At 40.9% G+C, this 288358-nt stretch overlaps 2 protein-coding genes across 8 annotated transcripts; both read left to right on the top strand.

The window, feature by feature from the left end:
- The first annotated feature begins 60139 nt into the window (after positions 1 to 60139).
- CHD6 (chromodomain helicase DNA binding protein 6) lies at positions 60140 to 219492 on the top strand. 5 transcript variants are annotated; one of them, XM_078393263.1, is made up of 40 exons: positions 60187 to 60258; positions 67227 to 67432; positions 115656 to 115788; positions 123456 to 123511; positions 136874 to 137391; positions 147426 to 147573; positions 150059 to 150208; positions 152035 to 152100; positions 154573 to 154631; positions 155006 to 155123; positions 160633 to 160719; positions 167524 to 167658; positions 168972 to 169093; positions 170023 to 170266; positions 171035 to 171211; positions 172255 to 172398; positions 173412 to 173667; positions 173957 to 174167; positions 177251 to 177446; positions 178416 to 178580; positions 178751 to 178930; positions 180150 to 180260; positions 183909 to 184111; positions 184511 to 184710; positions 187057 to 187216; positions 187995 to 188084; positions 191786 to 191889; positions 192978 to 193107; positions 194388 to 194448; positions 195182 to 195236; positions 197234 to 197453; positions 200207 to 200415; positions 201941 to 203551; positions 204739 to 204887; positions 206541 to 206747; positions 207587 to 208033; positions 210764 to 210946; positions 211030 to 211149; positions 213000 to 213104; positions 215746 to 219492. In XM_078393263.1, exons 4-40 carry the CDS (start codon positions 123479 to 123481, stop codon positions 216646 to 216648), a joined length of 8277 nt encoding a protein of 2758 aa, XP_078249389.1. In that variant the 5' UTR covers positions 60187 to 60258; positions 67227 to 67432; positions 115656 to 115788; positions 123456 to 123478; the 3' UTR covers positions 216649 to 219492. The 5 variants fall into 5 exon arrangements, with proteins under 5 accessions (XP_072853140.2, XP_072853138.2, XP_072853143.2 ...); XM_072997039.2 differs by lacking the exon at positions 67227 to 67432 and having other exon boundaries at positions 60140 to 60258; positions 178757 to 178930; XM_072997037.2 differs by lacking the exon at positions 67227 to 67432 and having other exon boundaries at positions 60140 to 60258.
- A 16448-nt stretch (positions 219493 to 235940) lies between these two features.
- On the top strand, positions 235941 to 280786 carry RBL1 (RB transcriptional corepressor like 1). 3 transcript variants are annotated; one of them, XR_012086215.2, is made up of 22 exons: positions 235941 to 236207; positions 237981 to 238114; positions 241162 to 241362; positions 241692 to 241756; positions 241836 to 241964; positions 242055 to 242215; positions 244074 to 244123; positions 244545 to 244731; positions 246309 to 246475; positions 256032 to 256144; positions 256647 to 256750; positions 259177 to 259314; positions 260327 to 260491; positions 260679 to 260814; positions 262104 to 262361; positions 269984 to 270195; positions 272978 to 273155; positions 274662 to 274732; positions 274880 to 274958; positions 276378 to 276544; positions 277592 to 277695; positions 278910 to 279045. XR_012086215.2 is itself a non-coding variant. In XM_072997043.2 (22 exons), exons 1-22 carry the CDS (start codon positions 236046 to 236048, stop codon positions 279815 to 279817), a joined length of 3213 nt encoding a protein of 1070 aa, XP_072853144.2. In that variant the 5' UTR covers positions 235949 to 236045; the 3' UTR covers positions 279818 to 280786. The 3 variants fall into 3 exon arrangements, 2 of the variants coding, with proteins under 2 accessions (XP_072853144.2, XP_072853145.2); XM_072997043.2 differs by lacking the exon at positions 277592 to 277695 and adding an exon at positions 279647 to 280786 and having other exon boundaries at positions 235949 to 236207; positions 278910 to 279074; XM_072997044.2 differs by lacking the exon at positions 277592 to 277695 and adding an exon at positions 279647 to 280786 and having other exon boundaries at positions 235950 to 236207; positions 276381 to 276544; positions 278910 to 279074.
- The last annotated feature ends 7572 nt before the right edge of the window (positions 280787 to 288358 follow it).

The following is a 288358-nucleotide window of genomic DNA, read 5'->3' as shown; positions in this document are numbered from 1 at the left end:
TCAGATACCACTTCCCCATCGATCCTCAAGCTTTCTGCTGTTATTTCTGAGCAGTAATCAGAGATAAGAGATGGAACTGAACTGAGCCCAGAAGAAAAGCTTAATGAAAGTATCACATTGAGCTGTGTTGTGGAATCTTGATAGCAAGATGTCCAAAGTACAAAGATTGGATCCACCCACTTTGCTTTGATCCTATCTGCTTTGCCCTTAGCTTCACCCAATATTAGAATGCGATGGCTGAAGACATTTTTCCAGACATTTGGGCCCTGGGCCAAAAATATTAAGGTTAAATACACCTTGCGATTTTGCAAGACCTAGATCTGATTTTGTACCGCTATTGCACTAGGAAAAGTGCCACCTGGTATGAGAGATGTCTGAAAAGGCAATATTGAAGCTAGAAACAGTAAGTATACAAATACTAGAAAGGATAAAACAAATACCATACTAAAAACGGTAAACAAAAGCAAAAGCAAAACACATTCAAGGCAGTAAAGTATAACCATCAGTTAAAAAACCCCACTTGGGCAGCCAGCCACTCATGGAAAGCTTGCTTGAAGAGAAAGGTCTTTTGCCTGCATGCAAAAGGGCAGCAAAGATGGGGCCAGCCTGGTCTCATGTGGGAAGGAATACCAAAATCTGGGAGCAGCAACAGAGAAGACCCCACCAAATGCACTTCTGTAGGTGGTGGAAACAAGAGAAAGGCCTCTCCTGATGGTTCTGGTTAGGACTTTGAGGTTTACAATGGATGCCAACGGAAAAATAGTTCTGCCTCTGAGCATAAGTTTAGACCAGGAATTTGTAGTCTGGTATAATTTGTACACCAGAATCAAGGTCACACGTGCCTCTACATGAAGGTCCATTTCTTGTTTCTCCACAAACCAATTTAATATAAGGAATGGATGAATGAATTTGCTTTTTATTTCTTGCTGCTCTTAGGCAATGTATATGCACAGGACCTTGCTGATCTATAGCAATTAACCCAACATCCACCAGTAGCTCCAAATCTGCTTTTTGCCCACCTCAGTGTTGTGCCTGGCCATGTAAGATCTTTATTTATGGAAATTGGGCTATCCACTGTTAGGTGAACAAAGCTTTTCCTTTCACTGCATTCCTAACTAGTTTGCCATATTTTATTCTCCCCCATTGGTCTGTATCTTCTGCCTAGTGGAAAGCTATAATCAGGTAATAGTATGTCTATTTTCTCCCTGACCTGCTTGCTTCTCCTGCTCCTACTATGCCAGCTGCCAATGTATATCTGTCACTGTGCATACACACTAACACTGAACAATTGGTGATTAGAGGTCAGGTTGATAACCAGTGTGGATAGAGTGATAGACTAGGACTCAGGAGGCTGGATTCAAATCCCTGCTCAGCTATGGAGATTCACTGAGGGTGTGGAACTGATAGAACCACTCCTGAAATATTTAATTTAGCTTGAAAACCCTATTAGGGTCACTATAACTTGATTCCAACTTGAAGGGACATAACAACAACCAAGTCCAATTTAAATGCAGGATGAGCCACAGCAAACTGAAAGAATATTGCTCAGGTAGGCCTGATAAGAGAAATAAGAAGGAAAATTGCTTTGGTACATTAATTTATAGGTTTTACAAAGTTAGTTCATCTGTATACAGTACTTCTTTGCCAACAGTTGTCTTTATTTATTTATTTATTTATTTACAATATTTTTTAGCCGCACCATTGCCAGTGGCCTCTGGGCGGCGTACAACATTAAAACCTAAAAACATTAAAAACATTTTAAGAAACAGTATAAAATACCATATATTAAAATATTTCTTAAAACAATTAAAACATTAAAATTAATTAATTAAAATGCTGGGTGAACAGAAAGGTCTTTGCCTGGCGCCGAAAGGCCAAGAGTGTCGGAGCCAGGCGGATCTCTCTAGGGAGGGTGTTCCAAAGTTGGGGGGCAACAACCGAGAAGGCCCTATTCCGACATGCCATCCCCTTCACCTCTTTCAGGGATGGCACCTTCAGAAGGGCCTCCTGGCCTGATCTTAGAGGATGGGCAGGCACATATGGAAGAAGGCGGTCCTTTAGGTAACCAGGTCCTAAGCCGTTTAGGGCTTTATATGTCAAAGTAAGCACTTTGAATTGGGCCCGAGCAGCAACCGGCAGCCAGTGTAAATTTTTCAGAACCGGCGTGATATGAGTCCGTGCGGCGGCACCACTTACCAGCCGCGCAGCCCGGTTCTGTGCCAGTTGCAGTCGTCGGACCGTCTTCAAAGGCTGCCCCACGTATAGCGCATTGCAGTAATCCAGTCTGGTTGTTACCAGTGCATGAGTGACTGCTGCCAGGCTCTGCTCATCCAGGTAAGGGCGAAGTTGATATATTCTCCGCAGCTGTAAGAAGGCACCCCTGGACACCGAGTCCACCTGGGCTTCCAAGGTCAGACTGGGGTCAAGGAGCACCCCCAAGCTGCGGACCCTATCCTTTAGGGGGAGTGTGATCCCATCTAAGGTAGGGAGATGGCCCTTTAACCTATCTGGCGGGGCACCTACCAGCAGCACTTCAGACTTGTCTGGATTGAGCCTCAGTTTATTGACCCTCATCCAGACCATTATCGAGTCCAGGCACGAGTTCAGAACGGTGACTGCCACACCTGGATTGGTAGAAAAAGAGAGGTAGAGCTGGGTGTCGTCAGCATATTGCTGACTCCTCAGCCCAAACCTCCTAACGACCTCCCCCAGCGGTTTCATGTAGATATTGAACAGCATGGGGGACAGTATAGAGCCCTGAGGAACCCCATGACGCAACCGCCATGGGTCAGAGCTACTGTCCCCCAGCACCACCTTCTGGACTCGATCAGCCAGGTAGGAATGGAACCACTGTAAAACAGTGCCTCCAATTCCCATCCCAGCCAGTCTGTCCAGAAGGACACCATGGTCGATGGTGTCGAAAGCCGCTGAGAGGTCCAGGAGAATCAACAGGGATGCATTACCCCTGTCTTTCTCCCGGCAAAGGTCGTCATACAGGGCGACCAAGGCAGTTTCCGTCCCATAACCCAGCCTGAAACCCGATTGAAATGGATCTAGATAATCCGTTTCATCCAGGAGAGCCTGGAGCTGCTCAGCCACCACACGTTCCAACACCTTGCCCAGAAAAGGGAGGTTTGCTATTGGACGATAGTTGTTCACTAGACCTGGATCCAGATTAGGTTTTTTTAGGAGTGGGCGAATCACTGCCTCCTTTAATGGGGCAGGAACCACTCCCTCTCTTAACGAGGAGTTGATGACCTCCAGGATCCAGGTGCAAACTCCCCTGGCAGATTTCTTTATTAGCCATGATGGGCAAGGGTCGAGATGTGTAGTGGTGACACGAACCGATCCAAGCACCCTGTCCACATCCTCAGGTCGCAACAACTGAAACTCATCCAATAAATTATGACATAAGTCCGGAGCACTGGACACAACCATGGGCTCTGCATCAACAGTGGAGTCCAAATCTTTGCGAATCTGAGCAATTTTTCCCTCAAAGTGTGTAACAAATTCGTTACAGTGAGCCACTGAGGAGTCCAGGACCTCCACCGAACCATTAGGCTGAAGAAGGTCCCGGACCACTCGAAATAGCTCTGCTGGACGACACACCGAGTAAGCGATACGGCTGGAGAAATACTGGTGTTTCGCCAGCCGTATTGCCACAGAGTAGGCCCGATAATGGGCTCTAAGCTGTGTTTGGTCATAGTCACAGCGATAGTTCCTCCATCTGCGCTCAAGCCGTCTCCCCAACCGTTTCATAGCCAAAAGCTCCTCTGTATACCATGGAGCCATATAGACTCTGCGGGCAGAGAAAGGGCGCCTAGGCGCAATCGTGTCAACCGCCCAGGCCATCTCCTTGTACCACAAGGCAACCTGGGCTTCGACAGGAGCACCCACCATATCAGCTGGAAACTCCCCTAGAGCATTCAGGAATCCTTCAGGATCCATAAGTCTCTGGGGGCAGATCATTTTAATTGATCCCCCACCCCTCCAGAGGGTAGTAGTGGCTGAGAGTCTAAATTTTACCAGGAAATGGTCCGACCATGACAACGGAGTCAAAGATAAATCCACCACATCCGGACCACCATCCCCCTGTCCCGTAGAGAATACTAGGTCAAGTGTAAGGCCTTTCTCATGAGTCGGGCCGATGACATGTTGAGACAGCCCCATGGTTGTCATGGCGGCCATGAAGTCCTGAGCTGCCCCTGATAAAGTGGCCTCGGCATGGAGATTGAGGTCCCCCAGTACCAAAAGTCTGGGGGTCCTCAACACCAGATCCGAGATCACCTCCGTCAGCTCAGGTAGGGAGACTGTTGGTAAGCAGCAGGGTGGGCGGTACACCAGCAGAATCCCTAGTCTGTCTCGCAAGCCCAACACACAATACAGGCCCTCTAGACCATTTCCCAAGGGGACAGGGAGCCTGGAGAAATGGAAGGAATCCTTGTAGACTATTGCCACACCTCCTCCCCGCCCCTCCGGGCGACCCTGGTGTTGGACCAAGTACCCAGGGGGACATAACTGAGATAGAGGAACTCCTCCTTCTTCTCCCACCCAGGTCTCAGTAATGCATGCCAGGTCGGCCCCCTCATCCAAAATTAAGTCATGGATGAGGGCAGTCTTGTTTTTTGCCGACCTGGCATTTACCAACAATACCATGTGGCCCAGGGGGTGGCTGATATGTTCACCTGGTACCATGTGGCTAGGAGTAGAGCTAGAAAGGGGGATAGGTGTAAGGTATCTAACCTCCTTTCTCCTACTCGGGCATGCTCTACTCCCACCGCCATATCTTCCCCTGCCGTATATTGTCTCTATTGGTTGCCCCAGAGACCCCTCAGCCCCCCCTGTTTCCCAGCTTGTTCCCCAGCCGGTTCCTTCAGGGAATCTGGCAGCCGGCGAGAGCCCAGCCATAGTCCCACCGTCTCTCACTCGGTGAGCTGCAGAAGGCAGATGAAATTCGGCTCCCCCGAGTGCAGGAGTGCAGATCTGAAAGGGCCCTAGAAGCAGTTCCAACTTAAAAGCCTTCTTTTCCCCTTGAGCCAGGTGGCTGATGTAGGGAGGGGAGGAGGCAGCCAAGAAGCGACAGGGCCCAATCCTGCAGAGCAAGGAGTCTTTCCATAATTCAGGTGCTTTAAAGTTGACTGTTAAATATTGACACTGAGCTACATTACAATACTTACAGATTGTGGGTGTTTCTGTCCGATCCTACTTTCACATAGCAGATATTTTCACCTTTGCTGCATGCATTCAGTTTGTATACACTCAAAGTAATGTATAACAGAGCAAAGACCTGTAGATGGTTAGATTTTGATCTCAGATCTGTAATGTAACAATAGGAATCAAATATTCCAGATGCTAGATTTGGCCAGTGCCAGCTTCTGTTTTGTGCTGCAAATGTTCTATGCAGTTCCACAGGGCTTCTTCTCTCCATGGTTTATCTAACTAATATTTATCTAATATTTTGTGCCTACTTTTACAGCCGGGTTTTAGCTAGCCTATAAAGAGGCAGATCCAATTAAATTCTATTAGGTACTGGAAATAACAATGAGATACATCACATGAAAAGATAACTGGGGATAGGCATAGTGTGGAGCTATATTTAGAAGTGCACCTACAAAGGCATTAGGACAAACTACCTCTTTGTAGTACACCAATTAGCCTGTAGTTCGTCTTAGCAAATCAAGTCACAAAATGTGCTTCCATGCAGCCTGCTCTCGCTGTTGTTCCTTTGGCACAGTTTCAGTGCCAAAATGCTCAAATGCCAAAACCAGGTGTTGACATCTACCCGTTTCCAGTTTCATTTTTGGCTGCCTGGCTCACCCTAAAGAAAATAGGCCCCCAGAAGTGCTCAGATTAAGCAGATGCATGCTCAGTGCATAAAAAGTAACAGTGAGTCCTGGATCACCTACGAGATTAAGAAGTTTATTAAGCCACCATCAAATGAAAGTCTTGTTTATTGTGACACTCCCAATTATGGAGTGCTCCCCCCTCAAAAGCTTGGCCAGCACCAATGCTGGCTCCACTTCAATGCTATGACAATGCAGCCCACATGGCAGGAAAATATAAAAGTGCACAAGCAGAATACTGTACTTGAGCAATGTGAAACAGCTTTATTTTCACCATGTGCATGCCACACACTTAATTTGTGTGGAAATGATGCTGCAGAATGCATTCCTGAAGCCATAACATACTTTGGAACTGTACAAATTGTTTACAACTTGTTTAGTTCGAGACCACAGCAATGGAAAATCTTGCAGAAGTGTATTGGCTGTTCTCTTCATGACAGGTCTAACACACAATGGTCAGACCTTGTTGATAGTATAAACTCCTCTGTAGCCCACCTGCCAGGCATCAAATTAACATTAAAAAACCTCTTAGAGTTGAACCTATGTGCCAAAACAAGAACAGAGATTAATGCAGCTTTGTCTTACGTCACAACCTTCATTTGTGTGATAATGTACGTTGTATGGTACAGAGTTTTAGTTCCAGTTGATACCTGTAACAAAGTTATTGAGTACAGAAATGCAACGCTGGATGTCGAAGTGTCCAACTTAAAAAGCTTGATTTCAGAACTGACAAATCTTCGGAACAGCTAGAAAAGTATGTGTTGCGAAGCTAAGCATGCTGCTTCTAATTTGTGCATAAAAGTGAAACTTTCTGGAACTCAGAGCCGGGGTGAAGCAAAATGCAAAATGGATGAATCCCCCTGAAGAAGCGTATTTCAGAAAGTCTGTCTTCTATGTAATACAGTATTGGATAATGTTATTGGTGGACTGACTGTTTGCATGCTGCAGTGAACATTTCTGAGAAGTTCCACTTCCTCTGGAGGTACCTATCAATTCCTCAAAATGAACTGAAAGAAAAATCAAAATTACTGGCAGATCAATATCCCGCTGATATCAGTGAAGATCTTGTAATGGAGAGAAGTAATTTGCCATCTGTTCATCAAGCAAATTTTGGAGATGGCCAACTGAGTCAATTGGAGCTACTGAATTGCTTGAAAAGATACAAGCTGGAAGGACTCTTTCCAAATATATGTGTCTGCCTCCGTATTCTGTTAACAATTCCTGACACTATTGCCTCTGCAGAGTGCTCATTCAGCAAACTACAGCTGATAAAAAATTACCTAAGATCGAGTATGTCATAGAGGCGGCTGGTAGATTTGGCAAGACTCAGTATTGAGTCTGATCTTGCAAGAACAATTGATTTTGATTATGTGATTCGCAGTTTTGCCATGAAAAAGGCTAGGAAAGGACCTTTGTTTAGCAGAATATAAATACCATTACTTCTCAACTATAATAACTGTTATGAGCTTGTAATCTAGTATTAAATTCATTGTTTATGTATATTGTTTTTGTATATTTTGTTTATGTATATTGTTATTGTGTATTATTGTTTTAATTATCTTTTACAGAAGTACCTGTCCTCTTTTTAATATATTTGCAAGTATGTTTGAATGTAATTAGTAAATGTACAATTATGACATTATTGATTTATGTGTCCATGTGTAGATGAGGGGGCCCATATATTAGTCTTGTTCCAGCACTTAATAATCATCTTGACGGCCTTGAGTATTGGTGTGTTGGATTGTTTTATTTTCAATGTATTATGTTGTTCATTTTATGCTCTACTTGTTCTCTTTCACTGAAAACTGCTATGAGTTTCATTTATGGGAGAAAAGAAAAAGGAAGGACAGAAGGTAGGAAGCAGATAAGATCTGAAAGGGATTTGTCAAGGCAAAGAAGCGTATTTATTTTTCTGTAAATTTGTATTTGTTACCATAGTCAATAATCTCTTGGTTACTTTCAATTTCTTGCTCACACCCATTTACTTTTGGTTTGAGACTACAGTACTATCATAATTCTTAAGTTCACATATGTCAAGATGCTAAACTTCTGCAATGTATTGTTTTGCTTGCACAAAAAGTGTTCCCTATAATTTTTCATAGTGTGACACTGGACGGCAGGAAACATTACTTTGATCAGGGGGCTCTGATGGCCAGTGAATAATCTAAACTTCAGGAATACAGTGGTGCCTCGACTTACGAACGTACCAACTTATGACCATTTCGAGTTATGACCAGCTTCAGCCACAAAATTTTGCTTTGACGTGCGGACGGATCTTACAGTTACGAACAGAAAAGGGCAGGGGAAAAAGTTTGGAAATTCAAATTGCTAAGTGTTGGTAGGTGAAGAAGCTGGTTCTTTGTAGCTCTTTTGCCTCAGCAGTTAGAGTGAGTGCGATTGGTGGAGCCTTCAGAGTGCCTGATAAGGTAAGGTGCTGCTTTCTGCTTTTTAAAAACTGTTCTGGGTGAGTTTTGCAGTGTGGTTTTGGGCTGGCGGGGTTATGTTTCTGTATTGTGATGGGTCTTGGGGGTTGTTTGTTTTTTGGGTCCCCCCCCATTTCTGATGGGTCTTGCGAGGTTTGCTTGCTTTTTGCTTTGCTTTTTTTTGCATTTCCAATGGGTCTTGCATGCTTCACTTCCTTTCTACTTTGCTTTTTTGCATTTTGATGAGTCTTGCACGCTTCGCTTGCTTTCTGCTTTGCTTTTTTGCATTTCCTTTTTAATTTTAATTTAATTTTATTTTTTTATTAACAATTTGGGATAAGGTAGGGGATACAGAAGGTAAAGGGGGGATATGAGGGACAAAAAAGTAGGGGGAGGAGAACACAAAATGTACTGCCATCCAATCTATTCATGTTGCCATATCAACTCAACTTTCCACTTCTCTATTATATGAATGTCCTCTAGGTTATAACTTATATTTACATCCTAGTTTTAATCTATGTTATTCAAGTACTATTTGGTGACTCAAGCCATTTATATACTAAATCCCATCATTCAGTTACCTTTTGTATTGGACATTCTTTCAGCACTTCTGATAAGATATCCATTTCTGCCGCTTCCCGTATCTTCTGAATAAGTTCCTCTTGTTCCCGTATTACCAATTTCTTGCAATTCTTGGCATAATGAATTCTGGCTGCGGTGACTATGTATATAACTAAATAGTTCTTTGTCTTATCTATATTGTCTGGTATAATACTCAGTAGAAACAGTTCTGAGGTTAGCGGAACCTTACAAAGCAGTATTTTTTTGTAACAGAGTATGTACACCTATCCAAAATTTCTTTGCTACTCTATAAGTCCACCACATATGATAAAAACTTCCCTCATGTGCTTCAAACTTCCAACAAACATTTGATACATCTGTATAAATCTTTGATAGCTTTTGCGGAGTCATACGCCACCTATATATATTCTCCTTGAAATTAACCGATTTTGTGAGCTTTATATTATTTTGCCATATTTGCAACCATTGATCAATACCAATATTATGTCCTATATTTTGTGCCCACCTAATCATACATTCTTTGCCTATCTCATCTTGCATTTTAATTTCTAACAAATAATCATACATTTTCTTAATTACTTTATCTTTTGAGCCCAGCAGAAGTTTGTCAAATACCGTATATTTTGGGTAAAAACCTTCTATTTTATCTTTTCTATACCTAGATTCCACTTATGCTCTCAACCACCAGTCTATATATATATATAGTGTCTCTAATTCTTCTTTAGACCTTAACTCACAACCCTTTTAAAATAAATCTTGGTATCTTAGAAGTTTTGCTTTTGTCATAAGATTAGGTTATGTAAAGGCCTCTGATACCCAGACTGGTGTTTTTTGGTAAATCTGTTGGATGATCTTTTTCCAAGTCCCTAGTAGAGCTGTTCTTATCATATGCAGGTTGAACTGTTTCTGCTCTTTATCTTTTTTGTACCATAGAAAAGCATGCCAGCCGAACTGCAAATTATGTCCTTCCAAACTGAGTAATCTATCATTTTCTAAGGTTATTCATTCTTTATCAAGTCTAATACACAGGATCTATAGTACAAAACCCAACCCAGGAGACCAAAACCCGACCTTTGCTTGGCATCTTGCATTGCTTTAATTTTAATTCTTGGTTTTTTACCTTGCCAGACAAATCTCATAATTATCTTTTTAAGTTCTTGGAAAAAAGACTGTTTAATATTATGGGAATTGTCTGAAATAAAAATAGAATTTTAGGCAGAGCATTCATTTTAGTGGTTGCTATTCTTCCCATCAGCGCTAGCTGTAATTTGTCCCATCTCTCCAAGCTACTCTGTATCTCTTTCATCAACTTCATATAATTATCCTTAAATAATGTACTTGTTTTCTTTGTAACTTGGATCCCTAAGTATCTAACTCTCTTTTCTTCTTGAAAATTTGTCTTTTCTATTAGCTTCTGTCATTCTTTTTCTCTCATATTTTTAACCAGTAATTTTGTTTTCTTTTGGTTTATTTTTATTCCTGCCATATCACCAAAATTTTTCAACACTTCCTTCAGATCTTCAATTGAATCCATTGGATCTTCCAATATAATAACTAGATCATCTGCAAAAGCTTGGAGCTTATATGTATGACCTCTTACTTTCAATCCTTTGATTTCCTTTTTACCTCTAATATATGCAACCATGTTGGCAACTAGACTGAAAATAATTTTAATACAGACAATGCATCAAGATGACTAGGGCTTTCTTCCAAAAAGGCAGATGAAAAATAATATAAGGGTAATTCTAAATACTCTGGAATACTATGAAGTACACCCAGAAAAGCAAATGGCTATGATATTCTTGGATGCGGAGAAAGCTTTCCACAATCTAAACTGGAATTATATGCTATATCAGTTGGAAGTGCTGCAAGTTGGAGAAAGATTTTTGAAATTAATCAGAGCAATCTATATTCAGCAAAAGGTAAAAGTAAGAATCAATGGATAGTTGACAAAAGAAATACAAATACAGAAAGGTACTAGATAGGGGTGACCTCTTTCTCCCCTACTATTCATTCTTACTCTGGAAATATTAACTGAGCTTTTTTTGCATTTACGATAGGTCTTGCACACTTCACTTGCTTTCTGCTTTGCTTTTTTTGCATTTCTGATGGGCCTTGCATGCTTCGTTGCTTTCTGCTTTGTTTTTTTTGCATTTCTGATGGGTCTAGCATGCTATGCTCCCTTTTCTTTCCCATTGATTTTTGTGTGTGTGTGATTTTTTTCTTCGGCTGGAAAGGATTAATTCCATTTCAATACATTTCAATGGGAAATGGTGCTTTGACTTACAACCATTTTGAGTTACTACCAGAGTTCCAGAACCAATTAAGTTCGTAAGTCGAGGCACCACTGTATACGTTGCCCATTTTCTGTGGGAGGCAAGGCAGAGCCCTTGGAGAACTGCTTCTGGTCAACAACACATGGTTGCAAATAACTGAGCTAGAATGAACAGGAAATGTGCTTCCAGTATACTCACTGGTGGGATTATTACAGCATGGAACCTCAAATTGCTGAGCTGATTGTCAGCTAATACTGAATTTCAGTTCAAATATCTGATTTTAACTTCTGAAGAAACGACTTGTAGAATGTAAGTTGAGATCTAGACCTCTTGCTCATTCACAGTAAATTGATGAGCACTTCAGACCTGCAGTTCAGCTCTGTTTTGCTTTGTTTTCAGCATGTGTGCTTGCTGGAAATGAATCAAAAGTGAGCCTTCCTCTAATTTGCCAATACTATGTAGTGGCTTAAGAATACAACCACTTCACAATATTGGCAAATTAATCACTTCCTAAGCTTCATGGAGGGGCTAACGAAGTGTGAGGGGGGCGGAATAAGTGTATATTAGGGCAGCAAACATTTCTGTATTACTTAAAAAAACCAAATGCAACCTTTTGTTTGGTTTTCTTTTCAAGACCTGGTTGAGACTCTGCCCAGTTTGGCTGAAAGGTCTGTTTGAGAGCTGAATGGGGCAGACTCTTGACCGGATTTTTAAAAGAAAGGTTCCGGGAGGAACCTTTCCATTTGTCTTTTATCTTTCTGAAATAGTGCAGCAAATATTCAATGCCTGAATACACACTAAAGATTTTTTCCCACTTCCTTGAACCAAATAGGATCACTTGAGGTCCATATGCCATTTGGATGCACCAAATGGCATACTGGACCTTCTAGATATCTTAACCTGATCCAGCCCACTCTTTTCATACTTTGTAGGCAAGTCTGAAGAAAAGCCAAACCTTAATAACACTGGTGCAGTACTTCCCGATGTAGATTATGAAAATAGTAGGTGCAAAGTGAAATACAGTAGGCGTTTTTCTCTTGCACTAGTTTACAATACAGAATCCCACTTTACCAAACCCATAGTTTTCTGATTCTGTTGGTGGGACTCTGGTTTTTAATGAAAAATTATGTATGTAGAGTTTCCATATGCCATAATATTCCATATTCCATATAGCATAATATAACATATTATGCAACCTAAATATTTCAGTTTGCATATGATACAAATTTGAATAATATGCCAAATAATGCAGATTGTTTCTATTATGCAGATTGTTTTAATTTGCAGAATATGCAACTATTAATTGCTGCATTATTTGCCTACCTATTGCATAGCTACACTGACATAGAGGAAAGGAAAGTAGTACCAGGAACAGATTGCTGCTAATCATAGAGTCCTAGCTTTGATTTTGGGGTGTCTACAACTTGCATGCAATGAGACAAAGTCACAGGCAACCCAAAACAGGAAGCAGAATTCTTTAATTAGCAGAAATCTGCTGCTATGCCAGCATAGCTACACAACAGGACATAGGCCAATATATTTTAGCCATAAAATCATTTATACAGTAACCACTGATCTGAAGTATAGAGTGTATTGTATTGGTTTAAGTGATGGATATGGAACAAGGAGAAACAAGATTAAATACCTGCTTAGTTCCCAAGTTCAATTGGTATCTTCGATCATCACTTCTTTGTCAACCCTACATTATAGGGCTATTTTCAGAAAAAATGGGGAGCCAGAAACCATGTGAAGCTCACATGTACATTACTGTTACAGATAAATAAATAATGATATTTTGCCAGATACATTGGGCTTCTGGAAGTATTCTTATGAGCTAGCCATTATTTATTGCTATCAGTTTTTACTGACTTCTAACACAAAAAGCCCTCCTAAGGTAAAGGTTCCCCTTGACATTTTCAGTTCAGTCGTGTCCGACTTTAGGGGGTGGTGCTCATCCCGCTTTTCAAGCCATAGAGCCAGCGCCTGTCCGAAGACAGTTTTCCGTTGTCACGTGGCCAGCCCTCCTACAGATCTATAAAAATACCAAAGGACCCCCCCATAGTGATTTGCAGGGGGGGAAAGTGTGGGGCAAAATTAAGGCAAGCTCCAGGAATAATGAGAAAAAAACAAGCTATAATTTCTTGCAGCAATGCAGTTTTATAATTTTTTTTAATAACTAGAAAAGAACCTACAAAAACTTTGTTATATTTGACTTTTCACATCTACACAAGCAAGTGCCAGTCAAGTGTTCTGCCTGCCTCCTATGAGGTAACAACCTTTGTGAATGCTGAGGTGCAATCCTGCAAAGTCGACATCTATGAATTAATGACAGTGGAGAAAAAATATGCATGATGGGCCCAAAACCACACATGCCCTTAACTCACTATTGTATGTAGGTATGACTGCAATCACACTCAACCTAAAGAGAAAGTCTAACCATGTTGTACCACTTCATGTAGGGGGTAGCTTTTGCAGATCAATTTTTAGATACTGCAGGTAAAGGTAAAGGTTCCCCTTGACAATTTTTGTCCAGTCGTGTTCGACTCTAGGGGGCGGTGCTCATCCCCGTTTCCAAGCCATAGAGCCAGCGTTTTGTCTGAAGACAATCTTCCATGGTCACATGGCCAGTGCGACTTAGACACGGAATGCTGTTACCTTCCCACCGAGGTGGTCCCTATTTATCTACTTGCATTTGCATGCTTTCGAACCGCTAGGTTGGCGGGAGATACTGCATCAGGTTAAAAAGAAAACAATAACCACCTAGACCTACAAAAAAAAATGTTTGTGATAAAATTCTGGTTCAGACTCATCCTTGCAATATTTGTTATATTTGCAGTGAGTATAAAATAACCTTACCCATTCTGTCCCTGATATAAAAACATGGGATCAATATGTGAATATGTGCTACTATCCAGGGATTAAATTCTTACCAGCTAGGTGCCCTCTGGGTGCCCAGGGCTAAAATTCCCATCGTGCATAGCTCAAACATTTTTAGAAATGTAATTTCTCTTTGGCTTTCTTGTTATAATGGAATCGTATTTTATAATTCAGTGGTCTGTTTATGTAACAGTAGTCCTGGGTGGTATGTGGCAATGCACCTGCATGCAGGTAAACAACTGCTTGTATAAATATGGGAACTCCTGGCTTGGTAGTTTTGTTTATGAAATCAACCAGTGACCCCGAAAACCAAATATGGAGGCATATGGGAAGCGCATGGCTCCTCTCCAGCATAATTCTGTGCCACGCATTCCAGCTAAAGCATACACATCTGCTAATGGATGCTTGTCTAGTATATATTCTCTTCTCAGCAAGACTAAATGGAAAGAGGGGTGGGGAGGAAGTGCCTGGGGCTACCACATCAAGAATGTTCTCTGTAGTAAAGCCATGGGCCTGAATAATTTTTTTCATCATATATAATCCTCTTCAAGGGACAACCATAATTAACCAGTGGCTGATACAGTCATTTTATACATGGGCAAGTCTGTACCAACATTTTGCAGCTAGCTTGTTTCTGAGAAAATGGCTCTTCTTCCTCCCCTCTCCTGGTTTTTTTCTGCCATTCTCGGCATGCTGCATCACTGCCTTCTTTTCTCCAAGAGCCATCGGCAAAGTGGAATACACATGCTGAGCACATGGATATCAAGGGAGTCGTTTCCGTAGCAACAGGAATCATGTGACAGGAACACATGGAGACCAAGAACGTTGTTGCTTAGCAACCATAATCAGATAAAAGATTTTTGAACTTCTCTGCTCCCTGGTTTATTTTTGTTTTTGTTTCTGTTGTTGATTTTTTTTTTAAAAAACTGAAATTCATTTTGTTCAGGATGGTTTGCTTTTTACTTTTAAGAAGAAAGAATATGCTCAACAATCTGATCCCAGTGTATTGTTTTCTGAAGAACTGAAACATGTAAATAGCAAGGTTGTCCAGAAATTATCCCAAGGATTACACCATGAAATGAAAGAATGTGATGTTTGCTGGTATTATTACAGTCATTACAGCAGCGCGCTTAAGCAAGGCTTAAATATTAGACAGTTCTTTTAAAGTCTCAATTCATATTCTGCAGAAATATATTCCAATGTTTAAATTGGATTGAGTTCTTAGGCAAATCTGAGACAGGTATCTTACGGGGCAGGTATATGGGAAGAAAAAAAGCATCCAATTGACATTAAGATTAAGGACAGCATTGTTTTCTTTAATCCTGAAGAAAATGTGAAAGTTACTTTGCTAACGTTGACCCTTTTAAAGAAAACTATACAATTAATAAGATTTATTATTAATAATGCCTTAGTAACACATTGGTTTAAAATGTTAAAAATGAATATTTAAAAAAAAAATGGTCAAAAAGAGTGCCCATGAAATCACAAGTGAAAATAACATGACTTCTTGTTACTAAAAATGATGATCCATAGGATCCCTTCCAGCTATGCAGTTCTAAGTTTATTATTATTACTATTATTTAAATGGCTAAATAATAACATTTTAAATCATTGTTCCCAAATACAACAAATTAGAATTGGTTGGTTGGTTGGTTGGTTGGTTGGTTGGTTGGTTGGTTGGTTGGTTGGTTGGTTGGTTGGTTGGTAGGTAGGTAGGTAGGTAGGTAGGTAGGTAGGTAGGTAGGTAGGTAGGTAGGTAGGTAGGTAGGTAGGTAGGTAGGTAGGTAGGTAGGTAGGTAACCAGGCCACTCTGGGCAGTAGGAAATTACTTTTATTAAGTGATATGTAAGATCTTAGGACAGTCAAACACATATTCCAAATAATTATAACATCAGTCTGAAATAAACATAAGATCAGTAACTGGGGAAGAAATTTTAGCTGTATCTATTTTTGCATTTACAGTGGTGCCTTGCATGATGAAATTAATTAGTTCCGCGAAAATCGCTGTGAAATGAAAACGTCGTCATGCGGTTTTAAAAAGCCCATAGAAATGCATTAAAACCTGATTAATGCGTTCCTAGGGGCTTCAAACTCACAGTCCAGCAAAGATCCTCCATAGCGCGGCCATTTTCGCTGTCTGTGTAGCGAGGAATCCGTGCCAGAAAACAGCAGGCGGCCATTTTTTTTACCCAGTGGCCATTTTGAAACCGCTGATCAGCTGTGTGAAAATCATCGCTTTGCGATGACTGGTTACCGAAACGGCACCGATCATCACAAAGCAAAATTCCCCCATAGAGAACATCGTTTTGCGATCGCTTTTGCGTTTGCAAAAACATCGACGTAAAGCGATTTCATCGTCAAACGGAGCGCTCGTAATGCGAGGCACCACTGTAGATGCATCATTAAGGGTCATGGATGATCAGTGCCATTAACATTACTGAAACCCAATTTGTGAGTCCATGGCTGACATCCAGCAATAAGTTATAACTAGAGTAGGTCTAGCCATAACTAAAGTGGGCCTCATACCTGCTCTGTGTGTACTTTGTACACATCTGCTCTCTATGCATTTCATTGAAAACTGAGTCTATTTTCCTACCACACACATAATTTCTGTGTAGGCAAGTCTTATACACTCCTGGAGAGCCATCACATGTATGCTGAATCCTTGCCCTTCCTGCCTCATAAAAGTGGCTGTGGGGAAGCTGGTTGAGTACAAAAGGGAAGTGGCAAAATCCTCACTAGCCTGCATAAAAGAGTCAGTGGAAAGACCTTTACTGAAATAACCTGCTCCGAATCTCACCATATAAGAGTATTACTGGCCAGTCTCCAACATGTTATTCTTGGACAAGATCCTGGAATGCATAGTGCCTTCTCAGCTGCAGGGATTCCTAGATGAGATGTAATATCAAGAGATGTAATATAAAGATCAGTTTCAGTCTACCTTTAGGCCTTGTTATAGATGAAGATTTTGGTTACCTTGGTGGATGATTTATTGGAACTGGACAGGGGCAGCATGTCCTTGTGAATTCTGCTGGACCTCTTGCCTGCTTTTAATACTATTGACCATGGTATCTTTCTGGATTCACATCTTTAGAATGGAGCATGGGTGTATTGTTTTGCAGTGGTTCTAATCCTTCCTAGAGGGGTAAGCTCACAAGATGATCGTGGAGGATTCCTTTTTTTCTTTTTAATTTTTTAAAATATTATAACAAACACACAAACACAAAAAAGACAATTAAAATTCAAACTTAAACTACAAGACACTCCTTAAATTCACTATTTTCACACAATATCATTCTTTATATTTTCCCTCCACCTAGTGCCACCCTCCCCCTTCAGGACTAGGTTCCAATACTTTAACTTTACAGTTCATGCCACCTTGGATCTCCTCAGAAATACATTGATTCTTCTTTTGGTGTGTACCCCTTCCCTTTAATCACGACATGTTCCAGAAAAGGATTCCACATTACCTCTTCTAATTTTCATATCACAGGTCAATTTATCAATAATTGTCATATTCCACATTTCTCTATACTATTCTTCCATATTAATCTGATTATCACATTTCCATTTTTATTTTTTTTTTCAATTAGTAGCCTTGCCACAGTTACTGTAGCATTCCCCTTTATTAGGTCAATGGTTCATGTTTTGTTATGTAATTGTTCATGCATATTCATGTTGCTGAGAGGCGGAGCCAAGAGAGATGCTATAAAAGGGGAGGTCAGGGAGTCAGTAAGAGTCAGGGAGTAAGAATGTGGAGTCTGGGGAATTCTGAGGTGTGATTAAAGTTAGGAGTGTATTATCAAATAGAAGATTGTTGTTAATAAAAACGTTACCTACAGAAGATATTCATGAATCAATTTCAATTTCTGCAATCTATAAAATAAAGTTATATTTAAAAGACTTTGAAGTGTGGACCTGAATCTTCATCTTCCTGAAGTAATGGTGGTTTGGTTATCACCTGGTGGCAGCAGTGTAAAGGGATTGTTTGCCTTCGTGTGCTCTGAGTTTTGACGGTCAAGATAGGAGCACGAGGGTGAACGCCACAGTTACCATTATGGTAATTAACTTTTTTCTCTTTCTTTACTTGTTTGTTTATCATTAACAGTTTTCAGTAGAGCAACCATAGGAGATGATTGTATGTCCATTCCCATTATGTCTCTTATTTCATTGAAAATCAAGCTCCATTCTTTCCCCATTTTTTCACAAGGCCACCACATATGCACATTTGTTCTTTTCTCTCTTACACCTCAAACACAGAGATGATTGGTTTTTATTTATTATGTCTAATTTAACAGGTGTTAAATACCATTTCCATATTACCTTGTCCCTGTTCTCTTTAATTCTTACTAACTTGTTTTATTTTATTGTGTATCTTGCTCCATTCTTCCCCTTTGATTTCTTTACCCAAATCTTTTTTCAGGGATTTTTCATATTCTGGTTTGTACCAATAATTTATATATTTCAATTACAATACCTTTCCTGTTCTTTGTCATCTCCCCTTTCTGTCTTTTTAAAAATGTATTCCTCAATCTTATTCCCTTCCCTTCCTTCCTTTTCCATTCCTTTGTCCATTTTTCTAGCTGGCGTATTTTTAACCATGTGAACCCCTCTTCTCCTAACAATTCTCTTATTTGTTCTTTATCTTGTATATTTTCCATCCATTCCTGAATTCTTATAACTGTGGCCAGTTACTGCTAATGTACAAGTCCTGTGTTAATAAGAGCTCCACTAGCTGGCAGTGTTTCCACTAGCTGCCAGCTCAGTGTTGGTGGTGATCTAAAAAGCCCTAAACAACTTGGACCCAAACTCTCTGAAGGACTATACATGTTGTATGTACATGTTGTACAGTATGTACATTTCCCCCAGTTTTTAAGATCTTCAATGAAGGTTGGTGCAGCCACTCCCCTAGGCACATATGAAGAGTATACAACGAAGTGCCTTTTCTGATAGCTCCTTCCAGATGGTGGAATGCCTTCCCACAGAAGATTAGTTTGGCTTCCTTCTCTCCTGTTCTTTCACTGGCAGGTAAAGACCTTTGTCTTTGGGCAGTCTTTCAGTAGCCAAACCATTTCAAAATGGGTTTCAGTGAAGAGTGCTTCATGTTTACTGTTTGTAGATGTGTTTTTAAAGTATTTTAAAGTACTGTACTTTAAAATTAGTAGTCTTTTAATATTCTTCCAGGTTTACCTGGCGTTGGATTTTACAACTTCTCGTGTTTTCAGTTGTATCTGTTGTTTAATCGTCTGTAAGTTTCCTGAGGTCCTTGCATTGGGAGAAAGCTAGGATAGAAATAGAGTAGTCAATTGACTAGATGGGCGGGGCATAAATGCAATAAATGCAATAAATAAATAAATAAATAAAATAGAAATGAAATAAACAGCAACAGTGGGAGCAATAACAGTGTTTATGCTGCATATATATTTTTAAGTGAAGCTTTCTATGCTCTCTCCCTTGTGATGGCTGGCACATCGTGAAAGCCCATTTGTACTCTCAAAATACTCTCAAAAGCAGAGTATTTTAACTTCCACCAACTTTTTTGCATCTTACCCAAGGTTACACAGCCTGGCTTTTCTTATATGAGACACAGTAGGGAATTGAACTCCCAGCCTCTACCTAAACCACTGAGCTATCCAGCCAGCCCCACTGATTGTTTTATCAATATTCAGGGTCTTAAACATTGATAGAAGCACTGTCTATTGATTCCAGAGACACTGTGCAATGTGTGTAAGAGTGATGACATACATTCAGACTTCCCAGTTCCCATCAGCATTTCACTGGCCACATACTGTTAGTTTAAATGTTTAAGCTGTCTTCAGAGAAAAGGTATATGAAATTAGTCTGGTCTGGCTATAATATTTGGACAGCCAAAGCCAGGTCCATCTGCTTCACAGAGGGCCACAGCTGGTGTAGTAACATCAGTTAAGTAGAAGACACTATAGGAAGCCATTGCTGCTACCTGTGCTTCATGGTAATGTATCTTTGAATACCTCCAAGCCTCATATCTAGTTCTTCAGGAAGCATGCAGAAACAGATCAACACTCTAATCCACATATACTAAGATATAAACGCCTCTTCCCCCATGAATTTAGACACTTGATATTTTCATGTGCAAAGCTGTCCATCATGTTATGTTAGCTGCCTGAGTATTTATTGTACCGCAAGTACCCAATATCAAATATGGCTTCCCAAATCAAAATGCATTTTGTTGGAGTAAATAGTAGCACCAACTTCACAAAAGAAGCACTGGTTCAGAGGTAATCTTCATAAAAATAAAATGGGGGGAGTGGACCTAAAGAAAAATAAAATAATCTGCCAAAGAAATGCCTTTGCTGGGATTTCAAAACAAAGGATTAGGTGCCTTGTTCCAGTTGGATACACACTGCAAAATGATTTTAATTTCATATGCACTACACACCGATTTTCTAAGGATCAAAGCACACATTCAGAGATAGCCATTTCTAGAAGGAGTGCTCCCGCAAGTAGCAAAAAAAGTATAAGGAAACAGGTTAAAAGGAAAAGTATGTGTGTGCTGTGCCTTATTTCCTGGTATGCAAAGAAGAGCTTCTTTTGCATGACTAACGCCACAGTCACATATAGCAAAGCAGATAATGTAGTTGGGGGAGGGTAAATGTTGTAGGAGTGGGAAATATTTTTTTTCTCTGAATATATATTTTGCTCCCTTAGTTTTACTGTATTCTCATACAACACCTACAAGAACACAATGTGTTTATTTGTACGAATTCATATTACAGACCAAGATAACCATTTCCACATGTATTCTTCTTCAGATAGAAATGTGTGTCACTTGGGTTTGGGCCAAGGGCGAGGGACTTCACAAGTTTCTCTGTGCCAACCCTTCCTTCCTTTTGCTTGCTCAGATCCTTTAAGGTTTAAGGAGTAATTTAATTATTGCAGAATGAGGAAAGGGGGAAACACATCCTCCTTTCTTAGATTAGAAGGAAAATCTTAGTTGGGGCAAATACAAAAAAATCTTTCTTTTCTTTAGCCTACATAAACAGTAACTGAGACAGTCAGATATCTGGTCACTTGGGTACAGATGTACAAGTAAGCATGTGTCTGCCACATGGTCCTTTCTACATGAAAATTGCCATTATTCTTCTGCTGCTAATGAGGATTCCCTCTAGACTTGCCTTATTAACAGTAGGTCACATTTTTTTTGGTCATGGTATATACATGTTGCTATGGAGTTTGCTTACCTTGATAGCAAGGTTGGGTTTTTTTTGGTGTTTTTTTTCTTGTGTTTTTTTTCTTTTGTTTTTGTTTTTTGCTTTATAAATTCATGGAAGATCAGTCATTGAACAGCTATTAGCCACAGTAGACCAACAGAGCCTGTTGGTTTCAAGGCTCCATACCTGCAAGTACCTACAGCTTGGGGGGGGGAAATTCTTGCAAGCAGGGAGCTTCAGGGGGTCTAACCACCAATCCCTGCCACTTGGGACCCGCCACAGGTTGCACCTCCCCTTCCTCCTGACAAAGCAGGAAGCATCTGGAAGTCTATTTCCAATTTTGAAAAATCCATTTTTTACTCGGGAGGGAAAAGAGGTGCAAAGAGTGCACAATGGACTTTTAAGATGCTCTCAGGAAGCTTCAGTTTTTCAATTTTATGTGATCTTTTTCCAGCAGGAGCTCCAGGCCAGTGAAAACTGCATGTGGCCTGTGGATCATGTGTCCCCCATCTTGGTTTTTTTTCCTTACTTTCATGTACAGACACTTTAATATTTCTGTTTTTACGGTGCCAGAACATTAAATAAGAAAAGTTGTTCTACCTTGCTCAGCGGAAGAGTACAGAATGAAACAGGGTGAAGTTGCAGCCATGGAATCATGAGGGCAATCACCAGAGTACTATTCCATTAATGGTCATGCTCCATATCAGGCAAAAGTAAAATGAAAAACAAAAATTAAAGAAGATAAAAATGTTGTAGCACATTCAAGACTAACTGCTGTATTTTAATGTGAGTTTTTGTGGACAAGTCCACTTTCTTAGATATAAGAGTCCAACAGTTACCTGGACATGGTGTCAGATGTTGAAGAACCAGTGGCAGCCACAGAGGAGATCTGAATAGCAGGGTGGAAATCTTCAGCTTGAGATGTTGGGGATCTCCAAAACAAATATGGCAGAAACATCAGAGTCCAAGATCCTGGAAGCTGCACTAACATTGGTAATCTCTGATCTTAGATCTAGCCTTGGCACAACACCCCAGGTACCAGATTTTCACAATTTATTAGCCAACCTGCCAAGACCAACATGAGCTCATGGATAGAGAGAGAAGTGTGAAAGTCCAGCTTAATGGCCTGTCCCTTTATGGATTCTCACTTTGTAGGAAGTGGTGGGAGGGGTCTGAGAAGGAATTTCAGAACTGGGACATAAACGTTTTCAGCTTGGTCTCAGATCTTGCTGGAGCCTGCCACTCACTCAGAGCTCTCCCAGGCACTGCCCCATACCAGTGCTTCAATCCTGAACTTGATGCAAGTTCATACGGTAGTTAGATTGTTATACGATGGCTGAAGTGTGTGATCTACAAGCATGAATTTGGTGTATGATCAGTTTCAAAAGTACACTGTTAGAATCAATAACTTGGTCATTAATTATTGTCAGTGCCACAAAGAAAATCTGTTTTGGCAACAGGGTTCAGATGCCACTGGTCTTAGGTATCTGGCACTGACCTGCAAATGCCACACCAATGAGGAATTCCAAAAGCATATTTTTAAAGCAAGTGTCGAGCAATGCCAGGCTTCATCTATTGCCAGGACCACTGTAGGGAAGAAACTGTTCACTTCTGTGGCTGAGATTTATTTACTAACATTGTTAAATTATGGAGTTAATTTTCTTTCTTTTTGGAGTGCTCACTACATATGTGGGCCTGATTCATTATTATTTTCTAATAAAAGATTATATGACTTGCTTTCATGTATTTCCCCGCAAATTACACATTGAAATTGCTACCACTATGACCTTGCAGCTGCTGGATTTCCTAAAATTAGCCATAATGATGCATTTCACTACAATAATTAATTATCTAAGCTGAGGAAATTGAGAAGTAGAACTGGTGCACATGCTGCTAATTATCCTTTATTATGTCATTTTCCTATGCAAATAAAGAAATATTATGATAGCTTTAAATATGGTTTTCATTAACTAATGTTCTGTTTAACATAGCAAAGATTCTTTCCTCACTTTAAAAATAAAACATCATATGCGGAAGACTTATTTATGTAATAATAAATGCTTATTAATCCAAATTAATTTTTTAGAACTGAAAATATATAACATGTTAGGTACTTTCCTAATATGAAAGATAGAGGTAATTCATATAGTGGTCATAATGAAGACTAATTATATTTTCCCTTTATATTATTCTGTTTTCTCTCCATTTGCCTGATATTATTTATTACAGCTTTGTAGGCAACCCTAGAAAATTAGATGAGTTTTTAGTAAGGATTTAAAGGACAGAGGTAAAGTTCTTACTCAGCATCGGTAGAGTAGAAAGCTCTTGCAGCATAATAACACAAGGCCTCCCTACTTGTGTATGCATAAGCAGAAATGGCCATTGTGACTTCCACTTGTGCAGTGAGACCCTGTATGCTACCTTGCATGGGAATATCTCAAATTGCTTGTGCTGTGTTCTGTTCCATGAGCAATTTGGTCCAATAGGATTCCAGCTAGTAGAACTAATTCCAATTGTATGAATCACAGTTCATAAAACCTCAAAGACCTTCTAGATATCTAAACAAATGACTCTCTAGTTTCTGCTTAAAAGTCTCTATCAAAGGAGAGCCCATCATCCTTTTAACTCATTGGTTCCTTTCTCAAGTGGCCTTTACCATTCAGAAGTTTTTTCTAGTATTATCATTAGTATTATTGTATCTTCTCTCAGTCTCCTTTTCTCCATGTTGTTGTTATTTGCCGTCAAGTTGCCTCTGACAACCCTATAAATAAGTGATCTTCAAAATGTCCTGTCCTCAACAGTCCTACTCAGCTCTTGTAAACTCAAGCCCGTGAATTCCTTTAGACAGTCAATCCATATTGCATTTGGTCTTGTTCTTTGTAGCGAACACCCTGTCTTCCTATATATATAATGATATTGGTCTGCACCAATGGGAATTGTTGGGAGGTGGAGCCAGAGAAACTACAAGGGAGGGGTGAGTCAGAGTCTGGGAAGTTCAGTCAGAAAAAAGAGTTTGGGGGTTTGAGGCAGAGAGGGATTAGGGAGTGATTAGTCAGAGTGTGACCTGTATTAATTAAAATAGAAGAGTTTAAAGTAAAATACTGAAGCTTTGTGTAACTTTAAGAATGTGCTTAAGAACTATTCCTAAAACAACGTATAATCAATAAACGTGTTTCTGTTTAAAAGTTTAGTACTGAATGGATCTCAGTCTTTCATAGGAAATATAGGTTGATAAAGAGATCAACTGGTGGCAGCGAGGAAAAGGGCGCATTGAGATACCTTCAGGAGCTCTGTGTTTGGTGAAACAAGCAGGGGCCATGGGGCAAATGCCACAGTCTTTTCCTGCTGTGGCGTTTACACAACATTTCCATCATTGTCAGTTAAATGTGCCTAATTTGTTCAATCTCTCCTCACAATTACATTATTTATTTATTTATTTATTTATTTATTTATTTATTTATTTATTTATTTATTTATTTATTTATTTATTTATTTATTTATTTATTTATTTATTTATATCCCGCCTATTAAACTTATCTCCCACCTTCATTGCTCTTCTTTAAACTCGTTCCAATTTATTTACATACACCTTAATGTTACTGTACTTTCCTGGTCATTTTGAATTATTAAAAGAACTTGAGAAGGAGCACGAGATGGCTTCAGTGCTTTGGTGGCAACATCTCAGTCTTCCAGTATCTGCCCAAATACCTGTATATTATTCTGGGATGTCTCTAACGACATAAGAAAACAGATTATGGCCTACCTGGGAGTGGAACTGGAAGGGCATGAAGATAGGAAAATTGAGATTCGGAAAGAAAAAGAAGACAACTGCTATAAGATTATGTGACTGAAGAGAGAAAAAACTGTTTTGATCCAAGCCTTGATTATTGTGTTCTTCTTACTAGTCATAAAATTCAAATCTATGCTGACATTGTTTAAGCTGTTAATTCTGAGTTATTTCTTCAACCCTCTCATGGAGACAAATTCACCATCTTTGACCAACCAAACATGCTTGAGTCATAGGGCAAAGAAACAGACAACTGATTACTGATTTATTTTGCTTCTTACATTCACAGACATCTCTCACTTCAATAGGATGAAGACCAGACAAACATGATGAGATGCTCAGCAAGAGACAGGAGATTATAGTTTTGAGAAAACTGAACCAGAAATAAAGTCCCCTTTTCATGGTCAGTAACATTACAAATCTTGCTTGATCAGGCAAATGGTCCATCTAATGCAACATTTATTTATTCAGAATGGCAACTTACATGTATGCGCATAAAGACAACAGCTCATGTCTGTTTATCACCAGCATCTTAGATACAAAGTAGGTAGTACAATACCTACTTTGAGTGCAAAATATTGTTTGGAGAACAGATCTTAAAACTAATTTTATTGACAGCCAGTGGGAATAAACAGGTGCATCCCCAAAGCAATGTGTAATATGAGGAAGCCACAGTTATGAAACTCCACAGATGGCACCTTATTCTATCTAAACTTCAACGCTATAACAAAACATTCCCTCATTCCACTGGGGGTGTCTGTGAACGTACATATGCCTCTTATTTATTTTGTTTATTTATTGAGGTGAGGAGGCATGAAATAGAAAACAAGAAGAGAGAGTTCCCCAGGGAACACTTTGCAGCACTCACTGCTGCTTCTCAGAGTTTTCTTAATTGTGATAATATAAACCAGTTTACGTGTGTAATCTAATGGCTTTAAAGGTGCACACTGGATCACACCAGAAAGTATTGCTTTAATAGGAGTGATCCCTCTTAAAGAGCCCTTTCCATCTGCCAGGGAATTGTTCCAGCTCTGCCTCTAAAAGCCCTACAGCTGGACCAAAAGGTCCATCTTGGGCATGGATTGGTGTTGGACTAAAGGGCATTTCCCCATGTATTGTGTGATTGCAGGGAGAAAGATAGCACCAGACCACTCCACAAGCAGTCCAAATTGCAATCTATTTCTCCATGTGATCATACCCTACGTTCCAACTCATCATGGAGTCAGTTTTAGTTCTGACTTGTTTCTAAAAGTTAATGGCTGAAATCCTGTAATTAAGTCACAGCTACGATAGGCCAGCTGAATCAGTGGGGATTTGGTGAGTCAACTCCTCCGTGAGTCTGAGCCATAAAATTAAAATTAGGAACACAGCACATTAATCAAATTATTCCTAGCAGTTGCTACATTAGAAGTGGCTCTGTATGGAAAGCCTGGTGGGAATTTCAGAGTGTAAATAGAGAACGTGTGGAAGCTTGCATTATTGGATAAATTGACCTATAGCTTGAGAGAACCTTGTGGACTAGGAAGCCAAGAAACCACTGTAAGACTTTATATCTTTATAATGTATGTAAGCGAGACTTCTTTATATGATTCATCAATGCTGCAGTGGAAATTCTGAGAAAATTTGAGTTTTTTAAAATTATGTGCTGATTTTCTGCCACAATTATTGTGATACAGTGATGCCTCGCAAGACGAAAATAATTCATTCCGTGAGTCATCGTATCGTAATAATTTAGTCTTGTGAAGCGCAGTTTCCCATAGGAATGCACTGTAATTTAATTTTTTTAAGTGTGCAAAAAAATTCATCTTGCGACGCACGGCCATGGAAAAATTTGTCCTGCAAGTCACCAAAAAAACCTGCAAAACGCTTTCGTCTTGCGAGTTTTCCGTTGCGCAAGGCATTCATCTTGCAAGGCATTGCTGTATTCTGAACCTGATATTTTTCAACACCTTCGTTGATTTATCCTATATTTATTGTTCTTGATGTTTTGTTTTCTCCATCTTCCTGAATGTATACAGATCAGTATCTGTATAAATTCCTGAAACCTCAAATAAGAGAGGGTGAGAAGAATGCAAAGCTTTTGATGCCTATCTATTTCTAAGGCAAGGCTGTATCACCCACATATGTATTCTTGTATGAATCTCAAGGCCTTTTCTGTGGCTCCAAACATGGTGGGCTTACAGTATGTGGCTATGATAGCCATCTTCCAAGCAGTGGAAAATCACTTCTTCAATTTCTCACAGGGCCCTCCATAGTGATCCTTGATTAGAAACAATGGACTTGATTCAGCCATCTAGCTCTGCCTATAACAGTTTATTCCCGTTTGGTTCTCTCCAAAGGATTTAGACTATAGTGCCCATCATAATTATTGGCTATGCTTGCTAGGGTTGACAGGAGTTCTACTTTAAAATATATAGTAGATGTCAGGATGGAAAAAGCCAGCTTGCACAGGCAGGCTGGACAGGAGACAAATCTGGGGGCTCCAGGGAAGATATTAATTCCAGACTTTGCCAACATTTTAGGAACCTAAGAATACTAGTTCCTGACCCTGGCCTTTTTCTTGTTCCACTTTATAATCTGCGCACTATTTGTTGCACACAGAGGTCTTGCATATAGGAATTTTACACAGCCTGGGAAAGTTACTTTTTAAAAACTGTTTTCTGGGCATTGTAGCATAAAAAAATTAACATTTGCACCGTTTGGAATGCTGCCACTTTTAAAAGTACTCATTCCCTAACCACCACCCCCAACTGGTTCAGATGAGCTACCACCTGGAATTGTTCCAAGACAGCTAGGTTCTCATTGCTGCATTGCCACTGTATGTGTGGTCTGGCTTTCCCTCTGGGAGATGTTGCTAGGCTGACTTAATGCTTTGCAGAGCTCACCAAGCTGTATGTTTTGAAAGAGACGTGATTATTGGTTGCTTTTTTCAAAGGAGCGTATCTTGCAGAGAAGCAAAAGGGTGTTAATGAGAAGCTAAAACCACAAGTCTTCCTTCTTTTGTAACAATGAATCTTCCACTGCAGTGAAAAGTTAAAAAAAAGTACACCAAGGGAACATTAAATTAAATCGATTGAAAATGGTAACTTACGTCATGCAACATCACAGCTATGGTGTGTGTTTTTTTAGCCATAGCTTTGTATATTCTGAAGAAAACCACTGGCTTTGCATATTATCCCTTCCCGACTTTTTGGTATATATTTTGTTTTACCATCCAATTTGGGCTGAGTTGTTGTTGTTGCTGCTGCTGTTATTTGCTTTAACATTTCAAATCTTTATGACCTTTATCGTGTTTGCAGTGCTCATTTAGCAAACAGCTAAATATAACCAAGAGAATGGTACATCAGCAAACAAAATTGGCCAAGGCAAAGATAATCTGAAGTAATTTTCAGTCTCCTCCAGGCACTGGATTCAGCACAGCTGATATCTGGCTTAGTGGTCTCTATCTTCACCATTTAGGATTTAATTCATATTGTGGTATAAATGTTTGTAGACTAGAGCTCAGTTTGTCAGATATATAACTGTAATGAAGCATGCTATACATAATGGGCAACTGACTGTTTCTATGTTTATGTTGCAAAATATGTACAGCCAATTTAATGGTAGTAGTTTTTAAAGTCTTTAAAAAAACAGCCAACCCTCTGGTTTATTAATGTGCTTCTGTAGTCACAATTCAAAGAGCCAGGAAAGGGCCCAATATTGTCGCACAATATTGTACTTGTGTTGCCAGCAGGAAAAAGGATGCCAAGCTTTACAAAGCAAAGGACAGCCTGAATGTTGACAACACCAATGGCAGCAGTCAAGATGGTCTACAGCAGTGGTTCTTAACCTTTGTTACTCGGATGTTTTTGAACTGCAACTCCCAGAAACCCCAGCCAGCACACTTGGTGGTGAAGGCTTCTGGGAGTTGCAGTCCAAAACTCCTGAGAAATCCAAGGTTAAGAACCAGTGGTCTACAGCAGTGGTCCCCAACCCTGGGACTCCAGATGTTCTTGGACTACAGCTCCCAGAAGCCTTCACCACCACCTCTGCTGTCCAGGATTTCCGGGAGCTGAAGTCCAAGAACATCTGGAGGCCCAAGGTTGATGACCAGTGGTCTACAGGATACCTTCTTGTGCTCCTTAACTTTTGCAAAGTGACAGCATACAATGGAAAAATCCCAGAATCTTGCTCCTTTTTTCATCAGTTAACCACTTCTTACCCAAACATAAAGCAATTGTCAGGGCTGTTTTTCAACAAATGTGAATGGTACTGAGCAAAAATAAAAAAATAAAAAAAATGAATCTTAATATGAGAAGATATATGAGTGGAATGTAGGGAATATATTCAGAAATAACAGACTTAGCAGTAGCAGCAGTAGCTGAAATCTAACATTATGCTAGTGCCTGCTTGTACAAAGGGAATGTATTTCTCTCATCTTTCTCTACAGCCCTTTATGCCACCCAGAATCTGTTTCCCAGTTTGTGGAAGATGGAGGAGGAATAAGGGAGGAGCAATAATCCCTATTTTGCTGACAGAAGCAGTACCAGCAGCAGAACAACTTCACTGAATCCTGGTCATTATATATAAAGAAGATATGGTACTATACAGAAACAAACTTGAGTCTGAGAGATCAGTTGAGAACATCTATATACAAAAAGAGAGAAGGAAATAATTTTGTGAGTCTGCTTCAGACAACTGAAGGAGGAAGAAGACTGGAGTGATGTCTTCATAGATAAATTCACTAAATTTAAGAGACAGTATAACAATTGAAATGTTCAAAGAGATTTCTATCTATTGGAAATAAAAGCCTCCCAAGAAAAGAAAAGTGTGCTGCTTGTATACCTCCCCATAGCACTTAAAGCACTCTCTGCGCAGTTTACAGATTAATTACACAGGCTACACATTGCTCACTCATCAAGCTGGGTACTCAATTTACGGACATCGGAAGGATGGAAGACTGATTCAACTTTCGGCCGGCTATCTGAATCCATTGGGATCAAACACAGGTTTGAACAGAACTTTGACTGCAGTGTTCCAGTTAGCCACTGTGCCAAGAGACAGTGTTAATACTTTTTAAATATTCCTTGGAGATATTTTTTCATTCAAAATATAAGGTGATTAACAATCCTAGATCTTCACCATGAGGGGGGGAAATTGATGAGAAGAAAATAGTGAGAACTTGGCATAGTTGGTGTTGTTAAGTGCCAGGAAACTGTTTATAGATGTGTAGCCCCATCTGGCCAAGACCAATGCCCTGGACCTCTCTAGGTCTTTGGAGCTGGCCTGGGAATAGTTCCATTCACCTTCCCTGGGCTGGGCCCAGTCTGTGCTGGGGCACCTCTCTCACACCAAGTGCAGACAGTTTTCTTTGGAGTGCCCTGTGGTGTCCAGCCTTAGTCCATTTGATGGCAGAATCACTAGGCCTGCCACTTGGGAAGGTAACATCTCTTCTGGGCTTGGATAGGATGATTCTCCACCTGCCCCAGGTCCATGGGAGTTTATTCTGGCAAGGGCCAGTACTAGAGAGGTTGATGAACACATAGTTTGGTCCCCATGGAACCTCTGTATTTTCAGTCTTTCCTAGTCTCTCCTAGTTACTTTCTTAATTGTCCCTCCTCCTCCCATCCTAGATATCCTCTCCTTTTATAGCCTGTGACTCCTCTTTCCTGGCCCCTCCCTCTCAACCACCATTCCCACATGCTGAATGTGTCAACCTCATCCCTTTCACATGCCCTTCACATGTAGTGGGCAGCTCCTTTCTTTGAGACCCAGGCAACTTGGCACCTTCCAGCTTTTGGACCCAACCATGTCTTTGCAGGGGACAGATAGCCCAGTTGGGCCCTTCCTCTCCCACTAGCCGCACCATGTGACAATAACAAGGCACAGGAGTCTTGGGAGCAGGGATGTGAGGCCCAACTCAAACAGCCCTGCCATGCACTGCAAGGAAGCATTAAGTGTCCTCCAATTTCCCCCTGGCAGCCTTCGGGTATTTGAAGTCCACTATCATATCTATGGTATTCCAGAGCTATAGTTTACACCCCTCTTCTCTGTCATGCAATTTGACTTGCATGAAGCAACTAAATGCATAACTAGAACTATTACTTAAAAAAAACAACGGAACAATCAACTTACTTCACATGACACTGACTATTTGTTCTAAGTAAAGAAGGAAGACAATAATTACTATGTTATGCCTTAGTATATACAGTAAAATAGACTTTGCAATATGTGGCTGCTTTAATCTGAGGTGGTGTTTAAATGTATTTATTTATATATTAGCCACCTAACCAGAGGCTACTCTGGGTGGTTTACAACATAAGACAATAAACAATAAGCAAAACGTCAGCCCATACAATAATCCAAAACATCAGCATCAATATAAAAACAAATACTAACATAATAAAACATAATAATATACTGTATCTAAAACATTTAAACATTTTAAATGGTGGCAATGTAACCTTAATGGCTAGTAGTTTTACTGTTTAGCCTAGTTCAGTCACATGTTGTAGTCTGTCTCTAATCCTCCAACTTTTTCTTAGCGGTGGTTCCATCTTTTTCATTAATACAGAGACTCTGACATTTAAAGACAGGAATGGGAAAAGTGCAGACCCCACAAGTGTAGGTCCATAATGCTACTTTCGCACTTTCTAAAGGATGGTTTTGGACAAAGTGCATCAAGACATGATGAATCACCATCACCCATTTACGATAACCTTTGCACCGTAGGCATCCTTTCATAACCCTGTTACTTCTAGAACTGAAAGTTTAACTAGCAGTAAAATGTTCTCTTGGCTATACTGTTGCTTTAAAAAAAATAGTTTAAAGTCCATATAATACTATAATAGCATAATAATATTTTGTAATTTTTATTTCAGCACCCTCTTAATAAAATTTTCTTATAATCAAATGCTTCCAAGCTACACTACCAATTCAAAATAACTTCAGCAGAAAGTGTTCAAATGAATTTTCCCAATAATTTATAGCCTTGGGGGAAAAAAACAAAAAATCTTGTGGCATCTTAACAAGTATTATTTGGCATAAATATAGGCCTACTGCAGCCGAATTCTTTGGTATGCCTTGGTGCATCTGCTTAGAAACAGCTGTTGCTGATTCTGATCCATTGCACGAACATGGAGTTTGGAAATCAAAGCTGACAGCATTGCTCATAGATATGTCCAGGAACTAGGACTGTTATACCTCAGACATCAAACATAATTTCTTTGAACTAACACTAAGGTGCTACATTTGGAAAGGCGTTGGAAAGAGAAATTTGGATAATAGAGCATTACAGATGCAAGCTGCTTGCATAAGATATTCAAAGAGCAAGAGATATCCTTGGCTATGTCAGACAGGCCTTGTGTAGAAACAGAGTACTGTACAAGAATGCATACAGCACATGCTGCGAAGCAGATATGCTGAGATATAGTTGGGCCTCAAGTGAATCAACTTGTCTACAATAATGACGCAGGTGGCTATAAATAGGATGAAGAAATGGGGCATCAGACTGCTGCATGCTTCACACACACCCCATCGTTCTCTCGCATATGGATATCAGAACATAATATAAGCTTCCCACAAGTCTGGCATTATTTTAAAGGGACTATTGGTAACAGCCCATTACTAGCAATAATATTGACAAGTCCTCTCTCACATTATTAATCAGCAATTCTGTCCCTGCATTATTTTTGGAAGTAGCAATGGAATATAGGCCAGTTTTTAAGAGGTATGTTTGGTCTTCCCCAAAGGTATTTGCTTCTCTGTTTTGTTTTGTTTTAAATAACAAGCAACTTATTTCTACATCTTTAATACCTATATTGAAGTGTAAACCAGAAATTTGTATTGCTTCATAAGAGAATCCCATGCCTTTTAAAAGGATTCCATCTTTCAATGTTAGTTGTTGCAGTACTATGCAGAAGATGTAAAATAACACATTTTCAGGAAGCAGTGTTACTGGATATGTCTTTTTGTATGTTTCAGAGAAGCAGAAATGTAATTGATAGCACCAGGACATTTTGTATGATGAAATGCAGACAAAGAGCTTCCTCAGATGTATCTGGAAGCTTTTTCTTAAAGCATGTGTTCAGATTGCCACTCTGAAAGTTGCCAGTTACTATTAATATTATCCAGCCAATTAATATTTTTCCACACTTATAAGAAGATGTAATTGGGAAGGTTTGTATATAGGAACTGTATAATCTTCCTGATGCTTGAAGACATTCAACTGGTGGTGACCACATGACAACAGTGGTGCCTCGCTTAGCAAGATTAATTTGTTCCAAAAAATCACTGCTAAGCGATTTCATCGCTAAGCGAAACGCGGTTTCCCATTGAAATGCACTGAAAACTGGATAATCCGTTCCGATAGAAACGAATTGCCGTCCTTAAGCGAAAATCGCCATAGGAAAAAAATACAACAACAAATTAAAAAAGAGTCAGAACAAAGTCAAATTTGGTTAACAAAGGGTTTATTAAGTGCACTTTATGATTTCAAACATTTTAAACAGTAAACTTTAACTTTATAAGTAACAGAAAAACATTTAAAAAACAGCAAACATGAGGCTGTTTAAACCATCATTAAGCGAAACAGGGGACCCAAAATTTAATCGCTATGCGAAGCATGGTCCCAACCATTGCTAAGTGAAAACCGCCCATAGGGACCATCACTAAATGAAGCGCAAAAACACTCCAAAAAAGTTGTCACTAAGCGATTTCGTCGCTAAACGGAGCACCCGTTAAGCGAGGCACCACTGAATTTGCAAAGTCTCAGTGTATTATGCAGTATTGTACATTGCCAGTAGATAGCACCATAGTTTTTGTGAAGCCACTTTTGAGGAAAGAAATGTTTTAGAATTCTTCTCTAGTAAAGGACATGTCTGGCAGCAGAACATAACACTTAACAAATGACCTTGGATCAAACAAAAGAGAGCAAAATTACAGCTGAGGAGAGTCCATGTTCTTCAAGATAGGTAAACTTGTTTTGAGAGGCTTTGCTTCCCAAGAAGCATGCAAATATTTTTCTATCCAACAGTCACTTCCAGTCAGACCTGTTTTTGAAAAAAGATAAATAAGGCCAAACAAAGGTCTGCCTTCAGTATGATCAGATCAACATCCAAGATGGGGAGGCCAAACCGTCTGAAGTTTAGTGGATGAATAATGAGAGAAAGTACATTTTTGTTATGGCACACCTCATTACAGAGGTTCTCCTAAGAACACAGGCCACCCCTGAAGATCTTAGACCCCAGGGAAGCTGATATGGGGAGATGCAGTCTGTCAGAAAGCCTGGCCATAAGTAGTTTAAATATTTACATGCAAAAAACAGCATGGGCCGGTAGCAAGTGAAGCTGTTATAGCTTGAAATGTTTGTTTCCCCCTGTAACTACCTCCATGCAGGAGTGTACATGCAGCATCCTGAGCCTGCTGAAGTTTCCAAAGACTTTCCAAAGAAAGCCCGTGTAGAGATTATTACAGTAATCCAAATTAGATGCCCAAGGAACAGATATAGATAGTACACTGGTTTTAACTATGTACCTCTTGTTGCTGCTGCGACTTAGACCTCAGGGATGAATCCAAGAGCAGGCCCAACTTGTCAACCTGCGTTTTTAGGGGCAACATAACTCCATCCAGAACAGTTGCCTGACCTACTACCTTTCAAATGACCAGGAGCACCTCTGGTGTCTGGATTGAGCTTTAGTTTATTCACCTTCATCCAGTCTATTACTGATACTAGACATTGACTAAAACTGAAACAGTTTCCTTGGGGTTTCTTGGAATTAGGAAACTATGTATATTAATTTATGGATATATTCATATATATTAATTAATTCATATTAATTCTCCCAGAGCTTTATGTATTAATGAATATATCCATATATATGGTTTCCCAATTCCAGGGAAACTATTAGGACCCCACAGGGCAATGGCCAAGGAGTTGGAGTCCCCCTGACCCCATGAACTCATTCCTCCAGGAAGGATTGCAGTCACTGCAAAACAACACCTCCAAATTCCATCCTGGAGAGATGATACAGAAGAGTACCATTGTCAATAGTATTACAAAGCAGAACCAATAGGGACATGTGACCCCTGTGTTTTCCCAGCACAGATTGGCTGCCAGCGTAATCTAAGCAGTCTCTGTCTTTTAGCCAGGCTTGATGTCAGATTGAAATAGTCTTAGATAATCCATCTCATCTAGAAACCCCAGAGCTGAAATGCTACAGTACACTCCACACTTTGTGCAAGAATGGAATATTTTAGATTAGCCCATTATATGTGATTGGAACATTATAGGTGATTGGAATGCTGAAGTAGGGAGTCAAGAGATAAAAGGAACAACAGGTAAATTTGGCCTTGGAGTTCAAAACGAAGCAGGGCAAAGGCTAACAGAGTTTTGTCAAGAGAACAAGCTGGTCACCACAGACACTCTGTTCCAACAACACAATAGGTGACTCTACACATGGACATCACCAGATGGGCAATATCGAAATGAGATTGATTATGTACTCTGCAGCCAACGATGGAGAAGCTCTATACAGTCAGCAAAAACAAGACCTGGAGCTGATTGTGGCTTTGATAATCAGCTTCTTGTAGCAAAATTCAAGCTTAAAAGAAAGTAGGAAAAACCACTGGCCTAGTCAAGTATAATCTAAACCAAATCCCCTATGAATTCACAGTGGAAGAACAGATTTAAAGAACTAGATTTGGTGGACAGAGTGCCTGAAGAAGCCTGACCTTGAGCCAGACATCCTGGAGAGTGAAGTCAAGTGGGCCTTAGAAAGCATGGCTAACAAGAAGGCCAGTGGAGGTGATGGCATTCCAGTTGAACTATTTAAAATCTTAAAAGATGACACTGTTAAGGTGCTACACTCAATATGCCAGCAAGTTTGGAAAACTCAAGTAGTGGCCAGAGGACTGGAAAAGATCAGTCTACATCCCAATCCCAAAGAAGGGCAGTGCCAAAGAATGCTCCAACTACCGTACAATTCCATTCATTTCACACGCTAGCAAGGTTATGCTCAAAATCCTACAAGGTAGGCTTCAGCAGTATGTGGACCGAGAACTCCCAGAAGTACAATCTGGATTTCGAAGGGGCAGAGAAACTAGAGACCAAATTGCTAACATGTGCTGGATTATGGAGAAAGCCAGAGAGTTCCAGAAGAACATCTACTTCTGCTTCATTAACTGTGCAAAATCCTTTGACTGTGGGGACCACAGCAAACTATGGCAAGTCTTTAAAGAAATGGGAGTGCCCGACCACCTTATCTATCTCCTGAGAGATCTATATGTGGGACAGGAAGCAACAGTTAGAACTGGATCTGGAAAAACTGATTGGTTCAAAATTGGGAAAGGAAGTACGACAAGGCTGTATATTGTCCCCCTGCTTATTTAACTTATATGCAGAATACATCACGTGAAAGGCTGGACTGGAGGAATCCCAAGCCGGAATTAAAGAACCTCTTAATGAGGGTGAAAGAGGAGAGTGCAGCTCAACATTAAAAAAAGCAAACAAAAACAAAAATTAAGATCATGGCCACTGGTCCCATCACCTCCTGGCAAATAGAAGGGGAAGATATGGAGGCAGTGACAGATTTCACTTTCTTGGGCTCCATGATTACTGCAGATGGTGACAGCAGCCACAAAATTAAAAGACACCTACTTCTTGGGAGGAAAGTGATGACAAACCTAGACAGCATCTTAAAAAGCAGAGACATCACCTTGCCAACAAAGGTCTGCATAGTCAAAGCTATGGTTTTTCCAGTAGCAATGTATGGAAGTGAGAGCTGGACCATAAAGAAGGCTGACCACTGAAGAATTGATGCTTTTGAATTATGGTGCTGGAGGAGACTCTTGAGAGTCCCCTGGATTGCACAGAGAACAAACCTAACCATTTTGAAGGAAATCAACCCTGAGTGCTCACTGGAAGCACAGATCCTGAAGCTGAGTCTCCAATACTTTGGCCACCTCATGAGAAAACTCCCTGGAAATGACCCAGATGTTGGGAAAGTGTGAAGGCAAGTGGAGAAGGGGACGTCAGAGGACGAGATGGTTGGACAGTGTCATCGAAGCTACCAACATGAATTTGACCCAACTCCGGGAGGCAGTGGAAGACAGGAAGGCCTGGTGTGCTCTGGTCCATGGGGTTATGAAAAGTCAGACACGACTTAACAACTAAACAAAAACATAATGGCTGTCGCGCCATTGTTTCCCTCAAAGCCAGGTCCACCTTTGGACGTGACTTGCTTATTTCTCCTTTGACCAACTGCCACCAGTGGATCTTTATACACACTTTACCAATAATGTTGCACAGACACGTGTTACGCGGGGTGTAATACTGCCTTGCTCTAAATTAGTTGTTGAATCACACAAGTAGGTTCATAGATGTTTTATTATGTTGCACTCATTAAACTTAGATATTAAACACATTTCTTTTCTTTGTATTACTTCACATCAATCACTGGAATAAGATCTGATGACTATCTATTTTATTATACTGTACTTCTATCCTTTAACTATTCTTTAACACATCAACCAACTGCACCAACTTTCCAGTCTCTCTCATAAACCTTCAAAAGCTCCTCCCTCCTTCTCTCTCAGTCTCCTAACTGCCTGTCTCCTTGACTCCGCTCTCCTGTCCTCTCATAGGCTCCAGCTCTAGAGCTCCACATGATGGACAGGTGGGATAAGGGCATTCCACCACAATGGCCTAGTACAGTGGAATTCAGGGACAGATATTTCAGCAAAGGTTGTATAACTGCATCTTTTAGGCGGGGTGTAATACTGCCTTGCTCTAAAAAGGCATTCACCTCTCCCCTTACCCACTCAGCCAGTTACACACACATATATTTTATAAGCTTGAAATGGCAATGATCCAGTGTGCATTAGTGATTCCCACCTCTGCAAGGATCCTGTCCACATCCTTGCATTGCACATACTGGAACAGTGCAAGGTCAATGTTACCAGAGGTCAAACAGAGGTCAATGTTACATCTGGAGAACCTGTGTCAAGTACATCATGTAACTCAGAACCGATCCTAATGATTTTATCTGTGCAGTGTGAAACAAATTCTTTACAGTGGTCTGATGTGAAAGTATTAATTTATTGTACAGTATGCTATATTTCAAAATCTCAAAGCAGCTTACAAATAGAAGGGACAATTAAAAATATTTCAAAAATACAGTAACACTTAATTTTGAGATCATGCACATGGTCAAATGATAACAGCAATCATTCTAGATTAAAACATTTTTCTATATATTCAACTATCTATCTAACGAAAGCCATTCCTGAGGGTTGAGTAGGGGCTGTCTGAAACAGAATACACTGTACAGTTAATTGGACAGCAGTAGACAATGGGATTCAGCAATAATTGTATCTTGCCTTCTCTGAATAGAACTGCTTTCCAGTACGGGAAAGCCATAATTGGATGCAACCCAATATTTTGATCTTCCAGTCATCAACAGAAAGGGCGTATAATTATTATGGGTAGAATCTCTGCTGTACCTGAAACCACACCAAATCTGCACTACAAAGACTTACTTTGGGGAAACATTACTAACCTTTTAAAAAGAGTATAGTCTCCAAATATTCTATAAAAACCCAACAAGGCAGAATTATTTTGTTAGGCTGTAGGTGGCTGCAATTCAACAGTATTATAAATATCTGAGTAAATTTATGCTTTTTGATATTTTAATTCTATAGAAGTCTGGATCTAAACCATATTAGATTACATATTTATTTAAACATATATTAATCACCCTGACAGAGAGAATGCCAGATGAGGTCCATTGTAAATGTTACAATATGCATAACCTATAATATATATAAATATACATTTTAAATAATAATTTCTAAGTATCCATAAATATCCAGTAGTATATCCTTACATTTCCCTCTGTCTCTGTCTTCACAACCAACAACAAAAACACATAAACATCTTTAACTCATATATGGAAATTAAGTAATTCCCCACAGGCCCTCTGAAAGCTTGTAAGCATCTAAATAGTTTTTTCTTTAAACCCAAAATTTCAGGAACACTATATTCAGCAACCAATTTATAATCCAGATGGCCAGGAAGAAAGCTTTTGCTTCAGCACCTGCTGCTTCAAGCCAGGATTGTAGTTTATCCAATCAGGCCCGTCACCAGGTTGATACAGTATCCCAGCAGCCAATTAGATGCAAATGACCAAACAGCAGGGCTTCTTGCTCCAGCACCTGCTTCTCTTGTTCAGATTCAGGCATCTTCAATCAATAGAGTTGCCAGGTGCATATTCTAGAAGCTGTGAGGTCATGTCTATATCAGAAGCAACACCTTATGACTAGTAGCAGTGTCCCACATCTTCATAGGTGATCAGCTTGGAAACTGAACCAGGGTGTGAGTGCTGCCTAAGATGCAATCTTTCCTTAGTTGCGTACATATCTGGGACATATGCTCCCTTAAATTCAGCTACTCATATCCCCTACACAAGATTCTACTTAGGCACTCTTTCTCTCTCAAAGTGGCAGGTGCAGCAAACTCCAAAGCAATAATGCCCGGTGGCTCAAATTTTGGGGGTGCTCTGAATCCACTCTAAATTTTGCTGTGTACTTTGCAGGAGTTAGATGCCTGCCACAGAGACTGGTGAAACGTTAGGAATAACAAAGAGCCCAAAAAACCCACAACAACCATTAGATCCCGGCCGTGAAAGCCTTCGCGAATACATATTTCGGCTTTGTGTGGCTGTTACAATTGGTTGCTAAACATATACGTAGCTCAACAGGAGAGTCAACACATATCCTTTTACAGTCTTGTTTGAAGGGCTGCCAGTGGACAATCCTCATTTTGAAAATGTCCACCATTTGAATGATTGTGTGGTCTCAGTTTCATTTAAAGTTACAGAACCATAGGGAGGGAGATCTGGACCTTAAAACTGCCTACCCATAATTAGCGCAGAGTCAGCAATCACACAGGTCCTCTGGTCACAGTGTTGCCCACACAATTGAAACGTACTATACATCTCTTAGAAGTATAACATTCATTTTTAATTTTGCACGTATACATACAATTTAGCACATGTCATTTTATACAAATCAGAGCTCTCTTTTGTCCTCTGTTTTGTGATGTTGGTCTCCTTTTCAGTAATGCATGAAAGGCCACCCAAGAGGGCAATTGGGCTTAAGAAAAATCATAGATGCATGCTCAGAAATCAGTTAAATTTACTGTGAGGAGGGTTGGGAAGGGTCCACTGTTTAGTAGAAGCGCAAATGCTATTCATGTGGAAGACTCTAGGTTCAATGACCAGATCCCTACTACTGTATTATTGAAAAACATTATCTAATGATGAAAAACAATGTCTAATGATGGAGCAGGACAAATCTTCACCCCGATCTGTGGAGAAGTGTTGTCAGATCATGTAATACTGGACTTCAAGGATCAATCATCCACTTGGTAGTTGACAGCATGATGGCGATATTAGAGGTACAAATACAGGAAGGCTTAGGTCTGGGGATAGCAGTTAAGACAAGTGTCACTATTCCGACAAATAAGGTGTGTGCCTGAAGCTCCCGAACTGCTAGTGGTTGTAAAATGGATCTTCCAACCTCATTTCCTGTCATGGAATTCATTCCTATGGCAGTTACAGGAGAAGCATCCAGTACAATCTAATTTCCTCTTGCATCAGGAAGTGGGGAAGGGAGCTGTCAGCAGCTGCTTGTCATGATTGCAGGTTGAAGGTGAAGAATGGACATGACTGAGAAAATAATATCCAGAAGCAAACAGCCTTCGGTTCTCAGGAAAAGAACTAGTCTATGGGGTATTTTTGTCTTCAGAATTGACGATAAAACTTTGCAAGGATTTGACATAGAATTTAAATTAGTGTCATATTAGTGCTAGAGTTTTTAAGAAATGCAGCCTTTTTTCTACAACCAACTCACACATTCTTGTCATCACACTTCCTCACTTTCACCTGCCGCCACCCCTCACAATTTTTTATTTCTTTATGGCTGAGCCTTGAATCTGTCTGCACCCCTGTATGATCTTCAACTGCAGCTCCCTCTCATCCCACAGGTAAGAAACCTAATTATACCACTGTCTCTCACACATACAAAAGTTCCTTTTCTGCATACACAAACCAGCCCAGGTAAAAGAGAAGAAGTTTGCTCCCATTGTGTTAGCTCTGAGTTCACCAACAAGCAGGTGCTAATTGATACCCTTGTGACTTTGGTTTTGTCCTGTTTTAAAGCAGTAATTACTGAATGAATTCTTAGTGTATGGAGGTCCCTGCCTGTTTCTAACAAAGGAACATCTGGACTGGAAGATCAGCAGAGAATAGAAAGGGGAGTTTAAATGCTCTTGCCCCTCCCCCACTTTCCACCAAATTCCTGTCTCTGGCAGGAAAGCTAAGGAGGTAGCAGCTGCTGCTCAAATAAATGTCAAAGCATAGACAACTATAAGAACTAGAATCTCCTTTCTGAAGAGAGCAAACTGCAGAAACCATTTTGGCTGCAGTGAACGCTAAGAGAACTAAATGAAACATTTTTGTGCAGGGTTAGAACTCATAGAGCATAGACCATTTGTTATCTGTTTTAGTGTCAGTACTTTAATCAGCAGCAAGAGTGAACCACTTGTTCGAAAACAGATCAGCACATTATAATACAGTCTATGTCTGTTTGTTAAGAATTAAATCAGAAGAACATGCCTTCAAGAAAATGAGCATAGGATCTAAAGACTTATGAGTGAAAACTACATTATGATGTGGATATACTGTATATACAAAGCAAAAGACTATTTATTTATTTATTTATTTATTTATTTATTTATTTTGGAGAGTTCCTGTGGTTTTTGAATACATAGTATGCAGTACAAAGGACATAAATAAGACCATATAACCGAGCAGAGATTCATAATTGTGAGGAAAGCTTTAGACATCTGTACTGACTTCAGAAATGTGTAGACTGAATATTAATTTGATACCTCAAATCCCCAGAGCTCTTCCCCAAACGATCATTGCATTTGTTATTTCCCAGTAGTTCACTGCTAAATTATGAATGCTGTATTAGCTGATAGGCCCGGGGTAGAGGGGAGAATTTTGTTAATACCCCAAATGGGAAATGCAACCTGTTTTTCATATCCTTCTGCCCATATATAGGGTAGTGTCATTCTAAATTCAAAATCATATTGTGGCTGAGTTCTGTGTTTTGATATGTTTGTGTATTTCCTTGTTTGTAAGATGCTATCCTGTTACCCAGAATATGTATTCTAACTGAATGTCACCTTGAAAGGTTGACTAATCATTAGAGGCAGTGATTTTATGAGCCTTATTTTTTGTGCCATGAGGTGTGTGGTCAGCCTGTCGTGTGGTTGCCACAAGTAGCATAGGCAACTGAAGCCAACAGCATTCATTCTTCTATAGCAGCGGCCTCCAACCTTGGGCCTCCAAATGTTATTGGACTACAACTTCCAAAAGCCTTCACTACCACTTCTGCTAGCTAGGATTTCTGGGAGTTGAAGACCCAGAACATCTGGAGGCCCAAGGTTGGGGACCACTGCTCTATAGAACTGAGCAAAGACCCCTAGCACTCTGTCTTGCCATTTGTTTCCTGGCTTAGATGATTAGAGACAAAAATCCATTGAGAAGCTGAACTCGGTTTGGGGTTTAGATGTTCTGTCACAGGCCTTACAATGAAATGTCTTCATGTTTGCTTGAACCAAGCACATAAATCTTTTAAAACAACAGCCTACTAGTGCCCCATAGAGCACTTTTCTTTTTTCTCTTTGCTTAACATTTTAGTTCATAGGATTTATTTAGACTTCATAAATTTTGTCATTGTCTGACCTACTAGTCAATGTCTAGAGCATAGAGTCTTGTGTGTTTGAAACTGCATAACCAACAAGCAATTTAAAGGATGTTAAAGTGCAAGTTTATTCATGAGAACAGGAAAATCAATATGACTATGTTAATATTTTCACCCTTTATAATCGTCAATGGAACCTTATCCATCACGGTGTTTGGCATAATCATTATCATCACCATTTTGCTTTCTTGTAAGAGTGCTTAAAATGAATTGAAGGTCAGATAAAAGCAAGCTTCCTGCCCACAGGCTCCCTCTCTACATAATCTAGGAATAGATTTCCTTATCAATATTTTTCTGCCAAGTTTAACATTGTGCTGAAGAACAGTGGAGCTGTCTTGTACATGTTTTCTAGATCTGTAAACAAAAGTACATTTTATTTTTTAAAAAGTACTTATTGAAAGAACATGGGAACAACAACTAAATAACAGAACAAGTCTTTCATTTGAAATGTACAATCTGAAGTAGTAACTTCATACCATTGTAATCTGCATCAGATAGAACAACACTCTGAAGATTAACATGAGAAGCTGGTGAAAAATAAGTGTTATTATTATTAACATAAAAAATAAAAGGAAACAATGTGTTGGAAAAGTCATATTGAAATGTGGTTGTTCAAGTAATTAGAACTGGTGTATTAAATTTTCGATTAGGGCAATATGCCATATTTGATTTATCCATGCATGTAACGATAAATTACAAATTTCCTTCTAGTTTGTGGCAATTTCTAAATGTTCTGCCATACAGAAAAATATAACCAACTGTTTCTGAATTAACAACTTGTCATTGCTTGAAAATAAGGGCAGAAGAGTTAGATCTGGTGACCTTATGCTTCCCCACCCCTGTGATTAATTCTCTTTCTGTACAAACTCTGGACCGGAACAAGTGGATTGGAGGACATGTCCACCACATATGAAAGTACGTATCAATATTCTGACATTTCCTCTAAAAGGATGACCTGATTTCTGTACTGATATAACTTAAACAGAGTATAAAATACCATTTGTGCAGAAGCATAATAGAATGCTCCTAAAATTTGGAAGATATTGATCTGAGAACATCCGACATTAGGAGCCCCTGTTGAATCTGAGCCCACAATGAGGTGTGTTCCAATTGGTTTGTACAGCATCAGCTGATGTCAGTTCCATAAGGCACATGATTGGAGGAACCTAAGTCTCCTGACTGTAGGAAGCTTACCTTGTGACTGAAGGAAGCCTGTTTACAGAGGCAAGGTACAGGCCCTTTTGTTCTCAGCTATCTCAGCTTACTTTTGTGTAAAAGACACTCCTCAAATTTTAAGTGTAATGATTTTAGGAAAAAGTAGCATCCTATACATGGAAAAATATGGTATTTCCTAGTGATCACCTGATGTACAGGGAATACTGCTCCAATCTGACCCTGATCCATATTCAAGCTGTGTGTTTTTTGGTTCAGCAGTAGGGATACTGTACTACTTTTTGGGCACCAAGCTGGTGTGATTCCCCAAGGAACAGAAGGATTGCTTTTATCGAGATTGCACCAGAAAAGATAACTTTACCAGGAACCTTTCTTCTTGTCTGATTGCACCTCCCACGGTCTCAGTAACATTATGGCTATTGTGCTGATGAAATTAGAAGGAGAAACCGGTCAAGTACACTTCCTTGAGCTCATTGAAGAAAGGATACAAATGTAACAAACAATCAAACAAATGAATAATAATAAAATATATACATAATACTCAATTTCTTAGGATCAGCTGACAGCTATAGAAGAGCGTGCTAACAAACGCTGATGAAATGGTTATCATATTTGGTTTCAATTGTAAAGACTTAAGCTTGTATTAGAAAGGAAGAAAGAAGAGAACAATATGTTTCTATCCATCATAAAACCACCATATCAAGATTCTTCAGTGCTTTTTTTTCCAGATCAGGAAGGAATACCTAATCTAAGGCTGTGCCTAGAAGTTTGTCTCAAGTTGATTGTGAACTCTGTACTGCACCCTGGCATGTAAATCACTGTTGCTGTTCACACAGAAATGTTTAATTCTCACAGGAAGGTGGTCCACACATCAAACAGCTCCCCCTTAGCCTTTATCCTTCTGTAACATTATTATCATTCTCTTATTATTATCACTCTCATCTTTTGTTGGCATTCAGATTTCATCTTTTTAAAAAAATGTTTAGCAAGTGAAATAACACTGAACTGACAAGGCTGTTTTTTAATGAGAGATCTGAGAGTTTGAGGAGGAGAGAGGTGATAGCATGAAAAATTGTACTCCATAAATGTAAAGCCTAGGAATAAATAACATCCTCTGGACATTGATACTTTAATAAAATCTTATTAAATTACATAATTTAGGCTGAGTGATGTGCAACTCAGTACCTGAGTTACTTATGTAAAGGGTGTTATAAAGGCCTGAGTTAAGGGCAAATGCACAGGCATGGGGTAACTAAAGGTTGGTGGTGTCACATTCCCAGGGGTTACAACAGCCAAAGTCTGATAAATCAGTCCAAGGTCAGGAATACCAAGAATGCAAAGCCAGTGTCCATAAACCAACTCACAGAATGCAGCCCAAGGTCAGAGTCCAGAGTCCAATACACAGTGTTGTCCAGGGTCAGGAACACAGTTCAAGAAGCATGGATGCAAGCCAAGGGTTTTAACTCGTTGCTTCCACAGAAATTCTGGCTGGCTAGGAGCTGTTTTATAGTAAAACAGCTCCTTGAGCTGCTGGAAACCTTTCCATCCTGTTAATACTCAGGGCTAGTTGAACGGATATTTCTGTGGACAGCCTTTGAGCGATCCTCTGACCTTTTTGTCCTAAGTCTTTCCGGAAGCCTGACCCGAAGCTTGTCTGCTGGGGAAGGAGAATCTGGAGGCGGTTCAGGTGTTTCTGATCTCTCAGCATTCTCTTCAGCCTCTGTTAACCCTTCTGCTTCCAGGTCTTCCGCTGCAGTCATGACAGGTGGCAGCAAAAGAGAAAGAGATAAATAAGTGAAGATTATTAAAGAAAACATTATCAATGTATTTGCAAAGGCTTTCATGGGCGGGATCTAATGGTTGTTGTGGGTTTTGCAGGCCATGTTCTGAAGGTTGTTCTTCCTAACATTTTGCCAGTCTCTGTGGCCAGCATCGTCAGAGAACAGCACTCTTCAGAGGACAACACCAGAGCACAGAGTGCTGTCCTCTGAAGATGCCGGCCACAGAGACTGGCGAAATGTTAGGAAGAACTTCAAAACATGGCCAAAGATCCCGAAAAACCCACAACAACCAAAACATTATCAGTCCAGTGGTTATTTAAAGAGACCATTACCTAAATAATCAAATGACAAGACAAAGACCATTTTGACCTCAGTATATGAGAGAGGGATATGACATTACCAAAGTCGGCATTAACTTGAAAGCATGTAAAAATAACACTTACAATTAACAGCAAACCGTTTCAGAGGAACAAAATAGGAACGTTATGGAAATCAGATCAAACTCTGCATATTTCCAAATAGTTTAAATGTATATGGGAAATAGTTCTTTCAATTAAACTACTATATTTTTCAGAGGTCAAAATAGAACACCAACATTTATTTTAAAAGTATTAGTGCTTATAAATTATTAGAATAATAAATTGCATGTCTGTTCATACGAATGTTTCACTATGATCACATTATAAGATATCTGGAATATTGAACCTTAAACATAGTTTTGTAAAAAATTTTTGGAAAGGAATAGTTCCAATAAGAGCAGACACAGAATGAATGCAACTTGTTAAAGCAACACATATGCTAAGTCCTACTGATTCAAGGGTCTGCTCTATCTGAAACTTATATATATGAGTCTTGTGAAGCAGTTGTACTATATATACATGTACATATACATACATTCATATACACACATACAACTATAGTACAACTGCTTCATAAGACTCAAAAACACATATTTTAATTCTAGTTTATGTTTTTTGTAAATGTTATTGACCTATTTTTAATGTAATATAGTATTATCTGTATCTTCTTCACAGACTCTGTTATTTTTAAGTCATCCCGTGAGTATTCCATTGCCTTTATTTTTGAAGCTATAGATAATACTATGTTAAAAATAGGTGAATAATATTTACAAAAAATATTAGAATTAAAATATGTGTTTTTGAGTCTTGTGAAGCAGTTGTACTACACACACACAAACACACATGTACATATACATATATACATACATTCATATACACACACAAATATAGTGCAACTGCTTCATTATTATCTATAGCTTCCGAATACTCACTGGATGACTACGGATTCTAGACACCCTGAGATGTGTAGTCTCCATCTTCAATCTGTAATTTAACTCAAGATCCTATAGCTTCAACATCTAACAAGGATGATTTTTGAACTCTTCTATTTTCCCTCCTAATTCAGACTCTATAATGAAAAGTCCTTGAGGACTCAGAAGCTTGTATTTTTAATCATGTCGTAATGGTTTATCAGACAATATTGCATCTGTCTGTCTCTCCGTCTCTCTATCTTCTACTGTTAGAATATTTGGCACAATATTTAATCCATTTATGAAATGTCTAAAGCCAAAATATATTTATTTGTACTTGTATTTATGGAAAGATTTAGGTGAAGCTAAGCACTAGCACTTGTGTTACATCCAACTAACGCATTCTGACACTGGATAATTCCACATGAGAGAGGTTGCTGTTGGGAGTTTGTGTGTACAGTAGTTTATGTACAGTATTTTTAAACTTCCATTTTAAAAAGCCAAGAAATACAATTCTTCAAAAACCAAACAAAATAAACCTTCCAGTTTATGAATGTGGAATATTGTGCTTCTGAATCCTTAATTTAAAATGCCAGGAAACGGTCCAAAATTACTGCACAATATTGTGCTTGTGTTGCCAGCAGGAAAAAGGATGGCAAACTTTACATAACAAAGGGCAACCTGAATATTGATCCAAAATTCTGTATTCACGGGGACTAACTCTTATCCTGGAGGCTGAGTGGAAAATTTCAAGCAAATGTTATCAGGAGTGAGGCATTTAAAAAAAAACACTCATCCCCAAACTAGTTGACACTAACTCTCAGCTTGCCTTAAGTAACAAGCAGTGTGCCTGATGGATTTCTTCTGCCATCACCATTTAGAGACATTCATTCATAATTTTTCTATCCTGTGCCTGATGAAGTGAATTTTATTTATTTATTTATTTATTTATTTATTTAACTTATATGCCACCCACTCTACTCAAAGGTCTCTGGGCGGCTTTTATTCATGGAAGCTTGAACAGAATGTTTGATTTTTAGTGGTCTAAATAAGGGTACCTATTCTACTTCTGGATTGTGTAGGACCTCTGCTGTTTTTTTCTGAATGTTGATGACACCCTTGTAAGGAATCAAGGTGGTCTGCTAGATACTCTCTTGTGCTCACTACTATTCACAGAAAGACACCAAACAGGATAAAATCACCAGAGCTGACACCTTTTTTCATTAGTTAACCACTTCTCACGCAAACACTAAGCAATTGTTAGGGCTGTCTTTAAATATATTTCCTTAGTATTAAAGTGGCTAATAGAAACTGTGGTGAGAACAAAAGGGTTTCCTGTAAACCAGCCATTCTCAATTTTTTTTTGTTACAGCCACAAACAAAATATGAAAGAAATATAGACCAAATCAGGATTGTATAAGTGACATAATAAACCTTATAAGGTAATGTGTGAAGCATTGTTTTCACTCTGTTGTTTAGTCATTAAGTTGTGTCCGAACCCGTGGACCAGAACAAACCAGGCCCTCCTGTCTTCCACTGCCTCCCGGAGTTGGGTCAAATTCATGTTGGTCGCTTCGAGGACACTGTCCAACCATCTTGTCCTCTGTCATCCCCTTCTCCTCTTGCCTTCACTCTTTCCCAACATCAGAGGCTTTTCCAGGGAGATTTCTCTTCTCATGAGATGGCCAAAGTACTGAAGCCTCAGCTTCAGGATCTGTCCTTCCAGTGAGCACTCAGCGTTGATTTCTCTCAGAATGGATAGGTCTGATCTCTTTGCAGTCCAGGGGACTCTCAAGAGTCTCCTCCAGCACCACAATTCAAAAGCATCAATTCTTTGGCGGTCAGCCTTATTTGTGGTCCTGCTCTCACTTCCATACAGATTAGGCATCCTTCAGTCTCGAGAGACTATGGTAACGTCCAGCTCCCTGATGTTGCTTCGATGCTGTATGCGAAGCTGGAGTGTCCTGTCCAGAGCACGAAGCCTGGGTAAAATAATATGGAGCATAAGCTGTTACCCAAGCAGCAAATCCCCCCTCTCCACATCGCTGAAATAGTCCAATGGAAAGGCAAGAGCCAATACAACTGGTTCCAGCAATATCAGAGGAGTTGCCAGAATGACACGAACTGCCTCTGGGACTCCGACTCCAGATTTTGCCTCAAGGTTAACTCTTGAAGCCTCTTCCATCAGTGGATATAGCCACAAGGCAGTGGAGGTTTGAAATCGGAGTTTTCCTTCTCCTAGATGGGCTGCCTTCCAAGGCTGATGAGCCCCCACCTACCCGGCAAAATACAGTCTAGAACACAGTGCACCCCCATACCCATGAGACCTTTTGGAGCAATACTTTTATTACAAACCTCCTTTCCAAAATTGTATTGATTGTTGCTTAGAGGCTTTCCCCTTTCCTTTCACTAATACAAATTCAATAAATCTACCCCAAATAGCATAAAAAATATTTAAACTTATTTCCCCTCTTTTCATCTTAAGTTCAGTAGTCAATTTATCATTTAATGCAATGTCCCATACTTCATTATTCCAATCTTCTAATTTAATATAATTTTTATCTTTCCAGAATCTAGCTATTAATATTCGAGCACTTGTCATAAAATTAGAAATCAATTCCTTTGAGCAATAGTCAAGTTCTATCTTATAAAAAATTGACAGCAAAGCAGTTTTAGAATGAAGTTCGATATCTTTTCCAAATATATCACATATTTCCTTAAAATTCAATTTCCAAAATTTCTGAATCAATTTACACTCCCATCATATATGATAATACATGCCAATTTCTTCATAACATTTCCAACATGCCTTAGAATAGTCTGAATTTATTATGTTCAATTTCACTGGAGTCATGTACCACCTTACACTAATTTAAAAAATCCTTTATTCTTACTGACATTAATCTTAAAATTCTCATCGTCCAAATTTGTGTCCAATCCTCTGTTTTAATTCCTGTCTTTAAATCATGTTCCCAAATTGATTTCAAACCTTCTATTTCAGTCTCTTTTTCCTCTTGTTCCAAAATTAGGCTATAAATTCTACTTACTACTCCCTTCCTCAAAGCATTTTTCTGCATGTCTTCATGTGATGATAGAAATTGTTCATACTTCGTACATTCTCTACATTTGCCATTAGTCTTCAACCATTCATTTGTCCAACTATCTAACTGGATATCATTATACCATGATAATTTATTAATTTATAGTTTAACTATAATCTGATCCTTTGATCTCATTTTAATCATCCAAACCTTCAATCTGGCAACTTTTTAATCCTTAAACAAGGGTTTTATCTCTAAACCCTACAAGTTTGCTGGGAAATTTTCTATTTTGGTGACCAATTTAGTGGTGAAGTAAAGGGACATAACTTCTTTTTATATCTGTTCCAGACATTTAATATGTTTCTTTAAAAAGGGTTGTTCACCTGATTTATTGTATTTCGCTTTACTACATTTAACAAATATTTTTTAATATTCCCATTGATTTCTGAAGATTCCATATCCCACCAAATTAACCTTCCTTTGCTATACATATACTATCGCCAATAAATCTTAGTTGATTCGCTATATAATAATTTTTAATATTAGGAATACCTAAACCTCAATTTTTTGAGCCTTATTACCAATATCGTTTATTTATTCTTGATTTTTTACCTTGATTACAAAATCCATTAATTAATCCCTGCCAATACTTAAAATCTTCTTCTAACTGTATTGGGAGCATCCTGGAAAAAAAGTAATTTTTAGTAATACTTTCATTTTGATCATAGTGATTCTCCCAAACCACGACAGTTTCAATTTAGAATACTCCTGCAATTTATCTTTAATACTGTATCACTTTTTAATTTGATAAAAATTAGCTCCTTTGATTTTTGAGTCACTTTAACTATATTTATACCTAAATATTTAATATAATTACACATTTTAAAACCATATTTATTTACAAATTTTCTTGTACATATTTATTGTAATTAATCATTATTTGTGTCTTGGCCAGTTAATAGTTAATCCTGTTATTTCCCCAAATTTTTCTAAATGATTTTTAATTTTATCCATACTTTCTAATGGGTTATTAATAGTTAATAATGAATAATAAGCAAATAAATTAATTGTATCATTTTTACCTAATCCTTTAATTAATTTATCATTTCTTATTGCATTAGCTAACAGTTCTATAATTATACAAAACAATATTGGTGAAAGTGGACAGCTTTGTCTTGTACCTCGGCCTAGAAAAATCCACTCTGTTAAATCATCATTAACTATTACTTCTGAAGTATTATCTGAAAATAATTGATCTATTACCACAATAAATCTTCTACCAAATCCCCAACCCTTTACAGTGGACTCTTGACTTACAGACGGCTTGACTTACAGACTTTTTGAGTTACAGACTTCTCTGGCCGCAAAATTTAGGTTTGACTTGCAGACTGAGATTTGACTTACAGACCAGAAAAAAACCAAAATGGAACAAAAACGGCCTGTTACGGGATTAATCGGTTTTCAATGCACTGTAGGTCAATGGAGACTTGACTTACAGACTTTTTGACTTGAGAACCGCCTTCCAATACGGATTAAGTTCTCAAGTCAAGACCCCACTGTATAAGCAGCTTTAATGCTGGCCATTCCACATAATCAAAGGCCTTAAATATATCTAGTGATAAAATGTTTTTTCCTTTTCTACCTCATATATAACATTCAAAACTTGCCTAGTTAAATTATCAATTTGTCTTCCCTTTATAAAGCCACATTGATCCTCTTTAATATAATTTGCTATAAATCTATTTAATCTATTTGCTAATATAGCAGTAAAAATCTTAGCATTTTGATTTATTAGAAATATAGGTCTATAAGATCCCGGATCTGTTAGATTCTTGTTGGGTTTTGGAATAAGAATTGTTAATGAGTGTTTCCAAGAAGGTGGCTTTGTCTCTCCTTACAATATTTTATTATAAAATGTTTTGAGCTTAAATATCAAAATGGAACTAAGATGGTAATAATATTCTCGACCCAATCCATCAGGGCCTGGTGTTTTACCATTTCTCAGTTTATTAATGACTTCAGCAATTTCTTCTTCTTTAATCTCTTATTCTAATATTCTTTTATCACATTCTAATAATTTAGTTTTTAAATTTTCGTTTATATAATTTTCTATATCCTCTTTCAGTACATTGTTCCCTTTATATGATTTCTGATAAAATTCTTGAAAAATCTTCAATTTATCTTTCATTATATTACACCTCTTGCCTGTTCTATCTTTAATTACCCCAATTGTGTTTTTAATCTTCTATTTTTGCATATTATAGTTAACAATTTTGAGTTTTTATTCCTTCCCTTTCCCTCTCTCTCCCCGCAAGGTGCTCGCGCACACGAACACGCAGCCAGTCCAGCCCACCTGCCTGGCTCTTTTGCAGATCCATCCCTCTGAACTTTCTCTGTCTCTAAGTTTTCTAGTTCTTTTCTCTTTATGTGAATTTCTGCCAATATCCTTCTATCTCTTCTTTTTTAAAAAAACTTGCTTTCCAAATGTCTCAATTCTTCTTCCAGTTTTTTCACGTTTATCTCCTTAATTTTTTCAATTTACAGGATTCCCTTATTGTTATTCCTCTTGAAATTAGTTTCATCGTGTCCCATAACAGGCCTAATTTCATACCTCCTGCTTCATTTATTGTCCATAATTCTAACCATTCTTTCTTTATCTTTTCTATTACCTCTGAGTACTGGAAAAAGCTAATATCCATTCTCCATCTTTTAGAGTCTTGATAATATTTTTAAATCTCAATCTCCATTGAAATCAAAGCATGATCTGTTGTTTTTATAGAATTAATCTCAGTATTGACTGTCTTAGGAATTAAATCTTGAGATGTAAATATGAAATCTATTCTGGAATAATTATTGTATACTGCTGAAAAATAAGTACAGTGGGGTCTTGACTTGAGAACTTAATCCATATTGGAAGGCAGTTCTCAAGTCAAAAAGTTCTCAGGTCAAATCTGCATTTCCCATAGGAATGCATTGAAAACCATTTGATCCGTATCTGCTCTTTTCCGTCCATAGAAACTAATGGGAAGCTGCTATTCCGCCTTCGACCACTAGAGGGGGATATTTTGTTTCTCTTTTTCTTAGGTCAAGAAAGGTTCAGGGAAGGCAGGGAAAATACAGTCCAGGCAGTACAGTACCAGGCAGTCCGAAGACTGTCTCCCAATCCACTCTCTAAACGCTGGGAGGAGTGAGGAAGCAAACAGGCACCCTTTTCACTGGCCAACAGTTAACTGAAAGTTCACATTTTGCACTTTCCCTGCCTCCCACGTGGGTTTTTTTCAGTTTGTAACTCAAATCTAAGTACTTAAGTCAAGTCAATATTTTCCTATGAGAGCGGTTCTTAAGTCAAAATGTTCTTAACTCGGGCCGTTCTTAAGTCAAGACCCCACTGTATATCTTCTTTCATCACCTTTCATTACTTTCCAAATATCTTTCAAGTGGTTATTTTTTACCTTCTTGCTCAATACAGTGGTGGCTCGCTTAGCGATTGCTTCGTTTAACGATGTAATCGCTTAACGATTCGTTTTCCGGAGCGGTCTTGCACTTCGTTTGACAATGTTTCCTATGGGCGATTTTCGCATAGCGATGTTTGGGACCTTGCTTCGCATAGCGATGACAGTTTGGGTCCCCCTGTTTCGCTTAGCGATGGTTTTGACAGCCTCGTGTTGGCTGTCTTTTAAATGTTTAAAAATGTTTTAAAAAGGTTTAGAATGCTTGAAATCATAAGTGCACTTAATAAACCCTTTGTTAAACTAATTTGACTTTGTTCTGACTCTTTTTGAATTTGTTGTAATTTCCCCCCCCATTGAAATGCATTGAATAGGTTTCAGTGCATTTCAATGGGGGAACCGCGTTTTGCTTAGCGATGTTTCCTATGGCGATTTTCGCTTAAGGATGGCAACCCGGTTTTCAATGCATCTCTATGGGAAAACGTGTTTTGCTTAGCGATGTTTTCCCATAGCGAAGGTTTTTTTGGCAGTTTTTAAAAATCTTTTTTCCCACCCCACCATATTCTCCCGCTATAACTACTAGTGAGGGCACAAGGTGTGTGTGGGGGACACCACCATTCTCTGGCGGAACCGCAACCAGAACCTTGCCTCTGCTCTTTTTATCAAATTTTCGCATTTCTTCTTAATATTTAATAACACTGAAGCCCCCTTCTCCACCCTCTCTCTCCCCTGTAATTGTAAGTAAACAATTAAAATCCAGAATTATTGATAATTTTAGTTTTATTATTATTGTTGACTGATATTATTAATATAATTAGTATAGTTAATACTAAAAACTCGAAAGAAAGAAAGTGAAAAAATCGATATAAATGAATGAAGGAAAGAGAGAAGAAAAGTAAAAGTTTTTTAAAAAATAAAATATTTAGAAGGGAGAATACAACAAGTGGTCTGTTCCTCTAACCCTTCAGGAATCTGGTACTTTCTGCTTCAACCCTCTGTTTTTTTGCTTGAAGTCGGAGTTAACTCCTGACCTCCATCTTCCTCCTGCCAGATTTTCCATGCCTTCAAAAGGTCTTTACCTTCTTCACATGAGTAGATTTTAAACAGAATCTGATCTTTCAAAATTTTCAAAAAAATGACCCCACTGGTATTTGAGGTTTTTTTGATCAATACTGCTGTAAGGCTGTAATATCTCCAATTTTCTTGAACAGATCTCTGGTTTTTCCCTTTCTATTATTTTCCTCTATATCTTTGCACTGTTCATTTAAGAATGCCTTCTTGTCTCTCCTTGCTATTCTTTGGAAATCAGCATTCAATTTTCTGTAACTTTTCCTATCTCTCTTGTATTTTATTCCCCTTCTCTTCTCTGCTATTTGTAAGACCTCGTTGGACAGCCACTTTGCTTACTTGCATTTCTTTTTTCTTTTTGATGGTTTTTGTTGCTGCCTCCTTTACAATGTTATGAACCTCCATTCATAATTCTTCAGGCACTCTGTCCACCAAATCTAGTTCCTTAAATCTGTTCTTCACTTCCACTGTGTATTCATAAGGGATTTGGTTTAGATTATACCTGACTAGCCCAGTGGTTTTTCCTACTTTCTTCAGTTTAAGCTTGAATTTTGCTATAAGAAGCTGATGATCAGAGCCACAATCAGCTCCAGGTCTTGTTTTTGCTGACTGTATAGAGCTTCTCCATCTTTGGCTGCAGAAAACATAATCAATCTGATTTCGGTATTGCCCATCTGGTGATGTCCATGTGTAGCGTTGCCTCTTGTGTTGTTGGAAAAGAGTGTCTGTGATGACCAGCTTGTTCTCTTGAAAAACTCTATTAGCCTTTGCCCTACTTCGTTCTGAACTCCAAGGCCAAATTTACTTGTTGTTCCTTTTATCTCTTGATTCCCTACTTTAGCATTCCAGTCCCCTATAATGAGAAGAACATCTTTCTTTGGTGTCAGTTCTAGAAAGTGTTGCAAGTTTTCATAGAATTGGTCAATTTCAGCCTCTTCAACTTTGATTACTGTGATGTTGAAAGGTCTGCCTTGAATTCATATTGAAATCATTTTATCATTTTTGAGATTGTATCCCAGTACAGCTTTTCCCACTCTTTTGTTGACTATGAGGGCTACTCCATTTATTCTACAGGATTCTTGCCCACGGTAGTAGGTATGATAATTGTCTGAATTGAATTCCTCCATTCCCATCCATTTTAGTTCACTGACGCCCAGGATGTCAATGTTTATTCTTGCCAACTCCTGTTTGACCACATCCAGTTTACCAAGGTTCATAGATTTTACATTCCAGGTTCCTATGCAGTATTTTTCTTTGCAGCATCGGACTTTCCTTTCACTTCCAGGTGCATCTGCAGCTGAGTGTCCTTTCAGCTTTGACCCAACCACTTCCTTAACTCTGGAGCTACTTGTCCTTGTCCTCCACTCTTCCTCAGTAGCATGTTGGATGCCTTCCGACCTGAGGGGCCCATCTTCCAACGTCATATCTTTTAGCCTTTTCTGTCCATTGAGTTTACTTGGGAAAGATACTGGAGTGTCTTGCCAGTTCCTACTCCAGGTGGATTGTGTTTAGTCAGAACTCTCCACTATGACCTGTCCATCTTGGGTGTCCCTGCCCATCATAGCCCATAGCTTCTCATAATTACTCAAGCCCCTTCGCCACAACAAGGCAACAATCACTCTGTAGCCCCCTTCAAATGTGTAAAAAGGGAGCCACAGGGGGGCATATGACACCCATTGAGAATAACTGCTGTAGACCATCTTTAATTGCTGACATGTTTTGTGTTGTTATTGATATATCGTGACAACCTATATTGTTTTTTCACTCAATATATCATGGAATAAAAAGCTTCCTAGTTATTCTGTGTAACTGAGAAAGAGCAGTAGTGTGTTTGAGTGCACTGAACACAGCCACTGGGTGGATTAGGAAGCAGTTAAGGATGATGAAATCTAGACCTGTTGTGTGTAAAGCACATAACCTGTTTTAGGCAGATTCTGAGAGCAAGCAAATGTGTGAGTGCATGTGAGAGACACCCATAGAAAGGACCTTTTGGGACTGTCTCTCTGGAGATTTGATAAAGAGCTATGGATTTCCTGACTATAGTAATGTTATGCCATGAACTGTATGTTTGTAAATAAATCCACATGTTATAGACATGGACTATAGATGTCTCCAGTGACATCTGCTTTATTTCTCTGAAGGAAACTGAACATGGGTGAGCACCGGGACATCTTGCACTAGGCGAAGTGGTGAGAAGTTAATGGTATATTGCAATGAACATGGTTTTGTGATTGACGTGTAGGCTTCCTCTGCAGACAGTGTGAAGAGAATATCCTAAAGGTTGAATTTTGAAAAGCCACAACTCCAGAAAGTCACTTTGAAAGACTATACTTTGAAGTTAATAGTGGTAAATCATTTTTCCCCAGTAAAACAAGGACACAAGGAGTGTCCTGGAGAGAATCTTCAAGCCTTCCATGAGCATAATTAGTTAGTTTTTCCATACACTTGACCATAAAGTCAAAGATAAGAAGACAGATAATTGAAGGTGGTATGTGTGGGAATTCATAAGAGCAAGAAAAAAGGGGGGAAGGGGGGGGAGAAGAAATCATAGTATGTAATATCGAAATGGATTTAGAACTACAGCAAGCAAATAGAAACCTAAAAGAGGATGTGATAAAAATGAGTAGTATAGTATGCACATTTGATAAAATGTAAAATTAATTTCTAAAAATAAGAAATACATTGTGTTGTTTTAAGTCTAACTCCAGGAAGCAGATAAGAAGAAGTAATGCTAAGGATGTAAATAAGAAAAATGTCCAACTCCAATCTACAGCTGGTTTGTTGTATTTTTCTAGACTGCAGTATTTTCATTTTTGAGAATTCACTATGACAACTTTTATCAGTGTTGTAGATTAAAATAAAGGCTCATATAAACCTAAAGACCCTAACATATTTTGAACAATGAATTTGGAGAAGATACAAATTTGCACAGGACTTCTATTGATCTGGAATTTTTACAACCAAATGAGCATGGTATTAATTAAAGTTGAATAGATTTCTGCAGAAGTCCCAGTTCACTCACAAGTGTGGACAACTGTCCAATAGGTGTGCTTAACATTTCAACCCTCAGCCTAACCCTAATATTGGTCAATGTGAGAAAGCTAATTTTTTTCTGGGTGCCATTGTTAAATTATTTATTATTAATTAATGTATTGCTACTACTAGGATTCCCAACGTGGTACTGTATAGTGGACAGAGTGACAGACTAGAACTCTGGAGAACAGGGATTGTTCTCTGACTGGGGGAGTGGAACTAGTAAAACCACTCCTTAAATATCTCACTTACCTTGAAAACCTCATTAGGGTCACTATAAGTTGGCTCTGACTTGACAGCACAGAACACACACACACACATATTGCCAGGAAGAGTTGCCCTTTGGGATCTCCAACTTCTCATGCCAAACATAAGTGTGATTGATCACACTACCCTGTTTCCCTGAAAATAAGACCTAACCTGAAAATAAGCCCTAGTATGATTTTTCAGGTTGCTTGTAATGTAAGCCCTACCCCCCAAAATAAGCTCTAGTTAAGTGAAACCTCACCCTCCACCATTGTGCAGCATTGTGCAGCAACCAGATGACATGGCTGTAAATTGAAACATCCCCTGAAAATAAGCCCTAATGCATTTTTGGAGCAAAAATTAATATAAGACCCTGTCTTATTTTCAGTGAAACACGGTATATCCCTGAAATAGTGAGTTCACTCATGTTTGTCATATGGCAGTGATGGTTTGTTGAGCAGTCCCTGTGGTAAATATGGGTTGACCTAGGCACTAAGCATGTGGTGAAGTAATGGCTTTGTGTGTAGGCAATTTGGCATACATGGAGTGTACTCATGCTCTAACTCTTTGGTCATCTTTTCCAGAGAACAACACTCTGGTGTTGCCCTTTAAATATCTTTTGTTCCCGCAGACCACTAAGACTTAAATTAAGATTTAAAAACCTAAAATGCACCAAATATTTACTGTATCTAAATGTTCTCAGGACCTCATTGACAGATATTCCTTGCTATAATGGTGACACTTTTTACGATGACTGGAAGAAGCTTCATTTTGCTTTGAACAGGATGCATGCTCATCAACAGCATCAGTTTTTTCACATTTCAAATTCATTCATTCCGAGTCTCAACCAAAATGTATTATTATAAAATGCATTGTGATAACTTCGAAAAGTCACTTTACTCGACAAGGATTAAATGGTTTTATTAGCAGAAATTGAAGAAACAAAATTATGAAGCCTGTCCAAACACTCACTCACACTGACACTGACTGACTCTGACTCTCTTCCCACAGCTTCTGTCTACACAGTAGTAAGAAATGTCATGTGTTGTGTGTCAGCCACTTAGCATCATTCACTTGCATCTTCTCACTGTGTGCAGAAATATCACTTATCTGTTATCAAACACTTATTTTCATAACCATTTTCAACTTTTCTTTGTTTTTAATGGAAGGCGGTAGGCTAGAAAAGCCAGGTTTTACACAAACAAGCAGGGAAATTATAATTTTATTGTACATTTCCTTTTCTTTCTTAGTTGCTTTCATTCATTCAATTTTAATTGCAAAAGATCATAACATTTCTTCAAGCCTTCGCAGACCCCCTGCAAGGACATCATGCGCCCCCCCCCCCCGGGTCCATGGACCACAGGTTAAGAACCTATGGTTTAAGATCTTAGTTCAAGGTATCTTTCAGAGGAGTTACTGTATTTCATAAAAACTATTCAACGGCTGACAGTGCAGTTTTAATTGTATACCATAGCCTGTCACCAATTAAATAAAGTCAATTAGCAAAGGAGTGGGCTTCAAAATGTTTTTTTTTCCACAATTAACTCACATTGCAGCCCTTGGTCAACATAATTTGGGTATGTGTGCAAGAAGGCAACCTCTGTGCTAAGGAATAGCCTATATAGACCGTCGTCTCCGTGAGCTTTAAAAAAGATCAAAGAAACCTGGCATCTTCCAGAATATTATGTCCATTTCTCCGTCTTCCCAGGCAAGGAAGCGGGAACGACAAGGACCGGCAGCCTCCTACGCAGAGGTTCTACTTTCCACCTCCAGACACAGAGCTTTAAATGCAGGAAATTTCACATCCGGGAAATGAAAAGCGAGCAAAGACGTGGAATGCAAAGGGGGGGGGGAAGGTTCCCTCTCTTCTTCTCCCCTCCCTTCTTCTTCGCCTTTAATGCTGGCTGAAGTACAGTAAGTAAAAAAACCCTTGATTGGAGGATATGAGGGGAATATGCTCTCTCTCGCCCATGCCAGCCCTGGGAAAGTGGCATCCACAGTTGCCTTGGGTAACAGAGCTGGCAGACTGGGAAAGGGGCGAGAAGCAAAGGAGAGGGGAAGCGGGGCTGAGGAGGCTCGAGGAATTATTTGGGGGGGGGAGTGCGGGAGCGAGACGGGGGTGAGGAAACGGCACGGTCCCCGCCTCAGCCAATCCCAGCCGCGATCACATCAATGCAAATAGGAGCACAATGGAGCTAGCAATAAGCGCGCTGCAGCCAAGCTTGGAGCGGGCTGCGCTTGGCTGACGGGCTGCCTCTCCAATGGCAGGCGCTGAGGGGGCTGCCGGCGACCAGTCATAGGGGCGCGGGGGCGTGCCCGGGACCAGGCTAGGCTGTCCTTGCAGGGTGTCTGGGCTAAACTTCACCAAATAATAGCTGTTTGTATTTTGGCTGCTGCAGGAGCCATTTTAGGTAAGTTGTGCTCTGAACTTTTTATTGGAGCGCCGTGCGCAAGGCAAGGGGCTCTTTGGGGGGGCGGTGCCCCCGCCCGCCCAGGGGGTAGCTGATGAATGAACTCCGAGGCGGCCGGGCGAGGCAGAGCAGACACACCGGGGGCCAAAGAGCCGGTGGCCGATCGGGCAGGCAAGCGGCCCGAGCTCGGCGGGGAGGAGGGGGAGGTCTGTACAGCGCTTAGTTTTCCTCTCAGGCACTGTCATGGCGTTGGGGAGGCTCTGTCCTTGGGAGGAGACCTCCTGGGCACGGGGAGGGGATGCTGCATAGGATGCCCTTGCGCAGAGTCGCACGGGAAGGAGGGAGGAGAGGCGGCGCAGGATGCCCATGTGGAGCCAAGCAGGGATGCCCCTGCCGCTTGCTCCTTGCATTGCAAAGCTTCCCCTCTGAAAGCAGAAGGGCTGCTGCTGCTGGGGGTTGGTTTGCTCCCCCCCCCCAAAGTTCTCTGCGCCTGCCCCACTGCTTTGCATGGGTGGCGGTAAGAAGGATGCGCCGTCCAAGCCGCCCAGCTGCGACTCCCCTGGGTCTGGTCCCACGCACTGCAGTTGGCTTTCCCTTCTCTCTCCCCGCCCCCCTTCCCTTCCCTTTCCCTCTCTCCCTCTCCCCGCAAGGCGCTCGCGCACACGAACACGCAGCCAGTCCAGCCCACCTGCCTGCCTCTTTTGCAGATCCATCCACAATACGGCCATGAGTCATACTGTATGTGCATTCCTGCAACCATGACCAAGTTTGGTGCAATTCGGGGGCTGGAGAGAGATTAGCATCGATGGAGAGTTTGGAAACCCAATCCACCTCACCACTCCTCCCGTCCTTGTTTTTGCACGCTTGGGCAGCAGTGTTTCCATCTTCTAAATTATGACGCTTGAAGTTGGGGCGATCTCAAAAATGGGCTTGTAAATATCTGCAGGATTTTGAGAGGAAAAATTATTCTGGGGTTTTCAGGGCAAAAGAGCAGGCTAATGTTGACAGTTTTTAGATGTGATGCTGCTATTCCAGACTTTATGAAAATGACAGGGTGCACTGGTGAGCCTGTGGATAGCGTTGTGTGGGAAAACCACAGACCTGGAAGACTGCATGTTGAGCCTATGGACTAGTAACTTAGAAAGTGTGAGTGTAGCACAGTATGTTGAAACAGAATCCTTATTCACTGATTTGTTTTCTTAACAACTCTTTGGGATTCTACATCTAGTATCAAGTTTGTGTATGAAACAGTCAAGCTAGACTTGGGGGTGTTGTCATTACACAGTAACAGCTGCCAGGTCTGAAGGTAGAGTCCCTCCCACCGGAAATCAAATCCTGTTGTGGTACAGTACCTTTCTGACATTAATTTACTGTGTCAAATGAGAATTTGTACTTCCCCTAGTATTGGAATATCACTCCATACTACTGTCCTGAATTGTGTAGCACTGCAGCCGCCAAAACAACAATTTGAGATAGAAAATATCATCTTCTTCAGCTTCTTGACTGAGGGCAAACAAGGGCATCTTTTAACTCTGAACTGACTAGAAACCACTAATGAAAGCTGCTAATGAAAGCAATTAATAAGCAAGACATTTGGTGCGGTAAAAGCAGCTGGGGACAGAACTATCATCCCTGTCAGCCAATCCATTCCTCCTCTCTTGTTGTGTGCAGAGCAGACACAGATCTTTTGTGACTTTGCAGTGGTAGTCACAAAAGAAAAGGCATGGCAAGTCACATTAGAGTCACATCTCATTCAGTCTGTTGCCTCTGTCTCTCTGTGTGCTTGCAGTTGTACTGCACAGCCTTAATCCTCACCATTTTGATGACTTCTTTGGGTAATTCTTTTTGTCTTGTACCAATGGCTTTTACTGGTAATCGGAATACAGTAGCTTTCTTAGTATTGATCAATAAGCTTCTTGCTTTATGAAGTCAGAGGGAAACTCACAGGCTTGCATACAGAACGAAAACAAGCAAAAATGCATGGTTGCTGTATAGTGAAACCTTTTTATCCAATACCAGACATTTAGTTCTGTATTGATTTACCATTTTGACAATTGTGCTAAACTTTAAATAAAGTTAGAAATATCTAAGAGTGACAAGCCATTTAAGATCTTTCTCTGGACGGAGTGTTTGACACACTTGTGGTGTGACGGACAGAGTCTTGGACTTGAACGGCTTATTGTGCTTCATAGCGTGTAAAAACAGAATGGCGTGATGGTGTGGGGGGAGTATGAAGAGATATAATGCACTGAGTTCCTTGAAGGACATGTGACATAAATATATAATGATATGAATAACATTTGCTAGCCTCTATAGTAGGAGTGGGGAGTGGGTGGCCCCTCTAGATTTTACTTGATTCCAGTTGTTTTTTCTTTGCCTTATAGTTTGATGCCAAACTTAATTAAGGTTTAGTTCTTAATGTAATCTTGATGTCTGGAATAAGTTAAAAATCCTCTTCATGGCACCTGCTTTGTACATGATGGCAAGTTTTTTTAGATGTATATTTTGTATGGAGAATTACAGTCATGTGATTCTACCTGCCAACTGCTGATACAAATCACATACAGAATTATCACCTCAGTGAGAATTGGACTTCAGTAGGGCCTAAAACATGTGCTTAGGATGGGAAAAGCTGACTTGTTTCAGTGTAACTTTGCCAACAGAGACCTTTGTGAATGGTGGCATTGCAGGGATTTTATGCAGATGTTGCAGGCAAAAACGTTGAATTTTGTGTTAAGGATTCTCATGTCATGTCTGTTGTAGGCTTTCTTTTGAATTAGCTGCAGCAGTTATTCTAAAATAGAGGCCTTTTCTTTTAAGCAATATGAATGTGACATGCCTTATGCTTCTGTGTTGTTATTCATTTGGAGCGATGTCTTTTGTGTGCCATGCAATGCACTCCTGTGCGTGTTTACTTGGAAGTAAGTCCATGTTCACTTGGAGTAAGGTTGATTGTATATGATTAGGTATATATACATAAAACATTGAGCCATGGAGCTGTGATCTGGGTTTTCTGTCAGTGTTTGAGTTAGAAAATTTTCAGAAAGAAATACTGGAAAATTTAAAAGTAAAGATTATGTGGAAATTATTTTCATTAGAATATTTCCTTAAATTTTTACAGCTTTACAGTTATATTTTTGGTTCAGATTGGATATGAAATATGAAGAGGTACTTAAAATTGTTGATGTACCAACTTTAGCATACCTAACAAATTATTCAAGACAGTGTCTTCTCATGTATTTCTATTATGGTTTAACAGTCTTCCACTGAGGTCACTGGGATACTTCCTGTTGCATTGCTACTGCCTGTAGAATCACATGACTATAGAACCATTTACCTAATATTGTATTTGCATCTATTCATTATTATTGCTGGATTTTATAATACAGTCATGTTAAAAAATTTAAAATGTTCAACACAAAAATTAAGCACCTGGAGGTTTTCTGGAAATACCTGCATGTTGGAAAATTTATTATGGGAGGGTTTCCATCTCACTTCAATGACTGTGAGGTGTTGCTTGCATTCTAAAAATTATTATTGTCCTGTTTAATTTGACTAGATTCAGGCCCTGTAGAACTATAGCACTGGTGTTAATGTTGTACTGAATAGTCCTAATCAGTAAATTCACTAATGTTCACAGTGTAGCTTACTATTTCAGGAAGCTGATGTAATATCACTCTTGAGACTAAATAGGAATTGAACACTGTGACCCCTGAATTCTCTGGTGAGATCCAGAGACCCTTGGTGAGAGTTTAGGTAAATCAGAAAATCTCTTTAATGTAGGATATTGGGTCTGATGTATTTAAAATGCTCGCTTGATGATGGAGGAATGCACATTACTAATGAGGAATTTTTTTAAAAAACACCATTGATTTATATGTGTCTGTCTTCCCACCAGCTGATTGTTTTTCTTGGAAAGCAGAATGATTTTTGTACCTATTTTTCATTAACAAAAAAGTTCTAGTCTTAGATTTGATGTTGAAAATTTTAGTATGCTCCTGTTTAATTAATCATTAACCAGTATTATTACAAATATGAGTCTGTTGAAGAGATTTATTCTTTAGCATTTGCAAAGCATGGCTGTGGAATTGAGGGAAACCAAGAGAAAACAGCTATCAGTGGAGGCAGCTGACTTCTGTACTAGGAGACAGGTCTCTGAATATACCTATTAAAGCTCAACAGCAGGTTTAATGGCAAAAGGCAGAAACCTCCTGCCATTACAGGCTGCTTAAGACCCATTTGCACAGTTAGCAAAATCAAGTGGCAATCTCCCCCCCCCCCCCGTGAGTTATTGATTCAGGCTGCAACTAGGGAAAGTGTATGTCTGAATTCTCCTCATAAAAATGATTCTTGCCACATGTTAAAAGCCAAGCAGAAGATAGCTTAGATGCGCTGGTTTTCTTTGTGTAGGTAAGTTTCCTTCTAGATTGAAGAATTGACTGAATCTCTAGCTACTCCTGGTACGGCTAGGAAGGAGTCCTTTCTCAGAACCAGAAGAGTTTCTGCCACTAGTATGGAACTAGACAGAGCAGTGATTTGCTTCTGTATGTCAGCTTCTTGGAAGACAATTTGAATGTAGATTTTCCTTATGAGTTCCCATGAACAACAGCATGAACTGATACAACTTAGGAAGTGTTTTAACCACATGGTTCTTTTCATTGTATAAGGTGGGTTTTAAATATGTTTAATATAAAAAGGGGTCATGGAGCATTCTGCAATAATGAAGTAACCCGGGGGTTCCCAAACTGTATGCTGGAGCTCCGTGGTGTGGCGGAGATCCGAGCCAGGAGCACAGTGGAAAACGGGATGGAACATAGAGCTATGAAAGTTGTAGAGGAGCTGTTCATACTCTATGTCAAGCTGGAACTGGAAGTGAAGGCTGTGTGCCTGCCTCTCCTTGCCCCATCTCTGTGGTCCCCGGTGGAGGTGCTTGCTGGGTGGCCTTGTGAGTTTCCTGTGTCAGGACCTTGAAGGAAGTGGGCCCTTGGGGATATTCGGGGTAGGGGGGAAGGAGATGGGATGGTTGGGGACCAGTGTCAAGATCCTGTCCCTGCTGCTAGTGAGACTCCTTATGGCCCCTCTGAGCAAGGGAAGCCTCAGCTGGTGGTTGGTAAATCAAGGGGAAGATGCGAGCCCAAAATGTTTGGGAACCACTGAAGTAACCTTAACTTTAGCTTTGCAACTGAAATTTCATCTTGAAAGGCTGAAAGATGTGGAAATAGATTCATTTAGTCACATATTTGCCTTTCTCTCTCACTGCTGGTAACATCTGGTCAGGAGGGGACGGGCACTAGGTGTAGGAGATAATGAGCTCCTCATTAATGTGTTAATATGAACATGCCTGAAGAAACTGTCATTGAGCATGGAAGATTTTTATAATTCTTCAATGAGAGGAGAACCCCCTCCCTTTGGTTTAAAGTAAAATGTGCTAGTTGGAGTTGTGACTCCTAAAAGTATGGATATGGAGATACACAAGATTCTGTTTTATCTGTTATGTTATTTAGTATATATGTGAAACTTGCTGCTTTTAGTTCACTGTAGATGTGATTGGCTTTCTTTTTTAATGCATTTTTTTGAAAAAATGCTTTCTTATTTATATGATTCACAATGTTAACATCTTGTATGTACTTCTGATCTGTAGGAGTGCCCCCCCCCCGAAATATAGTGAAAGATGCTACAGCTTACTTTGTCTTTGAGTTGATGCAGATCTGTGAATGCTTAGACTTGGGAGGTTTTCAACAAATTCTAATTGGTCAGTCAAAGCAGAACTCAGCATCTTGAAGCGTTTTTATAGCATTATGTAGCATTAGATTTTAGTGTTGATTGTTCTGAACAAGATGCAAATTTCCTTACCACTATTTGTCTTTGTTGAATATTCCTTTGGGAATTGGTGCAATTTTTGTTGTTTTTCTGGGTTCTGTTCACTTTGGATTCCTTTCTTTCGTTCTCTAACTTCTTCTTGTTGTCCCATGTATGCATACTGGATTTATTTTAAAAATGGGTTTGTTTTAGAGATCATTTTCAGCCATCTACTGCAGGCTAGCACGAACCTCTGAATTTACTACTTAGAACATTGATGCTTGCTTTTCGCTGTATCAATATAGAGGATTTTTTTCTGCCTAAATGGTGAAGTAGATACTGTCATTTTGAGGTTCTTCTTGTTTTCCTCTGGATTAGATTCATCATCTACGTGTATTTCGATTACAAGTAGTAAAGAATTTTGAAACATTTGTTTATTCTTTTTGAAGTGCATACAGTATATCCAGTGGACTTAAAGAACTTCACTGATATTTGCTTTCTGTGAGCTACTTTAAAATGTGACACTCTGCCTTTCCAAATAACAATAATAGTAATATAATATTTAGTATTTATAGCAGAGGTGAGGAACTGAAGGCCCTGCAGACATTTATCAATTAAATGTATATACTATCGTGCCCTTTCTCCCTTGAGCTCCAGGTGGCACATGTAGCTTTCCTTTTGCTCACTGTATCTTCACAACAATTTTGTGAGGTAGATCTGGTTGAGAAGGTGGTTGGCCTGAGGTTGGTTACCCAGTAGGTTTTCATAGCTCTCTGTGGACTGAGACTCTGATTTCCCAGCTCTCAGTGCATCACTCTTAATTGTTCCTCTTGTCATCTTTTACGATTGGCTGGAGTGGCAGGGACTGAGGGGAAATTGAAATCCAACAGTATCTGGGAGACCAGGTTGTATGGTACTAGAGAATATTCAAGATTCTTCCTTAATCATACTTCTGTTGCATGAGTGTTACCAGTGTAAGAAAAAAGCTTGTAGACCATATGCAGATTCAAACTGAGGTCTTTATGCGTATCTTTGTCTCCAAAGGTACAAAAGGTAAAAGCTGTTGGTCGGTTGCAAGTTGCTTGCATGTATATCAGTAGCAAAAGAAAAACAAAAAAAAAGTATGCACTAACCTGCTTGTTCTTCCTCTGTTTGTTTATTTCCATTAGTTATATCCCACCATCTGCCAAAATACTGTAGGTGGCATACACATAAATATTATGCAGCTGTAAACATTGAGCTAAAAATAGATGAATTCAATATTACAAAAGTGGATGTCGGATTAATTCACCTCATAGAAAGAAAGTCATATCTAAAGTGGTCATCTGAACTGTAGAGAAAAGTGTATCAGACCTTTTGTTTCTTTGTTTATGAGGTAAGTATTAACATAAATGGCCCCATAAAATTTGGAAATGTCAACATTTTTTTCTGTTGTCCTATAATGCATTGTATAACTAAGGTATGTATGATTTGGAAGGATGTCGCCATACATTATTTCAAAATGTTGCTGACAAGTGTGTTAGCTGGAGAACACTGTGACCAGATCATTCAATATTTGATCTAAGAGCATTCCTGTTCTCTTCGGTTCTACTGTATGTTGCAAACACTACAATTTTCTATTAGTGTATCTTTCTCTCTTTACTTGTGTTAGATGTTCTTGCTGTGTACAGCTGATTACTCTTTATTGACTACTGATCACCAGTGAGCTTTTAAGATTTTTAAACATTATTTTTTGTTAGTGGTCTTTTAATATTGAATTGCATTTTAATATAATTTGTTGTGTTTTTAGTTGTATTTGCTTTTTAAAGATTTTGTAAACTGTCTTGAATCTCTGTATTCCTAGAAAGGCATGTGGTGTTCACAAGTATCTACTACTTTTCAATAGTGTCTCCACTGGAGTCAAGTGCAAAACAGTGACTTGGGAGTGGGAGCTTCTGCTGCATATTCTTAAAAATAAGGAACAAGAAGGAATTCCTAGACCAGGAGTTCATTTTTCAGTCTCAGAGCTGAACTGAGTTCATAGTCCACTTCTAGCTTTGCCTCCAAGCTTTCTTCTGTTTCAGTGGACTAACTGTGTGTGTGAGAGTGTGTGTTGTTCTTACTCTTGTTAAATATCTGAGAGTCAGAAGTTCTTGGTATTCTACTGCAGGTCATTTGTAGATCTATCTGTAGATCCTGATCTGCATTTTGTCAATGGTAATATAGTGGAAAGAATGTTGGATTTGGATCTAGGTTTATATTCCTTCATCCTGGAGATTATTCTGTGGCTTTGGGTCAGTCTAAACCTACCTTATAGAATTACTGGATACAGTGAGATAGTTCCAGGTACCCTGAGCTCCTTGGAGAAAGACTGGGGTACAGATGTGATAAATCAAAGTTCTCTCCTGTGTCTTTTTCAAATGTACATGTGTAGATGGTGGGACTGAGAGGAAGGCCTCTTCTGATGATCTTAATGCTTGAGCAGGCTCATAGAGGGAGAAGCGGTCCTTGAGATAATTTGAGCCTAAGCCGTTTAGGGCTTTATAGGTTAGAATCATCACTTTGAATTCATCATGAAAATGGATCAGCAGTCAGTAGAGCTGCTGTAACAGGGGGCTTATGTGATACCTGTGGCTGGCCTATGATCAAGGTTAAAGTTTATTTATTTATTTATTTATTTATTTATTTATTTATTTATTTATTTATTTATTTATTTATTTATTTATTTATTTATTTATTTATTTATTTATTTTATTATTATATTATTATATTATTTATTATTATTAAAGTCCTTTACTCCTTTTGATACATTTGTCTGTAGGAGGTGACGGTACTCCAAAAGCTTCCAACAAAACAGGGTTATTATCTAACAAGTTATCAGTCTCTAACATGTTCACATTATTTGGTTCCGCTTTTAACAAGTCGTACTTCTTAACTTCCATCAAACCAGGTAACTCTCCTTGCAACAAAAGAGGAGATGAACTCTTAACTCCAGTTGTCCATTTCTGCCCAGTGCCCGAGGTGTCTTGCATATTGTCTGTCAGGGCTGTGGTTGTGGATGGTATACCCAGCCCACCTGCGGCTCCCAGACTTTCTTCCCCCTGTTCTGTCTCAGCAGGGGTCTGAAAGGACTGAGCACACGGGAACTCCCAGTTGGCGCCATACATCTCTGTTCTTTGACGTCTTCTACTGGGCATTCCCTCTTGAAGTGTCCCTCTTGCCCACAGCCATAGCAAATTTTCTTTCCTTCCTTTCTTGTGATCGACAAGGGTCCTGGGTGTTGCAATTCTGAATCTAGCCCAACAGTGATGTAGGGTCTGACAAATCTTGAGCTTGTTGATCTGGGAATTCCCCCAGTCGTCGGGCTCCTTGTCTTTGGCCTCACCATGGCTGGTGCTGGGAATGGCATCTTTTCTTGATATTTCACTTTGTCTTTCCTCTGGTTTATGAAATGATTGCCTCTCTCCTCTGAACGGGTCTAGGCTTCTAACAACATGGCCGCCTCTTCCAACGTAGTTGGTTGATTGTGCAGTATCCAGCTCTTGATCTCTGTTGGGAGTGTGGTTATTAGTTGCTCAGTCACCACAAACTCCACCACCTGGTCCGTGTTGCATACTGCCGGCCGCAGCCATTGTACTACACTGGTTTTCATTTGTTAAAACAATTTATGAGGTGGTGTGCCCCATTTGTATCATAGCCCTCAAAATCTCTGGTGATAGGTTTCCTCCAAGATATCTAGAGTGCCCAGAATTGCTGTCTTTACTTTGGAATATTGTTGTATCTCTTCTGGTTCTAGAGTGTCCACTATTTCTTGTACTAATCCAGTTAGGTACGGCATTAAGATGAGTGTCCATTGATCTTGAGGCCATTTTGATGCCGTAGCTATCCTTTCAAACGTGTGTAAGAATTCTTCTGGGTCGTCATTTGGTCCCATTTTTTGTAGCATTACTTGTGCAAAGTTGGGCAGCCCTACTAATTGACCTGCTTGTGTCGGGTGCTCTGTAGCTTTCTTATCCACCCAGTTCGGTATTGTCATCATCTTCTCCATCATCTCCCTCTGTTGTGTTATCAATTGCAGCAAAATGATGTCTTGTTGCTCCGATGTCCAACGCATCCATCGCTCCATTGCATCAGGTGTTAAAGACATGCCCCCCGTCGGAATGCGATGGGGCTGGGGAAAAACACATACCAGAAAACAAAAACTACCATCACAGCACAGAAACATAACCCCCCAAACCCACCCTGCAAAACCCTGTAAATGTACTCACCCAGAAGCAGAAAGCAGCACCAGGCAGTCTGAAGCCTCTCAGCAAATGCGCGCACACTAACTGTTGGGACAAAAGAGCTACAGAGAAGCTCTTCGCCAACCAACGGTCAGTCCTGTAATTTGAATTCCCTGCCTTTTTCCCTGCATCTTTTGTTTGCAAGTTGAAGCTCTGGCTGCAAGTCAAAGCAAAATTTTGCGGCTGGAGCTGGTCACAACTCGAAATGGTCGTATGTTGGGATGTTCATAAGTTGAGGCACCACTGTAAATAATTACTTTGGGGGGTGTATTTAGTATTTTTAGGCAGTGTGTTTTGAGGGGAAGAGAAATAAAAAGTTTGAAATGTCATTGATTTCAGCTAATGAATTCCACTCTGATTTCCACATTTTGAACTGGAGCTACAGCTGAAGGTTATTTAGATATTTTGCTTCTGTATGTTTGCACCATTGGGACTTTTAAGGCATGCTATGGGACATTACTGTGGAACATTTATGTTGTATTTGTTCAGTTTTCTGTTGGACTGACAAGTCACTGCTGACAGGCAAAATTTCTGTCTTGTATTTTGGCTTTAGGGAAGCCTGCCGTTTTGCAGCATTTGAGAATCATTGATGTAAACTATGAGAATATAAAGCTGACTTCCTTCTTCTGAGTCACATTTAATCTGTCCCAACATTGTTTATTTTAACTGGCACTGGTCCTCAGGCAGAATCTTTTTTGAGCCCTGTTTGAGATGTCAGAAATTGAACCTGAGACCATCTGCTTGGAAAAGCATGTGTTTTACTACTGGGACAGATGCAAGGGTTTTCATGCTATAGATCAGCAATGACTGATGGAACTTAAAAGAAAAAGTTCAGAGGGTTATCATGTAAAACTGTACATTTTGACATGTATTTTCCACATATATATGTATATGTGTGTGTGTTTACACACCCACACCCACACCCACACCCACACCATTTTCCCTGATATGTTACATTTATATATATATATGGAAAATACATGTCAAAATGTAGCATATCAGGAAAAATGGTTAGGCTTTGTTTCCTGCTTATAAGGAAGTCTTCTGTATGCAGAACACTTACTTTCTATATGAGGGAATAGTTTGACTTGTGACACCCTCTAACCTCACAAGTTGGCACCCTGAAATGATTCAGTACTATTCAGTTTAGCTGAAACCATTCTGCATGGTAAAAGATAAAGTGGAAATGCTTTAGAATTTATGGCCTGTGTGGGAAGGCAAAGGCACTTTTCTAAATAAAAATATAGATCACAGTCCCTAATCTGGACTGCTCATGAATTGAAATTGCTGTTTGAATCTGAAGAAGGAGCATATGTGTTGAGTTTGGGCAACCGTCCCAGTGGCGGCACCTTCCAGATGTTTTATACTGCAACTCTTATAACCCCTGTCTATTTACTATTCAGACTGAGACTGATGGGAATTGTGATCTGAAAGATCTGAAGGGCACTTAGTTGGGGAGAACTGAGCTAGGGAATATGATGTAGAATTGACAGTTATTAATTGGCTCATGTTATTTAAATTATTGGATATAAAAGTGGACTGTGTGAGGCTCCCAAGGTGGAAGCCTTGGTAGGAGTGCCGCAGCTCCCGAAGAGTAACGGCCAGACTCAGACAACTCCCCCACCATCCCCACCGCGACGGGAAGAGAGAGGTGTGGAAACCCCTGATTGGGAGACAGAATGCGGCGGAACCCTCACCCTGAACAAGGGGGTAGATACCCGAGACCTAGAGGAGGCTGTGAAAGGGTTAAAATTCACCCGCGAGCCGGGGCAGGTTCAGGCGGGAAAAAGAGGGGAGGAGATAGAGGCAGGGATGGGAGATATAAGAGGGAGGGCCAGGGATATTCCAGGCGGCTGGGAGTGGGTTTGGATGGAGGATCCCTGGACCCACAAATGGGAGCAAGTCTGGATCCCTCATGAGGAGGCCGAGAAGCGTCGGCAGCTGGGGTTGAAGCCTCGCCCTTCCTATTGGGGAGAAACGGAGGCTAAAGAGTGGCGAAGGAAGCTGAGGGAGGAACGAGAGGCGGTAGCCCGGGAATTAGAGCGCAAACGGCAATGGCATATCGCCGAGTTGAAGAAGCTGGGGGGTTACCCGGCCCATGGGGCGTTGAAGGAGGAGAAGGATCCTCCTGGGACGGATGGAGCGGCGATGAGGAGACCCTACCGTTGATCTCGCTAGAGGAAGAATTGAACCCTGGACTAGGACCTGTGCCGCCTTCAACAGGTCCTTGGAATCCAGAGAACACCAACCCCTTTGTACATAGTTTGTGGACTCCTTCCAAGCCTAACCTTGGTCTTCAGACCTCCCTTAACCCTTTCTTGGGGGTAGTTCCTGATGATGTTAATGTTGAAATAAATACTGTTCCGTTTGATGTTACTTCTGCGCCTCGCCTGTTTATTGAAGAGAAGACAGCACACACCAGCGAACCCTCACATATTGGCGCCCAACGCGGGGGGCTGTCATCTCCTCCTAAAGAGACGGATGGCTGGATACGACAAATAACAGAAGGCCAAGAGGCGCTGATGCGGCAACTGGCAGACCAGCAGAAACTAATCATAGATCAACTGAGCAGAACGCAAATAGGACTATCCACCAAAGTAATGCCTACGGAAGGAAGAGGGGCTATCGCGCATCGCCCGCCAATTAAACTCCAAAAGATGGGCCCGCAAGACGATCCGGCGGCATTTCTGAATATATTCGAACGAGTGGCGACTTCAGCACAGTGGCCGAAGGACCAGTGGGCCCTTATCGTGACCCCCTACTTAACAGGCTTACCCCAGGAAATAGTGGATACGTTAGACCCGGAAGACGCAGGCGACTACGAAAAGGTCAAGACAGCAATCCTCAACACGTTGAACCTAAATGAGGAAGCTTACCGCAGGAGATTTAGGGAGCTAAGGTTGAAGCCGGGCATACACCCACGAACGGTAGCGCAAAAGATGAGAGTGAACGCCACACGGTGGGTGCAACCTAAAGGAAAAACGGCAGAGCAGGTGCTAGAGCTAATGATACTCGAGCAATTGGTGTCAACGCTTAGCCCAGGACCCAGGAACTGGGTGGTGAAACATAAGCCAACGTCCGTAGAGGGCGCTGTTACCTTACTAGAGGACTATCTAGGAGCGGAAGATCCATGGTTGAACCGCCCTGCGGCAGGGGGAGAGAAACCCCGGAGTAAAGACAAGATGGCGGAGACAACGAACGCGGGAGCGCCACGAGGGAGCCAGATGTCGACCCCCAAAAAGCAAGGCCCCGACCGCATCGAGTACGTAAACACGACGGGATCCCGGATTCCCCGCCCGACGATCACCACCGACCCGGCGAAAAGCAAGCTGGCGCCCACTTGGAACCAAGGGAAAGAAAAGATGACCGCGTGCTTCGGCTGCGGCCAATTCGGCCATATCCGGAAGTTCTGCCCGGCCGAAGAATATGCCTGGGCCAACATTTATGCAAACGTCGCTAAGGTGGGTGAGAAGTTTCATCCCGGGTGGGTAGTGACAGCAGAGGTCAACGGCCAGAGAAAACGGGCCTTGATAGATACGGGATGCACCCGGTCGCTCGTGAGAGAGCTAGAGGGACCGAGACTGGGAGAGACAGTAGTGGTAAGGTGCATCCATGGGGACGCCAAAGAATATGATACCGCCCGGGCAAACGTGACTATCGGGACTCAGGAGGCCACACTGGAGGTGGGAGTAGTGCCCGGCCTAACCCGAGAGATGCTGTTGGGCAGAGACTGGCCAGGCCTAGAGGATTTGGCACGGCGTGCAGAAGATGGATTGATTGGCGAAAAAGGAGAGGGAGAAGGGGAAGGAGAAGTTATGCAGTTGTCCAGAGATCAATTAAGGGGCCTGCAGCAAGACGATCCATCCCTGAGACCTTGTTTCCAGAAGGCAATCCCAGAAGGGGAGACCCCGATGAATGGGGAAGGATTTGAGGTGCGCCAGGGGCTGCTATATCAAATACGCCGAGGGGAGCAGGGTGAGGAGTCGGCCCTGGTGGTACCGGACCACTTAAGGGGATGGGTGATGCATTGGGCACACGATTTGCCAGTAGCCGGGCATTTGGCAACAGAAAACATTGGCACGTATCCGGCAAAGGTTTTTTTGGCCAGAGATGGTGAAACACATTGAAGACTACTGTAAATCGTGCCCTGAGTGCCAATTGACTCAACCCAAGACAGGTCCTGGGGCAGGATTAATACCTATGCCGCTGGTGGATAGGCCGTTCGACCGCATTGCCCTGGACATTGTAGGGCCCTTAACTAAGTCAGAGGGGGGGCATCAATACGTGTTGGTGATCATTGACTATGCTACACGATACCCAGAGGCCCTCCCCTTGAGATCAACCACGGCGAAAGTACTGGCTAAGGAACTCTTGGGGGTATTCTCGCGAGTGGGGTTTCCGAGGGAGGTGCTGACGGACCAAGGGACCAACTTCATGAGTTTAACGTTCAAACAAATGTGGGATCTCTTGGGGGTCAAACCCCTCCGAACTTCTATTTATCATCCACAAGCCAACGGCTTGGTGGAAAGGTTCAACCGAACCCTGAAGGGAATGTTGAGGAAGGTGGCGATGGAACACCCCAAAAAGTGGCATTTGTTTGTTAACCCTTTAATGTTTGCAGTGCGGGAAGCCCCTCAGTCATCGACGGGTTTCTCACCATTCGAACTGTTGTATGGAAGAAAACCAAGGGGAATACTGGACCTAATACGGGAAAGGTGGGAGGAAGGAGAAGATGCATCACGGAATGCCCTACAGCAAATAGTAGAAATGAGGAACAATTTGAAATTAGCCTGGGAGGTGGCGCAGGAGAATCTTGTTCAAACACAGGGGAAACAGAAGGAACGTTACGATAGGAAAGTGAAACCCAGGGAATTTGAGCCAGGGCAGAGGGTACTGGTGTTGTTGCCAACTGAAACTTCAAAATTCTTGGCTAAATGGCACGGACCTTATGAGGTATTAAGGAGGGTTACTGAGGTGGACTATGAAGTCGAAACCCCTGATAGAAAAAGGAAAAAACAGGTTTTTCACGTAAATCTACTAAAAGCGTGGGTAGACCGTGAATGCTTCTTCGATGGTGAGGCTGACGATGAATTGGGGCCAGAAGTTGGGGAGATGCGGGAGGAAGAAGACATAACCGTGGGTGAATGTCTGAACCCCACCCAAAAGGGACAAGCCCTTTCCTTGAAGTCGGAGTTCCCCCAGGTGTTCTCCAAGATCCCGGGCCAAACGAATCTAGTCGAACACGCCATTGAGACGGACCCAGGGGTGGTGGTGAGGGAGAATGGAAGGACGTGGCCTCATCATGTGAAAGCCCTAATGGAGAAGGAGGTAGAGGACATGTTGAGCATTGGGGTGATTGAACCCGCCAAAGGCCCATGGCGCAGTTTCCCAGTCATTGTACCCAAGCCGGATGGGTCCTTAAGGTTCTGCGTGGACTTTCGGAAGGTTAACGCTGTCTCAAAGTTTGATGCTTATCCCATGCCAAAAGTAGGGGATTTGCTGGATAAATTGGGGAACGCGCGCTACCTGAGCTCAATCGATCTAACCAAGGGATATTGGCAGATTCCCGTGAGAGCTCAGGATCGGGAAAAAACAGCATTCTGCACCCCCAAAGGGCTCTTCCAATTTGTCAAAATGCCATTTGGACTACATGGGACAGCTGCCACCTTTCAGAGGCTCATGGATAAGTTGCTAGAGTCACAGGGAGAATGGGCTGCGGCCTACATTGATGACATTATTGTTTTCAGCTCTAGTTGGGAAGAGCATCTCTCGCACCTAAGGAGGGTGCTTCGAGAGTTAAAGAAGGCTGGATTAACCGTCAACCCCAAAAAGTGCCGGATAGGGTTAGATAAAGTAGAGTATTTAGGCTTTAAAGTCGGTCAAGGAGAAATTCAACCCCAAGAAGAGAAAGTAACTAAAATTTCCAAATGGTATAGACCGAGGACCAAAAAGGAGGTGCAGCAGTTCTTAGGCTTAATTGGTTATTATAGGCAATTCATACCGCGGTTCGCCTCCATAGCGGCACCACTCACGGACCTAACCAGGAAGAGAGCCTCGGTTAGGGTCAAATGGGGACCAGCCCAGGAACAGGCCTTTGAAACACTGAAAGGGATAATTTGTGAGTTGCCCATCCGATTCTCCCCAGATTTCTCTTGTCCTTTTGTGTTGTTCACGGATGCCTCTGATAGGGGTCTCGGGGCGGTGCTGTCCCAAGTGAGGAATGGGGGTGAATATCCCATTTTGTACTTAAGCCGGAAACTGAAACCCCGGGAGGAAAAGTATGCAGTTATAGAGAAGGAGGCTTTGGCTATAAGGTGGGCCACTCATGCCTTGAAATACTATCTGCAAGGGGCCCCATTCACCTTGGTAACAGATCACGCCCCTCTCCAATGGTTGAACCGCATGAAAGAAACGAACCCCCGATTGACCCGGTGGTACTTGGCGTTACAGCCATACTCGTTCACTGTCCAATACCGCAAGGGTAGAGAACACTCTAACGTAGATTATTTCTCCCGGCAGGGTCCGTGGGCGCGGAGCGAGGAGGAGCGTGCGGCACTCTCGGATGGGGGGGTATGTGAGGCTCCCAAGGTGGAAGCCTTGGTAGGAGTGCCGCAGCTCCCGAAGAGTAACGGCCAGACTCAGACAACTCCCCCACCATCCCCACCGCGACGGGAAGAGAGAGGTGTGGAAACCCCTGATTGGGAGACAGAATGCGGCGGAACCCTCACCCTGAACAAGGGGGTAGATACCCGAGACCTAGAGGAGGCTGTGAAAGGGTTAAAATTCACCCGCGAGCCGGGGCAGGTTCAGGCGGGAAAAAGAGGGGAGGAGATAGAGGCAGGGATGGGAGATATAAGAGGGAGGGCCAGGGATATTCCAGGCGGCTGGGAGTGGGTTTGGATGGAGGATCCCTGGACCCACAAATGGGAGCAAGTCTGGATCCCTCATGAGGAGGCCGAGAAGCGTCGGCAGCTGGGGTTGAAGCCTCGCCCTTCCTATTGGGGAGAAACGGAGGCTAAAGAGTGGCGAAGGAAGCTGAGGGAGGAACGAGAGGCGGTAGCCCGGGAATTAGAGCGCAAACGGCAATGGCATATCGCCGAGTTGAAGAAGCTGGGGGGTTACCCGGCCCATGGGGCGTTGAAGGAGGAGAAGGATCCTCCTGGGACGGATGGAGCGGCGATGAGGAGACCCTACCGTTGATCTCGCTAGAGGAAGAATTGAACCCTGGACTAGGACCTGTGCCGCCTTCAACAGGTCCTTGGAATCCAGAGAACACCAACCCCTTTGTACATAGTTTGTGGACTCCTTCCAAGCCTAACCTTGGTCTTCAGACCTCCCTTAACCCTTTCTTGGGGGTAGTTCCTGATGATGTTAATGTTGAAATAAATACTGTTCCGTTTGATGTTACTTCTGCGCCTCGCCTGTTTATTGAAGAGAAGACAGCACACACCAGCGAACCCTCACATATTGGCGCCCAACGCGGGGGGCTGTCATCTCCTCCTAAAGAGACGGATGGCTGGATACGACAAATAACAGAAGGCCAAGAGGCGCTGATGCGGCAACTGGCAGACCAGCAGAAACTAATCATAGATCAACTGAGCAGAACGCAAATAGGACTATCCACCAAAGTAATGCCTACGGAAGGAAGAGGGGCTATCGCGCATCGCCCGCCAATTAAACTCCAAAAGATGGGCCCGCAAGACGATCCGGCGGCATTTCTGAATATATTCGAACGAGTGGCGACTTCAGCACAGTGGCCGAAGGACCAGTGGGCCCTTATCGTGACCCCCTACTTAACAGGCTTACCCCAGGAAATAGTGGATACGTTAGACCCGGAAGACGCAGGCGACTACGAAAAGGTCAAGACAGCAATCCTCAACACGTTGAACCTAAATGAGGAAGCTTACCGCAGGAGATTTAGGGAGCTAAGGTTGAAGCCGGGCATACACCCACGAACGGTAGCGCAAAAGATGAGAGTGAACGCCACACGGTGGGTGCAACCTAAAGGAAAAACGGCAGAGCAGGTGCTAGAGCTAATGATACTCGAGCAATTGGTGTCAACGCTTAGCCCAGGACCCAGGAACTGGGTGGTGAAACATAAGCCAACGTCCGTAGAGGGCGCTGTTACCTTACTAGAGGACTATCTAGGAGCGGAAGATCCATGGTTGAACCGCCCTGCGGCAGGGGGAGAGAAACCCCGGAGTAAAGACAAGATGGCGGAGACAACGAACGCGGGAGCGCCACGAGGGAGCCAGATGTCGACCCCCAAAAAGCAAGGCCCCGACCGCATCGAGTACGTAAACACGACGGGATCCCGGATTCCCCGCCCGACGATCACCACCGACCCGGCGAAAAGCAAGCTGGCGCCCACTTGGAACCAAGGGAAAGAAAAGATGACCGCGTGCTTCGGCTGCGGCCAATTCGGCCATATCCGGAAGTTCTGCCCGGCCGAAGAATATGCCTGGGCCAACATTTATGCAAACGTCGCTAAGGTGGGTGAGAAGTTTCATCCCGGGTGGGTAGTGACAGCAGAGGTCAACGGCCAGAGAAAACGGGCCTTGATAGATACGGGATGCACCCGGTCGCTCGTGAGAGAGCTAGAGGGACCGAGACTGGGAGAGACAGTAGTGGTAAGGTGCATCCATGGGGACGCCAAAGAATATGATACCGCCCGGGCAAACGTGACTATCGGGACTCAGGAGGCCACACTGGAGGTGGGAGTAGTGCCCGGCCTAACCCGAGAGATGCTGTTGGGCAGAGACTGGCCAGGCCTAGAGGATTTGGCACGGCGTGCAGAAGATGGATTGATTGGCGAAAAAGGAGAGGGAGAAGGGGAAGGAGAAGTTATGCAGTTGTCCAGAGATCAATTAAGGGGCCTGCAGCAAGACGATCCATCCCTGAGACCTTGTTTCCAGAAGGCAATCCCAGAAGGGGAGACCCCGATGAATGGGGAAGGATTTGAGGTGCGCCAGGGGCTGCTATATCAAACACGCCGAGGGGAGCAGGGTGAGGAGTCGGCCCTGGTGGTACCGGACCACTTAAGGGGATGGGTGATGCATTGGGCACACGATTTGCCAGTAGCCGGGCATTTGGCAACAGAAAACATTGGCACGTATCCGGCAAAGGTTTTTTTGGCCAGAGATGGTGAAACACATTGAAGACTACTGTAAATCGTGCCCTGAGTGCCAATTGACTCAACCCAAGACAGGTCCTGGGGCAGGATTAATACCTATGCCGCTGGTGGATAGGCCGTTCGACCGCATTGCCCTGGACATTGTAGGGCCCTTAACTAAGTCAGAGGGGGGGCATCAATACGTGTTGGTGATCATTGACTATGCTACACGATACCCAGAGGCCCTCCCCTTGAGATCAACCACGGCGAAAGTACTGGCTAAGGAACTCTTGGGGGTATTCTCGCGAGTGGGGTTTCCGAGGGAGGTGCTGACGGACCAAGGGACCAACTTCATGAGTTTAACGTTCAAACAAATGTGGGATCTCTTGGGGGTCAAACCCCTCCGAACTTCTATTTATCATCCACAAGCCAACGGCTTGGTGGAAAGGTTCAACCGAACCCTGAAGGGAATGTTGAGGAAGGTGGCGATGGAACACCCCAAAAAGTGGCATTTGTTTGTTAACCCTTTAATGTTTGCAGTGCGGGAAGCCCCTCAGTCATCGACGGGTTTCTCACCATTCGAACTGTTGTATGGAAGAAAACCAAGGGGAATACTGGACCTAATACGGGAAAGGTGGGAGGAAGGAGAAGATGCATCACGGAATGCCCTACAGCAAATAGTAGAAATGAGGAACAATTTGAAATTAGCCTGGGAGGTGGCGCAGGAGAATCTTGTTCAAACACAGGGGAAACAGAAGGAACGTTACGATAGGAAAGTGAAACCCAGGGAATTTGAGCCAGGGCAGAGGGTACTGGTGTTGTTGCCAACTGAAACTTCAAAATTCTTGGCTAAATGGCACGGACCTTATGAGGTATTAAGGAGGGTTACTGAGGTGGACTATGAAGTCGAAACCCCTGATAGAAAAAGGAAAAAACAGGTTTTTCACGTAAATCTACTAAAAGCGTGGGTAGACCGTGAATGCTTCTTCGATGGTGAGGCTGACGATGAATTGGGGCCAGAAGTTGGGGAGATGCGGGAGGAAGAAGACATAACCGTGGGTGAATGTCTGAACCCCACCCAAAAGGGACAAGCCCTTTCCTTGAAGTCGGAGTTCCCCCAGGTGTTCTCCAAGATCCCGGGCCAAACGAATCTAGTCGAACACGCCATTGAGACGGACCCAGGGGTGGTGGTGAGGGAGAATGGAAGGACGTGGCCTCATCATGTGAAAGCCCTAATGGAGAAGGAGGTAGAGGACATGTTGAGCATTGGGGTGATTGAACCCGCCAAAGGCCCATGGCGCAGTTTCCCAGTCATTGTACCCAAGCCGGATGGGTCCTTAAGGTTCTGCGTGGACTTTCGGAAGGTTAACGCTGTCTCAAAGTTTGATGCTTATCCCATGCCAAAAGTAGGGGATTTGCTGGATAAATTGGGGAACGCGCGCTACCTGAGCTCAATCGATCTAACCAAGGGATATTGGCAGATTCCCGTGAGAGCTCAGGATCGGGAAAAAACAGCATTCTGCACCCCCAAAGGGCTCTTCCAATTTGTCAAAATGCCATTTGGACTACATGGGACAGCTGCCACCTTTCAGAGGCTCATGGATAAGTTGCTAGAGTCACAGGGAGAATGGGCTGCGGCCTACATTGATGACATTATTGTTTTCAGCTCTAGTTGGGAAGAGCATCTCTCGCACCTAAGGAGGGTGCTTCGAGAGTTAAAGAAGGCTGGATTAACCGTCAACCCCAAAAAGTGCCGGATAGGGTTAGATAAAGTAGAGTATTTAGGCTTTAAAGTCGGTCAAGGAGAAATTCAACCCCAAGAAGAGAAAGTAACTAAAATTTCCAAATGGTATAGACCGAGGACCAAAAAGGAGGTGCAGCAGTTCTTAGGCTTAATTGGTTATTATAGGCAATTCATACCGCGGTTCGCCTCCATAGCGGCACCACTCACGGACCTAACCAGGAAGAGAGCCTCGGTTAGGGTCAAATGGGGACCAGCCCAGGAACAGGCCTTTGAAACACTGAAAGGGATAATTTGTGAGTTGCCCATCCGATTCTCCCCAGATTTCTCTTGTCCTTTTGTGTTGTTCACGGATGCCTCTGATAGGGGTCTCGGGGCGGTGCTGTCCCAAGTGAGGAATGGGGGTGAATATCCCATTTTGTACTTAAGCCGGAAACTGAAACCCCGGGAGGAAAAGTATGCAGTTATAGAGAAGGAGGCTTTGGCTATAAGGTGGGCCACTCATGCCTTGAAATACTATCTGCAAGGGGCCCCATTCACCTTGGTAACAGATCACGCCCCTCTCCAATGGTTGAACCGCATGAAAGAAACGAACCCCCGATTGACCCGGTGGTACTTGGCGTTACAGCCATACTCGTTCACTGTCCAATACCGCAAGGGTAGAGAACACTCTAACGTAGATTATTTCTCCCGGCAGGGTCCGTGGGCGCGGAGCGAGGAGGAGCGTGCGGCACTCTCGGATGGGGGGGTATGTGAGGCTCCCAAGGTGGAAGCCTTGGTAGGAGTGCCGCAGCTCCCGAAGAGTAACGGCCAGACTCAGACAACTCCCCCACCATCCCCACCGCGACGGGAAGAGAGAGGTGTGGAAACCCCTGATTGGGAGACAGAATGCGGCGGAACCCTCACCCTGAACAAGGGGGTAGATACCCGAGACCTAGAGGAGGCTGTGAAAGGGTTAAAATTCACCCGCGAGCCGGGGCAGGTTCAGGCGGGAAAAAGAGGGGAGGAGATAGAGGCAGGGATGGGAGATATAAGAGGGAGGGCCAGGGATATTCCAGGCGGCTGGGAGTGGGTTTGGATGGAGGATCCCTGGACCCACAAATGGGAGCAAGTCTGGATCCCTCATGAGGAGGCCGAGAAGCGTCGGCAGCTGGGGTTGAAGCCTCGCCCTTCCTATTGGGGAGAAACGGAGGCTAAAGAGTGGCGAAGGAAGCTGAGGGAGGAACGAGAGGCGGTAGCCCGGGAATTAGAGCGCAAACGGCAATGGCATATCGCCGAGTTGAAGAAGCTGGGGGGTTACCCGGCCCATGGGGCGTTGAAGGAGGAGAAGGATCCTCCTGGGACGGATGGAGCGGCGATGAGGAGACCCTACCGTTGATCTCGCTAGAGGAAGAATTGAACCCTGGACTAGGACCTGTGCCGCCTTCAACAGGTCCTTGGAATCCAGAGAACACCAACCCCTTTGTACATAGTTTGTGGACTCCTTCCAAGCCTAACCTTGGTCTTCAGACCTCCCTTAACCCTTTCTTGGGGGTAGTTCCTGATGATGTTAATGTCGAAATAAATACTGTTCCGTTTGATGTTACTTCTGCGCCTCGCCTGTTTATTGAAGAGAAGACAGCACACACCAGCGAACCCTCACAGACTGTGTTATCCTTGGGCAAACTTGGACAAACTTATGGCTACGTCAGGACCACATATCAATGTAATTGCTGCAGTCAGTTTCCAAATGAAAAGGTTTGTCTTGAATCTATAGAATTACCATTAGTCTTAAAACAAACTGGTACTCAATTATATAATCCTATGCCTTTCTGCTCCCAAGAAGTAAGGTAAAAGTAAAGGTTCCCCTTGACATTTAGTCAGTCGTGTCCGACTCATCCCCGTTTCAAAGCCGTAGAGCCAGCGTTTGTCGGAAGACAGTTTCCGTTGTCATGTGACCAGCGCGGCTATACATGGAACGCTGTTTACCTTCCCACTGAGGTGGTACCTGTTTATCTACTCGCATTTGCATGCTTTCGAACTGCTAGGTTGGCAAGGAGCTGGGACAAAGTGACGGGAGCTCACTCCGTCGCGTGAATTCGATTTTATGACTGCTGGTCTTCTGACCCTGCAGCACAAAAAGGCTTCTGCGGTTTAGCCCGCAGCGCCACCATGTCCAGGATATATAGAAGAATATATCTGGATACATAGAAGGCCATCATGACAGTCCCCATAACAAGCTCGCACCCAAATCAGATATCTAGCTGGATCAATCTACAGTGGTGCCTCGCTTGACAATGTTAATTCATTCCAGTGAAATTGCTGTAGAGTGAAAACATCGTTAAACGAAAAAATCCCATTGAAAATGCATTGAAAACCCGTTCAATGTGTTCCAATGGGCTGAAAAACTCACTTTCCAGCGAAGATCCTCCATACAGTGGCCATTTTCGGTGCCTGTAAAGCGAGGAATCCGTCCTAGAAAACAGCAGGGGGCCATTTTGAAAGCCGGTGGCCATTTTGAAATCCGACATCAGCAAACAGCTGATCGTTGTAAAGTGAAAAATTGGTTCCCGAAGCAGGGAACCGATCATCACTAAGTGAAATTCCCCCATTTAAACCATTGTTTTGCAATCGCTTTTGCGATCACAAAAACGTCAATGTAATGTGGATTCATCGTAGAGCGGGGTAACCGTCCAGCGGAGCACGACTATATATCAATAAATGAGGAATAGGTCTTTTGTAAAGTTAGTAGCTCTCAATTGTTCATTCAAGATCAAACTATCCTATAGGATTTTGCATTACAACAGGCATAGCTTGCAATTAGAGATGGGGGTATTCGTATATGAATTATGTACACACAGGTGGACATAATGAGTGTCCAGCCCCTCTTCGACCTGGCAGTGAGGCTTCTCCTCCTGCCAGCAGTGGCTCGCAGACCATGAGCTCTGGAGTGATAGGAAGGGGAGCGCAGAGCCTGCAGCAACAGTGGAAGGTGAGTGGACAGTCTGACCCCAGGGGGCTGGACCCTCGTTATGTTCACCTGTGCAGGGGTATTCGTATATGAATACCCCATCTCTACTTGCAATACAGAACATGTCATACAGAAAGTTAGACTAGATTCGGATGAGGGAGGAGTGAAAATGAAGGAAGAGGCATAAGTAATTTAAGATATGGAGATGACGCTGTCTTACTGGCAGAAAGTAGTAATGACTTGTAATGACTTTTAGTAAAAGTGAAAGAAGAAATTTCCAAAGCAGGACTGCAGTTGAGCATCAAGAAGACTAAAATCATGACTACTGTACAGAGGAAACATGCAACTTTGATTGTTGACAATGAAGAAATTGAAGCAGTTAGAGCTTTTGTATGTCTTGGTTCAGTCACCAATCTTAATGGAGACTACAGCCAAGAAATTAGAAGAAGACTAAGACTAGGAAGGACAGCAATGAAGGAAGTAGAAAATATAATCAAGTGCAAGGATGCGTGACTGAAGACCAAAATAATACACACTATTTCCAATCACCATGTATGGGTTTGAAAGCTGGACAGTAAAAACAGCTGACAGAAAAAATTGATTTGTTTGAAACGTGGTGCTGGAGAGCTTTGTGGATACTCTGGATGGTCAGAAAGGTGAACAAGTCAAGCCTGAGCTATCTCTGAAGGCAAAAATGTTGAAGTTGAAGCTGCCTTATTTTAGGTTCATCATGATTCTCTGGAAAAGACGATAATGCTGGGAAAGGTTGAAGGCAGCAGGAAAGGAGGAAGACCAAATATGAGATGGAATGACTTCCAAAAGGAAACCACAGACTTGAGTTTACAAGAGCTGAGCAGGGCTGTTCAGGAGAGAACATTTTGGAGATTGTTCATTCTTAGGATTATCATAAGTCAAGAGCCGACAACATTATGCTATTATTAGGAAAATCTGTTTTTCTCTTAGATACCATAAAGATAAGCTCAGAAGAAACAGGGAAGCCTGGAGGTCACAGAAGATGATGTCATGGTTGTACTTGCTGCTCAGAAAGTCCTGGGTGTTGACCTTGTGAATCGTGGCTCCACCCTCCCATTGCTCCCAGGCAAGTAACTCGAGGGTTGCAGCATAAATTCTAAAATGGGCTCAGCAGTCTAATAGGTTATAAATTTAAAAGACATTAATCACTTAAAGCTGCTGTTTCAGATAACTGTTTAAGTGAAAGGTTAGTTAGCCTTAACAGTGATTTAACATTGATGTCAATTAGTTGTTTTAGCATGGTTGAAAGAGAGGTGGGGTAACAAGGAAGCTGTGTCCAAGCTGGCTTTCTGGTAGTGACAGTTAATAAACTGGGAGACAGCAGCTTGTCCACACTGGACCTATAGTAAACATTCAAAATATCTTACAATATTTTCCATTGTATTTTCTTCGACTCAGAGTGAGGAAGGTTGTACTGGAGCAGGTAACCTGTGCCTGGGCTATATCACTTGAGCTACATAGTAGAATACTTCTGTGTATAAAATATTACCTGCATATAGGAGCTGAATGGTTCAGTCAGAACAATGTCAGTGTAGACTAATTTCTTAACATCAGTAAATAGTTAGCAAAACCTCTGCTAGTTGTCCTTATGTATTGATTAAATTTGATAATATTGATTTCATCGTATTTCCTAATGTTCTTGCTTGAAAATATATTCTTATTTGTATTCTTATTCTTATTTTCCTTTCTCATTTTGCTATGAATCTTGGCACGGGTTCTCACAATTTGGAAAATAAATTTATATACACACACACAGTGTTGAGAAAACAGCCAGCAGTTAAGTGCTTTTTGTGGAAGTGATCCTCACATGACCTTAGTATGCTTCTCAGATTGAAGTTTTTGAAGGGGAATCCATTCAGCTCTGCTTTCCAGGTAAAACCAAGCATTCCTTTCCAAGTCAAGGCATATTCATCCCTTGTTTCCTAACTAGGCAATATGTACCTTGTGTAAAGCTGAGCACGGTGATCATGTTTGCATGTGTTCTCAGGCAATGCTATGATTTGTTCACACTTGACTTACCTTATGCAGACCTGCCTGTACAAATAGGCCATGCTTTTTAATCAACCACAAACCATAATTTGAACCCATAGTTTGTTACTGGTTTACATCTTCTAACTTGTTTGAGCCATGGCTTGTTGTGATGGCTGAACCTGCAATCATAACTTGCTCTTGGCTTAATCTAGGAGTTGGCCAAAAGAATGGGAAAGAAGTAAACTGAAAATGGGAAAAGTGACCCACTGTTTTTCTGTGGGTAATATAAAGGTAATATAAATTAAATAAATATGTAGTGCAGGTTATGGGTTGAGGAAAAAAAAAAGGAACATTATCTTAAAACGATGGTAATGTGTGAGTTTAACCATAGTGTGTCTCATGATAAGGGTTTATATGTCAGTGCTACAAATAATGTCTCATACTGACAAAATTGTTTTTTTTATGTATTAATTTTTTGGTAATATGGAGACAGAATGTTACAGTACTTTTGCAGGATAACAGTTGGCATTGTAAGTGTGTGTATAATCAGCAATGTTTACTTGTTACTTCTCTCATAACTTTTTAGGGAATTCTTTTTCTTGGACATTGTGTGCCAACCGGTGAGTGGTCTGGCTGGTTCGGGGGGGGGGGGGGAGAGAACAGACCTCCATGGCACTTGTGCTGCCACAACTCATATTCATATCTTCAGGTACTGTATAAGGATATGAGCAGCCCATCTCTAAAGGTTATCATGCAGCACATAGAGTTTTGGTCCTCTGATGTGAAACATTCAAAACTTTTTTTAAAAAAATCTTTGGCTAAATATAGACTATTTTCACTTTGGGGCCCCCAAAAAGCACAAAATATTTCCCTTTAAACAAACACACAACCCAAATGTTGCCATCGCTGAGGCCTGGTGCAGCCTGTCATGGTGACTGGAGGCAAAAAGCTCCCCCCACCAGCTCCTGAAAGAATCCACTGTATTTTAGGAGAAGAGAAGACTCCCTGGAAAAGCCCCTGATGTTGGGAAAGTGTGAAGGTAAGCAGAGAAGGGGACGACAGAGGACAAGATGATTGGACAGTTGTCATCAAAGCTACCAACATGAATTTGACCCAACTCCGGGAGGCCGTGGACGACAGGATGCTCTGGTCCGTGGGGTCATGAAGAGTCGGACACGACTAAACAACTAAACAACAACAACATTTTAGGACATTTGCTTAATTTTTAAAATAGATTCCTACCTAGCCTCCATGTAAAAAACTTAATGAATAATACTATGAATGTCATAACATGTAACAGAGAAGAATCATTCAAGAGGTGGCGACAGTAGATCAGATGGAATAGGTACTAATAGGATCAATTCCTTGAAAAATAATCTTTCCAAGTACTGATTCATGTCTAGATATGGTCAGGGTCTGTAGCACACAGATACCTAAGTTTTTTCTGCACCATAAAGGTTTCAGTAAAGAAATATGATCTACCTACTGCGTACCTGTGAAGCAGATAGGAGCTGCAGTGGAGCTTACATGTGAAATCATGGCAGATTGGGTCCCAAGATTTTATAGTACACCAAAATGTAAATAAAATAAAGAGTGATTTGCTTTAAACACATGTATTCATTTTTTAAACTGAGAAACACTATCGTGCTTAAACAATCTATTGAAATTAATGGTATATCAACCAGTATTAAACATTATACTTATTGTAATTTATTACGTCACTTGCATAAAGTGTAAAAATATGTTGATCCAATTAATCCTCATCAAACTTTAATAATTTTTAGATGTGGCTGGTTTCTCCCCCCCCCCCCCCCAATGCAGTACTCCATATATCACATTGCCATATATTGAAGGATTTTTGCTTTAGAGTAAAATATTGATGTGCTTGGTTTGTTTTACACTCCTGTGGGTTGTAGCAAACTCAGTTAAACATTCCATGCTATGTCAGTCAGGCATTCAGTTCTGTGTGCTTGTATGTTGGATTGTCTCCTGCAAGTTCAGCCATAATTTGGAGGATCTTTTGGGGGGGGGGGGAAAGCTACAAATAAATTATTAAACTTCCCATGTTTGATACAGAAGTGCATTTATAGAATAGTCTAACAGATAACTCTTTGATTGCTTTTTCTTTTTCTTGGTGGGGTGGAGTGGTTTGTGCAGCTTTTGAGTAGGATTAAGTCAAGGAACTCCTTTTTTAAGGAGATGTGTATTCATATTTTTAAAACTGCAGTTTCTTGAGAAGCTGTGTTTTACAGTGCAAGCATTTATGCTTGGGAGATCCCAGCATTGATTCCGGTTTCCAATAAGGAGTGGAGGAGCAGCTTCTGATTTCCAGTCATAACCTATTGACTACCTAACTCTGCAGCAAGGATATACAAAGGGCTTTGCTGAACCACATCTAACCTGGTGTCCTGTTTTCTACCATGGCTGAAATACCTGGCATAAGAACGCTAAGATCTGAGGACTTTTTGCAGCATTATTCTTCCTGTTGTTTTCTTATGCTTTTGCTTTCCTTATTAATGTACAAACTGAGGAACAAGTTTTTAACAGGTTAAATACATGATTGCCATTAATAAGTATAATTTTAATGTTTTAGGTAATATTTAAATAATAGCTAAAGAGGAAGGTAGAGGGCAACTAAGGTTTGTCTCATCTTGACGTTGGGTGCTGAGTAACACTGGAAAATTCATCTTCATAGAATTGATGGGGAGAATGTTATTAGCAAGTGTTTTGGCTCCTTTTTCCTGCTTCTGAAATTATAAGATGAATTATGTTGGACAAAATATACAAATTGCACTTCTGCTTCTAGGCAGAGACAACTGGTGCTTGTTAAGGCATGATTCTAGTTGCATAGTGATCCATACTGTTTGATCACAAACTTGCATGCTGAGTGAAAGAATGCTGTATGATGAGTGTTCAGCCATCTTACATTTGGTACCTATTTGGGAATGGCAACATCCTCAGAGACTTAGAAAAAGATAAATTAAGGTAAACAAACATTATAAAATAACATCAAATTAACTGATTAGATGGGAGGTGAATGAAAAGAATGTTGAAAAAATCTACCCAGTAAAGAGAGGCTAATACAAAGTCTTATGGTTCTGAAGACTTTCAACGCCCTTTACAATGATCTAGCCTATATATGTTTGGTCATTCTCAGTTCTGGTAGAGGCAGTGCTATTCCAATCACATTTCTTTTAGTACTACCATTATTCTCCAGGGAGCAGAATACACAACTAGTAGCATTCTGGCTTTTTTTGGCTTCGCCTTTGATAAGCCCCAGTGGAATTCTCCTCTCTATGTACAACAAGTCAAGCTGCTGGGCTCTCATTGATTCTTTTTCAGAGCAGTTGATTACTAATATATCAATCTCCAACAAATTCAAAAGCTGTTTTATAGAACTGAGTTGGCTGCTTTGTCTTCTTCCCATGGGATAGCCTCCCCCCATCTTTTATGTAGCTTATATATTTAGCTTGCGTTGAGAGAATGATTTTTCAAAAAATTAGAGAGGCAGGCAGTGCATCACGGCCTCTCCCAATTTGAAGAGACCCTTGTCCAGCAGGCCGAGGCAAAGAGGAAGTCACAAAAGCAGGAAAACCAGGGAGCTGGACAGGGGACAGATTGGATTTGTCTTCAGTGTGGGAGAGATTGTCACTCTCGAATTGGCCTCTTCAGCCACACTAGACGCTGTTCCAAGTCCTCCATACAGAGCACGACACCATAGTCTTTCGAGACTGAAGGATGCCTAACTTAACTTAGAGGACTAAAAAATTACCTCCCAGGGAAGATTTTGGATGCTTAGTTTTAAAATGATGCACTCATACTGTTTATTAGTATTGTTAAAAATAAGAAATATAATCAGTGTATACAGTGGTGTTCAGTGTGCTTTCAAAATAAATGATATGTTAATAGTTGAAGTTACTTTGATACATGGCACAGTAGTTAAACTGCAGTACTGCAGCAAAAACTCTGCTCACAAACCGAGTTCAATCCCAGGTAGCTGGCTTGAGGTTTGTTCAGCCTTCCATCCTTCTGAGGTCAGTAAAGCAAATATCCAGTTTCCTGAAGGGGGCAATGTGTAGCCTACATACTGTATATGAGCAGCACACTTTGCTTTATGCACATAAAAGGCAGATAGTGTAACTTTTATTGATTCACCATTGGGATTCACTCAATGGCTTAGCTCATGCCTGAGAATCCCAGTGTTGGATCTTTAATTGCCACCGAGACCAAACATTATGCTATTTGTCTTCTGTCTACGTAACAAAGCAACAAGATTTCAGCCAATGGACTTTGATTTGACTTACAATGTCAAATATATGTAATTTAGTTTTTCAGGTCTGACTGTTCCTGTTAGCAGAATTCACTTTTAATTTTTTTCTAAGATTTCAATAAAGTATGTAGCTTCTGAGCTACATAATTTAAGGCAGATTACTTGTCTTTTGGAAAAAAGTGGGAGAATGAGAGTTTTCATGCAAAAATATTGATTTGAACTAACAGGAAAACAGTGGCTTTGCATATAGACATAAAGTTGACTGTCCTGCAAATGTTGAAAAAATCAAGGGTTGTGACTTGAAAGATTTCTGAGATGCTCAGAAACTGGATGTATGATATGTGTATGATTTAAAATAAAATACAAAGTTGATAGAAAGTATCAACAGGAATTTGGGTTTTATTATTGGATTAAATATATACGACCTTCACAGCAGTAAATCAACTCTTGGCGACATATATTTGTGAGTATGGTCAATACACTGAAAATGGTTTTTTTTTTTTGTGCCCAGTATTTTGGTCCCATAAATTAATAGAGCCACATGAACAAACAAACCAGTACAAAATGCATTGAAATAATAGACAAATGGATGGAAGGTCATAAATGTTCCTGAAAGTAACAACCAATATATTACGTTAAAAATAATAGGAATAGTATTTTAAGCAATGGTTCTCAACCTTGGCTCTGGAGATGTTCTTAGACTATAACTCCCAGAAATCTGGGCCAGCACGCCTAGTGTGAAGGCTTATGGGATTATTTGTCCAAGAACATGTGGGGACCCAAGGTTGGGAACCAATGATTTAGATCATAATTAAAGTATCAAATGCACTGTGATTATTATAAAAACAATACTATATGAAATATGAGAAATAACACAGTTATACTGTGATTACTAAAAAAACCATGGCAATATAGGAAATGAGAGAATATAAAATTGGTTACAGCATAAAATGTGTATTAAGCAAACAGAGCAACTACATGAAATGAATGCAGTAATAATCAGAGAAATAACATATTTTCCACTGTCTAATTAACTTAACAGAAAACCGTATCAAATATTAAATCCCCAAATGATGTAGTGTCCTTTCCACTCCAACTAATTAAAACATTCATTCTAAATTCCCAGTAAAAAAAGAAAGATGTATTTACCACTCCAGTGGAAAATTCAGGATTCCAAAATGTCTCGAAAAATGTTCAAAAAGATCCTTTCAAACAAAAGTTTAAAGAAAGTATTCAAAAAGCAGTTCTCCAAACTTGAGACAACTCATAAAAGCTTATCAGAAATTCTGGCAGCAAAACTGAATTCAAAAGAAAAGCAGCTTGTCTTTTTTCAAAGCCTCAAGAAAGAAAGTTACTGTTAAAAGGGAAAAACATAACGAAAAATTCAGACAGCAGTTTCTTTACTTCTCCATCTTGAAAACCAGCTGTAGGCCCAAGCTTTGAAATGGAGCCAAAATAGAAAACCATTGCCCACCAACTAGGTATATCTGAAGTACATAAAGAGAAAAGGATGGTCCTCTTCTGAGTTCTTTCTTAATGTTTATAGCCTCTACAGCATTTAGACTTCTCCTACACTCTCATTGGTTTGTTTTTTTTGCGCCCATTATGAATTTAGCCTAAGGCAAACCTGGTGCTAGCTTGTCTACTCATTGGATCAAAAGTTTCAATTACTTTCTTTGTTCTTCTGCCTTGAATTGGGAACCATATTCTGTTTTAGTACCTGAAGGTTCATTCTATGTGTTTCATTGTCATAAGGTTCGTAAGGAGTTTTAGGAGGTCCCGAATTATACACGGAAACAGAAGGAGTTTGATTATCAGGAACATAACGATTTTTATTTAATTCTAACATTGGTGTATCTATTATTACTTCAGTTGGCATGAACAAGTCCCAGTCATTTAACTTTCTTTCTACTCTACTGAACTGGTCAACAACATAGTCTCTTTTCAATACTGGGGTGCTGGTCCAAACTTCTCTTTGTCTGTTGGCTTCCTCAGTGGCGCGCTCCTCACTGCGCATATGGTACCGCAGCAGGGACCATGGTTGCATTCTTTGTCATGGTGCCAAAAATTAAGTCCATCACCTATTTTCATGGAGGGCAAAGGATTTAAAATGGCACTTGAATAACATCTATGTATATGTTCATGCACATGGACAGTATGCAGAGATAACAAACCAGATGCATTAATTGTAATCAATTTGTGAATCAGTATGGTACACGTTGTGTCTGTTGCCACTACAGTACATACTACATACAGTGTGGATTTGCAGTCCACCTTTCGAATCTTTACTGCAGTTTTCAGGTGTGTTCAGGTATCCAGAACAAATAAAATACACATATAAAAATAAGCTGCTTGTTTCCATATCATACACGTGATTAGAGATGGGCACAAACCGCAATTCAGCATGGTTTGGCTGCACAGCTGTTCTGTGGGTGCCCACTCAGAGATATCGCCCGCTGCACTGCTGCCTTTGAGGCAGCAGTGCAGAGGAGATGGGGCACGGGAAGCTGGGGCTTCTGCACCAACTCTCGAAATGCAGTTTGTGCCCATATCATCATACGATCCTTGAGGAAGTGGCGTGGCTTTGTTAATACTGTCTCTACACATGATGACCATGATCTAGTCCTTTTTTTTTTGACAGAAGTTTTATGAATGAAAATATAAAATTACAGTTCGGTTTCAGAGGGACAGTTGATGTCAGAATAATTTTGATCTGTTGGATGGTCAGGTAGCTATCAAAATCCCAGGGTATGAAAGGGATTGTCCCTGGAATAATTAGATTTTCTATTAATATAGCTTAGAAGAGAAGGGATATTAGGCAAGTTGTATACTTCAAGGTGCATTGTGCACACCTCTACTTCAAATGCACATGTGATTTTACAAGAAGTATTAGCCCAGTATCTCCCTAAAAGGATTGCTTTCATGTTTTCAAATAATGTCTTTCTTTCACCTTATTGAAGTGATGGACTGTTGTTTTATGGCAGATAACATGAAGAGTAATTATGTTTCTTTGATTCTTAAAATTCAAGTACTGTAGTTTGTAAAAACACCTCTCATTTAAGTGTGTGGTTTTATTGTTGTTTTTATGGGTTTTAGATTAGCACTTTGCAATTTTATTACATTCCTATTCTGCTGTTTGTATATACTTATAAATCATTGTACTGTGATTGGATTGCTTGTATGCTCATACTTTTGTATATCACTTAGGACTATGGTTTTTAGCAGTAAGTTACCTTAGAGGTTATCCTTTTCCCAGCTGGAAAATACTAGTGTAATTTAAAAAAAAATAATCTGAGACCTGGCATAGCAGAGATTTCCTGAAGAGATGGCTGTGAGAAAGGTACTAAATAGTCAAGGTCTATACAGTATGTTCTTCTGAATTAGCATTAATAGTGAGGCAGGGACGCAGAGAAAGAGAATGAAAGGTGGAATTTGCCTTTCCCCTGTTAATTCAGACACACTTGCGTTATGTATCTACAGTATCTTACAGACTTCCTGGATTTCTCCTAGTTTTCTCTGTGTGATACTAAGATGGAAATTGTTGTGCTGTGTATAAGTTCTGCTGTATATTGTTTTATCATCTGATCTGGCTCTGCAGTTCTTCATGCTAGCTGCATGTCAGTCTAGATGCAGATGAACTGTTTTGAAGCTGAACCCAGGGACAGCAAAAATAAGGATGACTAGGAGAACTTGTGACCTGGGTGCAACTGCAAAGATAATGTTTAGCTTTCAAGGACAGGATTTCTGTTCATCTCTCTGATCTTGAGTGATAGGGTGGGTCTGGATTGAGCACTATGCCTTTGCTTTTGTGGAAGGTGTATTCTTTTCTAGCAACCTCTAATTGTATTTGTGTATGGCTTAGTTGACAAGGAGATGTGTGCAAATATATTAGAAGAATGAGTCAGCTTGGTTACTCTCTTATACTAGTAATGCCATTTGTAAGTCCCACTGACTCTGGGGAACCTATTCCATGATGCAAAGTGGAAGCACAGAAAATGGAAAGGTCCCCCCCCCCCCCAATAGAGCTACTGAATATGTTCTTTTCCCTTCAGTCTTTTGTTTGTTTGTACTGGGAGGAGCAGGATCACTTTATGTATTCCGCAACCTATTACAGTGCTTTTCTTTTCCAGCCCAGGCTTATCTGTATGTCCTGTGTGTAGCTTGCTATGCTTTTGCCATGTAAGCTGGAAGAAGAGAGATGCCCTACTTGAGGCAGAGCTCAAAATGAATTAGGGAGAACTGATGGAGAGGTGTGAGGTATATTCTTTATCATTCCAAGGTTGTGGACAGAACTTCTTTCATGTCAGTAAAGCCAGCACTGTATATAAGAATCAGAGATAAGTGTTCTTGTAAAGGTAAACTTTGGCTAGAATCCGGTTGCTTTCATATTCTAGCATGCATTTAATGGTGTAAAAAATCACTGCAGCAAATTACTCTTTTTAAAGAAGCTACCGCTTGTATTCCTATTGTATGCCAGTCATAGGACTTGGTACTTGACAAGGCATAAAAGTGGGAATTCTTTCACTAGTGAGACTTTGCCACTTTGATGTATGGTGTTGCATGTAAGCCAGTATATGTAAGTAGTATGATTCTGCCAGCTAATATGGGGGTACTGTACACGAACAGGAATATACCCAAGCAAAGCACTAGTCTGGGATACCCCCATGCTCTCTGCTTTTCTGGGAGGAAAACTTTCATTGTGGCATGTTTCTGGTTTAATATAACATGCAGACAGGCAGTTACTAATAAAATCAGTAGTTAAACACTAAACCCTGGAAGTTTGTTAAGTTCATTTAGCAAAGTGGAATTTATTTTAAACTACAGTTCTTGGTTTGCACATAAGGACAAACCAGGAATCTACTGAACCAAAACTGAGAGTACTCCTCTTGCTAATTGCCCGGAGGAAGGAGAGAAGAGTTCTGGGAATATTTAGGGTTACCTCTGCTTGTCTGCATAAATCTTACTCTTAAATTCAGAGGCGGCTAGAGACATTGCCAAAACAGAGAATTGTTCTGCAACATAATGTCTGTGCTGCATACTGAAGGCATTAGGCTTCTAAAATCTAAAATCTAGTTAAAGCAGGGATGATGAACTGGTTGTGAAGTTTTTGGACTTCAATTCTCATAATCACTCACTGTTCTCTTTGTTGTCTAAAGCAGTTGGGAGTTATAGGCAAAAAAAAAAAAAATCTGGAGAGGGACCACCGATCACCCTTTCTTTAACTACAGAGTCTGTGGGTTGAACCTAGTCTGGATTCGTTGAAACTGATGGCCTACAGTAGCTCCATCTCCTCCAGCCTGCAAAATCCAGATGCATTAAGAAAATATCTACAGAATATGTACATCTGCTTTATTTTCCTGTATTTAATACTTGTATGTACACAATAGTTTTCACGATGTATACAAGTTGCAAGCTACGCTTTGGTTTACCGTATTCATTTTATTTGGCAGTATGCACGCAGGCATGCCGTGTCTAATCACTTTCACATTTGTGTGCACATGAAGGCTGTGGGAGTCTAGTGCTTGGATCATCTTCCTGCTCTCAACATCAAAAGATCTGTTTTTTGTTTTTTTTTTGGAGTTGGCACAAATCACCGCATCTCTCTGTGTACCACAAGGAAGGGAAGGAAGGAAGATGGAGTGTGGAAGAAAAGGCTGTACAGAAGGCTTATTGGCTCGTGAGGAGGCCTGGGCAGCATCCTGTGCCTATTTGAGAGGCCTTGTGACACTCTAATTCATGAGGCAGCGAAGTGAGAACACAGTAGAGCTGCTTTATCTGCTGCCATGCTGGAGTTTCAGCTTGAATTCCCACAGCAAACGTGCTCGCTCTCCTCTCACACAAGAGCCCAGCAGCTGCAGCATAGACGTAAACAGAATTTGCTGCAGAATGCTGTGGAGGGAAGCCTTGCTTCCTTCTTAGTTGATGGCAGTGAATTCTTTCTTTCAGTACTGCAAAATGCACCTGTCCCTCTCTCCTTTCAAGCATCTTAGCACATTCCAGGGACGGGGAGGAGACATTCCTCTGTGGAATTGCCTGGCATGGCTGGCTGCATCTTTCACAGAGAATCCCGTCCTCCCACTCCTCTTCAGACCACAGGAATGTTGTTGTTTGAGTTCCCACTGGATTGCACCACAGATACCTTGCTTTCAAGTTGCAGAGGCTTTTTTAATTATTATTGGTGAAGATGTATACAACTGAGCAGTCCTGGCTGTGAACAAAAACTGATACGACTGGCTTTCCTTGCAGACTGGTGATGCTTTAGCTGTGCATCTTTGCTTATTTTAGGGAATTGGAGAAGGGCGTTTGATAAAAACTACAGGACAGGTGGCAGTGCTTCTAGTTATGTAGATTAATTAACAGACGTGTTGCCTGCCAAAATCTCCTCTGTCACAGTTACATTAGCAAGCTTTTTTTTATAAAAGTATCAACCTGGCCAGGTTTCTGTTGTGCATGTAGACCATAGTTGAGCAGATGTTTTAATATTGTGGGATGCATTGGAAATATATCACAAGTCCCAAATACCATGAATTAGGTACATTATTTTGTTACTTTATTTTAAAACATATCCCAAGTTTCTTGAGAACAAACCAAATGTTAATTTTAATTTATTTTACAGCATTGTGTCCTATCTTTCCTAAAATGGGTGGGGTGGCTAATAAAGTCAAAGCATAGCAACGCAAAATTAAAATGGCAAAACTAAAACATATCTATTAGAGCGCAATAAAATATGGTCTCATTATAACATCAACATAATGCTATAAAAGGCATACAAATATCTCTACTATTAATCAAACCGATGGCAGAGTATCGTTATAAAGAAATTACCAGCACAATTAAACCCAGAATTAAAGAAAAGATCATAACCAGCATTTTAAATTAGACTTGGAAGCAAATCGGTAGCCATTACAGCTGTACTCTGAAAGGGAATCACATGCTTCAACAAGCAGCCCTAGTTTACAATACAGCTACCACAGTCTGGACCAACAGATGTTTCTGGATTCTTTTCCAAAGGCAAAACCATTTAGAGTTCATTGCAGTAATCCAGATGTGTTGTAAGTAAAGGATGTGTCACTATGGGCAGATCTGTAATCTAGTAATGGAGAGAGTTTATGTGTTTGTTTGATTGATTTTTATGCTGCCCCTTTAGTGAACACACCACTCTGGGTAGTTTACAAATAAAACTTAGTATGGGGGTTCACTCATACATATCTAAAATCAGTTTTTTTAAAGCAAGCACAAGAAAGAAAACATTAAAGAATATTAACAGTGTCCAGGGATAATTTATTAAAGGCAGCTTTATATAATTCTGACTTCACTAATTACCTGAATATCAGTTGGTATATTGCCCTAACCTGAGGCAAGAAGGGCACACTTGGCCACATAATTGAGCATCTAGTAGGCATAGGATTGTTGATTTTTTTCTCTCTCCCAGAATCTGCCAGGAGTTTTTCCCAACCAGAATTCTGGTAAATATGTCCAAAAAATCCCAAGTCAGGAATGTTAGCACACATGCTTCTCTCCGAACAAGTCCCTCTCTTTAGGGGCAGCCATTAGTTGGTGGGATTGGTTAAGATCTATGAGAGCTGTGAGACATTGGAGGTCTGGTAATCTCTCTGCCCATTAAGCTCTGTATAGGGTCATCTCAAAACAGCTGTCCTTTCCCTAATCCCTTGGAGCGTCACTGGAGTTTAGCCAGTCTCACCCACTTTCTTCCTCTTCAGGTTAGTGGCCATCGCGACAGAAAGAGGCTTGTTGGGACACAATTGTGTGCTCTGTAACTCCTCTGAGGACCTGGATTTTTTGGCAGCAGCTACCAGAATTATGGCTGGGGGAACTTCTGGCAAATTTTGGGGGCTGTAGTGAAAAAAAAATCCAAAAACTGCATACCAGATATCCAGAGATTAGTCTGAATTTAAAAGCACACCCAGATTATAAATGTGGATTCTTAAAAGGCCCATCCAGCACAGGTCAGCTCCTTATTTCAAGACCAGCAACTCAGCTGAAGAGGAACACTATTGTTTTATCTGGATTAAGTTTACAGTTTTCCCTTCTGCAGTCCATTGTTGTCCCCAACAGTTCTTTCCCAAGCAGCCAATTAAAGTACTGTAAATATAAATAAAGTCAAACAAACAACCAATCATCACCAGACAGCATATACTTGGGGTGGCTTACAAAATCATAAAATATCATGAAATGACAATAAAACATCACAGTCGAAATAAACAACATTCATAATCATAAAAACATTTAAACAATAATATAGTATGATCAAGATGGTGAATGAAAGAACAGAAAGATAGAATTCAAGGATTGACAGGAGGGAAGGCCTGCCTGAAGAGCCAAGTTTTTAAATGGCTCTTAAAAACACCCAGCGAGGGAGCCAGGCGGATCTCTGATGGAAGGCTATTCCATAGTCGAGGGGCCACTGCCGAGAAGGCCCGGTTTGTTGTTCTTTCTCTCTGGGCCTCTCTCGGCATTTAAGGATGGTTTCTTAAATTTTTATCTTCTAGTTTAAGATATCTGTACAGCATTTTCAGTTTTTTTAAAGATCACTGTTAGGCAGAACTTGGCAGAAAAAACACACCAGGCATTCGGTGCCTGGCTCCTTAAGAAAAACTTTAACACTGCAGATCTCACAGTATGGTTGTGTTAATTAGAAACATTGAAGATGTGCAATGAGATGCAGCGTGTGAAAAAGTTTTTGTTTATAAAAATACATTGGTATCTGGGGCACATTGAGCCAGATATATAGTGAAACATGAGTTGTGAAACTGTAAGAACAATAAATAAAAAGAGGTATATGGCAAAAAAAAGAAGACAGCAAAAGCAGTTGAATTGTATGAAAGCCAAAGATCAACAAATAATTAAAGAATTTTTTTTACAAATCTCTCAGAAATGTGTTCAGAGCAGTGGCACACTCTGTGTTCTTCCATGCAAGAAGAAGGGTATTTATACCTTTACTAGTTTGCAAAATCTCAGAAAACAGGTGAAGTGTTTTTTGGAGGTGGTGGCAGCTGGGGATGTTGAGAAACAGAATTCTAGAACTCTTCTTGGCCAAATGGTAATGCATAGGTTTCTTGGTTTAATGTAAAGGAGAGGCTTTAAACATGTGGAATCAACTTTAGGTATCTGGTTTCACCTCAGGAAATGTAATTTTGTTTGTCTTTCTTTGTCTCTATAGACAAAGAGCTGTCAGTTCCCACATCTTTCCAATTGCTTTACATCAAAACATAACGTCTGTTTGGTTGAGACTCGAGGCATCCAGAAATACAATGATCCCAATATCAAAAAAGTTGGACAGAAATTTATTAAGAACATGAACATCCAACATTAATAAGGTCTCTTACTGTGCAATAAGTGACTTAGTCCTTTCCTTCTTGTTTCTGTTGTTTCTCATACAGTACTTCTTCTTTGAGTATCTTTGTAGTTGAGTTTCCTCCCTTGTTAAAACAGCCTTTGACACTACCAGTTATCAGATATAAGTCTTTGCTCGATTGGCGTAGAGTGTGATGCCAGAGGCTACTTCTGATGGTGGGAGAGGACATTGCACCTCACTAGGTAGTTACTGCCCACCTTAAGGTGCTGCCTCGCCACAGTCTCTTAACCTCACAGGGTGCGTGGGATTTAGGGTGAAAGCCGACAAGCAAATCAATAACCCTGCACCATGCAATAATCATAAGAAAACTTCTGCCCTAAAGTTGGGCACCTGGAATGTTCGGAGAATGACCCCTGGCTTTTCTGATGACCTGCAGGAAACAGGCGACGCACGCAAGACAGCTGTCATCGACATGGAACTGAATAGGCTGCAGATGGACATTGTTGCTCTGCAAGAGATGAGATTGTCAGACTCTGGCTCTGTCAGAGAAAAAAAATTCTTATTTTTCTGTCAGGGAAAACCATTGAATGAGACTAGGGAATATGGTGTTGGCTTTGTGGTTAGAAATACTCTGCTGAGATCCATTGTTCCACCTACTGCGGGGAGTGAAAGAATCCTATCTTTGCAGCTCCACTCATCAGTGGGACCGGTCACCCTCATTAGTGCATAGGCACCAACACTATTATCTACGGCAGAAGTCAAAGACAAATTCTATGATGGTCTGGCAGCTACTATCAAAAAAATCCCTGAGAGAGAGCCACTGTTCATTCTCGGAGACTTTAACACTAGAGTTGGTGCTGATCAAAAATTTTGGCCCACTTGTCTAGGCTGTTTTGGCATCGGGAGGATGAACGAAAATGGCCAATGGTTACTAGAGTTTTGCTGTTATTACTGTCATTGTGTCAGCAACACGTTCTTTAATACGAAGCTTCAACGCAGAGTCTCTTGGAGACATCCAAGATTGAAACATTGGCATCAACTCGATTTGATCCTTACTAGACATTCTAGCCTTCTTAGTATTACGATCAGACGCGGTTATCAGGGTGCTGATTGCGATACTGTGTGTAGTAGAGTAAAACTGCGAACAAAGAGATTGTATCACATGAAAAAGGAAGGAAGACCGCGTATTGACATCAGCAAGACTCGGGCATGTTGTGAGAATGGCTGATGGACAGATTCCAAAATATCTCCTGTATGGAGATTTAGTGGAGGGAAAACACCCCAGAGGGAGTCTGCAGCTACGATACAAGGATATATTCAAGTGGGATCTGAAGGCCTTAGGAATGGACTTCAACAGATGGGAGACTTTGACATCTGAGCGTTCAGCCCGGAGGCAGGCGGTGCAGCATAGGAAAAGGTAAAGGTTCCCCTTGACATTCAGTTGTGTCCGACTGTAGGGCGTGGTGCTCATCCCCGTCTCCAAGCCATAGAGCCAGCATTTGTCTGTAGACAGTTTCCGTGGTCACATGGCCAATGTGACTAGACACAGAACGCTGTTACCTTCCCACCGTGGTGGTACCTGTTTATCTACAGTGGTGCCTCGTATAACGAGTGCACCGTTGAACGATGAATCCGCATTGCGATGCGGATTTCCCCATCGCTAATGCGAGGGCACACTCGCATTACGATGGGGGAACAGCTGTTCTGCGGCTCCAAAATGGCCACCGGAACACAAAAAATGGGTGCCAGTACACCCAAGATGGCCGCCGGAATAAAAAATGGCCGCTGGAACACCCAAGATGGCCGCCGGAACAAAAAAATGGCCACTGGTACACCCAAGATGGCCGCCAGAACACAAAAAATGGGCACCGGTACACCCAAAATGGCCGCCGGGACGCTCAAAATGGCCGCCGGTGTTACATACAGCACTGATGTTACCTGTCTGTCATGGGTTTGGAGGGAAAGTTCCATCCTATGGGGAGTGGAAGGCGGGACATCAGGAGGAGGGGCTGTACTGTATATATATGTGGAGCGTGTGTGGAGAAGTTAGGGAGAAGCTGGAGAAGAGCTGAGAGAAGAAGCTTGAGTGGGAGTCTGTGTGTCAGACAGGGTACTACTGTGTGTCAGTCAGTACCAACCTGATAGGTTCAGGTGTCTGTATGGTTAGCCAGAACTGATAGGTTCAGGGTCTGTGCTTCAAGTTAAGTGTTCTGTGTGAACCAAACTGTGTATGTATGATTGAGACTAAGCCACGTTACTGTATCTTATTCACTTGATCCTTTTATTTTTCCCTGGGTGTTATTTAATAAACCTTGTTCTTTTATTTGTTAAAAATCCATCCCTGGTCTGTGTGACTTCTTATAGGGAATGGTTGGTGGCAGCTTAGTGAAACTGTGGCATATCCCAGTAGGTCTGGGTTTGTCACATTGATTGGTGTCCAGCGTGTGGGATACGACTGGTCCAGTTGTCCAGTGGTCCAGCAAAGCCTTGGCAAGTGTGCCCAGAGCAAGGGGGGTCTAGTCAGGGACAATCTGAGGGCGCGTAGGTAATCTTCTAGGTGTACCTCACGGGGAGGTGCGCTAGTGGAAGAACGTGCCAACTGGGGACTAGATTAGGGAGCTCTGAGGCAACTTGTTTTGGCGGGAAAAAAGCTGAGGCAAAACTGTGTAGTAGAAGTGATTTAGCCTGCCTGCTGAGAGGCCTAGCAGAGGGGGGTAGACTCTGGCTCGCAACTGTTGCAAGTTAGTGCTGAAGAACAGCAGTAATCTGTAGAAAGCTGGTTCTGAGGCAAAAGAAAAAAAAAAGTGGTCGCTTTATTTTGAGGCTTGACTTTTGAAAGCAGCCTGTTCTGGGGGGGGGATTATGCCCTTGACTCGAAGCCAAATGGCAGAAATGGGTGAAGTGAAAGACCCCCAGGTTGACCAAGGTTCTGAGGATGAATTTGGCTCAGTGCAGGATGACAGCACGGGAGAACAGAACCCAGAACTCAGAAAAATACTCCTAGCCCAACAGCATGAACTGAGGGTGAGGGAAATGGAGGAAAGATTAGTGAGAGAACCACAGGGAGATCTAAGAAAATTTAAGTTATCACTAGAACATGAATTCAGAATGAAAGAACTAGAGAAGGAGGAACAAATTGAACAGCTTAAAATAAGAGGAAAAGAAAGAGCTGAAATCAGTCAGGCAGAGGCAGATGCCAAGAAAAGGGGAATGGCCATGAGGATGAAAGAGATGGAACTGGAACACAGAATTAGAATGGCACAATTAAAATTAACATTCCTAAATAAGAAAAATAACAATTTATCAGTTGAAGAAATTTCGGAAAGAGAAAAGTATGAGGCTCAGGTCAGACAAAGTGAGCAAGATCTTGAAAAATATAATCAGCAAAAAGACATTAAATTAAAAGAAATCAGAGATGAGACTGAAGAAAAAGTAAAAGAGATAAAAGCTAGGGCTGAGGAAGAAATTTTACAGATCAGGGCTGAGTTTGAGGCTAAGCAAAAGGAGCTAGAAAAGAAAACAAAAGAAGGCACACAGGTTAAGGCACAACGTCAACACCTGAATTATTCTGAAGAAAACATGAGGGAAACATGGGACCCTAAGTACTCCAAAGGGTTAGTTCAGGGCCCGCCAAAAATGGGACGCCATTTTGTTGATAAAACTTCTGGGCAGAGCCAGTCCAGGAACCAGATTTTGGAGGGACAACCAAAACCAGAGGAGAAAGACTCCAAGTACAGCAGAAAATGTTATTTCTGTCAGGGAAAGGGCCATCTAATCTCAGGGTGTGAGAAATGGAAGCAGATAAAGGGAAATGTGCCTCATGATTTGAGTGGAACCAAGCCAAAAGCTGTGTTCTGTGTCCAGAAAGAGCAAAGCTCCTTGCCACTGAGGGAGCCTGTTGCCATGGCTACTCAATCTGGAACAGTTACATCTGCTGATCAGGCTGAGGAAAATGGTCCTCTTGTGGAGGTCAGGCGCTGCTTACTTGTGAGAACAGATTCACAGTTGTTTGAAACAGCAGGGGTGGACGTAGGAATATTTGACCATCAGTATCGGGGGTTAAGGGATACTTGTTCCCAGGTGACCCTGTGCCATCCAGATATTATTCCTAGGGAGTATATAATCCCGAATGAGAGCATAAAGGTGGCAGGGATTGAGGGACAGGTGATCTCACTGCCAGTAGCTGAGGTACCTATGAACTTTCAAGGCTGGAGGGGGGTTTGGCGGCTAGCGATTTCATCGACTCTGCCAGCAGCCGTGCTCGTGGGAAATGACCTGGCTGAACATGTGAAACGGGTGCTAGTGATTACACGCTCACAAGCCACCACGGGGACAGTTCAGGGGGGTACTGATGAGCCCGAGACGGAAGCAGAGGGGAGTGCCAAAGCTGTGGTGGAAACCTTAACCACAGACAGCAGATTTGGCCAAGAGCAAAAGGCAGACGCCACTCTCCAAAAGTGTTTTGAACAGGTGACAGACGCCCAGCTAACACCTGAAACCCCAGTGAGATTTCGAGAGAAAAAGGGAATTTTATATAGAGAGACCCTGAGGAATATCTCAAAAGGGGGAGATGGGATCAGAAGTCAGCTAGTGGTACCTGAAAAGTATCGCCCCATGATCGTACAAAGGGGGCACTCTGACATGTTTGCTGCGCACTTAGGGGTGAACAAGACACAGCAGAGAATCACACAGAATTTTTACTGGCCTGACATAGGGAAGCAGATCAGGGAGTTCTGTAAAAAATGTGATGTGTGTCAGCGGCAGGGGAATAATCGTGACAGGACCAAAGCAAAGTTGTGCCCTTTGCCTGTGATTGACACTCCGTTCAAATGCATAGGGGTGGATATTGTGGGACCTTTGCCCAAGGCCACAAAGAGGGGGAACCGGTTCATTCTCACCATTGTGGACCATGCCACGAGGTACCCTGAAGCCATACCCTTGACTAACATTGAAACTAACACAGTGGCAGATGCCTTGGTGGGGTATATGTCCAGGATGGGATTTGCCTCAGAAATAATCACAGATTTGGGCGCATCGTTCACATCGAAGCTCATGAAACGCTTATGGCAAATCTGTGGAATTAAGCACAAGGAAACCACTGCCTATCACCCTGAAAGTAATGGGTTAACTGAAAAGTTCAATGGGACTCTAATGCGCATGATTAGGGCTTACTTGGCAGAGAATCCAAACAATTGGGACCAGAAGCTGCAATCCCTTTTGTTTGCTTATCGATCAGTGCCACAAGCCAGTACCGGGTTCAGTCCGTTTGAACTTTTATTTGGGAGAAGGGTGAAAGGGCCCCTTGATTTGATCAAACAAAATTGGGAACAGATCACCCAGGATGACCCACAAGATGTTGTGACATGTATAGACTCTTTAAGGAATGACCTAAAGAGAAACCTAGAGCTAGCAGCAGAGACCCTGCAAGCTCAAAAGGTCAGAAAGAAAGCTTGGGATGACCAGGAAGGCAGGGAGAGGCACTTTAACCCAGGGGAGGGAGTGCTTTGGCCTAGGCCCTGCAGAGAGAACAAACTGCAGCTGGGTAGCCCAGAAATAAAATACTTGGGTCACATAGTAGGGGGAGGAGTGATAAAACCCCTAGAGGCCAAGATAGAAGCAGTTCGTGATTGGCCTAAACCCAACACCAAGAAAAAAGTCAAATCATTTCTTGGGTTGGTGGGCTACTACAGAAAGTTCATCCTGAGGTTTAGCGAGATAGCGACTCTGCTGACCGATCTGACGCGGAAGAAGACTGATGACCGCATCCCGTGGACCAGCGACGGTGAGGAGGCGTTCCGGAGGTTGAAGGAGGCGCTCATCAAGTATCCAGTGCTGCGTGCTCCAGACTTCGACCGGGAGTTCATCATCTACACCGATGCGTCTAACAGCGGGGTAGGAGCAGTTCTTTGCCAGGAGGATGAGAATGGTGACCAGCATCCAGTGTCCTACCTGAGTAGGAAACTCCAGAAAGGTGAGAGACATTTGGCAACCGTGGATAAGGAGTGCCTGGCCATAGTCTACGCGATCCAGAAGGCCAAGCCTTACATCTGGGGAAGACATTTTATTCTGTGCACTGACCACTCACCATTGCAATGGTTAAAGACAATGAAAACCCACAATAATAAACTTATGAGGTGGGCTTTAAACCTGCAAGACTATGACTTTGAAGTGAAGGTGGTCAGAGGGTCAGTGAACTGTGTTGCTGACGCCTTGTCAAGAAGACCCGAAGAATGAAGACGGCGAAAGAAACATGGACTATGTATATATTTTGATGACAAAAAGTCAAATGTGTCTGTTTATTAAACATGTTGGTTTGTATGAATAAAGGTAACTGGATGTATTGTTAATGGTAAATGTTTAAATGCCTAATAGAGTGTAAGTATAAGTAAGTATGGTATTGTATGTTATTATATGACTGTTTTTGTTTGTTTTGGGTCCAGGTTGTTTTTTGGTGAAAAGCACCTTAGCTTTCCCCCTACAAAACAACTTATAAAGAGGGGAGGTGTTACATACAGCACTGATGTTACCTGTCTGTCATGGGTTTGGAGGGAAAGTTCCATCCTATGGGGAGTGGAAGGCGGGACATCAGGAGGAGGGGCTGTACTGTATATATATGTGGAGCGTGTGTGGAGAAGTTAGGGAGAAGCTGGAGAAGAGCTGAGAGAAGAAGCTTGAGTGGGAGTCTGTGTGTCAGACAGGGTACTACTGTGTGTCAGTCAGTACCAACCTGATAGGTTCAGGTGTCTGTATGGTTAGCCAGAACTGATAGGTTCAGGGTCTGTGCTTCAAGTTAAGTGTTCTGTGTGAACCAAACTGTGTATGTATGATTGAGACTAAGCCACGTTACTGTATCTTATTCACTTGATCCTTTTATTTTTCCCTGGGTGTTATTTAATAAACCTTGTTCTTTTATTTGTTAAAAATCCATCCCTGGTCTGTGTGACTTCTTATAGGGAATGGTTGGTGGCAGCTTAGTGAAACTGTGGCATATCCCAGTAGGTCTGGGTTTGTCACAGCCGGTACACCCAAGATGGCCGCCGGAACAAGGGAAAACATCGGAGAACGGTGAGTTTTGGGCCCATTTGGGGTTTTTGATCCGTTTTACGATGTTTTCCCATAGCGAAGGTTAATCCGGAACAGATTAACCTCGCTATGTGGGGTACCACTGTACTTGCATTTACATGCTTTCGAACTGCTAGGTTGGCAGGAGCTGGAATAAGCAACAGGAGCTCACTCCGTCACGTGAATTCGATCTTACGACTGCTTGGTCTTCTGACCTTGCAGCACAGAGGCTTCTGCAGTTTAACACGCAGCGCCACCACGTCCCATGATGTGTGCAGCATGGCCTCTCCCAATTTGAAGAGACACTTGTTCAGCAGGCCAAGGCAAAGAGGCAGTCCCAAACCCAGCAAAATCAGGGAGCTGGACAGGGGACAGATTGTATTTGTCTTCAGTGTGGAAGGGATTGTCACTCTCAAATTGGCGTTCTCAGCCATACTAGGCTTTGTTCCAAGATCTCTGTTCAGAGCACGTTACCATAGTCTCTCAAGACTTAAGGATGCCTACTAGAGGCACAACCTTGTGTACCAGTTTCCAGATTCCAATGTATAGATTTTGTCTCTTTATATCATCTTCTTGTCTCTTGTTTCTGATGAGTTTTAGGTTATAAATTTCTCAGAGCAGTAACCTCTCTATTCACTGTAATTTTATTAAAACACCATTTATATTGATGCATCTGACTTACAGTGACAGTAATCTGTTTTCAGGGTATCTGAGATATTGAAAGAGTGGTTTTACTAGTGCCGCGCACACATGAGTTTCCATGGCTTATCAGAGATTTGAACCTAGTCTATCACTATCCAGTGCACCACAATGCCTCTATCGTTTTTTCTTTGACAGCAGTCTTTTATCAAGCAAACAAAAATAATAGAATTTGGAAAACAGCTTCCCTTCTCCTGGCTTGGCATATGTTAAAAGAACGGTCCCACACAAATCTGGAGCTGTGCATCATTCACTTCTTTTTTCACTGAGAGCAATACATTGAAGAGTCAGAAGATGAATCTGCTTTATTTCTTTTGAAAGGGTTTAGAAAGCAGCAAACTGGGGGAGAGAACAGGATATAGTTGATAGAACATTCGACCAAGAGTTGGGAGATCTAGTTTTCAGATCCCTTTTTAGCTACTCAGTAGGTTTGGATCAGTCAGTACTTGTATAATCTATGGGGTTGAGTTGTTATAGAAATAGAATGCTTAGGGGTGGAAAGAACTGTGGAACCCTTGGTGAAAAGGTGAGAAATTAGTCTAACATTTTTTTTGGGGTGCACTTTCCTCTTCGTAAATATCTGTAGAGAATTCTGTTCCAGAATGAGTTCTTTATCTTCCCCCCACCCCCGGTGTCATCTCTGTTCCAAATGATGCAAAAGGGTGCAAAATTTAGGCTTCTAAATTTATGGTGAGTCTAGCTGGAAGAACAGATTTTTATCCTGCGAAACTTCAGTGACAGCCAAGGCTACCTAGTGTTTAAAAATCTGTCATGGAAACAGTTACTTTAATTTGCCTCTGGACTTTGCAAGTGGAAGCGAGTAGCAGGCCTGTGACTATCTTATTTTGTCCGTACCATGGGAAGACACGACATGAAATGGATTGAGTCAGTAAAGGAAGTCATGGCCTTGAGTTTGTTAGATGTGATTAGGAGTGTTAATGATGGTACTTTTTAGAAGTAATTGCTTCAGAGAGTTGCCATATGTCTCAAATGACTTGACAATGCATAACAGCAGAAAAGTACCAGATACTGTATATTTTATCTAAAGTGTGCAGAATGTTGAACTAGTCCTCCCTGTCCATGCTCTCCAACTCTGCAGTAATGGCCTTGGTTTTTCTGAGCTTAGGAACAGCTGTTTGCTTTGCAGATGTAATCTGCCTCAAGCTAGAAATGGTTGTCCACTTTTTAGAAGCACTAGTTATGTGCTGGTTGCCTCCTGTTGCACTCATGCTGCTTCCTTTTCATGTTACTCAGCAGAGTGCAGTATCTAGTAGGGGACTACTACCTGAAATATTATGTATGCTATTAGTGTATTTTTCTGTCTTCTACATTTATATTTTGTGGGTTCAACCTATTTCCTAAAATTACTTTGCCTGTCAATTTGAACTTTGTCCAGAGCATACCTTGGCCAAAAATATGAGTGGCTGTATCCCAGTCTGGACCTGGAGAGTTCGTGTGAGAAGCTTTTTTTCTGAGCCATATGCAAGCAGAAGGCTTTGCTTTATTGGTAAGGCTAAGGCAAAAATCCAGTATTTATGTCAGTTTGGCCATTCTAGAGATTTCTTTTGCCTTTCAAGGGCAGTGACTGATATGATAGTACACAACACTTGTTTTTTCCCCTCACAAGTGAAGGGAGATCTGAAGAGTTAATATAGCTGGCCAAGTAGCTTCCCTATGCTTTTAGCACATCCTGATAAAAAACATACAGTACTTTAGGTAGAAGGCTGTAGAGCACCTGAATCCATAGATGTATTTTTACACATCTGAATGAAACAAAGGCTGCAGGTAATTGTGGTGTTTAGTTATTGGCACATGTAAAAGCTGGTGGTGCTAAGATAGTTACTCTAGCATGGTTGTGATTTTAGCTGCAATGCAGACATTATTTGTGCATCCTTCTGCTTGTTTATTTCCTGCAGTTCTGGCCTTTGACTATGGGAGAATATAGCTGGAAAAATATGTGGTTGCAAGAGCCCTTCTAGGCCTTTAAGGTAAATTTGCAGACAGTCTAAAAGAACTTTATAGTAAAACATTTGTGCTAATTGCATTTTTTTACTTTGTCACTATGTGGCTTGAAGACAGTATGGATACTCTCAGTTTGAAAGTAGACTGAAGTGGATTTTGTGGATTCTGTAACAGCTTTCCTCCTGTATGTGTTACATGTCTCTGAAAAGTCCCCAGAGAACCCAGATGGAAAGGATGCATAATTGGAACTTGATTTTGCTTCAGCCTTGTAGGAGGAATGTGTCATGCTTGGGAAAATGAAAATAAATCACAACTGGGTAAGAAGCAAATGCTTTTTATCAACAACATTGATAGAGGGACTACTATGAAGAGTACCTCAGTGTGATATGCCTGCCCGGTATGATAATCTGGCAGGAAACATTTATTTCTGGCTAGAGTAAGAATGGTCTTTCCTGCTTCTGCTTGCAGAAGGATTTTGCATTTTGAGAGTTGATAAGGGAATATGCATGTTATTTTTGAGTTCCAGAAAATGTGAAACATCCTTGAGTGAATCATGTCCATTTCTAGTCATAGCATTAAAGTTATACAGGCAGGCCACTTAAACAAGCCATCATTCATAACTTCCTTATCTTTGTAGGAAACCGTAGTTCATTTAGAGAGTTGGGTGGTCTTCTTTGTAATTAAGTAAGGATTATTGGTTGGGGACAACGTTCCCTCTAATTTTCCGGAGTGCTGCACAAAAATAAACAACCAGAAGCTCTGCCCCTTGAGCACACGGTTCAGCAGCAACTGGAAGAAAATGGGCGTTAACACTCGCTGAGCTCTGCGCACCTGATGCAGAGCTACATGCCCGCGTGCCTTAGAGCAGCAGTCCCCAACCTTGGGCCTCCAGATGTTCTTAGACTACAACTCCCAGAAGCCTTCATCACCACCTCTGCTAGCCAAGATTTCTGGGAGTTGAAGTCCAAGAACATCTGGAGGCCCAAGGTTGGGGACCACTGCCTTAGAGGGAACATTGGTTGTGCACATTTAATAACCAGAGAAGTAGAGATCTCAGCATATCTGTTCATTAAAGTTTAGAGGTGATTAGATGGATGAAAACTGGAATTCTGGGAAGTTCTGCAAGTACAGTAGGAACATGCCCTTAAGGCACAGATTCTGATGGCTCTGTTAGAGATGTTGAAAAAGTCATTAATATGTTGTACAGAGTGAATTCTAACAGTAAACAAACTACAGACTAACAGTTTATAAATCGGAGTGATCAGCGAGCATGCCCTAGCATGTGGTTCTTTATCATTAAGCTAGAATTCTCTTGAGTCAAAAGTGCCCAATGGTTTTTTAGGCTTTTATTATTTATTGGTTTTTTTAGTATATAATACAATCTAATTAAAACAACAGAACAACTGTTAAGCAACTTACGATATTTTTCTGTTTATAAGACAACCTGATGTATAAGACGATCCCTTTGACCGCTGCTTTTCCCTTCCTTTTGCTAAGCTCCCTTTGACTACTACTTTTCCCTTCCTTTTGCTAAGGCACGGGGCTTAGGAAAAGGAAGGGAAAAGCAGTGGTCAAAGGGCTGCACAATCACAGAGCCCGCAAACAGTTGCAGAGGCAGCAGGAGATGAAAATTGAGGCAAAGAAGGAGCCGGGCTTGGCCGACTCTTGCTGCTGCCCATTGACTGCTGCTGCCACCGCCCAATCACAAGGAGACGATAGCTGGAGAGGGCGATCCAGCAGCGGCAGTCAATGGGCAGCAGCGAGAGCCTCCGAGCCCGGCTGCTTCTTTGCCTCCGCCTCCTGCTGCTGCCTTCCGTGTATAAAACGACCCTCAATATTTCCTCTTAATTATTTTAGGAAAAAGTGTTGTTTTATACACGGAAAAACATGGTAGTATATTAGCCAAAGTTAAGTAAAGTATAAGAGCAAAAATTAAGAGAGAGCCAAGAAACTCATTATTCCACTTAAATAAGTCTGATGAAATTTTAAAAAATGTTTTAGAGTCCACTTAAAAGTCATCATCGTTAGTGCTAGTCCTAAGTTCTTTCAGGAGAGAATTCCTCAATGGGGCTTGTCATATTGTAGAACTTGTCTTTGATAAGCTTTAGGTGACAGCAGCAGGGCAGGGCAGGGTCTTCTTTTGCAAAATAAAGCATGTTGGCACCAACGAGAAACTGTCGCTGCAAGAGAAATGACCCACTGAAATACTGTCTGCATAGTTGTTGTTTAGTCGTCAGTTGTGTCCGACTCTTCATTACCCCATGGACCAGAGCACGCCAGGCCCTCCTGTCTTCCACTGCCTCCCGGAGTTTCGTCAAATTCATGTTGGTAGCTTCGGTGACACTGTCCAACCATCTCGTCCTCTGTTGTCCCCTTCTCCTCTTGCCTTCACACTTTCCTAACATCAGGGTCTTTTCCAGGGACTCTTCTCTTCTGATGAGATGGCCAAAGTATTGGAGCCTCAGCTTCAGGATCTGCCCTTCCAATGAACACTCAGGGTTGATTTCCTTCAAAATGGATAGGTTTGATCTCTTTGCTGTTCAGGGGATTCTCAAGAGTCTCCTCCAGCACCACAATGTTTGCATAGTAGCATAGAGGGAAACATGAAGAAGTAAGTAAATGGCAGGCAGAGATGGCTCATAGACTGAGCAAAGGGATGGACCTCACCCACAAATTCTTCCCCTGCTGTGTTAAGGTAAGGGCTTTGTTAGTGTTTTCTGTGTTTCTGGGCTGAGGCCACACTCTGCACATCAAATGGCCTTGCAATCTTGTAGTACAGTATTAGCTTGGTTTTAGAAAGGTGGATATACTGTCTAATGAAATTGTTCTAGGAAGTTGAGACACTTATCTTCCCCCACCCCCCAAAATTTACCCTTTTCTGGCTTTGATAAGGCATTATTTCTATAATTGGTCCTCCATCTCCCATTAGGATGGCAGTATTGAATCCCACATTATATATGTATGGCGAAAACATGACCTGCAAAAATTTCCCATCATGCTGTGCTCAGCTAACTTGCTGCTTGTCAGCCAGCTTTCTCTCTGCTGCTGTTGTGTTCTTGCTTGTGGTGTTTGTTATCACATGGCTTTTGCCTCTCCGCTAAAAAATTGCTGTGTGACAAGCAATACTTCATTTGCATCAAGAAAGGAAAAGAGACAGAACAGCTTTCTTTCTTTCTTTCTTTCTTTCTTTCTTTCTTTCTTTCTTTCTTTCTTTCTTTCTTTCTTTCTTTCTTTCTTTCTTTCTTTCTTTCTTTCTTTCTTTCTTTCTTTCTTTCTTTCTTTCTTTCTTTCTTTCTTTCTTTCTGTTATACTGTATATTGCCCAACAGTATGATATGCACTCCCTATAAGGTTAACAACCAACATATATAATACAGATAATGTAATATCAATTGCAAATATTGAGAAGCAGTAAACAGTCAATTAAAACCACATTACTTGCTGAATCTGACATAAGTACATAAATTTAAATTGCAGTTGGACATCAGATGGCACACATTAATAAAAGGCAGCATTTTAAAAAGTCCATTTTAATTAGCTTCTTAAAACTGGGAGGGAGGATGCCTGGTGAACCTCTGCTTGTAATTTATTCCAAAAATATGAGACCAGAATCTAAAACGTCTGGTCTCTGGTGGTAACTTTCTTGACTTCCTTAGATGTTGTGTTTTTTTACTATAAGAAATGTAAGGAACAGGTTGGATGGGTGGCTGTTTTGTTGGAAAAACATTTAAGCAGTTATCCTTTGCTCATGGGAGCAGCATCAGTTTAGACTGTCTGCCTAGATAAATACTGGGCTTGGTTAAAGGGTTCTTAGAAAAGTAGGAGGTACTGTTCTTTCAAGAGCTGTAATCTCCTGCAATGGGAGAATATTTTTATTAATTTATAATATATATGAGTTTCTCAGAATGGCTTACAAAAAAAGTAAAGTTATAATAAAGTTGTCTATGTATAGGGTCATTTCTTGTAGAATAGGGTTTGGGCCTTTTAGTGGTGTCTTCTTATTTTGTCCACTGATGGCCAGTGAGCCATATGGTGATGGTGGGAGACTCATCATTGTAGGGTAAAGCCATCATCATACAATGAATCCCCACCCCACTCAGACCTCAGGCTGCCGGTGCATTTACCAGTCCTGTGAAGAAATAATTTGGCCTTCAGGCTGAAAGGGTTTCTCCATGGTTTTGTTTAATCTGAAAGAGTCTTGACTTCTACTTGTTTGCCCTTGTTTCATCATAAGTATATACTAAATATACCATGTGGCTAATTCTTGGTTTTTGATGGTTTGCTTGTTCTGTTCAGGGTTTGTTAATGTATATAGAGTACTTTGTAGGCATATCTGCGGTACTTCACTGTTTAAAATTTGGCTTCACTTTCCAAGGCCCATGCCACAGATTTCTGTGCTTCTAAATCATGCATCAAACCTTTCTTTGCTTGTATAAATGATTTAAATTATGTGACATGTCTGTTTTATTTTTATGTTGCTCTTGTTGCTGCCAAATTAGAGATCAGATAAGTTCTGCTCAGAGCAAAGCTTTAAAAAATGGTTTGGAGTTTTTCCCCAACACCATTCTGTAAGGCAGATGCCCCCGTTGCCCCTGTTGGGCTCTTTGCCTTGTCTTCATAACCACGCTGGAAGACTTTGCAGGGGCCCTGGTGGGTGGGTGACCTGCGGATGTTGACAGAATACCAGAGAACCGGGGATGAAAAGGAGATGAGGAATAGCTGGTGGAAAGGAAGGATGCAGAAGGGATGGAGGAGGTGGAGTTTGGGAGTAAGATGTGAAGAGGAGGTTGGAGGGGGGGAGTTGTGGGCAGATGCCTGAGAAGAGCTGCCCCCTGGTCTTCTGTGTCTTGGATGAGGCAGTGGATGAGCCTTACCTGGCGGAAGGGGTGAGGGGGCAGCACATCCATCTTACATCCCACTTTAACTACTGGTGTCAGGGTGGATAAAAATCAGTGATTTAAATCAATCGACACGATTTAAATCAAAAATAGATTTTTTAAATTTAAATTGTCAAAACAATTCTGTTTTAAACAAATTAAATCATGCATGGACCAAGATGGCCCAGAAATATTTGCCTACTGGAACTAATCCCCACCCAGTGGATACAAAGGTGATGCTGCTAACAAGTGCCTGTGCCAACCTGCTCAAGGACTGAAGGACGCATCCCTTTACATACAAAGATCAGGAACTGTGTGGGATTACTGGCCGTCTCTGAAGAACACTAGCTTACTGATACTAGTGACAGCAATCCGGCCCCACTGATGAGAAGTAGATGGATAGGGACCTATGATCGCAACTTGGCCCCAGCCAGGAGTGACAGGTGAATATGGGCTAGTGAGCAGAATTGAGCCCTGGTGGGTTGGGAGAACTGATGGACTGGGAAAGAGTGTCAGAAACCATTGCCGATAATAAGAGAGCAATGTCAGGGCTGCAACAACAACCTGGGGCTCTCTGTCTACTGACTGGGGAACCTGCCTGCCATCATAAAAACTGTTCCAAGGCATCCTGCTTCAACTTGGTATATGGAGCCCATGTTGGAGGAGTTATTTTGAGTGCCCCTCCGTAAGGGGTGGTGGAGTGCACAGATTTGTTTGTTTATTCAGATCTTGTCTTTAGATGGTTCTTCCTGTTTGAGGTTGTACTTCTACATCACCTGAAAACCCCTGATTTTGTCTAGTTTTGGAAACTGCTGAGTCAGTATTAGATGGGAGTAGAGATGTAAAATTTCTGAAAAAATCCATTTTTTTCCAGAAAACCGTTTTCCCCTGGAAAAAATGAAAATTTTTGAGAATTTTACATTTCTAGAGTGAACTTAAATGCATAAAGTCTCATAAGTTCTTCATTAAGGTCTTCATGTTACATAGTTTGAATACCATGTTAGTTTTCCAGAAAAAAACCCCAAAATCTGGCTTTGGAAAAAGAAAAGAGGGGGAACTGTCCCCCCTTATCCGTTTTCACCCCACCCCATGCCTTCCCATCTTTAGATGGGAAATTCCCAAGGAGTTTTAGGGGTCTTCGGGATACCTAGGAAAGGATCTGGTCTGAAACACCAGAAAATGGCTGCAGGTTGGATTTGACTGTACTCAGCTAGTGGCCCAGTTTAGTATAAAGTGGCTTCCTCTGTTCCAGTAATGTCTTAATAACAGACATCATTTCTATGCCAGCTGTATATCTATTCTGACTATTTCTCTCCTGTTTATGTCTTTCCTTTTCATTTCCAGGATATTATTATGAGAATGACAAAGTCCCGTCTTTAGAGTGTACAGCTTCTTTCCACCTTCTGGAGTGAACAGTTTTTTCATCTGCTTCATCCTTTTTTTTTTAAAAAAAGGCAATGTATTGCACCTTGAACAGGTATGTGCATTTTCTATTCATAGATTGTCTCTTTCATAGGAGCATCTTTTCACATCTCAACAAAGTATACATTTTCTAAGGGAGAAGAAGTATTCTTTAGAAGAGCTTATGTTTTATTTGGATATCTCAGAACATATCTCAGAAACATTTCTCTTTTTTGGACTACATCTTCCGGAGAACTACAATCTGCATGGCCAGTAACATTTCCAATCTCTAAAATGTAGCTCTGAGGCTAAATATTTGCTGTTTTGAGATCTACATTACCTACTTACGGGCTCTGGTCCTCTAATGCATGCACACTTAGTAAGCATGTGCACTTCAGTCTATGCCTGTAATGAATGCGTGTGTGTGTTTTGTGTTTAGTCGTTTAGTCGTGTCCGACTCTTCGTGACCCCATGGACCAGAGCACGCCAGGCCCTCCTGTCTTCTACTGCCTCCCGGAGTTGTGTCAGGTTCATGTTGGTTGCTTCGCAGACACTGTCCAGCCATCTCATCCTCGGTCGTCCCCTTCTCCTCTTGCCGTCACACTTTCCCAACATCAGGGTCTTTTCCAGGGAGTCTTTTCTTCTCATTAGATGGCCAAAGTACTGGAGCCTCAGCTTCAGGATCTGTCCTTCCAGTGAGCACTCAGGGTTGATTTCCTTTAGAACTGATAGGTTTGTTCTCCTTGCAGTCCAGGGGATTCTCAAGAGCCTCCTCCAGCACCACAATTCAAAGGCATCAATTCTTCGGCGGTCTGCTTTCTTTATGGTCCAGCTCTCACTTCCATACATCACGACAGGAAAAACCATAGCTTTGACTATTCGGACTTTTGTTGGCAAGGTGATGTCTCTGCTTTTCAAGATGCTGTCCAGATTTGTCATCGCTTTCCTCCCAAGAAGAAGGCGCCTTTTAATTTCAGGGCTGCTGTCTCCATCTGCAGTGATCATGGAGCCCAGGAAGATAAAATTTGACACTGCCTCCATATCTTCCCCTTCTATTTCCCAGGAGGTGATGGGACCAGTGGCCATGATCTTAGTTTTTTTGATGTTGAGTTTCAGACCGTTTTTTGCACTCTCCTCTTTCACTCTCATTACAAGGTTCTTTAATTCCTCCTCACTTTCTGCCATCAGAGTGGTATCATCTGCATATCGGAGGTTGTTGATATTTCTTCCGGCAATCTTAATTCCGGCTTGGGTTTCTTCCAGTCCAGCCTTCCGCATGATGTATTCTGCATATAAGTTAAATAAGCTGGGGGACAATATACAGCCTTGCCGTACTCCTTTCCCAATTTTGAACCACTCAGTTGTTCCATGACCAGTTCTAACTGTTGCTTCCTGTCCCACATATAGGTTTCTCAGGAGACAGATAAAGTGGTCAGGCACTCCCATTTCTTTAAGAACTTGCCATAGTTTGCTGTGGTCCACACAGTCAAAGGCTTTCGCATAGTCAATGAAGCAGAAGTAGATATTTTTCTGCAACTCTCTGGCTTTCTCCATAATCCAGCGCAAGTTAGCAATTTGGTCTCGAGTTCCTCTGCCTCTTCGGAATCCAGCTTGTACTTCTGGGAGTTCTCGGTCCACATACTGCTGAAGCCTACCTTGGAGGATTTTGAGCATAACCTTGCTAGCGTGTGAAATGAGTGCAATTGTACGGTAGTTGGAGCATTCTTTGGCACTGCCTTTCTTTGGGATTGGGATGTAGACTGATCTTTTCCAATCCTCTGGCCACTGTTGAGTTTTCCAAACTTGCTGGCATATTGAATGTAGCACCTTAACAGCATCATCTTTCAAGATTTTAAATAGTTCAACTGGAATGCCATCACCTCCACTGGCCTTGTTGTTAGCCAGGCTTTCTAAGGCCCACTTGACTTCGCTCTCCAGGATGTCTGGCTCAAGGTCAGCAACTACATTGTCTGGGTTGTCCGGGATATCCACATCTTTCTGATATAATTCCTCCGTGTATTCTTGCCACCTCTTCTTGACGTCTTCTGCTTCTGTTAGGTCCCTCCCATTTTTGTCTTTTATCATGTTCATCTTTGCGCAAAATGTTCCTCTAATATGTCCAATTTTCCTGAACAGATCTCTGGTCTTTCCTTTTCTGTTATCTTCCTCTATTTCTTTGCATTGTTCATTTAAGAAGGCCCTCTTGTCTCTCCTTGCTATTCTTTGGAAGTCTGCATTCAAGTTTCTGTAACTTTCCCTATCTCCCTTGCATTTTGCTTCCCTTCTCCTCTCTGCTATTTCTAAGGCCTCGTTGGACAGCCACTTTGCTTTCTTGCATTTCCTTTTCTTTGGGATGGTTTTCGTTGCTGCCTCCTGGACAATGTTACGAGCCTCTATCCAAAGTTCTTCAGGCACTCTGTCCACCAAATCTAGTTCCTTAAATCTGTTCTTTACTTCCACTGTGTATTCATAAGGGATTTGGTTTAGATTATACCTGAGTGGCCCAGTGGTTTTTCCTAATCTCTTCAGTCTAAGCTTGAATTTTGCTATGAGAAGCTGATGATCAGAACCGCAGTCAGCTCCAGGTCTTGTTTTTGCTGACTGTATAGAGCTTCTCCATCTTTGGCTGCAGAGAATATAATCAATCTGATTTCGATATTGCCCATCTGGTGATTTCCATGTATAGAGTCGCCTCTTGTGTTGTTGGAAAAGAGTGTTTGTGATGACCAGTAATGAATGCATGGTACATATATTTCCTGTCTTCGTGCTTTATATTTTTAAATTTTTACTTAAACAAAGTTATGCCCCTAAAATGTGTAATGTATGAAGAAATCCGAAGAGGTTCTGCTTGGCTTTGGGACTCAAGGAAGTCATTTGAGGCAGCTTCAAGCTGAATGAACTCCTGGTCAGCATACCCTGTTTTGGTTTGGTTGATTGATGATAGCAGAACTGCTGAACTAGTGTATATGTTTTGGAGTGTGTTGCTTTTGTAGGGGTTTGCTTGTCTTCATTTTTCAGAACATAAAAGTAATTGTGAATTTATGACAATTAAAACATTTCATTACCACATTAATACCTTAGTTGAATTCCTTATTTGTTGTACTTCTCTTTGAAAGAAATTAGATCATTTAAAACTGGCAAAGGTTTTTACTATGGGTGTTCATATGCACATGGGACACTTATGCTTTTTTTGGGCTGTTTAGTAGTAGTTGCCTATTGCTATGTTCCTATTTATGTGTGGTAGGTACATTGCTGGGTACCTATCTGTGAATGGTTCCTGGGAAGAAAAAAATGGTTGTATTGTACATACCACAGTGCATTTAGTTAGGAAGAGGTGTTAAACAAATGAAGGCTTATTGCCACTGCATGCAGATGAACCAAGGAACTACTTATAGCACCTGAAAATGTGACGTTCCAACAGTGTAGTTACAAACTACTAAAATCCAGTTTTCTGTGATTTCCTTATGAAATCTCTTGCTTTTCAACCATATTATCTCTTTATTATTATTATTATTATTAAGCTTTATTTTTACAGTGGCCAGAATCCTATTTGCTTAAGTTATGCCACACAACTCCAGTGGTTTCATCAGCTGCCAAGTTCCAGGGTTCCTGAAGGCTTTCTGGGACAAAAGGGATCCCTAGGAATTGTATGGCATAATTTACACAAACAGGTTTGGTTTAGTAGACTGACAACAGCAGAACTGTTGAATGAGTAGGTATATTCTTAAGTCTCAATAATTGAGTGTAATTATTTTATTTTGAATCTGAATTTTAAAAATATATATAATTTTAAAAAATATACCAAGCATAAGTATACCCAACAGTAAATGTATATTGCTCTTTACTGTAAAGTGAAAATGAGCTTAACTTAGATTTTGCTTAAAAATGGTCAGTAGTGTTTATTTTTCATTCAAGATACCACTAAATGTGTGTTTCTTCAATGGCTTGGGAGCATATGAAGTTGTAATACAGTTGAAGGTGTGCAGTGCTTGGGTGGCAAATTACTGATATGGTCTGAGTGCTGATATGTTCTAAAATGAAGATCAAATATATTTACTTCCAGTGGTACAGGATATGTACTGATCTTGCTTTCTTTTTGTGTTTCATTGATTATAACAGTTGTCAGTAATGTGTATTTTCTGGCTTGTGAAAATGGATTTTACTGGTCAGATTGGGGGAAAATTAAAAATGGGTATGCCATACCTATTTACTGTTCTTTAAATGTATATACTGTATATATCCCAGTTCTCTACTAAAGAAATCTTTAAGGTGGCTTAAGCTTACAGCTGCATTTACACACAATCACTTCTAGTTTGAGAGCAAGCTGATCAGTTGAGAACAGCTTTCATAAGGCTTCTAGTTACCTGACTCTTCTAAGGGTAAAGTATTGGTAGTGCTTTCACCTCATGTGGATTGGAGCTCTTCTTTCTCCATACTCAAAATCCTGTTGCCAGTCACATGCCTAGGGAAACGATTTGCTTCTTGGACTGTGACCTGCATTTCCATGCAGAAGAACTAGTGAGGGTGCACTGGGCAAAGGTTGGGAAGAACATACGTGCTAGAAATCTTGCAAATATGGCCAGGAGTGCTTTAAACTGAACTCTGCTATGGGTAATGGTATTCCAGAGGACATGGAAACTAGCGCAGGGGACAAGAGTGTACCCTAAATAGGAGGGTATCAGCTCTGCACATAAAGGATGTGTACAACTGTGAGAAGATCTGTGAATTGAAGCAGGAACATTATTGGAGAACATTTGGCTAAAAATCGAAAGAGAAAGAAGCAACAATGGCATTAGTGAGGGGGTTTGCTCCTGACTTTCTAATCAAACTGAAGTTTTGAATGATGACCTCCTACCTAGATCATTCAGACATTCACAGAGGATACATATATTAATAATGGGAGACTTCAGCTGTCTTGATATCTGCCTAGTCAAACATCAATATGAATTAATTCCTCATTTGCCTTGCTGATAACGTTATCTTCCAGAAAGTTGAAGAAGACACAGAGAGGGAATTACTGCTCAGGATAGGATCCGAATTAGCATGGCCTGTTTAATGAGTTGGATATAGTAGGAACTTTGAGTAGTAGCAGCCAATGCTATCTTGCGATTTGTTATATTGATTAAAGAGAAAGAGTTGAGAAAAATTTAGCAAGCACTCTGAACTTCAGGAAAGCTTATCTCAGTAAGCTTAAGGAAATATTGGTTCATGTCCATGGTCTGAAATGTTTTTAAAAAGGGGCGAGTCCAAATGATTTGGAATTCCTTAATCTATAAATACCAAAGGCATAATTATAAGCAATTCGTGTGAGAAAGAAAAGTGGGAGACATCTAAGGAACCTGTGAGTTGATTTCAGATAAGCCAATATTCATATGGAAGGAGGGTTAAGTCACTAAGGAAGAGTAGAAACAGGTAGCCAATACTTTTAGAGGGAGGTTAGGAAGAGGAAGGCTAAAGCTCAAAATGAGCTCATACTCGCAAGAGAGGTTTAAAAAACAGTGTAGGATGGTAGTGAGGATGGTTTGTTTTCACTTGTGATCTAAGAAAGAGCAAGAACAAAGAAATGGTAGGTTCACTACATAGAGAAGAAGGAGAAATGCAGCCAGTCACCAGGGAGAAGGCAGAACAGCCAAATACGGTACTTCCTTTGCTCTGTCTTTTTGCAAAATTAAAACAGTGCTTGATCTAGTACAGTTAGACTAAAGGAGGAAAGCAGGAGTCTGCTCCATGACAGGGAAAGAAGTGGTATGGAAACATGTAGCTACTTTAAATGAATTCTGGTCTCCTGGACCAAGGGTCTAAAAGAACTTGCAGATACAGTCATATCATTAAACAGTTTGTCTTGTGAGGAGTTAGAAAAGAATATTATAATTTCTGTGACTGAGCATGGGTTTCTCAGAAGCAACCCATAGCTAGATTAATCTTATCACTTTTTTTAAATATAAGAGTCACAAGCTTGGTAGATGAAATAGGAATGCTGTTGATGTAATGTATTCTCATTTCAGTAACGCTTTTGATAAGGTCCCTTATTGATATTCTAGTGGTCAGGCTGGTAAAATGTGGTTTAGATTATGCTATTATTAGATGGATTTGTAATTGATTGATGGGCCATACTCAAATAATGTTGTTCAGCATCTGTATAGTTGACTTGGATAACTGTGTGCTCATCAGATTTGCAGATGAGGACAAACTTGGAGAGCTAGCTAATACATCAGAAGGTAGAATCAGTATTCAGGATGATGTTAACAGAGTGAAGAACTGGACAAAAGCTTACAAAATGAGTCTCAACCAGGAAAACTACAGTATATAGGAAAAACAAGGTGCATAGATATAGAATGGGTGACGGCTAGCTTAGCAATAGTGCATGTCAAAAAAGTATCTAGATAGACATAAATCAACATGGGGCAGCAAAAAAGAATGCAGTAAGAAGCCAGCATCAACAGAAATACAGCATATAAATGAAGAGACCCTCAAATAATGTGTCCAGTTCTGGGCATCACAGTTTAAAAAGGATATCAACAAGCTGGAATATGTCCAGAGGATGGTGACCAGAATCAGGAAACCAAGCCCTATTAGTCTGGAGAAGAGTTGTCAGATGGAGCAAGCTTATTTTCTGTAGCTTCAGAGAACAGAATTCAAAGTAATGGATTCAACTTAAAGACGGTTTTACCTAAACATTTGTGTTGTGAACCACCCAAAGAGTGTTCGCACTATCGGGCAGTATACAAAATTGAAATAATAAACAGACAGACAAACAAACCTTAGAAATAATGTCTTAGCCGTACGAACTGTTTGGACTGTCTTGGAGGATGATGAGTTATTTTTCACTGGAGTTTTTAAAGCAGAGATTGGATGGCAGCTTGTTAGAAATGGTATAGCTGTGGATTTTCTGCCTTGGCTTGGACTCAGTGATCCTCAGGATCTCTTCCAGTTCTACAGTTCTATGATTCTGTGAGTCTATCCTAAATATATTGATTTTGGTTACCAGATAATACCAGGGAGCGCCAGTAGGACGATCAATGAATTCTGTGTGAATTCTGTCTGAGCAGCTGCTGCCAATCCAAAGTGATAGTACTGGGTTAGATGAATCAGTAGTCACATTATAAGGCAGCGTGCTATGTTCCTGTTTGGTTCCTTTCGTATGATTTACTGTAGTCCCTAGACAGTTTATTCAGTATTGCCCATTTAGATTCTGATACCAAATATGGGTACTGTATTTAATATTGATCTCCTGCAGAAAACAACAGACTTCCGTGATACATAAAATAGGGCTCAGAGCCCGAGTGTCCATTAACCCAGTGGTCCCCAACCTTGGGCCTCCAGATGTTCTTGGACTTCAGCTCCCAGAAATCCTGGCCAGCAGAGGGGGTGGTGAATGCTTCTGGGAGTTGTAGTCCAAGAACATATTGAGGCCCAAGGTTGGGGACCACTGCATTAACCCTAATCAGTATAGCATTGATATGGTGAGTACTGGTGGAAGTTGTACTGTAATCCGAGTGGAAGTTGATTTTGGAGGGCCACATGTTCCGTGTCCCTTTCTTAAAGACTAAGAAATGGGTTGAAAACTGAAGCCACCATAAATTTGTTAATTTTTAAGATGCCAAAGGACTCTTGTTATTTGGATGCAATACACCTTTTTTTTTAAAATAACATTTTAAGGATGGACATTTTATTAAAAAAAACTTTCAATGCACCTTCAGTATTTGAATATTTACCTTGACCTGTTTCTTTTGTGTACTGCAGAATAAATACATATCCTAAAATTGATGATAATGAAAATACAGAAGAAAGAAAAGCAGGTTAGTAACCCTCTTCTTTTGCAGTAAATTGTGCCGTGTACAGTTAATGAGCTTCTTAAGGCTAATTCCATTATCTCTGGTTTGATTTATGGTGGTTGGATTATGTGAATAGGAACAAGGATGTTTGTTCCTGTGAGGAGAGAGTTGTATTGATAGGTTGCTTAAATCCAATCCCCTGTAGTGCCTACTAAATATTCAGTGAAGTTATCAAAGATAAGCAAGCACTGATGTGTAAATTCATGATCATGTGGAAGGAGTTATCTGGTAGTTGAGTCATGGCAACTGGACTTCTTTCTTATTAGGTTGAAGCATTTTGTTACTCATCCAAGTAGCTTCTCCAATCTGAGCAGAGTTGGTAGGAGACCCCTGATGCATCTGTACAGAATTTTCTATCTGAGAATGTAGTAGTGGCAGTTAGTATTAAATAGGAATTATACAAATAAAGGAAGACAAGGCTCTCATTGACTGTTGGTCAAGATGGTTTTATATATCTCCAGCAATGGTGCATTGTACCTCTGAATTGGGTTGCAAGGAAATAGGGTTGGAAAGCTGCTGTTGCACTCATGCCCTAGCTGTGGCCTTCCCATAGGCATCTGATTGTCCACTGTGGAAACATTAAATGGGTCCGCTTCAGTAAAGCTGTTCTTTTGCTTTTGAGGTGTTTTTTTTAGCACTGAAGAATTCGTATTGGTGTCCTTGATGCATTCTTCTATGTGTATTCTGTAAGTGGGACACCAAAATTTATGTTTTACCTTGGAAGTTTGGTTATATTTTATGTCTTAACATCAGATGCCATTAGAATCTGAGGTAAAACTTCATTTACATCCTTCTCTGATAAATAATTTCCAGTGCAGCTCTTTCAAGTAGATATTTGAGCAGAATTATGAACTATACTATCTTTTTTAGGATCTTAAAGTGTGGTTCCTTAAAGAAGAAATGACAAATACCAGAAGAACTGCCATTAATGTGTTACATGAACAGGAACAGTGTTTAATTGTATTTCCTGTCTGCAACAGTCAAACATGTCTTTCTAGTCTATGTATTTCCTTCCAAAAATGATGTTATTTTGACTATTCAGGATCTGATGTGAGAAATATTTTTATGAATTTCAAGTGTTGAAGAGATGAATTAATACTAGACAGAGAAGTCCTTGTCTGCCCTTCATCAGAGTCTCCCTAAATGTTTTTGCTACCCCCACTTCTAGCGAGTACAGAACAAGAAAATTCCGGTTCCACTGGTTTTTCTTCAGTTGTTGATTAACCTGAAAACTTTAGGTTTGAAGGAGGATAGGAGAACAGGCAAACATTTAGGATAGCAGAAGTGGTTACTGTGTTGGGGTTTAGAATCTCCAGTTTGCCCAGGAATAAATGGAATTATAATGGGAGCCTGAATCCAGTATGGATTTCAGAAGCAAAATAGACTAAAATAATATGCAGGGTTCAGAAGATTTATGTTTGTCCCTCTCCCTCCTTTTGTATGGTCCTGACAGTCCCTACAGAGGCTTCCCTCTATAAAGAATATATGGAGTTAGTGTCATATGCTCTGCACTCTTGTGAATTGCAGAGAATTCTTGCAACTTGCAAAGGTGCAGTGGGTGCCTTTCAGATGTGGGAAGAAATGGCAACTGATGGTTTGAACTCTCATAATTCAGCTGTGTGTGTGTGTTTCCCACAGAATTATGGGGCTGGGAGTTCTTTTTTCCTGAAAGTCCCAACCCTGTTGTGGTTGTTTATTTTATTCTTATTTTAATATGATTTTAAAACATGCAACTAAAAACATAGTAAGTTTAAATATTATTATATATTTAATTGCATTTAATTTATCTATATGGGTCAATCATTTCTCTACCAATCTTCAGTAATATTGCTAGAGCAATTTAGAAATAGTTTTAAGTCTTGTGCAAGCAAGCTAGATCTTTTGTGTCCCCCTCATGAGAAATTAGGTGAGATAATTTTTTAGTGGAGTTGTCTTCTCAGCACATTTGTTGGCTACCAGTATTGATGTCGTTCAGGCATCAAATCACACTAGATATCTGAAGGCCTAGGGTTAAAAAAAACTGGGAATAAAACTTTCCCCCTGTTTCTTTCCTATGGCAAAAGTTCGGTTTTTCCAATTAAAAAAAGCTTGGTTTCCAACTTTTCCAATAGCAAAAAAATGATTTTTCTCTTTGTTCACCAACTTCAGTGAGCAGTGGGGAAAAAAACTTCCAATTTCTTTCTTTTGGAATATGCAAACTGCATAGAGTGGCCTTAGTAGTTAGATGGGCGGTATGAAAATTTAATAATTAAGTAATCAAGCAAGCAAGTGAAATGCTTTTTATAGCAAAACATTATTCAGAAAAATTGAAGATTTGTGTGCAAAATCATCTGAAGAATTAGAAAACAATAATTCTGCTACATACAGTAAGTACAGTGGTGCCTCGTATAACGAGTGCACCGTTGAATGAATCCGCATTGCGATGCGGATTTCCCCATCGCTAATGCGAGGGCACGCTCGCATTACGATGGGGGAACAGCTGTTCTGCGGCTCCAAGATGGCCGCCGGAACAAAAAAATGGCCGCTGGTACACCCAAGATGGCTGCCAGAACACAAAAAATGGGCACCGGTACACCCAAAACGGCCGCCGGTACACTCAAAATGGCCGCCGGTACACCCAAGATGGCTGCCGGAACAAGGGAAAACATCGGAGAACGGTGAGTTTTGGGCCCATTTGGAATGCATTGGGGTTTTTGATCCGTTTTACGATGTTTTCCCATAGCAAAGGTTAATCCAGAACGGATTAACCTCGCTATGCGGGGCACCACTGTATATAAATCCAAGACACCAATTTGTATCTGCTAGTTGCTGACATCTTTAAGAGAGGAGAATGGAGGAGGGCTTCATTGCTTGTGGATTCCTACTGGCCTTCTGGCAATACTTGTCCTCATTTGGTGGGCAGTCACAGCAGAAACAGGATTGATTTTGTGCAAATAATTTTGTCCATAATTATTTTTTTGTTACAAAATGTGTAATTTTGCTGTTTTTCATGTAGTATAAACTAAGATATATTTTCTTTGGTACAGAGCATATGTATAATTTTGCTTATATAAAATTAAGTCTTTTGTATTTCAAAGTTTCATAAATATGCCAAATAATACAATTTTGTATGACAACTAGGTTACAAATGAAGCATTTAAATTGCTATAGTGGTAAAGTCAGTTTATGTAACATGCTTCATGTAATTTAGTTTTCCCCTACAGTTCTGGGTCATCCCGCCCCCCGAAATTTAGCATGTTTAGTTGAGGCATTTTTATTTTCTAAGAATCTTAACTAAATGACTGTAGTCTTGCCGTTTTTTAAACTTAATTTTCTTTAATTAAAGTTGCACTCTGTACCATTATTGTTTTTTTAAAGCACATTTTAGTGGTTTAATGGGTCAGGTATTTAGGTAACAGTTGACCAAAATCCTGTTAGGAATGTATACATATGGGAAATTACATAGGTTCCAGTGGCAAATAGCTTTACAAGATGTTTGTTGTAAGTTGGCCATATGAGAAGGAGGCCAAGGCTCCTGTGCCTTTAATAGTTGTGAGGATGCAGAAGGTTCAGCAGGTGCAGTGGGCATGATGAGCAGTAGCTTCTAAATTTCTTCTACGCAGCAACTGAAGGTACAGGAACCCTATTCTCCGGTTGATGTGGCCACCCTAACTGGTTGTGTTCCTGTATGCACACCCGGGAATGCAACCAGCACCTTGCTAATGAGTGATAATTTGCCACCACAACTAACATAATTTCACTTAAGTGTAAACCACCAGTAGGATTCTGGCAAGCACAGACCACAATAGAAGAATGTAAATATTAATAAAATGTCTTATCATTCTTTAAGCAGTGAGGATTGTTCTGATGTGGCCTGTGTTGATGGTAGTTTGGTTTGTGAAATAACACTGAGCTTTCTGAAGTGTCTGAAAAGTGTGTGTAATGCAGCCCATTGATTTTGGCCCTTTTAACTCTGTTCTAGAAAAGTTGAATGGTGTTTACGGTGTCTGATACACAAGGTCTGCTCATGAGTGATGAGGATAGGCACTTGCTTGTCTATTGCCATCATTAAATGTTGTTATGAAACAGTAGTCTCAACCAGTCCTTGTCTCTCAGTCTCTTTTACTCTGGAGATGTGTGACAAATAATTCAAAAAGCTGTTTGTGTTAGTTATATTTCATTGACGAAACTTTGTCCCCTTGATTTTGAAGGGCTGCTTAGTAAATTATTCGCTCTAAACCCATCTGGTTGTTTTGTTTTCTGCTTTTTCCTAATGGATATCTTTATTTTCTATTCTGCATCTTTTCCCTTTCCTTTTTGTTTTATGTTTCATGTGGCTAGTAAAATAGTGAACATGGCCTTTTCCTGGTTTGCTTTAAAAATGGTCAGGGGCAAAGCTTCTGGTTTGCACACTTCTCCTCCCTTTCCTCCCTTCTGCCAAATTGCTTTGCCATTGTTTATTTTTTGTACTCCCCAAATTTCTGCTCTGTATATCCTATAAATTTGTTACATTCATTAGTTTAAAAGCAAGTCAACTTTTAAATCAAACATTATTAAGCTGGCTTGAATATTTAACCAGAGTTTGCAGTAGAACATGATCTATGGTTTATATCACTTAACAAATATATATTGCTTTTTATTTTTAATTTAACATAGAAGTATCAAATAAACAATTAACAAAAATAGACTAAACAGAGTGCTCCCCCCCAACAGGACCAATTGGGAGTTGCAACCATTTACCTCCCTGGAGCCCTGTTTCCCTTCCAAAGTTGTAATGACTCTTGCAAGGAGGTTTGTCCATTCCCCTTTATTAATGCAGAAACGGTCACCTCTCCCCACATATCTGCAATCTTAGCACCCCCTTCTTAACTTTAATATTACATCTTAACTTATTATTAATAGCTATACCCTGAACTTCCCTATATGAATTATTAGTGACTTGTCCACTAAATGGGCAGGGTACCAGTTTAAACAAACAAATCAATAAAATATTTTCCAGTTTCTAGCTATAATTGGTCTCACCTCTGTTGAGAAACTGGACATAAGTTCTTTAGTTATCCAATTACATTCTTCCTTTTCAAATATTGATAAATGCTATTTTAGTACATATGGTTAAGTTTATATTTCATTTATTTCCTTAAAAACCAATTGCCAAAATTTTGATATAGTCTTGCATTCCCATCACGTATGAAAATAAGTACCTGCTTTTTGGCATAATCCCTAGCAGATCTCAGAATAATTAGAATTTATTTGATTTAGCTTCACTGGAGAGTTAAATACCATCTCTAAATTAAATTATACATTTTTCCTTTATCCTTACTGATGGAGATCTCAATATTCTAATATTCCATGGTTTTCCAAACACTGCCACTTATTTTCTCCCCCAGATCATATTCCCATAATGGTTTAAGTAAATTCCCCTGATATTCTGCTTCCAATAATATTGCTTGTGTAGTCCATTTAAAAAGATAAGAGAACCAAAAGAGGGAGGAACCGGAAAGGGGGGGGGGCGGGACTGAGAATCAAATGCAGTAGTAGGTCCTTCATGGGTGATTGGTTGTAGGTGTGTAGCTGAAGGGTTCATCATGGGTGGTGGCTTCATTATATTTTGGTGTGCTCTTTTGAAACATTTTCAGAACCTGCTTAGGGAGCATTCTGGTATCTGAAAAGGCACAAGCAAACAGCTAAAAAAAGTAGGTCATGTTTTTGAGGCCTACTAACCCTGACAACTTGCCTTTAAAGTGCTGCTCTCTCGCTGTTTTCACAGCAGCTTCTGATGGAAGGAGATACAATTTTCCCTGCTTCATCCTGTGTGGGGGTACTTGAATTTCCACCAGTTTTCTCTAAGTTATATGATGCCAGAACTGGAAACAGTTTCAGGAAGCTTTGCTACACAGAGAAGCTGGGATTCTGGTGGATGCTTCAATTTTTTTTGCGCTCCACAAACAGTTCTATGTGGAGGAAGGAGTGTGTCTTTTGCCTTTGTTGTTAAGATAGCATTCAGTTTGTAAACTTACAAATTGACCCTTTAGTGATGGGCCACTGCTTTAAAGGTAAAGGTAAAGGTTCCCCTTGACAATTTTTGTCCAGTCGTGTTCGACTCTAGGGGGCGGTGCTCATCCCCGTTTCCAAGCCATAGAGCCAGCGTTTTGTCCGAAGACAAACTTCCGTGGTCACATGGCCAGTGCGACTTACACACAGAACGCTGTTACCTTCCCACCGAGGTGGTCCCTATTTATCTACTTGCATTTGCATGCTTTCGAACCGCTAGGTTGGCGGGAGCTGGGACAAGCGACGGGCGCTCACTCCGTCGCGTGGATTCGATCTTACAACTGCTTGGTCTTCTCACCCTGCAGCACAGGCTTCCGAGGTTTAACCCGCAGCGCCACCACGTCCCTGGGCCACTGCTTTAATAGGGATAAATAGCTTGATTACAGATTATGGATAAAGACACAAAGGGAGCCGTGTGGTCCTTACGCAATACAAATGTAGGAGATGGTGATGCCTTTATTAGACCACTAAAAATAATAAACAGTCAATATGAGTTTTTGTGGAATAAAATCTACCTCATCAGGCATGCACCAGCATCTTGTGGGCAATGCAGAAGACTTATAAAGGAATGTCTCCAAAATTAATGGCAGAAGTCTGCCAGTATGCTGCTTAAGGTGAGTTTAAAGCTGGTTGCAGCCCAGCTTTGTGGGTGTGGTTTAATGCATTACCCGTGGTAACATGTGGTTGGAGTTTTTCACCCAGCTGTTCAGATAGAGGTGGCTGAATGCTCTGTATGTACCTCTTTCTCCCCACACACATTGACTGTTTTTGAAAGACAAGTTTCCTGTTTGGGGGGGCAAGGGAGGGAAGGCCACACATAGAGGAAGCAATCTCCATTAGAATTCTGGGATAAGGTTTTGTTTAATCACTTTGTTGTTAAAGGTTATGCACATTGCGTTTCAGTATAAACAGGGGAAAGTGTTAAGTTCTGCATTTAGGTATGAAGAATCAGAAGCACAAGTATAAGACGAGTGACAAATGGATAGGCAATAGTACATGTGAAAAGGATCTAGGGGTCTTATTAGACCTCAAGTTGAACCTGGGTCAACAGTATGATGCAGCAGCAAAAAAAAATCAAATGCAATAGTAGGTTGCATGGACAGAACTATAGTGTCCAGATCAAGGGAAGTAATTGTATGCTGCTTTGGTCAGACCTCACCTGGAATACTGTGGTGGTTTCTGGTTATTGATAAGAGTGATATTGACACGCTGGAACGTGAACAGAGGAGGGCAGCTAGGATGGTAAAAGATCTGCAAATCAGGCCCAATAGGGAGGGAGCTGGGTATGTTTAGCCTGGAGAAGGAAAGGAAAATTGAGGTGATACTGTAACTTTCAAATATTGGAAGGTCTGTTGAGGGAAGATGGAAGAGGCTTGTGCTGTAAATCTGTTCTTCAAATAGGAACTGACTTATAGCAACCCTAATATGGTAGAGCTGGGGAATCAAACCCAGGTCTCCTGAGTCCTAGTCCATTATTTTATCCACTGTGCCACACTGGTACCTAAATATTAGTGTTAAAGACTATCATGTTTATTTCAGGTTAACTCCAATAGGAAACTCAGTCTTTGCCACATTTTCTTCATTCAGGGTTCAGATTGCTAGGTTTAGGGTACAAGAATTCAACTATCCTATGTCTTTTTCCGGTATGGAGATGCATTAATTCATACTTGATTTAATTTTCTCAAACAAAACAACTGCTTATGTTTTACTTATGTTTTTATTCTGTTTGATCTCCAAGCAGTTCAAGGTAACATGCAGAGGATTCTTTTACCATTGCAATATTTGTATGAGATAGCTTTAATAGAGAGAGAATGATTTTTCTCATGACCACCCAGTGTGATTTCTTGATTGAGTCTTGGTTTCTTATACTGGCTTTGGTCAGTTAAGGATCTTGCATTGTGTAACAGGATTAGGAAGAAGAGTAATGGCATTTATTTGATGCATGATTGAATGGCCCTGGGTCTTTTCACTTGTATCACTGGGGCAGGATTGGGCTCTACAACATTTATCTTCCTGCCCTACAGCCTCCCCACTACTTCTTCCCCCTCACTGTGGTAGCATAGGAGCAGTCTCTAGAAGTTGAGTGCTTGTAGTACCTTGCATTGAGAAAGATACCCCTCAAATTGATGGGCTTTCATGAAGGGCAATGCTGGCCAGTCTCTTTCTGTGGTAGAGGCTACAATGGGAGGGTGGCCAACTCCCAGAGCGCCTACCAGTTGGAATGCCTCAGAACAAAGCTCTGCACCTGCTGCTCTCCTCTTGCACCATTTGTTTGTCTCAGTGGGACTTACTTGCTGAAAGGTGTGCTAGGGTTATGCCAGGGGTGAGCAATTAATTTCTATAGGGGGCAACATGAAAAATCTGAACTGTGTTCAGGGGCTGAACCAACTTTACTTAAAAATAAAATTAAACAGTGATGATTGTTTTATTTTAAACTTGTTAATCTTTACAAATATGAAAGTGTTTTTTGCGGTATGTTAAAGATAAGCAACTGATCAACTTTAGACAAAAAGCTATAAATGGTTTTGATGTTCAACTTGTTCAGTGAGAGAAATCCAGTCTTTCTTGGGCTTGAACAAGTGCTTGAACACCGGACTGGAGCGACGACCCCCGGGCCGGACAGGAGCAGCTTGCGAGCCATATGTGGCCCTTGGGCCGCACTTTGCCCAGGTCTGGGTTATGCTGTAAGAACGATTATCACTGTGGTTGAGTTATTTTATTGATTGATTGATTGATTGATTGATTGATTGATTGATTGATTGATTGATTGATTGCATTTATTTATTGCATTTATATACCGCCCATCTAGACATAGTCTACTCTGGGCAGCTCACAACATACAAGATAAAAACAATTTAACATATACACAGTTTTACATAAACAAAAACAAAGCGATATAAAATATAAATCGTAGATTTACGATTTTAACAATTAATTTAGAGCAAACATTCCCAAGATGGCATGAATCAAAAGAAAAGAAATAAGAAATAAGAGTCACTTAATTGACTGACATTATGCAGCAGAGTGGATTAAAGTTATGGGCATTCTGAAACGTTTCTTGATTGGGTAACAATAACGATGGCATTACTTGATTACTGGTAGATTTTAGCTGTGTTTGCATTTTTATGTTATGTCTTTTATAGCAAGCTCTACTTGTTTTCATCAAGAGAGCTGTATTTTGTCATTTGGCTATTTTTGATGAAATCTTATTTCAGGAACTAGTGGGAGTGATTTTTTAAAAAGAATGACAAGATGGAGCATAAGGTTTTACTGCCTGGCTGTGATGAAAACTATGATGATTTGTATTAGGTGCCAAAAGGGACATATCTTTTTTAGTTCTGAAACTGGCAGATGTGTTTGGCTGCAGTGAAATGCTCTCTAAGCTTCTCTGGCACACTGTTTTGTTCCAGGGAGAGAATTTTACAGTGATTCTCCTGGAAGAATACAACACACTGAAAATGGTACATTGAATGATTTTTCCACAAAAAGATCCATTTAAAAAAAGATTAGTGAGAATCCAGCTGGTGTCCTTGGGTTTCCCCATAAGAGACTGAGATGTGTAAACATCCAGTGTAGTGCACTGGTATGCACTTGGTCTCTCTTTGAAAATAGTTTCTACTACTTACTTCTGTTTCCTTTATGCATGGAAGCATGTGAGGAGCTTGTCTATAGCATCCTTTTAAAAATACTTGATGAACTGCAGATGTCCAGCCAGGTTCCATTGTGGCTGCTTATTCTGTTTGACAAGTTTAAAAGTACTAGACTCTTGCAGGGTGGATGATGTAGGTGGTGAAGGTTTTTATGTTGAGGGGTATATTTCACTGGGGTTTTATGTCATAGGCTCTATGGCGGCAGCTATGAATAAGGCTGAAATCTGCAGCGGATCAGTCTAGAACCAAATCCAGATCACCCCTTTCCTCTCCTTTCATGCTGTTTCTCAGCCCATCTTGTGGACTGTTGCAGAAGGGGCAGAGTGCTCTTGCAGGCTTCTAAACTGGCAATTTGCCAGAGCCTTTTCTGTGGTCAAGGGCTATCTGGTCATTCAGGCCATGAGCTGATGTGTGCTGTGGCCATTGATCACCCACCCCTGCTTTCCCCCCCTCTCTTTGGATCCTTATTTTTTTTTTAAATAAAGAATTAAAATTTGGTAATGCTATTTTTCATTTGTGTGGCATGCTATCATATAAAAATCAACAACTGACAATCAAAACATAATACAAACATTATCCCAGTCTTCTCTGTAATTTTTGCTACAAAAAATAAGATGCTTAGAATGTAGCATCTCTTTCTTGGATGCATATCTGAACATTGTGATAGGGTTTGTGTGTCAAAAGTTGAGAGCACTGCTGTCTAGAGGCTAGACTCCTGTTATGACCTCCAGCTCCTAGCAAGGTCATATGAGGTGGAATATTCACAGCTGAGCCACCACACTAAGATGCACCCAACCCTCTTCAGGAGCAATAGCTGCAGCAGCAGGAGAGAAAGGATAATTTCAGTGGTGATGGTAGCGGAAAAAACCTCTGGAGGGCATCCACTGGGCAGAAGTGGTAGCTGAAGATGATTCTGGTGGGAGATAATTTCGTTAGTACAGAAGGCCCCCCTTGTCCATGGGATCAGTATCTGCTGATTCACTTTTCCATGGTCTGAAAATATTAAAAATATATTTTTAAAAATCCTAGAAAAATATCTAAAGAAGGTACCAGAATAGACCACTAGAGGGAGCCAGAGACCAGGCTGTGTATCGTGTTTGCTGTTAAAATAGGATTTGCTATACAATAGTCCACTTTTTTTGCATCTGCAGGGTGGGGGCTTGGAACTGGTCCCTCATGGATATGGGGGCCCTACTGAAAGGAGCAATGGTAAGGAGCAGTGGTAAGCCACTTCTGAAGCTTTTTAGTGTGAAAACAGGAGGCAATGTTAAACCACTGCTGAACTTTTTTGCCTTAAAAGCCCAATGGTGAAACTCTCCAGAATGACATGAGATACTGCTGGGAGATAAGACTCCCAGGTCAGAAAACAGCTACCGGGGAAGAGCAGAGGACAAGAATGAATAACAGGACTTTGGGTGCTGAAAACTTCATGTAGCAAGCCCTATATATGGCATAGTCACTGGCTCTGTCTGGTGGCTAGTTCTAGCAATACACCTGTGAAATGCATGTACCGTATCTGTTTTTTAAAAATTGAATACAGGCAGCAGATAACTGAAACTGCAGGTATTGATCCTGCAGTCCTACTGTAGTGTAAGATTATTTTCTTTACACCACAGTATCAACCCTTGTACTTCCTCTCTGTAAGCAGACTCGTTGTTCTTATTTATGAGCCCCACCACTGTCGTATTGCCCACAAATTTAATAACACTGTTGGTGTTAAGCAGTGGGGTGGTATTAAAAGCAGAGATATAATCCACAACCTCGAGGCAAAATCCGGAGCCGGAGTCCCGTAGGCAGTTCGTGTCGTTCTGGCAACTCCTGCTACGTCGCTGGAACCAGTTGTATTGGCTCCTGCCTTTCCATTGGACTATTTCAGTGACGTGGAGAGGGGGGATTTGCTGCTTGGGTAACAGCCTATCCTCCATATTATTTTACCCAGGCTTTGTGCTCTGGAGAGGAAACTAGACAGGGGACAGATTGTATATGTCTTCAGTGTGGAAGGGATTGTCACTCTTGAATTGGTCTTCTCAGCCACACTAGACGCTGTTCCAAGACCTCCATATATAGAGCACAATACCATAGTCTCTCTAGACTGCAGGATGCCTACTACTACTGTAGATTATTTTGGCACAGAGAAGAACGCTAGATGACATTATGACAAAATTACCTCATTGTGTTCCATATCTGAAGCAAAGTCTGGTTGGTGTTTGGATTTGAGAGAGCACCAGGGAATACTAGGGGGAAAAACTGAACTGCTACCACTAGTCAGAGTTGACAGTACTGGGGTAGATGGATCAATAATCTAACTTAGTAGCTGAAATCCTGTAGAAGACAAAAGGGCACAACATTCCATCTTTCTTAGCCAGTAATTAACAAATCACCTGTGGGATTCTTGAAGGCCCACGTGCCCGCTGGCTTGGTGTATGCATGGCAATCCCAATAGGCACTTGCTTTTTGCCAGCTAGGAATGATCGAATGTTATGCCTTTTGCAAGTGTAACAAAGTAACAAGATCCAGGCCAGTATGTGTCAGCTTCCTGTATTAGTTATAGAAAAAGTAGGTACAGCCAAGATTAAAACTGTGGAATCATTGCAGAGGTACTGAATGAATATATCTATTAAAGCACTCTTTTGCCTTTGTCCAAATGCTAATGATGCAGTAGCTTCCATTCCAAGATGATGCAGGCTAGACAGACTGTCCATCTTTTTTAAGGTAAAGGTAAAGGTTCCCCTTGACAATTTTTGTCCAGTCGTGTTCGACTCTAGGGGGCGGTGCTCATCCCCGTTTCCAAGCCATGGAGCCAGCATTTTGTCTGAAGACAATCTTCCGTGGTCACATGGCCAGTGCGACTTAGACACGGAACGCTGTTGCCTTCCCACCGAGGTGGTCCCTATTAATCTACTTGCATTTGCATGCTTTCGAACTGCTAGGTTGGCGGGAACTGGGAAGCGCGACGGGCGCTTACTCCGTTGCGTGGATTCGAACTTACAGCTGAAGATCTACAGATCTTACAGCACAGAGGCTTCTGCAGTTTAACCTGCAGCGCCACCACGTCCCTTTCATCTTTTTTAGCTGTAGTAATTAATAGAGATGGAACTTTTGGAAGAAATAAATTCCCAGTCCCATCATTTGGCAGGAACTCCCCAGGCTGAATGATGGGACTAGGAACTGTCAAATGCCAGGAGGCAGAGCAGTCCTCTTACCTCCATGCTGTTCCTGTGTTATTTCTTTGCACCGTTGAAGATCATTCTGTTGCATCTTTGTGAATTGTGAGGATTCCCTGCGACTCACAAGGGTGCACTGGGGAAACTAGTCTCTATGGAGGCTGCCTTCATAATGACCCGTTTCCTCATGCACCCTTTGCAAGTTGTAGGGAGTCCTCATGACTCACAAAGGTGCAGCATGGTGGCATTCAGAGGTGAATGTCATGGAGATAAAAGGGCTGCTCTGCTTCCTGCCATTTTGATGGCCACAGTTCCATAATTCAGCCTAGGGGTTCCCACTGAATTATAGGAGTAAGAGTTGCTTCTCCTCCAGTCCTATCCTTTTAGTAATCAAGAAAGATTATTCAGCCTTCAATAGCTTGACACACTTTAATTGACATGTGTGATTATGTTTCTTTTGTTTCTTTGTTTTGTCTTTATAGCTGCCGAATTTTAAAGTGTTGAGTCATTCCCCAATGTCTGATGCCTCCATCACCTTCGAATGCAAGCCAGAGTCCCCTTTTGGTGATAGCACAGACCAGGAAGATTTGCATGACCTGGTGACAATCTCTGACTTGGCCAGCGACAGCCTGGCCCAAAAGGACCAGCATGATGTGGTACCTGTGGAAATACCCAATGAAATTATGCAGACCGTGGTGACCTCCCATAATGGGATGAAGGACGATGCAGGTGGGGGCACTGGGGTGAAGAAGAAACGGAAAAAAAAAGAGCTGGGGCTTCAGGAGCTGGATGGTGGAAAAGAGGCAAAACCAAAGAGAAAGAGAGAGCCTAAGGAACCAAAAGAACCCAAAAAGCCCAAGGAGCCTAAAAAGCCCAAGGAGCCCAAACAGGAGGGGGCCAAGAAACCCAGGAAGCCACGGGAGCCCAAAATCCCAAAGGAGCCTAAAGAGAAGAAGAGCAACTCAGAGGCTCCTCCAAAAGCCAAGCCCAAGAAGACCAGGTTGGTACTACTCAGTGCATATTGTGGCTACTTCTGGCTGGTTTGCTTTGCAGCAGTTTTTTTCCCCCCATTGCTTCGTTTCATCCTAAATGTGGTGCTATTTCTTTGTGAACATTTTTAGGGTGGTTTTATTTCCCTTTTACATGGAACACCGCTGACCCAAATGTGTCCCCCTATGGAGGCCTCCCTATGGAGGTTTCCACACAAATGCTGGGTGGAATGTTCCTGGAATCAAAGCAGCTATGCAAATAATGGTTTGAGATCTATTATTATATAAATGGGTCCCTTTCTTGCAACCTTTGGGAATCTTTCTCAGGCTTTTACTGAATGCACCCGCCCACCCCATATCATAAGAAGCCTGAAGGGAAGAAACTTGTTAGTGCTCTTGGTGGTTTGGCAGAAGGGTGCCAAGTCCAGAAATCAAAAACATTTTTGATTTGTGTTAGTTGCTTTATCCTCAGCCTTTGGACTTATTATATGGACTGGATGTTGAAAGTGTATTTGCATTTATTGTTTCAACCTAAACGTGTTTCTGTTGTGGTATCAAAGTTAATTTGTTTTTATTGAATGGAATTAAAATATTGCCTGCTTGGGTTCATCTAAAGGTTATTCAGCATGTCACAGCAGCGGTCTGACAGCAGGTTTCCTCACACTGGCTAGGTAGAAAAAGTCTATTCAGCTGCCCAGGCCCATATGGTAGCATTATTCATACCATTCCAACACTCCATGGGTTTACACCTCTGAAAAGCAGCTTTCTGCCTCTCTTGAGTACATAAGACGTTGTGCAGCTTTTCTTGTCTCTTGTGATGAATGTGACATACTGTGGTTTTATGAAACTGAAAAAGTGCATGACTGTGATAATACATTGAATTCAAACATGTTTTTTGGTGAGAACTTTCTGTGTAAAAATTCCTAAGTGTGAAACAGAAAAAACATTGGCAATCTTATCCAGCTTCCGGGGGAGACAGAAAAAAATGTGTAGCCTGCGTAATTAAATTGTAAACCTCCCAGAGAGTGCTTTAAGTGCTATGGGGTGGTATATAAGCAGCACACTTTGTTTTTTAAGTACTGTGGGGAGATATAAGCAGCACACTATTTTGCTATGCTTTTTTATTCCAGCCGAGGCAAGGAGAAACCTACAAAATCACTTTTCCCAGTAGTTCCAGAAGCAGGAACACTAGATGGAGAATGAAGCCCCATTGTCATGGCTGAGCTTGAGCCAGAGGCTAACCCTCTTGGGCCAGCCATGTTGACCCATCAATGTGTTGTCAAGCTTGGAGTGATTTAACTGAGGAGGAGGAGGGATGGCTGGCTCTAGGTTGATGGAGTGCCTCTTAAAAGTCTAAAAATCTTGAAGAGGATACAGAGCTTGACTAGGGTGCTGTCCTTGTAAAAGGCTACAATTTAGAAGCAGATTTTGTAGAAGGAAGTTGTTTGCTTGGAGCTCTCCATGGTGCTGCATCTGCAGGTTTGTCTTACACTTCTTGTCAGGCTCAGAGAAAGGTAGGGCAGGACCTGGCCTTCCCCATCTTGGCACCCTCTGCATGTATTGAATTATAACACATGCAATCTCCAGCCGCTGTTGGAAGAACTGCTTTATAGGCATGGAGGAAGAGTGGAATTTATATAAACCAAAGAAACGATTCCCTCAGTTACAGATGATGTCTGGTATTAACAGTAATTTTAAAGCTTTGGGAGAGAAGAAGGCCCACCCAGATATGGTGATATTGGGGAAATAAGTACCAGAAGATCAGTATGCAACATGCCTTTGACAAATGGGTCATTTCTGCTTTCTCAGCTTTCAGAAACATACATTCAATTTCACTGATTATAATCACAACGCGTTTCCGAAAATAGATTGCTAAGAAACGTTCATTCTGACATGACAGAGTAAAACATTCATGCAAATGAAGCAATTGCTGCAAATTCTCTAAGCGGCTGCTAATCGCGGCATAATCTCCTCTAAATTATTTCTAATCATAGTTAGCTCCAGCATTCCTGAATGGAATGGTTGTTAAATCGTGACTACAGAATCAGTGTCTGGGGACTTGCTACTAAAGTGCATTTCAGAATCCTCTCTTTCAATCACAAGGCTGTAGTCAGGTCACGTCTGCTTTAAAAAGCTGATTTCAGGAGTCCCCCCTCCCAGCTAATAGCACTTTCCCATGAAAATTAGCCATGAAGATGCAATGTTAACATAATTTTTAAACAGACCAAGGAAGTCAGACTGAGGAAAGAGTAATCTATATTTATTTATGTCTTAACAAAGATCATTACACTCAAAATCAATTTTCTGTCATTCTTGTGGCTATCTTATTTCTGTTTTTTCTTCTTCTGTGAATTACTGTTCTCTTGTTTCTGGTCTGGTATATATTACTTCCAGATATATTTACCTGAACAAATTTAAAACTGTCTGGTGCCTCTGCATGCTTCTCTAAGATAATGCTCTGGAAATAAGTATCATTGTTTAGGGAAGAACATTAAAACTTCAATATCCTCTCACTATTTAGCATACAAACTATGTTTAGGGTTCAGATGTGAATTTGAGAAACATTGTAGGAAATTTTGTTAGAAATCTGTCCAATTATTTTCTTCAGAATTGTTTGGTTTGCTACTGGTGGGCATAGGCATGGGATGGAGTATTTGGAAGAATTTATTTTGCATATGAAGAAAATTCGGGATTCTGTAATACTTGCTTTGTTTTAAGTACTTTGAGGCTATTGATCAACTTCATGAATTTAAATTAAATACAAGTCAACTGTCGCTTGCAAATAGAGTATCCTAAGCGTATTACATGGAACAGAGGTCCCCAACCCCTGGTCAGTGGTCCAGTGCCAGTCCGTGGCCTGAGCCAGACCGGGCTGCGGAGACAGACCTCCTGCAACACCCCCACACGCACACATACCTGCACAGCTGATTTGTGCATGTGTGTGCTCTAGCGTGCGCGTGCCGCGCCACCGTTTGCACATACGCTTGAGCGTGCCCCCGCACAAGCGCCGTACCGCCACTTGCGCATCCATGGCATGTGCTTGTTCGCACATGCGCACGAGCGTGGCAGGTGCCCTGCCTTCCCCAGCCAGTCAGCGAGGTGAAAAAGGTTGGGACCCCTGACGTAGAACATTATGCACCAGCAGTTGAACTCAGATCAAAAAGAAATTAAAGAAAAAAAAATACAATTACTGATACTCAGCTTGGTCCTACCAGTCACACACAGATATTTAATAATGAAATTAACAGAAGCTCTGTGGAGATGTTAAATACAACAAGTGATGGGAGATCTGATCACAGTGTTTGTGATCAAATCTCCCATCCCTTGTTTGACCTCTTCTCTATGTAAATATTGTCATATTTGTATTAGAATCCACACATTTATTCCTCTTTAAGTACACACTAAAATCCATATACATTTACTGGACTGGTGTGACCTTGATTCTCTCCTCCTGTTGGATTCAGTGACTACAAAGGATTGTTATTAGCATTGTTGATGTAATAGTCAGGTCTGTGTCAAACTACAGGGCATTTCCACCAAAACATAAGGGCTCTGCTGGGTTACACCTGAGGTCTTCCTCAGAGATGTGAAGATGTTGTCCTGTCATAGTTCACTGTTGGCAGAAATGGCTGGGGCAGATAGGAATTGGCACCATCTGGGAGGCTACTTATTGTCTAGCGCTAGTTTATCTTGTCTAGCACACTGTTTCCTCACTGTGGCCAATTTGATGTCTTCAATAAAGCTCATAAGTGGGGTAGATTGGAAAATGCAGCCTGTTGTTCCCCACTAACTGGCATTTATATGTGTACTGTCTCTGAACCTAGAGGTTAGCATATAAGCCTCCTAATGTAGTCTTTTGCAGGATAAACTGATTCCTGCATCTTAAGGATTGTTCATGATGGCATGAGCAGCCCTAATCACTTTCAAATATATCTGGGAAGATAATTAGTCATTTTATAGTGGAGAAAAATGAGGCACATAAACAGTGGAGCGGGCCCTCATTAGATTTTAAAAACTATTATTTTTTGCTAAAACTATATTTTGAAAACCTCACCGAAGAAATATTATTTACTGTATAATTGCTACTGCAAAGTGGCTGAAATCTGATTGAATACTGACACCAGTTTAAGTCTGTTGGTGTACATTTTAGCAGCAAATCACCACTAAATTAAGAAGTCTGAGATTGTATTTCCTGTTGCATGCCAAGCCATGTAAATACTATATCACAGGAACTGCAACACTCAGCTTGTTAATTAGGGATGAATAATACCATTCTAGCCATTGTTTGCTGCATATCCGTTCTCTGGTGGATTGTGGTATACTCTTGCATATAGATCTAAAAATAAATGCATGTATCCAGTGCTTATTTCAAACATGTATCATATGCCCTGATGTGGAGGTCCTCTCAATATGTGCATGTAATGGCCAGCCACCATCTACGATGGCATAACATGAAATAATATAAAGTCTTTCTCTGTTAACTTGCTTTTTCTTGACCCTGTGGGATTCAGTCAAGCTTCTCCTTCTTCAATAATGCCTCCTTCTTCAGTATATCAACGAACAACAACTCAGGCTTAACTTCAAGAGGTTCATTCATTGGTATTAACAAACTCAGGCTCTCTTTCAGCTTTAAGAAAAGTAGAACTTTTATTGGAGTTGGTCATAGTGACAGGCCTCCCACTAGCATCTCACCTGACCAATTTGCAGCCTTTTTGAAATCAAAAGTGGAGGCCATCCATCAGAATCTTACCCCCTATTTGAAAAGAGTGGATCAAGCTGAGATGTCTTGCCCGATGAGTCTTAACCACTTTCAGCCCCAGATGTGGTGGGCAGAGTGTTTGACCGCTGTCATGCCTCCTACTCCTCCCTTGCCCCTTGCCCAGCTTGGCTAATCAAAGCAGCCAGGCCTATAACATCTGAATGGGATACGGCAATAATTAATGGGTCTCTCCAGACACTCTTTAGGCCCATTAGGAAGAAACTGAGCTTGGCAGTGGACGATGCTGGTAATTATAGGCCCGTCACCAATGTTTCTTTCCTCAGCAAGGTAGTCGAGAGGATGGTGGCCGATCAGCTGCAGGCTCTTCTGGATGAAACCAATGCCCTGGATCCATGCCAGTCGGGCTTCAGGCCATGCCATGGCACGGAAACAGCATTGGTCTCCCTGTTTGATAACCTATTGAGGGAGACCGGAAGGGGCAAAATGTCTCTGCTGGTCCTCCTTGATATTTCAGCCACCTTTGATATTGTCAACCACGGTAAACTCCTGGGGAGGCTCTCCAAGTTGGGAATCGGTGGCCTTAAATTCTTCCCATCTGAGTTGCAAGTCTCTTTCATGGTGTTTTCTGAGGCTGGGACATGATTCTTTAATACACTTGCAACAGGCAACAACAAATCCTCCATTACATAAGAAGGAGACACATTCAAACTTGTAAACAGATTTACTTGTGGAAAGCCCATTCCATGTTGGGCTCCCATACCCTTTTGCCAGGTCTCTCTGGATTCTGGATGGAGGCTAAGCCTTCCCAGGGTTGCTCCCAGGCATTTTCTATTTTCCCAGTTGTTAGCTTCTCTAGCAAACCTTTCCCTTCCTTCCTTCCTTCCTTCCTTCCTTCCTTCCTTCCTTCCTTCCTTCCTTCCTTCCTTCCTTCCTTCCTTCCTTCCTTCCTTCCTTCCTACCTACCTACCTACCTACCTACCTACCTACCTACCTACCTACCTACCTACCTACCTACCTACCTACCTACCTACCTACCTACCTACCTACCTACCTACCTACCTACCTACCTACCTACCTACCTACCTACCTACCTACCTACCTACCTACTCACTCCTCAGTTTTCCCAGTATGGGGGTTTTCTTACCGGACTCTCTTGCTGCTCCCTTTGGGCTTCTTCTCTGGGCACTTTCGGGGTCACCCATTCCCCTGACCAGGGATCCTCTTTAACAATTTCTATTCAATCCTCTTCCTTCTCTCTCTCCTCTGATGTTACCCAAAACCTCCACCGCAGCTACTGCCCCTCCTTCCTCCTTTCCTCCCTTTTCGTTCCCTTCTCCTGCCAAAACCTTCTGATGATCTGCTTCCTGGGTTTCTTAATTTCTCTATATTCAAATTCTAATTGCCCGCCATTCTGCTCATCAGTTTTTTCATTTCAGATGTGGTTATGTCACCTGTTTTCAGGGGAAGAGACAGCACACCTCCTGGTTCTGCTCTGGTCTCACAGACCCACATATAGCATAGTAGCTGCTTGTTAAGTCTTCAGGTTTCCACAGCGTTCAGAGCTCATACTGTGACCAACACAGTAAGTTTTGTCCACAGTAAGTTTTGAGACAGGTTGCTGTTGCTGCTACCTGGTTCGGATGTGGGCAGATGGTAGTCAAAACGACTAAAAGACAGGGCAGAGTTAGAAAACTGTAGCTACTCACAGAGTCCAGTCATTCAGACAAAAGAGCTGGCTTGGCTGTCAAGGCTTCATTTGGTGGTAGTTCGAGCTGATATTATTAAACCTGGAAAGGCAGGTAACTAGGCTAGAATTGCAGCCTAGAGGGTGCCGTCTCTGTGTAAGGTCATGTCTGTTTGATAAAATAAGTCAGAGAGCAGGTAGTGCAGAAGATGAGGTGCTTGAGACCATAAAGGCCATGGTTTGAGATTATCTCTCCCCTAGCAAGTCATAGGCCCATGAGAAGAAAAAGATGGGGAGGGAAACTCATGCAACCAGATTGAATCATGCTTATTTTAGAAAACCAGGCCCAGATACGAAACTTAAATGATGGACCAAAAGCAGTTGTGGTTGAAAATAAGAACAAATTTTGTGGAAGGGTTTTAATGTATTTTACCAGTGATATAGTTCAAACTGTAAAACCATTGCAAGTCCAATTTCCAAGGAACATATACAGTCCCGGAGTGAAAAATAATAAAAATAGAGTAGCCAAAATCCTGTTGCTTTCTTACACAGGTGGAAGACAAATGGCATAACAATCACTTGCCTCCAGCCAACAATTAACAAGTTACCACTGCAGGTCTTGGGGGTGCACACAGCCAGTGGTTTAGCATGCATGAGAAATCCTGCAGGGACCGTTAACAGCCAACTAGAAGCGGGTGAATGTTACATCGTTTGCCTTCTGCTGTGTAAAAAACCAACAGGATTTCAACCACTACATGGAGTAGTTCATTCACTTAATTTACTTATTTTTGCTTCTTTTAAAACAGTGACACTTTCAAGATTGCCCTTGCAGAGACAGGGTAGAAAAGGGCTCTGCAGTCTTGTATTTCCATACTTGAACACTTTTCTTGGAATCTTGCTGAAAGTGGTTTTCAGCCATCTTCTACTGTCCTGTTGAAGCAGATGGGATGTAACCAGATCCTGCAGGCAAGGCCAGGACGTTTGTAATCCAATTAACATAGCTCTTGTCCAGTCTTGATTTTCTTTGTTCCAAGAACACTCAAGAGTGCCAGGCTGCCTGCTTCTCATGTAACTTCATCACTCTCACCATCCTGCCCCCACCCCTACTTTTTTCTCCCTTTGAATATTAAAGCCTGAAGAAGAGGTCTTTGTTGCATGATTCCATGTCATGTTGAATATGAGTTGCTGGCATGAAAATTATTGCTTTGACTTCTTGTACAGGAACTGTACATGTTGCTATACACATTTGTATATTGTAAATATATATGTACATATATATTTCTGTTTACATTTTAAAAATTTGTGCTGAGTTTTGTAGGTGTTAATCATTTTTTAAAGCAGAAGAAGAATTCTTTGTCATATGCTGATTTAATGCTAATTCTTAATACCAATTTATATTATATAGTATTTTCTATTAAAACATAATATGCAACTGTGGTTGACAAAAACAAACTAGGTTAATTGAAATATAATATGAAGTCATGGATTGTAGTGACTGTAGCATAGTTTCAAAATGACAATTGGCATTTGAGACAAACAGACAAGTCATGGATCAGAACTTTTGCCTCTTTTCCTCCACCTTTTTGAGGATATCCCATCCCCAGATTATCCTGAAGAGTGACTTTAAGGACAGAGCAACATGCCAGACCATATTTTATCAAGTCAGTTTGCAAACTGAGTTCCTAGATCCTGGTTTGGCTGCTTGAAAAGTATAGTTTGTTGTGTGTTGATGGGGTTAGGTGGTTTTACATTAATTCTGAACAATTTCCTGATGTTTCTGTGCCGAATTTGCAAGTAGTCTATGTGCTACATTTGTGTGTAGATTTTAAGTGTCCTTTGCAGTTAATTTCAATTTCTGGTTGTGCTAGTTTTTTGATGAAGATGCATAAAACTTATAAGCTTTATCATAGTGTGGTTTGAAATGTTTGGGCTGTGAATTTCCCCCTGAAGCTGTTGAGTGTTGTACACTTGGAAAAAATGAGAGGTTCTTGTTCATTTGCACCAAGCATATGTCACAGCAGAGGACTGATCTGCATGAAACAATATATTATATTCTTGGTGCTGTTTTGTTGTAATGTGATCTGGCTCTTGCTAATCCCATTCCTTTTAGATGTTTGTTTATGTACTGTACTTTTGAAGAAGGACTTTGTCTGAAATATGTTGGGCTCATAATAAATAGTTTCTCCCAGCACCTGGACTGTATTCCTGGTTCTATACATAAATCACAAGGAGGGATATAATGTGGGTGGGAAGCAAGTACTTGTGCCTTTTCTCCTTCAGTACTGAAAGCAATTTTTCTTTGGGTGGAACTATACTTAGTTCCTCTCCCAACACTTCATACCTAGATTAACATTTTCTTTCAGCTCCTGGCAACAGAATTAAAAAGTTTCAACTGGTCATCTTAGATTGACCTAGAGTACACTTCAGGTAAAAAAATTAAATCCAGACTATGACATCTTGTTTGTCAGTGTGGCACTCCTTACTGCTTAATACAGAGTTAGTGTTCAGATAAAAGTGTCTGAAATTTGGATCTGAAGTCTGGAGCTAGAGCTTTACAGAATACCTGCTGAGGAATCAGTTAAATCTGTCTTATCTACCTTGTGTTGCCACTTCCAAGTCCTCATCAGACCTCCTTTTTCTCAGTTTCCTAGATAGGGGAAAGTCATGGTGTTTGTGTCTTGGCCATATTTAATTTTGGTTTTTATTCTGGAATTTACAAATCCTGTATTTCAGCATTTTTGTATGAGGTTACTAGTTGGGTTACTATGTAAAGATCTTGGCCCTTTGTTTGTTTGTTTTTGTTTTGAGCTCTTATATATGGTTATGTAGTGGCATTTGTGTAGAGAATAGAAAAGCTGAAGTTTTTACCCTGAGGGTCACGGTGATGGTGCTTTGTTGGTCTTGCTGTTATGTGGTACCAGCGGCATGGGTGATACTTTATACAGGTACTTCTCTTCCCCCCCCCCAAACTTGCAATTTAAAGTTAATTAAAGGAAGTACATAAGAGGAAGGGGATTGTTCCTAAAAATGCTTGATATTCATGTGTTAGAAGTACAGGCATTTTTGAAAATAGAAGTAACCGAAGGTGATCTTCATGAATTGAAGAAAATGGCTGTGAACGTGAAGGAATTTATACGCAGAAGATGTGGCTTTATCAGGCCCATGATGAGTCATATGTGCTGAAGGAAAACCAATTTATGTAGCCAAATCTTATAAACTTTACAATAGCTGCTAAGAAGAACTTGAAAATGTTGACTTCTGCCTTGTGGGAACCTGGATGTTGCTGGGAATCCAAAGTGTACATGCTTTGCATTTTTATTAAGTGCTTATATTTATCCCCTCCTTTCTTGCAGCACCCTTTACATAGCACAGATTATTTTTCAGCATGAGGGAAAGTAGTCTTCAAAGTTGGCTTTTGGAAGAAATACAAGAGACTGTTGTGGAAAGGAACCTTCAGTAGGAGGTTTTTGTATCATGACGGATTTCCTCTAGAGAAACTGTGCTTTTGGAGCACGAAGGCACAAAGGGGTGGTCTTTTAGGGTGACATTTGAAACAGGAGCACCAATCACATGGTGGCATGCTGAGGCCACTTGCTGTGTTACGCATTCTGATATTCCTCTGATGCTCTTTGCTTCTGCAGCACGGAGCAAGGACCAACTCCTGTTGAGAAGAAGAAAAAAGGGAAAAGGAAAAGTGACACTCCAGTGGACAGCCTAGAGCTGGATCAAAGTCTCCTTTCTGTGTCTGGGCAGAGCCCTGGGGAGTCTGCTGAATCAGCTGACAGCCAGGTATGCTTGGCCCTCTCATCTTTATGGGGACAGAATCTCTTGAACAATCACAGCTACTGTTATCGTGTGTGATTTTCTAACTGTGTGTAGCCAGTTCCTGTTCAATTAGTGATAGTTGTGTTTTTTTTAAATTGGAGATTTCCTTTTTTTACATCATGAATTCTATATATAGGGAGCCTCAAAGAATGCATTCAGAAGATTACATCTTGTGGACAAGAACAGTAGTATGGGAAGCTGCTAAACTGTATTCATTTAAATTCAAGGGCCTTGCTTTTGTATTGTGTGATCCCTTTTCTTCATGGACTGCATGGTCTCTTCAGTTCTTGTGCTTGCTTGTGCCTGTGTCTTCAGTGTGGAAGGGATTGCCGCTCTCGAATTGGCCTTCTCAGCCAGACTAGATGCTGTTCCAAGTCCTCCATACAGAGCATGTTACCATAGTCTCTCAAGACTGAAGGATGCCTAATCTTGTGCCTTTGATATAGACAGTTAGGGACCATCACCAGTATATGTGATTTTTAGGGGCAGATGTGCAGTATTTATGTATGTCCTCTTAAAAAGAGCAAGACCTTTCTATCTTGACATGCTATCAGGTACAAATGGTATGCAGAGTAAGTTCTCAACTTCACCGCCTCCTTCCAAGCATTTTTCTAGTGAGTAATATTGTGGGTGAAGATGCAGGATAACCTAGAAAAAGTGAGGGGGGACCTGTTGCCCTCAAGATGTTATTAGATATGGTACCGTAGAAGTTACAGCACTGCAGCATCTGTAAGGCAACAGTTTTCCTGTCTTCAGTTCTAGCTTCATCTCAGGAGTGCTATAGGTTCTTTACCTCTGAGTTAAAGGACAGCTGAGTGTTGGTCTGGTGAAGTGTAAAAAAAGCACATGTATTTATGGATGAAAGTGATTAGAAAGCTGGTACAGAGTTTGAAAGACAGCTAGAGGGACTGTCCTGAGCTGAAGTCAAGGCAGTTTCACACTTGCATCTTCAACACTTAATAATACTATCAGCCAGTGGTGAATTGTACATACATCAATGGGCCTTAATCAATGAAAATTTTATATTCTTTCATTTTTACTTGGAAGCAAAGCTTTTCCTTCTACACATTTCTCTGTGCAGTCACAAGGGCTAAGTACTACAGCAGTTTGAAATCAGGAGACATACAGTGGTGCCTCACGTGACAATGCTAATTCATTCCAGGGAAATCGCTGTAGAGTGAAAACGTCGTCAAATGAAATAAAAAACCCATTGAAACGCATTGAAAACCGTTCAGTGCATTCCAATGGGCTGAATACCTGCTCGTCCAGTGAAGATCCTCCATACGGCGGCCATTTTCGGTGCCTGTAAAGTGAGGAATCCGTCCTAGTAAACAGCAGGGGGCCATTTTCTTCAGCCGGCGGCCATTTTGAAACCCGACAATCAGCTGTTTGCTGATTGTCGTAAAGCAAAAATCGGTTCCTGAAGCAGGGAACTGATCATCACACAGTGAAAAAAACCCATTTAAAACATCATTTTGCGATTGCAAAAGCAATCGCAAAAACGTCAACGTAAAGCAGATTCATCGTAAAACGGGATAATCGTCCAGCCGGACACGACTGTATGTGTGTGAACTGGCTCCCAAATGCACTAATATTGACCAGAAAGTTTCTGATCTGAGTAGATGTCAGAGAAGCATACCAAATGGAACTTTCTGTATACTTTACACACTGTATACACACGTGTAAAAAGAACTGTGTGAAAGTGAACTCTGAACTCAGCAGGGAATTTACTTGGAGAGTTCTTAAACATGAAGGGAGTGGTGGGTTGCTCACTGCCAACTCCAGGAAAAATAAAAGTGGGCAAAACAGATTTGGGGAAGGTAGATACAAGTTGTGTATAATGTCTGTGACCAGAGAGTTGATGATGACAATTATTTTCTTCTCTGCTTTCTCAGCACTGCTTAGGGACTTGGTGGAGAGGTCTAGGAGCAGGTACTGTAGTTATAGAATCACAGTGAGACTGATTAGGGCATTTAAAGGAACAGAAGGGTGGGATTTGACTAAGTTATATATATATAGAGAGAGAGATTTGGGATTATTTTTAACTATTTCCCAAATGTTATATATTAAACAGAAACTTATTCATTACCTGTTGTGTGACTTGAACAGGCTATAGTTTTCTTTACTGTCTGGGATTTATAAAACCTTTCAGCATGGATAGATCTGTACTGTAGAACTGCTTCCTTTTCCAGTGGAGCATCATATCAATGACTGGAGTGCAGGGTTCATAGAGTAGACACCAACTTTACTTTGAGTGTGCAGTTGTTGAACTTATGGGGTGTTTATCGGGTCATTGCCTATATCTTACAAAATATTGGGTAGCTACGTTCTCAGTGCTTTAGTTTTGCAAGGGCTGGGAGAATATTTGCTGAGTTCTGGGAAGTGTGCCTGCCATTTGTGGTTAGATGGGTACATGCTGGATCTTACCTGATCTTTGTTTTATATGCAGAAGCGACGCTCTGGACGGCAAGTAAAGCGCAGAAAGTACAATGAAGATCTGGATTTCAAGGTGGTGGATGACGATGGAGAAACAATAGCTGTACTCGGAGCTGGCCGGGCTTCTGCACTGTCTGCATCTACCTTGGCCTGGCAGGCAGAGGTATGGCTTGAGCTATTGAAGAAACAGTTTTTGCCTCTTTGTATCCATGTAGTGAAAGGTTTCTTGCTTGTATAGAAGAGAAATTAAATAACCATGTGGCTCATAGATGTATGGGCTGATACTTTCAAATGTTTGAAAGAAGACATAAATATGCATTGGTGCTATGGTCAAATCCATGGAGGTTTTTTTTTTTTTTACCAACTCAACTTTCATAAACAAGTGAGCTGAAGTCCAGTTGCAGTTATCAGACAAAGATTCTTTAGGTGTTGGAATACACTATAAATGCAGTGTCAACTTCATTTTGGTCATTTTTGGGTAATGGAAGAACCCACATGCAAATCAACCTAATTCAGGGGTGATCAACCTGGCGCCTTCCAGGCATTTCTGATGACAGCTCCTTTGTTCCCTGAGCATTGACAGTACTGGGTGATATTTAGAGAACTTTTTTGAAGAATGTGAGCAATACTGGTTTGATTGCCCCTGAGTTAAATGACCTGAGCTCTGTGCTTTAGAGTTCATGTGGACTCAGTCAGAAGAAAGTCCTGCCGAGTTTATTGCCAAGAAAATGTGCTCAGTGGTGTAGCCTTCACTTCCTTCAATGTTTACAGCTTTGTAGTCTTCATTCATTTCAGGCTTAAACTGACTTGACCTCTGAATATTTTGTCTTATTTTTTAGAGGCCAGATACTTTGGAGCATTATATCTGATCCACAAATAGTGTAGTTTATTGCTGAAAGCTTTACTTTTAATTGTAAAAAAGGTAGAACGTTCCTAAATAATGATAGCCATAAGATGTAAAGGTAAAGGTTCCCCTTGCCATTTTAGTCCAGTCGTGTCCGACTCTAGGGGGCAGTGCTCATCCCGTTTTCAAGACATAGAGCCATTGTTTGTCTGAAGACAGTTTTTGTTGTCATGTGGCCAGCGCAACTATACACGGAGCGCCGTTTTACCTTCCCACCGAGGTGTTACCTGGCACCTATTTATCTACTCACATTTGCATGCTTTTGAACTGCTAGGTTTGGCAAGGAACTGGGACAAAGTGACAGGAGCTCACTCTGTCACGTGGATTCGATCTTATGACTGCTGGTCTTCTGACCCTGCAGCACAGACGCTTCTGTGGTTTAACCTGCAGCGTCACCATGTCCCTCAGCCATAAGATGTACAAGTAATAGAAAAGTGTATATTGGTTCCATTTTCTAAGCACACCGTTTGTTTCTACTACAGTATTTTCTTTTTTACTGAACATGGGATATGTTACTTTTTTTCTAACTTGTGAGAAAAAAAAGACAAGGCAATATTTATACATATTTGTTGTACAAATGCATCTGCTGGGGAACCCTCATGGGTTGTAAGTCTGTGCATGCATGTAATGGCTGCCTGGTCTCTCTTGCTTGGCCTCTCCGGTAGGTGAGAGTGGTTGAATGACCAGGAAGTTATCAGAGTAGGAAGAAATTGTGTTGTGTCAGAACCTAAACTCTGGCATGTCTCTCCCGTGCATGTCAAGATCTGCAAGTCAACCATAAATACTTGCTTAGGGGGGACACATTACAAGTTTGGACATAATTGTTAACCTGTCGCATCCTCGTAAGTTCCTGATTGCTATTATTGTTCCCACTCACGGAAGAACCACACTTCTTATTTGATGTTCTGATTGAATATAATGCATACATATTTAATCTGGAGCATTGGCAGTTTCATGTTCTTCTTTCTCAGCTTCAATAAAAGCACAGATAATGATTTTCTAGGAAGAAGCTTTTCATGCGATTTGAGCCCCTGAGACAGTAGGGGTGCCACTGACCTTTTCTTGTCTTGTCTTCGGATCCGCAGGAACCTCCTGAGGATGATGCCAACATCATTGAGAAAATCCTGGCATCTCGAATGGTGCAGAAGGAGGTGAGTGTTTTGCTTGTCTTCAGAGCCCTATGCAACCTCTTTATCATACAAGTATATAGAGGAGAAGATAAAATACTATGGGTAGTTATAATAACATATATTTATATATCATAAGGCAGGGGTAAAGACCCTGCATTTCTCTAGATGTTGTTTGACTCCCATTTCCCATACACCCTACCCAGGATAGCCAGCATCTAATGCTGGGAAATTTAGTCTAGCAATATCTCAAGGGCCCCATGTTCCTTGTCTCTCTTGTAAAGTAAATCTGTACCGAATTCTGTTTCTGCAGCCCCTAGCCCCATTGTATTTCCTTCTCCCACCCAAAATGTAAATTGCCACTACTAGAAGCCCTAAGAGCAACAATTCATCTTTTGAATACATTACAGGACTCTTCTGCAGTGTTTAACAAGAGCCCATCAGTTTTTCATAACTGGAAGTGGAGAAGTCACTTCCAATTTCACTCTCTCCTCCCCCCCCCTTCATTTGTTGCCATTCCCTGTGGTCCTGAAAATTCCATGGTGAAAATATTGGGCCCTAGTCTGCTAAAGCTGCTCATCTCTGATATAAGGATGGAAAAAGAATGTTGTTTAACCATTATGCTTCCTTCTGAAAGATTTGCAATTTTTGTTTAAATAAATTGACTTTTTCTTAGCAAGTACTAATGCTGTGCCCTCAATACTGATGGAGGGCAATTCCAAAATATAACTCATTATCAAAGGTTATGTCCATGTGGGACTGGGGTTGTAGAATCCACAGCACATCTGTTTCTGAATTACAGATTTCTGAATTAGTTTCACATGGGAGCAAGAGGCAGAATATTGCACCTGATTCTGATACAGATTCCTGATAGATTCAATGCAGGTCTTGTAAATATACATCTAAATTGGAAGAGCCCCTTTGTTGTAGATACTGTAAATGTTTAAGATATTATAATTTGTATTAGATCCAAGATGTTCAGGGAGATACAGACTACAGTGGACCCTCGACTTACAGACGGCTCGACTTACAGACTTTTCGAGTTACAGACTTCTCTGGCTGCAAAATTTAGATTCGACTTGCAGCCAGAGAATCGACTTACAGACCAGAAAAAAACCAAAATGGAATAAAAATAGAATAAAAACCACTGGTTATGGGATTAATCGGTTTTCAGTGCATTGTAGGTCAATGGAGATTCGACTTACAGACTTTTCGACTTGCAGCCACCATTCCAATATGGATTAATTCCTTAAGTAGAGGGTCCACTGTACAGTGTATTCTGTTATGTAATGACTGTTTTGGGTTTGTTATTTGTCTCCGTGTGTGTTCTGTATGATTGATAAATCAGTAAAAACTTTAATACAATTTTATTTAGAAAAAAGTTTCTAAAATAGTTAGAATTTTCATTATTGTTTTGGGATTGACAAATTTTGGATTGACAGATTTTGGTTGGCTTAATAGCCAACTCAAAGGTTTTTTTTTTTTTAACTAGGATCTATCTTTTCTGCAAGGAGGCAGGGTATTGTCCCTGAACATGTGCCTGGTCCCAGATGCAGCAGAAGATGATTGGGGGGGGGGGAATGGCTTCCCTTTTGAGCATTTAGCATTGAGCTAGGAAAGAATAGCAGAAAACAAATCCTACCTTAGCAGCCTAGAGCTGGAGTGGGCTTCAGAGAGCCCAGGACAAGTGAGAGCAGTGCAAATCTGTCTCACTGCTGCCATCAGAGGCCGTTCAGGTGTCCAAATGATGCTTTGAGCTTTGAAGGCCCAGAGGCAAGATTTTAACTTGGAACTAAGTGCAAAACAGAAGTACGTCAGCTTGTTGAGCCTCTGCATCTCATGGGTATACTGAGCTTGAAACTCCTCGATGGCAAGGAAGGAAGCCCAGAGAGCTGTGTCTTCCATCTCTGAATTGTGGGAGGTGGAATGCTGATGGGCTTCCTGTCAGGCTCACCTGAGCAAGGAGTGTGAATGAGAATATAGAAGGCTTGTCCCTTTTTCCCTGAGGACCTTGAAACCAGCCACCTTCCTTGAAACCAAATTGGAATGCCTTTCAAGTCTAAGATGACACAGATTCAAGTGAAAGTATAAATAATTTAAAGGGATTATGTACAATTATTTCCTTTGTTCACTAAGGGCTGCCTAGTCTAGGGGTCCCTTAAGTAGCCTTCCCCTGAAATACACAGTAAATCCCTACCCCTGAAACCTGTTTCATCACACTGTCTTGCTACCTGGGTTTATTGAAAGACTTAACTGGGGATAGGAATGTTAAAAGGTTGCTTTCACCTAATAGGCTCCTTGGGTATTCACCTCTGATTGTCTTGTCAGCTGAGCTCCAGCATTGTCCCTGTAACTGTCAGGCAGGAAGGTGCTTGCCAAATCTGTTGTATTCTGTTACATTAGAAAAGAACCCATTTTAGGAGAGATGGCACTGGCCATACAATATAATCCCTTGCTAGCACTTTAATACTTACTGAACATTTGTTATTGTTTTAGACTTACCCTGGAGGAGCAACTTACGAGCAGGAGGAGTTCTATGTAAAATATCGCAATTTGTATGTATAGCACATGTTTCTTCACCCTGTGATACACCTATGCTTTACCTGCCCAGAACACATACATAATTTTATCCCACCCTCATTTGTTTCTCTCCTTAGGGAGCAAGTGCTATTTGCTTGCACCTGTTTTCACTCTTAACTCTATTTTACTTTCTTTGGGAGTCAGGTGGTCTTTATTTGGGTGGATGCCTGCAACCTCATTCTTTGCTTTGCTGTGAACTGTCAAGTTTTGTTTGCCTGCCACTGTACTCTTCTTTCTTTCTGTTTCTGGTTATGTCTTGTAAGACCCTGGTTGTGATGACATCCAGTGTCATTGCTGTCTTATTATTCATTTTTACGTACTAATAATGAGGATCTCTCTTAATCTACAGTTCTTACTTGCATTGTAAATGGGCCACAATGGAGGAGTTGGAAAAAGACCCACGCATTTCCCAGAAGATTAAACGTTTCCGCAATAAGCAGGCTCAGATGAAGCACATTTTCACTGAGGTAAGAGGTGAACCCACCAGTCTGGAATGATACTTGGTTCTGAGAATATTTGACGCGTCACTTTGTGAACACATTAGTGGGCAAGCTTTCTCCTGTGTTAACATGTAAGAGGCGCTGCTGTCTTTGGAATCAGAAATGTGACGGATTGACAAGAAGGAAGGTTCCAGGAATGACCAAAGTTTTATAAGATTTCTTCTTCCACTTTCATCAGCGGCTTTGCAGGAACCAAATAATTGGGCCCAGCCCTTATGAGAGAAACTGGACTTAAATAAGGAACATTTTCAGCCATTAAAAATGGCAGTTCGTTTATATTTTTCATTTAACAAGGAGTTAGAGATCACACTGGACCCTCAAATTGAAAACTGCTGCTAATGGAAGCATCCAGGAGGAAGAAGGCAGTTTGGGGCAAATATTTCTCCCTGCTCGCTGTGTATTTACATTCTTAAACTTGAGGGCCATAAACATGCCTATGGAGGATTCATGCGGCCTACAAGCTACCACCCTGGACTTATAGATACACATACATATATTTGAGCTTTGCTAGTACATCAGTCCTACTTAGCATCACATCTGATAATGAATTTAAGTACTAGATTTTGTTCAGGGCTTATTTCCTGCTTTCTCTGGACATGTACCTACTAAGTACAAACTGGGGCAATATTAAATTGAAATTGCTTTCTAAGGATGATTATGAGTCGGAATTTTAAGCATTTTGTCTGATTTATTCATACAACTACTCCTCCGCTGAAGAGACTAAGGTCCTCTCTTCCAGCTTCCTTGCATGAAATCTAGTACTGTTTCTGGGGTCCATAGTTTTTCATGCATTAGCACTTACATATTTTAAATTGATGCTGTCATGCCAAACAGTCACATTTCTGTATTCTTCTTTGTATTGACACCTAAGAAGGAGACAGGTGAAGCATAAGCAAGGATAAATCGCTGCCAACACTCTGGAGCAGAGCAGAGAACTAATGTGTCATCACATACTGTATTCAATTAAAATTCAGCAAAATGTCAACAAAAACTTAAAATTCATTAATTTATTAAATACCATCAGTACCGGTTTTGAGTTACAGTTTGCATTTACTTTATTTGGCAATGTTAGTAATTTTGATTTTTTAAAAAAGTGAATAATTTACAAATTAACTAATTAGTGTTTTGATGTTCACCAATGAATTTCCTTTAATGAGTTTAAGATTTAACTTGGTAATGCTAACACTAACATTTCCATGGTTTAACTTAGAAATGCAGAGTTGCTATGTCACAGTTAGTTGCAAGCTATCAGTTTACAGTGAGGTCTCGACCTGTGGAATTAATCCGTATTGTAACGGGGCCCGTAGATCGAAAAGTCTTCAAGTCAAAAATGCATTCCCCATAGGAATGCATTGAAAACACATTAATCCGTAACCCGCCCAAGAAACACACCCCCCCCACACATAAACAAATTAAAAGTAATTTTTAAAAAAATTACTGTACCTTTTTGAAGTCTTCAAGGGGTCCTCCGCTGCAGCCATCGCCGCTGCTGGAGGACACTCAGGGCTTTGGCATGGCTGCCGGAGGCCTCTCAGAGGTCCCCTGCTGCCGCCAATAGTGCTTCAGAGGCACTATTGGCAGTGGGGGGAGACACATCCAAGAGGCCTCCCATGGTGGCGGGGAAGGCCTCTGGAGGTTCCCGCGCCACTGCCGCTGCTGCTGGGAGCTGAGCCGCGCCGGGCAATCCCGGCCATGCTTAGACTCCTACAGCCTACAGACTGGAAGGGGGAGTCGGGGAAAGCGCCATATTCAAATTTGGCACTTTCCCCGCCTCCCCCTTCTGGTCCATAGGTCGATTCTCTGGCCGCAAGTTGAAGTTAAAATTTGTGGCTGGAGAAGTCCGTAGGTCGAAAAGTACGTAAGTGGAACCGACCGTAAGTCGAGACTCCCTGTATACATAACTTGCAGAGGCTTCAGCATTCTACTAGTGATTCCTTTTTTAATCCCAATGTGAAGTTTTTGCATTAAGGGCAAGGCACAGTAGAGATTTGTTTTCTGTATGATTGCATGTTAACAGATTCCAGGAATCAAGTTAGCCAAAATTTCTTTGGGATTAAGATAGGTGGATGTTCCTTTTCTTACAATTGTGGCTATTAATGGCTAAGGACAAGGAAGAATTATTTAAATTCACATTCTGATAATCTGTCCTCTCTTATTCACATACTCAGAATTTCGCTATTCCATTCTCAGTGCTTACCTCCCCCACCAAATTTTGTTTACAAAACAATGTTTATAAAAATGCATTATATTAGAGAACATTAAATAATTATATTAGGAATTATAAGATGCAAAAGAGTATAAAAACTGTTTGCAAAATATGTAGCAAGCATGCATGTATTTCAGGAAATGCATATTGAAGTAGGTCAGTTTTGTTTTTGTTCTTTTCAGTTACAAACTGATACATAAGTGGAGTAGAACAAACTGTGTACTACAAAAATTAGAAACCAAAAGAAATCAATTACCAGTCTGTTCATCCTTTTTAGTGTCTTTCCATTAAAAATACATAGTATGCACACTGCCTTTCCCAGTTTGCACCTAAAAGTTTATTAAATTTTGTAGAATAATCTGGTCCTATGCTAAAAAACAAAACAAAACCCTGCAAGTCCCTTAAGGGTTCAGTACAAACAGCTTTAAAGCCTAGTTAATTTTCATTTCTTTGTTGCTCTTCTTTTCCTGGTAAAATCAAAAACCTTGAGGACTGCATATGTGGATTTCCTTCCAAATAAGAGAATCTTTCTAATCTTGCTAGGTGCTCCCCCCCCCCCCCCGGCTTAGTGTGATCTGGTTCTTTGTCGATGTCTGACAGTTCCTTGTTTTTGATGGGAAACAACAAGACAGAGGGTTCTTTAAATACAAACTCTTTATTAACAAAACTTGGTGTTTCTCAATGACCACCTCAACAGGGTCAATATGTTCAACACCAACAGAAAAATCTGTCCATAACAACGGCAACGTTTCTTCATAACTATTTTTCTTTAACGGAAAGCCTGTCCAAATCGCTCCTGGTCCATTGGCTTTCTCAAACAGCCACTCCTCACCGCACATATCGTCCCTCAGCAGGGATGACGAGACCAGTCTCCTTCAGGCGGCTTCTTGTTCGGCCGAACCGGTCCTGGTCAGATCACCTTCTTCCAAGGACCCCGTCCTCGAGGGTACACTAAGACCGTCCATTTTTCTGGTCCTAGTCCTCCTATGATCGGTTTTCCTTCTTCCCCTTTTATCACTGTTTCTTTGCATTCCCCCCTTTCACAGCCCAATCCTTCTGTGGTATCTTAAACACTCTTGTTTCTCCTTCTATCTCCTGCCATTCTTCTTCTAACACCACTACCTTTCCTCTGATATTAAGAAAACATCTATCTCCCTTCCTTTTCCTCTCCCCGACTCCTCCCTCTCTTTTCCCGCCTTTAACTCTTTCATCTTTTCTATAACTTTCACTACCTCTTCCTTTCTTGCCTCTCTATCCTTTTCCTCCTCTACAGACGTATGAGGGGACGGCTCTCTCTTCTCTTCTCTTTTATCCACCTGTTCACACTTAGGCAGGGACCAATAGAGAAGCAGTGTAGTAGTGAATTAAGGGTGTGAACCTCGTCTCAAGTATGTCCTGCTTTCAAGAGAACTGGATCCTGTCAGCAGTGGGGCAGAACAGTTAAAGCAGACACAGTTCTCATTTAAGGCTCCTTGTGTCTCACATTCTTGTTTCCCATCCAGATGCCAGCGGAACTCCATATCCAAAATAACACCCTTCCTTCATTCTAAATGCATGCGCCTGCACAATTCTGAGAATGTAAAGGCCTGAGGGGAAAAAACCAGACACATTTGGCGAGGGGGTGAAAACGTCTTGTTCTGTTTTTGCCTTTTCTACTGTTTTTGAGGAATGGACAGGAGGTAGTTGTGGAATTGAGCTGCAACGTGCCTTTTCTGGGAAAAGTAGAACTAGAGAATTTTCTGGAAAATTGTCCAGAAAATATATCAGTGCTCTAAATAATGTTATCTAGTTTAGCATGTTTGGTATGCTATTGAAGAGTGTTAGCAACAGAGGACAAACTAAGCATAAGACAAACTAAGCATATTGTGCACAGGAAGGAATTGTTGCGCCTTATTTTTCAGTTATCTCATGGCAGCTAAGCACTAGGGTTTGTTGATGCTTGCTTTGGAATAATAGCTTATAGAAGTTCATATCCTGTATCTAAGCCATCTAACATGATTGATTGCTGTACAGAAAATTATGGGATAAATACAGACTGATATGGTGTGGAAATGTTTCCATGGAAAGATAAAGCATCAGGAAGATTTTCCACCTCATATGTCTGGAATTGAGGAAAAACAATTTTTTACTGTTTTCCTTGTGTTTTCCTCTTCTTCTCTCTTTCACACATCCATATCTAAGACACAGGCAGAGTCTTTTGAGTTCTTCCATCTACAGCATGGACAATAAAAGGCTTAGGTAGAAATCTCTCTTTATGTTCCTTGGCTGCTCACTCCCATTTGCCCGTGCCTTGGCTCATAGACTAGAGTCAGCAGCTGAGGCATTGGCAGAGGAGAAAACTGCCAGAGCTTTCGTTGCCAAAGCCTTTGTTGTTTGCACCAGAGCCTGATAAAATGTCTTCTGGCTGTGTTTCAGCTTTGATAGGAATTAGGTATTAGATAGAACCAGTGATGCTGGATCTTCAGCCCTTTCCCAATCCAAAGAATATCTCTAACATTTTATTTAAAACGGAATGTGGCTGAACAGAGAAGTAATGCTTTCCTGTTGCCTAATGTTAGAGGTTGTACACCTGCCTGCCTGTGTAATCTTATGTAGCATTACATAGTTGTTGAGCTCTTGGATAATGGCTTCTTGTTGAGCCCAGTCACAGCCTATGATATTTCTTTCTGTTTCTGGTGAGAAAGGTTATATTGTGGTAGTTGCAGCCCCAGCCCCCTAAGTGTCTTGTGGCATTTTAACGATCAGCACATTTTATTTGGCATAAGCTTATGCTTGCTGACTCAGCAAAAGAAGACTGCATGGATTTTGAAGATTGCAACTAAAAACCCCAAAATATTGTTTTTGCCACTAATAAACAGAGCTGCCTCACCCCAAAATGGTTGCAGTCGAAGGCTTGCGTAGTGTATAGTTTAGTGCAATAAACAGAATGTATTAAATTGCATGCTGTTTAGCTATATGGTGTGAAAAACCACAAACGTTTGATGAAGTGGGCTATAGTACTCAGAAACATGTGCCAAATAAAACCTGTTAGTATTTAAGATGCCACAAGACTTTTTATATGTTTCACTGCACCAAATAACACATTGTCTCCCCATCCCAAGCAACTGAGGGGAATTCTCTTTACTGTGTGTGGCATGAAAAGCAATCAACCTTAATCTGGCAAAATGGTCTAGCAAATCTTATGCCAAATGTAACTTGTTAGTTTTTAAGGAGACTTTAGACTCAGTCGTTATTACATATCTCTATTGTTTTTATTTTCTGTTCTTCCAGCCTGATGAAGATCTATTCAACCCAGACTATGTGGAGGTTGATCGGATCTTGGAGGTGGCTCACACAAAGGACTCCGACACTGGAGAGGTACATGTCGTTTCTGGCATGATTTTTATTTGTGATTTATGGATCCCCAATCCCTTCATTTTCACGGTGGATCATACAGCGGAAAACAGAGGGAGTTTTGTTAACAAAGTACCAGAATATGAAGTTTTCCATTCATCCATCTGCAGTTTGACAAGAGAACTAATGTGTGGTAAATGCAAAAATCCATGCAGTTTGTTCTGTTGACTTAGCAAGCCCAGTGCCAGACACAAAAACTGAAAAGCAGTGGTTGTCCGAGAGTGAATCTCTGCTGGAAATATTTAATTTTTTTCCAACTGAAGAGGAAGTTTGTTCCTGGAACTTTGTTCTTGATGCATGTGAGTACTATGAATGAGGCATCTAGACCCGCAGGTGGGTAGATGGTGAAATATGGGATGGGTGTTGTTGTTTTTTTTTTTAGAGCTTTGTGTATATAAATCAAATATTTCTGAGTACAGTGGTGCCTCGCACAACGAGCGCCCCGTAGAGCGATGAATTTGCTCTACGAGGATGTTTTTTTGATCGCTAATGCGATCGCAGAGCGATGGCCTCTATGGCCGAAAATCGCACAGCGAAGGTCGGTAAGCGTTTTGCTTACCGACCTTCGCTTTGCGACCCGCCGATCAGCTGTTCGGCGGGTCCAAAATGGCCGCCAGAAGCCTCAAAATGGCCACGCGCAGCGTTTTCGCGCCCTCGTTAAGCGAGGGGAGGGCGCGAAAATGGCTGCCGGCCATTGGAAAAGCATCGCTGTACGGTGAGTAAAGCTGCTATTGGAATGCATTAAACTAAGTTTAATGCATTCCAATGGCTTTTTCCTTCCCGTACAGCGATGCTTTCACACAGCGAGGGTTAATCCGGAACGGATTAACCTCGCTGTGCGAGGCACCACTGTATATAGTTTAACTTAAATTCCTTCACATAACCAGAAACATTCATATTCATTACAAATGCCATGCCTTGCCTCCATTATTCCTTAGCTGCCAAGACTTAAATAAAGGATGATTCCACAGTGACACTTTCCTTTGAGCATAACTACCTGTGGAAAAGGGTGCCCAGTATGGTGTAATGAACAGAGCAATGGACTGGGACTCAGGAGACCTGGGTTCGATTTCTTGGCTCTGCCAGGGAAACTCACTGGATGTGGGGTGGTGGAACTGGCAAATCCACTCCTTAAATATCTCACCTAACTTGAAAGCCCTATTAGCATCACTATAGGTTAGTCCTGACTTGATGGCACATAACTCCCAGTGGAAAACTTGATATGTCTTCTGTCCCTGAGTTGGTGTTTGAATTGGTGTTGGGGAAATGCAGTTACAGGTCCATTTTAATCTGGTTATTACTGTGTTTCTCCATTGGAAGAAATGCATTTCAGTTTTAGAGCATGTGCAGCATTGATTCCTTGTCTGAGAAAGGGCCTGGGCAAAATTTACTCTGGTGAACCACTTCCTCCCTCAGTGGGCGTTGAGTGTTTTACATGTCTCCACCCGCAGCTCTCTAAGCAGATGGAAATGGTTGGGTATAGTCATCCTTTTAATTTTCTGCAGTGATCCAGAGTGGTACTAGGGTGGTGACAATGGTAGAAAGCAAAAAAGGAAAGCCAGGGCAGGGAAAAATTAGGAAATGTAGCGCATCAGCGAGTGCTCCTGTAAGAATGTAAAGTGACTGGTGACTAGCTGAGGATACCAAATGTACTGATCTGTACCATGTATTTTTCACATAGAAGGTCCCAGGTTTAAGCTGACATCTCCAGTTGGGGAGAGCTTCTACAGTGGGGTCTTGACTTGAGAACTTAATCCGTATTGGAAGGCGGTTCTCAAGTCAAAAAGTTCTCAGGTCAAATTTGCATTTCCCATAGGAATGCATTGAAAACCATTTGTTCTGTATCTGCTCTTTTCCGTCCATAGAAACTAATGGGAAGCTGCTATTCTGCCTTCGACCACTAGAGGGGGATATTTTGTTTCTTTTTTTCTTAGGTCCAGAAAGGTTCAGGGAAGGCAGGGAAAATACAGTCCAGGCAGTACAGTACCAGGCAGTCCGAAGACTGTCTCCCAATCCACTCTCTAAACGCTGGGAGGAGTGAGGAAGCAGACAGGCACCCTTTTCACTGGCCAACAGTTAACTGAAAGTTCAAATTTTGCACTTTCCCTGCCTTCCACGTGGTTTTTTTCAGTTCTTAACTCAAATCTAAGTATGTAAGTCAAGTCAATATTTTCCTATGAGAGTGGTTCTTAAGTCAAAACGTTCTTAACTCAAGCCGTTCTTAAGTCAAGACCCCACTGTATATGAAACTAATAAGATGCTTTGCCATTGTAGGTAATACAGAGCTACAGGGCAGCTTTCTATATTTATGTATATATGAATCGAATTGTGTTGGTATAAGGTCCATGCTCCTGCTTTTTCCAGCAGAAAGCCTCCCTGAAAAGCCACATCTTCCATTGCCTCTTGAATGTCTACAGGGAGGGGGCCAGGCAAAGCTGGTTCCACAAGCTTGTGGCCACCTCGAAGAAGCTCTACCTCTAGTAGATTACTGACGGGCCTCTCATGGGGTGGCCATCCGAAGGAGCCTTGCCTGTAATGATCTAGTGGGTTGGGCAGATCACATTGGGGAAAGACAATCTGACAATTAACATAAGCCCAAACCATGGACAGCTTTGTACCTGAGTGTCAAAACCTTGAACCTGATCCGGGACACAATAGATAGCCAATGGAAGCAAGCCAGAACCAGGGTGATACAGTCAAACATGCTCTGATCAACCACCAGTCTGGCCCCGCCGCATTCTAGACCTGTTGTATTCTCCAGATCAGCATCAAGGGAAGCCCCACGTAGATTATGAGTTGTAACTAGGAGCCCTTTTGTTCCTCAGTGTGATCTGAATTTATAAAACAGAAGTTTATGCTTGGAATGTTGTAATAATATGTAACTAACATGTTAGGTTCCCCACAGTCATGGTGCAATCTAGGGTCTTACATCATTTAGTAAAGTCTGATTTGAATGTTTTCTTCTCCCTCTCTTTCACATTAAGACTCTAACCAAGACGTCAGTCTTTCCTTCCCCCTTCTTTTTGCAAGGAGAAATTTGGAGATCTTGCAATTGCGTGTGTGTGTGGTTTTTTTTTTAAAATTGGTCTAGTATTTTTTATTATTAGGGCTGTGCACTAGCACTAGAATTGGGATATGGAATTCACATTCAGAATTACAGCGCTTTGGATACAGGATTCAGAATTTTAGAAATACAGGATTTCCAGAAATCCAGAACTCGGTTGCAGTCAATATGAATGCTATTTGCATACAGGAAAAAAAGATCTACTGATGATGCTGTGTCCATTGTACTCCATACTGTATTGAGCCACTTAGAACATCAGGGAACTTATGCGAGGCTGTTGTTTGTGGATTATAGCTCTGCTTTTAATACCATTCTACCAAATAGGTTGTTTTTTAAAATGATCAACCTGGGATTACCTCAGGAGATCTGCATGTGGATAAAGGATTTTCTGACAGATAGGCCACAGTCAGTAAGGATGGGATCTCACCATTCTTCTACCCTGGTACTAAGTACAGGAGCTCCCCAGGGCTGCGTGCTAAGTCCCTTCCTCTATTCCCTGTACACACATGATTGCACCCCACTGTATAACACCAATGCAATTATTAAATTTGCGGATGATACGACAGTGGTGGGGCTCATAAATAAGAACAATGAGTCTGCTTATAGAAAGGAAGTACAAAGGTTGATACTTTGGTGTAAAGAAAATCATCTCACACTTAACATCAAAAAAACTAAAGAACTCATAATTGATTTTAGGAGGAAGAGATATGTACATTTACCACTGTACATAAACGGTGAGGAAGTGGAGAGAGTTGGTAGTTTTAAATTTCTGGGTACTTACATCTCAGAGGACCTCTCATGGACTATAAATGCCAACATGCTAATGAAGAAGGCACAGAAGAGGCTGTATTTCCTGAGAATGCTCGGCAAGTTAAATTTATCTCAGCATTTGCTTCTGTCATACTATCGTAGCACCATTGAGAGTGTCCTAACCTATGGCATTCTGGCATGGTTTGGGAGTAGCTCTGTAGCGGACAAAAAAGCTCTACAGAGAACCATTAAAATTGCCCAGAATATCATCGGGCTCCAGCTACCAACCCTGGATGACATCTTCACATCCCGCTGTCTAAGGAAATCACATAGCATCCTGAGAGACTCTTCCCATCCTGCTTATAACTTTTTTGAACTGTTACCATCTGGCAGAAGATATAGAACAATTAAGACTCGGACCACACGTTTTCTCAATAGTTTTTATCCCAGAGCTATAATTGCAATTAATAATGAGCTTAAAGACCACCAGTAGTGAATAATTAGTTGGACTGTGTAACTTGGCCTGCAGTGTAGATGTTTGTATTTTTAGTGGGGGACTTTTAGTGGGTGGGGAGTGTTTGGGAATTTTATGTGTGTGCATGTGTCTGGTCTCTGGGTGTCTGTGAATTTCGTTGTATGTGTATATACTTACAATGACAATAAATTATTATTATTATTATTATTATTATTATTATTATATATAGTCATTATTTCCCCATTTAAAAAATATCAGCTTGCTAGGGGGCTTCAGGGAAGCCCAGCAATGATAGGTTGGCCTTAAGGTAATTACATTTTTCTACAGATTCAGGTTCCAGATGTGAGAATTGTGAACTGACAATGTCCCCTTGCTTGAGAGAACACTCTCTGACTGGGCACACACTAATTTAGTAGGCAAAACTGCAATCCCACTGCCACCTGGACCAGATTTCCCCAGACAGATTCTTTCTCAGCCCAGTAAGACAAGGGATTGGTCTCTTTTGTCTTGCAGGGCTCCTGCATGTATGCCTCTACCTTTGCCTCTGCCTCTGTCATGTCCTTCCTCTGGCGGTTTGCCTTTGAACAACAAGTTCCTGCCATGCTCATCAAGACAGTGCCCCAGAAAGCTTGCCCTGTTGTTGCAGATGTGGTGGACTTGCACCGTAGAATACAACTGCTGATACTGCTGTGGGGGGTGCTATGAGCATTCCTAATTTCTTCCTGCCAGAATGTCTCTCCCCGCCCCCCGCCCCTTTCTCAAGAAATCACTCCGGGATGCCTGAAAAACAGATATCACATTTGCTTCTTCCTCTAGCAAGCAGAAACCTAGCCTTTTGCTTTCTTAACTATAGTAAGTGGGATTCCAAATATTAGGAATTATTGTTACACAATGTTGGAATTATCAGGTTAGGATTAGGATATATTCAGAACTATCTGAATATGACATTATTCAGTGAATTCCATTTTTTTCCGAATCCAAGAATGAATCCCTAATTATTGTTAACATACAGTAAATACTACTATTTACAAATACTAGTGTCAATCACTTGTTACATTTGTGTTCCTCTTTCTCTGTTAGAGAATAATAATCAAGGTGGCTAACAACAAAAAGAGCCAAGATAATATAGGAAATTATACTTCAGCCAAAATTAAACTAGCAAACAGAGGTGGGCAAATTCAAGAACCACCCAAACCTATTGGGACCTTGGAGTGCCACACCTGCTTCTGTGTTGCTTCTGCAATCTGATTCTGCAATCTTGATTGTTAGAAGCAGTTTTGAAATGTCCCTAATCCTCTCTATGGCCCAAAACAGTTTTGAACTTCATAACATGGAATGTTGGGAGCCTCTAGTCGGGTGCAGGGCTTCATTGGACCCCTTGGGTCCTTTGCTGTCTGTGCCTGCATTTTGCCCACCCACCATAAAAGCATATCAATAAAAATGGATCAGTAGTCTTCATTATCACACTCTTAATTAAAACCTGCATCAGCAAAGTCAATGTAAAAGTCAAGAGGCCATCTCATTAAGTACATTTTCTTGTCCATGGAAGGCCAACAAAAACAGTTGTAAAGCATGAAAAAAGCCACTGAAAAAAATGTATCTTCTGTTTCCTCCAGTGTACCTATGATGGTGAGTAAGACAAAGAGAAAGCCCTCTGCTAATGACCTTCAAACCAGAGTAGGTTTATGGGGAAATGCCATCATTCAGGGAACCCAGTCTCAAGTTGTATAAAGTTCTACAGGTTATAATTGGCTCCTTGAGGTATGCCTAGAAACAGATCGGTTTTCTTTATATCTGTTGTATTCTGAGTATGCATACTTGCTAGACAAGATAAAAAAACAACATGCTGGATAAAACCAACATCCCCAAGCATTTTTTTTTTTGCAAGAATCTTAACAGTATACAGCTTAGTAGATCAAATGACTATGAGCTATCCTCTGCTGATCTTCTGTGAATCGTATTTATAGAATTGGAAGAAACTTCAAGGGTTTTCTAGCCCAGCTCCGTGCTATTGTGGGAAATCCATGGAAATACACAGCTAGAGCATCCCTGACAGATGGCTATCCAGCTTCTGTTTGAAGATCTCTAAAGCAGAGACTCCACCATCTTCCAAGTAGGCAGTTGCACTGTCAAACAGCTCTTACTGTCAGGAAAGTCTTGTAATAATATGCAAAATCTTGAGTAATGATGTATGTCTGTGTTTTATTCCAAGATGCCTAAGCTTCAGAAATATAATTTTAATAGCTGTCTATGATGTAACATTAGACATCATTAAACCACCACTTCTAGTTCCTGTTACAACCTGTTACCTCAGACAGTTGTCTTCCCTTATCCATGCAACAGATTTTTATGTGCTTCAGCTTGCTGAAGGCTCTAGGAGCCTGGGTTTACCGTGTTTTGTGTGTGTACAGAGCAAGTTTCTCTAAGGCGTTTCATCACTTGTTCTTTGTGACCTCTCACTTTTTCCCCTTAAATGCAGGAAGTCACCCACTACCTGGTGAAATGGTGCTCATTGCCTTATGAGGAAAGCACTTGGGAACTAGAGGAAGATGTTGACCCCGGGAAGATCAGAGAATTTGAATCTCTGCAAATCCCACCAGAAATCAAATCCTTGGTAAGCAAAGCTTCAGAAGGGAGAATGAGAGAAGTTACTTTGAGTCAACTGACCACTCACTTAGGATTATACTGTCATTGCTTACTGAGTGCTCAAGTTGCTCATCCATTTTACTGCTCTGTTTATTCTTTTAGAAAATTGTGTTTGCAGAAACATGTGTTGCTCTTCCTGTCTGAGTCTTGCCCTGCAGCAGCAGCCGTTGAACTCTAAATCATTCACTGTCTCCTGTTACAGTGGTGCCTCGCTTAACAATTTTAATTGGTTCCAAAAAATCATCGCTATGGGAAAACATTGCTAAGCAAAACGCAGTTTCCCATTGAAATGCATTGAAAACCGGATAATCCGTTCCAATGGCAACAGATTGCCATCCTTAAGCGAAAATCGCCATAGGAAACATCGCTAAGCGAAACATGGTTCCCCAGTTGAAATGCATTGAAACCTATTCAATGCATCTCAATGGGGGAAAAAATTACAACAAATTTAAAAAGAGTCGGAACAAAGTCAAATTAGTTTAACAAAGGGTTTATTAAGTGCACTTATGTTTTCAAGCATTCTAAACATTTTAAAACATTTTAAACATATAAAAAACAGCCAACATAAGGCTGTCAAAACCATCGTTAAGCGAAACAGGGGGGCCCAAACTGTCATCGGTATGCGAAGCATGGTCCCAAACATCGCTATGCGAAAATCGCCCATAGGGAACATCGTCAAACGGAGTGCAAGATCGCTCCGAAAAAGTCATCGCTAAGTGAATTTGTCATTAAAAGAAGCGCTCGTTAAGCGAGGCACCACTGTACTTAGTTTTCCTCTTCCACTCTCATCCAGATACATACATATATAAACTACATATAACCGGGGAATGAAAATTTGTTCAGTTCTGTTCAATTTATTGCACAATAGCCAATTAGATCTTTTTCTTAAATACTAAAAAAAGTAACAGAGGGTAGGATATAGAAAATAGCAACAGCACAAGCAAGATAAAATATTATAATACAGAATTAATAACATAGATATTAGCTAATAGTTCTAAAAGCATATATTGTCTCCAAGGGTGCAGTTACATATTTCCTCTTCTCTAATGCTGATTTGACATATTTGACAACTTCATTCAATGTAGTATAATAATCAGTGCCTGCCAGCAATGTGAACATTTTCTTTAAAGGGGAGTTATCTTTAATAGTGATAATCAAGGGGTTCTATGGAATGTGAAGATGCCAGATGCTACTGGTTAGAACCTATAATAGTTTTTAACATTTAGTTGACTAAAAAGAATGTAGTCTTTTCCACTCTTATCGTTTCTATTTTATCCCCAGGAACGTCCTGCTTCTGAGTCATGGCAAAAGCTAGGAAAATCACGGGACTATAAGAATAACAACCAGCTGCGAGAATATCAGCTGGAAGGAATGAACTGGCTGCTCTTTAACTGGTACAACAGGTGAGTTGCAGATAGCATTGGGGCACCTTCAGTAGATGTGAGAAGTAACATAAAGTACTATTCCTTGGGCATAGTTCCAGATTCCAGATATGAGCAAGGGTTTGGGGATGCAATTGGCTTGCTTACCTATTTACTACAAATAACTGATTCATATATCCTTATAATGGTTTTAGAGATATACACACCAGTTATCCTGGTAATAAGAGGGGCTCTTGCACTTTATGTAAATGACAAATTGCTACTCTTGGAGATTTAAAGTAATGGCAATTCACAATTTTTAGTGTGGATAGTTTGGCTTTCTGATGGGACTGGGGGCTGGATTGAGATTGAAGATTGGATTATTCATCCCCTGTGCTCTACTTTACCTCTTGTACTGTAACCCATGTTAGTAACGTGGAGACAGAGAAACAGTGTAACTGTTGGAAATGTGGAATTTGGGAACTTAAAACTGATAATTGTCTGAAATCCTGTTGCTTAGTGTAAGGAATTTTGTAACTTTTAATCTGCTCCTAACTGGCAAATAACATGTTTCCAGGGGTGTGCATGCACACTGCATGTCTGTGCAGCCTCAAGAATCTTGGAACTTTTTAGTTACCAGTTTGGAAAGGACTGAAAATTAGGAATGTTCTTATGCTAAGCAACAGGATTTCAGCTGCTATGTGTACCTACTGCTATTGTATGTCCCTATGGCTCTTCCTGTCTACATTTCCTGATGTCTGGCATTTGCTGTGTGGGACATGGAAGTGAACCCTAGCAAAAGAGAAGGCTGTCACAAAGTGGAAAAGAGGTGCCTAGCAAAACTTGTCTAGAAATATAATTGTGCCAAATTTTAAAAGTAAACACAGTCTGCAGGATTATGATGAAATTGCTCATTTTAGTCAGTAGTGAGCTTCCCAAGGTTGTGATACCTGCTCATGGTATTTCTACAGGAAGAACTGCATTCTGGCGGATGAAATGGGTTTGGGGAAGACAATTCAATCCATTACATTCCTGTCTGAGATTTACCTGATGGGTCTTCGGGGTCCCTTCCTCATAATTGCCCCACTGTCCACTATCACTAACTGGGAGAGAGAGTTCCGTACATGGACAGAGATAAATGCCATTGTCTATCATGGCAGTCAGATAAGCCGCCAGATGATCCAACAGTATGAAATGGTGTACCGGGATGCACAGGTTTGTGGTACTATTTTCAGCATTTGCTGCTGCTTATTTACTTCCAGTAGCAGTGTAGCCTTTGGGTGTAGCCTGGCTTCAGTGCTTTAGGATAGCAGGTGGAGGGTCATTTGCCATGAAAGATTTTGTTGGTTTGGGGAATCTAATCTGAAAATCCATTTTACATATAACCAAACATGCTTGGGTTTGTGTGTAAATGCTGTAGCAATTCAGTAGGAATCCATAATTGAGACCCCGGAGCTAAAACTGTTCTTGTTATCAGAATGAAACAAACTGTTCTTCATGGTCTCTGTGAATGCGCGCAAATGGGTTACTCTGCGCCTGCACAGAGGCTCTCAGTTAGAAAACAGAGAATGAAGATTCCCATCCAGGAAGCCTTTGAGGAGAACTCAGTTGATACGGGTTCCTTAGTTATAGCAGTTGTTTCTAGCAATAGGTGTCCTTTCTGTCTTACCCAGTGGGTTCCCTTTTTCATTGTGGATCTGCTCAGTGGCTTCTGCGTGGAGAGTACAATTATGGCAAGTGCATGCAACTGGCCAGATCAAATAGGGAATTTGTACTCATGCCTAGGTATTAGTAGTGTAATACTGTACATGACTACTGAAGTGAGAAATGCAGCTTCATTTTGGTAGAGTTTGAGAAAGATGCTTTTAGGCTTTAAGTTCCTTGTTAAAGCACTCAAATCAGCCACAAAAGATAGATTTGAAGTAATTAGGCCTATCTGCTGCCAAAGGAGTAAATTTTCACTTTTTATTTTGCCATCCTCAGGGCAACCCTCTTCCAGGGCTCTTCAAGTTCCATGTAGTTATCACCACCTTTGAGATGATCTTGGCTGACTGCCCAGAGCTGAAGAAGATCCAGTGGCGCTGTGTGGTCATTGATGAGGCTCATCGGCTCAAGAATAGGAACTGCAAATTACTGGAAGGACTGAAGCTCATGTCTCTGGTGAGGATTTAGTGTTGTTCTGTGTCTTATAGGAATCTCATCATGCAGTGTGAGGAATGCATGAAGGAAGCTGACTGGTATGTGTGTGCATGAGCGTGTGAGACTACTCCTGTTTTTATTGCTGGGTGTATTGGCTGTAGCTTATATCCAATAAATTGCTCTGCTGCAAGCATGTGTTTGGAGTGTGCCAGAAGGAAGATTCTTTCAAGCTTCGTGCTCAGCTATATTCTAAGATCCCAGTTTGCTTACTAGAGGCAAAGACTTGCATCACTTTTTTCTGTGCTGTTTGTTAGTTTTGGGGAAACCGTGGTGTCTTGACGACACCAGCAATCAGATGTTGTGGTCTCTAGGTGCCTTTTTGCAGTGAACAGCTTGAAACAGTGGAAGAAGGATTATGGCTTTGAGCCATCTAGCTTGGCCAGGTTATGTTTGCATGTTCCTCAGATGACAGTGGCTGAGCAGGTGAGGGGCTCTAAAGGCAAGAGAACAGCACATCAGAAGTTCTCTTCCCACAAACCAGTATAAGCCTAGTTTTTCAGCACATTTTTTTTTTGCTGAAAAAGCACCCCCCGGCTTATACTCAAGTCAGTGTCAAAATTACATGTTCTTCCCTGCAGTGTGGGTGTTCTCCGGACTCCCCCACTCATCTGTGGGCGCCTGCAGCCTCTGTGGGTGGTCCGATGATCTGGGTTAAGTACACTGCATTTCTGCTTCCAGGACACTCCCATCCTCCTCCTTTTGCATATTCTATGTACCCACCTTCCTCCTCCATCCTCCATCTCTGCTTATACTGCTGCATTTTCCACCCTCAGCTTATACTCGAGTCAGTAAGTTTTCCCAGTGTTTGTGGTAAAATTGGGTGCTTCGGCTTATATTCGGGTTGGCTTATACGCGAGTATATGTGGTAGTCTGACTGACAGAGTGACCTGTAGCCTTTGGTCCAGAAGTGAAACAGTGCAGGGGCATAATGTACGAGTAGCACCCACTTCACCCTGGTGTCTCCACAAATGCTCTGATTTGATCTTTCCTTACATCATGAATAGGAACACAAAGTGTTGTTGACTGGTACACCCCTGCAGAACTCAGTGGAGGAGCTTTTCAGTCTTCTGAACTTCTTGGAGCCACAGCAGTTCCCATCTGAGACAGCGTTCCTAGAGGAGTTTGGGGACCTCAAAACAGAGGAGCAGGTAAATAGGAAGGATTGCAGTACTGAGCCGTGGCTAATATGTTGAGGAGGAGTTTAATTCAGCGCAAGAAAATATTTAAGACTGCATATGAGGTGGAGGTGATAATTGCTGAGGAACAGACTTGAGAATATATCCTGAATCAAGACCTTGGAAGCAGCAGAACCACGAGAAATTGCTTGTAAGCAGAATGAGTGTTACAATATCTTGAAACCATGCCGGGTACCAGAGCATCATCCTGCCACTGCTCATTTAGAGATAGGGGCATTATGTTGTGATACTCATTTTATTGAGAAACATTAAGTAAGCAAAAGGGTATGAAGTTAAATATCTGGGGAATTACAGAGTTGTCCATTTTGTGGTGAGATTTCCTCCCTCCCCAGTGAAACCACCCCATGAAAGTACATAAAAAGCTTTGTCATCCCCAGATATTCTTGGACTACAACTCCCAGAAATCCTAGACCATCTGGTGAACCAAGGTTAGGAACCATTGATCTTAACACATACATAAATGGACTCGCCTCTTCAGTATGTCCTCACCTACAAATATTGTACACTTCATCTACATGGATCTGTTAATAGGATGTGATTTACATCGGTGCAGCAAATGTCCACATTCAATTACATTTAAAACAATTTGTTGCTTACTTGCAAATGAACACTAAATATTATCTCTTTTTTTTCTCAGAAGTACTAACTTAAAAAAAATCAGCATGCAATCTTTTAGGCCTATGTACGCCACCTGTCTTCCCACAGGTACCACCATATATTAGTGGCATTTCCATGCTCTCCTGATTAAGATTCGCAGAAGGAGAATGGGTAATAAGATGGATGTGACCTAATGTGGTTCTTTAAATGCATACATCTTGAGTTCTGAGCAAAAATTTATTTCAACAATATGCTGAGCCTGGCATCATTTGTTTCTGCGTGACCTCCCAAAGTCAATGTATGAGCTGAGATCATTCATCTCAGACACTCTGTAATAATAGGTGTTTTCCCCCTTTTTCTTCTGGCAGGTAAAGAAGCTTCAGTCCCTCCTGAAACCCATGATGCTGCGACGGCTGAAGGATGATGTGGAGAAAAATCTAGCACCCAAACAGGAGACCATAATTGAGGTAGAGCTGACCAACATCCAGAAGAAATACTATCGGGCAATCCTGGAGAAGAATTTCAGCTTCCTGTCCAAGGGTGCTAACCAGCACAACATGCCCAACCTCATCAACACCATGATGGAACTGCGCAAATGCTGCAACCACCCCTACCTCATCAATGGTAAGGGGTGGATCTGGAAGCATATTTGGCCCTTTGGGGGAGAAGTGACAGCATTGCAGTTTCTCCTTTACCCATCAGTAATTGAAGTGTGTATGTCTACTTAGTGCAAATGTCCCACATGGCCTTCTTTTCAGTAAATGACTTGGGTGTTCATTGCAATGATGCTGTCATGGCTATCCCCCTCTTTTTGGCCTTAACACAAGCTGGGTTATGAGAGAAGGAGTGCAGTGTATAGTTAGAGTACTTTGAATGCCCCTAGTGAAAAATTTTCCCCCTCTTTCTGGACCAGGGGCAGAGGAGAAAATTCTGGAGGATTTCCGTAAAACACACAGCCCAGATGCTCTTGACTTCCAGCTCCAGGCAATGATCCAGGCAGCAGGCAAGCTGGTGTTGATAGATAAGCTGTTGCCGAAGCTGATTGCGGGTGGACATAAGGTGCTGATCTTCTCCCAGATGGTGCGCTGTCTCGATATCCTGGAGGATTATCTCATCCAGAGGCGGTCAGTACAGCCCAGGAGTTCGTACTACAAAAAGCATCACTTCAGTATCTTCCCACAGCATGCTGAGCTGATAGGCTGCATTGTCCTTTTGTTGTACATGTGTGGATAGATTTTACCTCTTACCCACATTCTTTTCTTCCTTCCTTTGTTGCCTCTCTGTCACTCCAGGCTTCTTCTTGTATGTATACTATTTCTCCCCTTTTCCTTTTCACCCTCAGAGGGAAGAATTGAAGGAATGTATTGTGAAAGCAAATGCAAAATCCCAGTCTTGACAGCTCTTGATTTTCACTTCACTTGTGTTCAGATTACATTGTAAGAGAGGGCAAGGAGCAATGCTTGGTAGAAGAACAGGTCTTGCATACAAGAGTTCCCAGGTTCATTTTCTGTTCACTCCCAGTTAAAATGAATGAACTAATAAGAAAGGTATAATACCCTGAAGAGCTATGGTAAACAGTACTGGACTAGATGCACAAATTGTCTTGACAGCTATAAAGTGCAGCTCTTTCTAATTAAGAAGGCCCCCAATAGTTCCCATTTCATTTTACGATGGGGGACTTTGGGGAATCTGGGGGCCTCACTGGAAGCTGCAGTAGGCCACACAGAAAGAAATGTGTACGCACAGACACTCACATTCTCTGCTGCCATACCAAACTGGAATCTAGCAGCAGAAGGTAACTACATCTTTTTGTTTAAAAGAAGGCACACACATATCTTATTTTAAAAGACGTTGTACTTCCCGAAAGCTGCCCAGAGTAAAACTGTCCTTTGAAATGAGATGTGCACCCTGTCCATGTTTGTTTTAAGTAAAGACTGTGATTTAAGACTTAAGGCAGCTATGTTTCAGTGTTGTTGTTGGAGGGAAGTTTACACAAATGGGGGTATGTGTGCACGTAGCCTGTGGACTGCATGTTGCATACCCCTGATCTAGAACAACAAAGAGTAGAGTGAATTTTGGAAAATTTACTTGCCCCAGTTATTATGGATAATCTTTTATAGGCTAGAGTTCACTGTGGTCAACTGGTCTCTCCTCCATGAAAGTATATGTCATGTGTTTATTTATTTTTAAGACTCTTTATTGTTTTTGCTGTCACAATCATGAGCTTGTCACCAGACCATGCTGATACATGCATTTGCTTCTTTATTGTGAGTATAGATGGCCTCAGCAGAGTTTTTTCCCCCAGTTTGTTAATTTTTCTGTCAGCCACACTTCCCTTCTATGTGGATCAAGCTCTGATACTTTTAGAATGCCTTGGAGAATCACAGTCCCTGGCTAGTGCTGCTGTTACTGCCTACTACAGGGTGGACAGCCTGCAGCCTTGCAGGTATTTTTGGATTGCAGCAACCCTAACTACAGCCAAAGTACCCTACTTGAGCCTGAAACTGGAGAACACTGCCAGAAGTAGCATAAGAAGTTTACAACTGTGAAAATCCTTAGTGTTATATTGCCTGGAAACTTACAAGTACAGTGGTGCCCTGCATGACGATGATAATCCATTCCATAGAAATCGCTGTTTAGCGAAATCATTGTCATGCGAAAACTCTTTTCCCATTGGAATGCATTGAAACCCGTTTAATGCGTTCCAGTGGGGAAAATACATCGTCGTCCTGCGAAGATGGCCCATAGGGAAGCCATTTTGCGAGCGCCAATCAGCTGTTAAAATGGCTGTTCCGCGAAGCGTGGGTCCAGAAAACACCTGTTTTCTGAAGCACCGATCAGTGTAAAAATTGTCGTCTTGCGAGAAATGGTTTGCGAAGCACGGACCCAAACATCATCCAGCGAAAATCGCCCATTGGAATCACTGTTTTCCGAATCACTATCGTCATGCGGATTCGTCGTTTTACAAGGTCATTGTCTAGTGAGGTACCACTGTATTTTGGAAGTTACGTGAGACCTGTGCCCAAGAATTGGTGGAATTGAAAGTATATTGTCAACTCTTTGTAGTAGTAATCTGGCTGCAGGACTTTCTTTAGAATATCGATAATATTTTTAAAGATTCTCACTTTGAGAGATAAGCACACTGTATCTTGTGGAGCAACTGGAATTACTACCGTGTTTCCCCCCAAATAAGACAGAGTCTTATTTTATTTTTGGTCCCAAAAAGGCATTAGGGCTTATTTTCAGGGGATGTTTTATTTTATAGTCATGTCATCATCTGGTTGCTGCACAATGCTGCACAGTGTTGGAGGGTGGGGTTTCACTTAACTGGGGCTTATTCTGGGGGTAGGGCTTATATTACGAGCATCTGAGGGCTTATTTTCAGCTTAGGTCTTATTTTTGGGAAAACTGTAGTTTACTCATCAGATCTTCTGTTCTTGTGCTGAATCATTAATTCTCTTGGAATCACTTGATGGCAAGATTGTCAATTCTACAGTTGCAGAACTATGCAAAATCCTGAAGAAAAATGGCTTTGGTTGAGCCTTGAGGAGTAATAGTGGGGATTAATGGTTATTGTGGGTTTTTCGGGCTCTTTGGTGTGTTCTGAAGGTTGTTCTTCCTAACATTTTGCCAGTCTCTGTGGCCGGCATCTTGAGAGGAAGGGAGTCAGAACTCTGTCTGTGCTCTGGTGTAGTTTGTTTGGATAGTGGGGATTAACTTGACTGACACTAGCTTTGCTGACCTCTTAAGAGTATTGGAAGGAAGAAGGTAGTCTTCATTTTACCAATGGCATTTGCTAATGTCAGGGCACGTTTCGGTCCTGTGTATGTGTCTGAAATACAGTCAGCCAGTCAATGTATCACTTTTTAATAGCTTGAAGCATTCCAAACACTTTATCTCAGTACTTCTTGCAACAATCCTATGATGTAGGTCACTGAGATATTGGACATAATAGACCGAGGTTACAAAATATGGGTATGCCTAAAGCCTCCTAATGAATTAATAGCTGGGCTGAGATTTGAAATGAATGGTTATTTCATTGCTAGTACACTTATATTAGACTAAATTATCTGCATCAGTTTAGTGTTACCATCCCAGGCATGCCAATATATTACTACCTTGGCTAAAGCTGAAAGCAGAAAATCCTTGTACTGCTCTTTCTTTCGGCATAATTCCTAAAATAACCCATGTCTCCCTGCCTACACAGATACACCTATGAGCGTATTGATGGCCGAGTGCGTGGAAATTTACGTCAGGCTGCCATTGACCGCTTTTGCAAGCCAGATTCAGATCGCTTTGTCTTCTTGCTTTGTACACGGGCAGGGGGACTGGGCATCAATCTCACTGCTGCTGACACTTGCATCATCTTTGACTCAGACTGGAATCCACAGAATGATTTGCAGGTAATGTGAAGAGCCTTTGGATAGGAACAAATGGCTTGAAGGGCTGACTGATGCACAGCTTTAATGCTTTGTGTGGGAATCCAGGTTATGTAAAGCTGCCTGAAAAATCTGCCTCGGGTTGCTCACAAGAACAGGTGGAGAAATTTGTTTTGACTTCTTGAACACTTGAATCTTTTGAAGCACAAGTTTGTTCCTTCCCTTTTCTGGATCAGTTCGTTGTTGTTTTTTATGGTAAAAGATTTGTACAGAAATGTATATGAATAAGCTTTTCTGTACATTAATTTTGTACAACTTTCTGACACTATGTACATTTTAATGTATTTTTCCTAACACCCACATTTTTCCTAATGCGTACATAGAGATAGGTACAAAAATGCATATGACATTAATAATCAATGTCTTGATATTGTATATGTGTGTATATGCACTTCTCCTGGTATTTTTAATACAATTTGTATTGGCAAATATAATTTATACTTCTGAGAATTGCATTGCAAAATTTGGAGAAGTTCAGAAGCCAAAGAAAAATTATATTCATATTAATATGGAATGTACGGATTAGATCAGCTTGTGTTTAAATGCAAACTCATTTATCATCTAACTTTATTTAGTAGGCAGTGGTGCTTGATGGGGCATCTACCACAAGCACATATCTGTTTTCTGCCATATCTACTCCAGCATACGAACTTTGTGTTTTTAGAAAGTGTTTCATAAAGTTATTTTAAAAAGTAGAAGTCAACCATATAACACTTGGTTTTTTAAATATTTTCTTTGAGTAGAGTCCTTTTGTGTTGGTATCTTTTGAACTGGGTGTCTTAGTTTGGCAGCCAATACTTCATTGGTGTAAATGTTTTTGTTTTTGCTATGGGGAAACAATTTCTTTAGAGAGGCTCAGTTTCATCTCCTTGTCCTGTCCCATTTTCTGTTTCGAGTAAGGTAACTGTTTTGAATAATGACTTTCTCCTGTAGGCTCAGGCTCGCTGCCATCGGATAGGGCAAAGTAAAGCAGTGAAGGTGTATCGTCTCATCACTAGGAATTCATACGAGCGGGAGATGTTTGACAAGGCCAGTTTGAAGTTAGGTCTAGACAAAGCAGTGCTGCAGGATATCAACCGCAAGGGAAGCACCAATGGGGTAAGCAGGCCTTGTAAAGTCAGGACCTTGAATTCTGTACTAGTCTTCACTCCACTTCCAATCTGTACACCTCCATGGCAAACCCATTTTTAGAAGTTTTTAGAGTTCTTGCTTTTTCTTTCTGTGCTTCAAGCTCAGGGTCTGTCTTTCTGTCTGTGTGTCTCTGGAAGGTACAGCAGCTCTCAAAGATGGAAGTTGAGGATTTGCTACGAAAAGGAGCTTATGGGGCACTGATGGATGAGGAAGATGAAGGCTCCAAGTTCTGTGAGGAGGATATTGACCAAATTCTGCAGCGTAGAACCCAGACTATCACTATCCAGACTGAAGGGAAAGGCTCCACATTCTCCAAGGTTGGTGAACTCTTGAAAGGATGACTGCTTTAATGAAATGAATATTTCAAAATGGTTTATTCCAAGCAAACCATGGTTAAAGTTAATCACAATTTGCTTATTTGTTTGTTTGTCTGGACATTATGGCAGGCTGTAAATCAGCAAATCTTCCAGACTCTTCCTCATATCTGAAGCAGAGGCAGAGAATGAAGGGGCTAGTGCAGTCCTGTAGTTTGCATAGATTCATTCTTGTCCTATGAAGCATTTGTCTAAACAAGGCCATGATGTTTTCTGTTTAAATAATCACAACTTGGTCTTGGATATCAACCAGAATAGTTAAAGATAGTACTTGGTATGTATAATTATCCAAACAAACTCCATTTTCAGTTCTTCTTAGTGTACTTGGAGATTCACTTTGGTGTGTTGCTATCTTAAAGTATAAAATAAAGTGGTAATTTGCTCTTGAAAGCAATAAACTGGTTGCAAAGTATGTTGTTTGTTTATTTATTTTAAAGAAATCTTTGCCCAACTTTTCTCCTTAAAAGATTGAATTCTACAGTGGTGCCCCACTTGACGATGATAATGCGTTTCAGCAAAATTGCTGCACAGCGAAATCGTCATCAAGTGGGAAAAAACCCCATTGGAATGCACTGAAAACCGGTCACTGCGTTCCAGTGGGGGAAGTACCTGATCGTCCTGCGAAGATCCTCCATAGGGTGGCCATTTTCCAATGCCTGTAAAGCGAAAATAGGTCAGCAAAACAGCAGGGAGCCATTTTGCGAGCCGCCAATCATATGTTTTTAGATCATCGTTAAGCGAAAAATCGGTTCCTGAAGCAGGGAACTGATCGTTGTGAAGCGAAAAAACCCAATTGAATCATTGTTTTGTGATCGCTATAGCGATCACAAAAAACTCGTTAAGCGATTTTCTCATCAAGCGGGGTAATCGTCAAGCGGTGCACCACTATATAAGGAATGATGGCCTCTAGATGTTGTTCTGCGACAACTTTACCAGCCACAGCCACTATGGGAAATAGTCAGCTCAGCGAAATAAAAATTAAATTGAAGCAGACAAGGCTTCTTACCTGTATTTTTTAACTGTATCAGGAAATTCTCTGGCTGTACTCTGGTTTTGCTTCTGTCAGAGGAAATCTGGCATTTTAGCTGTACCTAGAGATGCACAGCTACTTGGTTCTGTTTCATTGTAGGCTGAAGTCGATTAACTTTTGTTTCATTCCTAGGCCAGCTTTGTTGCCTCTGGAAACAGAACTGACATTTCCTTAGATGATCCTAACTTCTGGCAGAAATGGGCAAAAATAGCAGAGCTGGATACAGATGCAAAGAATGAAAAGGTGATACAATGTTACTGTTCTGGAAAAACAAGCACAGTGCACTGAGAGACATGCAGACTCACACACCTGTTTGCAGTAAGCTTAATTTGCTTCTGTGTTAGATTTAAGAGTTATATTGAAGCTTAGGAGAACTGCTGGTGGAATTTGGAGTGAAGTAGGTGAATGGAGATCATTCAAGGACCTTTTCTGCGCTTTGTCATTCTATTCCTGAAGCAGCTTCTTGGGAACCATGCTGACGACATAGGTTCATGCTCAAGATCTCATCCCAGAGGTTGGCCTGTGGGATAGTATTATTGACAGTAAAGCTGTTTATAGGTAGCTCAACCCTGAGGTGAGAATACCATATTCTAATACTGTTTTTAAACTGGTAGTTTTGACTAGCCAAACTTGCAGTATGTCTGAATTGCAATTGTATGTTAAGAGAGCCATTGCAAGTTTGGGCCTGCCTTTTAACATGTTATATCGGGCTCCACTCTAAAGTATTTATTTTATTGTACTGGTATCTCAATCTTAAGTGGAGATTGCACTGATTTCCCATCTTACAAACCAACTTAGACCACACTGGTTTAGCCTCAGGAGTGCCACAACACCAAATGCTTCCAGTCACTTATGATTTTAATTCAGCTTTCTTGTTTCTTTTAATGTGAGGAACTGTTTAAAAAATGGATCTATGTTTGCTTGTATCCTCCTTGCTTCCCAGATACTGTATATGTGAATATATTAGCTATATGCATCAATTTAGGCTCAGAAGATTGCACTTCTTAACAGCATGCCAGGGATGGGCACAAATGAAACCACAAAGCAGAAAAACCGATGAACTGGGCTTGTTTATGGTTCAGTTTGGGGATCCCATTTTGCCGAAATGAAACAAAGTGCTGAAATTTTTTCCCCTTGGACTTTGTTTTGTTCAGCAAAACCGCCCCCATTGCCTCGCTACCTTATCTTGAATCTGCTGCCCCCACCATCCTCACAGGCAGCAGGTCCCGGCCTGCTCCATGTGTGTGTGTGTGCAGGTGCCCACCACTCCTTGTAAGAAGCCTGGACTGCTGTGTGTGTGTGCAGACACTGGCTGCTCAGCTGAGTAGTGGGTGCATGTGCACATACAGCAGGCCCAGGCGTGCTGCCTGTGAGGATTGCGGTGGCTCTGGCAGTTTCAAGATAAGGTAGGGAGCAAATGGAGGTAGAGGGAGGGCAGCAGGAAGGTAGTTCCCTCCATAGCACAAACTTGAAAAACAAAATGCAAACTGTTTTTTTTGGGGAGGGGAGGTGATGGTTTATGGCTATGAACAACAATCATGAACCACCAAGTTTTCCGGTTCTTGCCCATCTCTGCAGCATACATTCGGAGATGAGTCCCACTGATTTTACATCCACATCAGCTTGTTTGCAGCCTAGAGCAGTTGTCTGCAGTACATACGAAATGTTTATCTAAGGTGCTCAGACATTTATCCAGTTGTATAAAACTTGCTAGTATAATGTATGGAATATTATTATCTTAAAATCAATAGGAGAAAAGAAGGTTTTAAAATCAAGTAAGTTTAATGGCTTCAGGGTAGAAGCCAAAACAAAGCACAGTGATTGAAGCTCATATTAACATTTTGGATGAAGCTGGTACAGTTTAAACAGATTATTCATCCCTTTTTTATATTTTTCAACCAGGCTGTCAATGAACATGAAGTCATTTATCCTCAAACCTTTAGGAATTTAGGTATTCTGTACTGTCAGATAAAATCAGCTGACATTGTGGGAATGTAAAATTTAAGTGTATCATTAAGTATTTTTTAAAAAAACTGATTTGGTCCCCCCCCCCCCCCGATTTCTGTAACACTGTTCATTTTAAACTGAAACTCTGGCACCGGTTAATGCAAACAGCAGCATCAGAAAGAAACCTCACTATTGCTGCAAAATTATGGTTCTCTTACATTTTGTTACATTTTCTGCATAGCAGACATTCACTACTTAAGAAAGAAGTAATACCTCTTACATCTTCTGTTTAAGCTACAGTATACAAATAGCTCTGATGAATTAACTATTAATACATTAATCCATGTATTTTTAATATTCACCATTTGTGTTTTCAATCTCAAGTCAACAGCAGTGGCTTTTACACAAAAATAGAGAAGGAAAGGAGCCCGTCTCTTTGTAGAGAACTAGGGCAAAATGCGGGCAGCGTTTGCGCTTTGGATTTTGGCAGTCTAGTAGCCTTAGGTTGTTCTCTGATACTGGCATGAGTTTCATCTATTCACGCCCTCGCAGTCTGTGCTCTGCCAGAGGCAAGATTGTTTGGTCCTCCAGGAAGATGCCGTTTTCCTCCTTTTTCTTTCTATGCTCACATAGGAAGCAGTTGCTGGCATTAAAAGCAAAATATTCTCTCCTGCTACCCCCCCCCCCCTTCAAGCCCAAATAGGTGAGATTCTCTTTGCCATCAGCAGCAGCTATCTGCAGTATTGGCTGTTTTGTTCACTGCAGACAGTGTTTCTAGCTACAAAAACAAAGAATGTGGGTGCTGCATATTTGGTAGGGTGGGAGAAGAACCAATGGTTTATGTACCTGGGAGAAAAAGAAGATATATGTGGTCTCCTCTTCCAAAACCCGGTGACCCTGTTCACTTGTGCAGTCAGACAACTGGTTAGCAGTGCTCTAGCTTCCTCTGACAGCAGCCGTTGTCTGTAATGTCTGCCTCAACATATACCCTGGGGTTCCTCCTTCTAAAACTCCAGCTCGGGCATCAACAGAAGGGAACTTAGATAGGAGTGCAGGGGAAATTGCTAAGCAACAGATCACAAAGAGTTTGTCTTGTTTTGCTGCCACAGGAATGTGATTCACATATATAGCTATAAATGTGGGCGGAGAGAATCATACATCACTGTGGCAGACAGGAAACAGTGGGTAGGGACACAATCGCCATTTTTATATGTGGACAATTGTTTTAGTATATTTAGCAATTCATAGTTATTCCAGCTGTGGGTGTATTTTTTTAAAGGAAAGTGCATTAGTATTTACTTCTGAAGTATACATAGATTTTCCATTTCAGTGTTCAAATTTGCAGTTGTTTCATTCTCAAGGACAGTGTTTTCTTGTGAAAATCCTTGTGTGCATGTAAATTTTAGGTTGATATTTGTGTTTCTACAATCAATTTTAGTATGGTTAGCAATTTCCTTCTTTAAGAACTAACTCTGAAAAGCAAAAACGGAAAGTGATAGATGTTCCAAAATCAAGTTAAACTTAAAACCCCACAGCCAGTTACTAAGTAATTATATTTAATTTTTAATAGGACTGAATTAATAATAACTGCATAGCATGTTTCAATTCAGAAATCACCTTTCACATAAAATCAAAATACAAAATGAATGATAAAGAAGAAAAGCAAAGCATGTGATATCCACTGCAGAATAATGCAAAAGGTTAATTTTGACTAAAATGGCTGAATACTAAGTGAGAATTGAATGTCCAGTAATTGTCACAAATCTGATCCTTGCGGCAGATAGAAGGATGTCACAATGCCCCCCACCGCTGATTATGGATTAGTTGAATCAGTTTAATTCAAATTCTCTAAGTGAAAAAAGGAATAAATGGCCTAACCTTCCTAGACATTTTCAGCTGCATATATAAAGATTTATCTTTGCTTATTCTTTTTTGAATCTCCAGGAGAGCCTTGTGATTGACAGGCCCCGTGTCCGTAAGCAGACCAAACACTACAATTCCTTTGAAGAAGATGAGCTTATGGAGTTCTCTGAGCTAGACAGTGACTCTGATGAGCGTCCCACACGCTCACGGCGTCTCAATGAAAAAACCCGCCGCTACTTACGGGCAGAGTGTTTCCGTGTGGAGAAGAACCTGCTTATATTTGGGTATGTCTCTTATGAAGACTTTGGAAACTCAAGGACATAGTCTCTTAAGATTATTGCCGTTTCTTTAGGTTTAGCTATTTGCTAGAAGATGCCTAGCATTCTTTGGAGCGCTAGCATTTGTTATAAAAATGCAATCTTCCCTACATTTAGCCATGTATTCTGTGACTGCAAAGAGAAATTCATCAGTGGAATAGTTACTTCCATGGCAAAAGGGTTACTTTGGCTCTTTAGCTACCTCTTTCACTAGTGTCCTATTCATTTTCATGCCTTTTTTTTAATTAAGTGACTTTTCTTTTCTTGGTTTCTGCCAAATTTCATTGAAAACCCCATGATAAAGAGCACAGTTTATAATGCAGAATAAATGCCAAACATTTTGTATGTAATACTCTTTTTCTCCAGCTGGGGGCGTTGGAAGGATATACTGACCCATGGTCGTTTTAAATGGCATCTCAATGAGAAAGACATGGAAATGATCTGCCGAGCACTCTTGGTCTACTGTGTAAGACATTATAAGGGGGATGAGAAGATTAAGAGTTTTATTTGGGATTTAATCACTCCAACAAAGGATGGACAGAACCAGGCCCTGCAGAATCACTCAGGTACCAAAGACTCATGTTGTGTTTTAATTAGCTTCTCTAAACAGCAGTTTTAAATCACAGACTGTTGAAGTAACATTTGAATCAAACTTTGGTCACATACTTCTGTTGCTAGACAGACATGGTGCTATAATAAAATCCCATGTGTGAACCAATTGTTATCCAAAGTGCAGGACTCAGAGATGTTCTACGATTCCTGCCTGTACTGGCAGAAACAGACTTGGAGTGGAATGTGTGGTGAGATTCTTCTAGGTTGGTAGTGCTAGGAGATAGCGTTGTTCATGCAGAGGCCCTCATATTTGAAATGTAGCACAGGGATTTTGTGCCTCCAAGACAACTATAAGATGCCTTTTCCATTTTAAAGGCAGGAAAGAGTATAATGAGACTGGGAACTGAAAGAAACCTGTTGTCATGGACTTTCTGATATATGAAAGCTCCTAATTTCACAGAGTTCAGCCACTGGAAACTGATGCATGTTTGTGGATTCCTGAATTCTCTACGGTTTTTTACCCCTTGCCAATAGAGTTAATGTAGTGATGATAGACTTGGGGTGGAGTGTGGAATCAGTTTAAAACAATTATTCTTAGCCACCTTTTCTTAATTGATAGTGCTTGCCTCCTTTATTTTCTGAGATGCTTGTAACAGTGCAAGAACAGAGAAGATGGTTAGAGCAATAGTGAGAAAAGACTTTAAATGCATTTGACTGAACATGAGTTACATTTCTTTTTAAGGCAGGTAGGGATAGGCCTAATATGACCTGTGGGTGGTCAGAATCTGGACAGCTGGAGTCTCTTACCCCACTGACCCCTCTCTTGAGGGACTGTTCCCTCTCCCTGAAGCCCCTTATTAAGGTCTCCGCTGTTGTGTACCTGCACAGAAATGATCAAGAGGTGCAAGCTGGTGGCATCTCAGCAGGAGTTCCTGAGAGTGCCATCTGACGGCAGACATGTTCTCCCCTCCTTTATGAAAAAGGAAATAATGCAAATGGTCAAGCAGCCTCCAGGTTTGTAGTGCTGGGAGACTGGCTGAAAGTGTATTGCTGTCATGTAGTAAAGGAGCAGGAGAAGTGATCTGGCAGCACAGATACAGTGCTGGCTGTATCAGTGCTCTTTCAGGCACCACTTGGGCCATGGGAGGGATATAGAATCCTTGCACCTTCCCCAAAGGGAAAAAAAATGAACAGGCAAAGCTGCCTCCTTTCCTAAGAGCTGACTGCTGGAGTGCTTCTGCAGTAAATGCATGCTTCTCTCAACAAAGGATATCCACATGAAGCAAAACCAATGATATCAGGGAGCGTAGCTAAGCCCTTTGATGTTATTCAGCCTGCAGAGAACTTGTGGTAGAGTGTCCTCACTATATTTTATTTCCCTAGGCCTGTTTTAAAGGACAGAAAATTATACTGATCCAATAAAAGAAGGAGAATTCAATTTTGAACTTCATAATCCCTCCATTAATAGGAGGGAATTACCTTTTGGATTCTATTGACTTTGGCCAGTCTCTAATGTATTACTTTGAGTAGGGTGCTGGAGCCAGTGACAGCAACTCACACTTGGTGAAACCATTGACTTTTGGGAGCCCTTGATGTCCCACCCTCATAGTATTCAATATTTATGTCAAATTGATAGGAAAGTTCATGTGAAGTTTTAGGATTGGGTGTTTTCCATATGCTAATATCACCTAGCCTTGTCTCCTTAGGGACAGGTGATGCTAAGGAGGTAATGGAGCTCTTTAATTTGGTACCTGGGTCCATTGATAGATTACATAAAAATGTAATGATAAAAATGTTGATTATAGGACTTCTTGCAGGTCAGTAATTCATAGGGTTACCAAAGATTGGAGTAAGAACACATAACAACCACCATTTGATTTCTAGACCCAATTGAGGGCACTTGTTTTTACTTATAAACCAGAGACTTGAACTGGGCTCAGCAGTATCTCATGACAATGCAGTGTTCCTGAGCCAACCTTATTCCAAATATTCCTCACCCTGTTTACATATCTGTAGAAATTTCTGCCAGTTTACATTGAATTGGATCAGCAACAGTTTGGAGTAAACATAGGCAATGTTTCGTTGTGTGAAAAGGGATTTCAAAAGCCTTTGGAAGCCTACCTTGTTACCTACCATTCTGCCTTCAGAATAACCTAATGTGGGTGATGCTGGCGTATTTATTCATCTCAGATTCTGTTTGATATATTAATGTATGTCATTGGCAGTGAGAATGGTGTGTCCCTTCCATGTTCTGATTGCCCCTTGAACTTCTATACTGCCTTTTCTGTTTGGGTTTGGAAATATGTAGAATCATCCTGAATGTGCAGTGTTGTTCATGTGCTGCACCTTGCCTGTTGCAGGCTTATCGGCCCCAGTGCCAAGAGGGAGGAAAGGGAAGAAGACTAAGAACCAGATGTTGCTCCCTGAAATCAAGAATGCAGATTGGCTCACCAGCTGCAATCCTGAAATCGTCCTACATGATGACAGCTACAAAAAGCATCTGAAACAGCATTGCAATAAGTGAGCAATTGGGGGCTGCCTTCTCTATTCCTTTGCAAGTCAAAAGAGAGAAATTCATGCCATTGACTTATATGCAACAGATCTAATGAAAGCCTTGTGGGTTTCTGCAAGGGTTTCATAGTTTTGTGAGTGAGATTTTGGCCTTTGCAGATTTTAACAATCTTTCAAATATACAGAAGACATACACTTGTGAGCTTCTGTTCCTTTACGTCCTACAAGCATTGTGTTTGTTAAGCTGGCACCATGCTTGTGTATATATTATTATTTGTACTTATGTTACAAATTTGTGGAAATTGAATTATCAAAGTGGTCAAAACAACAATAAAGCATTCATTCATTCCTTTACCTCCCACATGCATGAATTATTTCCTCATTTACAATCTCCTTGTCGTGTGTGCATTTTCTTTATCTTGTTGTGCATGACAATGATGTTAATTGTTGGCATGGGTCAGATTTGTATGTCAATTTGTTATTCAATACTTCTTCAGTAGCTTGGTAACTCATTGACTCAGTGTGCTGATCAATTCATGGCACAGCAGTTGAGGGGATCACTTAATTACTGCTGTTGATTCATCAATATACATCCTCATGGTCTCCCATCTAGAAGTGGTTCTTGGTCCTTGCATTGCCAGTTTCAGAAGACCATAATAGCAGTTCTCACTGCCAGAGAAGAAACTAATACATTCTGTGGACCTGCAGATTTTCCTAGGGAAGCTGAACAGGCTATTGAGAGCTCAGATCTGATTTCTGGATCACCTATCATTTTTCCTTTTGGCAGGGTACTCTTGCGGGTGCGCATGCTCTACTACCTGAAAGCCGAAGTGCTGGGTGAGGCAGCAGACAAAGCTTTTGAAGGAACCCCTGCCAAGTAAGTTACATTCATCTTCTGGATTTCTGTTTGAAAATCCCATTTGATGCAGCCACTGTATTGGAAACAGGCTTGGGTTGCAGTACAGTACATGCACATGTGTTTTGCACTCACAAAATACTGTAGAACTCTGTGTATGCATATATTTCCCTGTTGTACATTACATTTGAAAGAGATCAGTATGATCTTTTTAGCCATTTCTCCTACTGAAAATACATCCAAATAAGAATGACAACTAATTTAGAAAGAATACCCATGAATAACAAAACACTAGTAGCAGACCTAAGATCTGATCTTGAGACAACATTGGAAATAATTTAACTACAGAATTATAACAGCCTTCTTAAAAAAAATTAGCAACCTTTCTCTTCAGGCAAAATTTCTTTTAATGACTGACTGGGTTTTTTTAATGGATTGTTGTGCTGTATTGCTTTGAATGTAAACATTTTGATGTTTACTATCTTTTAGTTTGCCATTTGTTTAAGTATTTGTATACTTACTGTTTTTAGCTTTAAATGTTGTTGTTTTTAATGTTGTAAACCACCTTGGATTCTTTTTAAGGAAAAAGGCAGGATAAAAAAATATTTAAATAAATGAATAAAAATTTTAAAACAGAACAATTAGGTTCAAAGCTCAAAGACCCAGAAGCCTGTTGTACAAAAACTACTCATAAACTCATAAACTACTATAATTACCAAATTTGATACTTCTGCAATTATCTATTGCCACTGTTATTTTCTTCACAACTACCAAGCTCGTCTCTCATCACAACAATCAAAGGTAAAAGCTGTCAGTATTCCCTACATTAACACATGTGGTTCCTCTGCTGTCTTCTTTCACTTTTATGTTTACTTACATATATTCTTCCCCCCACTTGAGAGTTTTTAACTGACTCTTCAATCTTCAACCTCTTCTTCTCTCTCCCCCCCTCAGGCCTAGTGTCTGTTCTCTGTCTCCTGGAAGAATGTTTACAGCAGAACCCTAAACCAAACATAGGGCATACATTACTGTGTGTGAGATGTACAACACACCCAAGATGCCTACAGCCAATGAATATTTAGAATGTTCTACTTGTGAAACAGATTTTATCCACTATTTCATTCTGTTTCCATATATCTGACAAAATGGACTTATCCACTAAAGCCCACATTAAAATGTCATAGTTAGTCTTTAAGGTGCCACATGTTTTTATCTTTTTGTTTTGTTTTGTTTCTTTGGATTTTGTTAGATATGCTTGCAGAGACTACCGTGGCTACCTCTTCTAAAACTATCATTATTTGGAATCAGCTGCAAGACTGGGAAATGTTAATGAATATTATTTAAAATAAATAAAATGCATACCTCAATACAAACACAAATATAAACAATGTTGATTAGGAACACCAAATAAGAAATTGATCTCCTACAAATCAAGATCAGTTAATGCATCTTCTCCATTAAACAAGGTGGGGGGGGCAAACAGACAGAATAGAATAAGTGGATGTATAAGCGGGGGGGGGGGGCAGAAAGTAACCTAAAGAGCTGTTTGTAGTTTGGGACCTAGTTGTTTCAATAGCCACCCTCTCTAATATGAAAGTGCCTGTATCCCTAGGCTATTAGCCTTTTGTGCTCTGTCTTTTCTGACTGTCCAGGAGAGACAGAGCACAAAAGGCTAATAGCCTAAGGAGACAGGCACTTTCATATTAGAGTGAATAGTTGTCTCACCCTCTCTCCATCACCCTTCCTTTTAGAAAGACCTTTGATAGGTGATCAGTTTAACCTGTTTTTTAGACTGAATGTTAATTCTGTTGATTTTTTTTTCAGATTTTTTCCTGGTGCATTTTATGAATGCATGCTTTTAGTGAATATTTTTATCTTTTATCTCTTAAGCTCTTTTTAAAATTGAAATTTGGTTGTGTTTATATGTTGTAAAAACACTGAATTATTTTTAAAGAAAGATGGAGACATTTTAAAGCATAAAACAGAATTTACATATTTAAATTATAAATATGAAGTTTTAAATCCTAAATTGGTAGCAGTAAAATCATTAATCAATAACTAGTGTAAACATAAAGATCACAAGTTAAAGACAAAAATTTGGAAGCCACCAAGTAAATTTTTCAAAATGTAATTATATAGGTAAATTTAAGACAGAATCATTGGGAATTGTAATCATGTTACATAGAGGCATAATGCTTTATTCTAGCAAAGACTAAAGTAGCAATTTAAAAAAATAAGTGACACTTTAGATAAATAAAACGACTATACTTCCATGTTGTTGCAATATTTAATTTTGATTACTCTGATGATGGTACACAGATTTCCGTTTGCAATCCTAAGTAAAGAGGAAGCCATGGAGGCTACTGAAAATAAAACAACTTAAAACAAATGTTTGTATATTATATTTATCTTTATATGAACACTAGTAGATTCTCACAAGTTCAGAACATCTAACTTGTTATAGGTATTGAGACTTCTTGAGGCATCCACAGGACTTGTGAAAAGCAAAGTATGTGAACATTGTTGACAAGATTTTTTTAATGGTTCATCACTGGACCATATGATAGCATCTAAGCAAGTGGTCTGTTGACTGATGTGAATAGAAGGTCAGTGTCAAAAAGAAGATCCTGAGTTTTAACAGATTACTGTTCAGGTTCAAGATTAGAAGAAGACTAGGGAGTAAGAAATTGACTTCTGATCACCAAAGCTTGCCCACACCTTCTCAGTTTATGAATATAGCAAAATAGAACTGCAAGGATCAGCAGGTCTGTTCTTGTATGTAAGCATCTTATGGTTGTAACAGAAGATCTTACTCAGCAAAATTAAACTGGTACAGATTTCTTCTTCTCCAGGAGACTTTGTGTAGCTTTTCCTCCGTATGTCTTTAAGGAAAGCCTGGAGAGTTCAGCTGGGTCAGAATTTGAATATCAGGGTGAGAGGTACAGTGGTGCCCCACATAGCGACGATAATCCGTTCCGGAAAAATCGTCGCTGTGTGGATTCGTCACTATGCGAAATAAAAAAGCCCATAGCAATGCATTAAAACCCGTTTAATGCGTTCCTATGGGCAAAAAACTCACCGTTATGTGAAAATCTTCCATAGGGCCACCATTTTTACTGCCCGGTAAGCGAGGAATCGGCGCGAAAACACAGCGGGCGGCCTTTTTTTTACCCGGTGGCCATTTTGGAACCACAGATCAGCTGTTAGAAAAGAATCGCTATGCGAAAATCGGTAAGCGAAACAGCTTACCGATCATTGCAAAGCGATTTTTTACCATTAGAAACATCGCAATGCGATCGCAAAAACTTAATCGCTATGCGGATTCGTCGTTAAACGGGACGCCTGTTAAGCGAGGCACCACTGTACTAGGGTCAGCACATGTTACAATCCTGAGCCAGGTGGACAATGTTTTGGGGTTAATTTAAAATCTGATCTTAACCATTAAACAGGTTAATTTGAAGGAACATTGTGGTCTTTATGAGCCCACTTAGAAAAGCTTAAAAAGCCTGTCACTGGGAAAAATTAAGTAAAAAGATCCTAAGGACAGGATCTTTTCTATGATGGCCCCATGATTGTGGAATTTTTCTTCCCCTGATTTTCCATTAGGTCCTCTTTATGTTGGTCTTTAAGCATACCATTAAATTGCATTTTTTATTCTTGTAATTTATAATATTTAAAATGTAGGTCATTCCTGGAACATAATGTATGTCTTTCCTTCACAGAGATCTAGATGTTCTACTGCCAGACATTGACTATGTAGAGATCCCTGTAGATTGGTGGAATGCTGATGCAGACAAATCCCTCCTCATTGGAGTTTTTAAGCACGGTATTTCTTTTATTCAGGCTTTTATGCAGTCCTGCTGTGTGAGGTTCTGCCTGGGTACAACTACTAGAATTGGGGGGGGGGGGGGGACTCCTGGAATTTAACTTCATTTCACACCCTTTTGTTTCTCAGTTTTTCTTTTTGAAAAATATATGAAGGGTTGAACATATTAAAGATATGTTCTGAGAAAACCTGGATTCTGTGATCTATACAAGGCTGCAGGCTCTTGGATACTCACCTTTGGGTAAGGCCCACTGAACTAAGTGGGACTTACATTTTAGTAAACATGCAGAGGATTCCTCTGTAAATCATGTACAGTTTGAATAGTGGGAATGAAAGATAGTTGCATGACTGTGTATTATGTGTTTAGGTTGCATTTAAAAATGATCAGGCATGGATAACTCCACTACAGGAATTCCTCAGGCTGCATTCCAGCATCTTGTCTTGTGAAGGAAAATATCTTATTTCTCCTGAGCAGCTGACTGGAGATAAAAGCACTTTTTTATTGAAACATTCTTCTTTTAAAAGAACTTTAAATCAAGATAAGAGCTCTTTTTCTGCCCACCATTGAAACCAACTCCCTTTTCTATGCTAAGCAAGGAAGAGGTCTTATCATCAATCAGGCAATTTGCCTGTGTCAACTGGGGAGAGAGGCTGGAACAAGTATATATGTATGAATGACGTGTATCAGTTCTGTAACTGTGGTATGCATGGGTTTTGCATTTATTTTCATAACTTCAATAACTGTTTCCTTTTCTATGGCAGGAGGAAATAAGGTATGCTAGAATCTGAATACAGTACATGAAATTCTGCTAGGGCCACCACTGACTTTGGATTAAAATTTGGCATTAGTTGCCCACATACCATACCAGAAATGAGGCTGTCCCTGCTTAAAGACTTATAACTTAAATTTTATATGATATGGTGATGTTGGGTTTTCCAGCAACAGCACTGGGTCATGCCAAGTAGGCAGGTCACCTCTCCTACCTGTCACTGTTTTTTGCTACTTATTTAGGTCTTTAAAAGTGGTATTAGGAATGAAGGTCTTTAGTACTGATAACATTGTTACTAAATTGTTGTGGTTTTGTCAGGTTATGAACGTTACAATGCTATGCGAGCTGACCCAGCCCTATGCTTCCTTGAGAAGGTCGGCATGCCAGATGAGAAGCTGCTGTCTGCAGAGCAGAGTATCATTGATGGAGTGCAGGATGCTCCAGAAAGGTAAATACATATCAGGCAGGAATCAGTTTGCTACAAGAGCAGAACTGCTAGCAAGCACAATCCATTCTTCTGCAGCAGCTTACATGTTAGATGTATTTGCGAAGGCTTTCACGGTCAGGATCTAATGGTTGTTGTGGGTTTTTCGGGCTCTTTGGCCGTGTTCCCAAGCCAACTACACCAGAGCACAGAGTGCTGTCCTCTGAAGATGCCGGCCACAGAGACTGGCGAAACGTTAGGAAGAATAACCTTAAGAACATGGCCAAAGAGCCCGAAAAACTCATAACAACCATTACATATTAGAGTCTACCCTGTTTCCATGAAAATACAGTTTCCCCAAAAGTAAGACCTAACTTGAAAATAAGCCCTAGTATGATTTTTCAGGATGCTTGTAATATAAGCCTTACCCCCAAAATAACCGCTAGTTAAGTGAAACCCCACCCTCCACCATTGTGCAGCAACCAGAAGATGATGACATGACTGTACATGAAAAAAATAAGACATCCCCTGAAAATAAGCCCTAATGTGTGAGGGTTGGGTTTTTTTTTGTTTTTTGTTTTGGTTTTTTTTTTTTTTTGAAAAATAATATAAGACCCTGTCTTATTTTTGGGGAAACACAGTATGTAGTGACAGCTTAGATGTTGGAGATGCTGTGGAAATAGTGAAGAGCATCAGTGATTTGAAAAGCATTAGGTTTCTGGTTGTTGTAGGTTTTCCGGGCTGTCTGGCCGTGTTTTTGAGGTTTTTCTTCCTAACGTTTCGCCAGTCTCTGTGACCGGCATCTTCAGAGGACAGGAGTCAGAACTCTGTGCTCAGGGGTACAGACAGAGTTCTGACTCCTGTCATCTGAAGATGCTGGCTACAGAGACTGGCGAAACATTAGGAAGAAAAATCTCAAGATTGCGGCCCGGAAAACCTACAACAACTGTTGGATCCGGGCCATGAAAGCCTTTGAGAATACCTTAGCTTTCTATTATTGTATTGTCAAATGGCAAATGATATGACCTGGCTCACAGAAAATATATAGAGTATACACTTGAACAAGACTTTCTATAAACTTGTATAATCTACGCATGCATACGTTTTCATCTAGTCACTAGAAAACATATTTGTAGTGCTTGAAAGTTAGTTGTTCCTTTGTATTAAGTTTACAGAAGGTGGGGACTGAATGAATGTTGTCCTATGCATATGCCACATAACTTAATGTATTGAGAATGTTATCAGAATTATGTTGCCTTAAGAAGCTTCCCACAGACTCATCCTGTTGAATTATCTTACTTTAGAGGGAATGTGAATAAAGAAGAGACCAGTGCAGACAAAGCAGATGAGGTGCAGAAACAGGAGGTAAGTGTGACTTGAAGCACTGTTGACTTCTCACACCATTTGCTGCCAATTTTGATGTTGCTGAAAATAATTACCACAGTAGATTTATTACGTCTTCTCAAAATTTGGATTTGAAATAATGTCAGCGGATACAGTGTCAAATTAGGATTCAGGGGACCTTGATTCAAATCACTACTTGGTCCTGGAGATGCACTGGGGTTGGTGATTTAGTTAATGCATGCAGCCATCCATTGTAGACAGGATTGAGCTTTTCCTGGGCTTGTTCAGTGAGGTATCTAGTACCTCTTTGCACAAGTATATTGTAAGTCTCATCAATGGCTGTGCTTGACTTTGCTGGCGGTGGTGCCAGTCTCCATCTTCCCCTGTTGTTCCCATGTAGTGACACATCTTTTTCTCTTCCTTTGTCTTGCCTTCTCTACATTTCTTTCTCAGTCTATTTTAGAAAGACTTGACTTCAAGGTGGCAGGATGAAGCCAGTGAAAAGGAGGAGGCAATGAGAACAGGGGTGATTGGATGTGCAGGGTGGTGGAAGACAGTGAGCGGCAGTATTTGGTGTGGGGCAGTGTACCTCCTCCCACTGAGAGACACAAAGCTGCCACTGAACAGGGACTATTTCCACAGGTGGAGCATTGTGTGGCATGCATGGCTGTAGGATATTATGTATTTTCATCCCCCCCTCCCCAAGAAGCCAATTTCTAAACTGAATTATGTTGATAATGGCTTTTTTCCATAGGAGACTTCAGATTGTTGTGATGAGATCACTGAGAAGAAGAGTGATAGTGTGGCAGGTGAGGATGTACATGTGGATGTTTTAAGTTATATGGTGCTATTAAAGCTATTGGCTAGAATAACAGTTTACAGTAATTTAAAGAACATATAGTCTGTTTTTTGTTTTTTGTTTTTTAATTTTACATTGCAAAAGATACTTAGTTAAAATGCCACTATGCTTTCAAAATATGTCAATAGTGTTTAATGTTTCAGGTGCTTTGCAACTAAATTTGGACACACGAGCTTTGAGAACATGCCATACTGTATTTTGTTAAACTGTTTTTATCTCACTTTTCCCTGAACACTTCAAAAGTGTGTTAAAACATGTAAAAAATTTAATAATTGTATGTGCTGAAATTCTGAACCATTATTCTATAATAAAACCCAAATAATGTAATCAGATCTCAGGCACCTTGGAACTGCTGAAAAAGAAAAACAGGGTAGTTTTGTTTGATCTCCTATAGTACAGAAGTTCTATAGCACATAATATATGCAAATTGGTCATGGAGGACTGATTCATAGATTTGGAGTTGAGTTGTCAGCAGTTGTTACTCCTGACAAGATGTTATATTCATGTGGATCAGGGTCTAAAACTGACAGGCTGAAATTCTGTTAGTGCAAGTCCTCATCCCGCAACAGAAATGTTTCATTTAATTTAAAATTTTCTAAGCCCACTTCAGGTTCTGAGGCTCCCTAGGGATCTCTTTGAGAAGCCTTTGGATGGAGATGGGAAACCTTTTGTATTAGAAAATTGCTACCATGCCAAAGTTTTACACTTTGTATGAATGAAGTATTAAAATGATTGAGGAGGAATAAATAAATGTAACTCTGGAAGTGTGAGATGTGATAGTAAAATGGAGATATTGAGGATGGTAGACGCGATTCAATAAAACAGTGATTTGTTTTCATCCTATGAATGGAGACGGAATATTTAAACAATGCAACAACTTATACTTTGATACCCATATGAACATATGATTGATAAAGCTATCTGATCTCACACTGAAATTAACCCAAACTTGGAGGGATTGTAGAGGAAAGTCAAGAGAATCTTCTCTGTAATTTTGGTGTCTCTATGTGCCTGGGGGGAACTTTCCAGGGAGGGCACTTTGTGGGTTTATTACTCAGATGCCTGAAGCACAAACCTCGCCAAATTTGCAGGGCTTGTAGAGGAGAGTCAGGGGAAGCTTCTCTACAATTTTGGTGTCTCTAGGTGCTGTAGGGGGCATTTTATAATCTGATGAATTAAAAAATTGCTAAAAATTCATTGATTCATATTCATAGGGGGTGTCACTTCTGAGGAATACCAGTTGACAAATTAGTGATTTTTTAATGAATTTTGCAATTCATTTTAAATTCATGTCCATCTTGAGTCTCAGCCATTCATCTGGTGGCACAATAATTCTATATGTGGCAAAACGCCAGGTGCAACTGTTCTGCTGGATGTCATAATGGTAGAGATCTTGTTAACAATTAAGGTTAAACCTTGTTTGCTTAATTGGATGTTGGTGTAAGTATGTATTTATTATCATGCTGGGAGATAGTAAAAAGGCTTGTTTCTACAGCAGCTCAAAAATATTAGGTGCAGTAGTAATGGTGAGCAGAATAAAACAAAAGATTTGAATGTATGTTGATCCACAAGGACTCTAAAATCAGACGGCAAATGCTGACAAATTATGGATGTGATATCTTCTTGAAGTGCAATGTGATGTGCAATGCAGTATGCAATAGCTAAAATTTTGTTGTGCAGTTATGCACACAGCATAATTTTTAAATGTGAATTGCCATCCGTTAAGCAATCTCTATAGACTTTGTCTGTTGTACATTGAGTCGTGCGACTTTGTGTGCAACAGGGAATATCTAAGGAAATTTCTTAATTTACAGCAGTTTGTGTGTAAAATGTTACACCATTTGTGTAACTGCACAACTGGATTTCAGTCAGTGAATCAGTAGAACTGTGTGCAAAGACTTTTGCAGGAATTGTGTTGAATATTAATAACTTTGCTAATATTTGAAGCCCAGGATGGCTCCGACCTAGACAAATCCACCTGGCCTGTGTCATCTGCCCTCACAGCCAGGCTACGGCGTCTTGTCACTGTCTATCAGCGCTGCAACCGTAAAGAGCTGCCTACTAGGCCTGAGATTATGGGCCCTTGCAACCATGGTTATTGGCTGCAAGAAGAAATGTTCAGAAGAGCCAGTGAGCTGGATCCTATAAATAAGGAAATGCAGAAAAGGTAATAAAGGACAGTGGACTATGGACAGAAGGCCTGGGTTTATTTAAGCACTGTAAGTGCAGTGTATCATAGATGGAAAAACCTGAGTTGATGGCTCATCCTACTGTGATTATCTTCTTGACTGCAAGCTTGTAGAAACTACATACATACATTTGTTACACTTGCCATGATGAGTATGGCACTTTGCTATAGCAAGCATGGCAAGGGTTCAGTCTTACTCCCAACTTTAAAGTTGAAAAGTGGACTAAACAATTCAAGCACTTACATGGCAGTTTCCATTACCTTCTAAACTACATAAAGGTAGAAGGAAGGATGAGGATTGTTTGGCAGCTATGTGGAGGAAGACACTCAAAGAGCCTTGGTCATGCAAGGCAGAATCAGCAGTCCTTTCCCCTGCATGCCATGCCAGAGCAGGTATGGCATCCGGGGAAAGTGTGGGTGCTGCTTCTTGTTAAGTGCCATGAAACTTACTGTATTTTCAACCTGCCATATTTTCCCTTGGGATAGACAGGGGGATAGATAGTGCTATCTGTAGTACCCCATTCACCACACTTGTAGGGAGCCACACAGTTCCCTACAATATTTATCTCAGGAAATGTTGCCATGATAATCTGACCTTGTGTGGGATGGCAGGTGACTACTGATAGTCACATGGCTGTTTCCCCTTTAAGCCCTTCTCCAGAAGCAAAAAACAAACAAACAAAACATAGAATCCAGCCACAAAAACCTGGAGGATAGTAAAACTGGGATGCAACATACGTAAAGAATTGAAGACACTTTTAGAATTTTCACATCTTATTCCATCAGATTTTATAAACAGAAGTTATTATAAACAAATACCTTTGTAGGGAAAAATGGATGAACAAAATAGAACTTATATGTAATGATGGGATATTATCTGTGCCAATAATGGTGCTGGCCCTCTTCTGCCTTAAAAAGGCATTGACACAAAAGCAATTGTTTCTGGTCACTGTAATTGTGAGGAGGTAATGGTTTTCTAATGTCAATGGGAAGAGGCCAGCTACTGGCTCACTGGAAGTGTATATATTGACTGACTCTGATTTGGGGACCTTGGCTCAATGATCTCTGACACTCTCTCCAGATCTTGAGCTGGATAAACGCATTGGCAAAGCAGCTACCATGTTCTCTAGACTCACAAAGAGAGTATGGCTTAACAAAAAGCTGGCAGCATGTACCAAGAAACAGGTCTATAAAGCCTGTGTCCTGAGCACACTCCTGTACTGTAGTGAGTCCTGAACCCTTTGTGCACGGCAGGAGAGGAACTTGAACACGTTCCATATGCGTTGTCTCCAACGCATTTTGGGCATCACCTGGCAGGACAAATAGTGTACTGCTGGAATGAGCTGGAATTGTTGGCATATATACATTACTGAAACAGCAACGTCTACGTTGGCTTGGGCATGTTGTGAGAATGGCTGACAGTCAGATTCCAAAAGATCTCCTATGTGGAGAATTAGTGCAGGGAAAGTGCCCCAGAGGGAGACCCACAGATATACAAGGATATCTGCAAGCGAGATCTGAAGGTCTTAGAAATGGACCTCAACAGATGGGAAACCATGACATCCGAGCGTTCAGCCTGGAGGCAGGCAGTGCAGCATGGCCTCTCCCAATTTGGAGAGACACTTGTTGCAGGCCGAGGCAAAGAGGCAGTCCTGAAACCAGCAAGATTACAGAGCTGGAAAGTGGACAGACTGTATTTGTCTTCAGTGTGGAAGGGATTGTCACTTTCATATTGGCCTTCTCAGGCACATTAGATGCTGTTCCAAGACCTCTATTCAGAGCACGTTATCATAGTCTCTTGAGACTGAAGGATGCCTACTATGTCTGATTTGGGGAATGTTGTGCCTTATAATTTTTAGTACAGTGGGGTCTCGACTTGCGAACGACCCTACTTGTGAACAATTCAACTTACGAACCCACCCTATAGGGAAATAAGGACTCGACATACGAACTTCCCTCGAGTTACAAACAGGAAAAATAGTGCCCCCTTCCCCCCCTTAGAGGCTTCTGGAGGGGAAAAAAGGTCAGAAACTTAAAAAAAAATAAAAAGTCACTTACCAGGACTTGGTAGCCCCCAAACAGCAGGAAAAAGAGCAGGAAACAGCTAAAAGCCGACACCTAGAAGGGAGCCTGGCAGCCATTTTGTGCTTCCCCCCCCTTCCTGCCCTCTCCTCTCCCTGCCTATCAGCTGATCGGCTGGCTCTGAAGAGGCTTGGTGAGGCTTGCTCAGCACCTAAAAAGCCTGCCTGTGTGTCTTTGTGCTGAAAAAATCAGCACAACATGCTTTAAAACATGCTATAAAGTTGGCTTCGTTGAAAAAAAGATTTCAAAAGTGCTTTGCAAACTGTTCCCTGCCTTCCCCCTCCTTTCCTGAACCTAAGCGGAAAAAAAGAAAACAATATCCCCCTCTAGTGGCAGAAGGTGGAATAGCAGCTTCCCATTAGTTTCTATGGATGGAAAAGAGCAGATACGGATTAAATGGTTTTCAGTGCATTCCTATGGGAAATGCAGATTTGACCTACGAACTTTTCGACCTACGAACCACCTTCCAGTACAGATTAAGTTCGTAAATCAAGACCCCACTGTATTAAACTATTTCACCCAGATTCAGTTTTCAAAATAGAAAATTAAAACAAGATTTAGCTGACCAGAATGAAAGCATAATTGCAGATATTCTGAAAATTAAGGGGAAATATGCATGTTTCATATGTCTATTCTTGTGCATCTGTCAGGTGGACCAGAAGAGAACAAGCAGATTTCTATCGTACTGTTTCTTCATTTGGGGTAATTTATGATCCAGAGAAGAAAGTTTTTGACTGGACTCAATTCAGATCCATTTCACGTTTGGAGAAGAAAACTGATGAGAGCCTTGAAAAATATTTCTACAGTTTTGTTGCAATGTGCAGGAATGTCTGTCGTTTGCCCCACTGGAAAGAAGATGGTGAGCAAGGATGATTCAGAGCTTTAAATTTGCAGTATAGACACCAAAATGCTGCAGTATGTACTGGTTCCTTTTCTGGCTACTGAATACGGCCAGTCCTTATTGTACTGCATAATTTGTGGTAGTGGGGGACTGTGTGTGTGCTTTCTCCTGGTCTTTCTAGAATCACTTTGATCTCTTTCCCCCTCAGCCATTTGATTTTGCTGCTATAGGCCTGTCGGCCCTGCTGGCTTTTCAGGCAGGCTCCAGGAGGCAGAGCCTGGAAAGCCAGCAGCTCAGATGGCAGAGCTGCAAGATCCAATGCAGCTGCCACAGTGAGCAGCCTCTAGTGCTGGTTTGGAGGCCTTCTGTCACAGTGGTGGAATCGCGAGAGGCTTCTGGGCGGGGGGGTGGCTGAAGAGATTTTGAACTATTTTTTACAGTATTCACTCCATAAGACGCATACACTCCCTCCCACTTTTGGGGGGTAAAAAAGTGTGTCTTATGGAGCGAAAAATATGGTAATTGCATTTTGTGATACAGCAACTAGAATTACAGGTTTAAAAGAAAGGGATGAGACTTCTAAGATCAGTGGAGAAAGCACAGATGTTTGAGTAGCAGGGCAAGATTTTGTTAAGATATAGGGAAGTACAGACCTAGCAATCTCCCAGTCTGTTTCAATGGCCAGAATCGTTTTGGGATCTATGCCAACATAAGTGTAATTGAGCAAATCACAGTGGTGAATTGCCACCAATTAATGAGTTGCTGCATACATTTCTGGCTGCATGGTTATAATTGTAGTGGTCTAAATCCCAGTAGGATTCTAGTAAAACCGAAAAAGCAAGTGTGCTGCTTATACACTGCCCCATAGCATTTCAAGCACTTTCTGGGTGATTTACAAGTTAATTATGCAAGATACACATTGCCCCCTCCCCCGAGCTGGGTACTCATTTTACCAACCTCAAAAGGATAGAAGGCTGAATCAGCCTTGAGACGGCTACCTGCGATTGAACCCTGGGTCGTGAGCACAGTTTTGGCTGCAACACAGCAGTTTAACCACTGCACCACGAGGCTCCTAGTGATTGAGTTCTAGATTAAGATGAAAGCTCTGAAGACTGAAAGGAATATTATTAATCTCTTAGACCTTTCATTATGGTTAAGGTCAGAATTATATAGCATAGCTAGTCTACAAGTAACATGCAGCAGATACTTCGGCATATATTAGTCCTCTGCTTTTGTGTACAGGTAGCAAGAACTATTATGGTGTCAGCGCTCACAGCCTGTATGTACATAAGATCACAAGGTCATTTCATGGAGAAAAGCTATTTATAATTTCCAGAGTCTTTTCATCCCTTTTTTAACATTCTGTGACACTGAACCAGGAAAAACAGAATAACCAATTCTTCTTTGTGGCCTCTTTGAATGACACTAATGGGTTTAGTCTTCGCATGTCATACTTCAACTACCACTGTACACCAGTCCAAAGTCTATTTTAGCCCAGTATCACTTATTATGATATTTATCCATCTTTCTCTTTTTTAAATAGACCCAGCAGATCCCAGTATCTATGTGGAACCAATCACAGAGGAGCGTGCAGCAAGGACATTGTACCGCATTGAGCTCCTGAGGAAAGTCCGTGAGCAGGTGCTGAGGTGTCCACAGCTACATGAAAGGCTGAAACTTTGTCGCCCCAGCTTATACCTTCCTGTGTGGTGGGAGTGTGGTAAGCATGATCGGGATCTACTAATTGGTACCGCTAAACACGGACTGAACCGCACAGACTATTATATCATGAATGATCCCCAGTTGTCATTTCTGGATGCTTATAGAAACTATGCTCAGCACAAAAGGACAGGAGTCCTTGGTGCAGAAAACTTATGTTGCCACCATCAGGCAAATCCTAAACTATATTGCTCTCCTGTGTACAATCAAGTGGAAAGAAAGCACACATCTGCAGAGACTGAAACTGAGAACTGCATCAAGTTAGGGAGCTCAGGCAACAGTCTCTCTCAGGCAGAAAACATTTCTCAGGATGGCAGCTGTGAAAACTTTAAAATCCGGGGTATGATTCCCCTTAGCTATGATGAGAGCTCTTTGCCTGACTCTCTGATGTGCATGATGTATGATGAGAAGGCCTGCAACAGCGAGCACAGCTCTCTTGCCAGAGATAGCCCCAGCTGCACTGATATTAGCAGCAACACTACCAAAATGGCAGAAGGCAAAATCGATGGAGATGAAGATCTGTCTAGTTGTGATGCTGAAACCATGAGAGAGTCCTCCTACTTAGATCATTTACAGTTTGGTAGTGATCCAGTGGAGAATCAGAATGCAGCCCAGGAGCTTTCAGTTAAAGAGACCAAGCCCTCCAACAATTTTACTATGGAACCCTGTAATGCCCTTCAGCATATGCACAGTCAGTATGCTAGCCCAGGATCTGTCCCATTCGAAAGAGGTGGCATGGAAGGGATTCTAAACATAGGAGTATACAGCCCCAGTCTTCATAAGTATGACATCAAAGTTGACCCTGAGAAAAGATGCATGGGACTGTTGCATGACAAGGGCTTAGAAGAGAAATCAATGCAGAGTCAGAGTCATAGTGAAGAAGAGGAGGAAGAGGAAGAAGAAGAGGAGGAGGAGGATCATCTAGACACAGCTGCTGACAATGTGGAAGATCTGAGAGGCTGCTTTAAAACCCCAGATAGTGTCAGAACTAAACCCAGTGAGCAAGAGGAGCAGAAACATAGTTCATGTATTCTTACCACTCTAAATACATTCATGGAAGAGAGGAATAAAGAATTGTCTGAGTCAACATCAGGTGAACATGCGGCATCGAAATGTGATAGTGAGTTTGGAGCAGGGGAGGATGATCAGGAAGAATGTGAGAGCATTGAAGAGCACATTCCTGCCTTGCAGGAGATACAGACCTGCCACCACCACCACTGTCACCATTCTGCACGAAACCAAGCATCAGCAATTCAGATGGAGCTCCTAAAGTCACATTCAGTTTGCATAGAGGCAGACCCCTGGGGAGATGACACAGAGGAAAAGACGAACAGTTGTATTGCTCAGCCCCTCTGTGAGAATGAATTAAAGAGAGAAGAGGAAGACTGTGAGAATCAAGACCTAGAAAAGAGAAATGAAATCAGCCAAAATCAAGGTAGAGTATCATGAGTATATCTGTTAGTAAGTATTCTTGTATATTTAATGACAGATTATGTTTCATTACAGTAGGGCAGTCCAAGGTGAAAAAAGTTACTCAGTGTGGGTTATTAAAAATGAAATCACTGCGTTTTACATATATTTATATATTGGTAGAATTACCATAACACTAATATTGGTAACAGTGAAGTAAATCATCAGTATCATCTTAGAACTGCAGAGCTGAAAAGGACCCTATGCATCGAGTTCAGCCCGTCAAGAAGGCACAGTGGGGAATTGAATGCCTAGCCTCTAGCTACGCAGCCAGAGACCTAAACCACTGAGCTATGTGGCAGTTAGGTGCAGAAGGCTGTGCCTGTATGCTGGCAACCTTAAAAATTATAACTCAATGGCTAGAATTCTGTTGGCGTCATTTATATTATGCAGGCTGGATGACATCATAATCATCCAACAATGGGAACATTTGATTTAAATTAATTGAAAGCTGCCTATATCCCCCTTTTGAATTCCAAGGTGCCCTAGGGCCTATGAGAACCTTGGGATAGGGGAAGAGCCTTTAATAACCAAAAATCACAGCCAGTTCACTGCTTGTGGACCTGATCAACTTTATGGTGATTAAGGCCTCAAAGCCTTCACCAGGGAAGAGAGGAGATAGGTAGCTTTCAATTAATTTAAATTCAGTACATTCAATATTTCTATGTTATCATTCTCCTGGTGCAGCATAAAATTACACAAGAGGATTTCAGCCCATAAAATGTTTCATTTACATAATTTAATATGTATTGATTCAGTGCGAAAATTAACTCCTAGCTACATTATCTGAAGTGAAGATTCAGGTTAGAACATAGCTGTAGAAATTAGTAGTAGATATTTTCCCCTATTCTTTTCAGGAATGCTTTGATGGATCCATAATTGTGAGCTTTGAGAAATCATTAGAGCTCCTGGAGTTCAAACTTCTATCCATAAGTATTCCACACAATAATGCATATATCTTTGTCTTTAAAATTACTAAAATTGTCTCTCTGGTGTATTGAGAGCTGCTGAAGAATTCTATAGTATGAATATGAGCTCCTAGATGTCCTCACACTGTCACATCATTCTTTGAGGATCCTCAGTGCTCCACAGTAGTTGAAAGGATGAGAGATTCAGCATTATACCTCATGTGTTGTTCTCCATTTTATCTAGATTGTTTTGAGAAGTCTTCAGAAGATGAAAGTAAGAGCTCCACATTTGCTGTGCCTGGAGAGATTGATGAGCTTCAGGATGTCCGGGCACCTACCATTGCTCAACTTTTGCAGGAGAAGACACTCTACTCTTTCTCAGAGTGGCCTAAGGTGGCTTGGTAGCTTAAGTATGCATGAATAAGGGTTGTCAGGTCAATGCTCAGTAGAGATTATGATCTATTGAACTTGGTCATTTTTAAAAGAAACATTTGGGTCTTAGTGAATCTCTAGATTCCTTGGAATATATATATTGCCATCTAGGGTATATATGTTATTTTGTAAGAAAAACATGTCTAGCAATATTTTAGAAGAAGCTCTGGGAGGATTTTTTTTTAGCTGATGATTCTTCTCTGACTTCCATTTTTCTGTCCCTGTCTTATATTTTCTTAAACATGGTATTAATCTTCATAATTATCTTGTGTCTTTAGTATGTAACATGAAAAATACTTTTGTCAGTGTAATTCCAGTGGGCTTTAGCTCCCTTTGTTAAATCTTGGTAGAATCCCAAGCATTTTTCTGTGAACTAGCAATTTTAAAGCTGCTTTTTGAGGTTGTCTTTCAAAGAGAAAGAGCTGTTTTCATTTCTGTCAGTTGCTGCCCTATGTGAATCAGTGGCTGAACAAGATTTCAGTTGAAACAATAAGAGCCACTGGAAGGCCTTAAACTCATTGTTACCTTGCTGCACCTTTTCTCTTATTTAGGTAAAGGGGTGCTGATGCTCTGCAGTGGAATTTTTTCTGTATCCCAGTTTGCAGTTATTATCAGTCAAAGTGCAGAGGGGAGTTAATAACACTGCTGGAGTATTAATGATGTTGAAACAACTCTTAGTTTATTCCTGCATATGCTATCTAATATAAACAGCATGTGCTGCTTTGAGTTACTATGGAAAGGAAGGAGCAAACATTTAACGATGGCAAGATAGGCTACATAGTCTTTAGATTTCTTCCTTTATCTGTATGGGTTCAGACAGTAATGAAGATAAGTAAATCATGCTGTATATATACACTCCCGTTGTGCTTAAAGCTCTCTCTGGGAGGTTTACAGTTTAGTTATGCAGGCTACACATTTCCCTCCCCCCCCCCCCCCCGCAAGCTGGGTACTCAATTTACCAACCTCAGAAGGATGAAAGGCTGAGCAAACCTCAGTTACCTGAGCCTATTAGGATTGAACTCAGATTATTAGCAGCATCTTTACTGCAGTTTTTTTTATTATTTTTTAAACTTTATTTTATACGAAAAAATACACACAAAAAACACATACATAACAACAAAAATACAAAAAAATACAAGTAATAGTGCTTATTATAAACTAAATTCTAACGTGCACCCCATACCCACGGGACTCTATTTTACAGATTACCTCTCCAAAATTGTATTGAGTATTCTTTAGAGGCTTTCCCCCTTCCTTTCACTAACACAAATTCCACAAATTTACCCCAAATATCATATCTTTAGTGCAGCTTAACCACTATGCCACAAGGCTTCTACAGAGTTAACAGAGAGCAATGGGTGGTACACACATAGTATGAAGCACCTGTACTACTGAAGTAACTAAATGTGTGTATCTTACATACATAGGCTTGAGGTCACATGCTCCTTCCAATATGCAGAATGGCAATCACAGTACTAAATTCATACTGATTAAAGAGTCACCTTCTTTATCTCTGGTAGATGGAATTCTGAAACTAAACCAATTGAATAGATTTATAATGTGAGACAGTGCCAACACATGCAAATTAGTGAAGTATGTCTGCTTCTTTGGCAGGATCGAGTGATCATTAACCGTATAGACAACATCTGTCATGCTATCTTAAAGGGCAAGTGGCCTTCTTCCAGCCAGCCATTTGAAATACAAAGCATGATGTCTACTCCTGTGTTAGTCAGCAATGCTGGCAATAAGAACAGCTACACTGAGCCAGAAGCCTCTGAAAACAGCTTCAGCAATGGAGCAACAACTACACAGGCCCAGAAGGTGAGCTTAAATAGACCTTTGCTGTGAAAACTTGCACACATCACTTGTCAATCTTCTGCTCATACTTAGCTTCCACATCATTGCGTGTCCTGTCCTTACAATTACTGCCAGTATTCTTCTGTAGGATCCCAAATAATGCCAGATTGATTTTGGACTGTGAACTAATGGCAGAACTAATTTTGGCTTTTCTGCTATTATTTCTAAGTCCTTTAAGTAACAGGATATACTTTGATTGAATCCCCTCCTCTCCAGATAAGTGTTTCTAAATATGAATGTAGAGAATGTACTGATTCTGTTCCTTTTGGAGAAGATTTGTTTTATGAATAAGATTCCATTGCTGTGGGATAGGCTACCACTTTGTGAAACAGTCCTCTTAGCACCTTTACAAGAGAAAATATTAGTCAGTCTGGGGTAAAGGTTAACATTCCTACTGTGTTTCCCTGAAAATAAGACAGGATCTTATATTAATTTTTGCTCAAAATATGCATTAGGGCTTATTTTCAGAGGATGTTTTCTTTTTTCATATACAACAATCTATGTTTATTCAAATGCAGTCATGTCATCATCGCCTTCTGGTTGCTGCGCAATGGTGGAGGGTGGGGTTTCACTTAACTGGGGTTTATTTTTGGGGTAAGTCTTACATTACAAGTATCCTGAAAATCATACTAGGGCTTATTTAGAGGTTAGGTCTTATTTTTAGGGAAACAGGGTAGTTCTTAACCAGTCTTTTTACAACTGAATCTGCAGATCACTACAGAATATTAAGCATTCTGTACAATCTCTGTCATTACAAATTATAACAATTGTGACCTTGTTCCTGATCCTGGTTTTAATCACAGGAAGGTTTCTTGTCTTCCACATTTGTCAAAGAAGAACCCAAGCAACGACAACCATATGAATTTGAGGTGGAGAAAGATGCAAAGCAACGGAGCCTTGAACAGTTGGTTACATCTCATCCCCACCCTCCAATTGTGTTGAATGGCTGGCGGGACGCAGCTATGGACCTCTCAAGAATATCTGATGGATCAACCGCAAATAGTTCTCCTTTCTCCCTGAGCACAAATGTACCTAAGTTAGGGACTGTCAGTGCCCTACAGGGCTCTCTTGGCATGGACTTATCTGGTATCCTTCAGGCAGGATTAATTCATCCTGTCACAGGCCAGATTGTCAATGGGAGTCTACGAAGGGACGATGCTGCCATGAGGAGAAGAAGGGGTAGGAGAAAAAATGTAGAAGGGATTGATCTCATATTTTTGAAGGAGAGAAGCCCCCAGGCAGGACTGTTGGTGAGTATTTATCCCCGTTCATTTGTTACTCTATTCTCTAATTAGTATTATTATTTTTTGAGAATGATTCTCTAGTACTACCGTATTTGCCGGTGTATAAGGCGACTCGGTGTATAAGACCACCCCCCAACATTCCCACTCAGAATGTAGAGTTTGTTATATACTTGCTGTATAAGACTACCCCCTCTTCTGCGTGATTCTGCTTTGGCTGCATCATGGGGAGCATTCCTTTTGGTTCCTTTTCTGAGAGAGCCAGGGTTTGCTGGAAGAAGGAACAGCAGAGAGGCGGCAGCCATTTTGAGAGGCAGCAGCCATGTGGTTGCATCTCAAAATGGCTGCTGCCTCTCTGCTGTTCCGACAGTCAGCTGTTCGGCGCTAGAGTCAGGCTGTTCCCAGGCTAGGAGCGGGGCTCTACTCGGTCTTACTACCAGGTAAGTGACTTTGCTGGGAGAGATGGAGGGTTTGCTGGACATGCACCTGGCGTACAAGACGACCCCCCCACTTGGAGGCATGTTTTTCAGGGCCAAAAAGTCGTCTTGTACGCCGGCAAATACGGTATGTCAATATGTATTCACTGTTTAAATTTGGAAAGTACTGTATTCTCACTCTGGCTTAAAAGTATTCAAGATGGGGATGATAGGGATATTTCATTTGGATTGTTTGGACTACAAATCTCTTAGTTCTCTATTCTGGGAGTTCAGCCTGACACCTATATGTTATTCACCTGGAAGAATGATTTAAGCCAGAAGGCTTTATGGCTTAACTAGACCTAGCTAGTGTTGGGGTAGCTTCCTTTCTGAACAGGAAGCCTGGGGGAAGTTGGGTCACAAAAGCCTTCCAGGTGAGACCTTTCTGCCAGGTGAGCCACATTTAGGTATCTTGTCTATCAGGTGGCACTCCTAGAATGGAGAAATTTGGGATTTGTAGTCCAAAAAATCTAAATGACATATCACTAGTAGGCAACAACACTTGAAAGAAAAGAAGAAGGAAAATGTTAAAACATAAAACAATAAATACCCAGATTTCATTTACATTTAATTTTTTACTAAACACAATAATTTACGGCAGTTCACAACCAATAATTAACAATAGTTCATTATCATAAAAGTAATGACAAACTAAGAAGTAAATCCAGCAGATTATGAAATCTGACACCAGATATCACTTTAAGAGTAAGTAGATTGAGAAAACACAAAAATACTGAACACGTTTAACTACTTAGGTGTGTGTGTGGGAAAGGTGCTGCAGAGTCTGGATGATAAAAGAGAAGTCCCTAATTCATAACTAAAGAACTCTATGACCTTACTCTTCTACTTGAGTTTAAAAAATTGTGAGCTTCACATACTTTTTCCATTAGAATGAGTGTCCCTATTTAGCAGGGCTGTTATTTTTTGAGATTTTCCTGACTTTTCTTTCACCATGCAACAGGTCTACATTGTTTTTTCTTTTGATATAGTAAAATATGAGACGAGGCACTAAATGTAGTAAGTAGAAACTAGTTGGTAACTGTTGTGGCTCTGTTTCTATATTTCTTCTTAAAAATCTTCTGACTATAGCAGTGGTTAAACCGCTGTACTGCAGCCAAAACCGTGCTCACGACCTGGGGTTCAATCCCAAGTAGCCGGCTCAAGGTTGACTCAGCCTTCTATCCTTCCGAGGTCGGTAAAATGAGTACCCAGCTTGCTGGGGGGGGGGGCAATGTGTAGCCTGCATAATTAACTTGTAAACCGCCCAAAGAGTGCTTGAAGCATTATGGGGTATTATATAAGCAGCACACTTTTTGCTTTATATTGTTTGAGTACTTTTTATATCTTTGTGCTGAGTTTTACACTTGCGTATTTAGTTCTAGATAATGAGACTAGAGGCAGTTTTAGTCTTGAGGCCCCTTGGTAATGTAGGTGGATATGAGTAATGCTTGCATTGCAGACTCTCCTCCCCTTCTTGATTAGCCTTCCACAGTTCAAAGAGTACTTAGTTTCTTCAGGCAGTTTACTCTGCCTTTATGAGATGAAGTGTAAAGAGACTTTTTTGTATGGATCATGTGAATTTAAATTGCCCTCATCTTCTCAAAAGTAAGGGCAGTTAATTTCCCTAGACTGTTCTCGTGCTGTATATGTGATACCCAAGGCATTTGGTCATTGATCTGTACAAAGTCCATAAATGCTAACTGATGAACTGCTGACCATATCCATCAGTACTTCTCCCATTGCTGGGAGCAGCTGAGTATGCTTAGTTTCTAGCCAGCCCGGATTTCTCAATGAGCAGTGCCTCCCCAGCATTAAACAAGGAAATGCACTAATCCTATTGTGTTATTACAGATGTTTCTGAAATTCTTTTAATTTTTCACATGGCATCTATGCTAGAACTGGCGTCCATATTGGTACTTGGAATATATGGGCATATCTTCTGATTTTACAGATTTTCTGCATGAAATGATATCCCCAGAGGCATCTGCAATTACACAAAAGCCTTGTGGGCATTTTCCTTTACTTTACATGGAGTGTCTGCTTTCATCTTAAGAGGCACTTTAAGAAAAGTGATTGTGTATCTGAAGAAGGCATCCAGAAAGTAGGATTAAGGCCTTCTACTGCCAAAAAAGGGAAGAATCACCTGACCAAAGATTTTATTTTGATACTGGTAACACCATTTGGAGAATGTGGTATTCCTTCTGCACCTCACAAGTAGTCTTTCCTTCTCTCATCCTGTGTATAATCCCATCACATTATTCAGGAAGATCAAACCCAGTCTATATCGAGTAATCCCAACTCTGATGGGCCAGCCATCACTACCTCAAGTCAACAGACAGTTCCAGTGACTAACGTCCAGGCAGACAAGATAGTTCCAAACAAGAGTCTTCTAGACTGGCTGAGACAGCAATCTGATTATACTCTTGAAATTCCTGGCTTTGGCACAGTAAGTATGAGTTCCACTTTTCTGTCTTATAAATGCTTGCTTGGAAGTAATTTCCACTTATAATCCACTATTACTCCTTTTAGAATTTTTCAGAAAAGCCTAAACAAAGGCGGCAGCGCTGTAAGGACCCTAGTAAACTGGACATAAATTCTCTCACAGGAGAAGAACGTGTGCCTGTAGTCCATAAAGGTACAGGACGGAGGGTAAGAAGCATATATTTTTCTTTTAAGTGATTTGAAAATATATCAGAGAGAGAGAGAGAAAAAGACTGAGATTTTCAAATCTTAAAAACTTGAATTGTCCTTGTAAGCCTATTTTCTTTCAAAGGGTAAATAGTTTGTCAAGTTTGTTCTCCCTTATCTCATTAGTTGTTGTGCTATGTGGTCTGCATCTTTAAAAAGCAGCAGTGGAAATACTTGAGCATAATCATCCCTACTTCCAAGCAGATTTGCTTACAGCAAGAGGTTCCAGCCTGCTCTTTTCCAGTGCAGACTACATTTCTCACAAGTGGACCAATAAAGAGAGGGAATATGATTTGTTGTGAGATATAGAAAGTCACATCATTTCTTACTAGCAAATTGATTCAAAAAGAAGGAAGGCTGCATATGGCAAGTTTTAGATTTTTCTCTTGAGTAGGCTTCCAGATTGGGCAGCAGGCAATGTACTTTGAAGTGTTTTTCTAGACAGCACTAGAAGCATTATGAAGGAAGTATTCTTCCAGTAAAGGACGCTCTAAGTGGAATGTGGGTCAGGCACAGAGAATGAGTTATGGATTACACCAAGTGGTTGTTGTGGGTTTTTCGGGCTCTTTGGCCGTGTTCTGAACACGGCCAAAGAGCCCGAAAAACCCACAACAACCATTAGATCCCGGCCGTGAAAGCCTTCGCGAATACAGATTACACCAAGGTTGGTTGGTTTTCAAAATATAACATAGGGCAGTGGTTCCCAACCTTGGGTCTCCAGATGTTCGTGCACTAAGACTCCCAGAAGCCTTCACCACTAGCTGTGCTGGCCAGGATTTCTGCATGTTGTTGCTGTTGTTTTTTATATGCTGCATTTCTCCCAACAAGGGACCCAAAGCGGCTCACAACATTAAAATTCACAAAATTAAAAACACAATAAATATTAAAAGACAAATTAAACAATATATTATTTTAAATAAAATTAAAACATTAAAGCATGGAAAATATTAAAATTATCTGCCCAAATGGGGTTCAAAGATTCAGTTGTAATTATTAAAAGCCTGCCTGAAGAGATGGGGCTTTAGCTTTTTACAGAAGGGTAAAAGGGAAGGGGCCATCCTGATCTCCCTTGGTAGAGCATTCATAGCCTGGGAACTGCCACAAAGAAATCCAAAAATATCTGGGGACTCAGGATTGGGAACCACTACATTAGAGAGACCACAGATATCCAGGTTTTAATTTGATGTCTCAACCCCAAGAAAGTTACTCTTCTGTATCCCAAATCTGCATCTGTATTAACACAGAGGTAGGATAACTATACAGTAGGTTTGTGTACTTTGCAGTCCCTTTCCTCTTGTGAAGCCAGTTGGACAAAATACAATTGTTACATAGTCTTAGACCTTATAATCTTCCAAGCACTAAGGATTAGGATTACTATTTTCAGTCAGCCACATGTTCTTCATCTTTTAGTTTTTGAAAGAAAGAGCAAACAAATCTGATTCATTGTCCACCTATTTAATTTTGTAAAGGTTCGGACTGGTGCCTTCTTGCCTTAGAAATCTTAAATAGCCCCCAAATTTTCTGGACTGCTTAAACTCTCCTTATTTCTTCCCTATTGCACAGCTACATCTGTTCCATCACACTTCCCTCAGAATTGATTTGGTTGCTCTTTCCAGGTTTGAACTGAGTAGTCCAGAAGTGATAGGATAAAGAATGTTATATTAATTAGAAGATGAAGTAGCAGGTGAAAAAAAGTAGGGAATTTACTTGTACTGATCTTTATTTTCTTTGTATGTTCAATGAGATATTGCTTTTGTAATATCACATAGTACTTTCTGCAATCAAGGACTTCCTTTTACTGTATTTTGTAGTTAGGGGGAGCGATGGCACCAGCATTAAAAGAACTGCCAAGATGGCTTGATGCAAACATGGACTATGCTGTTGCAGCAGACTGGTCTGACATTGTTAAGCTTTCAGTAAGTTAAAATTTTGGGGAAAGGTCTTTGCTCATAGTTTTCTTTTTCTATGTCTTTCCATGTCATGTCTCCACTTCTCAAATAAAACATGGAGTTGTAGCAGAGAGATAGTTAAACATGTATAGGAGTTTGTTGTTTTGCATCTGTGAACAATTGAAGAAAATATTGTTCACAAAGTTATTGATGCATTTTTCTTTACTAATCTTCAAACTTCAGTGGGATCATGACTGTATTTCAGAATTTCCAAGTCATTTGTGTTTGCATGTTTGATGTTATCAGTGTACGTAAGATTTCCAGTTTGTGGCAAGGGTCAAAGGCACTTTTCTAACTTTTCTGGAGAAGACAGCAACCTTCACCCCTTTTCAAAGCTAAGACTCTTCTTGAGGTGGAGAAAGAGGGGTTTGGAGATGCAGAAAGAAATATTCTTAGCCAGCCATATAGGTATTACTCCAAACCCTATTCCACTTTGCTTAGAAGTGAGTCCTACTATATTCATTCAAATATTCACCCTAGAAAATGTACTAGGAAGAAACCGAGTTTGGCGGCGCATGATATTGGTAATTATAGGCCTGTCGCCAATGTTTCTTTCCTCAGCAAGGTAGATGAGAGGGTGGTGGCTGATCAGCTGCAGGCTCTTCTGCATGAAATCAATGTCCTGGATCCATTCCAGTCAGGCTTCAGGCCGTGCCATGGCACAGAAAGGGCATTGGTTGCCCTGTTTGATGACCTGCTGAGGGAGGCCAACAGGGGCAAAATGTATCTGCTGGTCCTCCTCGATATCTCATCCGCCTTTGATACCGTCAACCACTGTATTCTGCTGGGGAGGCTCTATGCGTTGGGAATCGGTGGCCTTGCTCTTGCCTGGCTCCATTCCTTCTTGGAGGACCATCCCCAGAGAGTGCAGATTGGAGAGTTTCTCGGCCCCGTGGAGCCTCAATTGTGGGGTTCCGCAGGGCTCGATTATCTCTCTAATGCTGTTTAATATCTATATGAGGCCGCTGGGAGGGGTCATCAGAGGATGCGGGGCTTCGTGTCATCAGTACGCTGATGATACTCAGTTCTGCATCTCCTTTTTTCCAACAACAGTGGATGGTGTTTCGGCCCTTGAGCACTGCCTGGGGGCTGTTCAGCAGTGGATGCAGGCGAATGGACTGAGGCTGAATCTGGGCAAGACGGAGGTCCTTCGGGTGGGTGCCCCAGACATTAGTGGTCTGGGAAACTCCTTTTCCTTTGGGGGGGGGGGTGACTCTTACCACCAAGAGTGAGGTTCGCAGCTTGGGTGTACATCTGGACCTGGCGCTCACCATGGAGACCCAGTGTCTTCAATGGTCCGTTCCGCACATTTACACCTTCAGCGGATTGCCCAGCTGTGTCCCTATCTTGATGTGGGGGCGCTCACTACGTTGGTCCATGCGCTCGTAGTCTCAAGATTAGACTACTGTAATGCGCTCTACGTGGGGCTGCCTTTTAGACTGATGCGGAATCAGATGGTACAAAATGCATCGACCAGACTTCTTACTGGGGTAAAAAGGGACCAACATATTTCCCCCACACTGGCCACCTTGCATTGGCTTTCTATTCATTTCCACATTGATTTCAAAGTTCTTATGATTACATATAAAGCCCTAAATCAGTGGTGTCCAACCTTGGCCATCCAGATGTTCTTGGACTTCAACTCCCAGAAGCCTTCACCACCACCTCTGCTGGCCAGGATTTCTGGGAGTTGAAGTCCAAGAACATCTGGAGGGCCAAGGTTGGACACCACTGCCCTAAATGGTTTAGGACCTCACTATCTGGCAGAGCGCCTTCTCCCACCCAGTTCTGCCAGAGTCACGAATTCCAGCCAGGCCAGACGGCTGAGGGGCCTAACGCCGAGGGAGGTCCAGAAGGAAAGAACGAGAAACCAGGCCTTCTCAGCGGTGGCCCCTCGCCTCTGGAACAACTTGCCCGTGGAGATCTGCCTGGCTCCCTCTCTGGGTGTCTTCAGAAGCAAACTCAAGACCTGGGTATTTGGGCCGGCTTTCCCTCCTGCTGTATCTTAAATTCACATCTTACCATCTTGGATTTATAGTGTACTGTATGTTTATTGGTTTAACTGTTTTTAAACTTGTAATGCCGTCCAGAGTAGACCTTTGGTCTAGATGGGCAGGGTAGAAATTCAATTAAATAAATAAATAAAATACTTGGGCCATAATGCTGTACCTTCATTATCTTCGTGGATGTTAGAAGCAACCCAATGGTGTTTCTGGAGTGGAAGGATCAGCTCTTATTGTCCAGTGAATGCCTGAATGTATTTGGAGTCCTCAGCATTCAGCTTCCATATGCCCAATCCTGTATCCATTTTTATCTGTGAGGAAATTCTGATGAACATGTTGAGATTTAACTTCTAAGCAGATATTCATAGAATTGCATTATGATTCTGAGAAAGGGGACAAAGCAAATTTTGACTACTAATTTGGCCTAGACTGCAGGGCAGAGGCCAGGACAGATGATTTTGTTGCTTTTATGCTGTTGGAATTCTCCACATTCCCCATAATTTTTAGAAGCATAGAATGGTAGTTGTGGATTTATTCCACCAAAGGGGTTAGTGCTGAGCCCCTTAGGTTAGTAATAACATTCAATTTTTTTATTTCATTTTTAGGGTTTTTTACCTGAAAGCAAGTTTAATCGTATTCTCACTGAGCCTGTACAACGAGATAGTGGGCCTCGAAGAAGAGGAAGACGTCCAAGGAATGAACTTTTTAAAACTCCTGGCATAGTAGCAGATGCATCTTCTGGAATGGGACCATTATTCATGAATGGACTTATTGCTGGAATGGATTTAGTAGGACTTCAGAATATGAGAAACATGCAAGGTATTCCTCTGGCTGGGCTGGTTGGGTTTCCTGCTGGATTTGCAGCAGTACCTGCTGGTGAGGATATTAAAAGCACTCTAAGTATGTTGCCAATGATGCTGCCAGGAATGGCTGCTGTACCACAGATGTTTGGTGTTGGAGGACTTCTCAGTCCATCAGTGACAACGGCTTGTACTTCAGCTGCTCCAACTTCATTAACAAGCACAACTAAAAGTAATACATCACATGCAGATAAGATTGCTGAAGACAAGCAGAGTGACCAAGGTGCAAAAACAGAAACTCTTTCTGAAGACAAGTCAGGCCCTAGTTCATTTTCTGATCATTCAGAACCTGCAATAACTACCAATAGTCCTGTAGCTTTTAACCCATTTCTTATTCCAGGAATGTCATCTGGACTTATCTATCCTTCAATGTTTCTTTCTCCCGGGATTGGTATGGCATTGCCGGGCCTTCAGCAAAACAGACACTCAGAGGCAACAAATGTAGAAAACCAGAAACGGAAGAGAAAGAAAACTAAAGGGGAATTAGCAAATCCAGAACCAGAAACTCTGTCACTAGCTGACAAGGAACATGCAAACAATCAAAACTGTGCAGAACAAACATCATCTATGTCAGCAGAAAATGACCATGATGTACCAGCAGAGGAAGAAGAAGAAGAAGAGTTAAAAGAAATTAAAGATATCAATTAGAATTTTTGTTTCTTTCTGAAAAAATAATGTTGTGGCTTGTACGTTCTCATCCCATAAATATTTGTTACTGCCCTCTGTCCCCACTTCACCTTCATAAAAACCTGTGTTTCAATAAGTAATAATATCTACCTAATTCCCGGTAAGAGAAATATGGTGGTATGTTAATAGTTGCAGGGTCTTGCCATTGAGATAAGCAATGTTCTATAATTAGTATGGGAGGCACTGATTTTTTGTTCATTTGTCTAGCTGTTCATCCCTCCTTTCTCCCAAACAATAGTAAATAAGTAGTCGGTTCCCCAAAACTGCTTGTTTGTTTGCGGGAAAGTCTGAGAAAAGTACTCTTAGTATGGTGGAAACACAAGAATGCAGGAAATGGTAGATGTTTTTACTATGACACTGAATTTTTTAAAAAATCTTGTATTTTGGGGTAAAAAGCACAGTTATAGTAAGTGCTAATGTGTATTTTTTGATTTAAAGTATTTCCCTATTTTATCATGGTTACTAGAACAGTAGTATAGACAGAAGTATATAACTAATGATTGAAAATACATATATTCATTTCTTTTTTTAAGGCATTAATATTAGATCTATAATTTCCTCTTGTTCACACTACAAAGTTTTGGAAACAAACTGCTGTAAGTGGAAAGATTACCTGAAACTTTATATTTCTAAAACCAAATCTTATTTTATGTTAAAGGTGCATTTCAGTTGTTCTTTGATTCTTAGGCCATTTCCAGCTCCTACTGAGAAATCAACACACATTTCCAAGATTTTATATGTGTGCTTGTGTATGCACGTGTGCATGCATGCAGGGATAGGGGATTAAAATTACCAGGTTTTCTTATATCTTGCCACTATTCATTTTTTAGAAAGACAACTACTTTGCCCCCTCAGTGAAAAACAAACCACCAATTTTAATTTTCTTTTGTGGCAACTGGATCTTGGTTCCATCAGTTCTTTTCATTTTTTTAAATTAAAAACAAAACAAAACAGAACTTTAAAAACAGGAGAGGTGTTCTCATTTGAGATGGCCTTTATCAAATAGCATTGACTGCTTCAAAGCTTGAGTTAATTATTCACTTCTAGTATTACACTGTGAAAGTATTTTTACTCTTTCTTTCCATTCCTCTTCATCCCTTGCACTGTTGAATCGTATCGCCCAGCATCTCTATACATACATTTTGTATTTTTAAAATGAAACTAAAGACATATTTAGGTTTTCAAAGATCAGTTTTTGGAACACCCCACCCAGGCAATTCTTATATAGTCCTTTTTACCCCTACTCCTATGTTACTTTTCTTTCACTTGGGCTTTTTTTTGATTTACAGCTCATGGTTTGAGACTTGAAAAAAAACACTTTGTAGTGTGATGTTTAAATGGCAGACCATTAGAGAGTGTTGGGAGTGTATGCTGTTACTCAGTTTCATATTTGGTTTGTCACTATTTACTGTATTTTTTACTTTTTTCTGTTACAGTTTTGCTAATTTATCAAATGGTCCAAATGTTTTGACATAACTATTTCAGTTTGCATTATTTATTTATGATGCCTTTTTCATTGTCTTTTATACAATCGGGATTATAAAGTATGTACATGTTAAAATTAGCATCTCAAAGAAGTCTGTTACCAATAAACTGAAATGAAGTCTCTTATTTCCAACGAATTTCTAATTTTGAAGATTGGAATCAGTTTCAACAATATACAATTGGTTATGCTATTGCAAAAAAAAAAAAATCCAAAATGCGATACGGCCCCTTTAATGACATCGTAGTACACATACTGCAACATTATTGACAGATTTCTTAGAAATGCTGCTGTCTCTGTTTAACTAGCAATTCGTTCAGTTTTGCCTCCAGTGGAAGCAGAGAGGTTTTTCAGCTGTTAAATCCAAAATCAATATAATTTATTTATGTAAAAAGAAAAATCACTTGATATATTTTTGAATCTTTTAAGTACTAACTTTTTATTTAGTAGAAAAACATGTACTTGCCCTAAATCCTTAAAATACAAATGCTATAAAACTTCATATATCTTGAAAGCCTTACTGTGAATGGATGCAGATGTCTGTCTGGTGTCTATTTGTAATATATATGATTGCTTGCCAGGGTTTCACTCGTAAGAAACAGGGTTAAGTATGAATTTTAGTTTGTTAGCATGTTCTATATTTCTTGTTCTTTCTTATTTACCCTGTTTCCCTGAAAATAAGACCTAGTATGATTTTTCAGGATGATCGTAATATAAGCCCTACCCCAAAAATAAGCCCCAGTTATGTGAAACCCCACCCTCCATCCTTGTGCAGCAACCCGAAGAAGATGACATGACTGCATTTGAATAAATGTAGATTGTTGTACATGAAAAAAAAATCCCCTGAAAATAAGCCCTACTGCCTTTTTGGAGCAAAAATTAATATAAGACCCTGCCTTATTTTGGGGGAAACACGGTAACATTTGTGTCTGAGTATGTAGGCTTCTTTCTGATTTCTTATGTGTGACCCTTTTGCAGTGATACAGCTATTCTGGCTTATTTACAGTGATAGGCATAAATGATCTTTTTTACCATCACCATCTTCAACATATGCAGATTTCCCACATATTTCATTGAACACTCACATAAACATAGATGCTTCATCAAATGTGTTATTAAAATAAATTGTCTGTGCTTGTAAAAATGGATAAATAGATTTTAAACTCAGATTTTTAATTTTTTAATTTAGTGACTATACTATACATTTTTAAAACTTCAGCAGAGCCTTGCAAAAGATGTATATATGTTTTTCTAGGAAATTGATTTCTGATTGTTTTGCTTGACTTGGAACTAAACATGATTTGTCTTTCTCTCAGCATGAACACTGTTTTGACCTGTAGCTTACTTTCCTTCACATCACTGTTCATAAAACTTAAGAAGCCCCAGCTGTATAAACAATGCACCAGTTTAGGAGATTTGATTATCTGCAGTGTTTAAAGACTCTTCAAGAAACTAAATTATTCTATCATTTTAAGTCATCTGGTATATCGAACAGTGCTTTCCAGCGTTATAGGATGTTCTACATTAAATGGTGCCAGTTTCATGAAGAAACGCAGGTTATACAACTAGAGATGTTCTTAGCACAAGAAACTATAAGCTCTGCAAGAAGGTTCACATATAAAATAATCACTCTGAGCACATAACATAGTAAATTTAAACAACACATTTAATTAACAAGAATAAAAGATATAGAAATTCTGTCATTTGAGTTTGTGGCAATATTGAGTCGGACACGTTCCACAATACAGTGATGCCGTGCAACGAAAAACCCGCAAGATGAAAGCATTTTGCGATTTTTTGGTGACTCGCAAGACAAATTTTTCTATGGCTGTGCTTTGCAAGATGAATAGGAACGCATTAATTACTTTCAGTGCATTCCTATAGGAAACCAAGCGTCGCAAGACGAAATTTTCGCAATGCAGAACGAATTATTTTCGTCTTGCGAGGCATCACTGTAGAGGGTGGCAGAGCAAGGAGGCACACAGCAGTGTCAAGGCAGAAGGAAAGGAAAGAGTGGGAGCTGGTGGGGCCAGTGAGGAGAAAGAAGCAGGGTTAGCAGGACAAGAAGACACATGGCGGTTATGGCAAGGCAAGGCAAAACAAATTTCCTGGACAATCTCAGAGAAAGAAAAAGAGAAAGACAAATGACCCACAAAATTTTCATGTTCCCCTCTTTCGTTTAAGCAAGCCCATTACTTAAGAGGCTCTCTTTTGGAATTCCAGGGAAAAAAATGAAGATGAAAGCAAGAGCCTTTTTGTACTTTTCTTTAACTTTCATCCCTAGTCACCAACATGTTGTAGAAGAGTGGATTTTACAGGAAAGAGCTACAAAACTCAAATCCTCTTTTTGTGCTTGAGACAACATAGTGACTCAGTGAAACCCATGGACAACACAGTCAGCTGTCACTCGCTATAGGAAAAGGTGAATAAATATTGAGAATCAGGAGAGGAATATTTATTTTTAAAAAGTATTACTGTATTTTTTGCACCATAAGACTCACTTTTTCCCCACAAAACAGGGGGGGGGGAAGTCTGTGCATCTTATGGAGCGAAGAAAACAGATTATATTTTCCTGTTTTCTTCTCCTAAAAAATCGGTGCGTCTTATGGAAAGGTGCGTCTTATAGAGCGAAAAATACGGTACATAGTTCAACAACAGAAAAGTGGGTTGCATCAGCTGGAATCAGAACAAACAGAATTAGGTACTACAGGATGGGGTGGTAAAACATGCTGCTTGACAGCATGAAGACCTTGGTCAAAGTGATAAACAGGTCTGTCAGAGGTATTTTGGAATCAAGAAGCGTGTTTTTAACCTTGATTACTGACCATTCTCATGTTAACTATTTTTTTAATGTGAATAACATCTAAAAGGGACAATATTAGGTAAATGGATAAGAAATCCAACACTTAAGAAACTGGAATTAAAGATGAGGTATCCAAGGACAGAGATCTTTTAAACAAATAATGTGGGTTTGGAAAATAGTCAAGTGTTCAGTGTACTGGTATCTTCTTACCTTTGCTCCACTGAAGCTAAGAGATGCAAGTGGGTCATCAGGGAACACATGCCAAAAATGGAAGAAATCTGCTAAATCATATTCTAACAAAAATGTTCAGATGATGGTACTTTACTAGACAAGATTTTAGAAAACATTCTAATAGCAAAAAACTACAGTATTAGATAAATTTATAGTTAATAAATGACATCACTTCAAAGCTAGAACATCTGGACCCCTGATGACAAAACAGAACCATCTAGGTGGCGTGTGTCACCCTTTTTTAGAGGCAGCACTGGAGTAAATAAATTGCACCCCCCTATAAAAAACATATTTAATACAACAGAAGTTGGTCCTAGCTAAGAAGGAGATAGGGATTTTTTGAGGAGCAATTTTAATCAAACCACAAGGAAATTTAGTTGCATTTTTTATTTCACTTTTGAACTTAACATCCTTCAGAATTAGATCTGTCTGACATTGACTTAATTTATAACACGACTCCAAATAAAATACTTACAGTACTTTCAGACTTAATGTATACCATCTAGTTTTGTAAGCTTCAAATCATTATTGAACAAACACCTATGACTGTGGAGTAAAGGGGATATTTTATTAAAGTAAAGCAAAAAAGTTATGTGTTGCTTATGTATCACCTCATAGTGCTCAAAACACTCTCTGGACAGTTTTACAATTTAATTTTTCTGTCTACACTTTAGCTCCCCCAGTGAGCTGGGTACTCAATTTACCAACCTCAAAAAGATGGAAAGCCAAGTCAACCTTGAGCTGGCTACCAGCTTATTATCTCCTAAGACAATATTTAATTGTCATTAACCTGCACAAATTTTATACAACAAGATCAACACAAACAGGTCCATGAAGAGATTTAATTAATCAGATTGTTTCTGAAGGAAAAATTGTTCCTAAAGAATTCAGTATACACAAACTTCTGCAGGGGAATAGAACACTGGTTCTTAACCTTGGTTTACTCAGGAGTTTTGCAACTCCCAGAAGCCTTCACCACCAACTGTGCTGGCTGGGGTTTCTGGGAGTTGCAGTTCAAAAGCATCCGAGTAACAATGGTTAAGAACCACTGGAATAGAACACAACTTAGATACTGTTTTGGTGACTTCTCTGATGATCATTTTTGTGCAGTTATTTTCTGCACTTCTGTCAGAATATAGAAAAAACTAAAAGTATGGAACTCTTGAAGTATGGACTGAGCATAATCATAGGAAACCAAAATAAGATAACAAGTGGTAATTCAAGTGAATTCTAATGTATCTAGAGAAACACTTCTGCTGTGCAGTCTCTTCACTGGATATGAAACAGAAACTACTGTCAGTGCAGGAACTAAAAATTAATGTAACCTAACAAAGCCAGCAACAAAAATGCCATGAAGAGAATATACCTATACTAGATTTTCACATAGTTTACAAACTAAAGAATGACATGCCTGCTTTTACCATAAGCCTTAAAAAATCCAAAGGAGACTCTGAACATAAGCCCATAAACTGCTCAGAAATACTTCTAAATGGCAATATATTCTATAGATGCAGCAGAAAATTTAGAAATAAGTACCCATACTAACTGACTAGGTTTCACTATAAGAGCAGTTCACAATTTTTTTTATTTATTTATTTATTTATTTATTTATTTATTTATTTATTTATTTATTTATTTATTTATTTATTTATTTATATTCGACTTGTATGCCGCCCACACTGTGCAAGAGTCTCCAGGCAGCTTCCAACATCAATTAAAACAGTTCAGTTAAAAACAGACACTAAAAACCAATCTACTTTACAAAAGCAAAAATAAAAACAATCTACAAAAACAATCTAGAACCATGACTTATTAATTAAAATTAAAACCTTCAATTAAAAAACTTCCGGAACAGGAAGGTTTTAACCTGGCACCAAAATATCAGTAACGTTGGCGCCAGTCAGACATCGTTTGGGAGGGTATTCCAAAGACTGGGGCAGCTGCCGAAAAAGCCCTCTGCCTACAAGCCATCCCTCTCACCTCACTGAGGGGCAGCTCTTTAAGGAGGGCCTTCTGGCTACATCTCAGTTGCCGGGTAAATGTGTATGGAAGCAGTCAGTCCTTCAGGTATCCAGACCTGAAATGTTACAGACTGGAACTGTACATTCAGAAAAAGGGATTGCCCAGTATATCTTAAATATCTGTTTAATGTAAGAAATACTAACCCTGGGGGAATTAAGTCATGGGATATGGTAACAGAAAATCTTTGAGCCTCAGATGTATGTTTCAAAATCTTCTGACATAAGTGATGATACCTGCTAGCAATACTTCGCCTCTATATGACAGATGTTTAAACAGTCCCTCACTGGAAAACTTGATAACACCAACTAAAGATGTTAAATGTATTCTTGAAGGCTTTCATGGCCAGGATCTGATAGTTGTTGTTTTTCGGGCTCTTTGGCTGTGTTCTGAAGGTTGTTCTTCTTGACATTTCGCCAGTCTCTGTGGCCGGCATCTTCAGAGGACTGGAGTAGGAACTCCATGCTCTGTTACTATTTGTTGGATAGTTGAGTTAAAGATGTTAAATTTTAATTGTTCTTTTTTCTGTTTATTGGTTTGTATGCCTTTTTTCATTTTGTGTTTAGTACTTATTCAGCTGAGCTGATATAATACTTTGTAGCCAACTGAGCAAACTAGGGTTTGTGTGAGATTCCTGATTGGTGTTGGGGAAGAGAAAAGATGAAAGAATTCCTCTTTCCCATCTAGGGTGTTTATACAGTTACTTAGCATCCAAATTTGTGACAGTCATTTAATTCAACGCTAACGGTATGAATTCTTCAGCAAAGTGCTGCACAGTACAATCTGAGCTAAAACAGGAAAATCCATATGTAGTATTGCTTCAAGAGACATATTATGAAAAGGAGCCCGTCTTCTAACTAGGATAGGGCAGGGCCTTCCATATGTAGTGAAAGGAAGTTCTAAAACTAGAGGGGTACAGAGAGATATGGCTGTTGGGTTAATTTTATGTTTATAGACACCCTTGGTGATTTCTCTGGAAGATTTATCATTGTGAAAGGGCTATTTGGGAAATGATAATGTATATTTTTGGTTCTATATATGCCCCAAATGTGGATCAGATATCTTATATGCAAAACATTCAGTTGCTCATTGTGTTTTAAAAATGGGAAGTCAGAGGATTTGAATATGATTTTTGATGCTTTGGATAAAACCATCCTGACTGTTCTCCCCAATGTCAAGCCCTATCTGTTCTGTCCCATTTTGAGTTTAATGACTCCTGGGGCATGATATACCTGGCGGAAGGGGGGAAGAGACTATATAAGATACATAATTCATATTCAAGGATAGGTTATGCTCTCCAATCCCAAGATATAAGTAGCCCATTCTGGGAGGCTAAAGTTGGTCACTGGCAGTTTTCTGACTGTGCTTCTTTTAGTGCCATCAGGTCAATTCTGACATGATGCCCCTTTTCATGGTTTTCTAGGTAAAGAGTACTCAGAAGTGGTTAACTATTTCCTTCTTCAGTGTGGTCTTCTGTGAATACACACATAAAGGGTTAACCAGCGCCAGCGTAGGTCTCTTCGGAATGTTCCAGAGCTTCTCTTGGGGGCACCCTGTGACTGTGCAGCTTTGCTCAAGCCCACACAGGCTGGTTCTTCTGGGATGCCAAGTGGGGAATTGAACTCCCAGTCTCCACAGCTAGATACCTAACTCACTGAGCTATTTAGCTAGCTAGCTATAACAAACTTAAATGGGAAACTGAACCCACGGTTCCTGGGTTCAATTTCCCTACTTTCTAACAACTTCTGCTAGTACAACTCTTGTTTGTCCAATGGTTTTCATAATCAAGTGGCTTGGTGCCTCAACCAGATTTATTACTAAAGCAGGTATCTAGGGAAAAATTTGCTACTGCCAAAACCAATTATATTAACAAAAATTTTGATTCAGGAATATCAACCAACACTATTTAAGATTCACTGAAAACTATTATTGGAGGTGAATGTATTAAAGAATCCAGTCTTAGTATGAATACTAAGTTGTTAGATGACATTACGGCACTGAAACAAAGGCACAATCAGGATTGCTATCCTAGAACATGAATTTTACTGGAACAAAAACACATGGAGTTAAGTATCTTAGAATCTGATAAAATTGTCAAAGATATGAAGTACACAAATCAAAACTATTTTGAATGGCAAGACAAGAATTCTAAATTACTTGTAAATGATATAAGGAAAAAAATCCATTACACAAATTTGATCAATTAAAGGGCAGGGGGTCACATTAATCATAGAAAAGTGAAGTTGGAAGGGGCCTGCAAGGCCATCAAGTCCAACCCCCTGCTCAACGCAGGAATACAATCATAGCATATCTGCCAGGTGATTATCCAAGTTTGAATGCCTCCAGTGTTGGAGTACTCACCAACTCCCAAGGTAACTGGTTCCACTGTCATACTACTCTTAACAGTTAGGAAGGATTTCCTGATATTCAACCGAAATCTGGCTTCCTTTAACTTGAACCCATTGTTGCATGTCCTGGGATGATCGAGAACAGATCTTGCCCCTCCTCTGTATGACAGCCTTTCAAATATTTGAAAAGTGCTATCATATCACCCCTCAGCCTTCTTTCCTCAAGGCTAAACATGCCCAATTCTTTCAGCCTTTTGCCATAAGACTTGGTTTCCAGCCCCCTGATTATCCTTGTCGCCCTCCTCTGAACTTGTTCCAATTTGTTAGCATCCTTCTTGAAGTGTTCAGAACTGGACACAATACTCAAGGTGAGGCCTACCAGTGCTGAATAGAGGGGGATTAGCATCTGGTGGAATTTGGAAATTATACCCACAAGGGTATAGTTTAATTATTCTATATATGCAGCCTAAAATAACATTTAGGGGACGTGGTGGCGCTGCAGGTTAAACTGCAGAAGCCTCTGTACTGCAGGGTCAGAAGACCAGCAGTCATAAGATCGAATCCACGTGATGGAGTGAGCTACCGTCACTTGTCCCAGCTCCTGCCAACCTAGCAGTTCAAAAGCATGCAAATGCGAGTAGATAAATAGGTACCACCACGTTGGGAAGGTAACGGTGTTCTGTGTCTAGTCACACTGGCCACGTGACCATGGAAACTGTTTGGACAAACGCTGGCTCTGCGGCTTGGAAATGGGGATGAGCACCGCACCCTAGAGTCAGACACAACTGGACTAAATGTCAAGGGGAACCTTGACCTTTTACATAAAATAGCATTAGTCTTATTTGTATGCACATCACACTGTTGGCTCATATTTAGCTTGTGATCTATGACAATTCCAAGATCCTTCTTGCTCATAGTTTTGCTGAGCCAGGTATCCATCTTGTGACTGTGCAATTGGTTTCTTTTTCTGAGGTGCAGTACTTTGCACATATCCCTGTTGAATTCCATTCTGTTGCTTTTGGCCCAGTGCTCCATCCTGTCAAAGTCATTTTGAATTTTGTTTCTGTCTTCTAGAGTATGAGCTATTCTGCCCAATTTTGTATCATCTGCAAATTTACATGTAATCTAATACAAATTAATGAAATCATTGCTAATTATTTTAAGAACATGTACTGTTCCAACAAACCTAGGGAGGAAGATATTTGGGAGGTCGTTGAATATTACCAATTTAAATTATTTTTCTGGAGAGCATAAAGTTCTTAATCAGCCAATTTCATAATAATGGGTTTACTTACAGTAGGATTTTATAAAACAGTTGAACAAAATGTGTCTCCCCTCCTTTCATAATTCAATTCTCTTATCACAGGTAATCTAAATCAATCCTGAAATATTTCTACAGACAAAAATGTTGAAACTGAGGCTGTCCTACATTTGGCACATAATGAGAAGGCAGGATTCTCTGGCGGGGGAAATGTTATGAAAGGTGGAAGACAGCAGGAAAAGAGGAAGTAAAAATGTGAGGTGGACTCACTCCATAAAAGAAGCCACAGGCTAGAGCTTGCAAGAGCTGAGCAGGGCAGTTGAGGACAGAACATTTTGGAAATCGCTCATTCACAAGCTTACCATAGGTCAGAGATGACTTGATGGCACATAACAGCAACAGTAGCTGAAACACAGCTACTGTGAAATTAATCTTTATACATTAAAAAGACAGGGATCCAAATGATCCTGATTCATACAGGTCAATTACTCTGCTCAACCAAGATGCCAAGCTCTTTAAAAGTATACTGGCAGCCAATGTTCCCTCTAATTTTCAGCCCCACTGTTTCCCCACCTCACTCGTGACTCTGTTTCCCCTCCCCACATACAGGGTTCAATCGTGACTGGAAACCATTGCTGTGGATGCATGGAGGAGGACGAGCTCTGCACAGTGGGGGGCAGAGTAGAGCACACAGTCATGCATCTCTCTCCAAACCTATTTGCATATACAGTGGTGCCTCGCATAACAAGCGCACCATTTAACGACGAATTCACATAGCGATCTAATTTTTTAGATCGCTAATGTGATCGCATTGCGATGTTCTGTATAGGCAAAACATCACATTGCAATGATCAGTAAGCGTTTCACTTACCGATCTTCGCATTGCGATGGTTTTTTAAACAGCTGATTGGCGGTTCCAAAATGGCCACCGGGTGCCCAAAATGGCCACCGCAAGTGTTTTCGTGCCCTGCCCTCGCTTACCGAGGGCGCGAAAATGGCAGCGCTATGGAGGAACATCACTGAACGGTGAGTTTTGGAGCCATAGGAACGCATTAAACAAAGTTTAATGCGTTCCTATGGCTTTTTACGTCCCGTTTAGCAATGTTTTTGCATAGCGACGATTAATCCGGAACGGATTAACGTCGCTATGCGGGGCACCACTGTATCATGGAGTCATTGGCTTCAACAGATAGAGCAAACCTTAATTTGAAAGGGATTCTCATAAATAACCATAAGTGCTTGATTTAGTATTTTTGCAGATAATAGTGCAATCGCAATAGGAGACCTGTAAAAGGATCTACCATATTTTCTAAAATGCTACCAATTTGGAGATGAATCATGTCTACGACTAAATCTACCCAAACAGAGGATTCTAAAGCTAAAATAAATTTGCCCATAATTACAGGCATTCCAATTAATACACATTCAATTAAATAACACACACAGCCAGCCCCAGTGGAATGCGATGGGGTTTGGGGAAAAAATACAAACACACACACACACACACAGCCCCAGCGGAATGCTATGGGGCTGGGGGGGAAACACACAAAAACACCCCCACACACAGCTAGCCCGAACACGATGGGGCTGGGGGAAAAAACACGCCAAAACACAAAAAACATCATAGCACAGAAACATAATCCCCAACCCAAACCCACCCGGCAAAACAAAGTAAATGTACTTAGGAGCAGAAAGCAGCTCCAGGCAGCCAAAGCTTCATCCGATGCACTCACTCTAACTGTTGGGGCGAAAGAGCTACATAGAAGCAGCTTCTTTGCCTACTAATGGTTAGCAAATTTGAATTCCCCACCTTTTTCCCCTGCCTTTTTCCTGTCACAACTCAAAGCTCCAGCCGCAAGTTGGATATTACTGCATTGTGGCCAGAGCTGGTCACAACTCAAAATGGTCATAAGTTGAGGCACCACTGTACTTCATATCTTGCTTTTTCACTCTGCATTTCATATACAGTATATCAACTGGTAAGAATCATGTTTGATGAGACACTAGACTAATGGCTGAGAAAGTACAGGTTTTAATGTAATGATTAAGAGTGGAGGGTGCTTTTTCTGTTGAATTATCTAGGCCTATTGTAAAATCCACTAATCCTTTTTAAAGGGAGTCAAAAATTGACTCACGTGGTTTCATAAACTGCTTACATCCCCTTTCCCTTTGATCCCCTTCTTCTAACATGTATTATTTTATGACATGCATAAGTACATAACTTTCAAACAATGAAAACATATATGTTTGTATAGATTTAATGATCCTTTTACCAGTGACACTATAAAATCCATTTCACAAGTCTCAGAGCAACTGGGTGAAGTGCAATGCCTCCTGGTTTCAAGTAGGTCATACCACACATTTTACTGCAATACAGTACAGTACTTCTGTTTAAGATACAAGTTACTTGGCTGCTTCCAGTTGAATCACTGATACTAACTACTAAAGAAAGCCAGAGAGTATTACTTTCTCAATTATATGCCATCTTGATTGATATTAATTGTACAGTATATCCTCCTCAGGAGTTTAGCTAACACGAGAGATTATATTAATGCAGTCATCACCAATGCCTGTTTGAAATTTCAATGAGACAAACTCATTTTTAAATCTATTTCTGCCAAAATCAGACAGCATAATTACAATCTTGTGTTTCAGTGGTATCTCATTCTCAAACATCCCAGCCCAACGGATATTAAGCCCTAAATATTGCTGTCAAGAAATTGAATCCTATTACAAATGCTTTACTGCTTTGTAGCCAATCAGAATATAGATTAAACCAACCCTAAAAACAGTATTAGGCATGGAAACAAGTGTAAAAAAGCATTAAATGATAAAATAATAGTAATAAAATAATACAATAAGCATCCTCAGAAAATGAATCAAAATTTGAGATTAACACGAAGAACTTGTGAAGCAGGCAATAAGTTCTGTCTTTCCATGGCTCGTTTAATGAATTTACAGTGGGGTCTTGACTTGAGAACTTAATCCGTATTGGAAGGCGGTTCTCAAGTCAAAAAGTTCTCAAGTCAAATCTGCATTTCCCATAGGAATGCATTGAAAACCATTTGATCCGTATCTGCTCTTTTCCGTCCATAGAAACTAATGGGAAGCTGCTATTCTGCCTTCGACCACTAGAGGTGGATATTTTGTCTCTTTTTTTTCTTAGGTCAAGAAAGGTTCAGGGAAGGCAGGGAAAATACAGTCCAGGCAGTACAGTACCAGGCAGTCTGAAGACTGTCTCCCAATCCACTCTCTAAATGCTGGGAGGAGTGAGGAAGCAGACAGACACGCTTTTCACTGGCCAACAGTTAACTGAAAGTTCAAATTTTGCACTTTCCCTGCCTCCCACGTGGTTTTTTTTTCAGTTATTAACTCAAATCTAAGTACTTAAGTCAAGTCAATATTTTCCTATGAGAGTGGTTCTTAAGTCAAAATGTTCTTAACTCGAGACGTTCTTAAGTCAAGACCCCACTGTAGTGGTCTCTATAGGATATAAAGTACTCATATTCATCTTGTGATGTACAACTCCAAGATCCTTCTCATTTGCAATATTGCTGAGCCAGGTATCCCTCATATTGTAACTGTGTTTGGTTTATTTTTTCTATGTATTTCAAATTTTTTATCCTTTTAAATGGGGGTAGGATTTCTCTAGATGCAGTGTTTTCACTTATCCTTGTTAAATTTTAATCTGTTGTTTTCAGCCCAATGCTCAAACCTATCCAGATCATTTTGAATTTTGTTTCTGTCTTCCAGGGTAATCTGCAAATTTGATTAACATTCCCTGCACCCTCTGATCCAGGTCATTAATAAAAAAGATTGAATAGCACCTGGCCCAGGACTGAGCCTGATTTGTTACTTCCTCCCAGTTGGAGAAGGAGGTATTAACCATCACCGAGTACAATTCTGTAGCCAACTGCGTATCCACCTGACAGTTGTTCTATCCAGCCCACACCTAGTTAGCTTGCTAATCAGAATATCATGGGCACTTAAAGCTGTGCTTTTAGGGAGGTTACCCTAAAATGGGATCAGATTAGTCTGGCAGGATTTCTTCTTGACAAATCCGCGTTGATTTCTAGTTATTATTGCATTGTTTTCTAAGTGCTTGCATGTTGTTGTTTAGTCGGTAAGTCGTGTCCGACTCTTCATGACCCCATGGACCAGAGCACGCCAGGCCCTCCTGTCTTCCACTGCCTCCCGGAGTTTGGTCAAATCCATGCTGGTAGCTTGAATGACGTTGTCCAACCATCTCATCCTCTGTCATCCCCTTCTCCTCTTGCCTTCACACTTTCCCAACATCAGGGGCTTTTCCAGGGAGTCTTCTCATGAGATGGTCAAAGTATTGGAGCCTCAGCTTCAGGATCTGTGCTTCCAGTGAGCACTCAGGGTTGATTTCCTTCAAAATGGATAGATTTGTTCTCTTTGCAGTCCAGGGGACTCTCAAGAGTTTCCTTCAGCACCACAGTTCAAAAACATCAATTCTTTGGCACTCAGCCTTCTTTATGGTCCAGCTCTCACTTCCATACATCGCCACTGGAAAAACCATAGCTTTGACTATGCGGACCTTTGTTGGTAAGGTGATGTCTCTGCTTTTTAAGATGCTGTCTAGGTTTCTCATCGCTTTCCTCCCAACAAAGGAGGTGTCTTTTAATTTTGTGGCTGCTGTCACCATCTGCAGTGATCATAGAACACAAGAAAGTAAACTCTGTCACTGCCTCCATATCTTCCCCTTCTATTTGGCAGGAGATGATGGGACCAGTGGCCATGGTCTTAGTTGTTTTTTTTTAATGTGGAGCTTCAGACCATGTTTGGCGCTCTCATCTGGTTTGGGATTCCTCCAGTCTTGCCTTTCGCATGATGTATTCTGCATGTAAGTTAAATAAGCAGGGAGACAATATACAGCCTTGTTGTACTCCTTTCCCAATTTTGAACCATCAGTTGTTCCATATCCAGTTCTAACTGTTGCTTCCTGTCCCACATATAGATTTCTCAGGGGATAGATAAGGTGGTCAGGCACTCCCATTTCTTTAAGGACTTGCCATAGTTTGCTGTGGCCCACACAGTCAAAGGCTTTTGCATAGTCAATGAAGCAGAAGTAGATCTTTTTCTGGAACTCTCTGGCTTTCTCCATAATGCAGCACATGTTAGCAATTTGGTCTCGAGTTCCTCTGAACCTTTGAAATCCAGCTTGTACTTCTGGGAGTTCTCAGTCCACATACTGCTGAAGCCTACCTTGTAAGATTTTGAGCATAACCTTGCTAGCGTGTGAAATGAGTGCCATTGTACAGTAGCTGGAGCATTCTTCGCAACTGCCCTTCTTTGGGATTGGGTTGTAGACTGATCTTTTCCAATCCTCTGGCAACTGCTGAGTTTTCCAGACTTGCTGGCATATTGAGTGTAGCACCTTAACAGCGTCATCTTTTAAGATTTTAAATAGTTCGACTGGAATGCCATCACCTCCACTGGCCTTATTGTTAGTCATGCTTTCTAAGACCCACTTGACTTCACTCTCCAGGATGTCTGGCTTAAGGTCAGCAACCACACTATCTAGGTTGTCTGGGACATCCAGATCATTCTGGTATAATTCCTCTCTGTATTCTTGCCACCTCTTCTCGATATCTTCTGCTTCCACAAGGTCCCTACCATTTTGTCCTTTATCATGTCCATCTTTGCACAAAAGTTTCCTTTAATAGCTCCAGTTTTCTTGAACAGATCTCTTGTTTTTCCCGTTCTATTATTTTCCTCTATATCTTTGCATTGTTAATTTAAAAAGGCTCTCTTGTCTCTCCTTGCTATTATTTGGAAATCTGCATTCAATTTTCTTTATATTTCCCTGTCTCCCTTGCATTTTGTTTCCCTTCTCTTCCCTGCTATTTGTGAGGCCTCGTTGGACAGCCACTTAGCTTTCTTGCATTTTTCTTTGGGATGGTTTTTGTTGCTGCCTCCCATATAATGTTACGAGCCTCCATCCATAGTTCTTCAGGTACTCTGTCCACCAAATCTAGTTCCTTAAATCTGTTCTTCACTTCCACTGTATATTCATAAGGGATTTGGTTTAGATTATACCTGAGTAGCCCAGTGGTTTTTCCTACTTTCTTCAGTTTAAGCTTGAATTTTGCTACAAGAAGCTGATGATCAGAGCCACAATCAGCTCCAGGTCGTTTTTGCTGACTGTATAGAGCTTCTCCATCTTTGGCTGCAGATAACATACAGTGGTGCCCCGCATAGCGACGTTAATCCGTTCCGGATTAATCGTTGCTATGAGGAAACATTGCTAAATGGAACGGAAAAAGCCATAGGAACGCATTAAACTTTGTTTAATGCATTCCTATGGGGCCCAGACTCACCGTTGAGCGAAGTTCCTCCATAGCGCCGCCATTTTCGCGCCCTCAGTAAGCGAGGGTAGGGCGCGAAAATGGTTGCAGTGGCCATTTTGGGCACTCGCCGGCCATTTTGGAACTGCCAATCAGCTGTTCAAAAAACAGCGCAATGCGAAGATCGGTAAGCGAAACACCGATCATCGCAATGCAATGTTTTACCCATTAAAACATCATAATGCGACCGCATTAGCGATCTAAAAAAATAGATTGCTATGCAGATTCGTCGTTAAACGGTGCGCTCGTTATGCGAGGCACCACTGTAATCAATCTGATTTCAGTATTGCCCATCTGGTGATGTCCATGTGTAGAGTCACCTCTTGTGCTGTTGGAAAAGTGTTTGTGATGACCAGCTTGTTCTCTTGACAAAACTCTATTAGCCTTTGCCCTGCTTCATTTTGAACTCCAAGGCCAAACTTACCTGTTGTTCCTTGGGAGAGGTGCCAAATGATTGGAGGAGGGCTAATGTCCCTATTTTCAAAAAGGGCAGAAAGGAGGAACCTGGGAACTACAGACCAGTCAGCCTGACATCAATCCCAGGGAAAATTCTAACAGATTATTAAGTGGTCACTATGCAAGCCCTTCCCCTTCACGAACTGTTGCATTGTCGTGGCGAAGGAGCTTGAGTAATTCAGAGAAGCTATGGGCTGTGGCGTGCAGGGACACCGAAGACGGACAGGTCATAGTGGAGAGTTCTGACTAAACACGATCCACCTGGAGCAGGAACTGGCAAGCCACTCCAGTATCTTTGCCAAGAAAACCCCATGAACAGAAACAAAAGGGTAAAAGATATGACACTGGAAGATAAACCCCTCAGGGTTATTATTATTATCTCTCACTCCCATTATACATAATCCCTAATTCCAAAAGCTTACTTGGAATTTTTATTCCCCCAAATTTGCTGCTTTGATAGCCAAGATAGCCATTTAATTACAAGCACTATTGCAATCAGGCTACTGTATATCCAATTATGCAGTGCAGGTTCTTTCTTAGCAATCTAGAATATGTAGTCATCCATATTATGTTTAACTGAACCATAAGAGACTTAGGCCAGAAGTGGCCCTGGAGATCTGCTTTTTCACAATTTGCAATAAGTTTTCTACATTGCCATTTGATTTGATAATTATACTAACATTTCTGTTTGGGGGTTGTCTTCTAGTTTGTCCAGATGCTCCTGTGATGGGAGAAATAAGCTGAAAGAAGCATGTTTATTTGCAGAAGTATCTGCTGTCTTCCATCTTTGGTTTATATGTAGGATAAATTGAATAACTAAGAGTGCCTGCAGGTTTTCAACTGGTAAACGTAAATACAATAAGGAATTAGGGGATGGAGACCTTTGGGCGAATGGGATCACAAATGAGATTAAAAAGCCAGGTGAACCACCACAGTACAGGCAACACAGTCCATTGCCAAGTATGATGGAGTCTGTAGTCTACTTATATCTGGAGTGTCATATACATCACACCTCTGGAAAGCTTGAAAATATTAATATAAGTGTAAGGTTCTGCATAAGCCTTGCTTAATCATTAGGCCAGGCTGTTATATTAAACCTCTGATGTGTTGAAACAAGTCAATAAGATTTTTCCCCCCAGTTATAAATAGCTCTTGGGTGAAAAGGTGGGACGTGGTGGCACTGTGGGCTAAACCGCAGAAGCCAGTGCTGCAGGGTCAGAAGACCAAGCAGTCGTAAGATCGAATCCACGCAATGGAGTGAGCGCCCGTCGCTTGTCCCAGCTCCCGCCAACCTAGCGGTTCGAAAGCATGCAAATGCAAGTAGATAAATAGGGACCACCTCGGTGGGAAGGTAACAGCGTTCCGTGTCTGAGTCGCACTGGCCATGTGACCATGGAAGATTGTCTTCGGACAAACGCTAGCTCTATGGCTTGGAAACGGGGATGAGCACCGCCTCCTAGAGTCGAACACGACTGGACAAAAATTGTCAAGGGGAACCTTTACCTTTACCTTTACCTTTACCTTGGGTGAAAAATGCATTTCAAATCCAAGCATCTTTTATTCAACAGACTCTAGGCTAGTTTCTAGCCTCATAGTTATATAACCTCATATTGCATTGAGGAAATTACTTTTTATTCCTTTAAAGCTTCACAAGAAAACCAGTAATTTCTAAGGATGCTGTCATTTGACCTGCTAACCAAGATGCTTTTCCTTCTTTCCACAGCATACTTATATGTATTATAAGTACTAAAGAATACACATCGTCTAGCACATTATGTAGCGCAAAGGGATATTTATACTCATCTGACTTGTTCCTTTTGCAGTCTGCTTATCGTAAGAAAGTCGAAACAGGAACCACATTACCTTTGTTAGTCTTTCGAGAGGTCCAAGAGCTTTACTTTTGATGTAACAAGCCAGCACTACCACTTCCTGAAAATTGTATTAGTTAGTTGTGTGTGTGCGTTTAGCACAGGACGAGACTCGTCTAATTTCCAAGGGAGGGATTAGTTAGTTGTGTGTGTGTGTGTTTAGTGCAAGACGAGACTCGTCTAATGTCCAAGGGAGGGACCGAATTCGGCTCCTTTCCGTCTACACGCAGTCCCCCGAACACGCGGATAGTTGTTCCGTAGTATTTGACACGGGTCGAGAAGATCTCTTGGCGGCGGGGAGGGGGAGGGAGAAATGTGTGGTCGCGTCTAAGGGTGTGGTAGGACCTCCTCTCCTTCCCGCACCTTTCATTCCGATTTGGGAACCTTTCCCTCAGAAGGAGGGGCGGAAGGTGGACACCTCCCCTGCCGTTTTGGCGCGCTCGGCGCAGAGGATTGTGGGTGCGGCCGGGGGGCTGGTGTTTGTGTGGGTGGGCTGGGCTGAGGGGGAACCCGCTAAGATGTCCGGGGAAGAGGAGGACCCTACTGGAGAAGCTGGGGCCGGGCAGTGCCCAGTCCGGGCCGCCATCGACCACCTCTGTCAGGAACTCAACTTGGACGTTAGCAGCGCTGCCGAAGCTCTCCGAGATTTCACCGCCTTGAGAGGCACCTACAGCCTGGAGGTGGGAGACTTCGGGGGGGGGGGCTGGTGTCTGTTAAGGGATGGAGGGCAAGCGGGGAGTGAATTGTTAAGTTGCCGGCCTCCCCTTCTCTCCTCCGCAATGTCGGCAGGCACCCCGGGCCGCGGCTTGGGCGTGCCAGGCGTAGGATTTTTTCCCTCCCTCAGGTGCGACAGTCTGGTCAAGGGGTAGAGCGGCCGGGCCTACTAGCGTGGTGCCCGGTCCCTCACTGCTCCCCAGCGTTTTGTAGGCTCAGGCCTGGCTCCCGAGGGCGATGCCGGCCTCTACGGCGTAGCCCCTGTTGGCAGCAGATAGATCCCGGGCTGCTTCCCTCTTGCTTGTCCCAGATGAATGAATGGTTCGGGGGATCCCTTCACCTCGATGGGGAAGTCCTTGCTTCCAGTCGCCCGGCAGGCAAGAGGCACTGGGCAACCGCGCCGCACCCCAACTAAAAGGTCGGCTCGGAAGTACAGGAAAGGGCTTTAAATTGGGCTTTGCAGCGACACGCCGTTTGAAATTCATTGTCAGTATCATAATCTTACAGTTCAGTAATTATATCTCAGTCCTCAACCCCAGCATTTCTTAGATCATGAACTAGTTTCCACAAAGTTTAAGCTTGAAGTGGCATCCTTGCTAGTTTTAAGTAATGCACCGAAGACATATTTGACACCGATTTGCTTTGCAGCTCAGTGTATTCCGACGTTCTGTTGACTTAACACCTCTTTTGTATGCATGGGTTCCAAGGAATGAAGAACAACACAGTCAGTGGGATTTCTTTCAAGATCAGTGTGCATGTTTAGGATTGCAGCCTAATATTTCTTGCCCAGCATCTGGTGAAACACATTGATGAGGCCTTTAAAGATGAAGTTGCAGTTTAGTTACAACACTTAACAGCCATTTTTTCTACTTTTCCGATGATGGGTTTTGGACCCAGAAAAGAGAGATAATTTTCTTCCAGATTTTACAACTAGACTGAAATACACAAGTTAGAACTGAGATGTACAAATTTGAATTTTGGTAGTACTTCATAATTGAATGTTGAAGGTTTAACAATCTTACTTTATAAATTCAGTTTTCAGGGGTATGTTTTTTTAAGTATCCTGAAGGCTGATGTGGTTGCATAATTAAGAGTTTCAGACAGGGAAGACATAAGTTCGACTATTCTTTTAATCGATAAGCCTCACTGATTTTGAACTACAGTATTTATACTTACTGTCTCTTAAGGTAACCTACTTCACAAGACTCATGCGGATAAAATGAAGAAAACCATGTATTTCACCTTTGAGCTCCAATGAGGAATGTAAATGTAATAAAAATAAATGTAAATGTAATAAAAATAAATCTGTAGAATTGTAATGTTTAATACACAGTATTTCTGTTATGTTCCTTATTCTCTATGTTTGTTTTCTAAACCCCCCGTGAACAATACTCATATGAGTGTTGGGAGGGGAGAACAGAAGAATGAAATACTGTACAATCTTGAACCTTTGGGAAAAATTGTGCACACATACGGGTTTTCTCTGTGAATCCTGACAGTATTGTTTAAGAGATATGTAGCATTTAATATTTCTTGAAAATCTCATCTATACTTGAAAAAAAACTGCTTTGTGATTCTTTTTTTGCTATAAAAATCACTGATGTTATTCATTCACATCTCAGTCAATGGTATATTGGTTATTACTATAATGTCTTTCATGAAGTTTTATATAAAAGGTTCAACCTACAAACTGACTAGTGTTGTCCCTGAAGACATTTAATTACTTGGGTTTTTTTCAGGGTGATACTGTACATTGGTTGGCTTGTGCTCTGTATGTTGCATGCCGTAAGAGTATAATCCCCACTGTAGGAAGTGGCTTAATGGAAGGAAACTGTGTCTCACTGACCACAATACTACGCTCAGCAAAACTGAGGTATTTTTTATGTTTTAAAATAAGTATTTGTGTTCCTCCTCCTGTCTAAAAATGTATTTTATTCTGCAAACAATACCTAATAGGTACATACTGGCCTATATCCAACTGATAGTCCCAACTAGAGTAGACTCATTCTATCAATGATATTTTATAAGTGTTCACTTCCTAGTGTGCTGTTAAGTGTTTTTGTTTTTCTTGATGGGATTTGGGCCTTTGTGCTGCAGAAGTTCAAAATGAAAACTTTGATAGGTTGCACATTTATCATTACAGACACACACAGAGAGAGAGAGAGAGAGAGAGAGAAAGTGAGTCCAGTTTGAGCAAGAGTCATAGATATGATGTAGTACAAAATTTTAGATTGCACTGTGTATTTATTCTGTTCATTAAAAATATGTAAATGTCCCATCTCTTATTAACAAAAGTTTGAGTGCAAAATTCATTTAACAACAATTAAAATACAAATAGAAAAACTGATAGTAAAACTCACATGTCATAAACAGTGTGATTAAGGTTTTTAAAATGTATGAAAAGACCATTACGGTTGGCATCTATAGTTCTTGCCCCACACTTCTAAAGGATTGTTTCCAACTATAAACTCCTTTAACAAAGCTCCTCCTCCTATGCCTGAAGCTTTATAAAAATAGCATATGCATGCATGTATGTTTACCAATATAGAACATTTAGCTGATGATAGAACCCAGGTGACCATTGAGAGGTATTTGGCTGCCGAGTCAGAGATTGGGAGTTTGATTCCCCACTATTCCTCCTTGATGGGCTGGGCTCGATGATCGATATGGTCCCTTCCAGCTCTGTGGTTCTATGATGATGATTATGTTTATTATGTTTTTTATTCTCATGTTTATTATTAATATATTAATATATTTAATTATTATATTAATAATAATAAATTGTGTCAATTTGTGGAAGGAACATTATGTTCCATTGCCTCTATCCCTCTTCTTGCAGTCCTCCCCATCCCCAAATATGCTCTAGAGCAGGGGTCCCCAACTGGTCCGCAGTCCATGGCCTAGGCAGGACTGAACCGTCAACACAGATCCCTTTGCCGGGGTGGGGGTGGGGTGGGTGGTAGGGGCAGCCCCCCCCCCCGAGCCACCCCTCGCGCCGCTTTCGGAAGCCTCCTGGGGCTTTTCAGCAGTGAAAATCACCTCTGAAAGCCCCGCTTTGCCATGGGGGGTGCGGGGGGTGGCAGGCCTGTTAAGGCTGCTCCTGGAGTACTGCATATAGTTCTGGTCGCTGAACTTCAAAAAAGACATTGTGGAACTGGAAAAGGTGCAGAAGAGAGTGACTAAAATGATTATTGGGATGGGGCACCTCCCTTATGAGGAAAGGCTACAGTGTTTGATGCTCTTTATTCTAGAGAAAAAGTGCCTGTGGGGGGACCTGACTGAGACGTATAAAATTATGGAGGGAATGAATAAAGTAGATAAAGGGAAACTCTTTTCCCTCTCTCACAATACCAGAACCAGGGGACACCCACTCCAATTGAGTGTTGGGAGAGGGAGAACAGACAAAGGAAAATATCTCTTTATCCAACATGTTGTTAGTCTGTGGAACTCCTTGCCACAGGATGTGGTGATGGCATCCTGTCAAGATGCTTTAAAAGGGGATTGAACAGATTCCTGGAGGAAAACTCCCATCGCAGTTTATAAGCCATGATGGGAATGTATAATTTAAAGGCTTAAAAGGAACTTTGAAAATGAATTGCTTCACGTTGAGAAATCTCCATAGATGTGATCTATTTCAGCCTGAATTGTGTGATTCGGTGTATGCAGGTGGTGATGTTTGTGGTGATTTCTTAACTTGAGGCAATTTCCCTTCAAAAATTGCATCATTTGCAAAACTACATAGTGATTTGGATGAATAATTACCAACATTACATATTGAGCAAGGTCATTATGTATTATGTAATGTTGGTAATTCACAATTCAGAAATTAAACTATCGATTCTGTGAGCAGTTTTAATGTTACACATTTATTATTGGTTCTTATGTATGATTGGTAGTTTGAAAGGGTGTATGAGAGAAGGGATTGTAACATATTGGCTGACATCCAGTAGTAAGTCATAACTATAAGTTAATTGAATCCACTGTATTTACAGAGTATCTGACTCACCAAATGCAGTGAGCCTACTATGATTGCGATTTACTACTGCATTTCAGTGTCCTATTATTGTTAATACTAAGAAACGAGTATTTAAATACATTTAAAAATTAAAGGAATCAATCCTGTATGCTGAATCCAGTTGTTAGTACCACCTAGGAAAGATCCATTGAATGACTAGGTCAGTACTTTTAGAAGTCCCATAGAAGCTGAAATCATGTTTTAATCAAAGTAAGTCACAAGTAGTGTAGGGCCATTGTATCAATGGAAAATTGATGAGAGAGCTCCTCTATAAGTTCCATTGATTAAATGGACCTGTTGTAGTTGTGCTTAACTACACTAAGCAACAGAATCTACTCTTAATTTGGACTAAGAGTTCTGGATCAATAAGAAAGTACTGATGTGCTGGGTATAGCCTAGATCTGAATTCCTACTTAGTTGTTTAAAATACTATATTCATGATCCTATTGTGAAATATTGGCTGAGTAAGGGCACAAACAGTTTTTCCATTTCACCAGCGTGCAGTGTGAGTGTGCAGGTCTGACAATATTGTGCACGGTACTTGTATAATTTCCAGTTTATGCTGTGCAATGTAAGTAGGATTTTGGCCCTAGATAATTTAGGTAAATCACTGTTTCTCATAGTAGATTCTCGTATTAGATATATTTTTTTACAGAATTGTTATGAGGCTAGTTCAGACATACATGTTTAGCTGGTAACTACAACATTAATACTATACTGTATCTTCATTATATCCATTCACAGTACTTTTTAAGGAGCTCAGTTCACACATTCAGCTGTGAGTCAAATAAATATATCAGGTGAAATAGGTCTTTCTTTAAATGAATCCCAAATATAAAATACTTTGGATACTAATAAAATCTGAAAGTATGTTAAAAATATAATTTGTGTTGTTTTCTGTTAAGTTTAATTCAGTTTTTTAGCAAAATGAAGAAGTGGATGGACATGTCAAATATATCTTGTGAATTTCGAGAGAGAGTGGAGAGGCTGGAGAGAAATTTTGAAGTATCAACAGTGATTTTCAAGAAGTTTACACCAATATTTTTGGATATATTTAAAAATCCTTATGAAGAGCAGCCTAAGATACAAAGGAGTAGAAAACAGAGGTAACTGCTGAAGTGATTTGGGTTCTGGAATAGTTTAGATCCAGTGATCTAAGAAAGTATGCTTAGTGTAATCTTATGGAATTCCTCTGGTGTCCAATTTGACAAAGTCTCCAGGAAATTTTTTTTAAATAATGTAATTTTGGAGCATAGGAAAAATTAATGGAATTATGTATTAAGTTCTAAATTCCTTTGCTAGTTTATGGCATTCTTTTATTAGCTGCAAATGGATTTAATTACCCACAGCATGTCTTCAGTCTGAAATTCATTGAGTGTCTTTCAGAATAAAAATCTTCCAAAACTGAAACTTGCCTTTTTTCCCCTCCCAATAGACGGGTACCCTGTAGTGTTAAAGACCTATTCAATTTCTGCTGGACACTATTTGTTTACACAAAAGGTAGGTTAGATTTTCTTATATTCATTCTGGATCATTTAGCTTCGTAATTTTCATTGACATGATATTGTCTGTTTCAAAGGTAATTTCAGTATGATTGGAGATGATTTAGTGAATTCGTACCATTTGCTTCTGTGCTGCTTGGATCTGATATTTGCAAATGCTCTTCTGTGTCCATATAAAAAGGACTTATTGAACCAGTCTTTCAAAGGTATGTTTTTGGCCCACCCTAATAAAATAACAGGTTTTCATATGGCTTTGGAACTGGATTATTTCTCAAGACCCCACTTTTTTTTTAAAGGTTTGCCAGAAGACTTCCAAACCTCTGACTTCAGGACATCAGAAGGGCCTCCATGTATTATTGCCACACTCTGTGAATTGCATGATGGCCTTTTGGTGGAAGCCAAGGGCATAAAGGAGCATTATTTTAAACCATATATTTCCAAACTCTATGATAGAAAGGTATATATATTCATAAAATGTAATTGTATATTTAGTAGTTCAAATTAATGGACTCAAAGTAGTTGTTTGTTTTTTTAAATGAAAATGTGAAGTTTATTGCCAAAGATTTGGCATTTCAGATTAATATGTGTAGTCTGTTCTTTTCAATTTCGCTGTCTCCTTGCTCTTCACTATCACCCATTTCTGCACCGTTACCAAGGTTCTCTTTCTGGTACCTTTTTCTATCCATTTGTTTCACTCCTGTAGGGTTACAGCAGTTCATCTAATACCAGTTAGAAGGTCTTTGCTTCTCTGATGTTAAGGAAGGTCAGACAGTTGTAAGGAATTTTGCTACCACAGTCACACAGTCTTAATGCATTATAATAGAAACGTTTGCATTTTTAAGAAGAGAGATTGTAGTTCTATATGAGGCACCAAAATTAAGAAATCTGATCTGAACAAAGTCCAAGAGCTACTAGTTTTGTTTGTTTTTATTTTGCTTGCTTGCTTTTTTTGTTGTGATAGGGTACTCACACCATTGTACATGTTCAGAGAGGTAGACGCCACATGTTCCTGCACACTGTCAACAACTTATGACGTAGTCACAGCTCATCAGCTTTCCTGAGCAAGTTTTTCGGACACTCCCTCATTGCTCCCCAAACTCAAGAGAGAAAGGCTGTTTACCCACTGAAGGGTGCTGACACCTCCAAATGCTTCCCTGCATGCTGCTGGAGAAGAAAGAGGTAGGCAGCCAATGCTGCAGTTTGCTGTCAGTAAGCAATTGTTAGAGCTAGCTGCCATTGTTGTTGATATTATTTTGCCCAACCACTGGGGTCCTCTTGGACCTAAGATAGATGGGAAGGCTATCTAGAGAAATTGCAGCATAGGCAGTTTCTCTGTACAGTCTTCCTGTCTTGGCTGGGGGAAAACAATTGAGCAGAGCTAGTTCTGATAACAATTGGTTGCTGTGTTACCGGTCTTTGTAATTCTCTGGTGGCAGTGGAAACAGAAGCATGTGGAGGAGGTTTAAGCACTTCTCTGTCCAGAATCATGCAGTGCAGCCAAACAAATCTCACAGTTAATGGGATGCATTAGCTGCCACAGCTATGCACTGTCTGAAGGGCCAGCCCAGCCATCACTCCTGACATAACAGTGATGTGCACAAATATTATACTGATTCTGTTAGTTCTTGTTTTACTCCCTTGGTTTGAGCACGTATGTAAATCAGGAAGGAGTACTTAAGATCAGTTTCCCATTATGTGCAAACTGGAGACCATAATCAGTTGCTTCCTACAAAGGTAGAATTAGAAGGTAGCTTTAAACCAGTTTGGAAATAATACTGAGATATACTTCAGATTTCTAATTTGTTTTCAGGCTTATACAAATAGAGGAGTGAAGTACAATTTTTCTTGCTGCATGTATTAGCACTCTGCTTATGCACATCATGATTTATTAAGCCAGGACTGATGTGAATACAATCTTTATTTTACAGTTATCCTGCTTTTCTCTAGTCAGCTCAATATAGTATTTGAGGTTTTCTCCCCCCCCCCCCCCCCAATTTCCTCAAAGAATTTTGTGAAGAGATTCTGCTTGCTTTGTGTATTTCGGACACATCACTGTGTCAGTTTTGCATGTGTATCTTTTCCTTGGTAAGTAAAAAACAATTAGCAGGAATACATTTATCATGTTCTAAAAATAATAGAATACATTCCTGGACTTACTTTGTTTTAATTAATTAATTATGGAAGCAGATTAGTGTAGCCACTTGCACTAAAACTAACTAAGCAGCCACACAGCCAGAAAGTGGTTTTCTGACTTGTGTTTGATCCTTTCCTTTTTGCTGTTATTTGGACTATGATTTTCTTATTCTCGTCTCTAGATTTTAAAAGGAGACTGTCTTTTGGATCTTAATAACTTCGTAGATAACAAGTAAGTGTGATGTTTGAAATAAAGATCTTCTAAACACTAATTTTAAAACTTGTTACTTTGTGTTTAGTGATAAATTGCTTGATTTTTAAATTTTGTGTGGCATGATTTTAGCACTAACAGTAAACAGGCATAATAGCTATGGAAATATGTCATTGGACTTTAGAAGCAAAAAATTATTTGCAAACAGTGTCTTGGTTGTGCAGATGGGAGCTTGTAGGGTAAAAGCCTGGCCATTTTTGCTATTTAGATTTTGATCATTAAATCAATAGCACTTCATTGACTTACTCACTGATTTAATGGGTCTTGAATTTAAGACAGGGAGGCTATGAGGGAGGGAAGAAGAGAGTAACAGTAGGTAAAATATAAAGCAAAAGCAGTATGGTTCTTTTTAATACTCCTAACATTCCATCTTGTTCTCCAGCAAAGCACTTAATAAAGAATATGAAGAATATGTCCTTACTGAAGGTGACTTTGATGAGAGAGTCTTCTTAGGAGCAGATGCAGAAGAAGAAATTGGAACTCCTAGGAAGTTTACGGCTGAAATGCCACCTGGGAATGTGATGACAAGAGCTCATTTGGAATGTCATCTTCAGCAACATTTTGAGAAGGTAATGCAAGTTTTTGTTATACTGTGTCATAGAGTACTTTGTGCTGTGATCTCAAAAGGCCAAAGTGATCAAATAGTTTCACTTCAGTCACTGAACCAACATATCTTGATCCTTATACGTCCAAAGCAGCAGTAAGATTTTTCTTGCCAGAAAGAATTCCTAGACCAATTTTTGCAGAAGATACACTATGATGTGTTTTTATATAACACACTGCTACTTTTTAAAAATGTTCATTCCAAAACTGGAACATATTTTTTTATTTCACTCTTAAGACTGTCATGTTATATATCCCCTCTGTGTTTAATGAATACTTTGGATAGATTACTAGAGCTCTTAGTCTGGTGAAACAAATTGGCTTATGTCTTATATGAGAAGCTTGTAATACTCCAGATATAGTTAGGGATAATTTTTCAGTGAGAAAAGAGCACAAGAAGGAAAAATTAAGAAGACTTCTTTCACTTGCATAGTGTTCTTCTAAAGACTGTAGCCAAAGTGGCTATAATCTTTGAAAGTATCATATCCAGGCTAAAAGAAGCATATACAGTGGTGCCTCGCAAGACAAATTTAATTCATTCCACAGTCAATGCTTTCTTGCGAAAAATTCATCTTGCGAGGCACAGATTCCCATAGGAATGCATTGAAATTTAATTAATGCATTCCTATGGGGAATTTTTTTTTTAAAAAAAGTCGCTTATCAGATAGGGAGCTGGAGAAGCACCATTGGACGGCTGGTGGGGGGGTCCCCTTGCTGCAATCGCTGGCTTTGGGGGTCCCCAGGGGCTTCCTTTGCACCATCCGAGGACTCGTGGGGGTCCCTCGTAAAAAGGGGGGGAAAGAAAGCCTTTTTACCTTCGGAGCCTTACCGAAGGCAGGGGGAAAGGGCGGGAACTTCAAACATGGTGCTTGGCAAGCCTCTGCAAGTGTCCATCTCCGCATGGAGGGACCTCTGCGAGTTCTCGGATACTGCAGGGAAGGGCTCCGAAGCTGGACCTCCACCAGTGCTCCAGTGGCTTCCCCTGCACCATCAGCGCACTGACTGAGGTCCCCTGCAACTGCGCGCGCCAGCTTCGGAGCCCTTCGGAGGCTTTCCATGCACCATCTGAAGACTCACAGGGGTCGCTCCACGTGACAATGGGCGCTTGCAGAGGCTAGCCCAGCACAATTTTTGAAGATTACGCCGTTTCCCCCTGCCTTCGGTAAGGCTCCGAAGGTAAAAAGGCTTTCTTTTTTTTTTCTTTTCCTTTTTCCATTCGGAGGCTTGCTGAAGGCAGGGGAAAGGGGTGGGATCTTCAGAAATGGTGCTTGGCTAGCCTCTGAACAGCAACATTCATCTTGTGGAAAACTGCCATAGGAAAAATCGTCTTGTGAGGTACCAAAAACCTCGCTAGACCCATTCGTCTAGTGAGTTTTTCGTTCAGCGAGGCAATCGTCTTGCAAGGCACCACTGTAGTTCCATTCTGATGTACTGAGTTCTTGAACTGCTACTTTGGAGTCATTTGTTCTTTCCAGTAGTGTCAGTGTTTATGTAATTAATGATGGACCAAAGACTTTAAACAAGTTTCACTTTGACTTGTTAGAAGAGATCCTTTGCACCTTCAACTCCTTTGACTGGCAGGAGATACCTGAGAGAAAAGGAACCAGTGATTACTCCTGTTGCTTCTGCAACACAGAGTGTAAGCCGGTTGCAAAGCATTGTAGCAGGATTGAAAAATGCGCCAAGTGAAGAGCTTGTGGCTATTTTTGAGTAAGTAGATACTGTTTCTTCTATTTTTAAATTGTGTTCTGTAGGACTTCTTGTCTAGTCTTTCTGATTTTTTTCAGATCAAAGGCACCAAGGACAAAAGTACTGTGTTGTGTTTCTTGGAGGATAACCCCAGTGTTACATGGCAAAATGTTCCTTGAGAAATACAAGGTTTTTGAAAGCAAGTTACAGTATGGAATGAGAGTTCTTCCTATTCCATATATTTTTTGATTAGCTATATCTAAAATAGCTCTTTGAATTCAGGATGAGAAACATGCTAATCCTAGCCATTATTGATTTGTGAAGTTACTTTTTTCAGATATTTGAATTTATGTGTTTCTGTTGTCAGGCAGTCAGTGTGGAAGTTGTGTAGTTAAAAATGAAAAGTGATCCTGTGGATGAAACATGGGATTAGCTGCACTGTACAATAGTGTGTAGTAATTGCTGTTTTTTATTAGTCTCAGCAAATCAGTTATACTTGTAATCAGATCACACCACCTCAGATAGTGTCACTGTTATGATTGTATGGGAATAGCAAAGAACTGCAAACTTGTGATATCCAATCTGTTGGCCATTCATTTTCAAGAATACTTGGAAACAACATTCACCTACTGATGTTAAACTGTACGAAGAAAGCTCTCATGGTATTATGTTATTATTAGAGGACTTTTTGTATTTTTGCTGGGATTTAATTGCATTAGATCCCTAGATTTGGAAAAATCTTATATGTACTGAGTCCAGAAGTTCATTACTGACTTTAGATTCCACTAGCTCTAGCTCACACTCTTCTTTCTTTTCAGTTTCCTAAATTAAGAGGCTCTTTATTTGTTAATTAGCCATGCCATGTTTTATTGTATTTGTGGAAATGTTAGAAATTAGAGACAAAGAATTGGCTAACCAGAATAACAGTCCAGCCTGCTGTTAATTGCGGAGGGGTCCTATTTGCTGAGATATAGAAGCCAATAAAGATATTTTAAACTACCATAGTCAATATAATTGGTAATAATAGCTTATTTGTTTTCTATTATGGTAAGTTCTGTTAGAATGTCTGGACAAGACAATAGCTTTTTAGAGTTCAAGCTAACATTCTAATCGTAGTCAAAGCCGTTCTTCAAGAATTTTGGGCAGCTGTTGTCTGTGCTATTCTTTTGCTGTATGTGGGGTCATTTTTTCAAATGCTTACTAAACTTTTCTGTGAACTTTGCTCTTGATCTGTCTAAAACCTACTTTTGTTCCTAGAGGCAGATGTTAATCTGTTTACTTTTTTCACATTTTTAAAATTATTGGTTCTTCTTTGTGGCCTCTGTGAATGCACACATATGGGTCTTGTCTGCGCCTGTGCTGACATTCTCGGAAGATTCTAGAGCTGAAAGTAACAATGTAGTGGTGTGATTTCCCCCACAAGGCATATGTTCCTCCCACCCTCCATTCCCCTAAGTTCCTTTTTTCCGCCGAGCTGTACGGTTCTCCTTCGGAAGACTGAGCTTTCTCTTTAGCCTTTTTGAAGCTAGTTGCCCAAACAGCCCTTTTCGGGGCTACCTTTTTCTCTTTCTTAGTTTCTTTACTCTTTCCTAATCAGTTGGAGCTATGCGCTTCTCTTTTACTGTGTTTTGTCGCTTTTTCCTGCCCTTTTGATTCCCACCCCCTTCTCTTTCTTATGGCCTACCAGTTTCATTTCAAGTGGTGCACTTCTTGTTCTAATAAGATTTCTCTCTCTGACACTCATGATCAGTGTCTTTTCTGTTTGGGTGAATCTCACCCTACTCATTCTTGTGCTGTCTGTAAAAACCTCACTGGACCGGCACTCAAACAACGCCTACAGAGGCTTAGATCTCACCTTTGGCAAACCATGATGAATCCTTGTTTCTCCAGGGAACTGGTAAGATCCCCTGTCTCACTGGGCAAGAGACTCCCTGCAACTCAGCCTGCCCCTGAGACCGTGGTCCCCATTCCACCTAAGGATAAGGCACAAAAAAAGAAAATTTCTAAGCCATAATCGTCAGCTAAATCCGCCACTAAACCACCTGATCCTCCTTCGAAGAAAATCCACAGCAAAAAATCCAAAAACGGATAAACCCTCCCGCCTGGAGCCCCTCATGCATCTCTACCCTCTCCCATTTTGGAGGAATCCTCGAAGGACGTTCATGACTCTGCCTCTAATCAGGAGGACGTTCAACAGGTAATAGTCTCTGCTGTGACATTGAGCCTGACACCGAGTATTGGCCATTTCTCGGCTGTGCAGCCGTCCAGCCCGGCCTCGACCCATTCCAACCCTGCATCAGCGCGGGCAGTTGAAATCTCGGTTTCTGACCCCGAAACTCCCCCTCTTTCTTCCAGAAGACAAACAGAGAAAAGGAAGCATGTCTTCCCACAGAGACCCATGACACCGTATGGGGATTTTTTCCCCCTTTCCCGATGATGCCATACCAGTTTTTGACTCTTCTGTCTTGCAGTTACATTTCAAACGTTGTCATGTTGAACAACAAAAGCGAGCTTGTATTACTTCTGAACCCTCTCAACCTCCACAAAGCCAAGGCCGAACCAAGAAGCACATATCGGTCCCTTCAGCATCGTCCACGTCCAAACTGACATTGTCATAGAGTAGGCATGATCACTTGCTACCTGCTCATACCCCTACCAATGTCATAGATCGAACGGACACTCGAGAACATCAACCTTACGATACTCCACATCATGAACCATCACCCACATCACCTTATTCACAATCTTCCTTTGAGAATGAACAATGCCTCGTGGCGCAGTGGTTAAAACGCTGTACTGCAGCTAAAACTGTGCTCACGACCTGGGGTTCAAATCCCAGGTAGCCGGCTCAAGGTTGACTCAGCCTTCCATCCTTCCGAGGTCGGTAAAATGAGTACCCAGCTTGCTGGGGGGGCAATGTGTAGCCTGTATAATTAAAAATTGTAAACCGCCCGGAGAGTGCTTGTAGCGCTATGGGGCGGTATATAAGTCCAATAAATAAAATAATAAATATAATAAAATATAACAATCTATTTATTCTCATCACTCATCTCCTGATCTCCCCACTCCTGATGAGACCAAGGATAACCAACCTCCTTTTCCTTCAGAAGATTTTTGATCATACTCTCAATTTATATCGAGAATGGCTTGAGCCTTAACATCGAGGAATCTTCATCGCTAAAACAGATCATGTTTTCGACGACATCATTCAGGAAAGGTCTTCGCCAGTCAGTCTTTCTTTCAACAAATCCATTTTATAACTCATTAAAGACAAATGGGATAAGCCTCCTTCAGTGATGCAGATTTCACGCAGAACTGAAAACCTCTATAAAACTCATGGTGATGACATCAAATTCCTAAATAAACATCCTTTACCAAATTCCATAATAGTGGAATCTAGTCAATCTAAGGGCTACAGTAAATCTAAAGTCACCCCTATGAATAAAGAAGGAAGGAAGCTAGATATTCTCGGTAGAAGGATCTATTCCCTACAATCTTTCTTATTGAGGAACATCAATTACCAGGCCACTATGGGATCATATCAACGCTATCTTTGGAACAAAGTACTTCCCCTTCTTGAATCAGCACCCGAAGTGATAAAGATTGACCTTATTAACACCCGTTCCGAAGCCATTACCTTGGCTAAACACCAATGAATTGCTGCACGTCATGCAGCAGAAGCTGCTTCTAAAACATTGGTCTCCTCCATATCAATACAACGTCATGCCTGGCTCAGATCATCCACAATATCAGATGACACCAAATCATGGGTTGAAGATCTACCCTTCGATGGGACTGGCCTATTCAACAACAAAACTGATGAAATCATGGAGAACTTTCATAAGATGCGCAAAATGGTGATACCTTACTCCATTCAGCAATTTTCAATCTTTTAAAGATCTCAGTACTGTCCCAATCAACCATATTCCCAATCCTATTCTCAATACAGTGGTGCCTCGCACAACGAGCGCACCGTAGAGCGATGAATTCGCTCTACGGTGACGCTTTTGCGATCGCTAAAGCGATCACACAACGATGGCCCCAATGGGCGAAAATCGCAGAGCGAAGGTCGGTAAGCTGCTCGCTTACCGACCTTCGCTTTGCGACCCGCCGATCAGCTGTTCGGCGGGTCAAAAATGGCCGCCGGAACAGCCGAAAGGGGCCGGGGCGCAGCGTTTTCGCGCCCTTGGTAAGAAGGGGAGCGCGCGAAAACGCTGCGGAAGCCCCCGAAATGGCTGCGCGCAACCATTTCGGGGCTTCCGGCAGCGTTTTCGCGCGCTCCCCTTGCTTACCAAGGGCGCGAAAACGCTGTGCCCCGGCCCCTTTCGGCTGTTCCGGCGGCCATTTTTGACCCGCCGAACAGCTGATGGCAGCCATTTTGGCGCCCTCGTTCTGCGAGGGGAGGGCGCGAAAATGGCTGCCGCCTATGGAGGAACTTCACTGAACGGTGAGTTTGAAAGCCATAGGAACGCATTGAACAAAGTTCAATGCGTTTCTATGGCTTTTTCCCTCCCGCACAGCGATGTTTCCCACAGCGAAGGTTAATCCGGAACGGATTAACCTCGCTGTGCGGGGCACCACTGTATCAGTATCTGTGATATCATCCATACAAATAGTTTCGACCTCAGCAGTCAGAAAGGTCTCTCCCAGCCCCACAGCTGCTTCTTCCTTCCTTTTATCCCTGCAATGCAACTCATCAACGGCAATCCCTTCCCAAGAATCAAAGGAAGGGTAAGCAATACTGAATACATTTTTCAATGTCTCCCTCCCCCTAGAGACTGACAACCCTCCTTTCAGACCAGATTGGCACCATACTTGCCTTACTGGCAAAATATTACTAACAACCAACTGTCATTGCCTATGGCTACAAAATTAAATTCTGTACCCTACCCCCTGTGGGACTCATCCAACCCACGCCCTTCTCTTCCATCCTTCAGGGTGAAATCGTTACTTTGATTTCCAAGCAGGCTATTATCCCTGTATCACAATTCAATTGGCATAATGGATTCTATTCCAAATATTTTACTGTTCCCAAAAAAGATGGAGGACTCTTAAATAGTTTGATTCGACCCCGTCAATTTTGAATGCTTACCTTAGATACCATTATCACTTTGCTTTCACAGAACGACTGGTTTGTCATAATCCATAAACAGGATGCCTATTTCCACGTCTCAATACATCCCTCATATCAAAAATACCTCCGTTTTCATGTAGACAATGCTGCCTTCCAATTCTGTTCCCTCCTATTTGGACTCTCTACAGCACCAAGAACTTTTACAAAATGCATGGCACCGGCCGCAGCCTTTCTACGTCTCCAGGGCATAAACATCTACCCTTACATCAACGACTGGCTGATAGTCACGGCATCATACCACGAGGCTGTAGCAGCAAGAGACACCACCCTACATACACTGGAAAAGGCCCATCTCCAGCCAAAACAGACAGCCACCTTCATCAGGGCAGAGATAGATTCACTACAAGCAAAAGATTTCCTCCCTCGTGAAAGATTTGCGAAAATAAAGAAGTCAGTTGCCTTGTTCCAACCTCTTCAAACAGTATCTGCACATCACGTTCAGCGCCTTCTCGGCCTCATGGCCTCCACGACATTGTTGATTCTACATGCCAGACTCAAAATGAGACCACTCCAATCTTGGTTTCTAGCCCTGTTTGATCCCATGATAGATCCCCCTACCAAAATGCTAACAGTCACTAAAGAATTAGCCACCCAACTTACATGGTGGACTTACCTTCCAAACTTGCGAACTGGTCAATCCTTTTTGCCCCTTCAGCCCATGATACAGGTCACTACTGATGCCAGCCCTTCTGGACTGGGGGGCCCACTGCTGGCATCACAAAATTCACGGCCTATGGTCAAAGCAAGAACAGACTCTTCACATAAACCCCCTAGAGTTACTTGGGGCTTTCAATACCTTTCTCCCACTTATTGAGGGACAGGTCATCCAATTAGCTACGGACAATATAACAGCACTTTTTTATGTCAACAAGCAGTGAGGTACTCACTCCCTTTCCCTTCTGTATCTTGCTGTCAACCTATGGGAGTGGTTCTATCAGAACCACATATTTCCAATAGCAGTTCATATTACCACAAACGACAACTATCTCACGGACCACCTCAGCCATTTATCATCGGGGACACACGAATGGTCCCTGAACAACACTGTATTCCATCAACTATGCCATCAGTGGGGCTCTCCATCAATCGATCTTTTTGCATCAAGGCTTAACCGCAAATGCACGATATTGTGCTCCAGAGCTGGGTTGGACAACAAATCGATCAGGGACGCATTCATGGTGGACTAGTCCAAGGATTTCCTTTACCTCTTTCCACCGATACCGCTCATCCAGTGTACAATCATTCAGCTTCGGCAGTTCAAGGCTCATGCAATCCTCATAGCCCCGAAGTGGCCCCAGCAACCCTGGTTCACTCACCTGACATCAATGTCCACAGACTTGGTTCGTCTTCCTCCAATCCCGTATCTTCTGACTCTCAACCAGGGCATGATCCACCATCCAAATCTGACCTCTCTCGATCTTACAGCATGGAAGATATCCCCGACGTGATGGCAATCTTACAATGGGCACATAAACCTTCAACTCTATCCTTATATGAAAATAAATGGAAATCATTCATCAGTTTCACCATTGATAAGAACTTACCTGCTGTACCCATTTTACTTAATACCTTACTTACCTTCCTCCTCCATCTTTTTGAACTTGGCCTATCATTATCCACTCTGAAGATACATATTTCTGCCATTGTTGCCCACCAACCTGACAACTTCCGCTCCGCAAAACTGTTCTCACATCCTACTGTCAATAAATTCCTCAAGGGACTCAACAACACTTGCTCACATCAACGTATTATACCACAATGGTGTATTCAGACAGTACAGTGGTGCCTTGCTTAACGGGTGCCCCATTTAACGATGAAATCGCATACTGATGAACTTTTTGTGATCGCTTTTGCAATTGCATTGCGATGTTTTAAATGGGGAAAAATCACTTTGCGATGATCTGTACCCTGTTTTGCTTACCCATTATCGCAAAGCGATGATTTTCCCCCAGCTGATCGGTGATTCCAAAATGGACGCCGGGTAAAAAAAATGGCCGCCCGCTGTGTTTAGGAATGGATTCCTCGCTTACCAGGCAGCGAAAATGGTCGCCGTGTGGAGGGTCTTCACTTAAAGGTCAGTTTTAAGCCCATAGGAACGCATTGAAGGGGTTTCAATGCATTCCCATGGGCTTTTTAAAATCGCATAGCGATGAAATTGCTTTGCAGCGATTTTTGCTGCACCAATTAACGTTGCTATGCGAGGCACCACTGTACTAAATGCCTTAATGCATCCACCATTTAAACCCATGTCATTTTCAAGCCTGCAGTTACTTACCTGTAAAATAGTGTTCCATGTGGCTATCACATCAGCAGAAAGGGCTAGTGAACTTGCCGCCCTTCGATGCAACCCACCCTTTACCCAATTCAGCCTGACAAGGTGACATTGTACTTTGATGTGTTCTTTCTGCCTAAAGTGGTTTCTGATTTTCCCATCAACCAACCCATTATATTGCCATCCTTCTTTAAATCTCCATCGTCTCCATTAGAGCATATGCTCCACACTTTGGATGTCAGACGGCTCTGTCCTTTTACTTAGACAGGAGTAAGTCCTACAGGAGGTCCAATAGACTCTTCATTTGCTTCCATGGCCCCCACAAGATGCCCATGCATCCTCTCAATCCATCTCTAGATGGATAGTTTACCCCATTTCTCTAGCCTATAAACTTTCAGGAAAGTCACCTCCTGAGCACCTTAGGGCTCATTCAACCAGAGCCCTGTCTACTTCAGTTGCCTTCCAGCGTGAAACCGAGATCCCAGACATCTGCCGTGCTGCTACATGGTCCACGCCGTCGACCTTCGTCAAGCACTACTGGCTAGATGTCAGAGCACGACAAGATGCTTCATTCGGCAGAACTGTGTTGGCATCCTTCCTCCCGTGATGTCCCACCTGCTGGTAAGTGAAGCTTGCTAGTCACCCATATGTGTGCATTCATAGAGGCCACGAAGAAGAAAAAGAGGTTACCAACTTGTAACCATAGTTCTTTGAGTGGTCCTCTATGAATTCACAGTACTCACCCATCCTCCCCTCTCTCCATCACGGCTCACTTAAAGTTGTACTCTTATACACCTGACGGAAAAAAATCTAGGAACTGAGGGGAATGGCGGGTGGGAGGAGCATACGCCTTGTGGGGGAATTACACCACTAAATTGTTACTTTCAGCTCTAGAATCTTCTGAGACCATCAGGGCAGGTGCAGACAAGACACATATGTGTGAATTCACAGAGGACCACTCAAAGAACTATGGTTACAGGTAGGTAACCTCTTTTTTTCTGGCCTCTTCCTAAAACTTTGGGAATTAATTAGACTTACTCAAGGAATAATGTTTATATATATCATATATACGTGTATATATATTCTTCATCCTCCGTTGCTTATAAAGCTGAAGCCTGCCTCCCCTCTTGTGTGCCTCTTCCCTTATTCAGTTTAGGTATTACAGTGGTGGCTCGCTTAACGATTACCTCGTTAAATGACGAATCCGCTTAATGATGAGGTTTTGCAATCACAAAATGATGTTTCAAAGGGCTTTTTTCACTTCCCGACGATCGGTTCCCTGCTTCAGGAACCGATTCTTCGCATTACGACGATCAAAACAGCTGATCGTCAGGTTTCAAAATGGCCACCCGCTGTGTAAAATGGCTCACCGCTGTGCTTTAGGATGGATTTTTCCCTTTACAGGCACCCGAAAATGGCCACCCTATGGAGGATCTTTGCTGGACGCTGAGGTATTTAGCCCATTGGAACGCATTGAACCGGTTTTCAATGCATTTCAGTGGGCTTTTTTATTTTGCTTGACGAGGATTTCGCTCTACAGCAATTTTCGCTGGAACAGATTATCCTCGTCAAGTGAGGCACCACTGTAATTCCAATTAAGTGTTACATGCAGAGACCCAAACAATCTCTCCCTCAGGCTCAGTTCACTTAAATTGTGTCTAACCCATTCAGAATATTTTGCTGTTTATACTTAAAAAGTACAAAGGAGAACCTATCAAAATATATGTTCAGTGGTGCCTTGCATAGCGACGATAATTGGTGCAGCAAAAATCACTGCAAAGCGATTTCGTTGCTATGCAATATTAAAAAGCCCATAGGAATGCATTGAAACCCCTTTAATGCGTTCCTATGGGCTTCAGACTCGCCTTTAAAGCGAAAATCCTCCATACGGCGGCCATTTTCACTGCCTGGTAAGTGAGGAATCCGTCCCAGAAAACAGCGGGTGGCCATTTTTTTTTAACTGGTGGCCATTTTGGAATCGCCAATCAGCTGTTAAAAAATCATCACTCGCAAAGCGATTTTTCCCCATAGGGAACATCGCAAAGCGATCGCAAAAAGTTAATCGCTGTTCGATTTTGTCGTTAAACGGGGCACCTGTTAAGCGAGGCACCACTGTACATCATTTTGTATATCAGGTAAGTGTAATAACTATTTTTTGTATTCTGTTATAGATCTTGTGTAAGAAACCCTATGGAAAGCATCATTAACAGACTGAGAGAGACAGGTGATGTTTTCTGTCAGAACTATACTCGGTCAACGGATGATCAGCCAGGATCTCATATAGGTAGGATGATAATAGAAATTAAGAAAGAAAATAAATTATGAAGTCAAAGCTGTTTATACCACAATTTTTAATTCCTAGCATAATCATTATAAATTAGGAATGTTTCTTACTGGGTTTTTTGTACTATGAAATTTTTTGTAGACGGTACTACAAATATTTATTCAACTAGTTTGAACTATCTTTGTTACATTTGCAGCTGAATTTCATGCATGTTTACTTAGAAGTAACTTCTGGTATATTTAGTTTGGTTAACTCTGAGGCATCTGTGTATAGAACAGCACTACTCTTATTAGACTTCTACTGAGAAGTTTGTATTTTGCTAAATGGAACTTAGCCTTAGGTAGGTGTCCCTAGGATTTCAGTCTGAATGTCTGAAATGTGTGATCTTATCTTTGTCAGTATAAAGTGACATATGTTTTGAGTTGCTTTAGAAAAAAAATTACAGATAAAGTCTGCAGAACTCTTAAACATTAGTTTCATCAGTGTTTGGCTTAAATTTCAGATTTTGCTGTTAACCGGTTAAAGCTGGCAGAAATTCTGTATTATAAAATCTTGGAAACCATAATGGTACAGGAAATGAAAAGACTACATGGCAAAGACATGTCTGTAAGTAATCTATTGTGGGGTGAGGAAATGGACAGCTTCTCTTAATGAAGGTTCATAATTCGTATATTATTCTCCCTAACTGTTTGTTTGTTTATTTATTTATTTATTCGATTTATATCCCGCCCATCTGGTATATTCTACCAGATCATGGGCGGCTGTTCCCTTACTCTGAAGATAGAATTAGACCTAACAGGTATTTTATTGTGCAGGATCTTGGTAGTAGTGTACAAGATTTACCTTCAGAAAGTCTCAGATACAATTGCAAATAGAAGCTTCCAGAAATACATGTTTGTCATCCTGTTGAACCTATAGTTCATCAGCGTAACACTGAACTAAGTGGACCAACCTTCAGGTTTGAATGTTTGAACTTATACTGAATTTTTTTCTTCCTTTGCTCTTTTGGGCAATAGAGAAAGACAGTCTACTGGTTCTTGTGGGTTTTTCGGGCTCTTTGGCCGTGTTCTGAAGGTTGTTCTTCCTAACATTTTGCCAGTCTCTGTGGCCGGCATCTTCAGAGGACAGCAACCTCTGCTCTGGTGTAGTTGGCTTGGGAGTGCAGTATTTATGGCTGTGAGATAGGCTTTTGTCTTTTTCTGTAGATGGGTGATTAGTGTGTATTGTTGTGGGTGTATTGTTATGCTAAGGAGAAGAGATTATCTGTTTATTCGCAAAGGCTTTCACGGCCAGGATCTAATGGTTGTTCTGGGTTTTTTGGGCTCTTTGGCCATGTTCTGAAGGTTGTTCTTCCTGACGTTTCGCCAGTCTCTGTAGCCGGCATCTTAAGAGGACAGGTTGCTGTCCTCTGAAGATGCCGGCCACAGAGACTGGCGAAACATCAGGAAGAACAACCTTCAGAACATGGCCAAAGAGCCCGAAAAACCCAGAACAACCATCAGATTATCTGTTCCTGTGGTTGATGGGTGTCATTATCTGGACAGTCTACTCTTAAATGCCTCTATCACATGAAACCTGAAGGAAGCTTTATTGTAATTGTCCTGTCTATCTTAGGATACCTACCTTTTGAGTTCCTAGGCCAGCTGATTATGTTCCTAGACTTTGATCAACTCTTCCTAGGTCTGGTACCGTATTATTCCTTTTTGGATGTTTGCACATTCATTGACAGTTTAGCTGTCAAACAATACAAACGCGTAAGCCACAGATTACAAGCTATCTACAGCATTTTCTGTTTTATTTTAATAAAGAATTCATTCATGCTTCAATTTTTCTGAAAGTGCTGCACCTTTGTGTATTTAAAAAGGATGGATTGGAGCACAACCCTCTGCGTGTCTATTCAGAAGTAAGTCCTGTTGTACTGTTTTCGTCCTACAGATATGGTTATAGGATTGCAACACCACTAAACTGAACTGAGATGGTGTTCTATTCTGTACTGAAAGGGCTTATTTTCCTACCATGAAAAATGGAAATAGGAAATGTGTGATCTTCCAGACGTTTCCAGGCTGATGGGAGTTACAACCCAAGAGTTTTTAGAGGGCTGCACATTCTCCATTCCTGATCTGCGGAGTTGGTGATATTTGCAATAGCAGCATTACCGTATTTTTCCATGTATAAGATACCCCCCACTTTTCTAACCCAAAATTAAGAAATCTAAGTGGGGCTTAGCAAGTGTAGGGGGAAAGAGATCAAAGCGCTGCAGGATTGCTTTGATCCCTGCTTTCTCCCTTCGTGCTAAGCCCCGTGGGGCTTTGCAAAAGGGGGGGGGGAGGGGTCAAAGCAATCCTGCAACTACACAATCATTTTGATCCCTTTCCTCCTTATACAGCACGGGATTGCTTTGATTCTTTCCCCCCTACTTTTGTTAAGCCCCATGGGACTTAGCAAGCAGAGGGGAAAGCAGGGATCAAAGTGATCCTGTAGCGCTTTGATCCCTGCTTTCCTTTTGCTAAGGTTTAGCAAGTAGAGGGGAAAGCAGGGATTAAAGTCCTGCAGGAACGTTTTGATCCCTGCTTTCCCCTCCACTTGTTTTTGTATTCTCCTTAGCTTACTTCGGTGTATAAGACGACCCTCAATTTTTAGTCTAAAATTTTTAGACAAAAGTATAGTCTTATATATGGAAAAATACAGTAATTCTGTTACTCCAAATACAATCAGAAATGAATGATTGTCCATTTATAGTAATTACATGAATACCTTTCCTATATGAAGTTCTTTCTTTTAAAAGAGATTAATTCTTGACAGTTCTTTAAAAAGAATTGTCTGTGGCAACAGAGCCATCTTTGATTAACTCCTAGCTATACCAGGAAAGGCAGGGTCATCATGAGTTTGTTAATGTTGGAGAACTTTCCCCATAACTCAGCTTTCTGTTAATGAAATTGATTGAATAGCTTCACTTTCCTTAGCACAACTGGAGAAGCACCCTTTTTAGTTTTGTTATATGCATAATGGTGCTCTTTGATTTTTCCTTCTAGGCTCTTTTAGAACAAGATATTTTCCATTGTTCCCTCTTTGCGTGTTGTTTGGAAATTGTGCTGTTTGCATATAGTTCATCACGCACTTTCCCTTGGATCATTGAAGTTCTTAACATCAGGCCATTCTATTTTTATAAGGTGAGCATAGATGAAGATGCATTTCATGTATGTAAACTTTCACACAGTACTCAACAATGAGCCCAGTTTTGCAACCAGTAAACACTCTGTAGGGGATACGTACCAATGCTCCTTCATAATGTGCTTTTGTTGCATTTCTATTTAACAGACTTGTATATACACTGGAAATTTCTTAATGTTGTGCACTGTGAATCACTCCTTGTTTGTATTTGTATTTGTAAAAAATGCTGGTTTTAACTTACAAAGCCCTAAATGACTTAGATCCAATCTATCTAAAAGACCATATCTTCCTTTATGAGCCTAACCAGTTATTAAGATCATCAGGCCTTTCTCTTAGGCCTACCACCACCACAGGCACGTTTGTTGGGGATGTGGGAGAAGGCAGTCTCTCTTGCTGCTCCTAGATTTTGGAACTTCGTCCTACAGAGGAGGCCAGCCAAGTTGGCCTCATCTCTGCTGTCCTTCTGAAAGCAGACAAACACCTTTCTTTTCAGGCAGGCTTTTCTTTAAATGGCTGGTTGACTAAGGGGAATTTTTAAAGCAGCTTTTTATTCTGTGTTTTACTTGTGTTTTTAATATTGCTCCTGTGTGTTTTTAATATCATAGTTGTTTAATGCTTTTTTAAAATATTGTAATAACTTATTATCCGATTTTTACCTTTCTTTTAAATACTGCAAGCCGCTTTGGCTCCTTCAGGAGAAAGGCAGCATAAGTATTTTAAATAAATAAATAAAATATTAAATATTTAATACTGGGGAGACCTAGAGAGCATTTTTTGTGGAAAATGATTATGTGGCTTAAACATAGAAGTTTCTTAGTGGTTTTTTTTTAAAGAAAATAGTGTTAGAGAGAAGATTTGTGAAACATACTGAAAGAGCACAGGAAAACATGTAACTTGACGAAATAAGTGGAAGAAAATATTTTGAAGAACAAGCAGTTTGAGATGGAGGGGAGGGATGTTTATTTTTAATTTGCATTGTTCATGTGTGACAGAAATGACTTTGCATTCAAGGTGATTGAAGTATTGATTCGATCAGAGGAAGGCCTTTCTCGAGATATGGTGAAACATCTCAACAGCATTGAAGAACAAATTCTTGAAAGCCTTGCCTGGACAACTGATTCTGCTCTGTGGGATGCCCTTCAAGCTTCTGAAAACAAGGTTCCTACCTGTGAAGAAGTATGTCAGCAGGCAAATCACTGAGAATTGAAATTATTCTTATACAGAAATCATTTTTGCTTGGATTAGAAAAAAGTCTAATGATTGAAATCTCTTTAAAGTCAGTGTCCTTTACTGAAGAAATCTGTCTGTAACTTCTAAAACAGTATTATTTCTATTTCTTAAAATTGCCTCTTCTCTTCTTTAGGTAATATTTCCATGTAATTTTGAAATTGGAAATGGTGGAAGAGGAATAGGACATTTTCCCATGATTTCAGCATCTCCTATAGTGCATCCTCGAGTAAAAGAGGTTCGAACAGACCTTGGGGGAAATCTTAGACGAGGTACGTTCAGGATACTGTGTTTAGTACTTGAAAGATCTGAGATATTGGAAGTGGATTCCCTAGGTAAGGGGGTTAAAAATAAATTATTTATGGTTATGTTAAAGACTGTAATACATATCATTGTTTTTCATCTTCAAAAACTAAGAAACAGTTACAGTGTTGTTCTGACACATTAGCTTAATTGTTATTATCAATCAATCAAAACATTTTTTTGGCATTAAAACCAGTAACCATACAATCAATATTTTAATTTCCACTGCAATATGATAAATATGCTCAAGTTATGTCAAGGTTCCTTGAAACAGCCTAGCAAGATATTCAGCTACACTCCCAATCAAAGCAGCCCCTCAATGAATCTTGTTAATTTATAGAGTTTTCGTCTTCCCAAATTGAACAGTTACCATATCTCAGTTGTTCTGAACCATTAGAAGTTGTAGTAGATTCACAAAATGTCAAACTGAATAAATGTTTTACTGTTCAAAAGGAGACTCAGTCATCATTTCCCAGCAAAAAAGAGGAAATGCTCCCAACTTTTAATGAACCCAATCGCAGGGTTCATAGTAATAATGTTGTACTTAGTGGCTCACTGGAAGGGGTTGTATGTCCCTGAGATTGTGAATATTTATATTTCGTATCAGGGATAGCAGTGATAGGTAAAGATTCCCCTTGACAATTTTGTCCAGTCATGTCCGACTCTAGGCAGCAAAGCTCATCTCCGTTTCCAACCCATAGAGCTAGCGTTTGTCCACAGACAATCCTCCATGGTCACGTGGCCAGCATGACTAGACACGGAATGCCATTTACACTGATATTATAGCAGTGATAAAAATGGTTAAATAAATAGTTTCCCAAAGAAAAGAACATTTAAACAAAGTTAAGAAAAAATAGCCTAATGTGAATGCTTTCTTTATTCATTCCACACTTCCTGCAGATTGCTGGACTGTGTTCTCTACCAAAGTTCACTTCAGAATTAATGGTCACTCTGTTATATGTGCACAACGGTTGAGTTCTCCAGAGGTTCTTAGACTGGAGCTCCCCGTGGCCCTATCCAACATAGCAGTGATGAGAAAATATGGGAACTGGAAGTCTAGAAATATCTGAAGGCCACAATTGTGTAGATTCTGGAAGATTTATTATTATTATTATTGCAATTTGAAACTTTAACTGTAGGAAACATTTTAAAATTATAGAATTTTATATTTTTAGGATAGGGCTATTCTATGTCTCAACATTCATTCCAAAATTTTCAAGCTATCCTGTAATTTGTTGCCTTGCTTCCTCTATTTTAGACATGCAGTTGTTGTCTCCAATCTCTGTTCATGATCGGTATAGTTCTCCTGTGGCAGGAAGTGCCAAAAGAAGACTTTTTGGAGATGAAAGCCCGAAAGAGAAGTCTTTGGAAAAAGATCTCATAGAAGGGACTAAGCTAAAAATTGCCCCGATGTCAAGCTTTGTTGATGAAAATCTTCCTGTTTCACCTGAACAGACGGTTCTTACTGTAGCAACAACTACAGTAACAGGACAGAAGATGACAATTCCATTGCATGGTACATAAAAAATATAACACTAGTTTATACTTTGTTCCTCAATGCTGATTCTTATTCTTAAAGATTTTAATTATTATGAACATTTAGGTGTAAACTGACTCAACTGTTCCATTAATAAGAATGAGATGGCCACCTTAGGCAGCTGATACTTGAGGTTACAAGAGAGCAGTAAACTGCTAGTTACTTAATTTATTGTTCCATTTAGGAATCTGTATGTTTAAAATTCTCATTTTTTGTTTTCAATGCTTTTGCAGAGTAAGTATTTCATTTTTTAATTTTTTTGTGTAGCAACCCTTCTATTTTACACACAAATGATCACATATTTCTGGTGTCCCCATTTGTGTTTTCTGGCACTCCAAAAGCTCTGAAGAACCCTCAACTGCTCCAAAAAGCAGAAGCAGCACAACATAGAATCGGTCTACTTCAAAAGCAGGCAACATTGTAAGAAAAGGAAAAATCGTCATCTATGTAGACAGTAGTTCATATTATTAAATTCATCATTCTTCTGCGTGGTCTTCTGTGAATGCACACAATAAGGGTTTAATCAGCGCCTGCGCTGGTCTCCTCGGAACATTCGAGAGCTCTGTAAAAGAAACATTGTTAGAATGACCTACACTGCGCATGCTCCGCCCACCCAACGCTCAGTTCCATTTCTCCGCCGTGCGAAGTGGTTCTTCTCGGCTGAGCTCTTGCTTTTCTGACTATTACTGGTTTTATTATACGGCTTTTTCGACCTTTGGACTGTTTCGGACTTCCCTTTCGCCTACCGTTCTGGTTTTTGTCGTTTCGGACTTCTCCGCGCCTTGCGCAGTGAGTTTTTCTGTTTCCCGCCTTTCTCTACTGGCCGTTACCCTCCCGGGGCCTATGCCTCCACCACCATCTGGGCCCTTTAGTCGCTGTGTCGTGTGCGCTGCTAAGATCCCCTTCCAGGACGGCCACGACACCTGCCTTTTCTGTCTGGGGGAATCCCATTCTCCCCAAAATTGCAGACATTGTCAGGCATTTACTAAGGTGGCTCTCAAGGCACGGCAGCAGAGACTAAAGCTCCATCTCTGGAATTCTGCCTTGTCGGCTTCAACTCCGGCTGCTATGGAGTTACCGGCCTCTTCCTCTACCTCCCTCTCCGAAGGCCCTCCATCCCAACCCCCTGCTTCAGGCTCTGTGGATATGCCCATATCGAAGCCACCTAAGAAGACCTCTGGGCCAAAACGAGCAGCCGCTTCTAAAATGGCTGATCCTTCGGCCAAAGCGGGAAAAAAGGACAAGGGGAAGGGAGCAGCTAAACCTAAGGATCCAACCCCGCAGCCCGCGGCTATGGCTACGAAGGCCCCCTCTCCCCTCATTGAAGACTCTTCGAGGGACAAGAACTCTGTGTCAGGGGTGCCTTCCCCCCCGCGTTCTCTCCAAACTGAACCACTGTTACCCCTTGGCATTGCGTCACCTACGCCAAGCCAGCTTGTGCAAGCTACCACAAGCTTGGGTTTAGCCCCACTCAGCCCTGTATCCACCGGGCGGGCTTCCTCGGTTCAGTCTACATCTCCGGTGCCTTCCCGACAGCCTTCCTCGCCAAGCAACAGGCGGGGAAAGAAGAAGCACCGCTCTCGGGATCGAGATCGCTCACCCCGGAGAGGAAGCAGGGAGCGGCATCGACGCTCTCGACGTCGATACAGTTCGACCTCCGAAGATTCTTCCTCTTCCGAGTCGACGCATAGACGTCGAAAACATCGCCGTCGTCGTCGTTCCCCCTCGTCGTCGACCTCGACGTCGTCGGATCGTCATCGTCGTCGACGTCGAGTCAAGTATGTTTATTTATCCTCGGCATCCTCTTCATCGACGCCGAGAAGACATCGACGTCGACGCCACAGAAAAATTGGGTCTCAACCTCAGCAACCAGGGCAAGCTCAACCTGCTCCACCCGTCCAGTCTATTCCCGTGACGTCACTGCCCCCACCTGCACCACATCCAGGGGTTACACCCCCTGTTGCTACCCAACCATCGGGCAAGAAGAGACATCATGAATCATCGTCGGAGGACGAAAACCCCTTTTTTCCCCAATCTTCCGACTCTGATTCTGAACCTCCCACACAGCCACAGCCTCAGGACTTACCAGTTGGGGAAACTGTTGGGTCCGATACAGGGGACCCGCATGAACCGTCACCATCTGAAGACTTTTCGTCTTATGCCCAGATGCTATCTAGACTGGCCAAGTCTTTGAAGCTCCAGGTTGACGAACCAACGCCTCCGGAGGAGGACCTTTTCTTCGGAGATGTTGCCAAAGGGAGATCCCCTCCGCCTAGTCTCCCCTTTTTACCAGCTCTTTTGAAAATCATTCAGGAATACTGGGAACGCCCGTCGGCCGCTATACCCTTACCTAGGCGTACAGAAAACATGTACAAAATCTATGGGGACAACGCAAAGTTTTTATTGAAGCATCCTATCCCCAATTCTCTCATAGTGGAAACCAGTTGTTCTAGACCATCCGGCAGAGCCCATGTCATTCCAACCAATAAAGAGGGCAAGAAACTGGAAATAATTGGTAGAAGGCTTTATTCACTTATAACGTTTATGCTCCGATTGGACAATTATCAAACGGCTCTTGGAGCCTACCATAAACAACTGTGGCTCAAGATCCTTCCCGGTCTAAAGTTGATTCCGGAGGAACATCGCCAGGCCTTTCTCAACATTTATGAGGAGGCCCAGACTGTCTCTAAGCACCAGAGGAGCGCGACAAGACATTCAGTTGAAGCAGCCGCTAGAATTCTCGTTACAGCCATTACTTTGCGCAGACACGCTTGGCTGCGTGCGGCTACTATCCTGGATGATGTCAAGTCCAAGGTGGAAGACTTGCCATTCGACGTCTCTGGTCTCTTCAGTCAGAACACCGACAGTCATCTGGAAGATCTACATAAAGCTAAGAAAACCGCTAAATCTTACTACATCCAAACACAGCCTAGGTTTAGCAGGTATCAATGGAAAAGGTCTCCACCACGTTATAACCAAAACCCACAGCAATTTCGACACTTTAAAGGTCAGGCTCAATCAAGACCGTCACAACCTCCTTCCGCAGCACCTACTTACCGTTCGCAGCAGCCGTCACAGAGGCGGCAGTCCTATAAACCCCCCGCTAAGAAACATAAGCAGTATCTTTGACTCGGACACAAGACTTCAGCCATATTTTCAAAACTGGTCCGTTGTAACAAACGATTCCTGGGTTCTCAACATCGTCTCTTCAGGTTATCGTCTAGAGTTTCTCGAATATCCCCCTTTAGGTCAGGCACGGTATACCTCATCCGATCCTGTCCTAGAAGAGGAAGTTCAAACTCTTTTGCAGAAAGGTGCCATTCAAAAGGTACCAAAAAGGGACTTGGCAAACGGGTTTTACTCAAGATATTTCGCGGTCACCAAAAAAGGAGGCGGCATAAGACCCATCTTAGATCTAAGAAACCTAAATACTTACCTCCGCCCACGCCGGTTTCGGATGGTAACCTTGGACTCCATCATTCATCTCCTGCAAAAGAAAAACTGGTTTGTTCTCATAGATTTAAAGGATGCTTATTTTCATATAACGATTCACAAAGACCATCGCAAATTCCTCAGATTCATCTTCCAGGACAGTATCTATCAGTTCCTTGCTCTACCGTTCGGGTTAGCGACGGCGCCTCGTACGTTTACGAAGTGCATGGCGCCGGTGGCAGCTTACCTCAGGTTGAATGGTGTTCATGTATTTCCGTATATCGACGATTGGTTAGTGGTCGCCCGGTCCAGACACAGAGCACTCAAGGACACACGATTTATACTTCACCTTCTCGACAATCTGGGACTCAAGGTCAATTTCAAGAAGTCTCGTCTGCGCCCATCCAAGGTGGTACATTACATTGGCGCCACTCTGAATGCCCGCAAGGGCAGGATCTTCCTCCCAACGGACAGGATACTCAAGCTCCACAGGGCAATAAAGAAATTTCAACCAGGCCACACAGTTTCGGCCAAGCATGCCCAGCATCTTCTGGGGCTAATGTCGTCAACAACACCTGCGTTAGCCCACGCTCGCCTCAAGCTCAGATCATTACAGAGTTGGTTCCTCTCTCTGTTCAATCCCCAACTCGATCACCCCAGGAAGCCTCTACTAGTAACCCCAGAATTAGCGCTACAACTTCAATGGTGGGATTATCCCCCGCACTTACGGATTGGACGGCCGTTCCGCCCCTTACGTCTCACCATTCAGGTTACCACAGATGCCAGCCCCACGGGGTGGGGGGCTCACTGCAGATCCCATCGCATCCATGCTCTCTGGTCACTCCAAGAACAGAACCTTCATATCAACCACCTCGAAATACTAGCAGTGTTCAAGGCGCTCAGGGCTTTCCTTCCCCTAGTGCAGGGCCGCGGCGTGCAAATCGTTACCGACAACACCACTGCCCTTTATTACATAAACAAGCAGGGTGGCACGCACTCCCAGTCATTACTCTACCTGACAGTGACTCTTTGGGAATGGTGCATGAGACACCACATATTCCTTGTCGCAGTCCACATAGCCACGGACGACAACACTCTAGCAGACGAACTCAGTCGTCGCAGAAGCCAGATGCACGAGTGGGAGCTAGATGCGGCAGTATTTCATCGTCTCTGCCTCCGATGGCACACTCCGGTAGTAGACCTATTTGCCACTCACCACAATACCAAGTGCCCTGTTTATGCGTCCAGGGCGGGGATGGGGAGGAACTCTCTCGGCGACGCATTTATGATCCCATGGGACATCGGCCTGCTTTATCTATTCCCTCCATTCCCTCTAATTCAGAGAGTGCTAGTGCAGCTTCGGACTTACGCAGCGGAAGCGATTCTCATCACACCATTCTGGCCACGCCAACCATGGTTTCCAACCTTGAGGGACATGGCAGTGGATTCGGTCAGGCTTCCGACGTTCCCATCCCTTCTCACTCAGAACAACGGCAAGATTTGCCACCCGGATCTCCATACTTTACGTCTAACAGCGTGGAGGATATCCCGGAGATCAAGGAGGTACTAGACAAATCCAGAAAATCTTCGACTTCTACTCTGTACTCTTACAAATGGAAGAGCTTCCTTAAGTTCACTGAGTCAAAGGGGTGGCAGGCCTCCCCGGCGTCTCTCTCCACCGTGTTGCAGTTCCTTCGCCACTTATTTGATTTCGGATTGTCCGTATCCACTTTAAAAGTTTACCTTGCAGCAATCGTAGCCTTTCAACCTAGGGGCTCTCCCTCATCCCAGCTTTTTTCTCATCCAACTGTGAGAGCTTTCCTCAAGGGTCTTACACACCTCAGACCTCCCAACAAGCCGCTGATACCTCAATGGTCACTCCACCTTGTTTTGAATGCCTTGATGAGGCCCCCATTTGAGCCTCTTGCTACGTGCTCTTTGAAGCTACTATCTCTCAAGGTATCCTTCCTAGTAGCGATCACGTCTGCTCGCAGAGCCAGCGAGCTAGCGGCCCTCAGGGCTGACCAGCCTTTTCTGCAGTTTTTCCAGGACAAGGTCGTTCTGCACACAGATGTGTCTTTTCTCCCAAAGATCGTCTCAGAATTCCACCTCAGTCAACCCTTGATTCTTCCTACACTCTTCCCCAATCCGACTAGTGACACGGAGCGCATGCTCCACACTCTTGATGTTCGGAGAGCGCTGTCCTTCTACGTTGCCCGTACCAAAGAGTTCAGGCTGTCCCCCAGGTTATTCCTCTGCTTCTTTGGGCAGAAGAAAGGCCTACCAGCCTCTCCGTCTTCAATATCTCGCTGGATAGTCTCTACAATATCTTTAGCCTACGAGGTCCAGCATCGCACTCCTCCGGAGGGATTGCGTGCCCACTCTACTAGAGCTGTGGCGTCCTCAATGGCTCTCCTACGAGGAGTTGACCTACCGGATATCTGCAGGACTGCTACGTGGTCACGTGCGTCCACCTTCATATCACACTATAGGTTGGACGTTAGAGCCAAGAAGGAAGCAATTTTTGGAAGAGCAGTCCTCACCTCTATCTTCCACTGACGGCCCACCATCCGGTAAGCAAGCTTGCTAATCACCCTTATTGTGTGCATTCACAGAAGACCACGCAGAAGAAAGACGGGTTACTTACCTGTAACCATGGTTCTTCAAGTGGTCATTCTGTGAATCCACACAAACCCACCCAACCTCCCCACTATCCGTCCCTGTATGCCTACGACATTCTGGTTATCTGGGGCGGATAAATGGAACTGAGCGTTGGGTGGGCGGAGCATGCGCAGTGTAGGTCATTCTAACAATGTTTCTTTTACAGAGCTCTCGAATGTTCCGAGGAGACCAGCGCAGGCGCTGATTAAACCCTTATTGTGTGGATTCACAGAATGACCACTTGAAGAACCATGGTTACAGGTAAGTAACCCGTCTTTTTCATTGTCATCGGCAACAGGCAACAAGAAGATATCATTATTAGATTATGCAGGCACTGATTGATATGTTAATATGTCATCCATGGCAATATAGATGAAAAAGAGAATAGCAAAACACAGAGAGAGAGAGAGAGAGAGTTCTCTTTTCCAAAAACTACAAACCAAGAATGGAAAAAAGGCAAAGCCAAAATATAAACCTAAACTACTAGAATATGGGTGGATTTCTCTTTTACCTTCACCTCCCCACACACACACACATGCTTTTCCTTCTTTGAGCTCAGCAGGCAGGCCAGCCAGCAGAAAAAATAATTCAAGAAATGACCAAAAGAGAATGAGAAGAGGGGGGAAAGAATTAAATCATCATCATCATCTCAAGGAGGCACTCTGACATATGCAGGCTGCCTGGCAGCAGCAAAAATAATCTGAAGAAGTGGGAAGAAATCTCCCCCAAAATAAAGGAGAAAATGAGAAAGGAACTGAGGGGAGGTACAGCAAACAGGCAGGCAGGTAGAAATCCAAGATGGAGGGCATCAGGAACAACTGCAGCAAAGAGCACTCTACAGTGGGTTCCAGGCACTGTACAAATTCAAAAGTTCCACTACAGACATTCTGATTGGTTGCTGACAACCCTTGCAGTGATATTGGATGAAAAATTTCTCTAGTGTTTTGACAGACAAGGGATGAAAGGACAGGGAAAGATTACACAAAAGGGGAAATGCAAAAGAAAAATGAAATATTTGTGTACCCCTCTTTCAAAAACATCAATCATTTGTATTTAGAGAGCTTGCTTTTGACAGTCATCAGAGGAACACAGATTACATGGAAAACAGCCTCTTATATTTTCAGTCTTTCGTTTAGACATTAAAGGCCCATCTCTAGTTCCATTTTCACTTCTGTGAGAATATAAGATTTTCTTTTTAAGGTACTGAAATAACCAGTATTGGATATTGCATACCTTGGTGGGGGACTGGGCTAGTTGGGATATCGTTTGCTGGCCTCTGTCAAGGTTTAAGGTCTCAATTCACTGAGACCTTTCTTAAGTATTGTGGAAAGCACACTTTGTAATGTTCAATTATAGGCATCATATGAATATTAATTGCAATCAATGAATGAAGAAAACTTTTGTTTATAAGTTTCTTGAGATTAACAGATATCTACTGTAAATAATATTTACATGCCATTAAGTTAATTTCTAAATAAATATATTCGTAACTTGTGGGTGTATTCTAGGTATTGCAAATGACACTGGAGGGATCACTTTGATACCAATTTCAGTCAACTTGTCTGAAGACTCTAAAGCAGACCACCACGACCAACCCCCTCTCACTGCTCAAACTTTAATGAACATGTCTCCAAGTCAACATATGATGCAGGAACAGGAGCCTTATACAGCAGGAAGCAAACCAAAGAAAACTGGATCTCTAGCACTGTTTTTTAGAAAGGTAGAAATATTCTAGATTTTTTTAAAAGTCTAAAAACTGGGGGGGGGGGAAGGCAGAAAGTAAATAATAGGAATAACTCAAGCAAGCTATTATATACCATATGCTGTATACTGTATTTAAGGAGATTGACAGTACAAAATTATACAAAAAAAATATATGCTCAAAATCTAAAGATCTGCATGCACAAGTGGAAACACCAATTTTGGAGAAAAACTGGCAAGTGTTTGAAGTCCAGTTCAGGATGACTAGTGTTTAGGTGAGTTTAGGCAAGAGCATGTGATGTTACGTAAATAAAGGAGGCTGTTCCCCAGCCCTACATCCCTTGGAGGAAGAAACTAGAAATATTACAGGAAAATCACTTTCTATCAAGCTTTAGTTCAAACAATCTTTCAAACTTGCCTGTTTCCATTTCTAGTCTATACAGTGGTGCCTTGCTTAACGATTTTAATTGGTTCCAAAAAAACATCGCTAAGCGAAACACGTTTTCCCATAGAGATGCATTGAAAACCAGATAATCCGTTCCAATGGGAACGGATTGCCGTCCTTAAGCGAAAATCACCATAGGAAACATCGCTAAGCGATACAATGTTCCCCCATTGGAATACATTGAAGCCTATTCAGTGCATTTCAATGGTTTTGCGATGTCCATTTTTGCAATTGTAAGTGTGCCTTAAAAGGTTCAAAAGCTGTTTTAAATGCTTGGATTCATTAGAGCACCTTGTAAAACGTGTGCAAACTTAATTTGGCTTTGTTCTGAGCTGTCAAACTTGGGTTCAATGCATTCCAAAGGGTGAGAAAAAAATTCAACAAAAATTAACGAAGATTCAGAACAAAGCCAAATTAAGTTTGCACACGTTTTAGAAGGTGCACTAATGATTCCAAGCATTTAAAACATTTTTGAACATTTTAAGACACTTTTTAAATTGCAAAAACGGACATTGTTAAGCGAAACAGGGGACCCAAAATGCATTCGCTATGCGAAGCATGGTCTCAAAATCGCTAAGCAAAAATCACCCAGAGGAAACATCGTTAAACGATGCGGAAAATTCTTTTTAAAAATCCATCGTTAAGCGAATACATCATTAAACGAAGCAATCGCTAAGCGAGGCACTACTGTATTTAACTACAAATCTGCCATACAGTATTTGCTTGTCCTAGGGCATGTGGCAAGGAGGATAAAAAGCCAGTGTTTATCCAATATAAAACAAAGAAAACATATGCAGTATGGGTAGTTTAAAAACAAGGTGGTGGCCTGATACACTGGCTGAAATGACTAGCTGCCTAGAAACAACTTGATGTTATACCTATGGTAGCTACAGTTGCACCAAGGTAGAAATGTTGTCTGTGAAGTACAGTGGCATATTGCACAGTCAGTCAAAATGGGAACTGTGGGGCCACTTGTGCATTTGCCTTGCATGGTCCTTGTTTATAACAGCATAATATTAAATTACACCTGGATGTACTGGATTCTGACCACTCTGTTTTCCTACCTGCTGAAACATTTAAATTGCCTAGAAAGGTCCACTAGAGGCAAATTGTAACACTTCATTGGTAGCCAGGAATTTGTCTTTACAACTCCCAGAGTTCAGCATTATCTAAAAGGGTTTGGGTCCAATATGTCAGCAGCCGCACCTTTCTAAAAGGTCGCTAAAGCACCAGCTATCTTTGAATTTGAATCATCCAATTCTAAACCCCTTCCTGAACAGCCTGCCCAGTGCCATCTTCCCTCTCCACAGGGGCAGTAGTTTCTTGTAATTAGGAGGTCATGAAAAGATTAACTGCATAGTAGACAGTTGTGTAGGCATCCTTCAGTCTCGAGAGACTATGGTAATGTGCTTTGTATGGAGGACGTGGAACAGCATCTAGTGTGGTTGAGAAGGCCAATTCGAGAGTGACAGTTACTTCCACACTGAAGACAAATACAATCTGTCCCCTGTCCAGCTCCCTGATTTTGCTTCAACGCTGTATGCAAAGCTTGAGTGTCCTCTCCAGAGTACGAAGCCTGGGTAAAATAATATGACGCATAGGCTGTTACCCAAGTAGCAAATCCCCCCCCCTCTCCACATCTCTGAAATAGTCCAATGGAAAGGCAAGAGCCATTCCAAGTGGTTCCAGCAACGTCACAGGAGTTGCCAGAACAACACGAACTGCCTCCCGGACTCCGGCTTTGGTTTTCGCCTCAAGGTTAACTCCTGAAGCCTTTTCCATCAGTGGATATAGCCACAAGGCAGTGGAGGTTTGAAATCAGAGTTTTCCTTCTCTTGAGCAGGTTTTTGAAGGGGATGAAGAAAGTTGACCTCATACCACCAGACGCAGGCAGAAGAGATCTCTCTTGTGAAAGTGCAGTATTTTGATTCACTTGCTATTTAAAATATCCCAGTAATACTGGACAAGCAAATTGTGGCCGTCCAAATCTTGTTGGACTTCACCTGCTGTCATCCCTTACTTTGCTTAAGTTGGCTAGGACTTATGGGAATTACAGTTCGACAGCATTTCCAGGGCCACCAGTTGCCTACTTTTTCTATAAAAGCACATGTTACATTTGTAGCATTGTATTGATCAGTAAAACTATATCATTACTGTATTTGTGTTTTAGCATACAGCCCCACTGATACAGATACCCATTGATATGGAATTCACTGTCTTTGCAAAATCTGATCTAGGGCCTTGAAAATTATGTAGGCTAATTTTCTACCCCCATCCCTCAGATTCTTTTTGCCTTTCTAATTCAGTAGTCAAACATGTGTTTTATATAGTTCTGCATTTTATTTTATTTTCTCAGGTTTATCATCTGGCAAGTGTGCGATTACGTGACCTATGTTTAAAGCTGGATGTTTCCAATGATTTGCGCAGGAAGATATGGACATGCTTTGAATTCACATTAGTTCACTGTACGGACCTAATGAAAGACAGACACTTGGATCAGCTACTCCTCTGTGCTTTTTACATCATGGCAAAGGAAAGGAATTTAGAATGTGATGTTGTATTTCCATCTTGGGAACTGTTTTACTAATGCATAAGATGCACAAAGCTATGAATGCAGAATCTATGCATCTGAGTAGTTTCTTCAAAGCCATATGTTAGTTGTCCTTTTCACTGTGGACCAGTTAACTAGAATGTTATTTAGAAGGTAGAGAGCACTCCACTTTTCATTGCTGTAGTGACTTGGATTAGTTATATGCAAAGCATTTATATGCAGAGAATATTTCTAATTAGAGATGGGAATGAACCACAGCTTTGGCGGTTAGTGCTGGTTTAGCTGTCAGCCCAACAAGTGTTACGCGGTTCTATTGAGGTTCCGAGCCCTGCCTCCTCTGGTGGGCACCCACTCAGAGACAGCACCCAGCTTTCCTGCCCCACCTCCTCCAGGTGCTACATTTGAGTAGGTGCCCACCAGAGGAGGAGGCAGGGCTCGGAACTGTGTCAGAACCATGTAACACCTGTTGGACTGACAGACAGACTGCTGAACCCGCAGTTCATGCCCATTTCTGTTTATAGTATCAAGGTATTTCCCAAATGCTCTCACACTACACCGTTAGTCTCTTTCTAAAGTATATTTTCAATTTGTTCATCTTTATTGTAGCACAGATCCCCTTTATGGAATCTCTTAATGCATATTTCAGTTCTTAAGTATTATTGTGTGGAACAATATATATTATATTTTTATAATTCCATCTTATTTGCGTCTTTTGAATTGTGAAATGAATTGTGAAGGAAGGAATTTAGCATACCGGAGCTTGTAAATGTAAGGAAATGCAATATACTAGGCAGGCTCTTAAAAATAGACTCTTCTCCATGGTTTTATTATTCATGTAATTGTGCGGTGGAAGATCCCCATTCAAAACAATTGCTGGACAAAAGTAAGACCAATGATCCTGCTGTGATTCAGCTGCGAGCCCAGTAATATTTATAAAACATGTGAACAGGAGATTAGATTGTGCAACAAAAAAAGAGTATAGTTAAAAATGGTGGTGACATAAAGTGGCTGGTTATGTAGCTTCCCTGATGGGACATCTCCATAACTGGTTTCCTTTAAATATTTATGGGATGTTTGGAGTCTTACTGTCAGCCACCTTTATTTGCAACCCAATCTAACTCAACCATTTGAGATGATCTGAGACGATCCTTGAATGCAGAACACTCATCAGTTTTTGTTTGCTGTGACTAAAGTCTCAGTAAAGTCTGTTGCAAGGAGGTAAAGCATCTCCTTGAACTTCATGCAGTCATGTTTATATACTGTATGTAACAATACTTGCCTGCTACATAACTTCTTGTGCAGTGTTGAATGAGCAGCCAAGGATTTCCTCAGTTGTAGGCATGGCTTAGCATGCAGCACAAAAAACTGTAGGACGAGGCCTCAGAAACTCTATTTGGTGCATAGCAGCTCTCCACTAAGATCTTTTATTCCTGGTGGATATAGAATAATGCTTTTCATGTATAAGCAACTTGATTACTTTTTGTGCAGGTGTCCAAAGAAGAAAGAACTTTTCAGGACATAATGAAAAGCTATAGAAACCAGCCACAGGCAAATAGCCATGTAAGTACATTTCTTCAAACAGACATTAACTGTTCTCTTTATGTATACAAATTATGTTACTTACCTGTTACTTATATTGCCTTCACTTCTGAGTCTATTTTCAGTAGTTTAAGAGCAATAAGAAAATTTGCCTTTTCCTACGTTCAGGTCTACAGAAGTGTCTTATTGAAAAAAATGTCCCAAAAGGCCACATTATGTATTAAACAAGAAGAGATGTCAGAAGAAGGTGAGTGAATGGTTATTGTACTATTTTCAGCTTATTTGAAAGGCAAAAAGGAAAGCAACCTTCTCTTGAATATGAACTTGAAGCCCAGTTTTGAAAATCTAATAAAATAATATGGCTGTACGGTTTGTAGCGGAAGAGCATACGACTCAAAAAAGGCTGATAACTATTAAATCTAGCCCTTTTACTGGGGTGAGATACCCACATCAAAACAGCTGTAGCAGATTATAGAAAAGGAATAACAGCATGAGAGAAAGAAGAGTGTATGGACAGCTGGAACGACACATGCAAATAATGCCATGCACTGTAAGAAAAGATTGAAAGTGAAGTAGTATACCTGTCTCATCTGATCAGAGACTACACTGTAGGTTATGATGGTGGGCTGTGATATTAGACCATATCTAAAATTAGATTTTAGGCCACAGTCAAGAATAGAATGAGTTTAACTGTATGAAGTGTAGAAGTTCTGAAGTGTTCCAGGATATTTATTTATTTATTTATTTTATTTATTTAATTTATATCCCGCCTATCTGGCCCACCGGACCACTCTAGGCGGCTTCCAAATATAAAATCAAATAATAAAACATAGACAAATACATAATAATCAAACAAGAACAGCAGTAAAAATAAAAAGGAAAAGTAAGAAAAAATCAAGAGTTGGCTGGAGGGAAGGCCTGAATAAACAGCCATGTTTTTAATTGGGTTTTAAATTTAGATAACCACCTGGCAGATATCCTTTGATTTATATTTCTGCTTTGAACAGGGAGTTGGACAAAGGACTTATAGGCCCCCTCCAACTTCATGATTCTATGATAATACGGATCCCAAACAGGTCAGCTTTATTCAACACCAAATAAGGCACTGGAAATACATGGCTCTAAGGAAACCTGATTTAGTGTAGCACAAAAAAGAAATGTCTTGCATAGTATTTTCTTTAGATGTGGAAAAGCCATTCTTGAAGCATACTGGAAATGTCTCTTCTTCGGTTCTATCTGTATTTATGGAGTGGATGATTACGCTCTATATATGTTAAGCATTTTTTATTATCAGCATAGTAGTATTCATGCTTAATCCAAAGAAAATGCCACTTTGTTCTGTGGGGCCTACTCCAAGATCTACTGCAAACAGCACAGTGGGGCAAACTATTATTGAGATCAACCAAAATGTTATAAATGTTTTCAAGATCTCCAGTTCTCTAGGTGTCTTTGATTCCAGATGTTTTACTTAAGGGTTCATTCATGATATGAACTGGCATACCAATTAGAAAGGCATCTTTCTAAGGCGGGGAAAGATATCTTAAATTCAGTATGTCACAAACTGATTAGATGACTAGTTGTTTCACATATTTCAAATGTGCAAACCCCATTTATAACACCACTTAAACTACAGTCCTTTAGCATTTTACTCTTCCTTTCTTTTTAGCAGATTCTCAGGGAACGGTGAAATATTCACAGGTGACAAACCCGGAAAGTTCAAGAGATTTGGAGGAGGACGAGAGAGGTGACCTAATAAAATTTTACAACACCATCTATGTAGGAAGAGTGCAGACCTTTGCACTGAAATACAGTGCTTCCAACCATGATCATGTGGTATGTGAATTTCACATGTTACTTTCTGTGTAGAGTTTAGAAATAGTTACAGTGGGGTCTTGACTTGAGAACTTAATCCGTATTGGAAGGCGGTTCTCAAGTCAAAAAGTCTGTAAGTCAAGTCTCCATTGACCTACAGTGCATTGAAAACCGATTAATCCCGTAACAGGCTGTTTTTGTTCCATTTTGGCTTTTTTCTGGTCTGTAAGTCAAATCTCAGGCTGCAAGTCAAACCTAAATTTTGCGGCCAGAGAAGTCTGTAACTCAAAAAGTCTGTAAGTCAAGCCGTCTGTAAGTCAAGGGTCCGCTGTATATTACCCTAAGTATAAATAAGAATTTTGAAACTTACATTTCAACTGGCATGAATTTTCCTTTTGATTTATAAAATCTTTGCCTTCTAAACTTACAATTTACTGGATGTTGTAAGTTGCAAACCAACATAGGATGCTGCGAAGTAATTATTTCCTAGAGAGGAAGTAATCACACAGCTCTAACATTCAGTTATTCAGTATACACAAACTGTATTTCCTACTTAAAACAAAGAACTGTGAGAGGAGAGGACAGTGAGATTGACCAAGCCTGTATCATTCCTCATCCTGAACCACAGCTCTGCTGCAGTGTTTCCAAATTGGTTTTATGTACAGTACATTGTGAGCAGTTCATCTGTCAAACTTCTTATCTGCAGGTCAGAGGAATGCAGGGGATTGAATCAGTGTTGTCTTGGTGGCTAGTTTTATATGCAGTTCCTCTTAACAGACTAAGGAGATGCACATGAAATGGCCAGAGTTAGTCCCAAGGAGAATTCTGAGAAATGCATTCTCCTGTTTGGCACAGAAGTATTTAACAGTGAGTGAAGTCTTATTATGTGGAAGACAGGCCTCATGTTGCTAGGTTTTTTTAAAAAACATTCTCATCTTGAAGGTCTTCCTCAGTTTTTCCTGCCTTCCCTCCCTGAAGAAGTTGGTCCCACTTTTCTTTTTCTTCTGCATTGCTTTTTCCTTGGTTCTTCCTCTTTCTTCCTTTCTCTCCCTTCCCCTTATGATTCAGATGAGAAAGCACAGCTAAAGGTTTGAATAAAAAACAGACTGAGCACATTAGGATCACCAAAACACAACCTGGAAGTGCATCCCAAATTGAGAGGAGCTTTTTCAGTGAGTAATCTTTCTGCAAGTCTAGCTGGTATCCAAGTAAGTCATTTAACACTTCCTGTTATGTACATTCATTGTCATGAAGGGCAGTTCAGCTGACAGACTTCTTTAATGGATACTCAAGGCCTAATACTGCTCTGTGGAAGCACTGATATTAAAGCCTGTTCCTCTCTAGATCACAAAATGCTGGCAGGTAGGGTTTTCATTTTCCACAGACAAAAATCAAAAGCAGTAGCCACCAGAGGGTGCCAACGGAGCAGTTAGAGAACATTAGTTTTGTTTCCCTCCTGCTAGAGACTATGTTTCTGTTTTACCAGTTTCAAATTATAGCAGAGCTGATGTGGCTGTGGCTGATGAAGATCCTCTTGGTCAGATTCTTCAGACTCAAAGGACAGGAATGTGCCTTCTAAGTACAGTGGGCCTGTCATCTGATAGAGGACTTCTGAAGAACAGGGATGTTGGGCCCTCCAGAGGCCCCCTGGCACTAAGTCCCCAGACTGATAATTCTTACCATCTAGCAATGAGGAGTTGGGATACTGGTTCCTCACATGGACTGAAGGAAACCAGGCCCAGTGTGGTTCTTCAGTTATGGATTGAGAATAACTGTTGCAGCCCATGATAACAAGGTGCCATACTCCCACTGCAGTGATGTTAGCCATTTTGTTTCTTTTGGTCTTGTTCTGCAGTTTGTCAGGGTCCTCTTTGGCTTTGTCTTAGGAAGTATTAGCTACCTCTCCAAGTTTGGTGTCATCTGCAGATCTGTTGAGCATCTCCTCCACACTCTCATCCAAGTTATTTATAAAAATATTGAAGAACACAGGGCCTAAGAATTCTTTTGTATTCCACTTGCTACTTCTCTCTTCTTTGGCTTACCTTATTTGTTTGAATTGTACAGTAACCAGGGGAAACATATAATATGCTTCTCTGAGTTGCTGAGCATCAGAATTATATTTTGGCTATGAACAGTTGACAAAAATAAGCCATTCAGATCAAGATATAGTTGATGTAGCTATTTGGTGGTGATTTATTTGGTGATAAATAATGGGTGCAGCCAGAAGGACCCCTGCATATATTTTAGCAACCATAGCCTGGCAAATTAAACAAATAATATACCAGTATTTGTCATTTTTGAGCTTGTGTCTTTCTGTTAACTCCTGTGTTTGTAATATTAGAAGAATAGACTTCTTCCAGCTAAGTGTGCAATTTTTCTTTTCAAGGTGGAAGCACTTCCCCTTTCCCCCTTTCCTAGCATCAAACAACAACCAGTGTCTCCTCGGCGGATATCTCAGCAACACTCTGTTTACGTTTCGCCACATAAGAATGGCACTAGCTTAACGCCTAAGACAGCATTGCTATATAAATTCAATAGGAGCCCTTCTGAGGTGAGTTGTATGATTTTGACATCTGATTTGAAAAAGTCATTTCTGTTGGTTGGCTTCTAGACTGATTTGTTGATCTTTTATTGAAAGACTCTAATGGGAGATACATGGTACAGATTAAGTATTTTGGATTGAAAACTTTAGGAATGGTTGTATAAAATCTGTTAAAACCATAACTTTTGGAATACGTTACCAACTGAGATATGCCAGGGAATCCTTATGTTCAGGAAATTCATGAAAACAGAATTATTCAAAGCTGCCTCCAACAACTGATTCTCCCGGATGCTGTTAATTTTATTTTTTTTTTCTTGTTCTTTCTTTCCTCCTTTTGTATGAAATTTAGACTTATACTTGTGAATCACCATATTGTTGAATGTGTTTTATTATATGGGGTTTTAATGTTTAACCTGTAAACCACCAAAATGCTGCTTGAATTAATGTGGTATTAAATAAATTTAATTAATTAATATACTATAATCTATTTTTATATAGAGAATCTAATAAAGCAATTTTTATATTTTTAAAATATCATAATTTTCTTATCTGTTTTGATTTTAATACTTTCAATTTGGCAGAGTTTGAAGGAAATCAACAATATGATTAAACAAGGAGGACAGCGACCAAAGAAGAGAGCAATATCAATTGATAGTGACACAGAATCACCAGCAAAGAGACTGTGCCAGGAAAATGATGATGTTTTACTTAAACGTCTGCAGGATGTTGTCAGTGAAAGAGCAAATCATTAATTGCTATGAAGACCAAATCTTCAATATCTTTCACATATGGTTCAAATCCTATTCCTCTCTCAACTTACTGTTTTTGCTTATAGTAGGTGGAAAACAGACCGAAGCACATACTGGTTGAAATGTATTGCTTCTGTGATGCCGCAGAAGTGGAATTTTAGAAAAAACACTAGACTTTATCTACAGCTCACAGAGGCACATGCAATTATTTTGAGATTGGTTAGAACATGGATTATATAGCATGCTGTACATTTCGTATGTGGCAGTATGCTTTTGAGCTTGTTGTTCTGAAAGTGCAAGTCCATTCCAGCCTTAAGAGAGTCTTAGCTTTTCTGATTGTAGCCATAACTTATTAGGGAAAGGAGTCAAGTCAATTATTTCTTAGACTGATTATTCCCTTGATTTATTGTTCACTTTTTAAAACATACTTTGGTTTTCATTCTTTAAAAGAAAACTATTCTCTCCTATGCATTATTTTAATGTGGAGTAATATCAGAACAAGGTATGTTCTGCTTACTAATTACTACAGTGAATCCAAATAATTATCTCCCAAAATTTAAAATGGAAAGGCATCCCCTTTTTATCCAGAGTGTGGAAGGTGTTAATTGGTTCCAAAAAAATCAACGTTGTGTGAAACATCGTTCTGTGAAACACCATTTCCCATAGGAATGCATTGAAAACCGGTTAATCCGTTCCAATTGGAACGGATTGCCATCGCTGAGTGAAAATCCCCATAGGAAACATCGCTGTGTGAAACAATGTTTCCTCCATTGGAATGTATTGAAGCCGACTCAATACATTTCAATGGCTTTGCGAAGTCCTTTGCGAAAAGGGAGATCGGGAAAGGGCTCTTTGATCTCCGTTTGCCTTTTAAAGCTCTTCCCGATCTCCCTTTTCGCTCCTGTAAAAGTGTCTTACAATGTTTGGAAGCCGTTTTAAATGGTTGCAATGGTTAGCCCACCTCCTGAAACCTATGCAAACTGATTTTGGTGTTGTTCTGACACTTCGTTAATTTATGGTAATTTTTTGTTTTCCCCCCTCATTGAACTCCATTCTAGGTTTTTTGCTGTCTTTCATAAAAATCTAATTAGTTTTAAGGGATTTTATCCCTTATCAATATTACAAGATTCAGTAGTCTTTCAAATATACTGGCCTAAAGGGATCACAAGATCAAACGTGACCAAAACTAACAATCAGGGTAGTACAATAGAACGTGTGTATTTATGCTTTCCTAATTGACAATGGGAAAAAAGTCACAAGTGTCACAGGATCCACTTTTTGGCTTTTTATAAAATAAGGAGCCCTGTATAACAACTTTGGAAAAGATATGTTTTACCTTCTGAAATATCTGAAATAATCTGTTTGTTACATTATGAAATGTAACATTAAATGTATTCTGTACAGCTTCAGTGATATTTACAGTTATTTTTCATGCACTTGTCTCATAGTTGATCTTAATTTCTCATTCATATTTTTTCTATTGATCTGCCTTCCAGACAGATTCTCAGGTCCGATAAAGACTGATGCTAAAATTCTTAACCAATCATGATTTAATAGTTTATATTTATTTTATTTTATGACGAGAACTTTTGTAACTTAGTATTAGTAGCAGTTTGGTCTGGAAGAAGCTCCAGATTGAACGTTGAGGTTCATGAAAACATTTTTAAAACCTTTCTAATACTTCAGAAGCATTTTTGTAAATATTTATCTTAATTAAAAATATTTTATATTGATTGCTATGATTTTGATTATTTTATTCTCTACCTTCTGTGTGAATAATATATATTAGTTTTCCAGAGTATAAGATTTCTGTTGCTAAAATATCATCCTAGTACAGAACTGGACAGATGAAAGAATGTGAACATTGAAACAAATGGGCGAGTACCAACTGAGAGCAAGAGACACATTCCTTTTCTACTGTTTTGTGCCCAGGTTTATTCTGTGTTTCTATACATTTTTGTAAAGTTCAATGGCACCAGAAATAGGCTGGAGAACACAGGAACTGCATCTTCTGTTTCATTACAGACTTGTAGCAGGATCTGTGGGCCCTTCATGCCTATTGCCCTGAAACTCAGTTTGGGGAGGATGAGCCAATTGACAGTCTCCTTGCTAAAGTCAAGCCAGTGAGCCCCCATCATGTTTCCCAGAATATACATGTTAGAGGTCTAGTCCTTTGGGCAGGGCTTTGCTCCTGTAATAGGAACCTCACCAGCAATGCAGAAATAGTGGCCTTTGTCTGGGTGGAATTGCCTAAGGCCAGGGGCCTGATAGAAATGGGGATGGGGCCTGGAAGCAGCCCCCTCTCTGCTTGGCCAAGCTCCTATCTACTTGCCCCCACCAGCGGATCCTAAGGAGTCCCCCCAAAATTCTACCACTTGCCACCACCTGCTCATACTTAAGGAGAGTAGCTGTTAGCCCACCAGGTTAGGGGTTCCCAGAGGCCCACAGATACCCTACCCCAAACTGGAGATCCAAAAAACCCTCCAAAACATCAAACAGGGAACTAATTTGCTTCCTTCATGAGAGATTTTCATAGCTTTGGGTGACCACCAAGAAAGTCTTCTTACATTTATGTATTTGCCTCTGAAACTTAAACAGAATGCATTAATGTAATAAAGGCTTGTGCTAAAATAAGACTCTTTGGAAAGCTGTTATCTGTGGTGTTTTGAATTAAGCTATTGTTCAAAGGTTGGTTAAATAGCTCAGTGGTTTGTGTATCTGTATCTGTTTGCGGAGCCAAAGGTTGGGAGTTTGATTCCACTCTGTGCCTCCTACAGGTAGAGCTAGCCTGTGTGGCCTTGGGCAAAGCTGCACAGTTCCAGAATGCCCCCAGAAGAAGGGAATGGTAAACCACTTCTGAACATTGTTTCCTGGAAAGTCCTGAAAAAGAGTCACCATAAGTCAGAATTATCTTGAGAGCACATTATTATTATTGCTCAAAGAAGGAAACATAAATTTCCACTGAACACAACCCTTGGGTGTGTTTCAGTAAACCTTTGGCTTCCTGCCACAGCTGTCTATTCTTTTATGAGAAACAAAAATACTGTACAGAAAAATAGATTTAGCCTTTGTTTAAGAGAAAATGAAACTTGGGTGGAAAACAGAAAATAGAATTTTGTTAGGAGTGGAAATTTTTATAAGTTTAGAGATTAATGGTTGCCTAATATGGCCATTTAAGACATTATACTCAATAATCAGTTACTAGATGAGCTGTAGGGCAAATCTCGCAGCCAAACCAACTGAATTATAGAAAGTAATGCTGTCAGCACCAACCTGTGCAAAAGGAAAAAAACAGTTGTGTAGTTTAGCCTCAGATATTTTCTACACCAGTCACTCTGTTAGAGAACCAAATCCCAAGTATGGTACCAAAACAACAGAAGCTTAGCAATGGTGGGAACCATTTAGACGCCTAGAGTGGTCCTCACCGACCAGATAGGCGGGGTATAAATTAAATAAATAAATAAAATAAACCAGCTATTGGTGGCATACCAGTTTCATAAGCACCATATAATGCTAGTAGAAGAATGGTCTAAAATACTGGAAGTTTGCGGGGGGGGGGTGTCTTGTCACTGCAACTGACTAGCATTACACAAACGAAATAGACTGCTTGCCAGGGACCTAAAACATCAACAAACCAGTGTCAACCCAGGAGTGCCAACTCAACATCAAAGATTTGGAAAATCACAGCCATCTGTTGGATCTAAGAGCTTGTGGAGTGCAAAGATTCATTGGGAATGGGGAACATTATCCAGCTCATCTTTGCATTTCAGCACAAGATTTTGAGAAAATTCACCAAGTATCATTGCCCAAACTGAACCTCCATGGTACACCACAAAGGAGGTAGTAGCTACAGAACTCAATAAACTTCTTATATTTAAGAATATGCCAGGAATGATTCTGCAGTATGTTAGTTGTGAAGCACTAAACACACACATTTTAGAACTTTCCATTAACAAACTAAAAGAATTAGGGTCTTCATCACGTCTATTGTTAGGCATGCAAAATCCTCATAGTAAGCACTTCAAAGGAGGCCAGAAGAATTTTGGAAATCCTTCACATTTGAACCTCACAGTTTGACCACTCTTGATCACTCTTAAACAGACTTCCTTATATCTTGGGGTGAAAAGTAGTCTAGTGGTTACCAGAAAGGCCTGGAAGGAGAGAGTGGCCCAGAAGGAGAGAACTAGAAATAGGTCCTAAGTGGTGCCCCCTCACCTCTGGAACATGTTACCCCCTGAGATTCTCCTGGTAAACTCAGTGGGAGTTTTATAGAACAAGCTGAAGACTTCGTTCTTCAAGCAGGCCTCTCCCCCCTTCCATTACTTAGTTTCTTGTGTTTTACCATCTTGACTTTGCTCATCTCTCTTCTTTGTTTTGATATTGTTTGTTTTTATTCTTGGTTTTATATTGCTCGGACTGTAAACCGCCCACAGTAGATTCGTTTAGAATCTAGGTGGGTGGGATGAATGAATGAATGAATGAATGAATGAATGAATGAATGAATGAATGAATGAATGAATGAATGTTATGTTTAGGCACTCATGAACAGTACTTTAGAAGAGAAGTATTTTTAGTTAATGTACTTTGCTCAACGTTTTCACAACCACATTTTTTAAAAAGGACCAAAATTAAAATTTTAATAATTATTCCCCTCTGCCTTTTTTAAAAAAATCAGTATGGGTTACATTAAGTACATTAAAAAAATTAAAATTAAATCCATGTATTATGATTTTTCAATAACACAACAATAAAATGATTGGAAATGGTTGGCTGCGAAATCTCAAACATAAATTCTTGTCATAGATGTTGTGATATTCAATATGTAACATGTCTTTTCTCTTTAATGGATAACCTTGGAAGGAACCTCATGTGTTCCCTGTAGTCAATTAGCCTTATAAATGTAGTTTGTTTCACCCTCACATTCACACCCTCCCTCGGATGGTGCAAAGCTACGAGCAAGGCAGAACCTTTTGAGTTTGCCTCTTATCGGTGTTACCTTGACTGCTGTTGCTTATTTTGCTCAATTATATGGTATGTAATATGTTTTAGATGTTATGTTTCTTTATTAGGGATTCCCGTATACCTTTTCCCTAAGAGACTTAGTAAAGTATATTTTGAACAACTTATCTCGGTGTCTCGGCAACCTCCTTCAATATATTTTTTCAACAATAGATAACTAGTAAGGACAGATCCTGAAGCTGAGGCTCCAATACTTTGGCCATCTCATGAGATGAGAAGACTCCCTGGAAAAGACGCTGATGTTAGGGAAGTGTGAAGGCAGGAGGAGAAGGGGATGACAGAGGATGAAATGGTTGGACAGTGTCATTGAAGCGACCAACATGAATTTGACCCAACTCGGGGAGGCAGTGGAAGACAGGAGGGCCTAGCATGCTCTGGTCCATGGGGTCACAAAGAGTTGGACACGACTAAACAACTAAACAACAACAACAATGAACCAGTAAAACATCTAAAGAATCCACAATCCTACCCTTGTTCTGGGGTATAAATTATATGTTGGAAAAATTGTTGAAGGTATTAGTTTCCAAGTCAGGCAGACTAACTGTTAAGACTAGATGGGAACAACGTAAGAAGCCAAAGACCTACATTCCACTATTTCTAGCAATAAATAAGATAGTGAAAAACCATCTGCAAATGTCACATTTCCAACTTTCCACAGTGATTGGCTTCACATATTAATTGAACTAGATAAGAATGAAGTCCTGTCATTTAAGGGGAAAAACAAACATTGGAAATGTACATCTCTTTCTAGTGTTTGGGTTTATTTACTAATATACAAGTAGAACATGGGTGAAGAAAATCCCTACAGTAGGATACTTGCATCCCCCAAAATACCTTGTAGATTAGCTAATTCCTAGCTCTCTTTCTCATTTGCTCTCACTTCTTCATCTGCCAGGCTCCTCAGCTGACCAAATCAAATGGTTTACTCTATTCAAAATGCTGAATAAGTAATTGCCAATATCTCTTACATTAAAAGGTCTTTGCTTCCAAGAAGAAATACAACATGCTTCTCTCAAGAGGGATTTTCAATGCCCTGAGTGGTTGTCAATAAGGCCTTCTTTCATTTACTTGTATGTGTCTGAAATTTAAACAGAATATATTAACATAACAAAGGTTTGTGCTAAAATAAAACTCTTTGGATTGTTGTTATCTGTGAGTGTTTTGGAGCAGGCTATTGTCCAAAGGGGAAAAAATAAGGAGAGATTTCCATTGAGCACACTCAGAGATTTGGGTGTGCCTCAGCAACTCTTTGAATCCTTGGCACAGCTGACTGTTTATTTTTGAGAAACGAAACCAGAAAGTCAGCTTTAGCTTTCTATTTAAGAAAAAAAAACCTCGAGTACTGATGTGGGAAACCAGCATACAGTATTGTTAGGAATGGAAATTTTGTCTGAAGACAAGGAATGCACAATGTGTAGTGTTTGTAATTTTTTTGCCTTTTTGATAGACTGTGGTCCATGGTTCATGTCATTAGATCTGCTATGAGGATTCATTCATTAGGCAAAATGTAAACTGGTGGAGTTCCAAAATTGTAGCATTTCAGGCAATTAACTGTGAGTTCTCTTGCTAGTTATATATAAGATTCCTTAAGTTCAAGGCTAGACCAAAAAAAAAGCATGGAAATTTTTTTTACTGATAGAGGGCATGACTATATTCACTCTTACCTCCCTTCTTCTCTTTGAAAATAAAAAAGGGGGAATAAAATTGTTATTGTTGTCTAAGAGGCATTCCAAACTTTGCCTTTCAGCAGCAAGATATCACTAACAGACAGACATAAGAAATGCCTCAGCCATTTGGCTGAGAGCCATCAAACCCAACAGTGTAAAATTTGTCAACACTTCACCAGAGTGGCACTTAAAAACATACAATCTACACTTACGTGTTTCCTGTGGAAACAATTACTTGAAGCTGTGGACTTCCTAGAAAGAACAGCCCTCAACAACGTTTATTTGTAAAACTCCATCAGATAACTTCATTTTGGAGGCACTTTACTTGGATGAGCCAGAAATGCAATATAAAACATTTTAATTGATTCTGAGAGGCAGGTAGTGTGAGAGTGGGAGGGCACAAGACAAGGCCTCAAATGCAGAGATTCTAAAAGCCTGTGTAGCTCTCTCAACTGATAAGAGAACACAGTTTAAAAACATTAAAAGTTTTCCCAAAGGGATGCACATACCAAATGGAAAACCATGTGACTAACACGTGACTCTAAACTGAATTCTAAACCCCACAATCCATCACCCAGTTTCTTTCAATAGCATTACCATGCCCTAAGACAAATACTGAAATGCCTGAATTGATATTGACAAAGGACTTACCATAGGCATCACAAGCTTCATGGAGACTGCCTACGATCTTGACACTGATCATTTATCAGAAAGAGAGTCCACCAATGTTAAAAAATATTTTTAAAAATATAACAGCACCCGTAGTACTCCACACTTCTACACCCTAGATCTACCAAGTCCTCACTTGTCTTGCTCACAAGGTCATGCCCCAGAAGGTAGAAGAAATGAGAAGAGAATCAGCTATTTTGGATCTGATCCTAAGTAACATGAAAGGAACAAAGTGACAACAGTTGGAACTTTGGGTGGAAGTTACCATGCCATTCTGGGATTCATTGTACTGAGTAAAGGTAAAGCTGAGAAGAGTATAACAAGCATTCTGGACATTAGGGAAATGATTTTTAGTAAGCTTAAGAAATTAACAGCTGAAATCCTCTTGCTTTGTGTGGCAAGTTGGAACTAGAGTAGGCCAACTGAATCAGTGGAACTTATGGAGGAGTTGACTCACCATATCCCCAGTGATTCAGTGGGCCTACTCTAGTGCAGCCTACTGCATAAAGCAACAAGATTTTAACCCCTAGTTCACTAGGTTAGCTAATAGATGTAGAAACAAGGCTAGGAAGGCTAAGGCTCAACATATTCTCAGACTTTTAGATTAGATTAAAAACAACAGAAAGTGTTTTCCCCAATTATATTCAAAGCAGGAGACAGAACAAGAAGTAGTAGGTCTGCTGCAGAGAGATGGGAAAATGCTACTGAGCAACAGAGAGAAGGCAGAACTGTCGAACACCTACTTTGCCTCTATCATCTCTCATATGGAACAGGGTACTCAATCTAACATAGATATAATGAAGGAAAAAGTTGAGAGGTGGTTGCTACCCAAGATGGTTTGGGAACATTTGTCTACTCTAAATGAATTACTATATAATTTTCTGGAATTGCACCCAAGAGCACAAAAAGAGGTTTGCAAGTGTCATCTTAGAGTCTTAGAGTTTTGTCGACAATATTTGAAAATACTTGGACAATAGGGGAGATGCCTGAAGACTGGAGAGAATGAAACATCCTGTTTATCTTTTTAAAAGGGGGGGACATTTGGGTAGCTACCCATGGATCACCTTAACATCAATAGTAGCTAAGGGTCTAAGTCAGATCATTAGCCAGTCAGACTGTGAGTATTTAAAAACGATATCTGTGATTTCTGTGACCCTACATGGCGTTCTCAAAAAGAAATTGTAAGGAA

The sequence above is a fragment of the Pogona vitticeps genome, chromosome 4 (genome assembly GCF_051106095.1).
Source record: "Pogona vitticeps strain Pit_001003342236 chromosome 4, PviZW2.1, whole genome shotgun sequence".
NCBI classification, from domain to species: Eukaryota; Metazoa; Chordata; class Lepidosauria; order Squamata; family Agamidae; genus Pogona; species Pogona vitticeps.
Note: the sequence above shows the minus strand (reverse complement) of the source record. Positions and strands in the feature narration are given on the sequence as shown.

Coding starts and splice junctions, on each gene's coding strand:
- CHD6 (XM_072997037.2), top strand. CDS start 123,479: ATGATAATGAAAATACAGAAGAAAGAAAAGCAG. Junction 123,512..136,873: donor TACAGAAGAAAGAAAAGCAG/GTTAGTAACCCT, acceptor TTGTCTTTATAG/CTGCCGAATTTTAAAGTGTT. Junction 174,168..177,250: donor GATTATCTCATCCAGAGGCG/GTCAGTACAGCC, acceptor CTGCCTACACAG/ATACACCTATGAGCGTATTG.
- RBL1 (XM_072997043.2), top strand. CDS start 236,046: ATGTCCGGGGAAGAGGAGGACCCTACTGGAGAAGCTGGGGCCGGGCAG. Junction 244,124..244,544: donor AATAACTTCGTAGATAACAA/GTAAGTGTGATG, acceptor CTTGTTCTCCAG/CAAAGCACTTAATAAAGAAT. Junction 274,733..274,879: donor AGCCACAGGCAAATAGCCAT/GTAAGTACATTT, acceptor TCCTACGTTCAG/GTCTACAGAAGTGTCTTATT.